The 273,628-nt window shown below is 41.6% G+C and overlaps 3 protein-coding genes and 1 pseudogene across 4 annotated transcripts; 1 reads left to right on the top strand and 3 right to left on the bottom strand.

Annotated features, from left to right (window-relative positions):
• On the top strand, positions 56,792-71,171 carry PPIC (peptidylprolyl isomerase C). The gene is made up of 5 exons (XM_018050679.1): positions 56,792-57,012; positions 62,655-62,768; positions 63,460-63,553; positions 66,275-66,459; positions 70,431-71,171. The coding sequence occupies exons 1-5, from the start codon at positions 56,896-56,898 to the stop codon at positions 70,557-70,559; spliced, it is 639 nt and encodes a 212-aa protein (XP_017906168.1). The 5' UTR covers positions 56,792-56,895; the 3' UTR covers positions 70,560-71,171.
• On the bottom strand, positions 61,369-61,818 carry LOC102173562 (cytochrome c oxidase subunit 7C, mitochondrial). Its single transcript, XM_018050680.1, has one exon. The coding sequence runs from the start codon at positions 61,690-61,692 to the stop codon at positions 61,501-61,503; it is 192 nt and encodes a 63-aa protein (XP_017906169.1). The 5' UTR covers positions 61,693-61,818; the 3' UTR covers positions 61,369-61,500.
• Positions 84,185-259,502, bottom strand: SNX24 (sorting nexin 24). Its single transcript, XM_018050678.1, has 7 exons — positions 259,315-259,502; positions 157,668-157,751; positions 143,814-143,918; positions 92,289-92,383; positions 90,550-90,582; positions 89,965-90,029; positions 84,185-85,714 (listed from the first exon to the last, which is right to left on the bottom strand). The coding sequence occupies exons 1-7, from the start codon at positions 259,372-259,374 to the stop codon at positions 85,647-85,649; spliced, it is 510 nt and encodes a 169-aa protein (XP_017906167.1). The 5' UTR covers positions 259,375-259,502; the 3' UTR covers positions 84,185-85,646.
• LOC108636379 lies at positions 186,322-187,706 on the bottom strand (annotated as a pseudogene). Its single transcript, XR_001918323.1, has one exon. The product of XR_001918323.1 is annotated as an uncharacterized protein C14orf142 homolog pseudogene (transcript).

The raw sequence follows: 273,628 nt of genomic DNA, 5'->3' as shown, positions 1-273,628 counted from the left end.
TAGATTGATAGTACCCAAGTTTAAGGCAAACACCGCTAGGGAAAACCCACGGTGCTGTGGACCCCCGAGGCGAGTCACTCAGTCTCCACCGACTTTGAACGACTCCATCGGGGGGAGAGGGGGAAGGGCCAGGCCCCTTTAATTCATCTGCCCGTGGACTGCCGAAGAGCAGCCTCCGTTGGGCCTCGGGAGAAGAGTCATACTGTCTTTCTCATATTCTTTCCCTCTGTTCTCTGGAACAAAGACAGCACCGAGACTCCGCGCCGCCCGGACACTGCAGAGCAGCGGTCCCGCCGCCTCCTTGTCTCTGTGCAAACCCGCTACTTAACAAGTGCTCGGTCCCCAGCACTGGCCGTTCCGAAGAACTCCTCCTAAAACTGCCTTCCAAACACACTTCAAAATCTCAGGATCTGGGAACTGGCAACTACTGACAACTACTCCCAAGGCCTCTTGCCGCCCACACTCTGGGAAGCCCGAGAGTTCCTTTCCTAATAAGACTAGCTGACCGTCTGTGAGAGCTTTCGACAGGACAGGTGCGGGAAGAAGCTTCAAGTCCGCCCTGCAGCCACGCGGAGAAACCTGTATCATTCACCCCATCTTACAGATGGGGACACAGGTTTAGTAAGGTTTGGTAGATTGTCTGAGGTCACATCAATGAGTGATGGAGGCAGATTCAGGCCCGTGTAAGTGAGACACAAGGTGCATCTTCCTGACCACACTAGCCCGGAAGCACTGACGCCAGATGTGTACTGGGGCACCATGGGGGAAGATTTGGCTCCTCTTGCTGCGGGGGCGTGGGGGGCACGGGGAGAAGTAGAAACTAGCCGAGCCCATTTCTCCTTCTCTGCTCCCCTGCGGTATTCCTGACCTGCCAGCTTTGAGGACCACCCTCCACTTCCAGCGGCCCCAGCGTGCTCGGGTCTTGAGGCAACGGGACCCAGGGCCCAAAGGTCTTAGGGAACCAAGGGTTAGCTAAAGGAGGGGGGCGCTCAGAAGGCCGGGAAGTCCAGGTGAGCACGAAAAGCTCTCGAAGGGAGGGTCGCAGGGATCCGAGCCTCCCCAGCAGGCCCGTGAGGCGGGGCGGCGCCCTGGCTCCCACCGTGATCAGCGCGAGGTCGGCAGGGGCTTAGCTGGGGCACAGGGTCAGAGCAGTCCCACCCCGGGGCGCACCGTCGCTGCCTACTCGGGACAGCAGACGCCCCGGGCCGTCTTCCGCTCACCCAGCTGATCCGGACTTCTTTGTCACAAGCCACCCTGTCACGTCTCGGAAGTTTTCAAAAAGTGAGCCCACCGGCCTGCACCTCCACAAATCCGCGCCCCTGCTCTTCATTATTTAGAAGACCAATGAAACAAATCACTTAGGAAGCGATCAAACCTTTATAAAAATCCATCGCTCCCAAATCGATGGGTGAATATTTGCTGGGAATTTGTTCCAGAGGAATAAATAAGGAGCGTGAGTGTATTAAATGCAAACGGGGGACACGGTGGTGTTTTTCTTCATTGATTAATGACCTCTAAAATAAAACAAGTGGGAAGAGAAGCCAGGATCGATAAATTAACTACCCAAATTCATCATTTTCTCGAGCATTCTTTTTTCCCCCAGAAAATTATCTTGGGAAGCCATTGGACCCTTAAGCTTGGAGGGGGAACTGGTGGGTGGGGGATGGGGGCAGGGCAGAGGAGGAGAGGCAAGAAGGGGCAGGAAAGCAAAAAGAGAATTCTGTCCCGGGGACTCCCTATCTGATTTCGTTTGACGTACAGTTTTAAAGTTTGCCTTTTATATTAATTTTTTTCTTCCTGATGGAGGAGGGGAACAAATGGTCGGTTGCCTTTGACAGGACTCCAATAAAGAATTCAGCAGCTCTCCTCTCTGCCCTCCATGCTCCCTCTTCCAGGTTTAAGGTCATGGGTGACTGAGTTAATAATTCATTAATATAGACATTTATTCAGAAGGGTTCTCTGAGATCCACTCTCTTGGCCTCCTCCCAGAGATTTATTTTCCTGGGAAATGGATGGGGGTGGGAGGGACTGTAGGTGAAAAAAGGGGCGGAGAAAAAGGAAAAAGGAGGCTGGACCCAGGAAGGATCTTTGTATATTTAGCCAGGTTAGTGGACAGACGCCTCTACCCTGCTGTTAAACACCTGGCTGAAAACGTGGCATCCAAACTGCACAGAGACTCTGCCTCTAGCAGTGCTTTCCCCTACTTTTACATCTGTTCATTCACACTTGTTCTGAAAGCGCCATCCCTCCACTCTTTAGGAAGGGGAGAGCCACCTAATTGGGAGGCTAGGACTTGGGAGTACAGGCAAAAGGGGGGAACGTCTGAAAGGAGACTACCCACCTCCCACCCCCACCCCTATGAGGTTCCCAGAAGAGGAGCTTTGCAACTTGCCCAGACCTGGGATCCCAAGGAGGCTCCCCACTCCTAAGGGACCAAGCAGCTTCTAGTGGGCATTCTATCTCCTCAGAAAGGGGCTGTGGGGGCCTTAAAGCAAGATGAACCCAAAAAAATCCAGATCCCCATGAAGATCACTTTGTAGGGGGTAGAGGCGGAATAAACAATAAACAAGTAATTGTCAAATGGGAAGAAGTGTTATGGAGAGCAGGACAGAAAGGATGAGAGGAAAGAAGAGAGCAGTAGGTGGAGAGTGTCACTATTTTAACTCTAGTGGTCAGAGAAGGCTTCTCTCATAGATGAAATTTGGGAGGAGAGTTAAACAAGAGGATGCCAGTTTTGTGCCTGGAGTGGGGACGTTCCCTGCTCTAACCTGTGGCTCAGTGGTGAACACTGTGAAAAGGGCTTCCCCAAAGAGCGCCCAAGATATTGGAGAAGGCTCCTGCCTCATCAACCTCTGGCCACACTTGGTTCCCCTTGCTCCTACCTCTTCCCACCTGGTTCCCACAAGGTGCTATGAGCTACTCAGTATCCTTTCAAATACATCCATTCACTATTTATATCAGCTGAAGTCACCTTCGCTGCTGGTGACTTAAACGTTACACAGTGACCTATTCCAAACTGCCCTGAGCCACAGTTTCTTCCATGGTCAAACAAAAGGATGGCACTAATGTAGCTGTCAACTCTAAGCTCTTTCGTAAGCAACTCCCCAATTCTGCCCTCCCTCTCCACTACCCATTTTCTACCCCCACTCCCTGGATGCCATGAGTCTAAGGCGTGTGGGGCGAAGAATGTATTTGAGAAACTCACACCATTTACTTGAATCGTTTACTTACTTCCAATTGATCCCTTTGCACCTTGACTTGTTTGTCCTTACTCAGTTTCAGAAAACAGTGCCAACTACCTTCAGAAAGCAGACGTGTGAGGAAGAAGATACAGGAAAATAAGATGCATTAGAGCTTAGCCTGGACAAGTCAGCTCTTTCCACAAAGCTGCATGAATGCCGCTGTTTTTCTGAGGCCTTGGCAGTTTTGTACATGTCATCTCCTCGGCTTTCCTCCTGTTGGAACCGTCCTGGAAAGGCATGCTTCTCACTTGACCAGGTCGAAGATGGCCTTTGGGCTGAGGCACGGAGCTCAGTCTATCTTCCAACCACTCTCCCATCCTCTGTCCTCTGCCAAGATCACTGCAGACAGCACCTGTTCACTTCACTTGAATGCAGCCCAACCCTCCAGCTCCTCTCATCCTGGTCACCCGACAGCTGTCACTCAAACAATGCTTGTCAGCCACCCCAGACCTGATTTGGATTTGACCTACTGACCTCGAGGTGGAAGGCTCGACAGTCCATTACAAATCCCCGGGGGCCGGTTCATTCTCCCAGGAAAGCCTCTAAATATATCCTTTCCGTTTGCAGGGAAATCAGCTATTATTTGCAAAGGCCTCATGCAGTTTAAAACACAGTTTAGTCCCATAAAGATTTAATGAATACCCAATGTGTGAAAAACAGCTGCTCTTTTTAAAAAACAATTCTTGGTAAGTAAAGGAAAAGCTTAAGAATTAGACAAGGGGAACTGGCCCTTCAGAAACTCATATTTTTCCTTCATTATCTCCTTTGCAGCCACTTGTCCCCTCATACTTTATTCTTCCATTTTTCAAAGAATCTCTAAGAAGACACAAGCCCGATGGAAGTTAGCTACTTACAAAGTAACAGCTACAAATAATATCTAATGAGCACCAACTGTATGCAAGCAACTACTGGTAGAGATATTTAGGACAATCTCCTACGAAACTCTTCCAGCAAATGCTACCTGGTTCTAATACAATCTTCCTTTGGTGACCAGTTTGTCACCTCAGTTGAAGCCTGTAGGCTTTAAATTATAATCAGGATGAGGCAAGCATATTGCCATGCATCTGTTTGAAATTGGGAACATATGCTATGGTTGATTCACATTCTGAGAGTTGGTGGGTCCTAGTGCGTGGTGAATTCCCTGAGTACTCAACAACAGTCTCTGAGAGCCAGGATGGCCTACAGGTAGCCTCAGAAGTGAAGGGGCCCTGAGGCCTTCACCACCCCACCCCCCTCCAGCGCCACCAGCCTGCCTGAGGAAACAGGACCCATAGTCCCACAGAGGCTCTTATGAATGCCTATGGGAATCCTGGAAACCGGTCTGCTCCCTCAGCCTACCCTCTGCTGTCTGGACTAGTGCCCACCCTTACCCTCCTCTGAGTTAGTGGGTCAGATGATGACATGAAGGCTTATTATTATTGTATTATTTTTGGTGAGTTTCTGTTCACTGTGTAAGAGCCTCTCAGTTAAAATAACAACAACAACAACTTATTCTCAGCTTCCTTTTTGGAACCAGAAAACTTCTCTTTAAAATAAAGACACTATGGAAGTTGCTGTGTGTGCATGCGTGCTAAGTCACTTCAGTTGCGTCTGACTTTTTGTGACCCCATGGACTGTATAGCCCACCAGGCTCCTCTGTCCAGGGCAAGAATACTGGAGGGGGTTGCTCTGCCCTCCTCCAGGAGATCTTCCCGACCCAGAGATCGAACCCACATCTCTTGCATTGCAGGAGATTCTTTACCAGAGAAGCCTGGAAGTTGCTGTGGGGAAAACCAAGAGTGTAAATTGCAGTGCCAGTGTCTTTAAGGATCTTATACTGGGGAAATCTTTCAAGAACTCAGCTTTCCCTCTCTAGTTCCTAGGAGCTGAAACCAGTGCGTGGCATAACAGATCAGAAGAGGAAGCTACCACTTTAGGTGAGGAGAAGATCAAGCAAAGTTTCACAAATGAGGTGAGCCATCAATTTTCCCCCTGCATTCAGGCGGAAAAAGGAACTGAGGAAAGGGACCCGAGATCAGGGGAGCTGCCTGAGCAAATGAACTGTCTGTACAAACACACTGGGAGGCCTGGTGACTTTTTTTCTCCATTCATGACAATCATGATTGTCTGGCTGACTGCTTCCTCTCCAAGGGCCAGAACGCCATCTCCTTGGGGGGCCCTGCAGTCATATTCCATAGAGTCAGAATGATGTCTTTATGACAGCATCCTGACCCAATATGCTCAAGTTCAAGTCTGAAATCAACTCACAATTAAGATAATTGAAAACAAGTTGAGGGTTCCAAGATGAAGCCGTCAGCACAGAAGACACTGCCCTGGACAAAGATTTGGCAAGTTCAACAACGCCATTTTCTGGATGGTATAAGCTATGATGTTCTGAACTACTCTTTTTATTTTTTAATTAATTAATTTAATTGGAGGATAATTACAATATTGTGATGGTTTTTTGCCATTTATCAACATGAATCAGTCACAGGTATACATGTGTCCCCCCACATCCTGAACCCCCCTTCCACCTCCCTCCCCACCCTATCCCTCTGGGTTGTCCCAGAGCACTGGCTTTGGGTGCCTTGCTCCATGCATTGATCATCCTTGCACTGACCATCTGTTTCACACATGGTAATGTTTCAAAGCTATTCTCGCAAATCATCTCACCCTCACTTGCTCCCATTGAGTCCAAAAGTTCTGAACTGCTCTTCTTAAACTGTAAACAACTATGCAAAAACCATGTATAATATACATTTATCATATATATAAACATAAATATATGTATGAGAGAGTGATCTAGATTCCTCTGAAGGAAAAGTCATACAGGAAAATATTTTAGAACAAGCAGATATGCTTTCTGAGGATTCTGACAGACTATGTTTAATTCCTCTTTAAAAGAAAAAAAGGAATTACAGAAAAATGACAAGATTCTTGACTCTCAAAGGGAAAAAAAATCATTTTTTTTCATTGACAAGACTGCTGGGTTCTTAAATAGAAGTTTTAAAAAAGGCTATGCATTCTTAGTTCATTTTTATAACACAGTAATTGACAAGTGACACTGAAACATTGTTTGGAAAATTAATATTCTAAAAATTCAGTGCTTAACAATTTGACTTTTTAAAATATTGCTAAGTTTGACCATGTTCTGGGCATTTCCTTCTTGTCTGTCTACACTGACAAGCATTTTCAACTGAAACATATGTTTAGGTAGATAAGTATTTTATTTGGCAGCAACCTAATAGTTTAAGTATAGATTTCAAAGTTAAATGTGTGCTCCATAAGCCAATGTCTTCAAACAGCAGCATTTCTCACAATTTGTTTCCTCAAAATAAATGTTTGTCTTGGAGCCAGCAGAGGCGGCCAAGCATTCCAGAAAACTTCTTCCATACATCCATCACTACTATTCTGTCACCTTCAAGATTCTCTACTGGTCACATGCCTTACAGATTTCCATGGGTTGCTTTACAAGGCTAACCCCCAAAATGCTTTGTAAGACAAGGGAAAGCATTTTCAAAATGATTTTTTTTCTTGGTAAAAATGGCTCAGATAACACATGTACATTTAGCAATGTTTCATTTCATTTTCGTAGATGCTATTTTATTTGTGATCTGATTGTTGGTTCCATCTGTCTTCTCATTTCTGGATACGTATTTGTGAAAGTGGGTAGCACAGGCCCCTCTACTCCCTGCTCCCCATAGACCTCATCTGTAAATCCCTGGTGTTATGAGCATTCAAGGTGTTAGTCCTAGAAAAAAAAATAAATTTAGAGCATAGAAAGCACTCTCTGTATATATGTTTTATCTTGTTATGTACAATGCCTTTTAAAGATTGTTTAAGATTTATTTCCACTACATTTTGGTTTCGTGGCGGTAACTCCCCGTTAGTATATATGGCTCAGCAATTGACACACAGCATGCAGACAGAAATGGTTAACTGTTCAGTTGCTTGTCTCGTTTGCCTTCCCGCTTCCATAGTGTTGAGACAGTTGGTCCTAAGGACAGTTGGCAGTTCCAAAATTATGCTGCTAGTTTCCTTAGTCAATTCCTGCTAAAAATCAAGGCTGATTATATTTTTACCTCTAAATGTTTATGAATCACAACACTATCCACGTAGAGACTGTGTTGTCAGAAGAGTTAGTGGGCCATCTTTACCACAGACCTCATCCTTTCTCTTGCAACTCGATTCCAGTCACTTTCAAGATAATTATGTTGATGTTTGGGCTGAACTCTTAAATGCACATTTACTTGCTTTAGCTGAAGATATTCTCTTATATTCTCTCTCTATGAGTGTAAGAAAAAGCTAGATATGAAGTCAATAACTATGAATGAGAATATATATTTCACACAAAAAGAAATGCCTCAGGAGAAAACTATGCCATTTAAAGTCGGTAAGAAGTAGGCTAAGTAGCTGGTCACTTTCTTGATCATTAGGACACTCAGAGTTAACTGGTTAACTTAACACATTCAGATTCACAACCTAAGTACATGCTGTTGCCACAAAAAGGACAGGGTTTCAAGATAAAGATAAATACTTTCAACTAAAATTTATTGAGCACAGACTGTGTGACAAATCGTGGATTGTTTTCATGTATTATTTCATGTAATATTCACTTTGATATGAGTTACTTTTTTTTCTTTCTAAATTTATTTTAATTGGAGGATATGAGTTACTTTTTAAAGGAAACATTTAGCTTTTTTCTTTATAGTTTTACAACCTAAGAGTGCATATCTAAATGATATACTTCATCGCACATGTTTTTGAACTTGATGAATAGAATCATACTGTTCCTTTCTTTAGAATCTTGCTCTTTTTGCTCAAAATTATATTTGTAAAGTTTATGCACATTGTTGTGTGACACAGCTCATTCATTTTTAATGCTGCATATTATAAGAATATACCTTTATTGTTGTTTTCATTATTTGGTTATTATGAAAAATGCCCCATGAACATTCTTGGACCTGTATGGTCTTCCATGTATGTGTGAGGTTCTGTATGGTGTAGACCCATGGGTGAATTTGGTGGATCATAGGGTTTATATATTTTAAACTTTACTAGAAAGTACCAAACTGTTTTCGAAAATAGTTACATTAATTTGTGTTCCCACAAGCAATGGAAAGGGGTTTTTGTATACCACGCCTTGTTAACACTTGGAGTTGTTAGATTTTAAAATGTTTGTCTACCTGGTGGCAGTTTGGGGGGCTTCCCAGGTGGCACTAGTAGTAAAGAACCTGTCTACCAATGCAGGAGACATAAGAGACACGGGTTTGATCCCTGGGTCAGGAAGATCCCTAAAAGGGGACTCAGCAATCCATTCCAGTATTCTTGCCTGGAGAATCTCATGGCATTTTGATATTAATTTGCATTTCCCAGATTTCTAATGAGTTAACATCACTGTGTTAACAGCCACTGTGATCAGTGGCTATTTCTTTTTTGTGTGGTGCCTACCGATGGCTTTTCCATGTCTTTATCTTGAGTGATATTTTTTAGATCTTAATCTGCAGTTTTCTTCTTCTCATATAGTCTATTTACGAGTTGTTTGTCAATTATATGCACTACAGATATCATCTCCCCTTCTGTGACTTACATATTCACTCTCTTTATGGGGTCTTAATATTAAATATAAAATGTTAATTTTGTGTGAGCAATGCTTAATGCTTAAGATATCTTTCCCTATCCTGAGATCATGAATATATTCTATATTTTCCCTAAAAATTATATTGAACTTCAATTTCCAGCCCAGATAGGAAAACAGGGACTGCATTTACCCTCCTGTCCAAAAGAACTGAGAAACTGAACAAAATATATGACAATCATTGCCAAAACAGTAACATCAGGCCATGAAGGACAGTGATTCCTGAGAGGTCAAGCACAAATGAGACAAGCTCTTTAACTCTCCCAGCCTACTGCCTTGAGAGAGCTTCCAGGATCCAGCACAGGGAGGAAGAAACCAGGGGGAGACCAGCAGACCCTCTGAGTAGAGGAGACAGAGTCAAGCTTCTGGGGAGTCCAAGGTGGCTAGAGCTTGCAGAATGGGGGACTCAAGAGAGCTACTGCTGATCGGCATGAAGCACAACAGTTTTTAGCTTTGACCAATTTATCAATTGTCTCTTTTGTCGTTGGGCTTTTAGTGTCATTTTGTGATCCCAGCCATAAAGATGACCTCATTTTTTCTTTCTTCTAAGTTATCTAGTTAACACTTACATTGAAGTCTCTGATCTATCTTGAGTTATCTTGTGTTTGATGTGAGATAGGGGTCCAACTTCATTCTTTTGCATGTAGAAATCCAATTTCTGAGCACCATATGTTCAAAAGATTATTCTCTCACTATTGAACAGTCTTGGCATCCTTGTGGACAATCAGCTGACCATAAATGTTTATTTCTGAACTCTCAATTTTATTCCACAGATACATATATCTATCCTTATGCTAGTATTAGTGAAGTGAGTGAAGTCACTCAGTCGTGTCTGACTCTTTGTGACCCCATGGACTGTAGCCCACCAGGCTCCTCGGTCCATGGGACTTTCCAGGCATGAATACTGGAGTGGGTTGCCATTTCCTTCTCCAGGGGATCTTCCCAACCCAGGGATCGAACCCAGGTCTCCTGCATTGTAGACAGACGCTTTACCGTCTGAGCTACCATCTCAATTATTGCAGCTATGTTTTAAGTTTTGCAGTAAGTAAGTATGAATCTTCAAACTTCACTATTCTTTTTCGAGATTTTTTTTTTTTCTTTGCTATTCTGGGCCTCTTGAACTTCCTTATGAGTTTGAAGATCAGCCTGTCAAATCCTGCAAAAAAGCCACCTGAAGTTTTGGTGTGCGTATGCTTAGTCAGTCATGTCTGACTCTCTGTGACCCCATGGACTGTAACCCGCCAGGCTTCTCTGTCCATGGGGAGTCTCCAGGCAAGAACATTGGAATGGGTTTCCATGCCCTCCTCCAGGGGATCTTCCCAACCCAGGGATCAAACCCAGGTCTCCCACATTGCAGGTGAATTCTTAATCGTCTGAGCCACCAAGGAGGGCCAAAAATACTGGAGTGGGGAGCCTATCCCTTCTCCAGGGGAACTTCCCGACCCAGGAATCGAGCTAGGGTCTCCTGCATTGCAGGCAGATTCTTTACCATCTGAAGTACCTGGGAAGTTTTGGTAGGGATTGTTGAATCTGTAGATCAGTTTAAGGAGTACTGTAATTTAGTAATATTAGGTCATCTGATATAGAAACATGAGATCTTTTTTTCCATTTATTTATCTTTAATTTCATTCAACAGTTTCTTATAGTTTTCAGTTTTAAGTCTTACACTTCTTCTGTTAAATTTATTTCTAAGTATTTTATTCTTTTTAATGCATTTACAAGTGGAATTGTTTTCTTAATTACCCTTTTGCATTATTCATTGCTACGTATAGAAATACAATTGATTTTTTATGTTGATCTGGTATCTTGCCAACTTGCTGCTGAACTTAGTTAATTCTAATAGCTTAAAAAAATTTATTAGTTCTAACAGTTATTCTGATTCCTTAGGATTTTCTATACAAAGTCATGTCGTTTGCTAATAGAGACAGTTTTACTTTTGACTTTCCTATCTGGATGCCTTTTCTTTCTTTCTTTCTCTTGCCTGGTTGCCCTGGCTAGAACCTCCAGGACAATATTGAATAGAAGGAGTCAGAGTGACCATCCTTGTCTCTTTTTCTGATCACGGGGGGAAAGCAATCAGTCTTTCACTAGGTTAGCTGGAATTTTTCATAGATGACCTTTAACAGTTTGATCAACTTCCTTCCCCTTCCAAGTTTTTCAGGGCTTAAAAAAAAATCTTTTAAAGATAAATAATTTTATTTATTTAACTTTTTATGGCTGCCGCCGGGTCTTTGCTGCCATGTGCGGGCTTTTCTCTAGTTTCAGCAAGCGGGGCTACTCTGTTGCGGTGTGTGAGCTTCTCATTGCTGCGCTTCCTTTTGTTACGGAGAGCGCGGGCTCTAGGTGCACGGGCTTCGGCAGTCGTGGCGCACGGGCTCAGTCGTGGCAGTGCGCGGGCTTAGTTGCTCTGTGGCAGGTAGGATTTTCCCAGACCAAGGATCAAACCAGTGTCCCCCGCATTGCAAGGTGGACTCCTAACCACTGATTGCCAGAGAAGCCCCTTTCAGTTTTTTGTTTGTTTGTTTACCATGAATGATTTTTTTTTCTGATCCTCGGAGATGATCATGTGATTTTGACCTTTTTTCTATTGATAAGGTGTGTTACACTGGTTTTTTGGATGTTAAGCCAATCTTATATTTGCTTTTATATATTTTCTATATGAACTATAAAATTAGCTTTTGGAATTTTACTAAGTTCAAGTTAATCTTTAAATTAAGATACCTCAATAAACACCTTTATGGTATTTAGACAACCTACCCAAGAATATGGCATGCCTTTCTCTGTCCTCATGTTTCTTCCTGTGTCTTTGTGTTTTAAAGTTTTCTTTATGTGCATCTTGCATAGATTTTGTTTGCTTTATCTTAAAGAGTTTTAGCTTTCTTACTATTGCAAATGGGGCTTTTCTTCAATTATATCTTCCATCTATGTAGTTTTTACATATGACAGTGACTAAATATCTAATTTCATTTTATAACACGTTGATGGTCTGAATTCCCTAATTATTTGCAGCAGTTTTTCTGCTGATTTTCTTGTTGTTTTCCAGGTGTAGAATCATAGCATCTACAAACAATTATTTTATCTCCTGCTTTGCAATGTTTCATATTTATGATTTCTTTCTCATATGTAGTTGCATTGTTTAGTGTCACCAAAATATTATTAAATAAAGATAGCAACAGTGATTCCCTCTTAAGCATGATGCTAGTTTTAGAATATACCTTTCTAATAGTTTTTATATTGAGAGGTAGTAGAAGTATAATAGTTAAGAGCATGAACTCTGGAGTCTGAATGACTAGGTTGAAATCTAATCTATACAACTTATTAAATGCATAAATCCAAACGGCTCAATTTTTCATTTCAAAAACTGGGTTGATAACAATTTATCTGATAAAGTTGTTTTGAGGAGGATATGAATTATGTGTATATAAACTATGTGTGCTCAGTTGTGTCTGACTCTCTGTGATCCCATGGACTGTAGCCTGCCTCTGTCCGTGGGATTCTCCAGGCAAGAATACTGGAGCACATTGCCATTTCCTACTGCAGGGTATCTTCCCAACCCAGGGACTGAACCCACATTTCCTATGTCCCCTGTATTGGCAGGTGAATATTTCACCACTGTGCCACCTGGAAAACCAACTGTAAGTACTGTACTGTGCTTACAATAGGGCCTGGCACATAGTAAGTGCTATGTAAGTGTTCATTATGGCATCATTATATCTTTATATAGTAGGTTTGTTCTTCTCATTTAAAATTGTTTGTGGGAACAATAACTGCTGGAGAGGGTGTGGACAGAAGAGAACCCTCCTACACTGCTGGTGGGAATGTAAATTGGTGTAACCACTATGGAGAACAGTGTGGAGGTTCCTTAAAAAACTAAAAATAGAGCTACCAAATGGGGTAGAGCTATCATATGACCTTGCAACCTCACTCCTGGGCATATATCCAGAGAAAAACATGATCCAAAAGGATACATGCACCCCAGTGTTCATTGCAGCACTATTCACAATAGCCAAGAAATGCAAGCAACATAAATGTCTATCAACAAAGGAACAGATAAAGAAAATGTAGTTATATATATATATATATATATATATATATACAATGGAATATTACTCAGCGATTAAAAGAATGAAATAATGCCATTTGCAGAAACAAGGATGGACCTAGAGAGTGTCATGCTGAGTGAAGGAAGTTAGAGAAGGAAAAAATATAGTATGACATCCCTTATATGTGGAATCTAGAAAGAAATGATGCAAATGAACTTACTTACAAAAGGGAAAGAGACTCACAGACTTAGAAAACAAACGTGTGGGTGCTGGGGGGAATAGTTAGGGATTTGGGGATGGTTGTGTACACAGTGCTATATTTAAAATGGATAACTAACAAGGACTTACTGTATAGCATACAGAACTCTGTGCAATGGTATGTGCCAGCCTGGGGGGAGGGGTGTTTGGGGGAGAATGGATACATGTATATGCATGGCTGAGTATCTTTGCCGGTTCACCTGTAACTATCACAACACTATTAATTGGCTAAACTCCAACCTGGCTTCCTTTCCTCCTTTGAAATCTTTGATGTTAGTACTTGGATCTGAAGTTCTGTAGTTTTCTGAGAGACTGTATTCTTGTATTTAAGGGCTTCCCTGGTGGCGCAGAGGTTAAAGCGTCTGCCTGCAATGTGGGAGACCTGGGTTCGATCCCTGGGCCGGGAAGATCCCCCAGAGAAGGAAATGGCAACCCACTCCAGTATTCTTGCCTGGAGAATCCCATGGATGGAGGAGCTTGGTGGGCTACAGTCCATGGGTTGCAAAGAGTCAGACATGACTGAGCGACTTCACTTTCACTTCACTTTTTCAATACAAAACAAAAAGTTCAAAATGTGGGAAAAAATTGTCTGGGAATTTGGATATATAACTGGTGCAAAGTGTTTAAGAGAAATATACTTGGTTAAATATGTAAATTATTTGGATGTTAATCAAAAAATAAATAAAAATAACTGTCTTAAACTTTATGTAAAATGACTAGAGTTATAAATGAAATCTGTCTGTGCCCTGAGCTGTATCCTTAGCCCTTCCTACAGTTTAGGCACCTGAGCCAGTACATTGTTCTTTCTAAATGAACCGCTGCGCACAAGGCTTTCTCTCATTGGCAAACCCTGTTTGATTCATTTACCCATGTAAACGTATATCAGAAAATTCTTCAATGTTTCACATATGGTTAGGAAAATTGGACATTGACCCCTTTGCTCATTTTCCTGTCCCCCTCCCATTGCCTATCAAAGAGGTCATCTTATTCAGGGTTCATCTCCACCCTGCACTCCCAGACACACCAACTGACTATTGGGGAATGGTGAAATCCTGAGCTATCTTAAGTTTGTTGCAACAGTATCACATTTATATTCCAGAGTGCCAGTGGTTCTCAAACCTGTACTGAATAAAGTCAAAAGGTGCTGTTTCTTTCAGATTCTTTCATCGGTCTGGTCCTGATCTAATTTGACTTTCACATTCTACAGCTCCACACATGGCCCTTTTCCTCTTGCCAGAATGGTCTCTCCACTCTCCCCTAGAAACCATTATCATTTATGACCTTCTGCCTTAGCTTATCCTGTATTTTCTGCTTTGACTTTCCTTTTCTTTATTCCATACCTGCCAAAGGCCCCTATTTTAGGGTCCTGCTCACGTCCTGCTGTATCCAGGTAGCCCCCACTGCTCACAGTTACCCTCTCTGATCTCCTCTAGCTCTTCCTCTCTGGGTCATGTTTTTGGTGCTGAAACTCTGAACTACAACGTATTGTACTAAACTCAAAAATATGTGCTAGATTTCTCTCTCAAAGAAAGCAGTAAGGTTCTGGAGGACAGGGATTATGGCTAACCTTTATCTGTATACAGTGCTCAGTACCCGCCACGCCACAAGGCACACAGAGGCTCTCATCAAATACTGCTGAATCACTGTCAAATGAGTGAATGAATGAACAAGGGTGCACATAAATGCGTGTACAAGTGAATGAATGAATGATCCCCAAGGTCCCACCACATGGAGGCATGTCAGAGACAAAACCTGAAGGGTCAAAGCCAGCAGGTGCTCAGAGACCGCAGCAGGGCAGAAGATGAAGCTGGAAGACCAGGAGAGTTTGAGTCCACCTCGGCCCCCTGTATCAGGAGAGTGCTGTCTTTGCCCTAGGTACACAGAGCTCACTCTCTTTTATAATGCCATGCACAAGTTAACTACAAACTGAATATTCCCCCATCCGTACCCATTTATACTTCTATATCCTTCCTGAAGAAAAGGGTCTCTGTCTGGGATCCCCATGTGGCCCTCACACAGCCCTCTGGACTCAGTGAACTTTACCTTCATCAACAGTTCTTCCAATAGAGCAAGTAAAATTAAGGGATTCCTTCCTTCAAATAGAAAGATCGATAAAATGATCACATTACCATTATCTCTTACAAATCTTCCCTCTGGTCTAATAATTCCCATTAAGGCCTCATAAGCACAGCAAGAAATATGTGGTCCATTTTCTTTTTAATAGGAAATGACAGCACACGTCTGTGGACTGGCAGAATGCACTCATATCTCACACCAGAGTGATGCCACGACATTCTAAATGAAGTCCATCGAGTGTAATAATGGTGCAGAGAAATCTTAGTGTAAAACATGATGTGATCTAATCAACAAAGAGGAAAGAAGCAGGAACTTGGCCTGTCTTAGCAAAACCCCAAATAATCTGAACGAGTAATCAAATGAATTCTGAACTCCATGGCTTTCATGAATTCCACATGAAAAATATACTTTGGAAATAATATAAGCTACATCAGATCCTGGAACAATGGGAGAGTTTCATTTATTAAACACACCAAATTTGCCGATAGAATTCTGAGTCAAAGCTGAGCAAATATATACACTCAAGAGAGAGACCCTGCACAGCTGGATGTTATGGTACTGGGGTAGAGGGGGAATATGGTAGGCCAGGGTAGATGGAGGTCTAATGAGGAAAGAAAAGAGTGAGGACAAGCACAAGGAATTCCTCTCACTTCTCTGAAGGAACAGAGTGCCAGGCCTGGGGAAATTAACTTAGGCTTAGCAATATAATATAATGTAAAATGTTTTGGAGAAGGAAATGGCAACCCACTCCAGTGTTCTTGCCTGGAGAATCCCAGGGACGGGGGAGCCTGGTGGGCTGCCGTCTCTGGGGTCGCACAGAGTCGGACACGACTGACGTGACTTAGCAGCAGCAGCAAAACGTGGTGGAGTGGCAAATGGTAGCAACGACAGGAGACAACATCATTTGGTGTTTGAATCTTCATGAAGTCACAGGATCAAGGAGAGATGAGACATGAAAGGCCAAAAGTGATCCCCACCCCGTCAATGTTGCCATTTGTTATCATGAGGAAAATGAAAGGAAGTTAGGTAACTCATTTGATTTTCTATGGGCTGAAATACATTACCTTTACCTCTTTGTCTGGACTGAAATGCAGTACATGTTACACTGGGTTTTTACGGAAAAACCTGAAAGAACTTTGTGGCCAATCCAAAGTAATATTCAGGATATCCCTTTATCACCAAAATTAATGATGGGCAAAAGGAGAGACACAAGAAAGAGAAATAATTATTAGGGTTTCTCTAGATGACAAGGTAAGTTAGGAGAGAGTTTTCTAGGAATAATTCCCCGCAAAGAGTAGAATTTGAAATGGTTGAAGTGTGCCTGGTTGGAAAGTTCAGCACTCACTACTTTCAACTTGTGAGCCTTGAAAGCTTAAATTGAGGCAAGCTGGTTTTAATGATCCATAATTTGTCCTAGACTTGGTTCATAAATTATCCATACTTTCTTTTGATGGAGCACATCTGTACTCTTCACCGGGTGTGAACTTCATTAGACTATTTCCATTCTATAGAAACCAGGCCATTTTACAAGGCAGCAGGGCGCCGTGCCGATCCTGCACAGAATCTGAGTGGTAACCTCACCTGGTGTGTGTCAAAGCATCTCCTCTACACATTCGTGAGGTGCTGTACATCTGAATGTGTACCTGGGCTCTAGAAGATTCCAGTTATGACTAATGAGCAGCTCACACGCTCTTTGTTACAGGATTCACAGAGCAGCAATAGCTACTAGGTGGAGGGATGAATCAGGCTAACCTATCAACAGGGGTAGCAGCAGAGGCTACCAGACGGTAACAGGAACAAATGGGTAAGTCCTTGCAGCAGCCAGAAAGGAGAGTGAAACTTCTAAAGTAGATTAGCACATCCAACTAGCAGAGGAGATACAATTTGTCTCTCTCTCACATACAGCATTCCCTCCTCCAACAAACATGCAGATGAGCACCATCTCTGACCAAACACACTGTAAAATCCATGCGATGCCAAGACGAAAGAGGGAGTACCTCCTCATAAGAGGTAAACAGCCCAGTGACAATGTGCATGCTATACAAAGGTATCTGGCAGGTTCCTTCAGAGGCACTGAGGCAAGTCAAGAAAATGAAGTGATGTACAAGGCAGGTGGCCAATGATACAAGTGATAGATAGATGTAACAGGAATATATCACATTTAAGAAAAAGTAAAAAAAAATTAATTCTTGATCATGGCTTGGCAAGAGCATAGACGTGGTGGTGGTGTGGGGTGGGGGTGGGGGGGATGTTGCAACGGGTTGAACAGTGTCTCCTGATATTCATGTCCACTTGAAAGCTCACAATGTGATCTTATTTGTAAACAAGGTCTCTGCACATGTAAGTATTTAAGATAAGGTCACATTGGATAAGTTCAGTTCAGTCGCTCAGTTGTGTCTGACTCTGCGACCCCATGAATCGCAGCATGCCAGGCCTCCCTGTCTATCATCAACTCCTGGAGTTCACTCAAACTCATGTCCATCAAGTCAGTGATGCCATCCAGCTATCTCATCCTCTGTCGTCCCCTTCTCCTCCTGCCCCCAATCCCTCCCAGCATCAGAGTCTTTGCCAATGAGTCAACTCTTTGCATGAGGTGGCCAAAGTACTGGAGTTTCAGCTTTAGCATCAGTCCTTCCAATGAACACCCAGGACAGATCTCCTTTAGGATGGACTGCTTGGATCTCCTTGCAGTCCAAGGGACTGTCAAGAGTCTTCTCCAACACCACAGTTCAAAAGCATCAATTCTTCAGCACTCAGCTTTCTTCACAGTCCAACTCTCACATTCATACATGACCACTGGAAAAACCATAGCCTTGACTAGACGGACCTTTGTTGGCAAAGTAATGTCTCTGCTTTTGAATATGCTATCTAGGTTGATCATAACTTTCCTTCCAAGGAGTAAGCGTCTTTTAATTTCATGGCTGCAATCACCATCTGCAGTGATTTTGGAGCCCCCCAAAATAAAGTCTGACACTGCTTCCACTGTTTCCCCATCTATTTGCCATGAAGTGATGGGACCAGATACCATGATCTTCATTTTCTGAATGTTGAGTTTTAAGCCAACTTTTTCACTTTCCTCTTTCACTTTCATCAAGAGGCTTTTTAGTTCCTCTTCACTTTCTGCCATAAGGATGGTGTCATCTGCATATCTGAGGTTACGGATATTTCTCCCAGAAATCTTGATTCCAGCTTGTGCTTCTTCCAGCCCAGCATTTCTCATGATGTACTCTGCATAGAAGTTAAATAAGCAGGGTGACAATATACAGCCTTAACGTACTCCTTTTCCTATTTGGAACCAGTCTGTTATTCCATGTCCAGTTCTAACTGTTGCTTCCTGACATGCATACAGATTTCTCAAAAGGCAGGTCAGGTGGTCTGGTATTCCCATCTCTTTCAGAATTTTCCACAGTTTATTGTGATCCACACAGTCAAAGGCTTTGGCATAGTCAATTAAGCAGAAATAGATGTGTAGGTCCTAAATCCAATGATCGATGTCCCTGTAAGCAAGCTGTGTGGAGACAATGACACAGGAAAACAGCCACAGGAAGATGGAGGCAGAGATTGGAGCTATGCTGTCAGAAGTCAAGAGACACCAGGAATCACCAGGAGCTAAAAGAGAAAAGGAAGGATTCTGCAGGCCTCTGAAGGGAGCATGACCCTGCTGGCACTTTGGCTTCAGATTTCTGGCCCCTGAACCATGAGTGAAAGAGTAGAGTGAAAAAATTGGTTTAAAACTCAACATTAAAAAAACTAAGATCATGGCATCTGGTCCCATCACTTCATGGCAAATAGATGGGGAAACAGTGGAAACAGAGACTTTAATTTTGGGGGGTTCTAAAATCACTGTAGATGGTGACCTCAGCCATGAAATTAAAAGACACTTGCTCCTTGGAAGAAAAGCTGTGACCAACCTAGACAGCATAACAGAAAACAGAGACATTACTTTGCCAACAAAGGTCCATCTAGTTAAGGCTATGGTTTTTCCAGTAGTCATGTATGGATGTGAGAATTGGACCATAAAGAAAGCTGAGCGCTGAAGAATTGATGCATTTGAACTGTGGTGTTGGAAAAGACTCTTGAGAGTCCATTGGACTGCAGGGAGATCAAACCAGTGAATCCTCAAGGAAGTCAGTCCTGAATATTCATTGGAAGGACTGATGCTGAAGCTGAAACTCCAATACTTTGGCCACCTGATGTGAAGAACTGACTCACTGGAAAAGACCCCGATGCTGGGAAAGATTGAAGGCAAGAGGAGAAGAGGGTGACAGAGGATAAGTTGGTTGGATGGCATCACTGACTCAGTGCACATGAGTTTGAGCAAGTTCTGGGAGTTGGTGATGGACAGGGAAGCCTGGCAGGCTACAGTCCATGGGGTCACAAAGAGTTGGACACAACTGAGCTACTGAACTCAAGAGAAATGAACCATGAGAGAAGAAATTTCTTTTATTTCAAGCCACCCAGTTATGGTACTTTGTTAGAGTAACCTGAGAAAACTAATACAGGGATCATGAAAAGAATCACAGTTCCATGCAAACTAACAGTAAACATCAGTTGAAAGAGTGAATGAGAGGATGTAGAGAAAAGGGAGCCCTCCCACACTGTTGAGTAGGAACGTAAATTGGTGCAGCCACTATGCAGAACAGCACAGAGGTTCTTTAGAAAACTAAAAACAGAGTTACCATACGATCCTGCCCTCCCACTCCTGGGCATATATGTGGAAAAGATGGACATGAGTTTGAGCAAGCTCCAGGAGTTGGTGATGGACAGGGAAACCTGGCATGCTGCAGTCCATAGGGTCGCAGAGAGTCGGACATGACTGAGGGACTGAACTCAACTGAACTACTTCGAGAAGACTGTTGCACCCCAGTGTTCACGGCAGCACTATTCACAGTAGCCAGGACACGGAAGTAAACCTACACGTCTGTTGATATATACATGGACAAAGAAAGTGTGCAATATGTATACAACAGAATATTACTCAACCATAAAGAATGAAATAATGCATTTGCAGCATCATGGTTGGTCCCAGAGATTATCATACCAAGTCAGGGAAGGACAAACATCACATGATATCATTTATGTGTGGAATCTGAAAAAAAAAAATGATAGAAATGAACTTATTTACAAAACAGAAATAGACTCAGAGAGAAAACAAACTTACGGTTACCAAAAGGGAAAGGTGGGGAGGGATAAATTAGGAATTTTGGATTAACAGATATATACTACTCCATATAAAGTAGATAACCAATAAAGACCTCCTGTATAGCACAGGGAACTATATTCAATATTGTATAATAACCTATAATGGAAAAGAATCTGGAAAAGGAATATACATATGTACAACTGAATCACCTTGCTATATACCTAAAACACTGTAAATCAACTATAGTTCAATAATTTTTTAAAAAACGAATGGATGACAGTAGAGGTATTGCTCAGTGCTATTCGGAGCAAACGGATTGTATTTTTTGGACAAGCCTGGAACTCATTTTTTTTGTACTATTTAAAATAATGAAATAAGAGTCTCTCCCATTCCCTAAACCCTCTGTCATATTTTCAGGAACAAATTGAGTTGATAATGATACCTCACTGGGCTGTGAAAATGAACTAAACATGCATATATAAAGTATGTGTCGCACAGCGGTTGCCCCACCCCCTAAACTTGAAATGAAACATCATGTGGAGAGGAAGAATTTCAGATCCAAAGCTCTGTGTTCAAGAATAATCACTTCCTTTATTTATATTTTAAGTGCTCACTTAGGCTGGGTGACAGAAATTCAGTGTCACTTGGAGAGAGCTTCCAGCCTTCCTTAGGACTGTGACAGGAAGGCCTGGGGTGCTGTCATGCCAGGGCAGGGGGTTAGGAGCCCACCAGGTCCCCAGTTCCCAGCCCACACAGTCAGCTGGGCTCCCCCTGCCCCTGCATGTGGCTCTTTAAGCCCCCCTGTCGGCATCCTGATGCAGCCGATGCCCCATGCGGGTTGCCGCAGACGCCCCACTCTTCAGTTCCCAAGGGCTGCTGTAACAAATGGCCACAAACTCCGTGGCTTAAAACTAAGGGCAAGTATTACCTTACAGTTCTGGAGGTCAGAAGTCCAAATGGGTCTTACGAGCAAAATCAAGGTGTCCGTGGGTCTGGTTCTTCCAGAAAGCTCTAGGAGAGAGTCTGTTTTCTTGCTTTTGCCAACTTCTGGGGGTCTCAGGCACTTCTCGGCTCGCGGCCTTTACCTCCATTTTCAAAGCCGGCTTGGAGGATCTTCAGGACCCATTGCGCTCACGTGCCTCCCTTGCCTAAGGCGCCTGTCTTTACATTGCGCACAGCTGGGTGCACCAGGCTCCTTTTCACCATCTCAAGATCCTTAACTTAATCTTACCTGCAATGTCCCTTTTTGCCATGTAAAGTAACACATTCACAGATTCTGGGATTAGAAGGCGGACATTTAGGGGCCATCATTCAGTCTAGTGGGGGCTTCCCAGGCAGCTCAGCGGTAAAGAACCCACCTGCCAGTGCCAGAAGCAGGGGTTCAGTCTCTGGAAAGATCCCCTTCAGAAGTAAATGCAACCCACTTCAGTATTCTTGCCTGGGAAATCCCATGGACAGATGGAGTCGCAAAGAGTCGGACAGAGCTGAGCATTCGCGCATGCACGCTTTCAGCCTAGCACAACCCACACGATCTTTCCCTCCCTGGGGCCTCCCAGGCTCCCCTGGAAAGCAGGCTCAGGCCCCTCTGCTCTGGGACCCACACTCCTCTCTGTTCATGCCCATGTACCCACCTTAACCCGCCCCATCCCTACAGCAACCCAGGAGGACCTTTCTTCAAGTTTGAAGGTAAAAGGAAAGCCCCCTTTACCCAACCATTGTGTTCAAACCCAGAATCTCCTACGCTCCCCTATTTGGCCTTTCAACACACACACAGAATGTAATGTATGGTGTGGGGCCAGTCACCTCTTTCTCCTGAGATTATGGAGCAGAGCCATTTGATTTAAAGGGGGGAGGTGAAAGGGGGAAATATGAGAAAAGTCTGTAAATTAATATCTCACAGTATTATTCAGTCACATTTGCAGAACACAGGCTTTTGTGAGGGGTAAACACTGAGGCGTGTTAAGGAGAGGCCCCAGAGGAAGCCTGCTGGAAGCCTGGCTCCCAAGCCCCTCCCTCCCATTGGTTATCTTCTCAGCCTTTCTTCCGTGGCAGCTGCGCCTCACTTGCCTCTCAGAGCTGCCTCTCCTTCAAAACATTGGTCCAAATCTTCACAGAACCTCTGCTTGTGTTCCCCGTAGCAGAACTAGAACAGGTGGCACTTCTACAAAGAGCTGCTCTCTGTACCAAGACAGGGAAAAAGGCAGTAGTCACAGAAAATACAAATAGCATAAGCATTATGACTCCCCGGGCGAGTGTCTGACCATGAAAATGCCCTTGGCCCAAAAGGCCGCTACAGCCACAAAGAAGAGTGTATGGTTTTCTCCCTTCACTCCCACCTCTACGGCCACCCCATCCTGACCTTTCACTCCAGAGCAGGCTCCACGTTATCCCCTGACACAAGGCAGCAAGCCAGGCAACTCCTCCCCTCCCTGGTCCAAGTCAAGTAGAAGCCCATGTTCCCAAATCTGCCATCCACCCTGGCTCCCTCTCTGAGGGGCACCCCAGCCTGAGGGCAGCACCATGCATGCACTGTGCTTAGTCGCTCAACTGTGTCCGACTCTTTGTGACCCCGTGGACTGTAGCCCACCAGGCTCCTCTGTCCATGGGATTCTCCAGGCAAGAATACTGGAGTGGGCTGCTATGCCCTCCCCCAAGGGATCTTCCCAACCCAGGGATCTAGCCCAGGTCTCCCACACTGCAGGTGGACTCTTCACTGTCTGAGCCACCAGGGAAGCTGGGATAGCACCATGGTAACTGACAAATGGATGATCTCAGTCTTCACATGGATGATCTCAGTCTTCACATACGGTTATCGATTCCATCCCCTGTGGAGAACTTTGTATCCTATTCCTAGATAGGGATGACCCCTGATCACATTCACACACACATGAAAATATCTCAAGAATGTGTAACTGTATTTTCCATACATAATGACACACTAAGGGATCAGGAAGGTAAATTTTCCAAAGGAACATGAGTGGAATTTTAGGGGGAAGAGCATAACTCATTATTTTTAAGTACAGAAGGAATTCAAATTTAAAATGGCCAAAGAATTGGGGCTTTCCTGGTGGTGCAGTGGCTAAGACTGTGCTTCCAATGCAGGGGGCCAGGGTTCCCACATACCCCACTAAAGATCCCAAGAGCCATAACTAAGACTGGGCACAGCCAAGGAAATAAATACTTTTTTTAAAATGGGCAAAGAATTCAACAAACAAATTTCTTCAAAGAGGATATGTAAACGGCCAAGAAGTGTGTAAAAACTCTCAACATTATCAGCTATTAGGAAAATGGAAGTAAAAACTGTTGATTCCATGAGACACCACTCACTAGGATGGCTACAATTTTTTGTACATACTCACTAGGATGGCTACAATTAAAAAAAAAAAAACTAAAAAGCATCAGTGAGGATGTAGATAAATTAGAACCTTCATACATTATTGGTGAGAATATAAAATGGTACAGCCACTGTGGAATACAATTTGACAGTTTCTTAAAAAGTTTAATATAGAATTATCACATGACCCAGCATTTCCACTCCTAGATATATCCATGAGAGAATTCAAAACATATGCTCACACAAAAAATCTGTACATGAATGTTCAGAGCAGCATTATTCATTATGGCCCCAAAATGGGTGGGGGCCCATCCATTAGTGGCCCACAAATATCCACTAGCAATAATTAGCATTATATGAACAAATGTGTGAATGTTCTCAGCACTACTGTTAATAAAAAGCAAAAAGTAGGGACAAGTCAAACACTCATTAGTGAGTAAAGAAATTACATTGCAAGGAAAATGTGGAATATTATGCATACATAAAAAGGTATGAAGTACAATGTGGATGAACCTCAAAAACATTAATGCTAAGTGAAAAAAGTCAGATACAAAAGGTCACATATTATATGATTTCATATATATGAAATATCCAGTATAGGTAAATCCACAGAGACATAAACCATATTAGTGGTTTCCAGGGGCCGGTGGTTGCCAGCTCAATGGGTACAGAGTTCCCTTTGGGTTGATGAAAATGTCTTGAAACTAGATAGAGGTAATGATTGCACAGTATTGTGGATGGACTAAATAACTTAATCATATATATTAAAATTGTTAATTTCATGCTACGTGAATTTCACCTCATCTTTTTCAAAAGGGGAAAAAAACAGAGAAGTAGGAGGAAGAGGACCAGAGAGCGAGTCCTGATTTTAGTACTTATTAGCCACTTCACTATGGACAATAACAAACTCCCTCTAGTCCCAGTTTTCAGAGCCTTGTTTATCTATAACATAAGACTGATAATATTTGCACGACTTATTTCATAGGGTTACTGTAGAAACAAAATGAGATATTGTTCATTATGTGTTTATATTATATAACAGGGATAAAAATGCTAGTTATAATTGTTATTGAGGTAACAGTCATTAAAATATACACTTGGTAAGAAAACTGAAAGCTTCCTTTCATACTTTTATAAGATCCAAAATTACTGTAAATGTACTAACAAAGTTCTATTTTAAGTATTTCATATTTTCCAAGAAAAGAATTAAAATAGATAATTCTTATGTAAATAAGTAGGCAACATCTTAAAATTTTATTTAGGATATCAAGTCTTATCATAGAATTGATAAAAGGGGAGGAAGATAAATTATATCTCACAATTTCTTTGTGGACAAGTGAGAAATGTGAGTGGTTTAAATGCCCAACAGGCACAAATGACACATAGTTACTTGTGGTTTATCAGACTTCCGTGGAGCAGATTTTCACAATATTTTCAACAGAGTAATGATTAAAAAATATGGGATAGAGGAGTTAAAACATCTTTAGCTTAAGGAAATATAAACAGGACTTAGACGGTTGCAATGGCTTAATGTTTAATTGCCGTTAGTAAAAAATACCCTCTCCCAAATTTCAATCTGGCTTCAGTCTAGTTCAGAGCAGGATAATGGGAAATTTGATGTAACAATACAAAAATAACATAAAAATCATCCACATACTAAAGGAGTTAGGAAATACTACCCAAAGATCAAAAGATCTCTTTCTTCTCTCTCTCTTTCTCTCATCCTATAAGCAGTCCCATAGGAATTAGATAACACTTTGGTAATAAACAAGGGTAGTCTGATGAAATCATTAGGATTTTTATAACGTATTTATGAGGTTAGTAAATAGTCTCTCTTTTCTGATTTTATATCTCTACAATATCTCTCCAAACTATACTAGCTGATAATTTCTTAAAATATTTTAAAGGGTAAAATAGAAGAGAGTTGAGGGTTTATAGGGTTTCTCAATCTGCACTATAACTCTACTTTGCTTTAGAATGCCATAGTCGTTTCATGCCAGTGTTAGATTCTGACCATCTAGTAATAAAAGCCTGTGGTAAAATTATTCATTATCCACTATTTAGTAATTTGCAATAAAATCCTGTCACATGAACTAGACATATGTGGTTGCTATGAGTTTCAAAAAAAATTACAATAGCTCAGTCTAGTCAGCAGCGTTCTTACTATGGTGAAACTGGTTTAGTTTTATTACTAAACACACTTGAAGTGCCCAGCAACAAACACGTCAGTCCCCCAAATTCTGTAAGCTCATCATAAATTTTTGAGTTGAGGGCTAGATCCAAAACACATGCTTCTGAATAACCTGGGATCCATAGTAGTTGCACGTAACCAAGGACACCTCATAAACTCCATACTCTGAGTTTTTATACTGTTATATATAGGAATATATACATATATTTCCTCATTTTAATTAATCTGAGACATGTATGTACCAAGAAAGATTGCTGACTAACCAGAGTCAATGAGTAGATACCCAAAAAGCTTAACACTCATTATTATTATAAGTAAATGCAACAATCCTTAGTCTTTTTGAACTATTACAAATAATGTGCAGCCCCTTATCACTACTTTCAAGGAATTAGACACTACACATCAGTAATGTGATCAGTGCATAGAAGAGATTTAACATTATTGTGTACTTATGAGGTCCTAGGTTATATATATATATGTGTGTGTATGCATGTACAGTTGTATATATACACACACACTCATATATACATATAATTTAATTCTCATTAAAATCTTGTGAAGGTGTTATTATCACCTTCTCTGGTGGCTCAGATGGTAAAGCGTCTGCCTGCAATGTGGGAGACCCGGGTTCGATTCCTGGGTGGGGAAGATCCCCTGGAGAAGGAAATGGCAATCCACTCCAGCACTCTTGCCTGGAAAATCCCATGGACGGAAGAGTCTGTCTGATAGGCTACAGTCCATGGGGTCGCAGAGAGTCGGACACGACTGAGCTACTTTACTTTACTTTATAGAGATTAAGACAGAAGTTCAGAGAGTTTGAGAAATTGTCTGAAGTTTCACAGTTAATAGGCCAAACTGAGGCTCAAACCCAGGGTCTTTTGACTCCAAGAGCAAGACTTATAGCCCCACGTTAATGTGTTAACTAGGGAACTAGCATCCTGACATCAAACAAACGTCATAGGTGGTGAGAGTTGAAAACCAGAACCAAGCTTGCTCCTCTAACAGATATTTCCAAGCGTCTGCCACGTGCCTTTTGAGGGGTGAAGGAAACGCATGGTGCCTACCCCCACAGGCCTTACCCTAAAGATGTGAGCTGGGACACCGAGCCAGGGTGACTCAAAATGCCTCGAAAGAACTATGGAAGTGGCAGTGATAACATGTCACAGGAGAAGAGCCTTCTGGCTTCCAAGAAGACTCTCAGGATGATGGGGAGAAGGTGAAAATAAATCTTACAACTGTGTCAAACATAACAAATTTAACATGAGACTTTCCATTGATTCAACAGGCATAGATAGACCACCGACAGCACAGGGCACCACGCTGAGCCCTCCGCTTCACCAGGTTTCCAATGTTTCATACTTCTTCTATTTCAGGCACACAGGCATCTCCAGAAAGAAAGCTGGACTTCCGGTGAAAGATCACAAGTATTTATTAAAGATCGCATTGATTATTCTACAAGTGGCATGGAGATAAGAACCTTGTCCATGTGGGAAGCCTGTTTAGACTTGAGGACATAGGGTGGGGTGTTCCAGACCAGATTACATGCAGGCAACAACCACAGAATTGAAGCATTCACACCCTGTCTCCCTCCAATGCATCTAACTGTGGAAACTCAATCAGGTCCAGAAATGAATCAATTTCCTTTGCCTGTGTCCTTAAATTTGATGAATAGAGCCTTTGCTTAGAGCTACTGAAGCTGCTATTCATCTCAGTTAGTTGCTAAATAAAACGTTGTTCTTGGATGTAATTCTGGCGAATATGACTTTGGAGATTTTTCGTTTAACTATGTAAGTCCAAATTATTCCCCAAGTGATTCTACATTTGAGCTATATTTATTCCACACGCTCCATATTTTTTTTCCATGTCAGAGACTAGGAATCTCGGAAGACCAGGTTTCTTGTTGACGGTGAAGAGGATAAGTGTGCATTTTGGTGACCAACAGCTAAATCCTTTTTGTCATGCTTATTAAGAATTACTTTTTTATTCAATGAAATCTGATAATCTGGAAAAAAGTTTTAGATCTTTACACATATAAAATAAAAAGTACTGAAGAAATACAAAGTTTAAATAAACAAATAAGTTTGTGTCTGATGAGAGAGTCAGCAGTTTTGACTTGAAGCAGAGGGCCTAGTCGAACTTTTTTCATATAATAGTTCGGAAGCCTGCAGTCTTCCATGGATAAGAACTTACCCATGATCACAAAAGTAGTAGGGGTAGAAGCAAGTGGACTGTGAGTCCTTTTTTCCTTTCCTTTCTAATAAAATTTTACTTTTATCCAAATGAGGTTGGCTCATAGCATGGAGAGTCAAAAAGCAACACAGAAAAAGTCTCACAAAAAAACACTAGTCCCTTGACCCACTCCTCACCACAGCCCTAGTCTCCATCTTCAGGGAGCTCCACTCTGAGCTATTGCTTCCAGTGTTTATACATCATCATTTTCTACATCATAGACTTTTATCCCTAATTTTTTATTATAAGAAATGTCAGATAAATATGTGTGTGTGTATATATAAAAATACATACACTTTGGGCTTTCCAGGTGGCTCTGTGGTAATCAATCCGCCTGCCAGTGCTGGAGACACGGGTTTGATCCCTGCATCAGGAAGATCCCCTGGAGAAGGAAATGGCAACCCATCCAGTGTTCTTGCTTGGGAAACCCCAAGGACAGAGGAGCCTGGCAAGCTACACTCCATGGGTCACAAAAGAGTTGGACACGACTCAGTGACTAACACCAATATACATACACTTCAGATAAATTCTTAAAAAGTAAGTTGCAAGTATCATGATACTTCACTCCTAAATACTATGTAGCAAATACTAAATATAAAATTATGCTATCTTTGCGTCCCCAGTTTTTAGACATTATCACCTGACTTTCTGTTATGTTTATTAAGGGTTCAGTTTTCACCACCATCCATCTGCTCCACAGCCTCCCATCCATCCTGTATCGTTTAGTATAATTTTTGTTTAAATATATTCAATGTTGTATAATCTTTATTTTTTCCTGACATTAATAACTGCCTTTGCTTTTCGTTTGCTGAACTGGTTTGCTTAGTTTCTTATTCATGCCTTCGATATCTCCCGAAAGCCTTCTAAAACATTTTTCTTGCAGGTTTACGTCTACATTCATCTATCTGGAGATTTGGGTTTTGTCTTTAGGCCTCCAGCATGGAGCTCTCCATTCTCCTGTTGCTGTCACCCTTGACCAGCCTTAGCCTGTCTCCAAGTCTAGATTTCAGGTCTCCTGGTCTCCCTGGGTGTACTCCCTCATCTTGGTGGGATGGAGCCTCTAACAAGTTCAGGAGGAGAAAACAGCAGCACAAGGGACCCTGTCTGCTTCTTGAGTCACACTGCTCCAGTCAGGACTGGTCTCCCTCCTCATCTGGTGTGCAGATATGCCCCCGTTTCCGTTTATCCTGAAGATTCGCGTCACCAGCTCCTATGATCCAGCTCTGAGCACTGTGTACCAGGTCTTCCTCTTTCTTTCTTGGCTCACTCACTGCCTTGCTTGGGTGAAACAGGGTCTCCAGGAGCTTCCTGACAAATAGTGCATGGGAGATAAAATTCTTCAGAACTTTCATGTCTGAAAATGTCTTTATTCTATGCTTGGTTGATATTTTGGCTGACAATGCATTCTGGGCTAGAAATAACTCTGCTGCAGAATTTTGAGTCCTTCTTCCATTGTCTTTTAGCTTCCAGTGATGCAGGTGAGAAGTCGGAAATAATCCTGAAGCCTGATTCCTTGGATGCACCTTGTTTTTCCTTTTTTGAAACTTATAGAATCTTCCTATTTTGAAATTTTAGTGTGGTATCCTTTGATATGGATCACTGTGATCAGTGATGCTGGATGTCAAGTAGGCCCATCCAGTCAAAATTCATGTTCTTCAATTCTAGGAAAATTTTCTGAAACTATTTTTGGGTGCTTCCTTCCTCTTGTCTTTTTTCTGTATTTTTCAGAAAATTTATTCAACTTTACCAACATTTCTAATTCCAAGACTAATATCATTTCTGCTACTATGCTTTTAATTTCTAAAAATTGTGCTTTGTTCTTTGAAAGCGCTTGGGTTTTCAGTGTTTGTTCCATTTGTTTGCTTTTGCCTAATAGCATTTGCTTTCAAAATGTGGTGTCTTCTTTTAACTCTTTAAGGATATTAATGATCTTTAGTATTTTGTTCGTTGTTTTTTTCTGTGCATTGCTTCTGATTTCCCCAAGCTGCATTTTAACCTGTTGGATCATTTTAGCTTCTATCTTCAAAGTTCATAACATCCTGCAGATATCCGGCAATCCTTGACGGTCTACTTATGTTTAATATGAGGACACATAAAGCTGATTGGAAGTCTTCAAGGTTTGGTTTAGGCTTATCCATACTGCCCTTTGATGTAAAATGATCTGGCTAGGTTGTTTGTTGGGGAACTTTTGATGTTAGTAGCTTTAGGTCTTTCCTCTGCTGGTGGTGGTTTAGTCGCTAAGTTGTGTCTGACTCTTGCGATATCATGGACTGTAGCCTGCCAGGCTCCTCTGTCCATGGGGATTCTCCAGGCAAGAATACTGGAGTGGGTTGCCATTTCCTTCTCCAGGGGATCTTCCTGACCCAGAAACTGAACCCAGGTCTCCTGCACTGCAGGCAGATCCCTTATTGACTGAGCTACAAGGGAAGCCCCCAGGTCTTTCCTCTAGGGCTGATCAGTTTCCAGCTGGAATACTTTTCTCTCTCTCCTGTCTAGAAGGTCAACAGCTGACTTCTTGTACTGAGAGTTAAATGGGAAAAATGTTGAAAGGGATCGTCATCCAGAGTGCAAATGCTTAATTTCCCTGTTTTGACACAGTAGCCTTATCAGCTCCAAGAGATGATGAAGGACAGGGAAGCCTGGTATGCTGCGGTCCACGGGGTCTCAAAGAGTTGGACATGACTGAGCAACTGAGCAACAATAAATCCCACCCTTAGCATTGTCTGGCACTCCCACCCCTAGACCAAACAGCCTGATTCCCTTCTGCAGGGAAGAAACCTCCCGTGCTCTGCAGGACTGGACAAGGGGCTGGTTCCCAGGATGAAGAGGCAGCAAGGCATGAAATCTACCCACCTCCACAACAGTTCCCACCAGACCTCCTCACCCTGCTCCTCACTTCAAACCTCCTCTTCCAGAAGCCCCTGCCTTGCCTTCTAAGGATCGACTATGCAAGGAAATCAGGTTGGTTCCCAGCTTTCTCTAGTCTGGGCTTAGAATTTGGTTTCCTGCATTTTTAAAGATGCCTCCTGTCCATCTGCTTTCTGATTTGCAAAATTATTGCCCTCCTCTCCTACTGTACCTGGCCCTGCTGAGTTTATTTTTTATTTTAAATCATGTTACTGTAGTTTTCACAGGTTATCAGGAGGGAGTAAAATCAGACCAATGTGTTCAGTCTGTTATATCATCTGGGAAGCTATATTGTGTTCTTTTCTACTCTGTAGAAATATTTGCGCAAACTGTGTAAAGTATTTAATTCAAGGTTACATAGTAAAGATAACTATGATACTTATTATATAAATAGCCACTTTAATTAGCTAAAGTAGCCATGTCAGATAAAACCATGAGATAATGACCAGAGGTACAGAGTTTTAAAGGGAAGAAATGTTCAGAAAAGGAGGAGAGAAAAGAAAAAATTTAATTTATTGTGTACGATGTTATATGTTTTAACTTCCAACAGAGAAAATAGAAATGACTAAGTGGAAAAAAAGGATAAATGTAGATTCAGCTCAGTTCAGTCTCTCAGTCGTGTCTGACTCCTTGCGACCCCATGAATCACAGCACACCAGGCCTCCCTGTCCATCATCAACTCCTGGAGTTCACTCAAACTCATGTCCATCAAGTCGGTGATGCCATCCAGCCATCTCATCCTCTGTCATCCCCTTCTCCTCCTGCCCCCAATCCCTCCCAGCATCAGGGTTAAATCTCCCTAAAATGGCAACCAAACAATTAAGAGGAGAGACAGTTCCAAGAAAAAACCCTGATATCAATATATGTAGTAATAAAAGTTGAAAAGAATCTATGACATTTTACTGTTTGATATAAACAAACTCTGATCAGTCCCCTTATATACTATGTAAACCAACTAAAGTCTTTATTATAATATTTCAGATGCACATTAACCCATAGATTCCTCTAGGGCAGCTGAAATCTACTATAATCTACAGGCTCCTTGCGTGGAAAACTGACAGGTAGTCCCTCAAAGCAACAACTTTTTTCGGTGCCTATTCATGAAAGAAGTAGGAATTAAAATGTGAGAAGTGCCAAATAACCGTCATGCATACCACCCTGCACTTCCTCTTAGGTTTCCCTCCTCTAAGTTTCACAAACAGACCTGCTGAGGAGTCTGTGTCAGATACCTGGGCCACCGGGATTTGCAAATAGCATCACAGAATTAGCTAGAAGAATCTGGGCAAGAGGAGAGAGTTTACGAAAAATCTTCAGTCACATAGATTATTTTTTAAAGCACATTCACTGCATTGTTATGGACAAAGAGTGTAAAGGTGAAGCCCCAAGTTTAGGGTATTCTCCAAGTTTGGGTATTCTCCCTTTAGGTAGATGCAGCTGATGGCAGGCATGATGGAAAGACATCCCTCACTGACGGTCAAGTGCCTGGGCTTCAGACAAACTATGTTTTACTGCAGTACCCTTCCTCACCTCGTAAGGTTTTTTCCCTTTCAAAAACCCCACTCCCACCTGTCAATCAGAGAACACCTGCTCCTGGATAATTCCTCTGCACGTTTACCTCATCAGAAGCAATAACGTAGTTCTGGTTTGCTTTCGTTTCTTCCCATTGGCTTGACTTTACCTTACTTATAAAGTAACACTTGGGATGGAAAAATTGTTTAATGATATATTGGCTGACTGAAACAAATTACCTCTGATTCATTTCACAACTTAAATCAAAACGTATTCATGATCTGACATTAGGTTACTCAGAGCGAAAGTTACTTTATTCTTAAAATGAGTGATCCGAAGAATAATCTCTGAAATGTCTCTCTGGTATTTGGGTAGGAGATATCATTTCCTCATGCCACAAGGAGAAAAGGTCACTGACTATATTTAAGAGGTGTGCTATAGATCGTGCCACTGAAATGAGAATAGGCAAGCCTGTGGTGAGCCAGTGAAAGCTGCTCAGCAACCCCACGGACTGTAGCCCACCAGGGTCCTCTGTCCTTGGGGTTCTCCAGGCATGAACCATGTGAGGAGGCTACTAAGTCACCTGAGAGAACTATATTCAGTATGCTGCAATAATCTATAAAGGAAAAGAATCTGGAAAAGAATATATATACATATATCTGAATTACTTTGCTGTACACCTGAAACTAAAACTGTAAATTAACTATACTTCAATTTTAAAAGTAGTAAAAATACAGAAAGAAGAAAAAGAAAGTAGACAGCTTTCCTTTCCCAGGGAGACTGTCTCTCTGCCTGAGGAACAATAGAAAAATAAATTGCAGATAAATTACAAGGAATTCCCTTAAGCAAATGAGCTCTTATTATCACAATTACAGGTTAAAAGGTTTGATGAGTTGTATCAGTTATCTATTACTACATAACAAAATCACCCCACAAACTTAGTGTCTTCCAAAAACAACTTCTTATCTCTCACTCGTCTCTAAGTTGCTCGGGCAGTTTCTCTGCTGGCCTGGTTTTTGTTTGCTCACACAGCTGGCTGGGTGGCTGGGTGGGCAGTCTAAGTTGGCCTCCCTCATGTGTTTGGCAGTTGGTGAGGGCTGTGGTTGCCTGATTCTGCTCCATTTGAGCTGACTGGAGTGGTTCTTTATAGAAGCATCATGGTTATCATATAATCTCACACTATATACTTTAGACAACTGCACAGTCTCCTGTGGGTTAGACCCACTGCCTCAGGCCGACAGAGAGCCACCTCTCTCGGTGCTTCCCTGCAAGACCACGGAAGACCAAGGCTTATAAACTCAAACCACCTTACTTTCATCACATTCTGTTGGTCAGACAAAGCCAGTCTGACCATTCACACCTATGGACAGATCAACTAAACAGAAAATTAACAAAGAAACGCAAACTTTAAATGATACATTAGATCAGTTAGACCTAATTGATATCTATAGGACATTTGACCACAAAACAATGAATTTCACCTTTTTTTCAAGTGCTCATGGAACCTTCTCCAGGATAGATCACATCCTGGGCCATAAATCTAAACTTGATAAATTCAAAAAAATCGAAATCATTCCAAGCATCTTTTCTGACCATAATGCATTAAGATTAGATCTCAATTACAGGAGAAAAACTATTAAAAATTCCAACATATGGAGGTTGAACAACACACTTCTGAATAACCAACAAATCACAGAAGAAATCAAAAAAGAAATCAAAATATGCATAGAAACTAATGAAAATGAAAACACAACAACCCAAAACCTGTGGGACACTATAAAAGCAGTGCTAAGAGGAAAGTTCATAGCAATACAGGCATACCTCAAGAAACAAGAAAAAAGTCAAATAAATAACCTAACTCTACAACTAAAGCAACTAGAAAAGGAAGAGTTGGAGAACCCCAGAGTTAGTAGAAGGAAAGAAATCTTAAAAATTAGGGCAGAAATAAATGCAAAAGAAACAAAAGAGACCATAGCAAAAATCAACAAAGCCAAAAGCTGGTTCTTTGAAAGGATAAATAAAATTGACAAACCATTAGCCAGACTCATCAAGAAGCAAAGAGAGAAAAATCAAATCAATAAAATTAGAAATGAAAATGGAGAGATCACAACAGACAACACAGAAATACAAAGGATCATAAGAGACTACTATCAGCAATTGTATGCCAATAAAATGGACAACGTGGAAGAAATGGACAAATTCTTAGAAAAGTACAATTTTCCAAAACTGAACCAGGAAGAAATAGAAAATCTTAACAGACCCATCACAAGCACGGAAATTGAAACTGTAATCAGAAATCTTCCAGCAAACAAAAGCCCAGGTCCAGACGGCTTCACAGCTGAATTCTACCAAAAATTTCGAGAAGAGCTAACACCTATCCTCCTCAAACTCTTCCAGAAAATTGCAGAGGAAGGTAAACTTCCAAACTCATTCTATGAGGCCACCATCACCCTAATACCAAAACCTGACAAAGATGTCACAAAAAAAGAAAACTACAGGCCAATATCACTGATGAACATAGATGCAAAAATCCTCAACAAAATTCTAGCAATCAGAATCCAACAACACATTAAAAAGATCATACACCATGACCAAGTGGGCTTTATCCCAGGGATGCAAGGATTCTTCAATATCCGCAAATCAATCAATGTAATTCACCACATTAACAAACTGAAAAATAAAAACCATATGATTATCTCAATAGATGCAGAGAAGGCCTTTGACAAAATTCAACATCCATTTATGATAAAAACTCTCCAGAAAGCAGGAATAGAAGGAACATACCTCAACATAATAAAAGCTATCTATGACAAACCCACAGCAAACATTATCCTCAATGGTGAAAAATTGAAAGCATTTCCCCTGAAGTCAGGAACAAGACAAGGGTGTCCACTTTCACCGCTACTATTCAACATAGTTCTGGAAGTTTTGGCCACAGCAATTAGAGCAGAAAAAGAAATAAAAGGAATCCAAATTGGAAAAGAAGAAGTAAAACTCTCACTGTTTGCAGATGACATGATCCTCTACATGGAAAACCCTAAAGACTCCACCAGAAAATTACTAGAGCTAATCAATGAATATAGTAAAGTTGCAGGATATTAAATCAACACACAGAAATCCCTTGCATTCCTATACATGAATAATGAGAAAGTAGAAAAAGAAATTAAGGAAACAATTCCATTCACCATTGCAACGAAAAGAATAAAATACTTAGGAATATATCTACCTAAAGAAACTAAAGACCTATATATAGAAAACTATAAAACACTGATGAAAGAAATCAAAGAGGACACTAATAGATGGAGAAATATACCATGTTCATGGATCGGAAGAATCAATATAGTGAAAATGAGTATACTACCCAAAGCAATTTACAAATTCAATGCAATCCCTATCAAGCTACCAGCAACATTTTTCACAGAACTAGAACAAATAATTTCAAGATTTGTATGGAAATACAAAAAACCTCAAATAGCCAAAGCAATCTTGAGAAAGAAGAATGGAACTGGAGGAATCAACTTGCCTGACTTCAGGCTCTACTACAAAGCCACAGTCATCAAGACAGTATGGTACTGGCACAAAGACAGACATATAGATCAATGGAACAAAATAGAAAGCCCAGAGATAAATCCACACACGTATGGACACCTTATCTTTGACAAAGGAGGCAAGAATATACAATGGAGTAAAGACAATCTCTTTAACAAGTGGTGCTGGGAAAACTGGTCAACCACTTGTAAAAGAATGAAACTAGATCACTTTCTAACACCCCACACAAAAATAAACTCAAAATGGATTAAAGATCTAAATGTAAGATCAGAAACTATAAAACTCCTAGAGGAGAACATAGGCAAAACACTCTCAGACATAAATCACAGCAGGATCCTCTATGATCCACCTCCCAGAATTCTGGAAATAAAAGCAAAAATAAACAAATGGGATCTAATTAAAATTAAAAGCTTCTGCACAACAAAGGAAAATATAAGCAAGGTGAAAAGACAGCCTTCTGAATGGGAGAAAATAATAGCAAATGAAGCAACGGACAAACAACTAATCTCAAAAATATACAAGCAACTTCTGCAGCTCAATTCCAGAAAAATAAATGACCCAATCAAAAAATGGAACAAAGAACTAAATAGACATTTCTCCAAAGAAGACATACGGATGGCTAACAAACACATGAAAAGATGCTCAACATCACTCATTATTAGAGAAATGCAAATCAAAACCACAATGAGGTACCACTTCACACCAGTCAGAATGGCTGCGATCCAAAAATCTGCAAGCAATAAATGCTGGAGAGGGTGTGGAGAAAAGGGAACCCTCCTACACTGTTGGTGGGAATGCAAACTAGTACAGCCACTATGGAGAACAGTGTGGAGATTCCTTAAAAAATTGCAAATAGAACTACCTTATGACCCAGCAATCCCACTTCTAGGCATACACACCGAGGAAACCAGAATTGAAAGAGACACACGTACCCCAATGTTCATTGCAGCACTGTTTATAATAGCTAGGACATGGAAACAACCTAGATGTCCATCAGCAGATGAATGGATAAGAAAGCTGTGGTACATATACACAATGGAGTATTACTCAGCCGTTAAAAAGAATTCATTTGAATCAGTTCTGATGAGATGGATGAAACTGGAGCCGATTATACAGAGTGAAGTAAGCCAGAAAGAAAAACACCAATACAGTATACTAACACATATATATGGAATTTAGGAAGATGGCAATGACGACCCTGTATACAAGACAGGGAAAGAGACACAGATGTGTATAATGGACTTTTGGACTCAGAGGGAGAGGGAGAGGGTGGGATGATTTGGGAGAATGACATTCTAACATGTATACTATCATGTAAGAATTGAATTGCCAGTCTATGATGCAGGATACAGCATGCTTGGAGCTGGTGCATGGGGATGACCCAGAGAGGTGCTATGGGGAGGGAGGTGGGAGGGGGGTTCATGTTTGGGAACGCATGTAAGAATTAAAGACTTTAAAATTTAAAAAAAATTAAAAATTAAAAAAAATAAAAAAAGTTTTAATTAAAAAAAAAAAAAAACAAAAAAACAAATTCAGCGGAGAGGAGAAATGAATACCACCTCTGGAGGAAATGAGCCCCAAAGTCACATTAAAAAAAAGGGAGTGCCTCCAAGCATAAAAAAAATGAAAACACAACCCACAGATTGAGAGAAAATACTTGTAAATGATGTGATCAACAAGGGTTTAATTTCCAAAATTTACAAACCGCTCATGAGGCTTAATATCATCAAAACAAACAACCCAACCAAAAAATGGGCAGAAGACCTAAATAGACATTGCTCCAAGGAAGACCAGATGGCCAAGAGGCACATGAAAAGATGTTCAACATCACTAATTATTAGAGAAATATAAATCAAAACTACAATGAGATATCACCTCATACCAATCAGAATGGTTAACATAAAAAAAAAAAAAAACTACAGACAATAAATGCTGGAGAGGGAGTGGAGAGAAGAGAACCCTCCTACACGGTTGATGGGAATGTAAACTGGTACAGCCACCATGGAGAACAGTCTAGTGGTCCCTTAAAAAACTGAAAACAGATCTACCATATGACCTTGCAGTCCTACTCCTGGGCACACATCTGGAGAAAACCATAGCCCGAAAAAAGAGAGTGCCTCCTGGGAAGTGGGGGATGGGAAGGGGTAGGGGGACAGGATTTATTGTCATTAAATGATCCGTCACACATCAATAAATGTAGAACTGGCGCAATTGAGGATTCAGTGATGACACAGAAATTCCAAGCTCAGTACTCATCTTAACAAGGCAGACACAATCATCATTGTGATTAATAATTTCCCACTGGTTTTTTTTTTTTTGAATGCAGAAAAACTGAAAAACTATTTTCCTATAACTGTCATTGAAGGCAAGAATTTTCAGTAACCACTTTATGATGGAATTAGTAACTGCCTAATTATTTGGAATTTTAGCTGAAAAGTCATCTACTCATAACAGAAATATTACCTTCAGAAAGCCCCTCCAAGCCACAAGGGTCTAGAATTCCAGGACCTACGCTGAGCTGTAAAGGACTCTATTGACCCCTGTTACTGAAAACGTCATAGTTTTCAAGTGTCTCTGGCACGTTCCTTCATTCAGTGTAAATCTCAGGGGCTTTTCAGATCATTGAGATCAGTTTATGATGGGTCCTTGGTAGAAAAAGAGCTAAAAAATCCTCTCTCCTCCCCTATTTAAAATCTTTCATCTGGTCTATGCTTGAGAACAGACCAAGTGTGGCTGACCCTGCAGGGAAGTCCTCTGCTGGAAGCCCCAGGGGGCTTTCTGATCCAGGCTGCTGGTGACCCCGCACAGAGTTCTTTTCCTTCCCCAGACATCACCATTCTCGGTCAGGCTGGGAGGCACTGGATGGAAGCTGGGTCTGGTTGGTGGTGGCAGCACCTCAGAGGAGGCACTCAGGTGTGCAAGAAGCTGGTATCACCCCAAGAACAGGTGGGCTCAGAGGACTCACCCGAGAAATGGGTGACTCTCCACACTTGGGCCTGCCTGGACCGGGGATTCTTTTCCCTTCTTTCTACATCCATTTCAAATTCCATTTTCACTTGCTACTTTTGAAAAATGACTGAAAACTGCCATATGACCCAGCAATCCCACTCCTGGGCACATACCCTGAAAAAATCATAATTGAAAAAGACACATGTACCCCAATGTTCATTGTAGCACTATTTACAAAAGTCAGGACATGAAAGCAACCTAGACGTTCATTGACAGATGAATGGATAAAGAAGTTGTGGTACATTTATGCAATGGAATATTACTCGGTCATAAAAAGGAATAAATTTGAGTCAGTTCTAGTGAGGTAGATGAACCTAGAGCCTGCTATACAGAGTGAAGTAAGTCAGAAAGAGAAAAACAAATATCATTATTAATGCACATATATGGAATCTAGAAAAATGGTACAGTGAACCTATTTGCAGGGCAGAAATAGAGACAGAGACACAGCAAACAGACTTGTGAAGGGTAAGGAGAGGGTGGGATGAATTGAGGGAGTGGCTCTGAGACACGTACACTACCATGTGGAAAACAGATGGTCAGGGGAGGTCTGCTGTTTGACATGGAGAGCTCGACCTGGTGCTCTGTGACGACCTGGAGGGATGGGATGGGGTGGGGACCTATGTATACTTTTGGCTGATTCACACTGTTGTATGGCAGAAACCAACACAACATTGTAAAGCAATCATCCTCCAATTAAAAATAAATTAAGAAAAAAAAGAAAATGACTGCAGGGGTTGCAAGATCTGAAAATCTTTTCTTTTGAACAATGTCTTTGTTGTGGCAGGAGGGAATACTTAGCACTTTTTCATTTCTGTAAACCATCTCCAGTCTGCCAAAACCATTTTAAAGTCACGACTTACACATCATCATAAAAGACATCTCAGGACTTCTCTGGTGGTCCAATGGTAAAGAACCCACCTGTCAATTCACCGCAATGAGAAACCTGCACACTGCAACTAGAGAAAGCCCAGATGCAGCAACGAAGACCTAGTGCAGGCTAAATAAATAAATAAATAAATATAAAAAAGACACCCCAGAGAGTATTATATTAATCAAACACAATGAAAAATAAAATAAAAAGTTAGATGAGCAAAATAACCAAAAGGCTAAGGAAAAACAACAAAGCACTGAAGGTACGTCTTTCGAGAGAAGAGGACTTTATTTTTTTCTCTTTTCCTTAATCCTAACATTTTTATTGTAAAAATAAATTCGCATATACTGGAACTTTAACACATATTTAAGGAGCTATTAAGAGTATTGTTTTCACTCCTAAAATAATACATTAGCTTATTTGTACAGATTGATGTGAACACAGTGGCTTGCCGTTTATTTTATATTTGACTCTAATTTTATGGCCATGGATTAGCCCTACGACAGCAAATACAGGCTAGATTTACAGGGTCGCTGTCTTTCCTTCCCAAGGAAAGTGTATTAAACTGCCACTCTGTGCCCAGGCCTTCTCAATCTGAAAGCACAGTAAGTAGCCCTTAGACCTACCTTCAAATAGAAAGAAAGAAAGAAATAAACAGAACAAGAAGAGAAGGAATGTGGACTGCAACAATTTCAAATATGTACTATCAGCTTTCTTTCTTGAGCACTGCTCTTGACCAGAAATCCTAGGAGCGACTGGCTTATCAGTTGATGGGGAAAGATATTCAAGGAGAAATCCACACAGACACTGTTAGCCAGCAGTCAGCACTGAACGCACAAAATGATAAGAATGCCAGTGTTTAAAAGAGCTGGGACTTTTTGAAACGGAGTAGTACATGGACTTTGTCAATCTGATGTTTTAACGAGGAGACAAATGCCACCATTTTACTTTGCCAACTTTTTTTTTGGTGGGGGAGATGATGTTTGCTTCTGAAGATGCTAATAATATCTCTAGTTGCAGCCAAGAAAAAGTTGCCCTCTAGACTACTGTTGTTACCAGCACTTGGGCTCCGAATGAGTATTTCTGTGAAACAGTAGTGCTAGAAGTCTTTTAAAGTCACTTGAAAATACTAATAATTTAAGCTTTCCCAAATTTCCAATTTTTAAAGAAAAATTATTAGGGCAATTTCCATTACCAAGAATGCACATGGCAGAGAAATATTTAAACAGAGATTTCTCTCTTCTGCAACAGTTGGGTTTCCTTAAATATAGGGAGATACCGTTAAACCAATACATGAGAGTCAATTTGTAGATTCCACCTTTTAAATTAAGCATAGTAGATGGTATGTTTCAGTCCCACAAAACATGCTTTGAAGTAGATAAATCTGCTTGCAGTAACTTCATAAATGTCCCTCTGACTTTGGATTTATTTCAACTGTCTCTGGTGAGGGCACTTCACATGCTTATAAATCTCTTTCGTTTCTTTTTGCGCTTTAGTGCTTCATGTTAATGGGCTCCATAACTGCTACATAAAACACATCTATCTGCTAAGGTTTAGGACCAAACATTTGTACCAAGATTGTTTAAAAGTTGGCAGCCTAGGTGAATAGTAAATAATAGTGAATAGAAGCAAACATAAATATATAGATCAATTAAATAATCGATTTTTCCCAAAGAATTTTTTGGAAAGGTTGCCTGAACCTGTCAAGGTAGACACATTCAGCACTCAGATCAATGCAGCGTGCAGCAAGAATCATCAGGGTTTCATAGCATTCAATTTCAGTTCTCTCAAGTAAATAGATTTCCCCTAATTTCTGGAATATAATCAGTGTTTAATCAATCTCCTTTTTTACTCTAAGTTGCAAGAACTATATTCACTTGCTCTCCACTTCTCACTCCTTCCCAATCATCATCCTCAAACCCAACTTATGCTTCTTGCTGTTCAGTTGCTCAGTCATGTCCAACTCTATGCAACCCCATGGACTGCAGTATGCCAGGCTTCCCTGTTCTTCACCATCTCCCGGAGCTTGTTCAAACTCATGTCCATTGAGCTGGTGATGCCATCCAACCATTTTGTCCTCTGTCTTCCCCTTCTCTTCCTGCCATCAATCTTTCCCAGAATCAGGGTTTTTTCACAGTGAGTCAGTTCTTCACATCAGGTGGCCAAATATTGGACCTTCAGCTTCAGCATCAGTCCTTCCAGTAAATATTCAGGACTGATTTCCTTTAGGATGGACTGGTTGGATCTCCTTGCTGTCCAAGGGACTCTCAAGAGTCTTCTCCAACACTACAGTTTAACAGCATCAATTCTTCAGTGCTCAGCTTTCCTTATGGTCCAACTCTCACATCCATACATGACTACTGGAAAAACCATACCTTTGACTACACAGACCTTTGTTGACAAAGTAATGTCTCTGCTTTTTAATATGCTGTCTTGGTTGGTCATAGCTTTTCTTCCAAGGAGCAAGCATCTTAATTTTGGGACTGCAGTCACCATCTGCAGTGATTTTGGAGCACAAGAAAATAAAGTCTCTTGCTGTTTTCATTATTTCCCCATCTATTTGTCATGAAGTGATGGGACTGGATGTTATGATTTTCATTTTTTGAAAGTTAAGTTTTAAGCCAAATTTTTCCCTCTCCTGTTTCACTTTCATCAAGAGGCTCTTTAGTTCCTCTTCACTTTCTGCCATAAGCATGGTATCATCTGCGTATCTGAAGTTATTGACATTTCTCCCTGCAGTCTTGATTCCAGCTTGTGCTTCATCCAGCCCTGCATTTCTCATGATATACTCTGCATATAAGTTAAATAAGCAGGGTGACAATATATAGCCTTGATGTACTCCTTTCCAAATTTGGAACCAGTCTGTTGTTCCATGTCCAGTTCTGTTACTTCTTGACCTGCATACAGGATTCTCAGGAAGCAGGTAAGGTGGTCTGGCATTCCCATCTCTTAAAGAGTTTCCCACAGTTTGTTCTATGTTCCCTAAATTAACCATTTGTGGCCACTGACTTAAAGTTAGATAATTGTGTAATTTCACACTTGAAATTCATAGAACAGGCATATTTAAGTTTCAGATGAACTTCAGTTCCTCAGTTTTATATGTTTCTAATAATCCTTTGCTCACAGGGTCTTACACACAGTAGGAACTCAATGAAGGTGAGATTGCCCCTTGACGGTCATTTTTAATGGGCTTGATCTCCACCTCATACTCTCAGAGCCATTGACTGGCATGAAAGAAAAATCACTTTATATAGTTTATATAGTTTATGTAGTTTAAACACATTCTACCTCTGAAGCTCCTTGAGGGCAGGAACCAAGGATCTTCAAACCTTCATTTTTTTACCCCAGTGCCTAGCGTGGGTAAATGTCAGCAGAAGTCAACGCTCCCACTTCTCTTCTGGCCTGCAGAGGAGTTCTGGGAAGGTGAGAAGAAAGGCAAGATGACCTTCTAATTCCTTGAAGACTGTTACTGAAGTTTGGCATGGGTGGTCCATGAAGGGAGAACATTTGAGTAAATAATTAGCTCCAGAAAAAAATGTGCTATGCACATTAAAGATGGAAACGATCAGAGAGTCCCAGTGACTTCCCTCCAATACTGAGTCCTAGCCAGACCCTAGCACCTCCTGATGATCTAAGGTGACTTCACCCTCATCCCAACAATTGAAAGGAATTTTCCAGGCAAAAACTCACCATTCAAATGCAAGAATTAACAAAAGCCTTCAGCATTTATTTTCTAAACATGAATTTAATTTAGCAAAGCTTCTTTGTAGTTTGAAGGAAGGTAACATTTGACTCAACTAAGGTGTCATTTATAAATGAGGAAAAAAGTAACACAATAGCAAAGAAATAAAGTGTTTTGAATGACACTGAGAGGTAGCTTTGAGAGCCATATTTATGTTAAAAGCAGCAGAAATGTAAAACTTGATATACTAGGAAAAAATCTAAATATGATAAAACTGTACTCTCTGGTACTTATAAATCATTAGTAAATGAAACACAGCACTCTTTATGATGAATCAAAACTACAACAAAAGTGGCAAGCTATAAATATAAACCTCCAGTTTATTTTGACACTACAAAAGATAACTGCTGACACACTAGCGAATCCTTTTCACATTTCATAAATGCAATACATTTGCATAGATGCAATGTATACTGTACACATTTTATATCAATCTTACCTTTTATCAGTTATTTATATTATACAATTTACACCACTATTGTATCACAAAAATGCTTTAGAAACATGTGAAAGAGACCATGAAGGAATGCACACAAATGAAAGTAATTACTTTAGGTAGTGGCACAGCTTATAAGTGATTTTTGAATGACTGAAACTTTTCTAAAGTTGGTAAGAGACATCAAGTCACAGAATTAAGAAGCCCTGTGAATCCCAGTCATTCAGTCATGTCTGACTCTTTGTGACCCCATGTACTATACAGTCCGTGGAATTCTCCAGGCTAGAATACTGGAGTGGGTAGTGGTTCCCTTTTCCAGGGAATCTTCCCAACCCAGGGATTGAACCCAGGTCTCCTGCACTGCGGGTGGATTCTTTACTAGCTGAGCCACCAGGGAAGCCCAAAGACTTGCTCCTTGGAAGAATAGCTGTGACAAACCTAGGTAGTGGTGGTTTAGTGGCTAAGTTGTGTCCGACTCTTGTGACCCCATGGACTGTAGTCTGCCAGGCTCCTCTGTAGATGGGATTCTCCAGGCAAGAATACTGGAGTGGGTTGCCATTTCCTTTGCCAGGGCATCTTCCCAATACAGAAATTGAACCTGGGTCTCCTGCCTTGCAAGGCAGATTCTTGACTGACTGAGCTACAAGGGAAGTGCATGAATCCCAAGAAGGATAAATAAAAAGAAATCTGTACTTAAGCAAATTCTAATATAACTGCTTTGAAAATATAGAAAAATATTAAAATCATCTAGATTTTAAAAAGACAGACTGCTTTCAAAGGAGTAATAGCAGATTTCTCAATAGAGATAATGGAAATGAGAAGTCAAAAGAAATGACATGTTCATGTTGTTGAATGAAAATAATTTTATACTGGGCAAAAATATCCTTCAGGAATGACATTTCCAGATAAAAATAAAATAATTTCTTACCAGCAGACTACCACTTCAGGAAATACCAAATAGAATTCTTTAGGCAGGAGGAAAATGATCAGTGTATAAAGTCAGAAGTACAGGAAGTAATAAAGAGCAAAGACAATGCAAATATTTGGATAAATGTAAATGTATATGATTTTATTCGGCAATACTGTGTTTTCCAAATTTTCTGGCAGACTGAGTGCAGCACTTTAACAGTATCATCTTGTAGGACTGGAAATAACTCAATGGAAGTTCATCACCTTCACTAGCTTTGTTCGTAGTGATGCTTCCTAAGGCCCACTTAACTTCGCATTCCAGGATGTCTGGCTTTAGGTGAGTGATCACACCATCATGATTATCTGGGTCATGAAGATGTTTTCCTGTATAGTTCTTCTGTTTATTCTTGCTACCCTTTCTTAATAGCATCTTCTGCTTCTGTTAGGTCCATACCATTTCTGTCCTTTATTGTGCCCATCTTTGCATGAAAAGTTCCCTTGGTTATCTCTAATTTTCTTGACGAGATCTCTAGTCTTTCCCATTTTATTGCTTTCCTCTATTTCTTTGCATTGATTACTGAGGAAGGCTTTCTTATCTCTCCTTGCTATTCTTTGGAACTCTGCATTCAAATGGGTATATCTTTCCTTTTCTCCTTTGCCTTTAGCTTCTCTTTTTCTCAGCTATTTGCAAGGCCTCCTCAGACAACCATTTTGCCTTTTTGAATTTCTTTTTCTTGGGGATGGTCTTGATCATTGCCCACTGTACAATGTCATGAATCTCCATCCATAGTTCTTCAGGCACTCTATCAGATCTAATCCCTTGAATCTACTTGTCACTTCCACTGTATAATCATAAGGGATTTGATTTAGTTCCAACCAGCAAATTTGGAAAACTCAGCAGTGGCCACAGGACTGGAAAGGTCAGTTTTCATTCCAATCCCAAAGAAAGGGAATGCCAAAGAATGTTCAAACTACCGCACAATTGCACTCATCTCACACACTAGCAAAATAATGCTCAAAATTCTCCAAGCGAGGCTTCAACAGTACGTGAACTGAGAACTTCCACATGTTCAAGCTGGATTTAGAAAAGACAGATGAACCAGAGATCAAATTGCCAACATCTGCTGGATCATCGAAAAAGCAAGAGAATTCCAGAAAAACATCTACTTCTGCTTTATTGACTATGCCAAAGCCTTTGACTGTGTGGATCACGACACACTGTGGAAAATTCTTAAAGAGATCAGAATACCAGACTACCTTTACTGCCTCCTGAGAAACCTGTATGCAAGTCAAGAAGCAACAGTTAGAATCAGACATGGAACAACAGACTGGTTCCAAATTGGGAAAGGAATACCTCAAGGCTGTATATTGTCACCTTGCTTATTTAACTTATATGCATCATGCAAAATGCTGGGCTGGATGAAGCACAAGCTAGAATCAAGATTGCTAGGAGAAATATCAATAATTTCAGATATGCAGATAACACCATCCTTATGGCAGAAAGCAAAGAGGAAATTGAAAAACCTCTCGATGAAAGTAAAAAAGGAGAGTGAAAAAAGCTGGCTTGAAACTCAACATTCAAAAAACCAAGATCATGGCATCTGGTCCCATCACTTAATGGCAGACAGATGGGGAAACAATGGAAACAGTGAGAGACTTTATTTTGGGGGGACTCCAAAGTCACTGCAGATGGTGACTGCAGCCATGAAATTAAAAGACTCTTGCTCCTTGGGAAAAGCTATGACCAACCTAGACAGCATATTAAAAAGCAGAGACATTACTTTGCTGCCAAAGGTCCACATAGTCAAAGGTATGGTTTTTCTAGTAGTCATGTAAGGATGTGAGAGTTGGACCACAAAGAAAGGTGAATGCCCAGGAATTGATGCTTTTGAACTGTGGTGTTGGAGAAGACTCTTAAGAGTCCCTTGGACTGCAAGGAGACCCAATCAGTCCATCCTAAAGGAAATCAGTCCCGAATATTCATTGCAAGGACTGATGCTGAAGGTGAAACGCTAATACTTGGGCCACCTGATGTGAAGAACTGACCCACTGGAAAAGACCCTGATGCTGGGAAAGACTGATGGCAGGAGGAGAAGGGAATGACAGAGGATGAGATGGTTGGATGGCATCACCAACTCAATGGACATGAGTTTGAGCAAGTTCCAGGAGTTGGTGATGGACAGGGAAGCCTGGCGTGATACAGTCCATGGGGTCACAAAGAGTTGGACATGCCGGAGCGATTGAACTGAACTGAACTGATTATGAGTTGTGGGGATAAAAATAAAATTCATGACTACACCTACACAAAATTACATGAAAGCAAATAGAATTAAGTGTCCTGAGGTTTTATATTATTCAGAAAGAGAATAAAACTAACAAGTAACACTAGGCTTTGAGAAATCAAGATTGCATGCTGTAATCTCTAATAAGACTACTGAAAGAGTATTAAAAGGATGAGTAAATATCAGACTGGTATAGGAGGAATTCAGATTACTAAAATCTGTTCCATCAAATCAGAGTAAGGCTAGAAAATGGAGAAAGAGAAACATAAAATAGGGTACCAATAGAAATAAAATATGAAGACATTATATTTAAATAAAAACAAGAAGTAAATACATTAAATGTAAACAGGCTATATATTCTGCTTAAGATAAAGATACCAAACTTTATTAAAGAAACAATTTATGCTATTTACTAGAGATATATTGAAATATAAGGACAGATAGATTAAAAGTAGAATAATAGTAAAAGATAAACCATGCATTGGGTAGACAAGAGAAAGATGGTGAGTTATAATTCAGACTTCAAGGCTGAAAGCATTACCAGAAGTAAAGAGTGATACTTCATAACTTATCAAAAAATAATATTGTAGTTTTTTGTACTCATAAATAATAAAGTTGCCTCAAAACACATGAAGAAAAATTTGCAAATCTATGAGGAGAAATTGACAATTTATAGTGATAATGAGAGATTTTAACGTACTCCCATAGTAACTCTTATAACCCTTATAACAAGCAGATAAGAGGTCAAGAATGATAGAGATATGAAATGTAGGGTTAAAAGCTCGATCTAATGAACATACACAGGATACTGAGTCCAGCAAGGGCAGAAGACACTGAATACACAGGAAACTGTTTACCCCCCAAACTGACCAGATCTTATGTCATAAACCAAGTCTCCAAGTGTTTTAAAAGAATGAAAAATAAAGAGTATGCTTTCTTACCACGATACAACTAAGCTAGGACTTATTAATAAAAGGATTGTTAAAGAGCTATGTTTTGGAAATAAACCACACTTCTAAGCAACATGAGTTTTTTTAAGTGTAAATTCGAAACTATTTTTAACTGAATGATAACGAAAATACTACATATCAAAATTTTAGATGTGGAAAGCATCTAAAGTTGTACTTCTTAAGGGGAATTTTATCATTTTAATTGCACATAGATGTGAAAGAAGAAAGGCTAAAAATTTTGATGAATTAAGGAAAATAAATCAGAGAGAGAAAGACAAGTATCACATTATTTCTCATAGGTGGAATCTTAAAAACATCAAAAGCAAACAAACAGAAAAACAACTTATCTCATACAGAGAACAGATGGTGACTGCCAGCAGTGGGAGCTGGGGATGGGAGAAATGGGTAACTTATTCTTGGTTTTGTTTTTAGTTTAAACAAATGGAAAAAAACACAACCTAAGTTCTTTGTATCATAGTTTTCAGGATTCTTTCTTCTCAGGAATGTTGTTATTCGTGGATTTAAGAAAAAAAAAAAAGAATCCGGCTTACACAACATTAAGAGCTGAACTACTACACCCACCCTCTCCTCTCCCCTCCCCCCCCCGCCAACCCTGCCACACACACACCTATAAGAATAGCTAAAATTGAAAACACTAACACCACCAAATGCTGGTAAGGATGTGGAGCAACAGGAACTCTCACTCATTGCTGGTACAGTTACCATGGAGGACAGTTTGGCAGTTTCTTACAAAATGAAACATACTCTTACCATATGATCCAGCAATCACTCTACAAGGTATTTATCCAAAGGAACTGAAAAATTACACCTGTATAAAAACTTGTATACAGAGCTAATAGTGTCTTTTTTCATAATTCCATAACTTGGAAGCAATCAAGAGCTGTCCTTTAGTAGGTAAATGGATAAACAGCAGTATAGCATACAACGGAGAGCTATTCAGCAATAAAAAAATAAATGACTTACTGAATACCAAGAAGAGATAAGAAAGCCTTCCTCAGCGATCAATGCAAAGAAATAGAGGAAAACAACAGAATAGGAAAGACTAGAGATCTCTTCAAGAAAATTAGAGATACCAAGGGAACATTTCATGCAAAGATGGGCTCGATAAAGGACAGAAATGGTCTGGACCTAACTGAAGCAGAAGATATTAAGAAGAGGTGACAAGAATACAGAGAACTGTACAAAAAGTATCTTCATGACCCGGATAATCACGATGGTGTGATCACTTACCTAGAGCCAGACATCTTGGAATGTGAAGTCAAGTGGGCCTTAGAAAGCATCACTATGAACAAAGCTAGTGGAGGTGATGGAATTCCAGTAGAGCTACTTCAAATCCTGAAAGATGATGCTGTGAAAGTGCTGCACTCAATATGCCAGCAAATTTGGAAAACTCAGCAGTGGCCACAGGACTGGAAAAGGTCAGTTTTCATTTCAATCCCAAAGAAAGGCAATGCCAAAGAATGCTCAAACTACCACACAATTGCACTCATCTCACACGCGAGTACAGTAATGCTCAAAATTCTCCAAGCCAGGCTTCAGCAATACGTGTACTTCCTGATGTTCAAGCTAGTTTTAGAAAAGGTAAAGAAACCTGAGATCAAATTGCCAACATCTGCTGGATCATGGAAAAAGCAAGAGAGTTCCAGAAAAACATCTATTTCTGCTTTATTGACTATGCCAAAGCCTTTGACCGTGTGGATCACAATAAGCTGTGGAAAATTCTGAGTGAGATGGGAATACCAGACCACCTGACCTGCCTCTTGAGAAATCTGTATGCAGTTCAGGAAGTAACAGTCAGAACTGGACATGGAACAACGGACTGGTTCCAAATAGGAAAAGGAGTACGTCAAGGCTCTATATTGTCACCCTGCTTATTTAACTTCTATGCAGAGTACATCATGAGAAACGCTGGACTGGAAGAAACACAAGCTGGAATCAAATTGCCAGGAGAAATATCAATAACCTCAGATATGCAGATGACACCACCCTTATGGCAGAAAGTGAAGAGGAACTAAAAAGCCTCTTGATGAAAGTAAAAGAGGAGAGTGAAAAAGTTGGCCTAAAGCTCAACATTCAGAAAACGAAGATCATGGCATCTGGTCCCATCAGTCCATGAGAAATAGATGGGGAAACAGTGGAAACAGTGTCAGACTTTATTTTTGGGGGCTCCAAAATCACTGCAGATGGTGATTGCAGCTATGAAATTAAAAAACGCTTACTCCTTGGAAGAAAAGTTATGACCAACCTAGATAGCATATTGAAAAGCAGAGACATTACTTTGCCAACTAAGGTCCGTCTAGTCAAGTCTATGGTTTTTCCTGTGGTCATGTATGGATGTGAGAGTTGGACTGTGAAGAAAGCTGAGCATGATGCTTTTGAACTGTGGTGTTGGAGAAGACTCTTGAGAGTCCCTTGCACTGCAAGAAGATCCAACCAGTTCATTCTGAAGGAGATCAGCCCTGGGATTTCTTTGGAAGGACTGATGCTAAAGCTGAATCTCCAGTACTTTGGCCACCTCATGCGAAGAGCTGACTCATTGGAAAAGACTTTGATGCTGGGACGGATTGGGGGCAGGAGAAGAAGGGGACGACAGAGGATGAGATGGCTGGATGGCATCACTGACTCGATGAATGGGAGTCTGAGTGAACTCCGGGAGTTGGTGATGGACAGGGAGGCCTGGCGTGCTGCGATTCATGGGGTCACAAAGAGTCGGACACAACTGAGCTACTGAACTGAACTGAACTGAAGCCATTAGATATTCAAGCTGGTTTTAGAAAAGGCAAAGGAACCAGAGATCAAATTGCCAACATCTGCTAGATCATGGAAAACGCAAGAGAGTTCCAGAAAAACATCTATTTCTGCTTTATTGACTATGCCAAAGCCTTTGACCGTGTGGATCACAATAAACTGTGTAAAATTCTGAAAGAGATGGGTATGCCAGACCACCTGACCTGCCTTTTGAGAAACGTATATGCAGGTCAGGAAGCAACAGTTAGAACTGGACATGGAACAACAGACTGGTTCCAAATAGGAAAAGGAGTACATCAAGGCTGTATATTGTCACCCTGCTTATTTTACTTCTATGCAGAGTACATCATGAGAAATGCTGGGCTGGAAGAAACACAAGCTGGAATCAAGATTGCCGGGAGAAATATCAATAACCTCAGATATGCAGATGACACCACCCTTATGGCAGAAAGTGAAGAGGAACTAAAAAGCCTCTCGATGAAAGTGAAAGAGGAGAGTGAAAAAGTTGGCTTAAAGCTCAACATTCAGAAAACGAAGACCATGGCATCTGGTCCCATCACTTAATGACAAGTAGATAAGGAAACAGTGGAAACAGTGACAGACTTTATTTTTTTGGGCTCCAAAATCACTGCAGACAGTGACTGCAGCCATGAAATTAAAAGACACCTACTCCTTGGAAGAAAAGTTATTACCAACCTAGATAGCATATTGAAAAGCAGAGACATTACTTTGCCAACAAATGTCTGTCTAGTGAAGGCTATGGTTTTTCCAGTGGTCATGTATGGATGTGAGAGTTGGACTGTGAAGAAGGCTGAGCGTGATGCTTTTGAACTGTGGTGTTGGAGAAGACTCTTAAGAGTCCCTTGGACTGCAAGGAGATCCAACCAGTCCATTCTGAAGGATTTCTTTGGAAGGAATGATGCTAAAGCTGAATCTCCAGTACTTTGGCCACCTCATGCGAAGAATTGACTCATTGGAAGACTTTGATGCTGGGATGGATTGGGGGCAGGAGAAGAAGGGGACAACTGAGGATGAGATGGCTAGATGGCATCACCGACTCGATGGACATGAGTTTGGGTAAACTCCAGGAGTTGGTGATGGACAGGGAGGCCTGGCATGTTGCGACTCATGGGGTCGCAAAGAGTCAGACATGACTGAGCAACTGAACTGAACTGAACTGAAATGACATGGAGGACATGTTAATGCATACTGCTAAGTGAAAAAGAAAGTAGAATCTATTTCAACGAGATAGAAAATAATAGGAAATTAAACTCAAAGAAAGAGAAGGAAGGAATAAAGATATAAACTAATGAAATAAAATCAATATATTATAATCCTAAACTCATTTGATGGAGCTGTTGGGAAAAAAAAAGAAAAAAATGTGAAAACAGTCAATGCCAGGAATGAAGAAAACCTTTACTAGAAGTCCTGCAGACCTACAAAATTATAAAAAGATGCATTAAACAAATTTATGTAAATAAATTTAAAAATAAAAATGAAGTAAATTTCTCAAAATATGCATGGAAAAATTGACAGAATACAAAATTTAAATAGTCCTCAATCATTAAAAACATTAACCTATAATTTAAAACTACAATAAAGAAAACTCTAGGCATAGATGGCTTAAAAGAAACAATCAAGGCAGAAATAATGGCAATCATTCACATATCTTTTCAGAGCATAGGGAAGAACCCCAACCATTTGCAATTCATGTTAATGTGCTAAAATAATCCTGACTAAGAAAAAAAAAAAAACACTGACAGGAAATTCCAAAAAGGAAATTTTTTTAAGCTCGTCTGATTTGTGAATATAGATGCTAATATTCTGAAAAAAAAATAGCAAAGTTACCCATTATCATAAAAATGGAAAGCTGGTAATTTGCTTGGCCTGAACTGGAAAGCCAAATCAATTTATTTACTGGTATTTTTTCCTGAACTTCATTTCAGGAGAAATGCCTTTTTTCAGTTCTTGTTAAGTTTGCTTTATATACATATCAGTTCAGTTCAGTTCAGTCGCTCAGCTGTGTCCGACTCTTTGCGACCCTGTGAATCGCAGCACGCCAGGTCTCCCTATCCATCACCAACTCCCGGAGTTCACTCAGACTCACGTCCATCGAGTCAGTGATGCCATCCAGCCATCTCATCCTCGGTCGTCCCCTTCTCCTCCTGCCCCCAATCCCTCCCAGCATCAGAGTCTTTTCCAATGAATCAACTCTTCGCATGAGGTGGCCAAAGTACTGGAGTTTCAGCTTTCTTTCTGGAGTTATTTCTCCACTGATCTCCAGTAGCATATTGGGCACCTACTGACCTGGGGAGTTCCTCTTTTGGTATCCTATCATTTTGCCTTTTCATAACTGTTCATGGGGTTCTCAAGGCAAGAATACTAAAGTGGTTTGCCATTCCTGTCTCCAGTGGACCACATTCTGTCAGACCTTTCCACCATGACCCGCCCGTATAGCAATATAAAAAAAGGTTAATACATATTGGGTATACTCCTGAAAGCAAGAATGGCTGAAGATTTGAAAATCAATGCAATTCACATGAACAGAGTAAGGGAAAATCATGTGATTATTCTCGTTGCTTTCAGTAAGTGATGTTGATCAAATTTGTGACAAAACCTCTTAATGAATCAGAACTAAAAAGGAATTCTCTTAGCTGAAAAAGGATGTCCTCACTTAAAAGAATATTCAGCAAATATCAGACTTAATGGTAAACTATTGAAAGCTTTTCCTCTGGCATTAGGACAGACAAGTGTATTATTAGTTTCCTAGACTTCCCATAACAAAGTACCACAAACTGGGATCATTTAAAACAACAAAAATGTATTGTCTCACAGTTCTGGAGGTTAGATGTCTGCAATTAGGTGCTGACAGGGCCACGCTCTCCTTAGGGAGGGTCTTTCCTGGCCTCTCCTTGGCTTCTGGTGGTTGCCAGCTATCCTGGGCATTTCTTGACTCAGAGATATACCACTCCAATCTCTCTCTTTGTCTTCACATGGTGTTTCCCCTTGCGGAGGGGTGGTTCTTTGTCTCTCTTCTTTTTACAGGGACACTAGTCATATAACCTACTTCAATAGGGTCTCAACTTGAATACATCCGCGCACACACACAAAAAAAACCACCCTATTTGGAAATAGGGTCACATTCACAGATCCTGGGGTTTCTGACTTTGATGTACCCACTTGGGGGCAAAATTTAACCCCCCAAACAATGACTCATCCTATAGTCACTTCTTTTTGTACTCAAGGTCCTGGTGGCAAGAAAAAGAAATAAAAGGTATAAAGATTAGAAAGAAAGGAATAAAATTGTCACTATTTATGAATAACATAGTTATCTATGTAGAAAATCCTAAATAATTCACAGATAAATCATTGTAATTAATAAGTTTAAAAAACTAGCCTATTCAAGATTAATATACACAATTTATTCTACTATGATATAATACTGGAGTGGGTTGCCATTTCCTTCTCCAGAGGATCTTCCCAATCCAGGGATTGAACCCAGGTCTCCCGCATTGCAGGCAGACGCTTTACTGTCTGAGCCACCAGGGAAGCCATGATATAATACTAACAAACAAGTAAATAAATGTCAAGAAGATATAATTTACAATTGCAAAAAACAAAACAAAGACCAAATACCTTGAAATCAACTTAAAATTATATGTATAAGGTTTTTAGACAGACAACTATAAAATCTTACTGAGAGAAATTAACAGGGAAATAAACGGAGGACTATGCCATGTTCATGAATGGAAGACACAATATTACAACTATGCCAAGTCTTTCCAAAAGGAGGTATACATGCCATGCATATCCAACTAAAATCCCAGTTTATGGAAACTGACAAGCTGATTTTCAAGTTTATATGAACACAGAAAGGGTCAAGAATAGCCAGAAATCTATTGTACAAAGTAAGAGAACTTCTACTCCTAACTATGAAGACTTATTATAAGACTATTTTCATTAAGACAATGAGGTGCTGGCATGAAGACAGACAAATACGTCAATGGGACAGAAAAGAGGGAGCACAGACAGACCCATATATGTAGGGACATTTATTCCATGACAGAAGTAGCATTACAGAGCAATAAGAAATCACTTTTCAATAAGTTATGCTAGACAATGGAATTCTTATGGGAAAAAATTCAGCCACTAGCTTGTCCAATGCATCAAAATAGCTACACACAAAATCATGGATGAATTTCATAAATTTCAGCAAAAAGAACTCGTAAGATTCCAGTCACACAAAGTTAAAACTAATCCTTATTGGAAGACGTCAGGATCGTGGTTAATTTAGGGAGAAGAAAGTGTTAGCAACTGCAAGTGAACACAAAAGGAGTTTCTAGAGAGCTAGTGAATATTTCATTTCTTTAGATATGTGGGGTTCTAGCTGTATTTGCTTTTTGACAATTTGTTGCTTTGTACATGTACAGTTTGTTCACTTCTCTTTATTTGTATTAATCTTCCCAGTATAAAAATTCACTCACTGAATAAATATTTGTTGAGAAATCACTATATACCTGACATTGTACTGGATCTGAATCAGGAGAAATAAATACAGGCATAAGCCCTCTGATACCCTTAGCTTGCTACAAAAGGGGGATTCTTTCTTCATTGGGGGGTGATAGTGATGAGGAAAGCCATTAGATCCTTCACTGGACTGAAATACCAAAATAGCTCACAAGTGTTCTGCCCAGCCTTCAAATGTGGTGGTTACCCTTTGTATACATAATAAATGGTTCCAGTGTAATTCTAGACCCACACTTAGTTACACATAGGAATCCTATGTGCATACCCAAGGAAAATCTTAGCTTGAAAGTCATGGCACTAGCCCCTAAGAAAACCAAGAGAAAACTATCATTAATTTGTAGTTAATTTTGGCTCTATTACATTAAAAAAGTTCTTTGAAGTCCTAAGGCAAACAGCATTGAATTTTAAAACGTTTTCCTGATTATAAAATACTTACATGTTCAATGTAGAACATCTGGGAAATCAGAAAATTGCAAAGAAAACAAAAACCTATTATCCTATCACCATAGCTTCTGTAAATGTTTTGGTACATTTCTTTCCGTTTTTAAAATGTTGTTATACATTTACACAATCGAGGTCCAATTTTGCAACATGAGTTTTTCATTTAAAAATATGAGTATTTCCCCATGTCATTAATTTCTAAACATAATTTTTAAGTTTGTAAAAAAGTATATCCCCAATTTGAATAATCTCAATTACAGGTCATTCGTTCTGTGTAATCGAGTAGAAACATCCAGGGTCTCAAGAGTTCTGAGAGAAGTCCAGAACTTAGCTAAAGCCTCTGATGGAACATTGGAACCTGGCAGGCTTGGCAGAGGTTGCTCGGCTCCAGTGGCGGCTGCGGTCACAGAGGGGGACCCGTCGCGGCAAGCAAGATGCCAGGATGACCCGGAGCCTGGAGAGTCCTCGACTTTGCATCAGGTTTAATACGCGTCTACGCTGTAAGTTCCCGGCGATGCCCCAGCCTGCATCCCTCAGCTCACGGGTCCGGACCGATCAGGCATCATCCGAGCAGCGCCGGCTTGCTCCGGATGCCCGCGCCCAGTGCACCCTGCAGCCGCGCGGCGGTTGGACTCGGCTCCGCGCTCCGTGGCGCGCCTCTCCGAGTCCCTAGCTCGGGTCGCTGGGCTGAACCTGGGAGGAGGCGCCCGAGGTTCCGGGCCTGCCCGGAGAGCCGCGTCTCCATCCCCCCCGCCCCTCGAGCCGGGAGCGCGCAGGCGCAGCCGGCCAGGAGTCCCGCGGGCAGTCCAGGAGTCTGCGGTCGCGCCCCAGCCGCTGCTGCCGCCGCCGTCTCCGCTCATCATGGGCCCGGGTCTCCGGCCGCTGCTACCTCTCGTGCTTTGCGTGGGGCTCAGCGCCCTCGTACCGTCCGCGGGAGCCTCGGGCTTCCGCAAGCGAGGCCCCTCGGTGACGGCCAAGGTGACCGGGCAGCGGGCAGCAAGTTCCCCTCGTGCCGCCCGGGGGGATGGGGGGGCTGTGGGGACTGGAACCTCAGGGGCAGCGGCGGCGATCAGGGGGCTTCCCAGGCGCAGAGGATGGGAGGCCGCCGCAGGGCTAGGTGGTAGTGGTGGGGGTCCCCGCGCGCGCGCGTGGGTAGGGGGGCGCCCTCGCTCTCCTGGGAGACTTTAGGGGCGCAAGGCCGAGCCCGCGCCCCCCCCCCCCCCCCGCGGGCTGTCTGAGCGTCATCTCCTGGGCTGGTGATCCGACGTGGCCACCAGCCCCCGAACCGGGAGAAGCTTCCGGAACCGGCGAGCCCTTTCTCTAGGGAGGAGACAGCCGAGGACTTCCTTCGGCGTGGCGGGGACTTGGGAATAGAAACAGGAAGAATGCAGGAGGGCGAAGGAGGCGCCCTGCGAGAGGAGGGGTTGCAGCTGGGCTGCCCCCGCGGATGTCACCCGGCCGCTCAGAGCCCCAGGTCCAGCCCCTGTCGCTTGGGGTAGGGTAGGCGTTACGTGGCCTTGCTTAACCAAGGACTGTCCTCCTTTTCGTGTTTAGGAACCACCATCAATCCCCGCCAGGGAGGGAGAGGTGCGCTTTTCAGACTGGGGAGTAGACACAGGGCCTGGGATGCTGCTGAGCGAGGCCCAGGAGGCCCCTGCATGACCGAGGCCAGCCTTTCAATCTCGATGGGAGGTGGTGGGGTGGAGATCTGCCTTAGGCTGCCTCCTTAACAGCTTCAGGTCTTTTTTCAGCACATTTACCCAAGGTTAGAAAATAAGGGAGGATGCCCGGAGAGACAGAGGGAGGAAAGGAGTGATTTGGTGCCCGTCATCACTACTTCTGGAAAACCCACTGGCAGGAGTGTCTTAGAATCTGGAAGAAGGAGCAGCTGCAGGTGGTCTTAACAGTCGGTCCCCTGCCAGTAGAAATGACAGTGTTGGGTGCTTCAGTCCTCCACTGCGGACCCCACCGGAGGAGCGGGGAGGACACAGGGCGGGAGAGGTACAGCCCAACACCTGATGTAGCCTGAGAGTGAGGAGTGAACAGGAAGGCCCTGCTGCAGGGCTGCGGTGATAAATGAACTGTGGTTGGGAACCTCAGGGAGCGTGGAAGAAGAGTGGGGCTTCTTAGCCAGGGTGCTGTCACTGAGTGAGTTTTCATGCACTCTAGGTTTGGAATAGTCACTTACCACTATCTCCTTTTTTCCCCCCGCCCCATTTGTCATTAAGTTCTAAAAACTAACTGTGCAGGCATGTCCTGCCACAGATTCGACTCTGCTGAATTACTTTCTCAGTGGGGCATTTTAAGACAACTACTCTGTTGGGAAGTGGAAATATTAAAAATGATTTCTCTGAGTGTGGACAAGTAGATGAATTGGCCATCACTCTAGTGTATTGTATGTTTTCCCCAGCAGTCTTTAGCTTTTCCTCTGATTGTGTTTGAAAACAAGAATCTGTAAATGAGAGGTATGAAGTGCTGTCTCTCCCAGGGCCCTTTCTTGTCTGTGAATCTTGCTGCCAGCCACCACCTCAGCCTCCTGCCCAGTCTCAGAGACTCACTGGTCTCAAAATCCACCCAGTTGGCATTTGCACCCTTGCATTTTCCAGCAGATGCCATGGGCTCTGTGCAGCGTCAGGCACCTGAGAGTGTAGAAAAATAATGCTGCCATCTTTCCAGCTGTGCTCAAGTCACAGGTTGCTGTCACTTTCTGCAGTTCTCAGAGTGGCTAAGAGGCTTCACCTGAGGTAATAACAAGTTACCAAGAATGCCTGAGGCTCCTCCTCTGTAAGTGGAAATAGAAATAATACCTGCTGGCAAGGTTTTGCATATTAGATGTGATAGAGCAGGTAAAGTGCTTAGCCCTGATCGAAGTTCCTGATTTAAGAGGTCAACGGTTAGTGTTATTTGTGTTATCTTATTAATCCTCCGGTGGCAGGGCAGGTACAGATGAGGAGCGGGGGCTTGGAGTTGCCCAAGGTCCCATGGCCAATAAGTGGTAGAGCTGGCTTGAGAACAGTTTCCTTGACCTCGAGGCTCCTGTACTTGGTGTCTTCCCCAGTTACTTTGGAAATGGAAGCACAGTTAACCCTACAAGGGTTTGGAGTAGGCTCTGTGAGGTCCTCTTGCCTCTTCCCCTCTCTCTTCCCACCCTCTGCTGCTGCTGCTGCTGCTGCTAAGTCGCTTCAATCATGTCCAACTCTGTGAAACCCCATAGACAGCAGCCCACCAGGCTCCCTCATCCCTGGGATTCTCCAGGCAAGAACACTGGAGTGTGTTGCCATTTCCTTCTCCAATGCATGAAAGTGAAAAGTGAAAGTGAAGTCGCTCAGTCGTGTCCGACTCTCAGCAACCCCACAGACTGCAGCCCCCCAGGCTCTCATCTTCTAGTGCCCCATAATTTTCAGATGACTTTCAAGGGCAGCCTCAAGGGAAAAAAGGAGGGACCAAGGGCCAGCTCTTGAAGTGCAATGTGAAATTCAAGCGCCACCTTTTCCAGGAAGCCTGCTCTGATCTCCACAGATAATCACCACCTCTAACTATGACATTTTATCTGTACATACCTTCTTGTAAAGCTTGACTTCCCGTCACAGTGACTATCTCTGTGCTTCCTCTTCTGTGGGACTTTGTAGCCTCATTCCCTTTCACAGGGCCTATTCCCAAGGACAGGCAGAAAAGTCAGAGACGATCTCAGGGTAAGAGGGTTTGCCTGGCAGCCACCCCAGGCCCACCTTACCATCTGTTTAGGTATGTGTATGCCCTGGTCTTCATTCAGTATTGCCTTTTTTTTTTTTTTTTAGTATCTGCTTGAGCTAACACTGTGCTGGGCACTGGGGATCTAAAAATGCCATTTCCACCCCTTCAGGTAGAAATTGCCTAGATAGAGAGAGTCACATTCATGACAAATCGCAGTCCAGGTGAACGCAGCTTCAAATTGAAATTCTGTCTTTCACGTTCCTAGTATTGCCTAACAAAACTTGGAACTCTTAGCCAGATCCTTCCTCCCCCTTCTGAAATGGGTGAGAGCCTTCCTTCCCAGCCGGTTGTGGTCAGAAGGGTTGTGTCGCTTCTCTGTGCATGGATCCCTTTTCCTGCCTCAGTGCTTTGGTTCCAGAAAGAACTGCCAGGTGGGGCTTGTGCCCATTCTTGTCCCCGGAGGCTGCTCCCCTCTTTCCAGGCTGGCATCCCATCACACCTCTGTCAGGATACCTTCCCTCAGCCCTCAGCATCCCTCCAGCACACTGGTATTCAGTGTTCTTGGGGTACTTGTCACCCGCAGCCTTGTGCTATGGCTGTTCATGTACTTGGCCTGTCTCTCTCCATAATCTCCCTGAGGACAGGGACTTCCTCCACTTGTACCCTTACAATGCCTTCTGCAGAGATCTTTGACAAGTATTTAATAAGATTTGATTTTATCGTTTCCATTAGAGTTAGGGAAACTCTGCTGTATTTTCATGCCATCATGCAAGAAGTTGAAGGACGCTGTGGTTTGGGAAAAAACATCATATTAATACGTGTGCTAGGCCGCATGTAGGAAAGCAAGATGGTTATTGGAGAGTTACGCTGGGTGACATAGACACTTTTTCTTCATCTTCTCATGCTGTCCTCCCACATTTTATTCTCTTTGCCATTGAAATGTTCACAGGCTTTCTTTTCTCTTCTTTATTTTAAAAGTCTGGCAGGCTTATGTGGTGCTTCCTTACGATTACATACCCAGTTCTTGTCCTGGGGCCTCTTCATTATTGCCTGTTATTTAATTTACTCCTTGATTTGGAAATCCCTTTGGAAAACTGCTTCTTTTGCCCCAGGCTGCATGCCAGGCTCTTGTGGGCATTAATGGAACTTCCTGAATTGTCCCGTTCACTGCACTGCCCAATCTCAAGGGCCTGGTCTTTTATGCATTCTCTAAACTTTTAGCATGTAAATAATAATAACAGTTTTTTGCAGCTCTGGCCATGTAAAATTGCAAAATGCCACATGGAACACTAAATATCACATCATCCTATGAAAGACGTCCTGATGTATTGGCAGAGGCTCTTGTCTTGAACTAAAGCTTGACAGTCTTTACTTTGCGATTTTTCTAAACTGTATGACATCTTTTCTCTTTGACACCTTCTGAAATTTTTTTAAAGTCATCTCTTGAATGTCTTTTTTTTTTTTTTACCCATTCAGATAGTGAATTGGTTCATACTATCTAAACTTGCTAACAGAATGCCCTTTGACTCTGCGGCCTTTTCAAACGTTCTATCTCGAAATCATCTTAACACAGTGATTTGTGAAGCAGAACATATATAATTTCGTTTTAGGTGAAACAGTAAAAAAAAAGTCCAAGAGAACTTTTTTTTTTTTTTTTTTTGATTTATGCCATAAGTTTATTTACAAACATATTTAGGATGCTGAGTTCAAGGGACTGATCCTTTTAAGAGACTGCACCTCTTAATATGCTCCTCTTCCTATCTTTCTCATGGATTACTTTTTAAGCAGTTGGTGTCTTACTATAAAGAAAGGTGCAGCAAATCCAGACCCAAAGAACAAAGTCATCATAGCTAGTAACCTCCACTTGTTTTCCACTGAAAATGGTATATTCTTCCCTGGACCCTCCTCATAGTGGCTCCGACGAATCACAGAGGTTGTGAACCTCCGGATGCTCTGTCCCAACATAGCGCTCTTGGACGCTCTACAAAAGATCCAGAGACCGGAGGCGGAAGAAATGGCGGCTGCAAACCTACCGCTTCTTGCCTCACGACCTTGCTCCTCTAACTGCAAGGATCGAAAGGGAAGATTCCAAGAGAACTTTTAAGCATACCTGTCAAGAAAGAAGTAACTGACTTCTGGAGTTGTGCTTGCTCTCTTCTGTTTTAAAATGCTGTGACAGAGAAAAGGCACATTCTACTTGGGCAACTTTGGGAACTTGAGGACTGGATTTGGTGCCTCAAGTGTGCAGGGTAAATGGTTCTCGCAGGACCAGCTTGCAGTGTTTGCTGTACTTAGGACGCAGCAGAGGCCCGCGTGTCTTAGTGTGTTTGGATGTGAGTGGCAGGCCTTTTGGAGCAGGGCTGTGTGTTTTGATCATCTTTCACAGGCCTCTTGACAGCAGACATCTATTGAGAACTCACTGGGAATTTGGTGCTACTCGAAGTTACAAAAAAATAAATCTGGACGGCTAGACTATTTCTTTCCTCACCAGTTTTTTTTTCTCCTGCCAAGACTGGGGATCATCACCTTTCAGAAGAGCAGTAGTCTCCACTCTCAACCCCTAGTTTTGTCCACAGAGCTAGGAACCTAGGCGACAGTACCTGGGGGAGAGGAATTCTTGAAGACGTTACTGGCTCATTCTGACAGTACCAAGTCCAACTTTAAACCCGGTTCGTAGCACAGTGTCTGACTCAGTGATGGTGCTCCATAATGGTTTGGTGGATGAATATTTGCGAGTGAAATGCACCCACAAAAATGGTTTCAGAACTCCTTTAATTTATCTCTTGCTCCTTCACCCCCTCCTTTATAAAATGCGGGTGGCCGGGGCCCTCACACGTGGATCCGTTCTCAGACTGTCACGTGCACTTACCTTGTATTGTGGCTTTTCCACAGTGTAACCTGGTGCTCTGCCTTTCACCCCCATGCAGGTCTTCTTTGACGTGAGGATTGGAGATAAAGATGTTGGCAGAATCGTAATTGGCCTCTTTGGAAAAGTCGTGCCCAAGACGGTGGAAAATTTTGTCGCTCTGGCAACAGGAGAGGTATGTCTCAGTTTTATCCCCTTTAACTGTGCACAGAATTGAATCTTCCTCCTTTTAAGCCAGACATACAGATGTATTCTGGGGGATGAATGGAGAGAATAGCATGGAACCAGTGGGAATTTGCTGCATGACTCGGGGAACTCAAACTGGGGCTCTGTGACAACCTAGAAGGGTGGGATGAGGTGGGAGGTGGGAGGGAGGTTCCAGAGGGAGGGCACATTGGCTGATTCATGTTGATGCATGGCAGAAAAAACAATTATCCTCCAATTAAAAATAAATACCTTTTAAAAAATGTAAATGTAAAAAAAGTTATACCTGGGAAAATAAGTATTAAATTAGTAGATGAGATGAATCTGAGACATCTAATAATATTTTACTTTGTTTTTCTATAAAATCTGTATTCTTTGAGCACTCAGTTTCCTCAAGGTTCTAGAAAGTGAAACAGTCATTAAGTGAAAATGCAGACTTCTCTCTTTTTACTTGTGCATGTTAGTATTTTGCTTCCCTAGTTTATTTATTTTTCAGTCAGCTAATGATAAATATCTGTCAGTAAACTATTGTAGGTACCTACTTTAGTTCTGCAGATATTTTGTGTAATTTTCTCATTTTGTCATTTCCAGATAAACACTGGGGTTTATCTTACAGTATGGGTTATATCTGCTTGTGTATTCAATTGACATAATCTCTTTAGAAAGGATATGGATATAAAGGAAGCAAATTTCATCGCGTCATCAAAGATTTCATGATTCAAGGAGGAGACTTCACCCGGGGAGATGGCACTGGTGGTAATGTTGTCTCTTAAACGTTTCCTTTCCTGCTTACCCAAGTGATACCTAAGACTAAGACGGTATATTTGCCCAGCATATTGAACTCCCAGCTTCAAGGAACAAAGTCAAAAAGACAAACTTAATTCTTCCAGAAAGATAAGAGTTTTTGGTTAGGGGCGGGGGGCCTCATCTAACAAAATCTTGGTAGGTGTGAATGAGTGAGGCCTCCTAATTTTAAACAGTCTTTGCTTGGGTATTCATCATCCTTCTTTAGTGGAGATGTATTCATTTAGTCGGCTGTTTTGCGCTTATGAAAATCCTAGATTCCTGGTATGTAGCAATATGGAAAGAAGTCTGTCATAGCAAGGAGAGGTAGACTGAAAAGCCATGTGCCCTGGAGGGGACAGCCAGCTGCAGAAGTGCATTTTGCTGGGGGGTGGGGAGGTGGGGGTGGGGTGGTGCTGGTGGTCCATAAGCATCATGCCAGAATGATGAGACTGGTATTTAGGTGGCAGGATCACAGGTGAATTTACTTCCTTCTTTCAAAATTCTCTTTTTATCATCAGCTTTTGCAGTAATAAAAAATTAAGTAAATAGACCACTTGTCACAATTACAGTATAAATTAATTTTTATCAACACCATTAGAATTCAATAAAGAACCCATAATTCAGTTTATAGAATCTCAAATATAACTGAGCTTATTGTTTCTCATTGAGGATTCCAGCTGCCCGGCTCCCTGGTCTTTTTCTCATAAATGTAGTGAGTTCTTTTCCTGAACATACCTACAATATGGAACTATACCAAATTTTTATTTAAGTACTTGAAGTACTTTATATACTTATTTTTATTTACTTAAGATTTTTAATTCAGCAAATACTGGGTTTGGTAGATAGTAAATGGCTAACGTTTTAAAGAAACAAGCCATTTTCAAACACTATTGTTGATTTTATGTTTATTGCAATGGTTTTTTAAAATAACAAACTGGCTGTCATTAAATGCTTGGATTTGCCAAGACACCGGTGGAAATGCTGCTGGGTATGGGAAGGTAGACTGGATCAGAGGAACATGTTCAGGTTACTTGGTTGAACGGGGCTGCTGCAAAGCTGGGACTGCTGCAGAGCTGGGTCTCTGGTGGAAAAGCCTGGTTCCAGTGCTGGTCCCCTCGGGACTGGCACTCCGCGGTCCTGCCTGCGCCCTGGCAGGAATGGTGATGGCACTTCAGTGTTCTCTCTTCTGTTCCTCTTTCTTTCTCTCTCCTCTCTCTCTGCCTTGTGTGTGTGTGTGTGCACATGCACATGCATGTACAGAATTAAAATTCTCTGAGTTTTGGAGATAGGACCTTTTGGATCATTTAAATTTAGCCTAGACTTCTCTGTAGGCAGAACTTTCCTGCCAGGCCACTTCGTATGTCACTTACCAACCAGCTATAAATTGCTTACCTTTGGTATTCACTTCTGGTCCTTCTAACTGAGCCAGGATTGGATTCTTTTTTTTTCCTTAGGAAGATGAATTATATTTGACCTTGTCTACCAAAAAAAAAAAAAAAGGCAGGGTTCCTTAAATTATTAAATATTAATACTCAGAGTAATATAAAGTAAGAGTTACAAAGCAGTGAAGTTGTTAAAATATCCAGTTAATTTATTTAGAAGCTGTATATCCCAAGATGTACACCTTAAGAAGAAAAATCATCAGGATTCACAAAATGTCCTTACTATTCCTCTACAGCAACACTTTCTAGAAAACCTGTTTGAAAAGTTAACTATGTTAGCTATGAAGAGGTTTTGGTTTTATATGAATGAAGAAAAATGCCCATATAAGACCCAAGTCTTAAGGAACTTTTTTGCCTGGTCCTTCACAAGAACTGCATAGTAAGAAGGAGATAACATGAGAGCTGACTGAGCCAGACTTTAAGGTTGGCCACTGATGGATAAGGTGACCTGCAGTAGAGAAGTTGGGTGTCACAGGCACTCAGGGTTGGGGGATGGAGCAGATGGTCAGAACTGTTGTTTTATAGGAAAAATGTGCTGTGCTAGGTCTCCAGCCCCCATGCCTGCCTCTGGCTCAAGGCTGGCTCCCCGGCTGCTCCCAGTTGCTGTCACCCTCTGTACCCTGAAGTCATCAAGCCTAATGATGTCCAGGCTGGCACTATGCTTCTTAGTACTTAGGCTCTAAGTGCTGAGAGAACCAGAGTTGGAGCCAGAAGTTCAAGTTTTACTTTTTCAAGCTTGATAAGCTCCCATTTGATAAGTTTGATAAGTTTCTCATTCACAATGGGAATGAGAGAACCTATCCTATAGGACTGTTATGAGGATTGGCTAAGGGTGTATATTAAGTGACCTGACCCTCAGGACAGAGATGAGGTCACTAGGATGGCTTACCCATCATTCCATCAGACATTACCATGCCATCTTGCCCTTCCATTCCTTCTCATTTCAAAGTGAAATCACTGACTTGCTTGGTCAAGGTCTGGGTCTTCGTTTGAGGCCAGAGGGCATCTTGCTTTCTTGTGTCATACTTAAGGCTTTTGTTTGTTGGTTTCTTTTGGTCCCTGGTGCTGTTTCCTTAAGGAGTAAATTTTATCCTCTGCTTAATTGCTCTTTATGTTTGACTGTCTTCCTCATTCCCATCTTCTATAGGGTTCTCTTAACCAGCTCTATTCAAACCTTATACTTCCCTTTGAAGAATTTACTTTTGTATAACATCTGTTGACCCTACCCTTTTTGTTTTGTCTCACCCAGGTATAAGCATTTATGGGGAGACATTCCCAGATGAGAACTTCAAACTGAAGCATTATGGCATTGGGTGGGTCAGCATGGCCAATGCTGGGCCTGACACCAATGGCTCTCAGTTCTTTATCACCTTGACCAAGCCCACCTGGCTGGATGGCAAACATGTGGTATTTGGAAAAGTCCTCGATGGAATGGTAACTTGATATATTATTTTTTCTCATCTAAAGCTTTATAATGAAAGTACTCTTAGTGATTTGCTCTCAGATTATGCTTCTTAGAGAGCCATAATTATATGCTGACTGGCCTCCTCAAAGGTGAATAAAGTATATATGGTACGTGGATTCAGACCCTGAGTTGGGAAGATCCCCTAGAGAAGGGCATGGCAACCCACTCCAGTGTTCATGCCTGGAGAATCCCATGGACACAGCAGCCTGGTGGGCTACACTCCATGGGCTCACAGAGAGTCAGACATGACTGAAGCGACTTAACACATACACACGATATTTTAATTGTTAGGAGTATTGGAGCAGAAGCTGGGGGAGAAGTTGAGTCCTTAATTTATCATACTATTAGATATAATTAGAAACTCATTTTAATGTAACCAGATGAAATCCTGTAGGTACAATGAAATATCATTTAAACTTAAAAAGGAAGGAAATCCTGTCTCTTGCTAGAACATGGATAAATCTTGAGATGTCTTGTTAAGTAAAGTAAGCCTGTCACAAAAAGACTGTATGATTCCATTCAAATGAGGAATCTAAAGTAGTCAAGGACATGGGAACATAAGGCAAGATGATGGTTTCCAGGGGCTGGGGGATGAAGAAATGGGGAGCTGGTGTTCAATGAGCATCTCTAAGAATCTTCAGTTTTACAAGATGAAAAACTTCTGGAGATTTAGTTGCGCAATAATGTGAATATGCTTAAACTAATGAACTTAAAGTTACACTTGGAAGTGGCTGAGATGGTAATTATACGTTATGTGTTTCTTGTGCTCAGTTGCTCAGTCGTGTCTGATTCTCTGCAACCTCATGGACTGTAGCCTGTGAGGCTCTTCTGTCCATAGGGTTTTCCAGGCAAGAATACTGGATTGGGTTGCTATTTTCTTCTCCATGTGTTCCTTACCACAATTTAAAATATTTTTAAAAACTCTGAGCCCATGTAGCTCGGTACAGATATAAGTCACTTTCAGAGGCACACAGTATAACCACCAGAATTCCTAAAGAGAATTCAAATTTATGCTCCTGTGTCTGAAAGAACATCAAAGGGGTCCAATTCATAATCCACAGGAAGAATTCTTAAAATCCTCATTCTCTTCCACTCCCTGCATTTCTCCTCCTTAGCAGCTGCCCCAAGCTGCTCTTCCAGCTCCTCAACTGGCAGCTGTAAGGTCTGCCCGGTACAACCCTGGAGCATCCTTGAGTCCCTTCCCTCTGCCGTATTTCATTGTTTTCATGTGAACTCATCCAAATGCAAATAAACTAACCTCACTCACTGTAGTCCTCCCAAAACTTCTACCTGTTATTCTGATTCCATTCCCGACTAAAGGGCAGGAACTCAGCTGGCTGACTCAGAACCCCCCTTACAAGGCAAAGATGTGTTCAACCAGAACTGTCAAATAATTCTCATTGGCAAGTGAGATAGGGCTTCCAAGGTGGCTCAGTAGTAAAGAATCTGCCTACCAGTACAGAAGATGCAGGTTTGATCCCTTGGTTGGGAAGATCCCCTGGAGAAGGAAATGGCAACTCACTCCAGTGTTCTTGCCTGGGAAATCTCATGACAGAGAAGCCTGGTGGGCTACAGTCCACAGGGTCCCAAAGAGTTGGACACAACTTAATGATTAAATAACAAGCGGGATGAGAAGCAAAGGGGGCAAAGAAATATCACTTTAGGTCCCATCACAGTGAAGGACATGCCTACATTTTCATAAACCAGCGTCCTCAAAAGAATGTATTCTCGAATAGCAAGGAATCCTAGTCTCCAACTTCTGACTGCTTTTTAAATGAGTTAAACATAGTTATGCATGTGTTAAAACAGTTTGGAGTTTTAACTGCTGAGTCTAATCAGATTCCAAGTATTTTAAATGTAAACTGATTCAAGTGAGCATTTTTGAATACAACATAATGCTTCCCTTGTGGCTCAGATGGTAAAGTGTCTGCCTGCAATGCGGGAGACCTGGGTTCAATCCCTAGGTCTGGAAGATTCCCCTGGAGAGGAAATGGCAACCTACTCCAGTGCTCTTGCCTGGAAAATTCCATAGACAGAGGAAGCTGGTAGGCTACAGTCCATGGTGTTGCCAAGAGTCGGACATGACTGAGCAACTTCACTTTCACTTTAACGCTGCTGCTGCTGCTGCTGCTGCTGCTAAGTCACTTCAGTTGTGTCCAACTCTTTGCGACCCCAGAGACGGCAGCCCACCAGGCTCCCCCGTCCCTGGGATTCTCCAGGCAAGAACACTGGACTGGGTTGCCATTTCCTAGGCTGTAAGAAAAATGAAGAGTACGCATCTGGGGCTTCCTTCTTCCAGTCATGGTTTTCCTTCTGGTCTTCTGGATCTTATGTCTTGGTGCCCTGGTTGGCTGTGTTAACCTCCCTCCACCATTGGCATGCATCCTGGGAGAGCTGCTTCCTGGTCCTAGACAAATAGTCCTGAACATTTCATGAGTCGTAAACTACTTTGAGAAACTATTGAAAACTACAAACTGTCTCTAGAAGGAAAATAAGAAAGTGTATGTGTCATACAGTTTCAGGGAATTTTCACAATCTCCTGACTTCCATCCCCTGACCCTCCAGAGATTGTCTAGGTGGTTTTCTTAACACTGGACCTCACCCCAGACTTGTAGAATCAGAACCTTCACAGGTGGGCATGTGAACAAGCATGTTAAAAATTGTGGTCAAATATACCCAACACAGAAATTTCCATTTCAGCCATTAAATAAGCAGTTTTTAAGCTGCCACAGGTAATTCAGGTGTGTAGCTGCTGCTTTAGGTACACATATGCACATGAGAATCCAAACACACAATCTATTTAGAAATATGTATTATTATTAGAAGAATGCTGATCTTTTATCTTAAATTAGTGTGGATTAGCTGATACCATGTCCAAAGCACTGAGAAACTTTGTTGCTATTTTGTTTCAACCTATTTTAGAAACTCATTAGAGATCTACTAGCTTAGTCCTTGCCTTGTATGAGACACAATGGTCCATGGGCTGTGAAACCATCCAGAGTAGAGAAAGGGGTCTTTATACCATTGGCGGGGTAGTGAGTGAAAGTCGCTCAGTCGTGTCTGATTCTTTGTGACCCCATGGACTATACAGTCCATGGAATTCTTCAGACCAGAATACGGGAGTGGGTAGCGTTCCCTTCTCCAGGGGATCTTTCCACCCCAGGGATTGAACCCAGGTCTCCCGCATTGCAGGTGGATCCTTTACTGTCTGAGCCACCAGGGAAGCCCGTGGGGTAGAGATTACATTAGCATCAGACTCAACCTGTAGATTCAGCTTCCCAGGTGGCACTAGTGGTAAAGAATCGGCCTGCCAATGCAGGAGCTGAGACGCAAGAGATGCAGGTTCAATTCCTGGATTAGGAAGATCCCCAGGAGGAGAAAATGGCAGCCCACTCCAGTATTCTTGCCTGGAGAATCCCATGGACAATGGAGCCTGGCAGGCTACATATAGTTCATCGGGTTGCAAAGAGTCAGACACAACTAAGTGACTGGGTACACACACGTACAACATGTAGATCACTGGAGTCAGCTTTAAAATGGGCAAACTCAGAACTGGCTCCATTACTAAATCTGCTTTCTGGCTCATTTTCTTATGCTTAGACCTCTTACAGAGTGGAAATGAAATTACCTCCAATTCCATGTTAACTCTTAAGTTGGGCTGTAACAAGTGAATAGAAACAGTATTTATTAGAGCTAGGTTGCTAATAAAAAGAAGAGAGGAAACACACAAATATGCTCACTGATTAGCAAGCTTGTAGGTAAATTTTATCTGTTATATATAGATTTCCCAAGTTTTCCATAGTTAGCGTGCATGGTTTTTGTAATCATAAAAAATGAAAACTTATTTCCCACTAGGGCTCAGACTTCACATTGATTTTACCTGTTGATCATCATAGTTGCTGGTCAGAAGTGATCCGTGGGTCTCCTTTTCTTTCACCAGACAGTGGTCCACTCCATAGAACTGCAGGCAACTGACGGGCACGACCGCCCATTCACCGACTGCTCCATCGTCAACAGCGGCAAGATAGATGTGAAAACGCCCTTTGTGGTAGAGGTCGCTGACTGGTGATGCAACTAAGAACACGGTCTGGCAGGGGTGTGTGTGTGTGTGTGTGGGCTGATTCTTCAAAGTTACTGTTTTGCTTTGTTTTTCAATTTTATTCTCTTTTCTACTCCAGATTACAGAAAGGTTATAACAATCAACCACTCAAAATTTAGTTACCATGAATTTTGGTAAATCACTTGTTGAGGGACTTTGCACTTAAAAGACTCATCCCTTTCCTCCAGTGGTGCTATTTTTAAGCTAGAAACTTTGTATTTGGTATCTTCTTTTGAAGAACAGACACACAATCATTACTTAGCTGGATTAAGTGTGATCCCCAAATTGAGTGATGCTGAAGGTTTGTCTGAAAAAGATGGTGACAAGAAGTGTATTATTTTGTATTCAAACAGAAATTCTTTTCACGTAAAGGGAGATTTGATTAGTATTATCTGTGTCACAGGGACTTTTACCTTTGAAAGGTGCTTATTCTCTATACTAAATACTTTTTATATAAATCAATTATTTTTGAAAGACATTTTTTAACCTAAAGTTCTTTTAAAAAATTAATGTACAGAAATATATGCATTTTAATGTCATCAGTGAACAGATTAATAAAAGTTCTGCAATTCAAAATATTAACAAAACTGGATAATTTGTGATAAGAATGCACAGAAGTGATGCCCATCCACATTCCAGACACTCGAGCTGATTATTCACCTATTTTTTACTCAATGTAATATGTCTAAAAAGTTCACTGGAGTCTAGTTGCCACAGAAAGGAATCTTTTTTTTTTTTTTTCCACGTACATAATAGGGATGAAGATTCAGGCTACACTTAAACTGGATGGGAAAATAAAATCCTATTGGTGGCTCTGGTACATACCTGGCTGTACCAGAGTGTGCCTAATCTCTGTTCAGACGGGAGTGGTAGGGATCACAGAACGATCCCATTGCTTTTCCTGCAGGGCTCAAGCTGTGAGGGTCCCCCAGAATTCCATCTCTTGAGCACTGTTCTAAGAAAACTGCTTCAATGAGAGATAAGATGATGAGTACTTGTACTGTTGATGGGAGTATTAATTGCTGCAAGCCTCCTAAAAGCAGTTTTTCATTATTTTTCCAAAAAAATTCATTAAAATCCCTTTAACATGCCACATGCAAGTTTTGAGTTTGGGAATACAGCAGTGGACAGTGACCAGCATCACGGAACTGACATTCTAATGATGTCAGATGTCTAATGATGAAGACAGATTAAATGAGGTGCCATATAAAAGGGTATTGATACTGTAGAGAGAACACAACAGGTCTGCTGGAGAGGCTGGGGTGTAGGTGGAGGGGGCTGTTCAGGTGGCCTCCTGAGGGGACATTTGAGTTGAGCTTGGAGGAGACAGAAGTGGTAGCTGTCAGGCCAGATCTGGGATACAGGTCTTCATGCCAATGGGGAGAGAAAATACGAGGATCCTGAGGTACAATGAGAGGGCCCAGAAGAGCAAGCCAGTGTGCTGTGGCTGAGGGTCACAGAGTATGGCTGAGTGCAGAGCATTCGGGGCCTGGGGCCAGAGCACAGCTTTTCTTTTATTTCCAGTACAATTGAGAGCTCTTGGGCTGAAGAAGTGGGGGGCATGGTGTGATCTGCATTTAAGATTATTTTGCCTACCATAAGGAGGTTAGGGGGCTGGAAGGCGAAAGTATGAGCGCTTCCTTGGTGGCTCAGATGGCAAAGAATGCAGGGAGATCCAGGTTTGATCCCTGGTTGGGAACAGCCCCTGAAGAAGGAAATGACAACCCACTCTAGTATTTCTTGCTGGGAATCCCATGGACAGAGGACCCTGGAAGGCTACAGTCCATGAGGTTGCAGAGTCAGTGACTGACTAAACAACAAGGCTAAGGTACATACCTGGAAATTCAAAACATTCATATCCATTGACGTTCCACTCCTGGGACCTTGCTGTAGAAAAGTGATCTGAACTTAAAAATGGGACACTGCTGTGGTCAGTCTGGCATCCAGTCCCCCTTGATCTGGAGATGGCCACCGGTTTTCTTTGAGGAATCACATCATCCCAGCAGGCATTTCTTATCCTTAGGGTGTGCTGACCCTTCAGACAGGTACATGCCTGGTCTGGCAAACTCATTCATTAACTCACTTGATAGATATTAGATGCTGGAGAGAGTTGCAAACAAGCGGCCCTCATGGTTCCCTTGGAAGCAGACAAATAATTCAAATACATACCGCGTGAATATATAACAACATCAGGTGGTTATACGTCCATGAAGAGAAACAGGCCAGGAGAGTGACTAGAGAGTGAAGAGGTGGTCAGGGGAGTCCCTGGTAGGACCTGAAGGGAGTGAGGGAACGGCAAGCCGTGGGGACACTGGGGCAGAGTGAGCGAGGCAGAGGGGACCAGAGCTGTGGTCCTGGATGAACGGCAGGCTAGAGAGTTCCAGAAACAACCGAAGGTCCAGGTGTGCAGAGTGAGGGTGGTGGAAGAGTCAGGTGGGAGAGGTGGGGAGGTCCTGTAGACCAGCTGGAGCATTCCCTTGCCCTGGCCCCAGTGACGGGCTCAGGGATGTGCGTGTGACCCGAGCCATATGAGTGAGCCTCAGCTCTGAGAGTTCTGTGGGAAATACCAGGACAGAGCTAAGGGAAGAGGAGAAGGAGCAGGTGTGAGAATGAAATCAGGAAGGGAAGATGGAAAGATTGATGTTAGAAGACGCTGCTGTCTCTGAGTCCAGCCAGCCTGAAGCCAGTCTCCACCCCCAGCTTTTCAGTTACCCAACCTATTACATGCCCTCATTTGCTTAAACCAGGGTGAATTGATTTCTTGTGACTTACAACCCAAAGCCTTTGTCTAATACAGCAATATTGGAAAAGTTTTATGTATAAAGATGAAAATTACAGCATTATTTATGATAGCAAAACACTGGAAGCAACCTGAATGTCCCCAAATGGTTGTAAAGCAGTAGCATGCATTCATTAAGACGAATGCTACACTTTTTAAGGAAAAAAGGAGAAATTCTGTATGCAGCACGATCTCAATCATGTAAATACATTCTCATAAAACAAAATCAACAAAATGTAGAATGACATAAAACAAAGGCCAATGGTAGGATTTTTAAAACTCTTTTCTCTTTGTAATTTTTAAACTTTTTTGTCTTCTAACTTTTCTCTATAAACTACTTAGAAAAAAATTATTAAAAAATTTTTAGAGGTAACATAGGGAGGAAATTAGAATCAAATGTCCTCTTAACATAAAAAGTGCTTTAAGTCTTCAAATGTCAGAAAGCTCATAAGCCATTGCTACTGCCCCGTGCAAAGAACATGTACTTTTTTTTTTTTAATATTTATTCATTTATTTGGCTGCACCAGGTCTTAGTTGCAGCATGTGGGATCCAGTTCCCTGACCAGGGATCAAACCCGGGCCCCCTGCTTTGGGAGCTGAGAGTCTTAACCACAGGACCATCAGGGAAGTCCCAAGAACATGTACTTTTTACTGTATTTGCCATCTAGTTTTTTTCATGACTATGAGCATAATGTGATTTCTCTACTGAATAAACTGTTAGGGTGTCTATTATAGCAGATGACCAAAGAGTTAACATCATCCCCCTGGTGGAAGCCATTTATCCTGAGGGTCAGGCTGTATACTGAAAATGTTAGCAAACTGATGACTACATATAAACTACTACTTTATGAAAGTCTATGCTTTCTGCAAGAGCTTTTGAAATAGCTCATCATTGGCTAGTTGTGCTGCTAAAAGGACACATAATGTAGCCAAGGGTGTGAGGAGAATCAGGAAAATTACACTGGCTGCTCCTACCACCATGCCCAAATTATTACAACTTAGTCTTGAATCACTTTAATAAACAATTTAAAATGTTTTGGCATCCTTAGCCATGAGTTGCTTTATTCTAAGTGCTATTTAGCAATTTCCTGGATTATCAAATAAGAATTTAGTAAAATTTATTCTCGGGTCAGATTAATTAGAATGCCACTTTGAAAATTATTGACTACTCTACTTCTGATGATTTTTCAGAACTCACCAACCTCATTTTTTAGTTCAGCCGTTTTGAGTTACCTAAAGACAAAAATATGGCAAGGATTTTATAGCAGGAAAAGGATTTGGTTTTGTTTTTCAACATTCCTATAATTCAGACAGCTGAAGAAATCTTTGATCTGGAAGGCTTAGAAATTCAAAGGCTTAGAAATTCAAAGCCCCCTCCAGGCACTTTTTTTTTTTTTTAATCAAGAAAAAGTAAAAACAGTATTTGTAATGGAAAATTTTGGTGCTGTTAAGTACATAACTGCTTTTACTGAAGTCTGCAGTTCATCTTGTGGACTTCATTTTGGCCAAGTCTAAGTGTTAGGGGTGATATTAATATAACATCACCTACTTAGAGATTTGCTAGAGTTACTGACATTATAGAGTGATGGAAAAACAACTGGAAGTGCTGTAGAATCAGAGCAACTAGTCACAGGACTCCTGTCTAAGGGTGAAAAAGGCTGACTGACACTCTCAGTGGTGTCTGACTGTGCGACCCCATGGCCCATAGCCCACCAGCTCCTCTGTCCGTGGGATTCTCCAGGCAAGAATACTGCAGTGGGTTGCCATGCCCTCCTCCAGGGGATCTTCCCAACCCAGGGATCGAACCTGAGTCTCCTGTGCTGAGCCACCGGGGAAGCCACATCTGACACAAAGTAAGAGTCAAAACGAAGTACACTATGGAATCCGCCCATGGAATTGTAAACCCATCACTGGTTCCATCAGGATGCTTGGGAGTCACAAATTTGGGGGATTTAGAGAGGGTTCAACATGTCAATATCCCTTCTATTACCTATTTCTAAACTTTTATTAGGAATCATGTAAGTTTTTACATTTCAGAGGGTGTGAAGGACTTTTTTCCTGAGGCATACCGGGCCTTTATAGTGCTATTAAAACTAAGGTCACTGTCTGTCTTAAGTGATAAATATGATATCCTATCATTTGGATAGATATCTCAATTTGAAAACTTGAACCTTTTGCTTCCAACCTGGACAAAAGACAGGCCTGCTTCCTATGCTTCCTCTAGACACTAGGACCTACATTGAGACAGAATGTCTTGAGGAAGAGTAAGAACTGGTCAGCTTGAAGCAGAGATAAGTCAAGACTCGATTTATCCCTGCCATACTGAAGTATCCGAGAACTTTTAAATCGCCTCCAAGCCTATACAGGCTGCTCTCTCTGCCTGGAGAGCCTGTCCCATCCCTCCTGCTCCCCAACATATCCCTCTGGGTTCCCTCCTCTGATGAGCCTTCACTGGAGACTTCTTCACACCTTGTTCTAGCAGTTAACTTCCTGGACATCTCCTGTCTCCTGCTTGGACCGGAAGTTGCTCTTGGTCAAATATTAGACCACACTCCTCGTCTCCCCCAGGCAGTGTTTCATGTATAATTGATGCTCAACAAGAATGATGAGAAATGGTAACCAAAAAGAATATGCCTATAATTATACTATTAAGAGGTATTTAAACTCTTTCAGAACTAGAAAGAGTTGAGCTTCCCTGGTGGCTCAGTTGGTAAATTCTGCCTGCAGTGTGGCAGAGCCAGTTTCAATCCCTGGGTTGGGAAGATCCCTTAGAGAAGGAAACGGCAACCCATTCCAATATTCTTGCCTGGAGAAGTCCATGGACAGAGGAGCCTGGTGGGCTACAGTCCATGGGGTCTGAAAGAGTTGGATATGACTGAGCGACAAACACCCACCCACCCAGGACTAAGAAAGATTGTTCAATACTGGCATTTGTCTTTGGACTGCTTCTACTCTTTTTCAAAGGCTGTTATGTTAAAAAAAAAAAATTTCTCTTTATTTTCTGAATTGAGGTTAGAAGGGCATGACAGAAGTAGATTGGCAAAAGTGACGTGGGTGTCAAGCAGTAAGGGGAGAGCCCCCGGTGGTGGCGAGCCTTCAGTGGCAGTGCCCGTGGTGGGTGGGAGCTGGCTTGGGTGACTTGCTTTGGTCATGAGCAAGCCAAGCTGCTGGCAGTCGATGAAGCCAAGTCCTCTGCTAAGCACTGCGGATTTGACCTGAGAAGCAATGAGAAACCACTCTTGAGTTGTAGGTACTATGCTGGGAAGTCATGGTGTCCACTTTGGAAACCTTTCACTTGAATCCTCATTTGTTGGGCCATTTATGTGGCTCATTGAGAAAACTGCACAATCACACAACTCACCATGTGTAAACCCGATTAGGCAGCAACAGGAAGTCCTCTGTGGTCAAAGTCACTGCTCTCTGTGCTTGGCTTTGTTCCTGCTTTGGAGCATATTCCTGACCCTTGTGAACTGGGCATGAAGTTAGAGATAGGTCAGCAGCATAAATCTGTCACCACAATGAGGGAAATCTAGCTTAGTTTCCTTCTGCCGCTGAATCAATGTTGCATCTAGTTTAGCTTCCATGCTTGGGCAGACACTAACCAGCAAACCAGGAGCCACCAAGACCTGGCAGAGGATTTATCCAGGAACCTGGGGCTCCCTGGGGATAGGGGTCTTATGTTAGTTCAGGCTGTTACAACACAACATCATGGACCAGTGGGAGGTGCAGGGCTTATAAACAACACATGGCTATTTCTCACCATTTTGAAGACTGGGATCCAAGATACAGGCACCAGCAGATTTGGAGTCTGGCAAATGCCCTCTTGCTGGTTCCAAGACTACCCATCTTTTTGCTGTGTCTTCACATGGTAAAAGAGACAAGTGAATTCCCCACACTTGAGAACTGATCACCTTCTAAAGCCTCATTCCCAAATACCATCATACTGGGGACTAGGTTTCAACATATGCATTTGGATGCGGGTGTTAGTCACTCAGTTGTGTCTTGACTCTTTGCAGCCCCATGGACTGTAGCTCATCAGGCTCCTCTGTCCATGGAATTCTCCAGGCAGGAATACTGGAGTAAATTGCCATGCCCTCTTCCAGGGGATCTTCCCAACCCAGGGACTGAACACTGCAGGCAGATTCTTTACCATCTGAGCCAGCAGGGAAGTCCTTGGGTGGGGTGGAGGACCCAAATGTTCAATCTATAGCAGGTCCCAACCTCCCATTCCAAGATCAATGAAAGGCACTATCGTCCAACCAATTGTTCCAACCAACCCCCCCTTACCAACTTCTTTCTCCCCTCCTGTTACCTTCCACATCCATGCCTATCAGCAAATTCATGGGTAGCTCTTTGATACATATTGAATATCCGTCTCACCCTCTCCACAGCCACCCCCCTAAAATAGGCCACCTCTCATCCAAGTTATCCAAGTGGCCCCCTAACAGCTTCTCTGCTTCCGATCCTTCACCTGTCCAGTCAGTCCATTCTCCACAGGTGGCCAGAATGAGCTTTTAAGAATAAATCAGATCAAGTATGATACATCATATACCTTATTCTAAATTACATATTGTTTGCTGATGCTTCCGAGTTGAAGGATTTGTAAAAATTCTTATTTTTAAAAATTTCAGAGCCCGATCAAGAAAAATAAATGGGTATAAAAACCCAAAGCAAATAACTGTTTGTCAATTATACCTCAATAAAGCTGAATAAAATAAAATATCCCTCCTGTGTAACCCCAGCCAGTTGTTTCCCATGGCACATAGGCTGTAAACCAAACTCCTCCACGTCGTAAGGAGGGCCCTGTGGGATCCAGCCCCAGCCCCTCACTATCTTTCTAACTCACCAGCTTTCCCTGGGAACCTTGACTGATACTCTCTCCTCATTTGGGCTTTGGAAACTGCTGATGTCTCTGTGACACCCCCTCTTCCCCCAGTTCTTGTCAGCTAATGCCTTGTAACATCCTTATGTCTCTACTTCAATGTCACTGTCTCAGAGAAGGTTCCTGACCCGCCCAAAGCTAAATTAGATATCTTCCCTGCGCATAAGTAAACCTCTTTATTTTTCCTTTATAGCATGTAACACACTTCACATTGACACATTTGGGGGGTTATTTATCCCTCTAATATCACCTTATTCTACAAATTCCGTGAAGTCAAGGATTCAAGTTTACTCAGATTCACATTTAAAGATATCACAGATTTAGAACAACATCATGATGCCTTACGTGATGAAAAAAATTATGACAGCAAGATATAAAAGCTCATGTAAAAGAAAATAGCTTCTAAGTGTAAGATATCTCTTCCCTTTTACTACATTTAAAATACGTTTTTGGTTTTGTTGAGCTGCTAATGGGCTGGTGTCTTAAAGGTGTCATCAGCCTTTTGTAGTGACCATCTGGCATTGTCTTGATTTTGCGCCCGCTCCTCCTAGAAGTATTGCATTTTTTTCAGTTAAAAAAAAAAAGTTCAAGCATTGAAAAAAATATGCAGCATGAAGGGTTGTGGCTCTCAAACTTTAGTGCACATCAGAATCACCTGGAAGTCCTGTTAGATTTCTGGGTCCCACTCTCCAAGGGTCCAGGGAAGGGCCTGAGAATGTGTACTTCCAACGAGTTCTTAGGTGATGCTGATGCTGCTGATTGAAGGTCTGAACTTTGAAAACCACTGCCCTGAGATGTCACAAAACCATGGGTTTTAATCACTGAATTAGCTTAGTAATGCATTTGTAAAGGATAGACTTTTTAGAAATCATTTGAGCCATTAGAACTTGTATCAAATTGGTGAGCAAAGTGTAGAAAAACAGAGTTTTAGAACAAACAGGAGGTAATGAATATTTATGCAAATGATTCTGGGAAAATGTTAGCAAATCCTGACTGCAAGGTCAAGGTCATTTACATACGCCACAAACATTTCTGAAGGCCCTGCCTTGACGCACGCATAGCCAGCTCTGAGCTGGGTGATGGGATGGGAACACAGGCTGCTGGCCACCTACTCCTTCAACAGTGGCTCTGGGATCTACCCATCTCTGCACTGAGAAACAGGGTAAACAAGTCAGATGCTGCCCCTGCCCTCATGCAGCTCTCCCCAGCTTCCCTGGGGAGAAAGACATTCAACAAATTAACAGATGAAGATGGTACCAGTGTGCTGTGAGAGAAGAAGGGGGCAAAGTCAGTGTTGGGGTGCTACATAAGATCTAAGCTGAGACCTCATAGGTGAGAGTGGGCCAGCCTTCTGTTGAGAGAAGTGTTTCAGGGAGAGACTAGCAGGGTCAAAGGGCTTGAGCGAGAACCAAGGTTGGCGAGTCCTGGGAACAGAAAGGCTAATGTCACCGGTGAGCTAAGTACCAGGAAGAGGAGGGTGAGGAACTTGGAGAGGGTGGTAGGAGTTTCCATTTTAAGTGGGGATGGAAACGACTGGATAATTTTGAGCAAGCGAGTGACGTGACCCAATGGACATGTCAAGAAGATGGCTCTGGCTCTTGTGTGAATGACAGGCTACAGTGAGAGTGGAAGGAGAGAGGCCCAAGAAGGGGCTGCAGCCGAGAGCACGGAGCACTCATTAAACCAAGAGCGCTCCCCTGGTTTAATCAAGGGAGATGGAAAAGCACGGATTTATAATGTAGGGTAGAAATACGAGCAACTGTCACAGCACTTTTCTGACTTATGTATTCAAATGTGATTCCAAAATGCACATTACAGTTTTTTAAAAAAACAGTTCTAATGGGAAGCTGATGGGGGAGAGAGTGAGCCTGAATTTTGTGGATGATTAGTGCAAATCCTGATCCCTTTTATAACCTGGTGACCTTAGTCAAGCTATTGTGCCTTTCTAGCCTTCATTTTTTTCACTGTAGAATGGAAAAATAAGAACACACACCTCAGGAAGATCCTGGAAAGCTTTTATGGGATAATCCATGGACAGAACTTACCCCAGATTAGTGCTTTATCATGTTAGTTACTTACTAATCTCTCTGATCTTCAACTTCTTCTTTTATAAAAGCTTATAAAAGCTTAAGTTATAATGAGATCAAGTATGAAAAGCCTTAGTATCACAACAGGTGACACCCAGAGGTGCTCAGTACATAAGAGCATCTAAGGGAAGAGATGATCAGAGCTGGAGACACTGTTGACGGCACCATAGCTGATGTTCAAGTAAAAGAAGACTGAAAATGTCTCACATCTTGTAGGTCAGACTTGCAATTATACTCTGAGAATATAAAACAACATTTTTCTTTAGTCAATTACGTGTACTCCAAAGACAACATTTCAACGTGCCCTCCTCCCTCCCACACAAAAATAAACACCTCTTCACCCTCAGAATCCAGACGGTCACTCTGCATCTTCACGGACAGAAAACATAAATGTTGCAGAATTTTCTGTTTTGATTTACCATCTGTTATTTTCCTGGGTTTCTGCTGCTGAATTTGAAATCTATCATTATCATCAAGGATGAAAACTGGAACAAAGCCGAGATGAAAAATGATCATTTCAAAGCTGAGTTAGACTGGAGAAGATAGTTTTAATCACTGAACCTTATATCCAGTTCAGTTAAATGGAAAGATACTCCCTCATAAATGACTAAAAATTCTGGAAAACAAGGATTATGTCTCTCTATTCTTTAGATAACTAACACCATGTTGTAATTTCATTTAAAGAATGGATGAATAAATGAATATATTCATTATATACTGTCAGCTGAGACCACTACCTAAACTTGTCTGTCATCCTCTCTGCTTCTTCAAAGAATCCTGCTATAGACTGAATGTTTGGGTCCACACCCACTCCCCCAAATTAATATGCTGAAATTAAATTCCCTAAGTGATGGTGTTTGGAGGTGGGGCCTTTGGGAGGTGATTAGGGATTAGTGCCTTTGTGAAAGAGGCCCCAGAGAGATCCCTGGTAAATTCCCCAGCGCGTAAGCACACAGGGAAAACAGAGCCCCTTACTAGATACCACATGTGCTCTGATCTTGTACTTCCCGGAGTTCAGAACTGAGAGAAATAAATATGTGTTGTTTATAAGCCATCCAGTCTATGCTATTTCTGTTACCGCAGCCAGAATGAACAGAGATAAGCCCCTCCACCCCATGGCTACATGCAATACTAGGAGAGTTAAATCTTCATTTGTTTCATAGTAGATTCTGCAGGAGGTAGGGGAGTCAATAATCACCAAAGAAGGGGGGTTCATAAACCATCTCACACTCTCAAAGCGTCAAACAGTGGTTCCTAACCTAAGTATGTGTCAGAATGAACTGGGAAGTTTCTCTAAGTACCCATGGACAGAAACTCACCTGCCACCTCCCTGATTTACTGATTCAGTTTTAGGTGATTCTGATGCACATCTCTGGTTCAGAACTATTGTTTTTAGAATCTCATAGGTTACCAGGGATATGAGAACAGCACCCTTGATAAATATCACTAATTGGTCGCCACACCCTTACTCACTGAGTCTATTCTAAAAGAACTGTTGGTAAAATACATGACATAAAATTTACCGTTTTAATCATTTTTTTACAGTGGCATTAAGTGCATTCACACCACTGTGCAACGACCATTATCACCATCCATCTTCAGAACTTTACCTTCCCTAACTGAAACCCACTAACTCCCCATCTCTCCCCACCCCCAGCCCCTGGCAACCACCACTCTATTTTCTGTTTCTAGGAGTTTGACTATTCTAGGTACCTCAAATAAGTGGAATCATACAGCAGTTGTCCTTTCGTGGCTGGCTGACTTCACTTAGCATAATGTCTTCAAGATTTATCCATGTTGTAGCAGGTGTCAGAATTTCCTTCCTTTTTAAGGCAGAATAATCCACTGTATGTATAGACCACATTTTATCCATTCATCCATCAGTGGACACTTGGGTTGCTTCCACCTTTTGGTTATTATGAAACTCATTTGTAACTTGGTTGTAGAAATAACTGTTCAAGTCCCTGCTTTCACTTTTTTCTTTGGTATATATCCAGAAGCGGAATTGCTAGATCATATCGTAATTTAATATTTTAAAGAACTGCCATACTATTTTCCACAGTTTGCACCGTTTGACATTCCTACTAGCAACGTATAAGGGTTTCCAGGTCTCTGCATCCTTGCTGACACGTTATTTTCTGCTTGTTTTGGATAGTATCCACTCTGGTTGGTGAGTCAGAATCCTTACCTGAGCACTGTAGACAGCCATTATCAGTTGACCAAGCTGACAATTTAGAAACAATTCCTGTTCCTAAACTGTGATCATAAGACTTATACACTTCTCAAAGTGAAGTGACTGAAGAATTTACCATGTGGTGATGGCCACAGTGCTGTTGGGATTGTATACACAGCCTGCTGTTTGAAATGGGGGAGAGGAGGAGAAAGAAGGACACCAAGAGAAAGGATATCAGGGCCGCCATATGCAAACTGGCCAGATGGCAGAGGTTAGGTCTGAGAAAGGCTCTGCGTGAAACAGCAGTGGGCGGGGGGGGGGGGGGGGGGGGGGAACCAGTCTGAGACCAGCCCCAAGCAAAGCACCAAATCCAAGAACTAGGGGATGAGGGAGTGTGAGGGCTGTCTCTATATCCTGGCCTAAGTGGTAAGAGGGCTTCTTTTCCTTTTCTTTATTCTCTTTTCTTCCCCGTACTCTTTACTTCTTTACTGGCTATGAATCCATGATACGAAAAATCCATCTTACAGAAATGGAGAAACAGGAGAATATTGTGCACACTAAATATACAGTATTTGCTTGCATGTGGATGAGAATCTCTGAAAGGACACGCATAAACCAAGTACAGTGGTGTCTCTAGGAAGGAAACTGGGAGTTGAGGAGATAGGATGGGAGGAGATTTTTCTTTTTATCTATCTTGTTATGTGTTTTTATTAAAATTTTGACTGTGGAAATACATTCCATCCTCTTTCCAACATGCATTTCTGAGCTGCTGAGACCAGGAAGTTCCAACTCCTTCCCAGACTCCCTTGAAGTTGGGGATCAAGAAGGTTCTGCCAACTACATGTGCTCTCACGCGCAATAGACAAGATGGAACTGGGTGAATGTCATCATCCTGCTGCTCTGTGCTGTGGCTGCTGACAAGCAAGGCCATGGGTGTTGAGAGGCAACCGCGGTGTAGGTGGTGACAGCTGGACACTTGTTCTCGTGCCCAGTCACCAGCTTCCTGGGTGCTGCCATGAGGCAGTTATGGTGGTAACAGATACCTCCTGAATCTATGTGCTGATCTCTGGATCACAACTACATGTGCTGTTTTTGACCTCAAGACCTTCCATAGCAGCCTCGCTGCTCCCTGAATTCCTTAAGACAGAGGTTGTAGCTTCCCTGGATGGAGGGTACTGGAAATTGCTGGGGCATTCTGCAAATAGTGCCTAGAGGCCCACAGGAGGTCATTCCCTGCATCCTTCTATAAGATTCTGTAAGCACTGTTTCTTATGATTCCATTCTGCTTAAAATACCTACTGTAGTTGTAGTTTCTATTTCCTGTAATGGAACTGAAATGAAATATGAAATGACATAGTAAACATTTAAATTAAATTAAAAATGAAAGTCATCACTAAAAAAGATTTAATTCTCACAAAAGATTCCTTCAGAAGTGTGTCACCAATGATGGTTGATCTTTTGTTTTTTTAATTCTTACTATCTTGGCAAATAAATTATTTAATGCATATCTACTGGCTTAATAGGTGAGGTAATTTAACTTCTACCTTGTTGGATTAGAAATAAATGTTTATGTGAATATGAGAGAAGTGTGTGTGTGTGCATGTGTGAAAAAAGAAAAGACACAGCTTGTGTCTCCATTATAAGATCCTAGCAGTAGAAGACAGATTCAAATACTTTGGGTTCTTCCCTTTTATTTAACTCAAAATAGCTAATAACAAAAACATTTAAAAAACATCTCCAACACTTGACTCTTCGGTCAGTTTTGGTTGAGGACACTTAATTATTCAGTTCTTACTTTCTTTCCCATGTTGTCACACATCGAGCATAAATACAGCATCAAGAATCTGCAGCAAGCTTTAACCCTGTATGTTTAGAGCTTAGTCAAACACCATGATTTACTTATTCATTTTGAATTTAAATATTTTTCTCCTACACAGAAGCTTATTAAGCTAATAATCATATATAGGCTAGCTCTTAATTAGTTTTCAAGGAAATGCCAAATATAGCACACATATACAGTCTGCATATATGATTTTATCCTTTATTAGACAAAATCTGAATGTAAGATGAACAGTGGAGGTGCATCATAAAACCATTTAATTTATATTAATACAAAATATGAGGTCAGTGAAAAGGAAATGATGAGCAATACGGAAAATAACCATCAATCTGGCAACTATACCACCTATTCAATGGAGGGATGCCCTTGAGTAAACCCAGACGAGTATTGTCAATCTGGAGTCCCCTCAGTCACTGTCAGTTCACATTCATCTTTTATAGGGCAAGCATCTTGCAAGGGTAAGAATAATTCTAGTGTTTAAAGGCATGTGTTTCTTCTACAGAATAGTGCCTGAACAAACACTAACAACTTTAACTGGTCTTTAACAGTTATCTCTTCCAACTCTGGAGGAAAAACTGGCTGTGGTGAATGGAGATTTCCAATATGGCACCATTCTAAAGGGCTTTCAAGGATAATCTTGAGACCCCCATTCTGTCTTATGTGCTGACATTAGAAGCGAATCCCTGCATATGATGCAACTCCACTGTAATGCAAATTAAAATGCCATGATTTTTAAAATGCCCTAGTATGGTCAATATAATTTCATGTCCAGTTTAGTTCCTTCCTCACATTTAGCACTATGTTTCTGTAATGCTCTCCAGCATTTCAGAATGTTATCTATCACTGGCTGAGAAAAAAACCTCACGATGAAAAGATTAGTGTGTCATAGAATCTGAACCAAAAAAGCTACCAAAGCTGATCAGTCTCACAATGATTCAGGGTAAGATTTTCAATTAGCAAATGGTGTGAACGAAGTGGAGAGGAAATGTTTTGCTACACTTCGAGGACCCAAAGAGCTTCTTTAGTCTTCTTTTTCCGGGGTTTCTAAATTGGCAGCTACATTCTACTTCTTAAACACTTGGCCTTAACCTCAGCACTGCCCCAGTTCAGTTTCTATTTTTAAAAGCACCATTCTAATGGAAATGTCCCTGCTCTGAATTAAGCTGGGACTGTGAATTTTACCACTAGCGAGAGAGAGCCGTTATGTCATAGAGTTTAGGTTAATTTGGTAGGTTATCGATTTCCTCGACTACGACTTCGAAACGTGCTTCAGCTTCTTCTAGCCATGGAGGATTTCTACCTGGGCTGTAGATGAGGGTAAAATATCCCATGGAGAACTCCTTCAATAACCACATTTGGAAAATCTGAAAAACAAAAGGAAAACTGCTTTTCTTATGCACATCAATGAAACATACGTGCATTTTGCTGAACACAACAAGGTAAGGTCTAGGCATAACTTAGGGGTGTGTATCATCCTACAGTTCGCCCTTGTTTCAGATGTGACATCAGACATGCTGCTTTGGCCTCGAGTCACTTGAGGGTACCCCTGTGAGTTGCAGGAATGTGCGGCCAGATTTGTAGCTTATTGATTTAAGGGATGTTCTAATGGTTAATGCTGCCAGGCCCCAGCTCTTTATCTGAATGTTTTCTCACAAGGAAGATAGATTACACTGGCAATTCAATTTCTAACAAAATCTCAATATACTTGAAGGAATTCTAAGATTTCTACTGGGAATACTTTGCGGCAGTTTTTCCATTGTGGTTTACAGCAGCGTTTAGCCCAAGGTGTCTTGAATCTGCTTGTTCTATTATGCTAGTTTCTAGAGAGCAGGAGGACGGGAGCCTGTCTTCCTAAAGTAAAAGGGCCAATCTCTGACAAAAGGCCCCCTTTGTCAAACTTGAAAAATCAGCTTCACGTTTATAGGAGACACAAAGGAAATTCAGAGGTGTAGTTTCTGTTGTATCACATTTTAGTTATCAGAGTAGGTAAGACATGAATGGATAAATTGAATAGGGAACCAGTCTATCACATCTACACATAATTATACCCAGGATTTACATAAATGTAGTTATTATATGAGGAAAGCAAGAGATCCCTAAGTATGTTCACTTATTAATTCAACCTGTACCGAGGACCCACTACATAAAACCACTTACAAGGGCATTGGACCTCATCAGGGGAACAGAGAGGCTCTTAGAGGAGAGAGCTTGGGAGAGGGAGCAGACCGGCTGTGAAGTCTGAGGCAGGTGGGTGCCCTGTGGAGGGTTCAGAGACATGCATGAAGGCTAAGGTAGCAAGAGGAGTGGCCTCAGTGAGGGCAGGGGGAACATTCAAGCCTGCTAAGAAGGGACAGGAAATCTGGCTTTATCTGAAAAACAAGGAGAAGCTATGGAGGGCCGTTAACAAAGTGAGACAGAAATTAATTGTTTTGAAAAGTTGTCTGTGGTTGACATTCAGACAGCAGTCAGGAGCAAGGTGGCGATGGATTTGATGGGACTAGTGAAGGATTTCACAACAGTACCTACTGAATAGGTCATTGTGAAAATCGGGGAATGCAACAAAGTGCTTGGACCTGAAATTGGCACAGGGCTTAGTTCAGTTCAGTTCAGTAGCTCAGTCGTGTCTGACTCTTTGCGACCCCATGAACCGCAGCACGCCAGGCCTCCCTGTCCATCACCAACTCGCAGAGTCTACCCAAACCCATGTCCATTGTGTCAGTGATGCCATCCAACCATCTGATCCTCTGTCCCAGCTATTATGACATACCAGACACTGCCTAATTACTGGGGATATAAGTAACAGTGCTTGCCTAAGCCACAGAGCTTACATGTTAGTCAGGGAGATAAGTGAATAAACAAACAAAATGGGTTTAAAAATATCTCTAATACACAAGCAATTAATTACTCCATGACTGCTTGAGTTACTCAGAAAACTGCCCTTGCCTTCGCTTCTCGCTGAGAGGTGATGAGAAGGAATGTGATTTAGGGTAGGTTTTGTTGTTATTTTTGTCGGTTTTCATTTATTTTTAGAAACATTTATTGTAAGCTTATAAAATAAAATAGTAAACAGGGTGGAGGGGCTCTTGGAGGTTACTCAAAAGGAGAATCAGCAAAGGCTCCCTGAAGTTGGATCTGAAAGAGGAGAAGGCCAACATTGTGTGAGAATGAGAAGAGGGTTCGAGAAAGAAGAAATGGCAAGCACCCTGAAGGGAGAGGTCACTACATCCAGGACCCAGGAAGAACTGCTGTGTGGCTGGATCAGTGTGTGAGGGCGTCCCAGCAGAAACATGAGCCAGGGACAGCCCGTGGAGGGCCGTGTCAACCATGGCGCAAGTCTGGGGCTCACAGAGAGGGTTCAGATGGAAAAATAATACTGTGACTCAGCTGTACACTCAAGGTCATCAAGGCCACAGCAAGGAGGAGACTGTTCCAAAGAAAGTAAAAGTAGAACAGAGAGTTTAGGAGAGCCTTCAGGAGAGCTACCAGAACCAGGAAGAAGAGCAGAAAGGTGGGAAAGCCAAGGGGAGCTGGTGTTTGAAGACAGGGAATGTGGTCACCAGTGGCTTAAGTCGAGGGGTCAAGGAAGAGGAGGGCTGAGAAAGCCCACAGAGAGTAGTCACACAGCTGGCCCTGGGGACCTGGACAAGAGTTATTAGGAATTCCCCAGAAAAACCTAAACAAAGGCCAAAAATCACATGCTAAGGGAATAATGCTTTATTTTTAGCATTTTAGAAGAGGACAGTGCTTCACTGCCAAAATTTTAAAGACAGACACTCCTCTGACTTTATGGGTCTCAGTGTCTGTGTGAAAGTATTTCCAGATTCTGTATCCTCTGGAAAAGTAACCTCAACATTTTAAGAAGCCATACAACGTGAATATGGAACACAAGTAAAATTTATCTTTAAATGCTAAAGAACTGAAAGAATGCACCACTGGTATAATACCTCTAAGACAACAGGAATCTGATTTATGACCCGGGTCTAGCCAAAGTTCCATGAAAGGAGATTTAGTGACTGGCTCTCTCACACCTGGTTCCATTCCTTACATCAAATTCATGATTTTCACTTACTCTCAAGCAGACATTCCCTTTCGGTGCAAGTGATTCCACTACATCAACATTCTACCAATGAGCCATACTTTTTCACTCTTTCCAGCTTCGGACTTTTGCCCCTGATACTCCTTCCCGGAAAGTTCTTCATGGTCAAGCCAAGTGCATAGCACATGCTACTTAACAACCTGGATGAATCGAGTTCAAAGACCACAAAATACCTTTCCTCTTCTAGACAGCAAACTGGCTACTCTAGTCCATGGTGATCATTCTACTCTCTACACTTTTCTAGGAATTTCAGTCAAAGGCACAAAATATCTGAGCAGAAACAATACCTGGGGAGAGAGCTTGTGGAACCATTATTAAAAGCTAGAAAGACCACTTTATAAATCACTGCCCACGTACTCTAGACTAGGCTACATAGTGAATATTTGTTAAATGTAACATCTTGTTAACATAATATCAACCTAACACACCAGGCATATTTGATGCACATTAGAAGTAAATGCTAAAGAAAGGTAATTATTCCTCAGTGAAAGAAGTTTATAGGGAAAATACTATTACAAGACCATATGTGTATACTGTCGCATGACAAAAGGCAGCTTTCTTCTAGAATGGTCCTCCACAGAGCGAGGGTGTGTCTGAGCCAGGCTTCTTTAAATGGACAGCAAGTGGCTGACTCAAGCACAAGAGAACAGTCCCTTCTCGCTTGCTGGGGATAAGGTTTTATTGCCAGAATGTAGGAAAGGTGTCCACAGATAATCTATCTATTGCTATTTAGCTGCTATGCTATTTAGTTACTCGCAGAAACAAAGGCTGCAAATCCACTATACGCAGAGAGCACAGAAGGAGAGATTAGGCAAAAAGAGATCCACCCTCCAGACATGAGAAACCAGGCAAGTCAGGGACCTCCCTGAGATCCACTTTTCTCAAGATCCCATGATGATAACTGCCCTGCCAGTTTCCTAAGGTGGTTAAGGAAATTGAATGAGACAATGTCTGAGAATATACTCACAAAGAGTTGAATGTCAGAACACTTTGAGAGGGACTCTGAATAATTTGAATTTCTTGACACAAAGAAAGGACTTGGACATTACGCTTAAATTGATCCCTTATACTTAAACATACAACCTTTAAAAAGATATATTTGACTGTCAAAGATGCTGTAATCTAAATGGAAATGGAGACACATGCAATGTATATACACAGCTTTGGGAAAAAAGCATTGAAAAAAAAAAAAGGACTAGGGCCTTGGATTCAAACCCTAGCATCTGGATAAAAACTGGCATAGTCCAAAATAACATCATCCCCCAAATTAATACCTTTACCCCCTTATCACTCTAATTCAAAACAGCCTGGAGAGAGAGAAAGAAAAATTACATTTCCTCCTGAAAGGCCTGCCCCAATTAAAATTCTGAATGTCTCTTACACCAAGAGCACTGGTTTATTGGCAGATTATTAAGCCCTGGACCAATGTCACTCTGTTAGACCTGTATTAAAAACGTGGTTTATGTGGTGCAGGGTCAGATCAGTAAAGAGCTGTTAGCAGATGACAGGTTTGATTACCGCTGGCTGCAGGCAAGACGTATGGATCCCTGAGGAACAGCAGCACCGGCTGGTGGGACAGTTTACTGGAAAGGTCAAGAACAGGCATGTCAGCATCAGGGGACGACGGTAAACAGAAAACACTACAAACTAGCTTTGAGGGGATCAAACTGCTGTGCGGGGACATCTCAAGGTTTATGTATCTAACGGTGTGGGTGAATAATAGCAAGCAGAGCTGGAGGAACAAATCACCAGCAGTGCGCTCATCTTCCATTCATGTCTTTGTGGCATCGGAAGCAGATATACAATAAATCACTGATGCAAAGTGTTTTATTTTTTGAAATCTTATAGTACGACTGTTGATGAAATAGTATTCTTATTTCATGTATGAAACAATGCAGGGTTTTATTCCTCCACCCTTAAATAGAACTGGCTACTTCTGTCACTCCCCATCAAAGATCTGTCATTTTTAAATGAATTTTCCACCAAAGATTTTAAAGAAAATCTTGACTTGAAACAATCAGATGATGGTAATGAACCATTTAACAAAACCACAGTCCTATTCTCGGTTTGTATAACTCCTGATTGACTGCTATTTGTTCTTACCTTGACTCTTCAGATTCTGTCTCATCAAAAGATCTAAATTTTTTTTGAAAAGAAAAGAAAAAGACAATAAAATCTGGGTCAGTGCTTATGCTAACAAGGGAAGATATAGCTAGTATTCTTAGAGTTCTAAATTGGCAGACATGTTAAGAAAGAGACTGGTATTTTCAGAGTCACAGAATGGCCTTTGCCTCCTCCTAAGGAATCCTAAGATGGTAATATTCTTATATTTCAGTTTTCCTGAAGAAGACCACTCAAAAATCCTACAGTTTTGCTTTTGGACTTATATAATGGAGAAAAGACTTCACTCACTTCATTCCTGCTATTTCTTAAAAATACATAACCACGTATGAAGCCCAACTTCCCAGAAAATGCACCAAGTTGAAACAGGAGTACACCAGCCATGTAGGTGATTTGGCGAGTGGGGTATATGTTCCTTGTTCTGCGGTCACTGAAAAGTGGCTCTGAGTGAATGCTGCCAGTGAGGGAGCTGCGACAGGTCTCAGCGGCTTCTCAACCAGCAGACGGCCAGGGTTTAACCTGCCTTTGGGTGTGGTTAGCTTAAACATTCTGTAGCTAGTGTGGGTCCTTCAGGCAGGTCTGGAGACAGCAAGAAAATGGATACAACACTCTCCCCAGCTTGGATCTGCAGAGAGTCTGTGATGATGGAGTTCTGAATGAATAGATCTAATATGTCAGGGGTGTTGCTGATGGCCTTTGGAGGTCAGATTATCACAGATACCCAGAGCTGAGTGAGAGGCTTGGTTCAGAGTTAACTCTTCGGAAGAACTTTCCTTGATTGCTGATGATATCAAGTGTCTGGTTTCTTGGTAGAGAGAGATTAGGATACGCAGCTCTGCATTCAGAAGTTCTTGAGGGAGGCAGGGAAAGAGTTTATGCCAGAGGCCTGGGCTCTGCCAGCTACAAGGCAGGAGATTTGGGAAAAGGCACTTTATTCCTGTGGCTCAGTTTGCTCAACTATAAAATGAAGGGAGTTGGGTAAAATCATTTTTAAGATCATTTACAGCTTTAAACTTACATGAATAAATGTGTTGAGGGGATATAGACTTTGCCCAGGTATCCACAAATAAACATGTGCTGTGCTTAGTTGCTCAGTTGTGTCTGACTCGTTGTGACCCCATGAAGCATAGTCCGCCAGGCTCCTGTCCATGGGGATACTCCAGGCAAGAGTACTGGAGTGGGTTGCCATGCCCTCCTTCAGGGGATCTTCCCAACCCAAGGATCGAATCCAGGTCTCCCGCATTTCAGGTGGATTCTTTATCATCTGAGCCACCAGGGAAATCCAAAAATACAGGAGTGGGTAGCCTATCTCTTCTCCAGGGGATCTTCCCGACCCAAGAATTGAGCTACGGTCTCCTGTATTGCAGGCAGATTCTTTACCAGCTGAGCCACCAGGGAAGCCCACAAATAAACATATCAGTTCTTGGACAGGGTATTAAAAGCCATAATTTCCATCATGTAGCATCATTCCATATAACAATAATTTAAAAAGTCAATTCTTCAAGTCTAAACCCCAGTTAGTTGGTCCCTTGGCCACAATATGGAGATGAGGACTCAGGAGCAATTCCTTTGACTACGAGTAGGGGGCGAGCAAGTGCTGTCCCAAGCCAGAAGAATGGGTGTGCCCAGGCTGGCCCTTCCGGCATCATTAGGGTTATTTGGTAGACCAATAAGTGTTTGCAAAGTAACTTAATGTCCAATAGGTAAACAACAGCTCTTACCCACAACTCTCTGTCTTTGGTAGAGAGGGCAAGTGTCGCACATTTAGGAAATCGAGAAACAGCTTGGGAAGTTCTTCATTTTCCAGAATGACAGCCTGTGAAAGTAGAAAACAATTAAGAAAGTCAAGTTTGCTAGACAATCAATCAAATAAACTATTCTGAAAAGTCATAACCATCCATCAAAGTTCTTACCAGCATTATTACTCAAAAGGGAAATGAGAGTGGTCCCTATTTCACCCACCAAGAATTCAGGCCAACACACATGCTATTCAATGTCAGCAAATGCTCCATTTTATCTATTTCTTCACTCAACCAGCATTTACAGAACATTTTCTATACTTTAGATGCTGACTAGGGGGCAAGACAGCTGGGTACCAGGTAGACACAGTTCTCTGCCTTCAAGGAGGTTCTAATCCAGAGTACTTCAAAACCTGGGAACACTAACAATACTGTTAAGACAGTTTCATCAAGTTTTCTTTATTTAGTGATGAAACGGTTTGACTGTGTGTGTGTGTGTACATATGTGCGTATCCTGACCACAACTGTTCAGGAAATGATACACATGTTTTTTTAAACTAGAAGATTTAGTCAAGATCTTTTAGCTATTACCTATTTCAGCAACAGGATCAACTGACATTTATTGCCATTTGGACAGCTCCACTTAAAGGGTCAGTTACAATTTTACCACTAAGTGTAAATCAGTGTATATACTGAAAAAAAAAAAAATCTATAGAGTTCTTCCATTTAGGGAGCTCTGCTAAATAGCTGCCATAATGGCATAACTATGTCAGTTCTCAGATACCCAAATTATGCAATTTCCAGGAGGGATCAAATAAAGACCTGTAAGAGTGCATTTTCATATATATTTATTTTTGAAAGGGTCTGCCAGAGAAATGATTGCACCTCCCTCCCCCACTTTTAACAAAGACCATGGAAAAGCATCAAACATTGTGCAATAATTTCTAAATTAATATAACTATTTTAAGGGTCATTTTTTGTAACTTACCATGGCTTTTTTTTTTTTTCATCCTAATCATACACTATTTAAAAAACAATGAGAACTGATGGTGAACTGTCACTCACACAGCTGATCAGGAATAGCTATGTAAGGTGATGCAAAAGGAATATAAAAAATGACAAAAGATCAAACTGCATGTATCTTGTGTACACATAATTCTACATAATGCATTGTTTCTAGTTATGATTTCTATCTGGAGCGGCCCCATTTCTCACCATGGTTTGGAATTCTGTTACCCAGTTCAGGACACGTACATGGAATGAGCTCGCACAGAGGTCACCAGTGCTAGCAGACGGATCTCTGCTTGACACTAGTGCTCAACTCTCCTGCTGCTCAGTTCCTGGAGAGTCATCAGCTGAAGAACCAACCTCGTCTGGGGCTCTTACTATTCCTTACACAGCCCACTGTACTCGCTGAAGCTTAAGCAATGAAAAAGAGAGGGGAAAAAAAGGCATTGGGGGTAATATTTTATTCATTAAACAAATATTTACCGATCACCTATTATGTTAGGCACTGGAATATGACAATGAATATTACGTGTCCAGTGGAGTGTGGATTGGTATAGAAAACTGGTGATACACAAGTAAACACAAACACACATAACTTAATCTTGCCTTAGAATAAAGTGACCCAGGGTCTGCATCTTCTGAATACTTTCGCATCCATCCATTTCCCCACCCGCTCATCCATTCATTCATCTTTCTCAAATGTTTACTCTTTTCTTGATTATAAAGTAGAAAAATGAAAAATTGACAAAATGGAGAGAAAAAAAACAGGTCTTTTATTCAGAGGCATACTTCTATTACTATTTCCATTAGTTTCCCTCAATTCTTTTGACCTTCATCTAAATTTTTATCTAACTGAGGACATTTTGTGGGGAGGTACTCAGAAGGTCATTATTTCAGTGCCCAGAAATGAAAGATTTTAGGAATCATGATACATGTGCGGGTCTAAGGAATTTCTGCCATAATACAAGATGCAATGATTATCTACTTGTTTGTAGATATTTGTTTAAGAAGATGATATACTTATTTGAATAATAAAGCTTCATGTTGTAACAAACACAGAGCTGTTCACCCTGGCAATAGTTTTAATTATGTGAACAAGTGGTAGCTTTCAGATTAAAAAAAAACCACACACACAACAGGGGAGTGGGTAAACCGTTCTTATCTCCACCCCCACCTTTTAAAATAAATTAAATCAATAACAAGTGTGGGACACTTTTAATGACCTGAACTACTTAATTTCCAGGATCTTTAGACATGTCATCCATCACTGTAGTATGCAGGAAGACATCTCCTGAGTGTTCAGGGGGTTACTTTCATTTTATTAATGCAAGATTTAGGGAATTTTAACAAGGTGAATTGTTTATTTGCCTTGACAGATTGGCTTACAATGCACTGGGTACATCTACAGCATGATCATTAATGACAAAAGACAGGCAAAAAGCTGTTTACACTGCAACACCAAGACAGGAATTAATCCTGCTCACCCTCCCTGAACAGAGTACTCTAAATAGATGGTCACATTGTTTTAGGTCAGATATACTGGGGGAAAAAGAAGAGAGAAGACTTTAGAAATTTGTGAGCATTTTATTTAAATGTTCGCTGTGCTGTGCTTAGTCGCTCAGTTGAGTCTGACTCTTTGCGATCCCATGGACTGTAGCCCACCAGGCTTCTCTGTCCATTGGATTCTCCAGGCAAGAATACTGGAGTGGGTTGCCATGCCCTCCTCCAGGGGATCTTCCCGACCCAGGGATCAAACCCAGGTCTCCCATATTGCAGGCAAATTCTTTACCATCTGAGTCACCAGGGAAGCTGAATAGCCTCAAATAATATTTTCCATAAAACAATGACCAATGTGGATTTCCGGATTTACAGTTGTAAGCAAGCAGCACTGGGCAGTTAGTTAAGCATTCAGTTATGTGGAGGGAGTATTCTCTAAGCTCTGCTAAGAAGTCTTATAAAATAATAGCTAAGTCCAGAGATAGAATGGAGCAGAACTAATTTGATAAAATACACATAAGTGAAATGACTGTCATCAGTTAGTACAGAGATGTAGAAGAGCAGCTGAGCTCAACCAAATCTTTTGGCTCAGAAACACATGACCTCATTCCACGAGGGACCCATCAGTGAAGAAGGGCCTCATGACCTATTTCATTTAAATCTTCCTCAGTTTCTCAAAAAGCTGCTGCTCAAGAAGAATCACTCCTTCTTGATGTTGCATTCTGGGCCATTCCACATGCTTGGGACCCCAGTCTGGTCTAGATCACCAGAACAGTTCACTAGGTAAGCTCTTACTAAAAATATATATTATATGAGAAAAACCACTCCATCCTGATGCTGGAACCTAGGCCATTCCACATGCTTGGGACCCCAGTCTGGTCTAAATCATCAGAACGGTTCACCAGATTAGCTCTTAATTAATATATACATATCCCACGGATGGAGGAGCTTGGTGGGCTACAACCCCATTCTTCGCATGGGGTTGCAAAGAATCGGACACAACTGAACGACTTCACTTTCACTTTCTATTATATATATATATATAAATTACATTTTAAATATCAAATCACATTTCCCTGTTGTTTTAGCTTGCTTATCTTTATTTTTGATTGATCTTCAGTGGTTAGTCATTTTCATTCTTTATAGAGGTAAGTTGTGTAGCTGGAATATGTAGATTTAGACAAAGACCTGGGTTTGAGCATCTCCTCTGCCTACCCTAAAGGTCACTGTAAGGATTAGGTGATGTCTCCAAGAGTCTCTGGCCTAATTAGCATTTGATAAATGTTAATTATGTTTTCTTTGAATTTTTTTTTGCTGTATCAATTCTCAACAATCTATTTGATTGGTTTTGGAGGTTTGGATTATTGTCTATTTACCAAAACTTCTTAGTCCTCTGTGATTCGTGGATCCCCTTGAAAATGATAAAGCTGAGAATCTTGCTTGCTGAAACATACACACACATATATAATTGTGCTGCCAGTGGTAGGGGGTCCAACAGCCCTCTGACAGCCGTGCCAAGGATGCCTCCTCTCAGCTCGGGTGTGGAGCAGCGCTGCTGGGCACACTTCATTTGGCCTGGAGCCTGAAGCACTGCTGAGCCTGCGCTGAAGGCCAGCCCCCTGAAGGACACGCTAGCCTTCTTGTTTCAGTTTTCCACCTCTTTGTCAATTAGAACCCCACTGGAGTGTGTGCCGCCTTGCGATTAGAATTCATGAGTGCTTTCAGCTCTAGGCTGTGGGTCTGGCCGTGAGGCAACCCCGGTAAAGGACTTTTTTCTGAAAGACCAAAATCTATCGCTGTGCTGGATTTAGAAAGCAGTTCATATTTGTGGCATCTACATCTTCTGTATGTCACTCTAGAATTCAACAAGCCATGGTGCTGAAGGTTTCCTAATTAGCCAAAAAGGAGGGAAAGTAAGATTTAAACTCTATTTCTGCAGAGTATATGATAGTACGCCACACCTGTTATGAGAGGGGGAATTTGAATTGCTGGGCAGTACTGGGTCCCGGGCTGAGTGCTTTCTAACTGATTAATAACTCTGATGGTAGAGTCCTGACATCAAATGCAAATTGAGATGGTGAATTAGGTTAACTAACCATTGTGTTAGTTAATCTAACAAAGGCAGAATCGGAGAAGGCAATGGTAACCCACTCCAGTACTCTTGCCTGGAAAATCCCATGGATGGAGGAGCCTGGTAGGCTGCAGTCCACGGGGTCTTGAAGAGTCGGACACGACTGAGCGACTTCCCTTTCACTTTTCACTTTCATGCATTGGAGAAGGAAATGGCAACCCACTCCAGTGTTCTTGCCTGGAGAATCCCAGGGACAGGGGAGCCTGGTGGGCAGCCGTCTATGGAGTCGCACAGAGTCGGACACGACTGAAGCGACTTAGCAGCAGCAGCAGCAGCAGTAACCATTTTGTTAAGGAGGGTGGCATGGTTTGGTAGCTAATTTATGTTGTAAAACATCAGAATTCAAAATGAAAGTAACACATTGGAGAAAAAGAAATAATCCCATTAAATTGTACAGGTTAAAGTACCAAGTCAACTACTGTAAAAGGCAGAATGAAGTACCCAGATGCATGCTGGATAGTAGGTCATAAGCCCTGCTGGTTGCAAGTGGTGGGTCAGCAAGAAAGTGCTATTTCCACAAAGGTCTAAAATGAGCTGAGCAGCCCTCTCACTTCATTGAATGCAATACTATTTAACCCCCAAGGAAAGAGAAATAAAAAGAAACTCAGACAAGCTAGAGGCAAACAGAGAAAATGACGAAAAGATTCAGAATGGTTTCCATATGAAGAGGTTACCCACCAAGCATGGAAGGGGGTGGTGGAGGACCAAGGAGATAATGTGGCCTTCAGGTTAACTAACCATTCTGTAAAGGAGGGTGGCAGTTTCCAAAGCTGCTGGAACAAGAAGAAACTACTGTCTAAACCAGCAGAGAAGGATCTATCTCTAGCTGAAACCTGGGCCATAAAACCAGGAGAGGCGGTGCATGTATGGGAAAAGTAGGCTCCTAAGAGCTTCTAAATAACTGGGTTCTGAATGTCTGTTGCCTGCTTTTTCATACACATGCAGACTGGAGATGCTACCAAATTAACTGAAAAACCACAGGAAAGAAAGTTTCATCCAATTTGCCACTAAGGAAGTACATAGATTAAAAACCAGGTTGTTATTAAGATGCACAAAGGAAATGGGGCTAAATCAAAGAATTTTAACAAGTGTGTGATAGATCACGTAACAGACTTTGCTAAGACGATATTCAACTCTGATAAACATGAACACAGGCGATTGGGTGTACCTTGTAAAAAGCAAAAAATAATCATTCTTTACAACGATGTTACTCAGTCACAGAAGAATAAATGACCTTCCTTATTATAGACCAAAATATCACTCTAAAAGAAGAATGGGGGAAAAAAGTCTTCTATGAAAGTATTTACCCAAAAATTGCCTAAAGGGGGCAGAAAAACAATAGCATTGGTACTGGCATCCTCCACCAGCTAAGTGTTTACTCCAGGAGAAATGTCTCTTTTATTGAAAAGGTGCAATTATCATCATGTAACACAAATCACAAAATCCCGATTTTTCTACCTTATCAGCTTTATAAAATCGTGTTCCCAAAGGATAGCATTGATTAGTTGCACATGTTCTTTCTGTGACATCCCAAACACTTAATTGTCAGTTATCTTTTCTTCTTCAGTAAGTAAAATGCAGTCACAAAATTACAGAGGGACTCGTGCTGCCTTAACCTTCACTAGAGGCCATCATGCAGTGGAAAACACTGGTAAAATATCACAGGATAACGCTGTCCGACAAGGGAGACGTATAAACACTGTAATGATTTCCCACGAGTTTCCATTTTAGAAAATTGTCACTAAGGCGAGCATAAACGGTGACATATCTCCACCGAGGACACGGTGAAATCGAACGCTGGCATTCTAGTTAGGTCCAAACCTAGCCAGCGGCCAATTATAACAGGAACGGAGAATCTTGTTGAAAACTTGGACAAGACCACTGTGCTAACCTTCCAAGATCACTGCACAAAGCTGTATTGTTTTCACTGATTTTATCCTTTCATTCTCTTTTCGAAACATTAAAGGAAAAAAAAACCCCACCACATTTCTTCCCATTGTCTATCAAGGTTTGTTATGAACTGGAAGGAACCTCTTAGTCACAAAAGTCAGGGTACTGAATTAAGTCGGGAGGTTTCCAAGAGCTTTTAAAGCTCTTTTCCTACTCCATCTCGTTTGGTTTGAAATGTCCGATTGGGGTGACCAAGTTCGTGACAGTTTTTCCTCTCTTTACCAGGAAAGATACTGCGTACCATACTGACTTCAGAGGTGCAGCTGAGAACAGGGAGGGAGAAAAATCAATACCTTTTCACTGCAGTGAGTGGGCTTCAGTGTTCTGTCCTTTGGGAACCAAACCTACCAGCTCAAAGAGGCTCTGCAGTCCTCAGTCCTCCACGTACCTCCTCCCCAGCACTTGCTCATGATTTCACAAAATGAACCACAGGAAGGTTACTGAAGGAACATTATTTTTAAAAAGCCAGCCAGTAAACAGATCTAAGAAGGCTCATGATCACCTGAAAAATAAAAATCAGATGTGCTTTGGAGGAGCCCACTTCAGCGCACATCCTTCTCTGTGTGCCACCCTTCCTAGGATGAGTCTGCTCTGGTTCTGGTGGAATCTGCACTATTCAGAGATTCAGACAGACATCTGCTATCATTTCACAGAGCTCTATAGACTATCTTACAAGAAATCTGAGGACCTGCATGAAAAGCTGAAGGCTTCTGACAGGGGCCTGATTAAAATGGTAAAGAATCTGTGTAAGGAAACAATGTGATCTGGCTTCAGGGATATTTGACAGAAGAAATCTAATTTCTGATAATATGGATAAAAAGAAAACCAGGGAACAATAGAAACTGGAAAACCCCCACCTTTTGAGCTATTCTAATATCAAATTTTAAGTCTCTTATGTTTCTAGAATATCTATTCATAAAAAAAATATTTATTTACCAGGCATTAAGTACAACCCCTGGCACAATGCGTAACCAAACAAACATGATCTTGTCTTCCCAGGACTTACAGTCTAGTGGGGAAGATGGATAGTGTTCAAATAATCACAGGGATGGACATGAGATTACAAACTGAAATAAGTACCTTGAAGGGAAGGAATCTGTTTCTCTAAGCATTAGTAACAAATCACCCTATTTATGTATATGTATGCTCAGTTGTATCTGACTCTCTACGACCCCATGGATTATATAGTCCATCGAATTGTCCAGGCCAGAACACTGGAGTGCATAGCTTTTCCCTTCTGCATAGGATCTTCCTGACCCAGGGATCAAACCCTGGTCTCCTGCATTGCAGGCAGATTCTTTACCAGCTGAGCCACAATGGAAGCCTAAGAATACTGGAGTGGGTAGCCTATCCCTTCTTCAGGGGATCTTCTCAACCCAGGAATCGAATCAGGGTCTCCTGCATTGCAGGCAGACTCTTTACCAGCTGAGCCACCAGGGAAGCCCAAGAATACTGGAGTGGGTAGTCTATTCCTTTTCCAGGGAATCTTCCCAACCAGGAATCGAACTGTGGTCTCTTGCATTGCAGGAGGATTCTTTACCAGCTGAGCTACCAGGGAAGCCCCCATTAATCTGTGAAGTATTAACAAAGCTTCCCTGGGAAAGTGACCCTTGAGCTGAGGGTTGAATGAGCTGACAGAATAAAGGGAGTGGGATATTTCAGATGCAAAGCACAGCATACTGTTCAAAACACAGTGTGTTCAAAGGCTTGTGGAAGGTGGAAGCATGGCATTAGGAAAACGGAAAGGTCAGTGAGGTTGTGCCTGAGGAAAATAAAGCTGAGCAATAGCATAGGAGAGCCTGAACTACAGGGGTGGGTTGGGGCTTCTGCGTCATGTGAAAGATGATTTATGCTTTGACTACAACTGGAACAGCAGCGGCATTCCTCAGATCCAGTGATCATGCATTATGGCCTCTCTCTTGCCTAAAAAATCCCATGGACAGAGGAGCCTGGCAGGCTATAGTCCACAGGGTCTCAGAGTCAGACATGACTGAGAACTAAGCATGAGCACAAATGGCCCCTTAATCCACGGAGCTAATTGTGATGACCAGATTTTTCATTTCATATTTGGTTCCTTTTCAATCCTGCCTGTTTCGCTCTTCATAGGTTCATGATCTTTTCTTATGCCTTCAACTATTTTAGACATTTTAATTTGGGCTTTCCATTCAATCATGCTTGCACTTGAGCTGCTTGGGATTTAGTCCTGTTTTTGTGTCTCTACGCGTAGCTGTTCATTTCTGTCTTGCAGTTTTGCTTCATGAGCTCATCTTCTGCAGGGCTTTATCTGTGGGAAAGGCTAACCAGGCTCAAGGTATGCACCCCCTGAGTGGTTTTGCTTCTGCTCTGAGAAAACACATCCCCAACAGATACAGTCAGCTGGGGGAAAATATGTTACTTTTCTAGATTGGAGTCATGAGATCATGCAGATGCAGAAAATACAAACCCTAAACTCTCACAAAACATGGTTGGGAAGCAGGAGGAAAACAATGGATTTTCATAGGCCAGTGTTCTCCAAAGTGGGTTACAGACATGTGGGGAGCTGAGCAAGATAATTGTGATTCAGAAAAACAAATATTAAAAAAGATTAAGAATATATTTAAAAGATTGAAAATAATAATGAAAAATAAAGAAATCTATCTTTTCTAATTTTTAATGGATTTATATTAGTATATGTAAAAAACATTACTAAATATGCATATATTAAAGTATTATGCTCCAATTTTTCTTTTGATAAGGATAATATAGTCCTAGGTTAATAGATTATTACTCTGATTACAGTGCACACAGGGTTTATAAAAGCCATTAAGGCCCAATCTGGCCAAACAATACTATTCAAATTGTCTACCTTAGACTTGGTCATACTCTTACCTGGTGGTGGTGGTTTAGACTCTAAGTCATGTTGGACTCTTGCAACCCTGTGGACCATAGCCAGCCAGACTCCTCTGTCCATGGGATTTCGGGCAAGAATACTTGAGCAGGTTGTCATTTCCTTCTCTAGGGGATCTTCCCTACCCAGGAATCGAACCTGGATTTCCTGCATTGCAGGCAGATTCTTTACCAACTGAGCTACGAGGGAAGCCCTACTTTTACCAGGGGATAGCAACCCACTCCAGTACTCTTGCCTGGAAAATCCCATGGACGGAGGAGCCTGGAAGGAACCACTGAAATTAGCTCCCTTAAAATAACACTTCTAACTTTCTTTGGATTTAAAAATTTTCTAGGGACTTGCCTGGTGATCCAGTGGTTAAGAATCTGCCTTCCAACGCAGGGAATACGGGTTCAGTTCTTGGTTGGGGAACTAAGATTCCATATGCCTCAGGGCAATGAAGCCCATGCGCTCTAGAGCCCACAACTAGAGAACCCGTTTACTGCAACAAAGCACCTGCATGCTGCAAACAAGACCCAACACAGCCCAATAAATGAATAAAATATTTTTCTAAAAGTTCTTAAGATCTCAGCTAATTCTTACAAGTATATAAGGACTCCAAGAAGGAAAACAATAAACTCCATCAATTTCTGTCCTATTTTTTTTAAAAAAAGCAAAGACAGAAACATTTCAAAATCTATTTGACAACCTCTGACCAACTCAGTTCTTCTTTGACTTGGCAAAATGCTTTAAAGTGACATCTTATATATCTTTTATCTATTTAAATTACCTAACTATACGCTGAAGAACAATGCGGCTCAATTACACATTATAGGTAATGTCAGATTTATGGGAACATTCACAGATGATCACGTTCTTGATCATCCAATAGAAAAAAAAAATTCTAAAAGCAGTTATAAACTAGCTACTTACCTAGAAGTCAAAACTGAGATCAGGGGACTGATACATTTGAATAAAACCATATATTACAAAGCACCTCAAAACTGATTTACTAATTCAAAGAATATGGTGTGATACCAACTGAAATACCAATTATAGAAAATGCTTATGGAAGCATTGTCTTTTTACTTTAAAGAAGAAATAGTAATCAGAACCTGGCTTGCAAGATGTTGCCTGGGGAGAAACTCTAGAGACTGGTTTTTAATGAAAGATTTACAATTAGCATAGCCTATGCATGTTGAGGAATTGATGTTTTTAAAGTGTTTAAAGTGCTTGAAAACCATTTGCTCTCTCAAGTCACTTAAACATGCTCCCAACTATCTGCTTTATTCCTCTGATTTATTTAGTATTCTCTTTCTTCACATACTGTATACTGTGACACAGCTCAAGCACAGCTGAATTTGAAGAGGTGTAGCTTTTTTTTAAATTTAATTTTATTTTTAATTGAAGGGTAATTATTTTACAATATTGTTGTGGTTTCTGCCATACATCACGGAGAAGGCAATGGCACCCCACTCCAGTACTCTTGCCTGGAAAATCCCATGGACGGGGGAGCCTGGTGGGCTGTAGTCCATGGGGTCGCTAAGAGCTGGACACGACTGAGTGACCTGACTTTCACTTTTCACTTTCATGCATTGGAGAAGGAAATGGCAGCCCACTCCAGTGTTCTTGCCTGGAGAATCCCAGGGACAGGGGAGCCTGGTGGGCTGCCGTCTATGGGGTCACACAGAGTCAGACAAGACTGAAGTGACTTAGCAGCAGCAGCCATACATCAACATGAATCAGCCATGGGTATACATACGTCCCCTCCCTCTTAAACCTCACTCCTGCCTCCCTCCCCACCCGAACCCCCCTCCCCCTCTCCCCTACCCTCCTCAAGGTTATCACAGAGCACCTGCTTTGTGTTCCTTGTGTCATACAGCAAATGCCCATTGGCTATCTATTTTACATATGGTAATGTATATGTTTCAATGCTACTCTCTAAGTCATCTCATCCTCTCCCTCTCCCACTGTGACCCTAAGTCTGTTCTTTATGTGTGCATCTCCTTTGCTGGAGGTGTAGTTTAGATCAACTAGGCCTTCTGAAGTATACACATTCTCATTGCGTTACAGGTAAGATACAGCATACTAGGCAAGTATCTTTTTAAAATTTTAAATGAAGACTGCCAACAGTAACTGACAACAGCTTATGGTTGTTAGAAGTACTGCACTGAATCTCCTTGTAAAATGCTGAAGTTATATAAGTAATGTTTTACGTGAATTTAAGAACCTTGACTGCAGCCATGAAATTAAAAGACGCTTACTCCTTGGAAGAAAAGTTGTCTGTCTAGTCAAGGCTATGGTTTTTCCTGTGGTCATGTATGGATGTGAGAGTTGGACCGTGAAGAAAGCTGAGTGCCGAAGAATTGATGCTTTTGAACTGTGGTGTTGGAGAAGACTCTTGAGAGTCCCTTGGACTGAAAGAAGATCCAACCAGTCTATTCTGAAGGAGATCTGCCCTGGGATTTCTTTGGAAGGAATGATGCTGAAGCTGAAACTCCAGTACTTTGGCCACCTCATACAAAGAGTTGACTCATTGGAAAAGACTCTGATGCTGGGAGGGATTGGGGGCAGGAGGAGAAGAGGACGACAGAGGATGAGATGGCTGGATGGCATCACTGACTCGATGGACGTGAGTCTGAGTGAACTCTGGGAGTTGGTGATGGACAGGGAGGCCTGGCGTGCTGCGATTCATGGGGTCACAAAGAGTCGGACACGACTGAGCAACTGAACTGAACTGAAGAACCTTGAATGAAGTTGAACTTGAACGTTGACAGTGCATAGAATTCAGTGGGAACACTCCGTGGGAAGCAGCTAAAGAGTGAGACACAGACTTGTTTCAGGCTGCAGTAGCAAGTCCTTAGAGAACATGCCAGAAATAAAAGTAGCCCTTATGGAGACAGTGCATAGGTCTATAGTTAAAAACAAGTGTCTCTAGGAAAGAATAATGGAAGTGGGAGAGGGGCCCTTGACCTCTTGGCAGCAGCGCAGAATGCAGTCAATGAAATTGTTTATGTAAAATACACAGGCGGGCTACCAGTAGCCCAAAGGGACTATACTAAGAAAGGTAAGCCACAATAGCATGAAAGATGAGAGAGGGGGCCTCTACGCACATGACTACTCACCATTGCATTGTATGTCCAAGCAGGAGCCTGTGCTCGAGTCCATGGAAAGAACATACCTACTCTGGCCCTTCCCCCCAAATCTAATGCTGAAATAAGTCCTCCCATGACTTGGAGTTAAACTATACATGTCTATTCAGGAATTTATGGGCTTCCCTTGTGGCTCAGCTGGTAAAGAATCTGCCTGCAATGAGGGAGACCTGGGTTCGATCCCTGGGTTGGGAAGAAGGGAATGGTTACCTACTCCAGTATTCTGGCCTGGAGAATTCCATGGACCATTTAGTCTATGGGATCACAAAGAGTTGGACACGATCGTGTGACTTTCACTTCACTTTCATTCAGGAATTTACACTCAACAATAAGTATGGATCCTTTCCTGGTGGTTTCCAAATTATACCAGTCTTTATCTGATAGGCTCCCAGGTTTCCCAGGAAGCTGGCAGAGAACAATGGCAGGGACAACTGCTTCACACATAACCTTGAATTCTCTGTCTGCCTTCCGCCACTGGAGGCTGTGACAGTCAGTTGCCTAACGCAGATTCATTCTCCCCTTCATCCTTATTAATGAAACACCAATTTGTTTTTTGGGGGTGGCAAACTGTCAAGCTAAAAAAAAAAAAAAATAAACAAGAATAACAAAAAACAACATCTGCTCCCCCTCCCCCCAGTATTTCCCAGATTCCCTTGCCACATGGCACAGACCTGGCCACTAAGATGTCAGTGGTAGTCATTGAGTGGAAAAGACCCAAAATGTTTCCTGAAAGTGAATATTGAGGCTCTGCTGTCTCTCATCTTTTTGCTCATTCTCCCACCCCTTTCCTCTCCCCTCGTGCCTGGAACACACATGTAGTCCCTGAGTTTATCTGTTATTTTGTGATCCTGACGGAAAAGCCAAAAACCCAGAGATCCAATCCCTGATGATTTTGAATTACAGGAAAAAACCCCCACAATTGCTTGCTACTGGCAACGGTTGAGGAAATAATAAGCCTGAGAAAGAGAAACCCCAATTTCAGTTAGGTTCTTTCATTGGATTGCTACCTGTGGTAGAACACAAGCCTTTCTACTGAGACAGATTTCTTGCCTCTGCAGATCATAAAGTCCAATTTTTGGCCCAAAGAGCAGAGTACTGGGTAGAATACCTTAAGAAAGAGAGAGAAGAAAAGAAAAAACCCAGCTCTGCTATTCTACTTTTAATTCACTACTTTAGTACTGGGTAGAATACTTAGGAAGAAAGGAAAGAAGGAAGGAAAGGAGAGAGGGAGATAGAAAGGGAGGAAGGAAGCAACCTAGATATTTTTATTTTTAACTTACTAAGATACCCTGGAGAAGGGAAAGGCTACCCACTCCAGTATTCTGGCCTGGAGAATTCCATGGACTGTATAGTCCATGGGGTCGCAAAGAGTCAGATATGACCGAGCAACTTTCACTTTAAAAAAGCCCACAATATAAAAAACAGCCTATGAAAAATGAAAAAGCAATTAGGGTTCACATATACACAGCACTATCTATATTTAAAAAAAGGACCAATACATGAAAAATTTGTCTGTCTAACACAGCAGGTGCCAAGAACATATATTACCAAATAGTAAAGAATTCAAGCATATAAGTAATAAGACTAAACAAAAGAAAAATTTAAGCTAATTATCCAGAAAAATATCCTACCAAATAGAGTCTATTACACAAATCACATACAGCATCCCTATGTGTTTCATTAAACTTATTTTACGAAGGACTGTCCAAATCACTATAAAATGACCCAGAGGGAATAATTTAGCATGGGCTAGTGGAAGAAAATACAACTCCACTTTAACTTTTTAATCACAAATTTTATGATCTTTTAACAGCTCTCTATTAAGAGCAATTAAAGGGAGATACCAAAGGTTTACAGTGATACTCTAGCAAGTTGAAATGACCATATACATTTACAAGCAGAAGTTTTACATTTTGAAGATCTTAGCAAAGTTTGAGAGTAAAACACGGATTTATTTAAAAAAAGGAGGAGGAGGAGAAAACCTGGAAGATGTGTTTCTGGGGCCTGAAGATAACATTTTTGGGTTCACATCTGCTTCCTGTCGACACGACTGAGCGACTTCAATTTCACTTTTCACTTTCATGCATTGGAGAAGGAAATGGCAACCCACTCCAGTGTTCTTGCCTGGAGAATCCCAGGGACAGGGGAGCCTGGTGGGCTGCCGTCCATGGGGTTGCACAGAGTCAGACCCGACTGAAGCGACTTAGCAGCAGCAACAGCAGCAGCAGCAGCAGCAGCAGCAGCCGCTTCCTGTCCCTTGGTTGCCCCAGTGCTGTCTGGCTGCCCTTCCTGCTGAGGAGTCAGACATCACTGGGGCTAGGCAGAGATACAGGAGAAACTCAAGGGTACAAACACAACAGTGGGACCGACGCGCAACAACCTGGACATCCCGTCAGGCGTACACACTAACAGCACTGGTTGACCAGATCAACCATCCCAGGCAGGGGTCTGCTCAGCCACCTTCAGCCTCAGCCTGATCCAGCTGCGCCCCAGGGAGGGAGCCAGGGAGCCTGGCATGCTCCCAACTTTTGCCAACACGTCTTTTTCATGCATGTTTCCTCAAGGCTCACCTGGGTGCTATCACCTGGGGGTGGACACTGATCAAGTGAAAACTACACCTTATTCTTCTACAGTTACTGAAGAAATGGTAGGCAGGTTGTTTAGGTTTGTAAGAATTGTATGCACTTTTGAACATTTACTTACTTAAATTGTTTAAAATTAATCATAGGCAATTTTCTTAGCTCCTCCATGCTTCAACAAGGTCAATAACAGTCTACTCCGGAGGCTGCGGTCATGATGAAATAAGACTCATGCCTATAAAGAAACTGCTACGGTGCCTGCTGTACTGTAAGTGCCTAATAAATGCTATTTATCATTATTCTTAGCAGCAGTAGTTAAAGGTGAACAAAAATAATCTCTCACAGAAGGTGAATACTTTAAAAAGCTGATTTAAAGAAACATTTTCTTATATGGTTTTACTTGTGTCATTGCTAATTTTTTCTTTTTTAAAAAAAGGCTTGTGCTTTGTATGAGATCCAACTATCTTACAACTTCCTGGCCTCTTAACGTATACACTAATGCAGGCACACAGGCCAAGCATTTGTTTTATGGAATTTTTACACAGAACTCATTTAGTCAGAACTCTAAGCACTATCTCTGTGGACCCATGAACTCAGACATGACCTAGCTGTGCTATACAGAGCCCTTCTTTTCAATGGTGTTACCCCCTGCCTGCCCCTAACCCCCAACCACTACCATGAGTGAAACCTTCAAACAATTGATCTGGAGACTTTTTTTTTTTTTAATTTTAATTGGAGGCTAATTACTTTACAATATTGTGGTGTTTTTTGCCATACATTGACGTGAACCAGCCACAGGTATACATGAGTCCCCCATCCTGACCCCCCCTCCCACCTCCTCCCCATCCCACCCCTCTGGTTGCCCCAGTGCACCGGCTTTGAGTGCCCTGTTTCATGCACTGGACTTAGACTGGTCAGCTGTTCCACATATGGTAATATGCATGTTTCAGTGCTAGTCTCTCAAATCATCCCACCCTCTCCCTCTCCCACAGAGTCCAAAAGTCTGTTCTTTATATCTGTGTCTCTTTTCTTGTCTCGAGTATAGGGTCGTTGTTACCATCTTTCTAAATTCCATATTTATGTGTTAATATACCATATTGGTGATTTTCTGTCTGACTTACTTCACTCTGTATAATAGGCTCCAGTTTCATCCACCTCATTAGAACTGACTCAAACACGTTCTTTTTAATGGCTGAGTAATACTCCATTGTGTATATGTACCACAGCTTTCCTATCCATTTGTCTGCTGATGGACATCTAGGTTGCTTCCATGTCCTGGCTATTGTAAACAGTGCTGCGATGAACACTGGGGTGCATGTGTCTCTTTCAGTTCTGGTTTCCTCTTTGTGTATGCCCAGCAGTGGGATTGCTGGGTCATATGGCAGTTCTATTTCCAGTTTTTAAGGAATCTCCACACTCTTCTCACAGTGGCTGTACTAGTTTGCATTTCCACCAACAGTGTAAGAGGTTCCCTTTTCTATCTGAAGACTTCTTACTTTCATCAGCCCCTTCTGACTTTTCTGTCCTCCTTGTTCAGCTTCAGATTGCATGACTGACCATCATAATCAGTTCCCTGCAGTGCTTCCAACTCCATCAGCCCCCTCTCCCACCTCTGTGTACTTAGGACCTCTCAGTTCTGGTTGAATCCTGGCACCTCTCACCCCTGCCTCAACCCCAGCTGCTAAGCACCAAGAGAAAACCACACAGTACAAAGAAACTGGTTTCACTCTAAATTCAAGGTCTTAGCTACAAAATGTTGTCTCGCTACTTTTCTCTAGGACAATGGTTCTCCAACTTCAACTAGCATCGGCATCATCAAGAAGACTTGTTAAAACAAAGACCTCTGGCAGATCTCACTTTTCCTCCCTGGGATTCAGATCCGGAGTCCTCGCTGTAGTGGGCTGTGGTCCAGAACTGCGGCAGTCACCATCCAAGTGGTTTATTGTGGCACTTAAGTGTCTTCAAGTACTGTGGCACTTCAAGCATCTTCAGCTCAAAAAGAAGTTAGAAGATGGGTTCCCTGGATGTTTGGACATTTGCGGCAAGGGGACTCTCTAGGTCACCGGCTTCTTTGAAGCATTTGTAGCAGGGAAGCTGGTTCACTCCAAGAAGGGAGGTGATGGCTACGTGGACATGGAGAGCAGGTTTCTGAAGCTGGTGGCCGCCATCAAAGCTGCTCTGGCTCAGGCCTCATGTGCCATGAAGGCAGAGGCCAGTGACCTTGGCTCAGCCCCTCTTGGCCGAAGCTTCATGATGGGAAGGATTGAAATGTCTTATGGATGGCTTGTCCTTCCCTAATGTTCTTTCTCATGGCCGTTGACTGGGGAGAGAGGGACACCCTGGTCTTTGCCTGTGGGAGTGTGTGTGGGTCCCCAGGAGTCTAACTTTGCACACTGGTCCTGCTTCCTCCTTCCCATCTCCCTGCATCCCCTGCATGTCTTCTTTCTACCCTCTGGGCTTTGGGGTGGTTCTGCTCCAGGTTTCCTTTTCAAGGGGAAGCTGAGAGAAGGATCAGGATGAGTGAGTCTCAGATTTCAGTAGTATAGTGATTGCAGCAGTTTACAACTCAATAAATGGTAAGGAGGTTAATAACAAAAACACACATGGCTGGGTTCCACCTCCCAAGTTTCTGGTCTAATAGGTATGGTATGGGATCTCAAAAACTGCATTTCAGAAAAGTTCCCAGGTGATGCTGATGCTGTCAGTCCAGGAACCACATGTTGAGAACCACTGCTCCAGAGGAACCACCGTCAGCCATGCTACACCTTCCCCTCTTCTCTTTGAATCTCCCTTGCCCCTTCCTCCACCCTCCCTCTGGGCTGAGAACTGCTCTTCACACTTCAGTAATACAGAAGTCACCAGACTTGAGATCCCTCATCTTTACCCCTACTCCACCCACATCAGCCTTCCACAGTCCTCTCTTCCTTCCTCTGCTATAGCGGAGGGAGTGCCCCGCCTTCTCTCAGAGGCCAATTCCTCTAGTTACATTCTAGCTCAGTTCACCTCTTGACTTTCTCAGATACGTCTTTAGTTATAACCCTTCCTTCCTCTGCCTATTCACTATTAATTCCATCCATCGACTTTTCTGTTATTATCTCTGCTGAATCATTCCTGTCAGCTTATAAACATGCTCTAGGATCTCACAGAACCAAGTAAACAAAGAAACAAAAGATCTCTCAGAGAACAGAGCTTATTTCTCTGCTTCTTTTCATGGCAGACGTTCTCACCAATGTACTACAGATGCCGTTTTCTTTTCTTATTTCTACTTCACCCATTACTCTGCCTTGGACAAAAATGGCTTTGGTTGCCACCATTTTTAGCTTGTCAAGGTCACAGATCTTTTCCGTGTTGCTAAATTCCAAGGCCATTTTTGTCCTTGCCATACTCGACTTCTGAGCAGCCATCACTCAGCCGAACAACCCTTCTCCCACTTCTTGAAAAACTCCTTTCTGTGTTTCTGTGACTCTTCCGGTTTCCTCCTATCTCATTTTCACTCTCCTTTGTCGTCTCTTCCTTTACCACCTGACCTCAAAACTGCTGGGATTTTTCAAGGCTTAGCCAGTGGCCCTCTTGTCTCCCCACATTCTAATCAGAATGTATCAATTGCCATGGATTTTAATACCTTTATTCTGATAAGATGCAGATTCTTATCTCCAAGCTGGAACTCTCTTCTGGGCTCCAGACTCACAGAACTAAATACCAACGTAACATCTCCACTTGAGTTTCTTATAGATCCCTTCAGTTAAAAATGTGCAAAACAGAAATGGATAATTCCTTTAAAAAATAAATAAATAAACCTGCCACCCCCTCCTCTGCCACCTCTTCAGCTTAGCCATTGAAAGCACCGCCCTGCCCAGCTGCCAAGCTGGAGGCTTTCTTCCCCTCCCCTTCCACATGCATCACCTGGAGCTCCCCTCCCACTGGCTCATAACGTGATAGCCACAGTGGCCTTCTCAGCCACCAGGGGCCTGTGTTCCTTCCACCATGGCCTCCGTGGTTCCCTAGGCCTTCTAGGGCTCGACACGATTAACGTTCCTCAGTCTTAGCCTAAATGTCACCTCAGAGGTGCCTTTTCTGACCATTCTAGCACTTGCTCTCACTCCCTGACCGTCTTTTCGTTGCTCCCTTATTTTTTGTTTCCCTTACAGTGCCTGCAGTTATTTCATTTATAAGTCTACTTGGTTTTTGTCCCTTCAACTTCGGGCTTTGAATGTGTGAGGGTTATTCCAGAGGCAGAACGCAACAGAGATGAACACTGAGGAGGTAAATTTTGACCAAATGTAAAGAGAAACTTGGTGACTGAAGTCTCTGATGGAAGATTATGCTTTGGGAGATAACAGGTACCACCCCAGCAAATATTTGACCAAATGTAGTTGAGGCCCAATTGCTGCAGAATGTTGTAGAAAGAATTTATAGACAGGAAATTAAGCAAGGGATTTGCTAAGAAAAACAGTAATATATAATACTGGCATGATATTGTATGGCTGCTAAGTAGCCCTACATACACAGGATCACTTAATGCTCATCACCACCACTGAGGTAGACAGGATCAAGAACATTTTATGGGAAAATAATCCTGTGATGTCAAATGACTAGCTGTTAATAACATCCCCTAAGGTGGACAGTGTGCCCCTTGAGGTGGCTGAATTGAGCCTCCGGTCTTGTACTATTTCCCAGCTGCACTGCCTCCCTAAAGGGAAGTTTCAGTCCCTTCTTTAATAACCTTCTGGTCCTTCAAGGGTCAGCTGCTCCCCCCTCACCCTCTAGCAAGAAGGGGGTCCACAGCCCCTCCCTTAAGCTCTGGAGCTCAGCCCAGGTGTGGCTGAATAGATCAGCAAGACTCAACAAAGGAGGGAGAAAGAGGGGAATAAACAAAGAGGGTCATGAGACTAGTGGCTTACAAATTACAACAAGTTTTAAGCAATTGCTCATCTATGTCTTAGGGAAAAGAAGCCAGAGAGAACTGTGATGCTGCCATTTGTTGTCAGACTTAGCCTGCTACTCAAAGGAGACCCCTTTCAACCTCTTAATTACAGCTCATTATAAGCTGAACGTCAATATGGATAAAAAGAGAAGCTGAAAATAGCCTTATTTCAGTACACTTTTTAATGGGGAAAATGTATGTTGAAAATTAATAAGCTTTATTTGTCTTTAATTTTTAAATCTTACTTTCATAAGAAATGCTCAAACCATTGTTAAAATGTCAGCTGTTTTCTATTTTCCTTTTTTTTGTACTCAGCCCACCATGTCTTCATTTTTAGAACAGGAAAAAGGCTACCTGCTGGAGCAACTTTGTCTTGAGCACAAGTTTGCAACCAGAAAATTACTGAGCCAGACAGCAAACAGGACTCTTTTTAAAAACATGCCCCCGAGTAACGAATAACGCAGTGAGAAGGAGCTTCCCAACTGTGATAACTTTTCTTGTTTTGTCTCACTGATATTTTCTTACAAGGGTTTTTGGGTCAGAGTAAACTCCTGAGGACGGATCTGACATTCCCTTTGAAACTAATTACATTAAACAGCAGGTACCCACTTCAAGTCTAAGCAGGAGAATGCAAGACGTTCAGGGAATTCAGTGCACTTGGGGTTAATGTTCTCATCTTTTAGGAGCTTCTTTAAGCTTAGATATCCCCAGGTCCACTAACGGTGTCATTTGTGCAGAGATAAAAGAAGGATCAATCTGATAAATCGGAGAGAAAAAATGAAAAATGCATTTTTTTTTTTTTTTTGCTGTACAGTAGCTGCTCTTAGAATACACTCTGAAATGTAAGTGCTTAAGAACTAATTAACTAATTATATTTTAAGGGTTCAAACCTCTCAAGTTAAGACTTTGAATGGATTGTTGGATGATCATACACATGTAAGGCAGGAACGGGCTGCGGAGAGAAGGGTGATGGATCTGTATTTCTGTTTGAACCTTCTACCAGTATACCCAGTTTTGATAGATACGCATTTCTTCACTAATTTATGCAAAACGGGATACTCTGAAAAAAGCATTGATGCTGACGCTATTCCAAACCAATGGATTTCAATGATTTTTCAGTGGCCTTCTGTTATTAATTTGATGAATGACTATCACAATTAATAGGAATAGTTAGCAAACCCCAAAGTGTACCTTTTCAAGTAACTTCACTATAAACAAAAATAGAAGCGATACAATCATAGCTTTAAAATAATTGCTCATTACTTTGCTGCATGTGTTTGAAGGATTTTGATGAAGTTTGAGTCATGCTAATGTTATAAGCTAACTCTTGACCTTGGCCTGAAAGTCTGTTCTGATCAGTGACTCACTCACATGAAGCCCATGCATGGCAACTAGAGAGTAGCTCCCACTCGTTGTAACTAGAGAAAGTCCATGTGCAGCGACAAAGACCCAGTGTAGCCAAAATAAACCACTTTTAAAATAGTTTTCAAAATGGAAATATCTAATGAGTAGGTAAATACTTAATGTACTGTACAGGATAATGTCACACATACCTCTTCTTAGCTACTTGTTTAGGTACTGAATGGCCAAACCAAATACCTCTGACAAGGATTAGGTGTGAATAATTTACTCTGTGCCAGGCAGCACCCACAGTAGATACTCAGTAAGTATATACTGAACACTGACATCTTTTTTCTCAGCTGTTGACAGTAAGCTATGTATTTTGATAACTACAAAATTTATTCCATAAGAAATGCTTTTGTATTTTAGATGACTCATCAGTCTTTTTTCCCCGTAGAAAAATAATTAAGTTTCCTAAATCCTAAAGCTTTGCAATGCTTTAATATTAGAGTATTCATATTAAATATAAATATATTAAAGTATATAATACATACTATTATATATTAAATTTATATTAAATATAAATATATTAAAGTAGATAATATATATAATATATATATATAAAATATATACTTTCAGTTCAGTTCACTCACTCAGTTGTGTCCAACTCTTTGTGGCCCCATGGACTGCAGCACTTCAGGCCTCCCTGTCCATCACCAACTCCTGGAGTTTACTCAAACTCATGTCCATTGAGTTGGTGATGCCATCCAGCCTTCTCACCCTCTGCTGTCCCCTTCTCCTGCCTTCAATCTTATATATATACATATTTTTTCTAATATATTAATATTAAAGTATTAACACTTTAATAAGGCAGTTTGATTTGCTGCATAATACTACATTTTACATGCTAAATGGAACACGATCAAATATATGGTAAAAGAGCTGCTCAAAAGGGGGCTCCGATATTCATCAGGTGAATAAGCAGCGCTGGGATTTGACACACCAGCTCCTTCAGTTCAGTTCCACCACACCTAGGCACAGCAGAGGGCCAGAAACACAGCTGGTGTTGGACAACCTCAGTTTCCCCTCTCTTTCCCAGCAGCATTCATTTCTATCTGGAAGGCAGGGATAAAATAAACGCAGAAGAGATTTCTATTATCTACCAGTCATTCTTCCCTGGAAAACAAATGTATGCCCCAAAGAAAATAACTCAGGCACAAAGATAATGAGTTAAGTTACTGCTTTCCTGCCTTTCTTTCCCACAAATTCCTATCTTCATTTTGTTCTCTTCACTGTTTGGGGGTACAGGTTCAAAAAGCCACATCTGAGTTAAAGCTATCATCTTTCAAGATGGTCTACATTGCAAGAAGAAGTCACCTCCCAAACCTGAAGCAGACTGATGAGATCCAAAGAGTAATGAATACGAAAAGGGTGGCACCTTCAGCTGCTAACATGTATTTCCTTTTTCAAGTTTATAGTAAGAGTTGCTCAAACTGGGCAGGAAAAGAAGTAGATTGAGTAGGCATGAGGGTAATTTGGGGGGCTGTCATAGAAATGGTCTAAAACTGGATTGTGTTGATGGTCACAAAACTATAAATTTGCTAAAAATGACGGTACAACATTTATGTGTATTTCATGGGATATAGTTCCTATCTCAATAAAGCTATTTAAAAGTATATCTTTTCTGTCTTTTCATTCTCCTGCAGTTGATCTCCAGGAGTCTCACTGTCAGTTGATTTTGCTAAATAAATACTGTAAGATGCTGATGAAGTTGTTAATGAGTCAGCAAAAGACTGCTTTCTAAAATAATTAATTTAGTTATCTTGGCTGTGCTGCATCTTTGCTGCTTTGCAAGGCCTTTCTCTAGTTGTGGTGAGTGGGGGCTGCTCTCTAGTTGCAGGGTGTGGACTCCTCATTGTGGCTTCTCTTGTTGCCGGGCATGCGCTCTAGGGCGCACGGGCTTCAGTAGTTGCAGTGTGTGGGCTCACGAGCTGAGTTGCTCCAGCGCACGTGGGATCTTCCCAGACCAGGGATCCTGTGTCCCCTGTACTGTCAGGCAGACTCTTATACACTATGCCACCAGCAAAGTTCAAAAGGACTGCTAACCAGAGATGATACTTGGTGTTAGATGTTGCCAAGAAAATGGAGTGGGGGATTTTTTTTTTTCCTAATGAAAAACTAATGAAATATACATACCACTTTTATACACAGAAAGCAATATCAGCTAGAAACAGTAACTACCTGCTCAAAACATACTAAATTGGCCCAAATTATATATCTTGCCAGAATTAGGACAAGTTCAACACGAGAAATTCTAAGTAGATTTCAATAACTATGCCTAACTAACCGAGCCCATCAGTCTTAACCCTTAATCACCTTGCTTAAATTTTTTCCACCATCAACATAATGCCACACAAATGCTGTGCTGATAGCTTGGTTTCGAAGCATCCTAGTAACTCTCCTACAGTGTCATTGACAACTTCAGCTTGCTGATTACCTTCTGGCTCATGAACACAGCTCTCGTTTGTCTGAGAGAAGGCACAAGCACTGTCCATAGCAGAGGCTCTGGCCTGACTCTCCCTTCCCAGATGTGTCTTGTTCTCCTACTCACAAGAGCAGAGAAGAGAAAGGCTTCCCTCTTCTTAGAGTTCTTTTGAGTTTGACAAACCTGATGCCAACTAGTCTTCTCTCTTTAACTTGGAAATGAGGGCTGCATTTTCCAGAAGCACAGAGGAGGTATTCTCTGCATCATACTAGACACCGAAAGGGACACAGTAAATAAAACACGGCTATGGCCCATAAGGGCACGACAGCCACTCAATACACCAGCATGTCCAGCATGCCTCTTTCACCTTAATGCCTTCTGCCCTCCAAGCTTCTCTCTTGCATGAAAGGTTTGAGAAATTAGTTGGGTTTTCTAGTACTACAAGAAGAGAAGAGAAAGAAACATAAAGGGTGACTGCTTTTTGTAACAGAGTAAATTTAATTCATTTTCCCAAATCTTTATCACCAGGGTAGGGGTAGAGTAGAGAAGAGACAAAGCTAACATTTACTCAGGACCAAGCAAAGTAAACTGGCCACTCTCCATCACAAATAAGCGCCATGGCTTATGATAAAACATTTCAAGTATAAAGAGTAACAGGAAAATGCTTTCAGAACAGTCATTTGTAATAACAGTTTATTTATGAGAAGGAACCCAGTGAAGTAGGTCTATAAAGGGCAAGCAGCTTCATTACAAATTTTTGTTAAGATTTTACTCATATTTAAATGATAAACTGCAAGAAAAATTAAGATATTTAGCTAAGCTTGACTAATATATGCATTATTGAGTAATAAATACCTGCTTTATTATGTTAATATATCTATTATTTGTTCCTATGGTTTTGAACAAGTGGTTTTCAGTATTTCATGCATCTGGAAGGGGGAAAAAAAAAGGCACAATTGGTAGGTCAGCTTATCCTTCGTTTTTGAGATGTAAAGTCATTGTTGGACACAGCTTCAAGGAAAATATTTATAAATTCAACATCTGTAACTACCTATTATGGAAAGACATTTTAAAACCAAATGTGATTGCTGACAAAGGATCTGGGTGGACCGTTGTATAAATGGAGATCACACAACTTGTAAATAAGAGGGAGGCTGTCAGCCCAACTTATGTGTACATTTATGTTAAGGCCAGAAAGCTCTGCCGTGGACACCACATGAGACATGTGAAGATTACATAATTCTACCCCAAAGGAAAGGAGAAAAAACTTTATTTAGTTTCCTTTAAATATAAATGCTTATAATCAGTATTCTGTGATGGTTACTCTATTTGTTATTCACTAGAGAGACCTGCCTTAGTGATGATCACAAATGTTGTTCTTTTAAAAGCATCAGCCCACATATGATGACATTAATTCAAGTTTCCATTTAGTAGACATTCATGGTTTCCAAATAAGGTGGTTGTTGTTTCTTTTCTTTTTCCTTAGGATTTTAGGGAGGGTCAATCAGTTCCTTCTTGGCTTCCATTCTGGTCCCCAAATCTGCACCCCTTCTCACAGTGGGCATGCAGGGTTGCAGGCTGCTCCTTAACTATGGAAGCAAATCAATAGCAGCTGAATGCCATCTGCTTCGGGCCGCAGAACAGAACCAAAGTGTAAGCCATGCATCTTCCCTTATTGAAAGGTTATTTTATGCAAGTAAACAATTCATCGTCTTCTTGCACGCTTGATGCTCATTTACCATTTTGATCAATAAAATATGCAAAACAACAAAAAAATTGAATCCTAAGAGTAGTTCTGATGCCAGCGTGATAGTTAATCAATACCCGGCCTCTGTTCACTAGGGCAAGTGGTGGGGGCACTCCTATTGTAACCTGTGAAATCCAGAGTGGTCGACGTGGCAGAAAAGACTGTTTTCAGAAGGGAGATACATTACATTTGCCCTATAGATTAAAAAGGAAAACACATTCTCATTGAATTAAATCCAAACGCTAACATCAACAGGCTTGAATGTTACTGATTCAAGCCAGTACTTCTCAAATCTCATGAAAAAGCAATTTGGGTTCATATGTCTTTTAGAATCTCACAGACAATTGGATGAGATCACTGACACAGACCTTTGGACAGCAACCCTTTCTAAGCTCTGTCTTATTAAGTCTTGGCTTTCAATGTATTCATGTTTCAGGTAAACTCAGTTTTTCTTCTAAAAACAAACTGCTGTGGGAATTTCTTGTGCATGGTGTTTCTTTTAGTCATACCACAAGCTGCCTTATTATATTAAACCTCTTGACAACTGATTCAGGCAGAATACTTTTCTCCCAACAAAGAAAACTATATCATCCCACAGATGCTACCATATAAGAGCCCTCAATTCAAGACTGTTTCCTAGCAAAACACAAGCACTAAAAAAAAAAAAAAAAGGATTTTTTTTTTCCCCCATTTGGACCAGCTCTCTCCAGCTGAATTGTGACTTTAAGCAGATCACAGGAATTTTTTGTTTTAAAAATGATGAATTGGATACCCTTCTAGAACAGAATACCTTTCTTGTTAAAACAGTTTAATAGAAAGAAAAACATCTCCATGTGAAATAAGAACTGCCCTGACAAGGTGGTGGCTTTTTTTTTTTAGCAGATTATCAGATTTTCTGTGTACTATAAGAGTGAGAATCATCAAATAGTCTTCAGTTTACTAGATAACCATTATAACAGTTTAAAAACCTAATTTTCTTACTCCTTACCCTGATCTACTAAATTCATCACACTTACCCATACCTCTGCAATCATTAGATACAATTAGTATCCTCCACTAAACATATTTTATCCTATTTTTTCACATGTTTACCTAAGTGCACAGTGAAAGATCTTAATGATATATGGGGGAAATGAGTAATGCTGTTTAATGGATAGAAGGAAAGAAAATTTTCAGTCTTAATGGGATATCTTCAGTATGAAGGAAAAAAATGAAAAAATCCTATCAAATTTCTACCAGTACATGTTCATAATAATTTCACATCTAATACTATCATAAATACTTTTCCTTACAAATTATTTAGCTGAGACTAAAATTTTCTCCATGTTCTCCTTTATGAAACAGGCTAAATTATATAGCACTAACGGTGGGAGGTAATTTCTTTGTGATCTTCTTAGCTTCATACAGCAGAGCTCTCTATTTCTAGCTATTACTTTAAGATTATCATTCTAGAACTGTATTTAATCCTCTTCTCAGCTTTTTAAAAACACTACATACACATAAAAATTTAAACATGCAGTTAAGTCAAATAACTGTGATGAAATTAATAACAACAGCATGACTACAGAAGTGCAGAAGCTTTGAGTCAATGACCCAACCAGCAGCAAGGGTATAATTTAAAGGCAGAAATTTCCAGTGCATGCACCGTTAGCCACAGTGAACCTGTTACTGCTCTAAAGGGAATTGTTTGCCTCTTATTAGATTTTCTACAGCACAGCCATAAGTGATAAATGTACTGCTGTACTCACTGTCAAGTTAATCAATGCTGCCAAAGTTTTGTTGACTTAACAGTAATCCATAAAGTGAGCAGCATTTTCTCTATCCCTATGACATCTCAGTCCAGAGAAGGGTTACGAATTCAAGAGCAGCTTCACATGAGAAAGAGCTGGGTTAAGGGAATTAGAGCAAGAGAGGGTTGATAGGGTAGACGGACTGAGTGATTCTCAAAATTAAGCAGGTTTTTAATCCCCTCTTCTGATTTAATTACCAAAAAAAAAAAAAAAGAAAGCATTTACGATCACCTCCACACGCACACAGAATTCACTTTTGTTGTTTATAATCCTAATAAATGAGTAATTCTCCTGATGAAAGATGATACTTTCCACAACCTGCCTCTCTCACCTCAAAACAAAATGGATGAACAAATAACAAAAACACCCAAACCTTCAAGAACCACAGAGTGAACTAGCCATTTCTCCTGCGTGATCTCAGCCTGTTTACAGTTCAATGCACGGATCAAATCCAGTACAGGGCACCAGTAATAAGAATGGTAATGTGGACCAGAAAGAAGAAAGGCCCACATTTTGCTTCACCGTAAATGTGAGCATGTGAAAGACGTGACCGTTAGAACCAAGAAGAGAAAGGAGACAACGGGCGAGGAAGAGCTGCCCTGCAAACAAACTGCTGCCATGCTTTCACAAGCAATTACAGACATATGAAATATGAATTGCAATTGATTTTTCTTCCTGGGGTCACTATGCTCTGCGTTTTACACACTCGAGGCATTTATTTGGGCAGCAAACTGACAAGTTTTGGAGGATGACCTGAGCAGTGTAATCTCTGCTCAGTCCCAAGCACTTCATTGTGGCTTCTCATCCTTGACACTTGTCCCTCCCAAAAACTTACTGGCGAGGGATTCCTTGATAAAGACATGGAACAATGCAATTACTGGGCGTAAAGGGCTGGCAGAACCTGACCAGGGGATGCTTAGCAACCTTCCGTGTGCCAATGAAAAATAAATAGCATCAATCTGGAAGAGCGAATGTCATCCGTATACTTCTACAGCAGATTTTCTTATGTGGCTGGTGATAATACAACGGGATTACTAAACTCATGTGGTTTGTCTTGCCAAGAAGAAGAATAACAGTAAAAAACTGTGGCTATGAGAATAAGTAATACAGATTTCATATATTTTAAAAAGGCTGAAAACTTCAACGATAGAAAGATAAGGTCTTTTAGTTGCTGGTTTTCTATAACTCTGATTATAAGGTTTTCCTGAATTTGGTCCTCACAGAGCTCTCCATTGTGAATGTTACTGGTCATAAGACAAAGTATTACTTAAACATTTTTTTGTCTTTGGAGAACTTTCTTTCTTCCTTCCTTATTCCCTCCCTCCCTCTCTTTTTCCCTTTCTTTCAGTCCATAGGTCCTAGACATCTTTTCCTATTGGTACATATAGAATTACACCATTCTTTTGAACTGCTATTGTGTATTTTGTATCACCCTCCACTGTATGGCTATTTCAATACATTTTTAAGCAATGTTACTCCTATTGGGAAACTTTTATAATTATATTACAATGAAAGAAATGCCTTACACACAGCATAGCCCAATTATGCAAGAATAATTGTTGGATAAATTCAGAGACAAAACTGTCACATTTTTTTCCAACATGTTGCCACAATGGGCAGATGCCTCAAAGGTACGTGAGAATGTCTATTTCTTACCAACAGTGAGTATAAATGGTTTGTTTTAATCTTTGCAAATCTACAAGTAAATATACTATCTCATGAGTCTGAGTAAGCTCTGGGAGTCAGTGATGGACAGGGAAGCCTGGCATGCTGCTGTCCAAGGGGTCGCAAAGAGTTGGACACCACTGAGCGACTGACTGAACTGATTACTAATAAAGTATTTTTCTTTTTTTAATTTTTCACTAGTCATTTATAATGACTTTTTAATGAATGAATTATCATTTTCCTGTTTGATAATTTTCCTCTCCTAACAACTTATAAAAGAACTTTTCATACCATAGGAATCAGACCTTTGTCATATATAGTGTTCATTTTTTTAGCCTATTGGTCTTATGGTTTGAATTTGTGGTGACTTTCTTGCTGAATAGATTTTCAAAATTTTATGCAGCCTAATTTTAAATGTTTCACATAACAAATAATACAAAAGTACCACTATCAACTCAGAGAATATCACACAATGAAATACTGCATAATAAAGTAGATATTCCATTTGAATCATTTTTTTTTAATTTAATTGGAGGCTAATTACTTCAAATATTGTAGTGGTTTTTGCCATACATTGACATGAATCATCCCTGGGTGTACATTTCCACTTGAATCTAATATTTTATCCCAAACTATCAGAGAGGAACAAAAATAACAAAAGAAAGAATTAGAATAATATCAAATATCATTAAAACCAAATTATCTACCTGGCAGTCTTGAGGTAGCAGTTACAGTGTGTGTTAAAGTGTTAGTTGCTCAGCTGTGTCTGACTCTCTGCGACCCCATGGGTTGCAGTCCCCCAGGCTCCTCTGTCCATGGGATTTCCCAGACAAGAATACTGGAGTGGGTAGCCATTCCCTTCTCTAGGGGATTTTCCCAATGCAAGGGTCAAACCCAGGTCTCCTGCACTGCAGGTGGATTCCTGGCCACCAGGGTAGCCCCAGGAGTCATGGTGGGCTGAGCTAAAGTTACATGTTTGGGGAGGCAGACGGGTGGCATGCAGGACTGAAAACTGAGTGTGGAGAAATAAAGTTAGTGAGCTGTAACAGAAGGTAAAAATGCAGTGGGGTGACAGCCAACTATAATGTATTCGGGTTTGAGAATATTACATCTGGGTGTGGAGAACTGAAAAAGAACCCGTAAAGAGGAGGTCCTGGAAATGACCTTGTGGGATGTTTTGGGAAACAGAGATGAGAAGAGAGGTGATACCAGGTGCAAGGTATGGTAAACACAGGAGCCAAGACAAGGGCAGTCAGTCGGCTAGTAGGCAGTGATATCCATGCAGAGTAAGGCTGCGGTTCTGAGTATGGGGCCTGAGAACATCACAGTTCCGTAGCTACCAAGGAGCCATGACATAATTCTTGGTAGGTGAGTATCATGGACAGAGAGGAAGTTGAGAAGGCACATCTCCCCGGATACTGTGCAGAACAGCTGGAGCTACTGAGGAAACAACCATGACATCAGGAAGGGATAAAGCGCTAAACAATGAAAATGGCAGCGGGGGCGACAAACAAGGAAAGTGCTCCTTTGCTTGATGGAGACCAGCTTCCAGGACACAGTCCTGTGACTGTTTTTAGCGAAAGGGTGATTTCATAAAGGTACCTAAGAATGGCCCAGATTTTTCCGGAACAGGATAGGAATCTCCAACAGCAGGATGGCAAGTAGTACCTGAAATAAGCCCAAGAGCATCCTAGGTATGACGTGCAGGATTCAGTTGTGTATGTAGAATGTAAGGAAGCTCCTGGTAGGTAGGAGGTGACTCTCCTATCACGGATGGTTTAAAATCATAACAGAGACGGATGATCAGAGTTCCAACATCCTACCCTCTGCTCCGATGTTGTGACCCTACTCTCCTGCTCAGGTGGATGAGGGAGAAAATGGAAAGAATTCAATTTATTGGCATGCCCGCTGCCTAAAAGGCATTCTGGGACAGGAGACAATAACAAGTCTTCCTGAATCACTATGAGGGGCAGGATCAGAAGAAAGGGGATAAAAGCCACAATTTCCCATCAAGAAAGCAAGCATTCTCTGTGAAAAAATGCCAGGCCTCCCTGTCCTTCACTATCTCCTGGAGTTTGCTCAAACTCATGTCCACTGAGTCAGTGATCCCATCCAACCATCTCATCCTCTGTCGTCTCCTTCTCCTCCTCAATCTTTTCCAGCATCAGGGTCTTTTCCAATGAATCAGCTCTTTGCATCAGATGGCCAAAGTATTGGAGCTTCAGCATCAGTCCTTCCAATGAATATTCAGGGTTGATTTCCGTTAGTACAAGCAAGATAGGAGTTGGCCAAATTCTGAATTGGGAGAGGTCTTTTAAAATAAATAAAACATATTTTCTAATAAAGAAGAACCACAGGAAGAATATTTTTTTAAAAATTCTAAACATATTTTACTTACTTAAAACACACTGGCATGAATGGAACAGGAGGTTCCAGTGACTTGGAGCAGTGTCTCCATGTCTCCCAAACATTTTTCATTGTACACATCTCCAGTGAAAAAGGGCTGAGCCCTCACTCTAATACTTACTTAATTATACATGAAATAAAGGTATTACTGTATTAATTATGTTCTATTTGAAACATACACAAAAGAAAAATTTAAAGTGATATAAAGATGAACTAATACTTAAATTCTCTTTAATGGCATGTATTAATGATACAAAAACTATTTCTGTTCCTATTAAAAATTCCAGATAATGATATTTTAACAGGAGAGTAATATGACTGACTAAGCTCTCTTAGGTTGAAATACAGTGATTATTCTCTAATTGTGTTCAAGAGCGACTGAAAATTCTGTTTATTTCATAATATTTATTTCAATGACCACTATTCTAGAAAAGAGTATCTCAAAAAGATAAATAGATCCAATGACTGTACTTACTGAATCATAATAGTAATTTTTCAACTTCCAATCTCCACCACCACAAAGGCTAATTTTTTAATGAGATGTGGCCAGGAATCTCCCTTTCTTGATGCTGCACAGTTGTTCTCACAGAATTACAAAATATTGTGTTTAGAAAAATCTGGGTCCAAGAGTCGCTGAAACTCTTCTTGTGAAAGATTTCTGAACAGGCTAGAAAACTCTGTTTCCAATATTAAGGGAGCTGGAGAGAATTTCAGGCTATAAACATTAATTCTGGCAACAAAATCCCACACCGACAGAAAAATTTTCAAACATCCAATTTCATCATGTTCTCTCACAGGCTTGTGTTCTTTCAAAGGCTGCTTTCTCTCCTACTTGGTGCTCCTAGGCCTTTCATCTGAAGGGCCAGGCTAAGCGAGGGCCTTGGAGCTTGCAGAACCGGAAGCAGTGCTGGGATCAGGGCCGCACCTTTCTGCTGTTCACCGTGCACCTGGGCGAGCATTTCCCAGCTTTCTCTTCAGTCTGTGACTTCTTTCCAGGGCTCCTATTAAGCTACTGAAACTTCCATGAGGTTCAGGGCTTCCCCATGGCTCAGTGGTAAAGAATCCACCTGCCTGGAGAAGGAAATGGCAACCCACTCCAGTGTTCTTGCCTGGAGAATCCCAGGGACGGGGGAGCCTGGTGGGCCGCCATCTATGGGGTCGCGCAGAGTCAGACACGACTGAAGTGACTTAGCATTAGCAGCAATAGCATTTGGACGTTACTCAATAAACAGAAGGAAACCAGTCAAGGTTTGTGAATGGAGAGATTACTTGGCTAAACTTTACTTTTATGAATGTAATCTTTTATATTGCTGCCAGAAGCTTTTGAGTCCAAGAGAGATGGATATATGGAAACCAGTTAGATAGTTATTGTAGTAATCTAATTATGAGTCCATAAGCCCATAGATGTGAACAAGAATGGAGAAGAAAGGACAAGTGCAAGAGATACTATGTGGAAAGATTGGACATGATTCATTGATGGCCAACGAGAGAAAAGGAAAAAGTAAAGATAATTTTGTGTCCTGTGGCCACAGGCCTCCAGGTCATGGCACAATTTCCCTAGGATTTTTTCACCAGCTTCCAAACTGAGGGCAGAAAGGTATATAGAGAGAACAAGGTGGGTTAGACTAGAGAAAGCCAGCTAAGTAGGCCTTGAAACACTGTGTATGTTAGCTATTACTGTTTATAAAGTTTAAAGATTTCATGGCTGGTGCACTGGGATGACCCAGATGGATGGGATGGGCAGGGAGGTGGGAAGAGGGTTCAGGGTGGGGAACACATTGTAAACCCATGGCTGATTCATATCAATGTCTGGCAAAAACCACTACAATATTGTAAAGTGATTAGCCTCCAACTAAAATAAATAAATTAAAAAAAAAAAAAAAAAGAATCCACCTGCCGTGCAGAAGACATAGGTTTGATCCCTGGGTTGGGAAGATCCCCTGGAGAAGGGAATGGCTACCCACTCCAGTACTCTTGCCTGGAAAATCCCACGGACCGAGGAGCCTGGTGGGCTACAGAGCACGAGGTCACAAAGAGTTGGACGTGACTAAGCAACCAAGCAACAACTTCTGTGAAATTTAGCTGAAAGTAGGTGATATAGACCATAAACCGACCTAGTCAAGCATGAAGAGCAGCAGACTGGGATGAACAAGCAGATGAGGGCTCCTGGTTGTGGGCCCCAGGCTGACCGACGTCTGGGCTTGCCAGAGGGCCAGTATTGGTCTGTACCATAATTTTTTTTTTCTTTCTTTTTCTTTTTTTGGCCATGTCACGTATCTTGAGGGATCTTAGTTCCCTGACCAGGAACTGAACCCGGGCACGGACAGTAAAAGCAAAAAGTCCTAGCCACTGGATCACCAGGGAGTTCCCTCTACAGCAACATTAATAAAGCTTAATTTACTTCTTTATCAGACTAAAAATTTCAATAGACTTGCAAGTTGCATGACTGCTTTCTAACTCCAGTGGGTCATCATGAACACTCCACCTTGGAGACTTGCTAGCGAGAGTCCTGCATGAACTGCTCCCCTAGGGACAAGATTCCCACCCCAGCACTCCTCAAATCTCTCCCTTGACTGGCAGGTTCTTTAAAAAATTCAACCTGAAATGCCTGCCAATTGTTTGTCTGTGGAGGGAAATGGAGGTACTTTACAGATGGGCTTACAGGTGTCATTCTATACAGAACGGTCCATGTTTAAGCAGGCTGACTTTCAATACCAGATGATGCTACTGAGCATGGATGGTGGTGAGGATTGTGAAACAATAAATGTAAGGCCTGAGGCAGAGTATCTGATCATGAATAGCTCTTGAAAAATGTTTATTTTACGAATCAATGAATACAGGAGTGAAGGCGTAGAAGATTAACACTAGCACTTCCCTGTGACAACATTCTGCATCATCTTCAAGATTTCTGCCTTGTATGGCCTCCAACAGCATTTTTAATTAGTTACAGTTTTAGCTGAATTGTTTAGAGGGGTTCCTAAAAGAATACTTTCTAATTTAATTTTCATGGCCAAATAAGATTAGGCATTAATCCCCATGGCTCTGAGGAGTCCTAGGAATATTCTGGAATTTCAGAAAAATGAGGACAAACATGTCACATATGACCTGGATTTGATGGGAAAAAAATGATGGCTATTTTTGATTGTATGCCTCTTCTATATCAGGAACTGGATAATGCTCCATGTACATTAGCTTATATAATCCTCACTAACAACTTTATGAGGTGTATCTTCTTATTCCTTTTTATAGAAAAGGTGACTAGTGCTCAAGGAAGTTAATTAACTACCTTAGCTTATACAGCTAGTATAAGTAGAGTCAGGACTCTGAACCCATATTCACCTGATGCCAGGCCACATTCTTCATTCCAGCCATCTGCTGCTGCCCATCCACCCAAATCTGCCACTGGCCTCTAAATCCAGGGCTCAACTAGAGCCCCAAAGTCAAATCTGGCCTGTTGCCTGCTTTTATAAGTAAAGTTTTATTGGAACACAGAGAAGGCTGAGTGCCAAAGAATTGATTCTTTCAAACTGTGGTGCTGGAGAAGGCTCTTGAGAGTTCCTTGGACAGCAAGATCAAACCAGTCAATCCTAAAGGAAATCAGCCCTGAATATTCATTGGAAGGACTGATGCTGAAGCTAAACGCCAATACTTTGGCCACCTGATGCAAAGAGCCGACTCACTGGAAAAAAATCCTGTTGCTGGGAAGGATTGAGGGCAGGAGGAGAAGGGGCTGACAGAGGATGAGATGGTTGGATGGCATCACTGACTCAATGCACACGAGTCTGAGCAAACTCCGGGAGATACTGAAGGACAGGGATGCCTGGCGTGCTGCAGTCTATGGAGGTGCAAAGAGCTGGACACGACTGAGCGATCGAACAGTAACTGGAACACAGCCCCTCTCCCTGTTTTATATATTATCCAGGGCAGCTTTCATACTACAGTGGCAGAGGCGAGAAGTGTGACAGTCCATACAGGGCACACTGTCTAAAATATTAACTAGTTGGTCTTTCACACACAAAAGATTGCCAGCTCCTGCCTAGTGTAAAAACTCCTGTGTTTATAGCTGTACCACTTCCTGTCAGAGGGACAATATACATTTCTCTTTTAATTCCCTCACTTTCACCTTCCAGATTCAATGGTCAACTCTGATTCAGAACACACCAAAAGTCCTTCTAATATTTCTTGAGATTTTAGAAAGCAAATGGTTTGGGGTAGGTATGAACGATCACAAGCAATATGATAACACTTAATAAATTTCCTTTTTTTGATGGACCAGAAGATACAAGTGACACAGGTATCAAGCCCCAAATTGCCAAAGCTCATTAATAATGTTGGTTCACACTTCCTGTTATAAGGAATCTGGAATTAATGGCTCTCAATTAATCTGCTCCACTCTTTGACTGCTTATTTATCAGATCAGGAAAGATAGATTTAATAGTGCTTGCTTAAAACAGGTTCTTTAATTGGAAACATCACAGCATTTAGCTCACTTTGTATTCCAGCAATTAAGAACAATTTGGAAAAGTGTTGTTGATTTTTTTTACACTATTGTCTCCTTGATTAGATTTCCGAAGAGCCAGACAAAACAAATGACAATACTAGCTAGCGCTATTGGTACAAATAAAAGCCCAACAGCCAGATTACTTACGATGAGAAATGTGAGCCATCCTCATCCATTTCATCAGTGTCTTACATTCATTTCCCTGTATCCTTGTCTCCTGTGTAGGTAAGTGGCAATACCTCTTGTAAAAGGCATCATTTTTGTGCCTAGCTTTACACGATTATCTTTTCTCCAAATAAGCCAAATCAACAGAAGAAATTATTTTTCTTGATTAAGCACCCACATTTCTCTTGGGAGCGAACAAAACAAACAATTAATCTTTCCTTATTTGTTCTCACAAGTCCCTGCCTCCTTAAACACAGACTATCCAGGTACCTGTGGCAGCCAGTCGGCAGCAATTAGGCCTGAGCAGAAAATGAATGGACTCCAGGCTGAGCGCCTAATCTGCTGAGAGCTTGTGTGAGAGGGCAAGGTTATACCAGGAAAATTCCCTTGTCGTCAGAACACTGCTCAAAATTACTACCTGACTTCAGCATAATTAACCAGGCTTGGGAATTTATATGAACTAAGTAATTGGAAAGAATTAGCAGGAGATATGTACATTAATCTTTACCAGTTACACAGTGTTTAATGAAATTAAGGGTCTTGTGCTCGTTCTCACCTTGCTTAGTTTGCACACTATCTCACCTGTAGAACAAGGAGATTGCGTCATATAAAGATTAAAAAAAATTTTTTTAAGTGTAAAAGTAAAAAAAAAAAATGCAAAACTCAACAGTAGGCACTTAGTTAAATAAATTATAATATATCACAGGATAAGGTAAAATATTGTGAAGCAGTATTAAAATTATTTTTTAAAAGAAACTTTCTGTTAGAGATACATACTGAAATATTTATAGATAAAAATATTTTGGAGTTTTTTTCAAAGTAACATGAGAGGGTGGGGTAAGATATAGGTCAGGTTAGATTGCCCCTGTATTGACAATGGTTGCTTATCAACCATGATGCTCATGTTGGAAGATTTTATTACATTATTCTGCCAAGTCTTTATATGTTGAAATTCTCCATAATAAAAGTTGGAATAGTTTTTTAAAAAACCTTCTCTTAGAGGAATACTTAACACATGATAAATGTTTGTAATCTGTTTTTAAAAGAGAAGTTTATAAAGCATTATAGATGACGTAAAAGCACTTTAAAATACAGGATTAAAACTATGCATAGGAAAAAGACAAAGCAAGCACACTAAAATTTAGAGATGTCTAAATCAGGGTTTCTCATCCTGGTCAATATTAACATTTGGGGTCAAATGCTTGTTTGTTTGGGGCTGTCCCATGCACTGCAGGATGGCTAGCATTTCTGAAGTACCCACTAGATGCATGCTAGCAGCAGCCCCATCCTCAGCTGTAGCAACTAAAAATATCTCTGTGCATCATCAAATGTCCGGGTCTAGAACCAGTGGTCTAAATGGAAGAATCACAGACAATTACTTTTATTCTTTTGTGTTTTTCAATGTTGTTGAGTATGAACATACACGTCAGTTCAGTTCAGTTCAGTCGCTCAGTCGTGTCCGACTCTTTGCGACCCCATAAATCCCAGCACACCAGGCCTCCCTGTTCATCACCATCTCCCAGAGTTCACTCAGACTCACGTCCATCGAGTCAGGGATGCCATCCAGCCATCTCATCCTCGGTCGTCCCCTTCTCCTCCTGCCCCCAATCCCTCCCAGCATCAGAGTCTTTTCCAATGAGTCAACTCTTCGCATGAGGTGGCCGAAGTACTGGAGTTTCAGCTTTAGCATCATTCCTTCCAAAGAAATCCCAGGGTTGATCTCCTTCAGAATGGACTGGTTGGATGTCCTTGCAGTCCAAGGGACTCTCAAGAGTCTTCTCCAACACCACAGTTCAAAAGCATCAATTCTTCAGTGCTCAGCCTTCTTCACAGTCCAACTCTCACATCCATACATGACCACAGGAAAAACCATAGCCTTGACTAGACGGCCCTTAGTCGGCAAAGTAATGTCTCTGAACAATAAAACAATACTGTAATACTAAAAATATGTTAACCTGCAAGGAAAGAATGATTGCTGCCTGTAAAGAAACAGATAGTGATCAGAAAATAAATGACCACATAAAAGATATATAATATTCTTCCTCTGATTAAACTACAGTCATCAAGCTAAAAGTGAACCTCACTACAAAAGCCAGTTTTTAAAAATTCTTGAATCCATTACAATGAATCTGATAAAATACAAAAGTATCTCTAGAATAATGCTGGGCTTCCTAAAATCTTCTCTGAATAGAAAACAGCAGTAGTAGTAGAGACTCAAGACACCTTATAGCCACCTTAAAGGAACCAATAGTTAAAGAAATATAATGCCAGCTCAAGATGTGAAGTTTTTATCATCTAAATCCATCTACTTGTTAAGAGAAGTTTGGATGTGAAGAAGTAATATACAGTCTATCTTTCTCTTCATGAGCCTAGAATGGCATCACCAACAACCTGTTTTGGGGAGGGGCTTTGAGCTGGCTTTGCATAAATGAGTGCAGGTCTGTGCCTGTTCTCACCACACACACCTCGCCCATTTTCTTTCTAGAAAAGGCCAGCAGCCATGAGCTGGCAGCAAAGCATAGCCAGCTCAAGAGGAAGACTCAATGCAAAATATCCATCTTATTAACCCAGTGTTCTTGTTCAGAGCACTGAACCTTAATTACTGACCCCTTGGAGTAATTTTTTTAATCAGTGCCGACTGCCAAGTTGGGTGGTTGATATTTGATAATTCACAGGTTTGGGAAATAACTCCCAGAGTTTTAAGTTCTAAGTCTGATCAAAGCTTTCAGGCCACAGTGCACTGTAGTGCATATTTCCATTCTATCTCCTTCTTTCACACAGGTCTTCTTCATGAAATCAGAAACATTTTTGAAGGTCCTAATGCTTCTTAAATAGGCATTAGTAATTATACCTCCACTGACCCATCTGACCTCTGAAAGTTCATTATCTATATAGTTTTGTAGGACAGGCTTCCACCAGACTTATCCACCAAGGTGAGCAAGAATGCATTATCACAATTTTAAAAATACTGGTTTGTTTCCTTGAAAGAAAAGTATACTGTGATCTTTAAAGAAATAATATGTGTGACTGCCTTTGGAAAATTAAAAAATTTTTCTCCACTAAAAATTATTTTAAACAAAGTATTATTTTGAGATCAATGGGAAGTAGGTAAATTACTGGGGAAAAAAGGACATTTGAACTTAAACAGCACAATTCTCTGTAGTTAAAATGGAAACCTTTAAAATACAGTATAATGAGAAGAAATATCATACATTGTCTTAAGTAATTATTTATAGCCTTCATACAGTGCTTTCAACTTAGCACAAAAATACTCTTACAGAACTACTATAAAACCTAAAAATACACAGCTCACTGGCTACAAAAACGAAATTTAATAGCAGAGACTAGTACAGTTTTACTTTTTCCTTTGTATTTCATCAATTACTTCAATTCTGATGACAAACTTGCCTGCCAAATTCTGGATAAGTGGTTAGGGTTTTCTTGTACGAAAAGCCAACCGCTGAAACAAGGTTATAGGATTTCTAACCAGGGACAAGAGAAACATGTATGCACGACAGAATCTGAAAACACTTGCTAGCAATGATGGATTTAAGTTATTAACAGATCAAAAAGAGATGGATGGTGGTTTGCTTTTCTTAATCTACATCATCATCTAGATCTAGTTAAAGATACGTGGTGCACTAACAAAGCTGGTTAAGATTTCGATAGAATCAGTAAAAATAATCTGCTCCTGTTACACTGAGTCTGTATCAATCAATAAAATCACTTGTACAAGGAAAGTACTGTTAAGTACTGACAATCCTAGCCATTAATATTATTTAACACACTGTTCACAATCTTTAACGAGAACAAAGAACAGTTTGTCTCATGTTATAAGCAAGATCTCCACAGATTCTCTTACTTCTATGGGTTTCTACAGGGATTTTATGAAATTCAAGCTGTACATCTCTCAAAAAACAAAAAAACATAAGGTCTTCCACCTCCATGGTGGGGCTACTTAATCCCTATATATTTCACGTTTGATTTTCATCTGTTGTTGAGAATAATAAGGTTCATTATTTATTTTAAAATGTACGTAAGGTCTTGTTCTTTAGCTCAGTTGCAGTTTAAAAAAAGTCACTTATAAGAAGCAAAGCTGCCATAGTATCACTTCTTAATCTGTGAATTAAACTCAAAATTCTAAGGACCTAGGCTATCAGGTCCTATGCTGGTCACTGGGGTAGCACAGGGCTTCTCTGCTGAACTGAGTTGACTCAGCTTCATCAAGGCCTTTACCGAATCAAGGCCGGATTAAATGAGAAAATTTCAATTAGTCCTTAGCCAGAGTTGAATGGCTAGGAATAGATATGTAGACATATGACTTAAAAGCCACAGAAATGAAAGGTAGAGGAAAAGAAAGAATAAAATTAGATTGTGTGTAAGAGATTGTTTTTAACTTTATAGATATCTATGATTATGTGAAGAATAATGATAAAATGCCTTTAAGAAGTAAAACTAGCTTAGAGATTATTATAATTCTAACATCTTAATTAGAAACCTGTTCCAAGCTTAATGTTTGCAGTAATGACTGCTCACAACCCCAGCAGTGTGATGCGTAGTGGTTTGCAAGTTTGCTGACATAAGCAAGAGAAAGCTGCGGACCTGGTAAGTGGACACTGAAAACATTAAAAACTGAATCTCAGTTCAGTATCATTTAGCCTATTATTCTCCACTCAGTTATGCCTACTGTGAAATTCTCATGGAATGACTGAAAAAAACCAAAAACCTTTGGGGGCTGTCCAAACAAGACTTGGATAAAAGCTCCCCCTACCAAAGAATACTAATTGCTAGTACTGGCTCTTGGTCATAAAACAGATATTTTTAGTAATTTAACAGTAAAATGTCAAATTTGTCAGTGGTCTATAGTTGTGAAAATTAAGTCCACAAATACACTATAGTATGGAAGTAAGAAAATGTAGTTCATAAGACGTTTAAGGGCAACTAGTACAGTAAGCACAGTAAGTACTGCTCATCAAGCAAAAGAGAGAGCTTCAGAGAAGACACCATGGTGATACCAGACACGCTGGCCTGTCACCTTATGACCCCCGGATTCTGGGGGTAACAGACCTTGTCAAGCCCTGGCACCTAGCAACAGGTGATGAGGCAGCAGAGCAGATGTTAACCGAACTTTCTTCAAAAGAAAATACCTTTCCAGCATTTTAGAAGCAGTTCCTGGTGCACATTAGGGAAAGGGACCACATTACCAGAGAATCCTATCTTGAGAAAAGTAAAGAAGCTTGCTCATGGAAGAGAAAGATAAAGGGCTGGAATACATGCCCAGTGGAAGTCAGAGGCAACCTAATTTATAAGAAAATGTCTTCTGAAGCACTGGGGGTGGTTAAAAAGGATCACAGGCAGACTGAGTGGCGGTTACTCATTCATGTCTGACTCTTTGCAACTCTGTGGACGGTAGCTTGCCAGGCTCCCCATCCATGGGATTTTCCAGGCAAGGATATTGGAGCAGGTTGACATTTCCCTCTCCAGGGGATCTTCCCGAGTCAGGGATCAAACCTGAGTCTCTTGCATTACAGGCAGATTCTTCACCGTCTGAGCACTGGTTGTTAAAAAGGGTCAAAGGCATACTGAGAGACCCTATTATTCTGTGAATTCTATAACATTAAGCCGATATACAGCCTACATAAAAAATTAAAAGACATGTTTAGGTCATGATGCAACCTCTTTGGGGATTATGTTGTAGGAACGTTGAAAGTCTCTTCTACACCACATGTATGTAAGTATAAAAAAGTGAAAGTGAGAAGTGAAGTCGCTCAGTCGTGTCCGACTCTTTGCGACCCTATGGACTGTAGTTGACCAGGATTAGGTCATGATGCAACCTCTCTGGGGATTGTCTTGTAGGAATGTTGAAAGTCTCTTCTATACCACATGTATATAACTGCTGAATTTTAAAAAGGGTATATTCCAGTTAGGTTGAGTTGAAATGCACTATATGTATGACCATTGACTTTCTACTACTATGGACTCTACCAGAGGTTGCTGCCTAAACACATTCTCACCTTTGAATGAATGAAATATAAAATCCATTTTGATTTGGGAAGCAAACACTGTCAAATAAACTCTTATAGCCGGGAAAATAATTAAACTCGTTTTCTAAACCTTTCCATGTATGTTTGAAGAATGTGTTATAGGAAATTAAGTAGTCTCCGAAGTAGAGCTTGGCTAACTGTGAAGAGTGATTTGGCATTTAAAACTTCCTATGGCTCAGATTATCTTGGAAAGGAAACATTAAGATCCTAAAATCACATATCCCTGTCCTGTGGACATACTGTGAACTCTGTAACTTTGAGCATCTGGTTGGCGAGTGTACGGACAAAGGAAATTAAGATAAAGCCTGAGGTTTGCCCAGGGCAAGAGGGTGTAGGGAATCAAAGATGAGCTCCAAGTAAAGCTGCTTCCTCCCCAGGGGAGGGGAGAATAAAGAACTGTGAAGAGCAGTCTTGGAAGTAAAGGAGAGGAGGAGAAATATCCTCTGAGAATTTAAAGCCACAAACTGGCCCCTTCACAGGTTGGTAACTTAAATTAGTGCTTTCTAGTGGCAAAAAAGACCCACAGAAAACCCCTCAACTATGAAGTCTCAGTGGACAATGCTACAGGATATACAAAGACGACTAGAAGGAAACAGATAATACAGAAACTTGAAAAAAATTTCATTGATTCGGTCATTCTAGTTGGTATTTGTAAATTTAAAGATGAAAATATTTTGTAATTATGCAGCAAAGATATTAGTCACTGTCTCCTCAAGAATACTACTAACCATTGTGGTTTTGGGTTTTAACAATGCAGGTCCAAAGAGAAGAGTCAGAAACAATGATACACTGGAATCTATTAGAGAAGGATATAAAAATCTCGAATCGGTATCTATAAGATGGTTTATGTCTCATGTTCATACATAGAATCTGATAACAGTCAGGTTTACTGTTCAAAGGATGCTGAACATGTATACTATCATGTAAGAATTGAATCGCCAGTCTATGTCCGACGCAGGATACAGCATGCTTGGGGCTGGTGCATGGGGATGACCCACAGAGATGTTATGGGGAGGGAGATGGGAGGGGGGTTCATGTTTGGGAACACATGTAAGAATTAAAGATTTTAAAATTAAAAAAAGAAAAAAAAATAATAAAAAAAATAATAAATAAATAAATAAAACACAGGGAAGTGTGGACTGACTTTGGATCTGCCATGTTGAAATTCTGATAAAAGTTCTAATAAATTTCTGTAAATTATTTATAAAATATAATTAGAAAAAAACTACACATGGTCCCCTGAATTCAGATGATAGGTGGTGGTGACCATTTTTCCTGAGGACATGAGTTAATATGTCTAAGAGATAAAATATAAACAAAGTTTGAAAATGTAAGCAAAAATATAAGGACTATTAAAAAAATGCAAAACCCAGGCAGATTAGGAAAAAAATGAAAACAGAATTCATGGAAACAAAAAAACCATAATATTAAGTTCAAAAATCAATGTATGGCTTCGACTTCCAATGAGATGGAGCAGATATACTTTTTCCCATTGATCCTGCTAAGTACAACTAAAACCACTGGGCCCTGTATAGAAAGCAAACAAGACGATTATGACAGGTTGAAAGAAGAAAAGAGACTTTTTAGGACCCAAGAAATGACACAGTATTGAGCTTTATCTTTCCTGGGTTTTCATTTTGCCTCACCTATCTTGACTTGGAGAAGAAAAAACTAGCAACCAGGAAATACCAACATATGCAGACAAATAAGGCCCCAGTAAAATCCTGTTTCCTTTAGCAAAACCATACGAGACAACCTAGCAAGACAGAAAACTCTCCAACTCTAAATTGCTCTACTATAGCCAAAACACCACAGAAGAAACTGTGGCCAACTGCCACTCGTGCCAGTAATGTCCGCATGGGAAGCCTAGACTTCCATCCTCGTAAGGCTGGTAATGAAGCACTCCGTGCTGGGGTGGTGTCAGAGAAGGCCAAGAGAGGACTTTCATCCCCACAGCCGGAAATGTGCCCCCACCTACAGGGTCTGTGGAGACCATGTGGGGAGCTGGAACTCCCATCCTCTCAGCAGTGATGAGGAGCACCCAGCCCAACCCAGCTGTCAGTGATGCTAGGTGAGGAATCTGGTCTTCCATCTTCACTTGGTAGAAAGAAGGTGGAGTCCCCTGCCTTGACTGACCAGTACCAGAGAAAGCAAGCTAAAACAACCAAGATATAAATAAGGTTCAGAGTTTCGTACCATAACACAAAAATGTCTAGAATGCAACCAGAATCATTCATTATATCAAAAACCTGGAAGATCTCAAACAGGATGAAAAAGTCAACCAATACATGCCAACACTGAGATGACAGAGACAGGTGAAAATTATCTGACAATGATTTTTTAAGGCAGCCATGATAAATATGTTTCCATGAGTAATTATGAGCATATCTGAAAGAAGAAGAAACAGAAAAATTTAACAAAGAAATAAAAAGTCTCAGTTCCCTGGAGGTCCAAAGGTTAGGATTCAGTGCTTTCACTGCTGTGGCCCCGATTCGATTCCTGGTCAGGGAACTGAGATCCTGAAAGCTGTGCAACATGGCTAAAAAAAAGGTGGGGGGAGGGAATATATATATATATATATATATATATATATATATATATATATATATATACACATATACACATACACACACACATACACATATAAAGTATCAGCAAAAAGTAAAAGTTACAAAGAAATGGCAAATGGGGATTTTGGAACTGAAAAATACAATAACATAAAGAAAGGGCTCAGTGCAGGGTTCAATGGCCCAATGGAAGGAAAAGAGAAAAGAATCAGTGAAGGGGAAGATAGAAACAAAACAAAGTATCTAATCTGACCAATGGAAAGAGACAGTCAAAATAAATAAATAAAGGTCTTAGGGTCTTGTGCAACTATTATAAAAAAATAGAACATTCCCATTATTGGAGTCCTGGAAAGAGAGGAGTAAGAGAAAGGGGTTGAAAAAGTACCCAAAAAATAATGGCTAAAAACTTCCTTCCACATGTGGCAAAAGAGAAACTACAGATTCAACAAGTTGGTAGGATTCCAAATAGGAAAAACTTCAAGAAACACAAACCAAGACACATAATAATTAAGCTTCTGAAAACCAAAGACAAAGACAAAATCTTGAAAAAAATGCCATTTGATTTTTATTTTTCAAGAATAAAAGTTTTCTATATTTCTTCCTCTCTTTAACATTTATAGAGTACCTGGGGCTCCCCTGGTAGCTCAGCTGGTAAAGAATCCGCCTGCCATGCAGGAGACCCTGGTTTGATTCTTGGGTTGGGAAGATCCCCTGGAGGAAGGCACAGCAACCCACTCCAGTATTTCTGCCTGGAGAATCGCCATGGACAGAGAAGCCTGGCGCGCTACAGTCCCTGGGGTCACAAAGAGTAGACACAACTGAGTGACTAAGCACAGCACGGCACATAAGAGCACCCATTCTGTGCCCTGAGACGTTTACGTGATTAGACAGTATTTGAACAATAATTGTTTTAATAAACAAAATAAATCAAACATCTTGCCTTCACCATGCTAGAGTGGGCACAAAGGCGATAAAAACAGCCAGTTTAAAGCAACATCTTACATATACAGGAAAAACAATTAATATGACCATGGATATTTAAATCAGAAACCATGGGGGCAAAATGAAGTTTTGAAATATTTTCCAAGTGCTGAAAAAAAACTAGAATTGTCAACCCAGAGTCCTACATTCAAGGTGATCAGATTTAAAACATTATAAAGTCCTTGTAAATGTCAGGAGGCAACTAAAGAAAATAGGGAATCACTGAAAGGATTCATACATACTAACGGGGTAAAATGGAAAGAGAAAAAGGAGGAAGAAGTCTGCCACCAGTCCAAAAGCAAGCAAAGAAAGAAAAATTCAGCAAAAGGGGAACTAATGAAACACATGGATAAAAATTAAATATTGTATTTGAATATAAGCAAACAAACAAACAAAAAATGGATGGTTGTACTAAGCCCAACTATATCAATAATCAGGAAAACACAAGCGGGGAATTTTAACATACCTTTTTTCCTACAGATCAAGCAGTCAGGTTAAGATACAGGAGATTCACTTTTAAAATGTCATCTGATTATATATAGTTCACTGCACTCAAGGGATTAGAAATTTGCAAGTGCACATGGTCAGTTTTAACAGATACCTCAGGCACTACTGGAAAAGTCAAAAATACAATACTCTTTAATTCAGACTTCTGACCGAATGGAACATTATTCTGCACAGTATAATTTAAAGAATGAGTGAGAGGCAGGCTAGCCAGGTAAACAGGGTCCTCTGAAGATAGCAATCTGCATCTACCCAGCCTGACCCAGATGTGGCACAATGTTCTTCAAATGAACTTTTTTCTAAGGGATTAAAATATCAGCTTCGGTTATCCTTTCTCATGAGTTACTATGAGCTATTTCTGGTCAGCTCCCAAAACTTTAATAACTTTTCACTCCATGTGATAGAGATGAAAACATAAGCAAGTGCTGTTCCTGAATAAGTGACATAAGACATGAGTCCCTTTCTCAGAAAGATAAATTTCACATTATTGCAATAAACAGCACAAGTATGCCGTTCATGTAAAGTTCTGGTGAAATTCCTTGTCTGAAAATCATGAGAGCTTCCAATTTAAAGTTGCTGATAAAGAATGATAAGAGACTTGCCCATTAAATCAGCCTTAAATAAATACGTGAAGATACCGCCTTGCTAACCACTGTTTTCTCTTTCTGGAAGAAAAATCGAGGGTCTTCATCTTTGATGAAGTACTGAAGTGTTGCCAGATTATGTCTGGGCATAAGAGGGTTTCTTCATTCATTGTGCTCTGCCCTTGGAGAACCTTCTCTGAGGAAAGGTGGAATTGTTAAGTATTTCTCGTTTGATTATTTTCTTCCCCACTTCTGTATTTCCTCCTCTTCCTTCTCCCTGGGCCACCAGAAGGAAAGAGGACATCAGACTTGAACTGACCTCTGTGTCTGCCTTCTGTTGGAGCTTTTGTTGCTGTACTCTGTGGAACAGCTGCCCAACTAGGAAGGGCAGCTCCCCATCAATTGGATAAAACAGTTTCATCAACTGGCTAAAACAACCAATGCTAAGAACGCTCCTGTGTTCTCTGATTGGGCCTTTCACACAGTATCCTAGAGTCATTTTTTGAGTGTAATACCTTTGGGAAGCTCTTGAGATTTATGAAATCCATTTCTATGATACACGTGTTCTGAATTATCTCTTTCCTGAAGAGTTAGTGCTTTCGTTCATCTTGGCCTTTTTCGTCAGTGCTTGGAGATCCCTGGTGATCAGATCTCACTGCAGAAAGCAGCTTGAGGGGACCTCCTCAAGTCAGCAGTGCTTCCTTCTGAGGGCAAAGTGCGGGTGGAGGTGAGTTTGACGGGCTTCTCCTTGAGGTAAGAGGAGGGGGAGGGGGTTGTCAACTTGGGGGCCCTGATAGCCACCTTAGAAGCTTTAGCTCCTCAGACATTCTGTTTAGTATTTTGTTGCATTTGTTTTATTTTCAAGGAAATAGTCTTTACAGATTTTGGACTTGGCCATAAACACGAGGATGTATCCTGTACAGAATAAGCAGCCTGGGCACCCGTCCGGGCTCAGTCTCACCGCTCACCTCAGCCTCTGCCTCACCTGCCGACTCCAAGGCCAGAAGACTATCTCCACCTCAGCTGTGAGTAGGCTGCCTCCCACATCCACACAGGCTCTCATGGCTGAGCTTTGCTTTTCACTGTGTAGCACCCATCACATGCTACCAGAACATTCCATCTTCTAGAAAAACTGTTAATTTTTTTTTTTTTTCCCATTGATGATCCCCTCTTTTCCCTGCCCATCCACCATCTAACTGCTGCGGTTTATTTCTTTTTAAGTTTTTAGACTTTTGTTTCAGTGGGGTCTTAGGAAAGGTGGAAAATCCTCTCAAACTGGGAGATAAAATATTACATAAACCAGGTCTAATGGTCAGGTAAGTTTGGGAAACCCAAATTAATTTATTCTTAAGATTTCTGTTTCTATCCAGATGACTTAACACAGAAAATACATTGCTCACAGTTTTTAAAGGATTCTAAATATTGAAGTCAAAGATACAAAACAAATCTATCGATCAAAGACGTTGGGGATAGACAGCCAGTTAAATTGTGATGGTTTATAAGCTATTTTCCTTTACTTTTATTATCATCATCCTTAAGACAAACTATATGTTAAGGCTGAAAATTTCTCCTGACTTAGAAAACCTACAATACATAATAAAAAGAGTCTAACTTGGGAGTTAAGAAATTAAAATTCCAATCCTATCTCTTTAACTAATATATTCCAGGAAGTGAGCAAGTTCCTTAACCCCACTGGAATCCTGGTTCTCCATCTCCAAAATAAAAGAGCAGTGTGGGCCAATTCAGAAAATGTGTGCTGAACCCATCCATGGTCTAGGGTGTATTAGTTGCTTTGGGGACAAAAGGAAGGGTTTTCTCTGGCCCTTCCAAGAGTTAATCTGTCTGTTTTATGGGTGGTAAACTGAGACCAGAGGGATGCTCGTGAACTTAACTGAAGAGCAGGAGACAAGCTGGATTGGATAAGGTCTGAGATCTCTATGAGCTTATGCTATGGCTTGGGGTATTAATATTTTCTCAAGTGTATGGGCCTGAACAGGGCCATCCCATATACCTCAAGCTGAGACGGATTCGCTGCAGAGTGCTGCCTGCCAAGCAGTGCTAGTGGTACTTACGCTCAGGGGTTCAGACTGGTACAGGGGGTGAGTGGGATTCAAACTGGATTACACAGGTGAGCAGAAGAAATAGCGGGAACTGTCTTACTTCTGAAGAGACTTAAACACCAAAAGCTATTAAGAAGTGACCCCTAAGCCAGGGTTTTCATTTCCCTGGGAATTGATCAAGCACTCATCTTTCATCCACACTCATCTCTGTAACTTCCATTTGGCTCCCACAGCACACAGACAGAATCAGAGGAAAGGCGGAGAAGAGAAAGCATCCTTGAACTCCTTCAGGACTTAACTGACAACAAACTGAATATTAAACACACAAAAGCAAACAAGCCCTCTCAGTCGTTCAACCACATCTTTCAAGCTCTGTTTCTGAGAATAGAAAATTCTAAGCTCAATTTGAGTGTCACTGTAAACTCCTCTCTATGCCAGATGATTTTATCTGCATATTTATATCCGAAGTACAAACATCTTAAAATGTTTACACTGAGTAGTAATGGGAGTCATGTGTCAAATACAATGGGAGGAAAGAGCAAAGCTTTCTTCAGAACTGAAGCTTGAAGATATACAATATCTGTGGAAAATCTGGCTTACAAATTAAAATGCGTTGTTTACCAAGCCCGTATAATTATAGAGAACATGCATTTTTACCCTTTGCATACAACATCTAAAGTCTCATTTTGGGGTTTTGGGGTTTGGTTTCGCTCTGCAGTTGCAGCCCGAGGCTCTGGAAGTCTCATGGCTCCATATACAGAATCTCTAGGCACACACCACACGCTTTCCTGTCATGCGCAGTCTCTGCTTCCCTTAATCTCCCACTGCCGGGGAGAGGCAGTGAAGGATCCATCTACCGCATCCCCAGGCAGAAGAACAAAAGAGTGAAGACAGCCCTCCTCTGGGTTCTGGGGGTTTCCACACACCAACTTTCCCCTGTGAACACTGTAAAGACCAAGAAAACTGCGGGAGGCCAGAGACGGCTCCTTGACAATTTTTCTACTGGGGGAGAGGCCTGTGAACTGATCCCTAAGTACAAGCCTGTGTCAACAGCCTCTCTTGAGCTTCCAGCTACTAGTCACTCAAGCACAACCAACCAGAAAACCTCTGTAGAGGACACCAGATGTAGGCTTCATGAAGCCCATAGCTGCCTACCCAAACAAAATCCACTGAGGGTTAACGCTGAAGGGGGTTACAAAGACAGCTGTGGACGAACACCAACTTCTTTGAAGAAACATGTCCTGGTTAGATCATCATGGTAAATTCAGAACTCTGAGGAGATGCCCAGTTTTTGAGAGCCAAGATTCCCCTACACCAACCCCTCACTCCTGGTCAGTCAGCCTCATGCATCAGCCCCTCAAGTGGACTCACGTCCTGATGAACACAGGCGCCCAAGCCCCCCACCCTCCTCTCAGCGCCTATTCCACGTGGCGCTCTTTGGATTAATGATGGCTACACTGACTGTTCACCTGAGGCCACTAGCACTTTTTGTTTTAAAACTCAGGGAAGTTGACATCGCCTCACTCTTTCCTTTTGTTTTTTTCTGTCACTTGGCAGAGAGACTGCTTTGTCTTATCTGACTTAGGTAGATCTGTTTGCTCCTCATAGCTGCAGGAAAAAGAGTTCTATGGATTGTCTTAAAAACACACATTCTACTTTTTGAAGAAGCTAGTACTTTGTCAGAGGCAATTTTTATATACTTATTCTCAATTTGATTCCAGACGTGTACCAGCCAGGCCCACTGAAAATGCAGCTTCTCTCATTTTCTCTCGAACACTCAACATCTAAAGGCTAGGAACACTACGCCACCAGGAAAGCCCTAATAATGAAGTTGCTCAGTCGTGTCTGACTCTTTGCAACCCCACGGACTGTAGCCTACCAGTCTCCTCTGTCCATGGGATTTCCCAGGCAAGAGTACTGGAGTGGGTTGCCATTTCCTTCTCCAGGGAATCTTCCTGACCTAGGGATCGAACCCGGCTCTCCTACATTGCAGGCAGATGCTTTACCATCTTAGCCTATGAGGAAGAGACGAATCTTGAAGAGGAAAGCTATAAACAAAAAAGCAATTTGTAGGATTGAACAAAAAAATAGACATCTTGTACACTTGTTTTTACTTTTATACTAAATTTTCACTTCCACATAACCATTTAAAAATAGAACCCTAGAATTGAATCGCCAGTCTATGTCTGATGCAGGATACAGCATGCTTGGAGCCGGTGCATGGGATGACCCAGAGAGATGTTATGGGAGGAGGTGGGAGGGGGTTCATGTTGGGAACGCATGTAAGAATTAAAGATTTTAAAATTTAAAAAAAAAAATTAAAAAAAAATAAATTAATTAATTAAAAAAAAAGAAAAAGAAAGAAAAAATAAAAATAGAACCTAATTAAAGATAAAAGAACCAACCAACAACATGTTTATAATTTTAAACTTTCCTTTCATTCAGAATGTTTGGCTTCTTGATACGGTCTGCATCTCACCCATAAGTTCTGAGAAAAAACACTGAGATATATGATTCTTTAAGTGACATTACATTAATTGAAGATCGAAACACATCTTACCTGTAAATATGTTTCCAAACCTTGTCGTCGTTGTTCTAAGACTTTGGGGACCCAGTTCCGAACATGTTTAGAAGGAATTTCTGGAGTTTTAATGCATTTCTTAAGCTATAAAGACAGAAATGAAAACAAACACAGGAAATGTCTTTTGATTATAAAGACATTATTTGAGGGAAAAGCCAATAAAAGAAAGTGAACCACTGTGATCTCCAATAAAAAGAAAGTAAAATATATATACACTGAAATTTTATCGACAATTCTTTCGTTAGCTGGCCTAAATATTCATGTTTCAGAACATGAGTTCTCTGTTTTAGTACTTGTTATTGTTATACATCATCTGGTATAATAGATTGGAATTTTTTTTCTGAAAAATTAAGAGTTCAATAAGTGAATTATAAAGAAAGTATAGAAGTTTATAATTTCCAAAATAATGAATACAATAACATTATGGTTGGAAGAAGTACATTTCTGATGAAAGGTCTTTCTACATATTTTTCACAGAAAAAGGCAAAACAAAATACAACTGCTGATAATCATCATTCCTGGAATGCCATATGAACCAGACCACATCATATGGAGGGGTTGCTTAAAAGTTCTATAATAAAAAGAACTGAAAAGAGACTGATCCTTCCAATATCCCTAAGCATTAGGTCTGAATTTTGTTCATGATAACTGAGTGATGGTTCTCAGCTAAAGGGTTCTCTGCCCTTTCTGGGCAGCAGTTTTAAGGGACAATATAAATAAAGGAAAATTCTTTTGGAAGTTGAGTTAGAGCTGCCTGTTGCAGGTTCCTCCTCCCACATCCTAAACCTGTGAATATTACCTTATAGGGCCAGCTACTACTGTGTATATCTGATTACATGATATTACCCTGGAGAGATTATCCTAGATTATACAGGTGGGCTCAATGTAATCATAAGGCTCCTTGTAAGAGGGAGGCAGGAGGACCAGAATCAGAGAATGGAAGATGATACATGACTGGCTTAGGTGACAAAGTAAAGGTCATGAGCCCAGGTGACCTCTGAAAGCTGAAAAGGGAAAGGAATCAATTATCTCCTACAACCCATTCATATCTTAATTTTAGCTCAATGAAACTCAATTTGGATCTCTGACCTTGAGAGGCATAAGATAATAAATTTGTGTTAAGTCACTGTTACTGCTGCTAAGTTGCTTCAGTCATGTCCGACTCTGTGCAACCCCATAGACAACAGCCCACCAGGCTCCCCCATCCCTGGGATTCTCCAGGCAAGAACACTGGAGTGAGTTGCCATTTCCTTCTCCAATGCATGCAAGTGAAAAGAGAAAGTGAAGTTGCTCAGTCATGTCCAGCTCCTAGCGACCCCATGGACTGCAGCCTACCAGGCTCCTCCATCCATGGGATTTTCCAGGCAAGAGTACTGGAGTGGGTTGCCATTACCTTAAGTTTATGGTAACTTCTTACAGCAGCAATGCATAATAAACTAACACACTGCCTCTAAAGTGGAAATATTTTAATGCTCTAATTTAAAAACTTGGAAGCCCTACTAAATTGCTCCTTTACATGAGAAGAAATGGCATAATGACCTCTAAGAAAATATTAATATACACAGCTAAACCCCAGGATCTAAAACTGTAATAAAACTTTTTTCTCATTCATAAGCATATATTCACCACTAACCAGTCTAGGCTGAAAGAAGGAATCTTGTGCACTTCATAGCTCAGTGCTTCTAGTTCAAGATGTTAGGCTGAGCCTGTGTTTGCTTCCTCCATTCACAGCTGAAGTGCTGCTAACAAAGGGTAAAAGTGCGAGCTGCAAACCCAAGTCTATCCTTCTCTTGATCATCAAACTCCTAAATTATTGGAATAATACTGTATTTAGCTAAATTCAGCTTTAATTTCCCACACCCCCTTGCAAAGAGTGGGGGCCAAAGGTAATCAGAAGTCATAAAGAAAAGCTTTCCATAAATACTAAGTGCAGCACACTCAGCTGACTTGCACCATCTGTCCTGTTTCCCCTTTACCTCTTCCTCCCCAGAAGGTGACTGTGATGGCTGGAGCTGCCATGACCATATGCCACCATGAGGTGAGAGTTCTGAAGATGGAAGACAGGTGTCCAGATGACTGAGCAGAAAAAATGGTCAGTACCTGAGCACCTCCTGGAGCTGCCACAACAGCCTGTCTTGTTTTTTAGGACAAAAAAAAAAAAAAAGTCCTCCCACCCTCCTATTTTAAAGTTACTGGCATGTGGACTTTCTGTTTCATAGACCTGAATTTAATCCTGGTAGACATTAAGAAAAGAATGCCAATGGAAATAGGATTCACAACAACAGAGAGAAGAGGGCAAGGAGGAAGGAGCAATCACCAAGCAAGAGATTAACAGCTTTGTAAAGGATAGAAAGCAGGGGCATGATGCTAAAGAAAAGGCTGGAGCAGAGGAAGCCCCAGGCCAGACCTCCTCAGGAAGCAGACTGCAAAGGTCTGGATGCCAGTCTTCTCAGAAGCCTGAGAGGCTGTGTGCTCAGGACTGGCGTCAAGAGAAAGAGGGAACAAGAAGTGGGACTATGTCTTCAGTTCAGTTCAGTCGCTAAGTCGTGTCCGACTCTTTGCGACCCCATGAATCGAAGCATGCCAAGCCTCCCTGTCCATCACCAACTCCCGGAGTTCACTCAGACTCACGTCCATCGAGTCCGTGATGCCATCCAGTCATCTCATCCTCTGTCGTCCCCTTCTTCTCCTGCCCAGTCCCTCCCAGCATCAGAGTCTTTTCCAATGAGTCAACTCTTCGCATGAGGTGGCCAAAGTACTGGAGTTTCAGCTTCATCATCATTCCCTCCAAAGAAATCCCAAGGCTGATCTCCTTCAGAATGGACTGGTTGGATCTCCTTGCAGTCCAAGGGACTCTCAAGTCTTCTCCAACACCACAGTTCAAAAGCATCAATTCTTCAGTGCTTAGCTTTCTTCACAGTCCAACACTCACGTCCATACATGACCACTGGAAAAACCATAGCCTTGACTAGACGGACCTTTGTTGGTAAAGTAATGCCTCTGCTTTTCAATATGCTTCTAGGTTGGTCATAACTTTTCTTCCAAGTAGTAAAAGACCACAGAGACAAATAGCAGCCCAGTGTTATCCCTAAGCATGCACACCCCTATTCTATTAAAAAAGGGTAGGTGTTTTCCAGTGGTCATGTATGGATGTGAAAGTTGGACTATAAAGAAAGCTGAGCACCGAAGAACTGATGGTTTTGAGCTGTGGTGTTGGAGAAGACTCTTGAGAGTCCCTTGGACTGCAAGGAGTTCCAACCAGTCCATCCTAAAGGAGATTAGTCCTGGGTGTTCACTGGAGGGACTGATGTTGAAGCTGAAACTCCAATACTTTGGCCACCTGATGCGGAGAGTTGACTCATTTGAAAAGACTCTGATGCTGGGAAAGATTGAGGGCAAGAGGAGAAGGGGACGACAGAGGATGAGATGGTTGGATGGCATCACCAACTCAATGGACATGGGTTTGGGTAAACTCTGGGAGTTGGTGATGGACAGGGAGGCCTGGCGTGCTGCAGTTCATGGGGTCGCAAAGAGTCGGACACAACTGAGTGACTGAACTGAACTGAACTGAACACAAAGGAATCAATTGTTCCATTCTGGTGATGTCAAGCCAGCATCCAAGCAGAGATAACGTGTAGGCAGTTGGATGTGGGTCTGTAAACTGGGAGGGAGAATATCTGAGTGATACTGAGAGGTCCAGAGCTAGGTGCCATGACATTGGGAATGAGATACAGACAGAGAAGAAGGGCTGTGAGGGGCTGAATCCTGAGAAGCTCCCAAGACCTTGCCTCCTTCACATGCCTGCAAAATTCCTCCCTTGGATCTGGAGAGGACTGGTGAATGAGGTAAGACAGTCACTCCTCTGATTGGGTTCCACTCTATGAGATCCAGTCCTAGCAGAGGCCTGGCTTTGAAGAAGTGAGCTGTGGGTAATGACAGGGACACATGGCTAGGATTTTAAGATGGCCTCGAGGATCTAAGAACAGTCCCTGGCTAACAGTCCGCAAGAAAAGAATGGACTTCAGTCCTACAACCGCAAGGAACTGACTTCCATTCATATGAGGATAGGATGGTAAAGAGGACCCTGAGCTGCAGATGAGACCACAGCCTTGGCTGCCTCTGATTTCAGCCCCATGAGACCACAAGCAGAGAATCTGGCTAACCTGTGCCCAGGCTCCTGATCCATGGGAACTCTGAGGTAACACATTATCTTGTTAAAGATGCTAAGTTTGTGGCCACTATATGCTGCAGTACAAAACTAATGCAAAGGCCTTGGTCTGAGACACCCAACTCTGAGGGGCAGAGACAAGAGGCCAGACAAGCAGTGAGGAGGCAGTGAAATGGTAAGCTAAGAAAGTGTTTCTAGAAGAGACACGATCAGACTGTGCAGACACTACAAAGTCAGAAACACCAGGAAGCAGGAAGGCAGAGACTCCTCTTCCCAGGAATCATACTGAGAGAGGACAGCAATGCGGCGGGCATAGCAGGGAAGCATGGAGTCAGAGTGGGTTCTATTATGTTCAATGGGGAATATTCTAACATATTCATTTATTGATGAGACTGATTCAGTCCTGGATGGCATAAAAGGAATAATGGATGAATATCTGTAAGGGAATAAACATATACCTCATCGCTACACTATCTGAGACATTTCTCAAACATTTCTCAGAACAAAGCCAAAAAATGCTAATTATCCTGTGGTAATAAGCTTTTTAAGTTTTACTTTAAACATGAAGAAACTGTCTTTAACACAACTGAACCACAACATTTCTTACGTTTCAGAACAGAAGATCAACTGCATCATCTGTCTCTCTCTCTCTCTCCTTAAAAAAAAAAAAATCTTGAAGATAGAGTACTGAAAAGATTTTCCCTTTTTATTTATGTCAGAAGTACTGAGGAAGCTGATCATCGTAGTTGCCGGGCTCGGTGACAGCATTTGTAGGTGAGTAATGAATGGCTCGAGATGAGGAGAGACAAACCCAAGACAATATGTCTCCAGGAGGGCTCAGCTGCTTACAAGAAAAACACTCTTCTGCCACTCCATCCGATGATTAACTGTCCAGGCCAGGCTGCGTCCAGACCAACGGCCTTTCTGATCCCCACAGATAGCAACCAGATTCCACGATGCCACAAACACAATCCCCCTCTGTGTGGCAGGACCACTCCCTTCCCTTTTCATACTGTTACAGGACTTTACACAGAACTTACCCCACAGAGACCTGCCGTATGTACACTGGTGATAGCAACCATTTTCCACCAAAAGGAACAGAAATACTTTCCCCAAGCATGGGGACAAAACGATGAAAAAGGAAAAAGAGGTTAGAGAAAGAGTTGGGGAACATTTCACAGTGGGTAGGGGGTGGGCATTCAGTCTTTAACTCCATGTTGTCATCCTATCTTCTCAGGGTTCCCTTGAAGGACAGTTCACAGCGTGCTATACCCCCAGTTTAACCCCATACAGCAGTTTTTTGGTTCTTCTGAATCATGGACTTTGTTAAATTGAACATGAGAAGGCAACAGTCTACCCAAGTCAAAAGTAGGCAGGCACAAGAAACTTGTTCATTTAGGAAGGGACCAGCACCAGGCTTCCTGGAAACCTTTGTGAATAAAAGGCTGGTTGCCAATGGACAGGAAACAGCTGGGAAGGCCACGTGAACTGTGTCTAGCAGTTTGCCAGGTGGGGATGTTTTCTCTCCACACCGAGGATTTGGGCCAAGGAAGGCAGAGCTGCTTTCAAGGACCCAAGACTGATAGTGTAAACATCTTGGCTGCAGAGGGGCAGAGCCTGGGCTGGGGGGAGCATAGAGAAGGCTCTTGTCTTACCCTGTCATAGCCTGGGTCTGAGCCGTAAGCAGAGAACCCTGCAACTTTTGTTTTAAGATATTATGCTAAGAGTGTACCTTCCCAGGTGGCACAGTGGTAAAGAATCCGCCTGCCATGCTGGAGATGTGGGCTCGATCCATGGGTCAGGAAGATCCCCTGGAGGAGGGCATGGCAACCCACTCCAGTATTCTTGCCTGGGAAATCCCATGGACAGAGAAGCCTGGAGGGCTACAGTCCACGGGGTCACTAAGAGTCGGACACGACTGAGCAACCGAGCATGCACATGCTAAGAGTGACCAGAGAACAGGGTGGGGGTCTGTTTTGGTTTCAGTGTGGTGGTCATGCTTTCCCACCCAGGACTAGCAGACCTTCAGAACAGGGGCAAGTGTAACCTGGGGTTAAGTGAAAGCAAAAGGAACTTGCTCAGTCGTGTCCGACTCTTTGTGACTCCATGGACTGTAGCCTGCCAGGCTCCTCCATCCATGGGATTTTCCAGGCAAGAGTGCTGGAGTAGGTTGCCATTTCCTTCTCCAGCAGATCTTCCCAACCCAGGGATTAAACCTGGATCTCCCGCATTGTAGGCAGATGCTTTACCGTCTGAGCTACCAGGGAAGTGGTTAGACTTACCGTAAACTAAACGCCCACAATAAAAACTGTTCTTGTTGACCAAGTATTCCTCTAGTAATTCATAAAAATGCATAATGTTCTCCAAATATCTCATTTGCCAAATACTTCAGTTCAGTTCATTTGCTCAGTCGTGTCCGACTCTTTGCGACCCCATGAATCGCAGCACGCCAGGCCTCCCTGTCCATCACCAACTCCCAGAGTTCACTCAGATTCATGTTCATCTAGTCAGTGATGCCATCCAGCCATCTCATCCTTGGTCGTCCCCTTCTCCTCCTGCCCTCAATCCCTCCCAGCATCAGAGTCTTTTCCAATGAGTCAACTCTTCGCATGAGGTGGCCAAACTACTGGAGTTGCAGCTTGAGCATCATTCCTTCCAAAGAAATCCCAGGGCTGATCGCCTTCAGAATGGACTGGCTGGATCTCCTTGCAGTCAGTTAATGCCTAATATGTGCCCAACACTAACAGACAGTGAGGAATATAGAAAAGACATGGTTCCTATTTTTATTTATTCATTCATTTTTTTCCTTTTAGTTTTGAGATTTTAGTGACACAGCTCTATGTAAGTTTAAGGTGTACAGTACGATGATTTTACTTACATACATTGGTTGACACAATAAGTTCAGTGCCTATCTATCATCTCATATAGATATAAAATTAAAGAAATAAAAAAATATTTTTCCTTGTGATGGAACTCTTAGGATTTAATCTCTTAATATTCATATATAATGTACAGCAGTGTTGATTATATTTATCATTATGTACATTATATCCCTAGTACTTGTTTATTTTATAACTGGAAGTTTGCTTCTTTTGACTACCTTAATCTAATTCTACTTCCTCCAACACACTCCCCGACCCCCACCCACCCCCACCTCTGGTAACCACAGATTTGACTTCTTTTCTTTGAGTTTTTGTTTGAAGTATAATTCACCTACAAACACTGTGTTAGTTCCTAGTACTGACTGGATATTTCTATGCAATATAAAATGATCACCTGGATAGTCTAGATAAGGACACAGTTCCTAGTTTTTTTTAATATATCTTCTAGTTAGATAAACTTAGGGATAACTAAATTTTAATTGGGACGTCCCTGGTGGCTCAGATAGTAAAGAATCTGTTTGCACTGCAGGAGACCTGGGTTCAATCCCTGGGTCAGAGAGATCTCTTGGAGAAAGGAATGGCTACCCACTCCAGTATTCCTTCCTAGAGAATTCCATGGACAGACGATCCTGGTAGGTTATAGTCCATGGGGTCACAAAGAATCAGACATGACTGAGCGACTAACACAACAAAAAAGTTTAAATTCTCTCATAGCCGTTCTTAAGTAGAAATCTCTATTCTAAAAGGGAAAGGCGTTCCAAGGACAGAGAGATTCAGGAACAAAAGAAACTCACCTTGAAGAAGAACCTGAAATGTTTCAGTTTTATTTAAACAGATGAGAACACAGAGGGAAAGCAGTATGGCAAAGTCAGAGGGGCAGTGATCTTCATATACTGGGTTGATGGGGAAGACTGGCTTGGCTGCCATCAGCATTTTCTTAGGAGAAGCAGTGAAAAATACAGCTGGCCAGTAAAGGGGTATATGGTAGACAGAATCCTGGTCTTCCCAAAGATGTCCATGTCCTAATCCTTGGAACCTCTAAATATATTACCTTACAGGTGTGATTAAAACAAGTACTTATAGATGGGAAGATTGGGCTTCCCTGGTGGCTCAGCAGGTAAAGAATCTACCTGTCACTGCAGGAGACGCAGGTTCAACCCTTGGGTCAGGAAGAGCCCCGAAGAAGGGACTGGCTTTCCACCCCAGTATTCTTGCCTGGAGAATCCCATGGACAGAGGAGCCTGGGGGGCTACAGTCCATGGGGTTGCAAAGAGTCAGACACAACTGGGCAACCAAGCACATCCAGGTAGGCCCGATGTGATCTCAAGGGGGAGGCAGAAGTGTCTAGGCCAGAGAGGAGATGTGATGACAGGAGACGTGACGGTGGAAACAGAGGATGTGCTTTCTGACTTTGAAGACAGGCGAAGGCCATGAAAAGTGACAGCCTCTAGAAGCTGGAAAAGGCAAGGACACGGATTCTCTTCTAGAGCCCCCCGGAACAAACATACCCCTACTGACACATTCAAAGCGAAATAACAAATGTCTTAAGCCACTAACTTTGTGATGATTTGGTACAACAGAAAACTAACGCATAGTTTAAGATTTCTGGTTTTGAAAGTCAATGTGGATTTCATCGAGTTGGTAGATAATACAGGCCCATTTCAATGATTTTGAGCTAAAAAATGAAGATGAAAATAGTGCTTTAGAAAGATTATCTGTACCAGAGGAAGAATAAAAAGAAAAGGATCTGAAACAGTTAAATAAATACATGAAGTAGCAAGACACTGAATTGAGATGATAAGAGCAGAAAATGAAAAATTAAACGGCACATATTACAGAAGTTTGGAAGAATGAATCAATAGGCTTGTTGACACTCTGGGAATGAAAGAGAAGAGAAAGGTAGGAAGGACTTTCAAGGTTTCAAAGCTTGTGGCTTCAGTATGTGTGATTGGGGTAATGTAGGGAGGGTTATGTCTAAGAGATGCCTTTAAAAAGGGAACCACACAATAGGAATTCTCAAGCTTCAGTGAGCATGAAGGTCATCTGGGATGCTGGTTTAACATGCAGATTTCTGGGCTCCATCACAGAGATTCAATTCAGCATGGCTGGCGGTGCCCAGGAATCTGCAATCTAATAAACATTTGTTTGGATTCAAGTCATCCAAAATTCATAGTTTAAAAAAATAACCAGTCAAGAAAAATTAAAAGAAAGTGAAATCGAATTCTTCCAGAGTGCTGGAAGAAAAACCAATCTTACATAAAATCTGAAAGAGTGAAAATAGACATATATTTGAGATCATAGAAATGTTAAACTTTTATAATTTAAAACATTATAGACAAAATTAAAAAGTCCATCGTGAAAAGTAGTTTCATCAAGTGACTAATATTTTATTAATAGGCTATGCAAATTAACAAGCAGAAACAACGGAGGCCCTAGCAGATAAATGGGTAAGCACATAAATGGAATTCCAAAAAGAGGGACTACAATCACAAATGTAAGAAATACCAATTAAAACAGCAACAAGGCAACACACATTGCTTTCTAAGTAAACAAATATCATGGTGGGGGGGCTAATAGTCAAAGCTGATGAGGTAATTTCATGCTTGCTGGTTGCATTATAAACAGCTAAAATCATTTTGTAAAAAAATAATTTGGCAATACATAACCAAAGCTGTTAAAATAGTCATACTCTTTGACAGAGAATGCTCCTTTTGTAATCTAGCTTGAAACCGTCCTGGATATGGGGAAAAAAAACAAAAAAAACAACTATATGTAATGAAGAATATCAATCATCAGAAGTTGACCGTGTGATGCACACGATTTCATTTAGTCTGTAAAACAATCCTATGCAGTTAGCACCTTCATTGTTCCCATATTAAAACTAGGGAAATGGAGGCACTCAACTTGCTCCAAGGTAACGGCAGGTTCAGGAACATTCTGCCACCAGAAATTCTACACTTAGTTTTTATACCATATTATCACCATGAGGGAATCCTGCAACCCAGTAGCATTTGTTCCATTAGAAAATGCAAGAAATGGAGGACAGTATGGAGATTCCTTAAAAAACTAGGAATAAAATGACCATATGACCCAGCAATCTCAATACTAGGCATACACCCTGAGGAAGCCATAACTGAAAAAGACACGTATACCTCAAAGTTCACTGCAGCACGACGTACAATAGCTAGACTTGTAAGCAACCTAGATGTCCACTGACAGATGAATGCGTAAAGAAGTTGTGGTATAAATGCACAGTGGAATATTACTCAGCTATAGAAAGGAATGCATTTGAGTTGGTTCTAATGAGATGGATGACCTAAAGCCTATTACACAAAGTGAAGATAGAGAAAGACAAATATCATATATTAATGCATACATATGGAATCTAGAAAGATGGTACTGATGACCCTAATTACAGGGCAGCAATGGAGATACAGACAAACAGAACAGACTTTTGGGGACAGTGGGGGTGGGAGAGATGGAATAATTCGAGAGAGTAGCATTTAAACACATTCTTTATTGTATATAAAGTAGATAGCTAGTGGGAATTTGCTGTATGACACAGAGAACCCAAAGCTGGTGCTCTGAAACAAGCTAGAGGGGTGGGATGGGGAATGAGGTGGGAGGGAGGTTCCAGAGGGAGGGGACATATGTATACCTATGGGTGATTCATGTGGATGAATGGCAGAAGCCAACACAATAAAGTAAATAATTATCCTCCAAATAAAAATTAAATTAAATTAAAAAACTGCAAGACAAGGAAGAAAGGAAAACAGTAATTATAGCAGCACAATAGAAATATATGTGAGTAACAATGGGTTATTTCCCCCACCTCCAAACTTTCTGCAAGACTTAGCTTTATTATCTAAAAAAAACTCAGCTTACTTGACGGGAGGAAAATAGAGCACATAGTAAAGGAAAAAAAAAAACAACCTCCTGACTTTTTCAAAAAATTAGAAAGAAATCCTAAGAAAAGTGTAGAGGATGAGAATGTTTTGAGAGAAGGATAATAATAATTATACAAAATTATGAGCTTGAGAGAAGTATAATAATAATCTTCAGATAATTAGATAAACTATCTAATGAGTAATGGTTTTAGTTTGTCTCTAAATGGGCCTGACACTAAGTCAGGAGGCATTGTTGTGTTTGTGGCAAATGGATATGAACCATGCATCTATTATTTTAAAGGTACAAAGCACTTATTAATAGTTCATATATAATTTTAGAATTAATTTGGGAACACTGGCTAAAAACTTTTAATAAGTGAGAAATACAATGTACAGTGTAAGAGAAACCAGGACACTGGCAACAGAGCAAAGTGCATCCACTGCAGAAATAATTGAATATTCAAAAAAATAATAATAATTGATTTAAAGAGAAAATATTTTATGTAAAAACAATATTCAAAGCACCCAACAAAATTCAAACATGGAAACTGGAGTACCAAAATTCTAATAAAAGGATAAAATTGTACACCATGGCAGCAATAATCAGTAAAGCTTGTGTATTCTGATTTTTTGCCCATGTCAATCCTCCTTAACAAACAACTTTACAGTCAGGATTACAGATTTATATTTATTTTTACACCCTGTCTTTATTTGTACTTCATTGCTTTTTAGTTACTCTTTTGCCAAATCTAATAAAATTAAAATGGGACAAATAAAGAGGACTTCTAACAGCCACTTACTGCTCTATAATACATACGATTCAGTGTCTCCCCACTAAAACTCTGCCACACAATGTTATTTTTTTCTCCAAATCCCTGTAATCACGTCTTAACGAGGCTGCTAAAAACATGCAAGATTGAGAGATTTGAGAATTTCTATTTTCTCTTAATTCTGATCATCTTGATGATATAATTTTAAGAATAGCTCAAATTATTAACAGAACTACAGAAGTTGAGAGAAGCATCCTAGGAAATCTAGGAATTTCTTCTGACTCTGAGAATCTAAGACCTTGCCTATAATCACTGGGGAGAGAGTCTTCTGTAGAAGGAAAGAAATCGTAATAGAGAAGAGAGCATGAGCGAGCCTCCACTGATAAGCAGCGTGGGCAGCCTCTTGCTCAGGGCGGGCCTAATTGGCAGTCACCCAGCTGTGCCTCGGGTGGAGTTGGCCCCCAAGTATCTTGGGGGACAGCTGGGCTGTGCTGGGGTCATGGAGACCTGGCAGGGTAGGAATGAGGCTTGCATGTGACAGGCTGCCGAGTCCAGACTACTGCAGCAGAGGCCGAGGAGGGGGAGGAGCTCAGGTTTTAATTTCATTGTATGGACAGATTTCATAAGGTCCCCAGCAGAAATCTCTCTAGAATCTGTTTCCTCAATAAACAAGCAAACAAAACCAGAATTCCTTAAAAAGGAAGTGAAGCCCAGACTCCACGTTTGTTTCTCTGTGAGGCCTTTGGGTAGGGGGAGCTTTTTGTAAAGTCGGCTGGCAATGCCCAGCCTAAGTCTGTGTTTCACCTGTGCTGTTTCTCTCGGAAGTAAACCTGGATGTAACACAACTTTAAGTAGAAAATTCAGTGTTAATTATCCCTTGCTATCCTAGTGGAAAAGTATACAGATAACCTCAGACAAGGGGGAAAAAGGCTTACTCACTTCCCAGTATAATCTGTTTCAAGTTTTTACTCAATACTCTGATTATAAAATAAAGATTTTAAGTTTTAAAAATGCTACAAAAGAAATGCTACACAGCTTTTAATACAGAGTAAGCCCACTACCACATCATTCATGCACTGATATTTCCCAGAAAAATTTAAGTTGTCCTTAATGAAATTAAAAGCATAGATTAAACATAGCAAAATGTATAATAAATGTAATTAAATAAATTAAAAATAAAAAAATAAAAGTATAGATTATTTCTGAACATACTATCTTTCCACCCAGCTTTTTTCTCCCCGTCTAATTTCTTACCTTGAAGAAACTGAACTGTGCCACACATTTCGTATATGTGTAGGTATATAATAATACATATTAATAAACAGGAAATATATATACACACACACATATACATATACAAAGATATGAATATGTATGTATATGAAAGAAAAATGCTAAAACTGTGTTAGCTCATATGTGGTGATTTCCTGGGCAATTTCATGAGATATTTCTAGTTATTAAGGTATTTTAACACTTTAATAATAATCTATAACCTGTGAAATATTAAAATTTGATAGAAAAAAAGTATGCCCTCTTCTACTTTTCACTAATCATTTTTCCAAAACCTCAGCTATTCCTTTTGCATTCTTATTTCTTTTCTCAAAGACTTTAACGAAATGGTTCTGAGAACTGAAAAACCAGTCTTGTAACATGGCCTTGATAATTCAAAAGAAAGCCTTGAGCCCACTTTACATGATCCCCAAACAGTCCTTGAATACAGGAGACATAGATGTCATCTTTTTCAGATATATTTGAGTATAAGTTGATTTTGATAAATTTATTTCTGTAAAATAATCATTTGACTCCCGTCCGTTTTTGTAAAGCTTTAAGTATATTTTATGGATAAAATAGGATTTGGGTCTTATTCTTTCTGAACCTATAACACCCAGCATAGTACACTCCAGTTTGCCATCACACATATATTTATGCAAAAGATCTTAATGGAAAATCCACCTACTCAGAAAGCATACCTTTGAAAGGACTGAACAATTCATTTTAAAAGGAAATCTACTTCATGATAAAAGAAATCATACTGTTCTCAGAACTGTTAAAGCTCTAAGAACCACAGAAAGCGGTCTTAATGTTATACCATCTGCCCTGTAGAGAAGAGCTGGGGGAGAAGTTACCTTTTTGTGCAGGGCATGAAATTCGCTGTACCTTTTTTCAACAAAATGTTTTCTTCCATTCATTAGAACTTCTATCTTAAACACCTAAAGGAAAAAAATAAAAAAAGATTAATTCCACCAGTTCCAAACCTTCAATTGTCTGATGTGGTAAGTTTGTGACCATGATATATTTCATCCCTTTAATTACAGTAGCTGATCCCCCAAAACCCAGAAGGCTCAGGAGACCCTGGCCCAACAGCACTGATTAATGAGCCCTGGAGCCAAATGCTCACTAACAAACGACAGCAACCCTGCATATGTGTTTAAAAATAGCGGCAACTTAAATGCCTTAAAATGCTCCTTAACTTTTTAATCAGAGAACACTCCTCTCCTAAAATTATTTCACTAAATGCATATGATGGCATCAAAATACAAGCATGATGCCACAGAAACAGCCTGTCAAAAATCACAGCTCATTATGGGTATTTCAATGACGGCAGTGCTGTGTCATCTTTAAGACAACGAAGCAAACAGTAGTACATTTTAGGTTAATTTCGTTCTAACCTGCATATTCATCTCCAGGCTCAGCTGGGCTTCTTCTGCTGTTTGCAAAATGGGGAAAATGGAGTAAAGGTTCCTTTTCCCTGCATGATACGAGCGACAGCTTGTGCCCCCACCTTCAGGAGGTTGAAAGGCCAGATGAAAAGGCTCTCTGGGTGCACTAATTAGTAAGCACTAACATGACACTTTCTTGATTCTTAGGTCACGGGTCAAGACTGGGGACAAGGGATGAGGAATATGGTGAAATGCTCATGAGAACACAGCACGAAGGTAGGTGGGGGAAGGACGCTCGGCAGGAGCTGAGGAGCAGATGCTCTGTGTTTCCAAGAGTTTGTCTTTGGTTCCGTCTGCTCTAGTAAGTCTGGTTTCCCATTTCAATTGCCCTTCTGAAGGAAACAAAACTATGAGGTCATGTGACACTAAAGAGTGTTAAACATGTTATGCTACCCCTATTTAAGCATATAAGATACAAGATCACACAGCTTCATTATGAAAATACCTCTCTATGGGTCTAACTTTCTGCCTTACATGTAAATATGACTGTTTAGGAAAGCCAGAAATTATGTCATCAAACAAAACGTGTTCATATTTTTATACTTCTTCCAATTAGAAACAAAATCTTCTGTCCCATGACTCAGTTTAAGAAACCTACTTTTATTAAATAAGTGTGAAATATTTTATCAATTTAACCAATTAGCATTAAAATTTATCACATACTTTTCTCTATGTGTCTATGTGTGTTATGTACACCCCAGCCCCTGTTCTTTTTTCCTCAAGAAATCCCTCTAAAAAATACTTTTTCTTTGCTGAATTAGTGAAAATATTTTCTTCAAAAAACATATGCATATGCTTCAGATTCTAAGATATATCTGTATTATTTTTTAGAAAAAAAATGTGTTTACTAGTTCACTAAAGTAAATCCGTCTTCTTCAAAGACCCTTCAAAGCCAGGAATACAATGAGAAAATCACCCTGAGAAAAGCAAACAAAAGAAGCAGAGCTTCAACTCAGGGGCTTGGTTAATAGAAATCAGAGTCTCCTGTTTAGTGCCAGGTCTCAGATTTAAATCAGGACAATGTGGGAGCAATGAAAGTACTTTCCATCTGCAGAACTGTAAGAAATACAGGAAGTTACGTTCTGAGTTCAGTTACTTGAGGCTTCATCACAAAAACCACCACTTTAATTGGCACGTTTGCTGAAGAACCCATAGAAGGAGAAAGTTGAAGACTCAGAAAGGTTCGGCTTACTAGGTTGCCCCTCAGGTGCTCCCTCCTGAAGGCCACAGATAAGACACATTACACAGCAGCTGCCTCATGGAATGTCACCCCTTCAATCGACCAGATGGCTTCATTACCAAGTTCCACAGTTACTTCACACACTCACTCAATTTCATTTTGGGGGGGAGGGGCTGGGGTGTAGGTAACACACATAGACACATAGAGAAAAGTATGTGATAAATTTTAATTCTAATATTATTATTAGGTTGCTATTTTTTAAATGCACAATATACCTAATACTGTTAAGACGTTTTTCTTTTAAATGGGAAAACACCTTGGAAAAGAAGTTTCTTAATCAGAATTTCCATGACAATATGAAACAAGAAATGGAGTCCATTTGATAAATCTTATGTTCCTAAATTCCATAGCAGACTTATTTTTTTTTCTTAATAGTTTCTGACACACGTTGTCCCTGCTGCCAGGAAAACATTTTCCCTCTTGCCTTTCCTGGCAAACTCCTAGTGGCTGTTATCTATCTCGAAGGTGGGGGCAGCACAGATGATGTCTGGAACGAATGCACGGTATCTGGCCTTCATTCTTTCAGTTATTTAACAGATATTTACTGAAGGACTACAATGTGCCCATGAGTTGTTTGAGGCTCTGAGGATTCAGCAGAGAACAAGACAAACAAGAGCCCAGACTTCACGGAGCACGCCTCCTTTATAGGATCCAGTGAGGAAGGCAGATCATGCACAGATTAAAAAACACGGTGAAGTCGAGAAACAAAAGCGCAGTGAAGAATACAAAGGGTAACCCAGAGCTGGACAAGGGTGCTGCTTTAGACACTGGTAAGAAGAGGTCTCTCTGAACAGGGGCCACTAGGGGTACAAAATCTGACAGGAAATGCCAGGAAAAAGTGTATGCAGGAGTTGAATGTGGCTGCCTCTGGAATTTCAGACTGGGTAGGCAAGCGTTGTTTGTTTCTGTTCTCCCCCTACCCCCCTCACCCCCATATTTAAGGGAAAGCCTAGAGCAGGGTGATTTCCTCTTCTGGCCAAGATCGAGTAACGGTGTCCAAAAACCGACCCAGTTGAAACTCTGGAGTTTCCAGAGAAGGAGAAACAATTATACAATTGGACAAAATAAGTGGGAGAACTGGCTCTTGATGAAGACACTGGACATGAGGAAATGAATGACACCGAGAGATGGGAAACAGTGATTCCTAAGATTACCCCAGGCCGCAAGGTGGCCTGAATGAGGGACAGGGAGGAGAGAGTGACAGGAAGCCATGGCGATTTCCGGGGCGCAGTTTTGGAGAGGAGTGAGCCACAGGTGAAGGGAATTTCTGTGACTTGCCAGAGGTCTCCCTCCAGCATTCAGCTGAATCCTCATCAGCACATGGGACTGAGCAAACCACCCAAGGACAGGAAGAGGTTAGAGACCCCAGTGCTCAGCGCTCACACACACCTGGGCACAGCGCTTGCTCCCAAATGCCAAGGTAGAAAGCCTCCTAATTCGGGAGGCACTCGTTAGAGAGCTCGGAGGGGTCCTGTCTCAGCAGCAGAGCTAAAGTAATTGTAAACTAAAAGCTTTTCTAATTCCGAGTAACAAACCTTAAAAGCAAGACCTGGAGAGAGTAAACTGTTTCTGAGTAACTTAACCACTTGCCAGAGCAAAGTTCAAGAATATTTTTGAGAGCATAAAAACGTTCAGTACCCAACAAGACAAAATGTACAAAGCCTGGCATTAAATCCAAAAGAAGCAAGAAACTTCAACTTATAATGAAAAGAAAAAACAGTAAATAGAAACTAGTCCAAAAATGACACAGATGATAAAATTAGTAAAGCATTAACTTGTTATAAGAAAATTTCTTATGTTCAAGAATCTAGAAGAAAGATTGTGTTAAGTGGAGGCATGGAAGATATAAGCAAGAGTTAGATGACAGGTCTGGGTCCTACTGAAGAGTAAAAAATGTCTGTGAATAAAAATATACATATGCTGGAGGAGATTAGCAGCAGGTAAGACACTACAGAAGAAAAGGTAAGTAAAGTTAAAAATCCAGCAGTAGCAACTTAAATCAACAAAGCATTCGTGAACCATGGGACAGCTTTAAACATCAAAGTGTTTATAATTAGAGTACTCATAGGAGAAGTGAGATTTTGGGGGAGAGGTTGGAGAGAAAGACGAATATGTTTGAAGAAATCTCGATCAAGAATTTCCCCAATTTGATAGAAACTATAAACTTGTAAGTCCAAGATGACCAATGGACCCAAGTACAAGAAACAGGGAAAAAAAACCCAAGGCAAAACATAATCTGATTTTTAAAACCAGTAAGAAAGAAAACCTGAAAAGCTGCCAGAAAACAGAGACATCACATAGAAAAGAAAGATAAGTCTGAGAGCAAATTTTTCAAATGTTTCTATAAATAACCAACCTTGTAAGAGTGAGTCAATGAATATATATTTCGGTTATGCAAACACGTTCTATGTAAAGTGGCATATATAAAATCAACATCCGATTTAGTGTTAAACTTTTAATCATTATTTTTAAAGTGTTTAGGAATTTTTCCCAAATAGTAAGGCCAATAATAACAACAACAGTGACAAAGACTTTTATAATTCTTATATGCAGGCACTGCTCCAAGCTCCTTTATCATGACAATTACTCATTTAATTTTCACAACAACCCGCCACAGGATAGGTAGTGTGATCCTCATTTTACTGGCAAGGAAACCGAGGCACGGGTTAAGTATCTTGCCTATGGTAGCTACATTTTGAACTCAGTGATTCGGTTCCTGAATCTGCCTTCTTAACCACTGCACAATACTGATTCCCAGTGAACAGACTCCCTTATAGTCCTGTTCACTGGGGGAAATACTCTGGAGGGGGAACAATGCCTTCCATACAGTCTCTTCTCAAGGCGGCTCTGCAGGAACCTAGGACCCTTGGCAGAGAGGGAGGTGGTGATGCTGGCGTGAGGAATTCACCCCTAACTACAGCCTGTGCTCCTCTCAAACACTGATCTATGTAGAAAGCATACAATTCTGCAGAATAGAAAAAAATCCTTCTGCCAGGATCTGTGTCCATATTGCCTCCCCAGTCAGTCTCCTTACATTGCCATCCCCAAACTCTGTGTGTATGGTTTTGCTACAAAAGTATATGCTTACAAGGAAGACTGCTCAAAAGTCCAAAGGAGATAAACTGAAAAGCATGTTTAATACATAAGAGACTTGGATAAAACCATATTAAGTTTTTTTATTTGGATCCATTTAAGCTACTTGTTTCCTTTCAGAAATTATCTATACTCATATAAGCTCTTTACGTACATATAAAATGTTATTTTCTTAACACAACTGTAGCTAGAGCATACAGTTCTACTACTATTATTTTTTACTTTATTTACTTAATACATAGACACCTTCATTAATGAGCACATTTTGACATACTTCCTTCTTTAATGGCTACATAGTACTACCATGTATGTTGTTACCATACTTTATTTAATGAGGACCCTAATCAAGGTGAATATTAAGTTACTGGAGTATTTTTCAGTGTATATTTTTAATATGTTTATATACATTTATTTATATAAATATGTACATATATATTTATTTATGTCTATATACACCTACATATATTTTATTTATATATGTTAATGATTAATGTATCTGTATAGACATACACATCTCATTCTTGTTCCTGTGTATGAACTCACACACATATATACAGAAGATAAATTACCAAAAATTTTACCAAGTTCATCCCCCTCAATTGTACTAAGTTACCCTGCCACCAAAAGGATATGGAATGCCTGGCTCATCCTGACCAGCACTGGCTACCAGTCACTTTGGCAGCATGATGAGGAAATGAGAACGAATTGGGAATATTTTGCCCAGGGTTTATAGTAGCATAAGTTTCCATTCCAACTGTCTTACATAAAATCACATAGAGACCTGACTTATCCATCTAGCCCTCTACTTTTGGAGATATCCTTGCCTTCAGAGATTTCTAGAAATTCCTCTGTATAAAGCAAGAGAAGCTTCATGTAACTAAATAAACATATTAGGATTTTCATTTAAGTTTGTTTAAAAAACAGAACTATACTGTTCATGAGACTATACTGGCCACAGTCCTAAGAACATTATTAAGTCCTCAGACTTCCAATTGAAAAGAAAAATAAATATGACTTTAAAGAGATTTCAATCTGTAAGTGCGGTTTTGACTACATGTTAGAGTCAGTTTTTTTCCCCCCCAATTCAACAACATCTCTGAAGTTAAACTGTAAATCAATGATAAAATATTTTATAATTTGGTTTACACCTAGTTTTTTCAGGAATGTACCTAAAAAAAAAAACAAAATAAACTTAAGCTAAAGAAGGACTTAACTTATGTTCTAGGTTGAATGATCTCTGTCTTCAGAAGCTCATATCTTTCATAGTCATTTATTTTCAACAACAGAAAAGTTTTCATACCTATAAGTGTCTAATAAATAACTTTTAGGTGTCTTACAAATAAAGATGGAAACTCTAAATGAAATTAAAGTTTTAAGTCCAGTCTTCCAAGTAGTTTGGATCACTAATGCATTATAATAAGGATATACTAAAGCATTATACTAAGAATACACATAAAGATACACTATCAGCTTCAAAATGACTTTTCTTTCTATATATACATATATATACTAGGCACATTTTCCACCAGGAAGATGGGAAGGTGCTTGTCTCAGACATGCGGGAGAGAGAATATTTTATGTACTATGTTTATGTCTATGAAATTCTCTTTGAAGATTTTTTCAAAAAAGGAATTTAAAAAAGCAGCCAAGAAACAGTGGAAATCTAGAAACAATACGTGGGTATTGGAGAATCCTAAAATATGAATTATGCAGCCTAAAAAGTATTCAAATTAGAGTAAGAAGCCAAAGGGTTCCAAGAAGCATGCTTTCAAGAACAAAATGGGTATGATTAATAACCTATTTTCATTAATGAGGTTTTAGTGATAACATCAAAGCATTCACCTTTCTCCGTTACGAAAAAAAAAAAGTGCTTAAGATTTTCAAGAAAACCAACTAAACAAAACTGTATACAATGTACAGTTCCAAATATAAAGCAAAATAAATGCAACATGACCTGAAACAGTTTAGAGAATTAAGAGTATCAGGACTTCCCTGGCGGTCCGGAGATTAAGACTTCACCTTCCAATGCTGGAGGTGAGGATTAGCCTGGGTGGGGAGCTAAGATCTTACATGCCTCACAGCAAAAAACCAAACCATAAGACAGAAACAATATTGTGACAAATTCAATAAAGACTTAAAAAATGGTCCGCATCTTAAAAAAAAAAAACAAAACACCTGAACAAGATTGTCCATCTGAAGGAAAGCTTGAAACATTCTCCAATGAGCAGTACAGGTTAACAATATATAAGGCTACCTTTCCTTCTTGACAATTCCAAAAACTTGATTACATGGTGAAAACATAAATAAATGTACACACACATATGTAATTATCATATGGGAACATTAATTATTGTACTCAGCTTTTAGAATCAATCTATACAACAGAGAAGACAATTATTTTTACAGAACAGACTGCAAATATTTTTTGTGTAAAAAGTAATGGCATAACTAGCAGAAAACGAGAGATGAATGGGGAAGGAACGGGATGTAAAAGAAGTGAACGGGGTCCACGTCTTTCCATCTTACATAACTGACGTCAAAGCATGCTGCTTAAAAGTTGGTGAATGAAAGTTGTTCAAGTTACACGGTAACAAATACAAAGTCATAATGTTGATTTTAATTGTGAAATTAAAATCATATACACAGTGAAAATGGAGTATAGTTTAATACAGGAGTGGAATCAACTCAGTTCATATTTCTAAGAGATTAGGAGGGACACAGAGATTTTCCAAGACACCGAGAAATAGAGATTCAGCTATATTATTAATACTTACAGTAACATTGCTTAAAATAAATTAGTAACTTTTCAACTAACTTCTGGTTCTAGAAGGTATTAGACATTTTATTTTTCCTTTTACATGTTTATGAAGTGTTGACATTTTTTCTGTGTATATGAAGCACTTCAGATAACCTAAAGACATAACCTCTGCTAAATGTTTTTGTTTTACATCTCTCTGGTTATAAAGGAAAGATTCTCTTGCATTTATTAATATTTACAGAATTACAGGTTTTCAGTGTAAACCCTACTGCTGACTAATTTTAGCTGCAGCTCCCTGACTGATTACTTGATTATGAAAAGTCTTCATTTTTCTTTTCCTCTTCAGCCACATCTATGACACAAACCCAATCAATCAATTCAGGATGAGGGAAAAAATGCACTCAGATACATCAGGTCACACATATCGATTGGTTAACATAGTTTTTCATTAGTTTCAATATCATATAACTTTAACTTAGATTTTCTATAAAATGTGAAAGCTGCTAGTTCTTTGCTTACCTGAATTGTTATGGCAATAAATTTTATACAGCATATTATGTTAAACAATTAAGCATTCTGGAAGATAGATGCTACGTGAACCTTATTATTTTATTTTATGACCTGCTTTGAAAGAAGGAAAATAGATAAATAAATTTTATCTGCACTGCTTCCTAACTTGGGCAAATCTCTAAGTTTCTTTGAGCCACAGTATCTTCACTAATAAAATACGGAAGATGAAATGATACCTACTGTATTAGTTTGTCAAATAATAAATGTCTTGGTGCTTTGTAAGATGCTCTGAAATGGAATGAAAACTTTCTAACTATGAACACTGTAATGCAATTATCCCCCAATTAAAAATTTTAAAAATTGCTATGAAGCAAAGACATCACTTTGCCAACAAAGGTGCATCTAGTCAAAGCTATGTTTTTTCCAGTAGTCATGTACTGGGGGGTCACAAAAAGTCAGACACAACTGAGCGACTAAACTGAACTGAACTGAACTGATGCAGATGATACCACTCTAACGGCAGAAAGCGAAGAACTAAAGAGCCTCTTGATGAAGGGGAAAGAGGAGAGTAAAAAAGCTGGCTTAAAACTCAACATTCAAAGAAAACTAAGATCATGGCATCTGGTCCCATTACTTCATGGTAAATAGAAGGAGAAAAATGGAAGCAGTGAGATTTCATCTTCTTCAGCTCCAAAATCACTGCAGGTGGTGACTGTAGCTGTGAAACCAAAAGATGCTTGCTCCTTGGAAGGAAAGCTATGACAAACCTATACAGCATATTAAAAAGCAGAGACATCACTTTGCCGACAAAGGTCCATATAGTCAAAGCTATCGTTTTCCCAGTAGTCATGTACGGATGTGAGAGTAGAACCATAAAGAAGGCTGAGCACTGAAGAACTAATGCTTTCAAATAGTGGTGCTGGAGAAGACTCTTGAGAGTCCCTTGGACTGCAAGGAGGTCAAACCAGTCAATCCTAAAGGAAATCGACCCTGAATATTCATTGAAAGGATTGATGCTGACGCTGAAGCTCCAATACTTTGGGCACCTGATGCAAAGCTCTAATACTTTGGCCACTTGATGCTGGTAAAGAATGAAGGCAAAAGGAGAAAAGGGTGGCAAAGGATGAGACAGTTAGATTGCATCACTGACTCGATGGACATGAATTTGAGTTAACTCTGGGATACACTGGAAGACAGAGGAGCCTGGTGGGTTACAATCCATGGGGTCAGAAAGAATTGGACATGACTTAGCGACTGAGCAACAATAACTCACTGGGCTAAAATCATGGTATTGGCAGGGCTGGGTTCCTTTTGGTGGTTCACTGGGAGAAAACGTGGTTCTAGGACTTGGTCTTCATTTTCTTGCTGACCCTCAGTTAAGGGCAAAGTTTGTAGCTTCTGGAAGGCACCTGTACTCCTTGGTTCATGATCTCCTTTCTCAGTCTTCAAAGCCAGCAACAGGAGATCAAGACCCTCATGTCCTGCTTCTGTGACCTGCTTTTCTGCTTCCCCTTCTTTTAAAGTGAGAGACTCATGGGATTATATTGATCCTATCCAGATAAGCTAAATTGTCTCTGTGATCTCAAGGTCCATAACATTCACCACCTCCTTTAAGTCTCTTCTGTATACCAGGAAACATATTCACAGGTTCTGGAGATTAGGGTGCAGACATTTTGGGAGATCTACTATTTCTTTTATCACAGACCAAGAGGAAGTGAGACTATCTGGGTGTGGGGGCAGGATAGTCCCGGCAGGTGGAAGATTAAATGCTTGATAGGGTTATGTGCCTAAAGTGATGAGGAGGGAGAAAAGTCAGAGATAAGGTCTGAATAGTAGTGGAGAGAGGTGAGGAGAAGTAGAAACAAAGGACAGGCTATCATAATTAGATGTGGAGTTTCTTTAAAAAAAAAAGAAAGAAAGAAAGAAAGAAAGAAATGGAAACAAATATAATGGTGAGGTTTGGGAATCTGAGAAACCTGAAGAATGGTGGTGCCAGTAACCGAGCTGGGAAGACCGTCGGGGGTCGGGGGCAGGGGGCGGGTGCAAACAGGAGCTCTGCACTTGTTGCATTAAGTTTGAGATACATGTTCAGTTCAGTTCAGTCGCTTAGTCGTGTCCGACTCTTTGAGAACCCATGAATCGCAGCACGCCAGGCCTCCCTGTCCATCACCAACTCCCAGAGTTCACTCAGACCCACGTCCATCGAGTCAGTGATGCCGTCCAGCCATCTCATCCTCTGTCGTCCCCTTCTCCTCCTGCCCCTAATCCCTCCCAGCATCAGAATCTTTTCCAATGAGTCAACTCTTCACATGAGGTGGCCAAAGTACTGGAGCTTCAGCTTCAGCATCATTCCCTCCAAAGAAATCCCAGGGCTGATCTACTTCAGAATGAACTGGTTGGATGTCCTTGCAGTCCAAGGGACTCTCAAGAGTCTTCTCCAACACCACAGTTCAAAAGCATCAATTCTTCGGCACTCAGCCTTCTTCAAGGTCCAACTCTCACATCCATACATGACCACAGGAAAAACCATAGCCTTGACTGGACGGACCTTAGTCGGCAAAGTAATGTCTCTGCTTTTCAATATGCTATCTAGGTTGGTCATAACTTTTCTTCCAAGGAGTAAGCGTCTTTTAATTTCATGGCTGCAATCACCATCTGCAGTGATTTTGGAGCCCCAAAAAATAAAGTCTGCCACTGTTTCCCCATCTATTTCCCATGAAGTGATGGGACCGGATGCCATGATCTTCGTTTTCTGAATGCTGAGCTTTAAGCCAACTTTTTCACTCTCCACTTTCACTTTCATCAAGAGGCTTTTGAGTTCCTCTTCACCTTCTGCCATAAGGGTGGTGTCATCTGCATATCTGAGGTTATTGATATTTCTCCTGGCAATCTTGACTCCAGCTTGTGTTTCTTCCAGTCCAGCATTTCTCATGATGTACTCTGTATATAAATTAAATAAGCAGGGTGACAATATACAGCCTTGACGCACTCTTTTTCCTATTTGGAACCAGTCTGTTGTTCCATGTCCAGTTCTAACTATTGCTTCCTGACCTGCATACAGATTTCTTAAGAGGCAGGTCATGTGGTCTGGTATTCCCATCTCTTGAAGAATTTTCCACAGTTTATTGTGATCCACACAGTCAAAGGCTTTGGCATAGTCAATAAAGCAGAAATAGATGTTTTTCTGGAACTCTCTTGCTTTTTCCATGATCCAGCAGATGTTGGCAATTTGATCTCTGGTTCCTTTGCCTTTTTGAAAACCAGCTGGAACATCAGGAAGCTCACGGTTCACGTATTGCTGAAGCCTGGCTCGGAGAATTTTGAGCATTACTTTACTAGCGTGTGAGATGAGTGCAATTGTGCGGTAGTTTGATCATTCTTTGGCATTGCCTTTCTTTGGAATTGGAATGAAAAAGATAGACATTAAGTAGAGATGTTCAGTGGACTGAATTTACACGTTTGGGGCTTAGGGAGAGGTTTTGGCCAGAGATACACATTTGGGAATCATCTAATCGTCAATTGAATCTAATGTCAGGAGACAGGATCTGATTACCTAGGATGTTTATTCTGCGGTCTTGAGCCCATATCAGGGCTTATGGTTTTCCATTCTAGTATGAGAAAACTTTGCTGCATTTTCAAGTCTTCCCCTTTCAGATTGAAACTTCTCTAGCTCCTCTAGCTGTCCTTCAGAAGACCCACCTTCTGGTTAAAATATAGTTTGTCACTGTTCACCTAAAATATAGAATCCAGGACTTAAGAAAATATGGCCATTCCCCAGTTAGTGAATGGATTATGTCTCCAAAATCTACAACTGCGGTAGTTTAAAACTCAACACAGATTTTCTCATATAATAAGCATAAAAGATAGATTTCAACTCATGAAAGAAACCCTGTTTAGCCCATAGATGCAGAAATGACAATAATATTTTTTGGTAGGAATTATTCATATACATGTTTTTATTGTAGATTTCTTTTTCTGCTTCTATGAGATTTTAGAAACACAATTTCTCATCATTTTATAAAGACCTTTTTCTTACTTGAAGAATTAACCATGTTCATTACAGAAAACAAGGAAATAACAGAGGACAGAAAAGACTCTGAGTCATCAGATCATACCTACTTTTTGTAATTTTTTTCCCATTTAAACATCATAAGCCACCTTTCATTCTAACAGATTCTGTCTTACATAATGGTTACATTAAATAGTGTGTGCATGCTCAGTCATGTCCAACTCTTTGTGACCCCATGGACTGTAGCCCTCTAGACTCCTCCATTCATGGGATTCTCCAGGCAAGAATACTGGAGTGGGTTGCCATTTCCTTCTCCAACAATAATATTTTTATTTCACCCACCAGCTTTGCAGGATAACACAGTAGTTAAGACTTCTGACCCTTGAATCAAACTGCCTGGGTTTGAATCCTATGTTTTCTGTGGTTCTCTGCTGGGCTAGGGTAGCACTCCATGATTTGGGGTAAATTATTTAACCTTTATAAACCTCAATTTTCCCATCTATAACATGAAGCTTATAATGGTACCTTTCAAATAGGTTTGTTGTCAGGATTAAATGTGATTATCAGTGTCAATAATTTACCATATTATCTCACATTTAGCAAGAACTCAAACAAGAATGTTATCTATTAATATCATTATTAACCTCTAGTCACTTTCACAGCTGTTTCTGTATCAGCATGGGGGAGGGAGACTTGGTGGACAGAGAGGGAAAAAGATGACCCCACAGGAGTGTAACTACTGACCACATCCATCCATCTCCACAAGGGAGAAGGGACTTTTCTCCATCAGCAGAGGTGGTTGAGCCTGCAGGGCAAACCTGTGGCTTCTACACTCACCTCTATCAGTGCCCACTCAGAATCCTGCATTGCTGATAAGACCCATCCACTAAGACCCAGTGGAATCCTGACTTCCCTTGATCTTAGTGTAAGATTCCTTATCTTTGACCCATATTCTTCTAAATCTTTTTGGAAGCTCTAGTTCACTGTTGGCTCACAGTGAACCTTGAGGTCAAACAAAAGCGCTAGGTCTTCCCTGATAATTCTGGAACAGGTGATTGTGAGAACTGAGGTCAGGCTTACAAAGGACCATGTCTGTTTCCACCCCTCATATGAGGATGCTGCAACTTTTCTGAAAATTTATGCTATCATCCAAATCATAAGCAAGCATTTCTGCCCAGCCTTGTGTCATTGGAGAGTCTACAGGAGCCTTCCTTCATTCAGGCCCGAAAATTCATTCTACAGCCTCCCCACTGGTCTCACTGCTCCATTCTTGCCCTGTAACCATCTGTGTTTCACAGTAGCTCTTTTCAGGCCTCCACCAGATCACATGACTCCTCTGTTGCACTCATTACATGGATTTCCACCCCTCCTGGAGTAAAATTCCAGTCCCTATTGTAGCCTACAAAGCCCTATACCCACAGGCTTCAGAGCCCCTCTCTCTTCTACATCTCCTAACACACCCCTCTTGCTTATCCTGGTCTATGCACACCAGTCCCCTTCAGTTCAGTTCAGTTCAGTCGCTCAGACATGTTTGACTCTGAGACCCCATGGACTGCAGCACGCCAGGCCTCCCTGCCCATCACCAGTCCCCTTACTGACCGTCAAATGTATCAGGCACATCCCCAGCTTTAGGGTTTTTGTTGTTATTGTTGTTTAGTCACTGAGTTGTGTTTGACTCTTTGTGAAACCATGGACTGTAGCCCACTAGGCTCCTCTGTCCGTGGGATTTCTCAGACAAGAATACTGGAGTGGGTTGCCATTTCTTTCTCCAGCCTTTAACAATATCTGGCAACAAAGTAGGCTGAATACAGGAAATAAATGAGGAAGCAAAGAGGGGAAGGAGAGTGAACAAGTAATTAACAGCAAGACAACACACTGGGGAGAACATGTCCACAACTCAGCCCAGTTCAGCAGTCTGATAGTGAAAAAAGAGATGAATTATTTTTGTCAGAGAGAAAAATCAGTAAGTTAGACATGATAGAGCAGACAGTGCAGAGCCAGATCATTTCCTATAGAAAAATTTGTGGTAGCTGGTCTAAAGAATACTGTTCATGAGGGCATGAGTGCTATGAAGAGTTTTGAAATCTAGCCCTTTTATTAAAAAGAAACTACCCGTCTTAATAATTAGCACCACTGTGGAGAAGCTACATGATATGGCACAAAGCATGCCAATCTAGAGTCAGACACACCCAACACCCAGATCTGTCACTTGCCAGAGGTGATTCCTTACGGATATTGCTTATTCATTTTGAGCCTCAGTTTCCTCATATGGAAAATGGGGATGATACTACCTGTTTCTTTAGGCCAGTGGCAGAGTAAATATGAAGACATGGTATATAAAACACTTGGCACTTCACCAGACAAAAGACTGGTGCCCTATACATCCTAGTCTCTTCCCAAATGTTATTGGGTTTCTCACAAATCTAAATGGAATCTGAGGCCATTAATAACCTCCAATTCTCTAACATACCATGAAGCTCTATGACGCACTATGCTTCTGTCTTAAAAAACATCTTCACAAAAAATCATGCAACTCAAAAGTTCAAGTATTCCCAAAGACATTTGGGAAGAGACTAGAATGTGTATTCTCTTTATAAAAATGAGCTTCCCAGGTGGCACAATGGGAAAAACAATATCTGCCTGCTGATGCAGGAGACCCAGGAGACAGAGGTTGGAGCCCTGGGTCAGGAAGATCCCCTGGAGAAAGAAATGGCAGTGCCCTTCCCAGTATTTCTGTCTGGACAATTCCATGGACAGAGGCGACTAGCAGGCTACAGTCCATGGGATCGCGAAAGAGTTGGACACAACTGAACATACATACACACACACACACTATATGAATGTACATATACACATAAGCATATACACGCAGATAGATAAATAGGGATAGACAGATGATTATTTTTTAACTCGAAGAAGTGCAAAGGGTAAGCTTGGGTAGAGAAGAACTGCTGCTTATTCCTGATGCGTTTTCTTTCTACTGGCATCAAGCATTTAAGATCCAAGACCCTCCTGTGTTCTCTCAGTACGGGACTAATGGTCCTCAGTGGCCCCCACGGAGGAAGTTTACTTGAGCACATGCCATCTGCAGTATGCCTGCCAGCTTCAAAGCTCCGCTGCTCAGCCCTGAAACATGGGCAGAGAGCAGGTGGAGAGGTCAACTGTTTCTGTAATAAAATACAGACTGTTGCATAGACTTTACAAGCAAGGATGCTGAAGAGACGCCCTGTTATTCTTGCTGAAGGGAAAGAAGCTTTTTTGGTTCTATAAACAGTATTAGAAGGCAGGCATCCACATTTTTAAAATGCCCACCTACAGAAAGGAAGGAAGCTCTTAAAGACTGTAGAATTCTCAACCTTCTTTCAAAATTCCAAATGAGAAAAAATATCAAGTATTTTATGTTCCCAATATATGTTTGGTTTAAAAACAGATGATGATATGTATTTATCCACATATTTATTGAGCACTTCAGTTCAGTTCAGTTCAGTTCAGTCGCTCAGTCGTGTCTGACTCTTTGCGACCCCATGAATCGTAGCATGCCAGGCCTCCCTGTCCATCACCAACTCCCGGAGTTCACTCAGACTCATGTCCATCAAGTGGGTGATGCCATCCAGCCATCTCATCCTCTGTTGTCCCCTTTTCCTCCTGCCCCCAATCCCTCCCAGCATCAGAATCTTTTCCAATGAGTCAATTTTTCACATGAGGTAACCAAAGTATTGGAGTTTCAGCTTTAGCATCAGTCCTTCCAATGACCACCCAGGACTGATCTCCTTTACAATGGACTGGTTGGATCTCCTTGCAGTCCAAGGAACTCTCAAGAGTCTTCTCCAACACCACAGTTCAAAAGCATCAATTCTTCGGCGCTCAGCTTTCTTCACAGTCCAACTGTCACATCAATACATGACCACAGGAAAAACCATAGCCTTGACTAGACGGACCTTTGTTGACAAAGTAATGTCTCTGCTTTTGAATATGCTAGATAGGTTGGTCATAACTTTCCTTCCAAGGAGTAAGCGTCTTTTAATTTCATGGCTGCAGTCGCCATCTGCAGTGATTTTGGAGCCCCCCAAAATAAAGTCTGACACTGTCTCCACTGTTTCCCCATCTATTTTCCCATGATCTTCGTTTTCTGAATGTTGAGCTTTAAGCCAACTTTTTCACTCTCCTCTTTCACTTTCATCAAGAGGCTTTTGAGTTCCTCTTCACTTTCTGCCATAAGGGTGGTGTCATCTGCATATCTGAGATTATTGATATTTTTCCCAGCAAACTTGTTTCCAGCTTGTGCTTCTTCCAGCCCAGCATTTCTCATGATATACTCTGCATATAAGTTAAATAAGCAGGGTGACAATATACAGCCTTGATGTACTCCTTTTCCTATTTGGAACCAGTCTGTTGTTCCATGTCCAGTTCTAACTGTTGCTTCCTGACCTGCATACAGGTTTCTCAAGAGGCAGGTCAGGTGGTCTGGTATTCCCATCTCTTTCAGAATTTTCCACTAACTATGTACTAATTCCCATTCAAAGTGTCTGATATTTATCAGTGAAGTAAAGTGGCAAAGGGAACTGCCCTCATGAAATTTACATTCTAGCAGGGAAGACAGAGAACAATAGATATATTTTTAAAATAAGTAAATTATACAATATGTTTTAAAAAGTGATTATCTGGTATGGGACGAAAAAACAGAACCAGGTAAAAGGAAGTAGGAGTGCTGTGGGGGGACAGGAAGAGAGGAGGAAGAGGGGGTGGAGTTGTAAGTTTAGACAGAATGGTTGGACAGCACTGAGATGGCAAGGGCAGGTGATGAAGCTGCATCACAGAACTGAACTTAGTAAGAGTTTTGTTTTCTTAAATTTAAGTTAACCTATCAGTCAAGCCCTTAAAGGAGAATGAAATAATGTCATTTGCAGCAACGTGGATGAACCTAGAGATTATCATACTAAGTGAAGTAAGTCAGACAAAGGCAAATATCATACGGCTTATACATGGAATAACAAAAAGATACAAACGAACTTATTTACAAAACAGAAATAGGACTCACAGACTTATGGTTATCAAAAGGAGAAGGGCAGGGGAAGGGATGAATCAGGGGGTTGGAAATAACACATACACACTAAAGTGAAGTCGCTCAGCCGTGTCCGACTCTTTGCGACCCCACGGACTGTAGTCTACCAGGCTGCTCCTTCCATGGGATTTTCCAGGCAAGAGTACTGGAGTGGGTTGCCATTTCCTTCTCCACGGGATCTTCCCAACCCAGAGATCGAACCTGGTTCTCCCTCATTCCAGGCAGACGCTTTAACCTCTGAGCCACCAGGGAAGCCCACATACACACTACTATATATAAAATACCTGGAGAAGGAAATGGCAACTCATTCCAGTATTCTTGCCTGGAGAATCCCATGGGCAGAGGAGCCTGGAGTGGAGGGCTACAATCCATAGGATCGCAAAGAGTCGGACATGATTGAAGTGACTTAGCACCTATATAAAACAGATAAACAATAAGGTCTTACTGAATATCACAGGGGACTATATTTAGTGTCTTGTAATAATCTATAATGGGATAGAATCTGGAAAAGAATATATGTATACACAGCTGAATCACTGTGCTGTACACCTGAAACTAACGAAACACTGTAAATGAACCATGAAAAGTGAAGTCACTCAGTCGTGTCTGACTCTTTGCGACCCCATGGACTGTAGCCTGCCAGGCTCCTCTGTTCACAGGATTCTTGAGGCCAGAATATTGGAGTGCGTAGTTGTTCCCTTCTCTAGGCGATCTTCCCAACCCCAGGATTAAACTCAGGTCTCCCACACTGTAGACGGATTCTTTACTGTCTGAGTCACCAGGAAAGCAAATGAACTATACTTTTATTTAAAAAAAAACAATTCAAATTAACCTACTTTTAAAAATTTACTGATACAGGACTATTCAAAAAGTGAGTTTACCTAATAAAAAACTTACAAGCAAATGTCTGTATTTAAACAAGCATCACCTTTTCTAAATCCATATAACACACACCACTGTCAAAGACTTTTAGAGAGAAGTTTGCAGTCTAAGGAGGCCAGGCCTCAACATGTATCACTGCCATTCTTCATGTAGAATCAGCATTTCTAAATCCATATAGAAGGAGCTGCTAAAGAGGAAAGAAAAAAGAAATATTCCAAGAGTTCCTTGTATTGATTTCTTTTACCCTAAACAAAGAGATTTTCCTAGTTACATGATGTATCATAATCACTTAATTTGTCTGACTCCTTTAAAGATACAGAAGGATGAATTGAAGAAACGGGGTTGACTTGCAAAAATAGATTCATTTTGCAAGATTCTGTTGTTTGTATGAGTCACTTTTACCTTAGTAATATGACATATGTGGTCTCTATAGAGAAACAAAAAAAGCATTAACTCTTAATTCCTGCCATCCCCAAGGGCCTGAGCTAAATCTAAAGCAGTCAGCATCTGAAAAGTCCCAAACTGCTCCCGAGGGCAGGAAGGACGAAGCCTTTCCCTAAGCCTTACCTCTAGATATAATGCACTAGACACTCACAGTTTAATCACCTTCAACACCTGGACGTGATCATCTGCTTGCTTTCTCTTCATTGTGTTCCTGCATGGGTAGAGTCGATGCAACTGAGAACCCTGTGCCAGGCATTCCCCCACAGAGCACAGCACAGATTTGAAGGGGGCTCTCTGATGAAGTCCTTTCCTGGACAAAAGAAACTGGTTCACCATTTAGGGGATTAACACCTGCAGCCACGATTTGTCCATTCCCTTTTCCAAACGTTTGCTCTGTGAGTGTCTGAGCACTCTATTCCTCACCAAGGCTTTGCCAAAGTGACCCTAAATTTTACAAACTGAAATGTACAAGATCAGTGTGATATGGAAACACGAAAGCATTTCCAGATGGGTGAGCTGCTTGGCCCTCAGAGATAAATAGTACATTCAATTTAAATAGTTGAGAGTAGAAAAGAGGAGCTATATCCATTTTATTATATAACTTTTCAGAGACAGACTACAAAAGTATATTAATCTGCAAAGATACATATGAAGAACATAGAACAAAAATGTATAAGGATAATTATTTCTCAACTAACATGTGAATGTAAGTTGATATGAATTATTTGCTCAACACAATGGCACCAAACTGAAATTGAAATATGACTTTCAAAAGTGAAAAAGTATATCCATAATTATAAAAATGTGAACAACCTAATATTTAGTAGAAATAGTTAATAAACATAGAACATTCACATGTCATAGAAGATTTATTAACATAAAATGAGATGGTAATCTTGTTAAACATAAGAGCAAGCTGTAGAGAGAGTACACTTTTGTGTTTAACGAAATACATAATCATGAGTGTATGTATATGTTATGTACTATAAAAGTCAGAAGAAAAAAAAACCACTAAAATGTTCTGAAGGGATGAATAATGTTTTTTCTTCTTTTCACTTTTCAAGGTTTTTGCCTCCAATTTTTCTGCATTGAAGATATATCTCATCTTGTTTACTTAAGTTTTGAGTGATAATACTCTCTCAGTTCAGTTCAGTCGCTCAGTCATGTCCGACTCTTTGCGCTCCATGAATAGCAGCATGCCAGGCCTCCCTGTCCATCACCAACTCCTGGAGTTTATCCAAGCTCATGTCTATCAAGTCAGTGATGCCATCCAACCATCTCATCGTCTGTCATCCCCTTCTCCTCCTGCCCCCAATCCCTCCCAGCATCAGAGTCTTTTCCAATGAGTCAACTCTTCGCATGAGGTGGCCAAAGTATTGGAGTTTCAGCTTCAGCATCAGTCCTTCCAATGAACACCCAGGACTGATCTCCTTTAGGATGGACTGGCTGGACCTCCTTGCAGTCCCAGGGACTCTCAAGAGTCTTCTCCAACACCACAGTTCAAAAGCATCAATTCTTCGGCACTCAGCTTTCTTCACAGTCCAACTCTCACATCCATACATGACCACTGGAAAAACCATAGCCTTGACTAGACGGACCTTTGTTGACAAAGTAATGTCTCTGCTTTTCAATATGCTATCTAGGTTGGTCATAACTTTCCTTCCAAGGAGTAAGCGTCTTTTAATTTCATGGCTGCAATCACCATCTGCAGTGATTTCGGAGCCCAAAAAACTAAAGTCTGACACTGTTTCCACTATTTCCCCATCTATTCTCTCTAGTGAGAGGAAATAAGCTGTAAATTAGCTATTCTGAGTTCCAGGTTAATCTTTGACCCTTATTAGCCATAAAGATAGAAAAACTACTTCTGAGTACTATGCCCTTTCATCATCTATAATATGAGGGTGTTGACCAGATGCTTTCTAATGTCTTAGTATTTTACTTATGTATAAAATAACAACCATATATTGCTTTATCACGTGTATTTTTCTCCCAGGGACTGTGCCATACGCATATATTCTGTGCTCTGTTTTACATAACCAATGATCAGGGCAAATAAATGTTAACTCATTCACAGCTAACTGTGCATGCGTACCCTACTGTTCAAACTCACTGTCTTCAGGGTCAGATTCTATTCAGTTAGTTGTTTTTCTCTCTCTGTCTCGCCAAATAGCAAATTCAGCGGAGAAGGCAATGGCACCCCACTCCAGTACTCTTGCCTGGAAAATCCCATGGATGGAGGAGCCTGGTAGGCTGCAATCCATGGGGTAGGAAGAGTCCGATACAACTGAGCGACTTCACTTTCACTTTTCACTTTCATGCATTGGAGGAGGAAATGGCAACCCACTCCAGTGTTCTTGCCTGGAGAATCCCAGGGACGGGGAAGCCTGGTGGGCTACCATCTATGGGGGTAGCAGAGAGTCGGACACGACTGAAGTGACTTAGCAGCAGCAACAGCTATCCTCCCCTATGGCTTCCCAGGAGGCTCAGTGGTTAAGTACCCATCTGCCAATGCAGGAGATGCAGGACAGGAGAGTTCGATCCCTGGGCTGGGAAGATCCCCTGGAGGAGGAAATAGCAACCCACTGCAGTATTCTTGCCTGGGAAATCCGATGGACAGAGGAGTCGGGTGGGCCATGTATATGCCGTGGGGTCACAAACAGTCAGACACAACTGAGCGTGCACGCATGCCCCATCTTCCCTCCTGTATGTGCAATATCTGGCTGTGAAATCAGGGTGCTCTTTCAAATGTAAGCCCTAAACTGATCTGGGCCAGACAATGGCTTTCAGAGAGACTAGACCACACATCCTCTGCTCACTTCTCATCCCACTGTTTCTTTTTCTTTTCCAAAATGCTCACCCTTCTTTCTTCCTTGGTCTGAAAGCGAATGCAGTAGGCCCTGTATGTGACTATTACCTGAGTTCTCTAGTTCCTAGACACTTCCTCTTGCCTTGGAGGGCAACGTACAACATCCCATTGTCAGAGGTTTTGAGCACATACTCGCACTTACTCAGGAAAGGATGGATGTGGCCAACAGTTCGCTACTAAAAGGATGCAGCTAGGATAGCTAGGATAAAGGGACATGTAAAAGCAGGTTCTGTGAAAGGCATTTTTCCGAAGTTGTTAACAACCGTATGCCTCTACAGTATGAAAGGGTGCGCTGGGTCCCGATGGGGGTGAACTCTGCAGCCAGTCTGGCGCCAGCGGGGAGCGGATCCATTAGTTGGCTACACAGACCCTTCTCTTGCTACTGTGACAAAGCACACTGTCCGTCTGACAGGTGAAGAGGTACCAAGTTTGTTTTTTTTAATTTTGTATTGGGGTATAGCCAATTAACAGTGTTGTGATAGTTTCAGGTGAACAACGAAAGGACTCAGCCAGGCATATACATGTATCCATTCTCCCCCCAACCTCTCTCCCACTGAGGCTGGCACATAACATTGAGTAGAGTTCCATGCGCGATTCAGTAGGTCCCTGAGGTGCCAGTTTTGTTTTGCTTTTCTAGCTAACATCATTATATCTCATTTAGATTATTTTTCTAATATCTAAACAACCTGGAGTTAATCTACTGTTGGGATCTCTTTAATAGGAGTTCTGAAATAAATATAACTAAAATGACTAATTTTTTTGGCAACAAAGTAAAAACACTGCACCAAACCCTACAGAAGCAAGTTAAAAGAAGCCCTCCACCACTTTCCTGTCCAGGTTTGCTTCTGACTGCAAGATACTGCCTCCAACTGAGTTTTGTGCTTTTTTTAATCCAAAGATATTCCTACTTCATTAACACAATTCTTCATTTTTTTTTTTTACTGCTTTGTTAGCATGAAGGAGAAATTCCAGGCTTTAAAAGATTCAAATGACTTGTCTCTAAATCAGACCTGGACTCTCTCCTCTCAACGTGCCGATTTACATGAAATCTCTTAGAGTTTCTCTGCTTCCATAAAATGCGTGTGCCACTGCCCATCAAGGCCCAGGTTTGCCTCTTTGCACAAACAGTCCAAAACAGTTTTCCTGATCTGTTTCAACTTGAAGTGTTGTCAATATATGGATTGTCTTGCTTTCTAATTCAGTGAAAAATCTAGTTTTCCATTAGTCTCTGCCTTTCTAATTTTCAATACAGCTTTACTAAATGTAATTATTAAAGGCAGATTCAAGAAAGCAATTACTGAGCTACTGGTTTGTATCTCTGAAGTCTTAATAAGTGGTAAAAAGTTGTAATTGCGCTAAGAGTATAAAATGAATTTTTCTATGGATTCGACATATACACCCTTGAATCTGTATATGGGGAGACATGTTTAAAACAATATATAGAGCATGCTCTCTTCAAACCTGCATTTAAACTTTATTCAAAGGCAGTGCTCTGTGCTGGAAAGGGCAGGAAAGGACATTTCAGAAAGGCTACACTCTGCTCTTTCTCCAGGACTTTATGACTTTGGTAAAGGACTTAATTCCCCTGGATCTCCTTTTTTCCCCATACCTCTGTAAATATTAATATGTGAGAATGTTAAACTAGATGGCTACCAAGTACTCTTTCAGCCTAAAGTTCTATGAACTATTTATTAAATGCTTAATCTCTGGTAGGCTCCGTATTATACACACACAGTTTCCAAAGCTTAAAATTTAGTGAAAAATAAACATACAATTAATATTAATAATATAAATATAAAGCAATATATAAAAGTGCTATCTAGTGATATAAACCAAATTAATTTCCCAAAATGTCCTAAGGAATATCTGTGCATATGAAATGGAGGATATAGCTTCTTTGACAGTTATCCAAACTATATAATATGGCTTTCTATCTACAGGCAAATAGTGGAACATCTGCTATACAGTCACAAATAACAAACTCTGAATGGAGCCACTGTCCCCAAACCAAAATGCCTCTGAAACATTTGGTAGGCAGGTAGTGACCACTCAACATTTATCTCAGACCATTCAACTTTATCTCAGTATTATGACATTATTTATTAACTCATGAGAGGCAGAGGTGCAGGTTACTGTCATTATTTTAAAGATAAGAAGACTGAGAATGAGAAAAGTGGATGACTTTTCAGAAGCCTCATAGCTAATCAGGGGTTTGTCTTCTGGAATACAATCATGAGTAGCTTTTCTGCAAAAGTAATTGCTGAATAAGGCCATAGAAGCCCCTGTCCCTATGATTGTTCACCCTCACACCAAAGCTTAGAAGGGTACATTGAGCATCATCACTACTACCATTATCTGAAGGGACAACTGCAAACTCAAAACCATGCTGTAGTGATTTCTTCAACTCCTCCTTCATGAAGGTCTAACAACCAAATTAGAAGTCAAGGGGGAGAAAATGGGAAACAGAAGCCATCAGGCAAACAAACCACAAGGCTCTTCCTTTAATTCTAAGTGGAAAACCTGTATACTATGTCCATACGGAATCATCCTTCAGGGTGGAAGCTACATTTTAAGAACATCGCTGTCGCAGGAGACAGAGTCTTTTCCATGGAGAAGCCATGGCAGGACCAGAGGTCTTTCCCTGTGGCATTTGAGGAGCAAGGAAAGATGTTTACTCTGGGGGAGCAAATGCAATCTTTGAATATTTACTGAGCAAATGAGTACAGGAATCACGGTGAAGTTGTATCGACCCCAATAACAAAATTAAGGCCAGCTAGTAAATTTTCCATATAGTCTAAAGCTGAGAAAAAGGATTCTGACTTAAGAATTTGCCATGCAAGCATAATGAGCCCACACTTCAAGTCACCCACCAGATAAGGCTGAACGGACAGCTTGCAGGCAGCTCATGTGAAGAAGGACTACTATTCAACCCATTCTCTGGTCAAAGATTGTGTTTGGGGAAAACAGACTGCATGCCACTGTTAAGTAAACAGCCCCTTTCTTCAGAGTGAGTCAATACGGGCCGGGGTGTCATTAAGCCAGAGAAATAACTAGCATAAAATCTGAGATGCAGAATGTTAAAGATAAAGACCTCATTTTACAAGGAGGCCCTGAGACCGAGATCCAGAGTAAAAGCTTCTAAAACACAAAAGCACAAATAATTATAAACACAAAATCTGAAATTAAAGAATTAAGACAAGGGGGTAAACATTCGACTTTCAGCTCTGAAACACCAAGAGAACAAACGCAGTGATGAACCTGAAGAGGGGCCACAGAAAATGCACCCAAAGGACCCAAATCCACAGAGGAGCGGGGAACAAAAAGCAGAGATCCAGCCCAACTTGAGTACAGAGTCAGGAGCACACTTTCCTCACACAGTCAGAATGAACAAGCCCTGCGTGTGGACACAGACTCTGAACAAAGAAGCAAAAACTAGACACAGTGCAAAGTCCTCTGGGTTTAATGTTAATTCTGATATTATGTAGCCATGCTACCCTGAAGGGTCATTTACTCTCACTTCTGATCCCACTCTGTCTGTCTGTCTGTCTGCCTATCTATCTACCCATCTATCCATCTAGTGAAACTGTATGGTTCACTTCTACGTGTAAACATGTGCGAGATGCTGTTGTGTTCAGGGAACTAAAAGCACAATGAATAGCCTTACATATGCTCTGCCAGACAGGACAGTTACTGAAATAGGACACCCCAGTCAGGGCTAAGTCCTTGAGAAAGTGATGCAGACAGTGAGACCTGAAGCCTCACAGGGAGGTGAGCAGGGCCAAGGGACAAGGTTACTTAAACTAAAGAAGATTCATTTGAGTAGCTGGACTGTAAGACTAAAACTCAGGGCCAGGAAAAAGGATCCTTAGGAAGGGAGGAGCCAGACCACACTAGGCCCCTTAAGCCACACTAAAGACTGACTGGCCTTTACCAAATGAGCAATGAGGAGCTGCTCATTGCTGGTAAGCAGGAGCCAACGTGATCAGATGTGCAGAAAAATCATGCTGACTGCAAAATGTTGCATTCCAAAGGGTTCAGAGTGGATGGGGGAGGACTGAGTAGGAAGCTATTAAAGTCTTCTCCAGTGGTCTGCTTCACACTGAAAATTTTATGATTTGGACATTTTCATGTAAGCATTTTATAATTACAATATATCAGATTTAAAATGAACTCAGTCATTTAACAATTATTAAACTCACCCTTTAAAAGTTGAATAGTTGGCCTTTTAAAAAGGAAGTCATGAGGACCCTATAAGACACCTCTCTTCAAAGGCTATTCTCCCTTCCTCACCCACACAAGACCAAGAGAAGGCTGTTCTGCTGGTTAAGACAACAGAGGAAACCACTGTAGGTTGTGGGCACTGGTCTAAGAAGGAATAGAGGGGCTTGGTTGTCCTCCACCTCACAGGGGATGTGTGGAGGCCCCCTCAGGCCATGAAGGCAGTTTGCAGGTGTCCCTGGAGGAAACAAACAAATCAAGAAAAAAGTATGGGTGGGACTGGGGGTGAACGGAGAGGAGAGCTGTTGGGAGTCAGGACTACTATAAAGGCTAGCTGAAGGAGAATGCAAAAGCAGAAGGCATTCTCAGGGCCCTCTCAGTGCTGGACCAAGGGTGAAGTGAGCTGCCCACTTAGGTGAAATGGAAAAGAATGAAAATCAATGGATATACGAAAACCAAAGTCACCATTGGGGTAAGACACTGAGAGAAGAGCATTTTGAAAGAGAATCAGAACTATTTCACTTGTCCCATAAAGGATACCATAGGGGAAGAACTCTGAGGCCCCCAGGTAAACTCTACATGCTAAGTATCTGATGATGGGGATCCAAGTAAAGATGGGCTATAATCTACAAGCTCTAGGTCTGTGTTCATCAGGATGAAGCAATGCATTCCACTCACAACTGGGATTCCACATTACAGAGATCAGCTCTGGGTTCTGTCAAAACTGTGTAATGATTAGGCTGGTGACATAATTCTGAAGTATAGGAAGAAAGTACCACCCAAGGGCTTGGTTCCTACCCAGCACATGACTAGGAGTATGGGTAGCCTATTCATGCGTTGTGGAAAGCGCGTGAGGACAGAGCAAGCCAGTCTTCGAAAGGGGATGGATAGGGAAGGGACTGAAAATAATCAAAGCAGAGTTTTTCACATATCCATTAGTAGCATCCGTCTGCCCTGCTCGCCACCTCAGTCTGATTAAAGGGAATGATGGCCAGGAACCACCTACTCTGTCTCCATTCTCAACAGAGTCACCCCATCTAATATCCTTCCCTCCCCCACCACTCACTCATCAATGCCTGTCTTGCCTCAGGCTAGGGCTTCAAAGACCGGTCAGGATGGCCCTATTTTGAACCAGTCAGTCCTAAAGGAAACCCTGTATATTCATTGGAAGGAGTGATGCTGAAGATCCAATATTTTGGCCTCCTGATGCGAAGAGCTGACTCACTGGAAAAGACCCTGATGCTGGGGAAGACTGAGGGAAGGAGGAGAAGGGGGTGACAGAGGGTAAGATGGTTGGATGGCATCATGAAATCAATGGACATGAGTCTGAACAAACTCTGGGAGTTGGTGATGAACAGGAAAGCCTGGTGCGCTGCAGTCCATGGGGTCACAAGGAGTCAGGCACGACTCAGCGACTGAACAACCACCACCACCATATTCTTATAACCTTGGTCCTGAAATAAAGGGGAAAGAACTTCAAAAGTAAAAGCGACAGCAGAATGAGTGGCGATGTGAAGACCATGAAGAAAGCAGAAGCCTGGGCTGTAGTCCAGGGGACAAGTCCAGGAGAGGGGAGGTCTCAAGACACCCAGACAGGAGGCAAAGAGTGCCTCACATCCTGGAAGTTCTGATGCAACTCTGTCATATTGGATTCTTTTAATTACATTTCCCAATGTCAAAGTAAACTTTATCTCTGGTGACTGTAACTTCCTAATCGTCTCCCTTTACAGCTGCTACTCCTAATAGTAAAGGATGGTTGACTATTTATAGAATAAACTGATATCCTTCTGCCTTGGACCTACAAGCCCTCAATCCTCTCTGGCCTCAAAGCTGCATTCCTCAACAGTGAAAAGCATGCACTAGAAAGGATAATTCCATTAGGTAGTTTGCAAAAGATAACTACACCAGTGTAATGTGATCCAGTCATTACTACAGGGCCTGCCTCTGAAAATAAGTCATTCCCTTGGCGAGTAATTTTTAAGTACTCCGGTGGATCAGGCTCTGAGCTGGCATACAGTGGGGCAGAGAGACAGTCTCTCCCTGACGGAACTCAGAGAAGAGCTAGAGATGAATCACTTGTAAGTATGTGATTATGACTGCAATAGGAGCTGGAAGGAAGTCATTCTAACAGGGAAACCTAGGAACGTAAGGCCAGCCCTGCGATTTAACACTGTGCTCTATTCGTGATGGGGCTTCCTAGATGGTTCAGTGGTAAAGAACCCGCCTGCCAATGCAAGAGACACAAGTTCGATCCCTGGGTCAGGAAGATCCCCTGGAGAAGGGAATGGCTACCCACTCCAGTATTTTTCCCTGGGAAATGCCATGGACAGAGGAGCCTGGCGGGCTACAGTCCACAGGGCCACAAAGAGTCAGACACGACTAAGTGACTGAACAACTACCTTGATGAGATGGACAGGCTAAGGCCATTGTCCTCAGGGTTTACAAAGCCCTGGGCTGCATATAGCTCTCTCCACTCTGCTATTCAGACTCTAGACTTATCCTTGGAGACCAAAGACCCAGGTTCATACTCCAACATTATTGGCTGGGGGTCTCAGTTCAGTTCAGTCGCTCAGTCGTGTCTGACTCTTAGCCTACAGTTACTTAAACTCACTGGGCACCAACATTTTCATCTGTTAAATAGAAATAATACCTTCTCTGTGAGGATTTAAATGAGTTAATACTTACAAGTTCACTGTAGGGTGTCTAGCATACAGTAAGCACTCAACAAATGTTTTAAAAAAACATTTTCATGACCTAAGTATCCCTGAATTTTAGTCAATGCTACTAAAATTATTTGAACTAGTGTTTAATGACCCCTCATTTAATACAGCTTAATGTCTTTGACTCACTTTGGAAATGAAGAGTCTAGAAAGACTGGTCTTGGAATATGTGTCCTTTGTTAAATATGGTAACTAACTACTGTATTTCCTTTTGCACATTTAACACAGTTTCATATGTGAAATAAAGAAATGTTTTTATTTATTTTTTTTTTTAGGAATATATACATATATGTATTTAAAGGATCTGACAGTTCCTTGTTAAGCAAAATCAAAGTCTGACTACAGAATGACATGAAATATCTTAAGTTACAGTCAACACAGGTTGCTTACCTAAAGACTTATACCTGTGTTAACATAAACAGCGTATCACCAGCATAAAAGCACACCCCAATTTGACTCTCTTAAGGTACAAGTTAAACATCTATCTGTTGAGTGGTATCATCTCCAGAAGTCTGTATATTGAGTTCAGGTGTGGATTCAAGATTTTCTTGGGTCTCTCTCAAGGGCTCTCCTTCCCTTCAATATTTCTCACTATTCCCATTTTCCTTCTATGTACATGGAATTGCCATTCTTAAATTTAAATTAACTAATAAATTTATTTGGCCGCACCAGGTCTTAGTTGTGGCATGTGCAGAATCTTCAGTCTTCATTTCGTCATGCTGGGTCTTTAGTTGTGGCATGCAAACTCTAGCTGCAGCGTGCAGGATCTAGTTCCCCGACCAGGGAAGGAACCTAGGCCCCCTGCATTGGGAATGCAGAGTCTTAGCCACTTGACCACCAAGGAAGCACCTGCCATTTTTAAATTTAACACCTCATTTTCATCACTTGCTCATGTCAGTTCCTTGAAATGTTATTGTCCATAAACCTTGACATGTATTTTCATAACAGAAGCAGAAGCTAAAACATGTGGACACCACACAATTTAATCCAATGGGTATTTAAAAAGTATAAAGTAAGAATTCAGTTGCCAACTTACTGGATATCACACATTATTAAATGTCTAATTTCCATGATCTGAAACTGACTTCTCACCCAAGAAAAGGGATTCATTTCTATGCATTTATGTCTTTCTTTGATGAACACAGAAAAGTTTCCTCTTTGACAAAACTGTCCCAGGGCAAAAAACAAACACTTTCCAAATTAGAGCACAAGTTCCTTAAATGTCAGTGTGTGGTAAAATAAATTATGGTAGCAGTCTCTTAAATTTCATAAAAGCTAGTTAAGATGGTTTTTGCCGTTTTGCAGATGGTCCATCTGAATTAGTTCTGTTATCAGTGTTATTTTCATCTTCTGAATCATCTTCATCATCACCGTCCAAGGCCTCGTTGGGAGCCGCCGTCCCCCGGTCCTGTGCTTCCGGCTGTACCTGAGAGCCGAAGAGCTCAGTCACCAGCTCCCTCATCTGAGCCACACCGGACAACAAGCTCTGGAAAGGGTCGGTGACGCCCGGCGCCTCACAAGGCACCCGCAGCTGCTGTCGCTGCCCTTCCAGTCCGATGTACTTGCCCAACAGCTCCATAGCGACCGCTACGCTTCAGGAGCGCGCCACAGTGAGTCGCCACCGGACAAGAAATGTTTTTATAATTCAATATTTTAAATAGGTAATATGTTCCTACGGTTTTAAAAGCTTTAAAAAAAAAAAAGATATGCAAACATACACAGTGACGCCTCCCCTGAAACCCCAACACTCTGTGACCAGGCTGCACCCTGCACCCTGCTTCGGATGCTGTGAACAGGCCCTTTCAGCCTCGCTATGTGCACATCTGACTGAGTCAGCCTTACGTTCTTCACTTTAACAACACACACGGTTCTACCTCTTGCTTCTTCACTTAGCAATGGATCCCAGCATTTTCCCATAGGAGGATATGAAGACTGTCCTTTCCCTCCTTTTATTGCTACATAATATTGTCTTACGTGGATACTGTTATAACAAAAGTCTTTTTGGCTACATCTCTTTCTGGATTGACACAAACTTTCCTAATTGTAGTCTTGGCAGTGGGTGATGGAGAAAATGGGTAGAAACATATTGTCATCTGCCTAGATCATTCTTAGTCAAAAAAATAAAGAGTAACTAGTTACTTTTGGTGGCTTTTACCTAAACAATTTACACAATCCCTATGCTTCAGTTCACAATACTAACTTTTCCCTTGAATTATTTCAGGCCATCTGTTCTGTATTTTACACACTCCCGGATCGGCTTCCTTGGTGTTTCTATGGGGAAAAGCGCTGGCTGCTACAGTATCCAGTCAGTTACCCTGAGGAGATGTCAGCTGTCAAGCATGTCTTCTGCTGTGATTTCCCGCTCCTCTCTCCCTTCCCACTCTGGCTGAGCTGTCAAGTTTCTAGTTTCTGACGTGCATTTACATCACTCAATGACATCTGACAGCAGTGAAAGGCCACAGAAAACTGCTTATTGATCAGAGCAAAACTAGTTGACGGAACAGATGAGGTTGTATCACAGAAATGCAGCCACATTCAGGTGATGACATTTTGCCCCCCGTACACAAGAGCTTAATGGAATACAACTTCATTATATCATGCCACTTGTGCTTACCGCACCAAGCCCATCTCCTGACTGTTTTGTCTATGTGGTGATGAGGACAATCTATTTGCGCTGGTTTCAGTGTATTGCTAACCTGATTTGTTCATGGACACTTGCAAACTGCTTGTGGTCTGTCCTGACAAATAGACCCAAAGACACTGAAATCTCAATCTTGCTAAAATCTAATTGCGCTGTCCTTTAAAAAAAAGAAAAAAAAGAAAAAGAGAATTACCACTTAGTGGGCTGTAACTACGCAGTTTAAAGAAATGGGAAATCTTAGTTATTTCTAAGAACTAAAATGGAGAAGGAACGGCAACCCAGTATTCTTGCCTGGAAAATTCCATGAACAGAGGAGCCTGGTGGGCTACAGTTAGTCCATGGGGTTGCAAAGAGTTGGACACGATGAGTAACTTCACTAAAAAACACCAGATTAAGGCCCTCGGCCTACAAACTGTTCTTTTCCTGTTTTAAAGATAACCATTTCAACAATTTCCCATTTCCACCGCCAATGCAGGCAGAGAGTTGACTATAAAGTTATAAATCAGTATATGTCTGATAGAAGGATCATTAAGCCAAACAGATTCAAAATGTTTTGCCACAAACATATAAGAAAAGGCAGAAAGAAAGGAAAAGGCAGCAAATGGGACAGAATCACCAGCCCTCGCTGACTCCTAGCTGAAAAAATGCTGAAACTTTCCCCTGAGGGTTGTCTGGCCTTCATCTTCTGTCTTTAATTCCTCCCTTGAGGCAGGCATGTTCTCCCAGATTACGCATTCCCACAGCACCCTCACAACCTGTCCACATCTGCATCTTATCTGGACTCAGTATTTTTCTTTAAATAGCCTTTTTACTTCAATAAAAGTTAAAGAGAACTTTAAGGTGAATATGAAAAGAAACACTTGTTTTAAAGTCATGTTTCCTGCTGAAGCTTATAAGCCTGCAGCCTGCGCTCCAGTCCAGAGAAAGGGAGATCAGCAAAGCCAAGCCAAGTTAAATGCTTTGGAAAAGTTTTAGGAGGTGGGCAGAATGGCATAGGACGAAAAGGTAAGTTAGCAGGAGGAACCTTCTCCCCTGTCTATCAGCGTTATTAAAAGCGTGGGCAACGACTGAAATCATGCCCTGTAGCACTGGTGGCCTGTATCTGCTACTGTGCAGGTCCTGTGGGGCTCTTGGGCACAAGGCCTTTCTGTGTCCCCCATGTCTTTGATTACAAGCAATAGCCTTCATTCAGTCTCCACAACCTTCCCAGAGTTCCAATGGGCAGATTCAAGCAGTTGTTAATTAGAGAAGGGAGGGGATGGGAGACCAGGGAGAAACAGTGAAGGGCAGCCTTGGGCAAGGTCCTGTTCCCCCACCAACGGATACACACAACAGTATCTTTGAGCTATTCTGCAGATGGGGCTTCCAAGGAGGCTCAATGATAAAGAATCCGCCTGCCAATGCAGGAGACTGGGATTCGATTCTTGGGTCAGGAAGATCCCCTGGAGAAGCAAATGGCAACCCACTCTAGTATTCTTGCCTAAGAAATCCCATGGACAGAGGGGCCTGGCAGGCTACAGTCCATGGGGTCACAAAGAGTCAGACATGGGACTTAGTGACTAAACAACAAACAACAATTTTCCAGACAAAGAAACCCCCTCCTGTTGGGAGAAGTTAATGATTAATGATGGTATGCTGCCCACAAGCATGTATACCCCAGACAGCTGGAGCTGAAAGTTGATGATGCTGACGCCTACTTACCTCACCACTGGCCCATCAGAAGAATGTCCATGAGCTGATATGTCCTCCCTGAACCATTATTATAAAACTTGTCACTATTGTTCCAAAGCTGGCACACAGAGTTTTGAAGGGATTCGCCTGCTGTGTTCCCCTTTGCCTGGCAAGGCAATAAACCTATCCTTCTCTACTTCACCCAAAACTCTGTCTCCAAGAACTGACTTGGCACCAGTGTACAGAGAGGCCTTCCCAGATGGCACTAGTGGTAAAGAACCCACCCGCCAACACAGGAGATATAAGAGATGTGGGTTTGATCCCTGGGTTGGGAAGATCCCCTGGAGGAGGGCATGGCAATCCACTCCAGTATTCTTGCCTGGAGAATCCCATGGCCTGGCAGGGTACAGTCCATGGGGTCACAAAGAGTCAGACATGACCGAAGTGACTTAGCATGCACGTACAGAGAAGCTGAATTTTTGGCATCATATTCAAACCTAGGGAACACGGGCACAGTACAGTGAATGAGCAGGAGCTGGGTTCAAATTCCATCCCTCCTACTTCCTATATGGTCCCCATCAAATTATTGACCCTCTATGAGCCTTACTTTCCTCTCATCTGTAACAGGAGATTCTGACCACATACAAACCTTAAAGAATTGTTCCGAGGAGTAAAAGAGATCAAGCATGTACACTACTTAGCATAGTAGGCCACATTAAGAAAATAGTTGTTGTTATTGCTTTCTTCCCATCTCCTTGTGCATATCTTGAGCTTAAAAACCAGAAAACAAAAGGACAGAGGACGGAAGAAGCTCAAGGCAGAGGGTACATGAAGGAAAGAAAGGAACGGAAGCACTTCTTTGGCGATCTAGTGGCTAGGACTTGGTGCTTACACTGCTAAGCGTCCAGGTTTGATCCCTGGTCAGGGAACCATACAATGAGCAAGGCTAAAATACAAACCAAAAAAAAAAAAAAAAAAGAAAGAAAGAAAGAAAAGAAATGGAGAAAAAGAGAAAGAGAAGCACAAGGATTAAAGAGGGAAAAAATGGAGTTGAAAATACACAAGGTTTACAAACTAATTTCTGCAGCTTCCTTGCTGGTAAAGCTCTCCTTCCTCACCTCACCCAGGTTCTGATCCCTTCTTTCTGGCAAAGCTCTTGTCTAGGCTCCAGTAACACTTTGCTCAAACTCAGCTGCCTGCCCCTTAAGAGGCTTCTTGAAGACAGTGGCCTCATCTCCCCTCACACCCTCTCATCCACCCTCCACCTTCTTGATCCTCAGGATCCAGCTGAGCACCTGGATGCCCACAAGCATGGGGTGGAGTGGTTGAAATGAATGCCACCAGATCACTCTAGTATCTTTATTTCAAACATGTCAGGTGTTTCAAGAAATACTTTTTTGACTCTTCACAAATCATACCATATAAAATGCTTCTGCCACAGGCCGCATGTTTTTCTCCAAATACTTTTGTTTCATGCACTAAACGTGCTTCCTGCTGCTGCTACTGCTGCTAAGTTGCTTCAATCCTGTCTGACTCTGCAACCCCATGGACTGCAGCCTACCAGACTCCTCCATCCATGGGATTTTTCAGACAAGAGTACTGGAGTGGGGTGCCATTGCCTTCTCTGAAACATGTTTCCTACATGGAAGCAAAATATTGGCTCAAATCAGATCCATCCTGCTGTACTAACACTTAATACGGCACATGATGACCATTACATATAGTTGTGCAAGGTAGATGATGACAGGAAATAGGCACGGCAGCATGGTGAGACCCAGGCCGAGTCAGGTGCAAGTGAAAAGTGCAGAGAGCAAGCGTGCACCCCCACCAGCCCCAGACAGCCCAGGTTTAATGCTCTTATCCCAGCCCAATGATCAAAACCACCCTTTCACTTTCAGAAGTATGCCAGTTTGGATGATAAATTTTGTGGCCACCCTAAGAATGCAGAGGAACATCCCACCCCATGCAGGTTTTTGAGGTCTTAAGGCTCTTTATATACACTGATGTCTTTGTGGCTCATTGCTTTATACATATTTGTTTTTATAGGCATATCTTCCCCGACTCTAAGTTCTTATTCTAATTCTGCCTCTAGTACCAAATTGAGACCTCTCCATATAGTAGGTACTTAACTGTGGTTGAATGATTCATCCCAAGACATCCTCAACTCAATAAACTAGAATATAACATGGGATGGAATTTAACTAAGGAAGCTGGTGAATGACCAAGTGAAATTCATTTAAACTGAAATTCTTAAGTAATGTCTGTGAATCTGAAAACCAAAATTATGAATCTTACAGACAGGAGTAACATCTGAGGTGGAAAGTAGGGACTAGGGCTTGGAAAATGTGGGCAGATCTTCAAGTAAGTGTTCCCAGGAGAAAGTTGCAACACTTTACCATAAAGATTTCTGGATGCAGTTAGCCAGTATTACCTGTATTTAGGGAACCTCTGGAATGAGTGGCTTAGACAGACTACCCCTAACCAACAGGGCGAAGATCTAGAATCTCAGGCTTCGTCTCGTGTGCACTGTCAGAATGAACCCAACTGTCAGGAATGGACCCTCTCACACACTCCTCCCACCTCCCAGGGTCCCACTCGCTTCTCTACCCTCTGCCCCTGCTGATAACCTCAGAGTGAAGTCAGGACCCTCACCTACCAGAAAACCCTTAAAATCAAACATGTCTACTGGAGTCCTGGTTCACATCTTCACGGCTGGAATGTGGGTTATAAATACACGCTATGTTCTAACGTATACTTCCACTGAGGATATTAAGGACTTCGAAGAACTTTTCTGAACTGAAATGTCTTTCACTTAAAATGATGCCTGTAGCTAAGACCCTCGCCAGGTCCCCAGAAGCCGACAATGTGAAGCTCAGGGGTGGGCAGGTGCCTGGAGACCAAGGCCGTCTTCTTCCACATGGCCTATGACTTAACCCAATGGCATTCTTTTTTTTTTCTCTTAAACTCCATGGAGCCTAAGTCAAAGTCAAAAGCGAAACTAATCCTGGATTTATTATCAAGAAACATTCTGTAACATGTATACTATCATGTAAGAATCGAATCGCCAGTCTATGTGCGATGCAGGATACAGCATGCCTGGGGCTGGTGCATGGTGATGACCCAGAGAGATGTTATGGGGAGGGAGGTGGGAGGGGGGTTCATGTTTGGGAACGCATGTATACTGGTGGTGGATTCATGTCAATGTATGGCAAAACCAATACAGTATTGCAAAGTAAAATTAAAAAATAAATAAATAAAATAAAAGAAACATTCTGCATTCGTAACTGTGTTTCCATGGTCATAGAGTTTAATTTAAATAGCATGTTGAACAGGATTAACCACATGAAGCCAAATCACTGATGATTATGTAAATTACTAGTAATTTAAGAGTCTATAGAATATAAACAAAAGCTATAAGACATTTTGTTTAAAAGCTAAGAGCATATAATTGTGGATTTGTAAAAAAGGCATTTAGACATTTAATGATCTTAAAATAATTAAGAAACAAATAATTTTTTAAAGATGAAACATTCCACTGGGTGACTGCTTTACTTCAACAAGTGATTAAAGCAATGGCAACCCACTCCAGTATTCTTGCCGGGAGAATTCCATGGACAGAGGAGCCTGGCAGGCTATGGTCCATGGGGTCGCAAAGAGTCAGACATGACCGAGCAACTGTCACTCACTCACTCTCCTGCTCTAGTTTTTAAAACTGTGTTCAACTTAACCCACCCAACTCAAGACTTCACAAGGGCTGCGAAAAACTATTGTAAGGTCTCTTGTCCATACTGTGTCATTTACTCTAGGACCAACCAGACACAATATTCATAAAGTTGTTTTACATTTTATTATGCATTACGCTTGTACATCTCTCAATGCAGTTATTAGAAAATACTGTATAACTAGGAAAAGAAGAGAACCAGATGTATACGTACAGTAAACGGAGTATTTCAATTAGGAATAGGAGTCCACCCAGATGGGCCCACATCATCAGTGAACAAAGCATGTTACCAAAAGTAGGGAAATTTAGAAACATACCCTTCTCAAGCAGATTCACAAAATATTTGCACTTTAAACTGCAGGAGCAAGGGGGCAGACAAACTACAGTAAATCACAATTAAGAATATTTACGAAACAAAACTCACTATTAAACACATGGTCAAAAACTCCCCAGGTTTTAAAACTCCATTCAACATGACTCTTCTTTCAACCAGAAAAAGATGAAATGAACACCGTGAAGATGCCCAGTACACGGGACATAAGTGGATGCATAAAGCATAATCTTCAGGTCAGAGTTCATAGACCAGTAGAGGGGACCCGCCTGCTCACTGATCATTATAACAGAGTTCAAAAACCGGTATAAAAGAGACACAAAAAGGCAGAGCAGAGGCACAGCAGAGAGCACGGACAATCCTGCCTGGGGCAGCTAGCCCGTGATTCGCAGAGAAGCGAGTGTCTGAGCTGGGTGCTGCCTGGGCTCTCTGTCTGTGGGACAGACATGGCCCCAGACTACAGAGCAACAAGGACAAAGACAGAGGCCCAGAACTGATGCGGTACGTTTGTGTGACCTTCATAGACTGGCGGGAGGTGAGGCTTGGCTGAGTCTTGGGAGAGGGGAGAACGGTGGGGGGCATTGTTGAGAGGAGGTGACGAGGCAGACTGGGATGAGATCAGGAAGGGGCTTTTCTTACCCTTACCCACAACTCTAAGCTTTGGGCTGTAGAGGGCCAAGAGGCAGCAGAAAGGCAAAGTCAAAAGAGGGCATGGAGGGACACCATGAGGGAGAGGCTCCTCTAGAGGGCCGGGGTGACACAGCCACATGAGAACACAGGGGAGATGGAGAAGGCAGGGAACAGGGACCTGGGGCACAGATACTTCCCATAAATCATGGCATCCCAGTTGAGGGAGAAACAACGAGCATCTTGTGTTTTATGTCAGGAACCTGGGTGGATGGTGGTACCCAGACTCAAAGATACGGAGGGCAAACAAATGTTGTTTTTTTCTGGAAGAGAGAAAGAAAGGAGGCAATGAAATCAGTTTGGGGCCTCCTGAATTTAGGTACCTACAGAGTATCAAGACAGACGCCACTAAAAAGCAAGATGCAGAAGAGTGATGCCAAATGGCCGACAATGGAGGCGGGAGCCAAGTTTCCCTCAAGGCCAGGGTCAGACAGAACAGGAACAAATATGCAAGACACTCTCAGGGAGAGGATGGAGGGTCAAGATCCTGAAAGAAATATGTAGAGCCCAAGCGGCAATGACAGGAGACAAAGTCAGAAGAGTCAGAGGCCAGGTAAGCCTCAGGCTACAGTATGGAACAAAGCCATCAGAGGAGCAACAAGGGTTGCTTTAAAGCAGCAAGGAGAACATGGGCAGTAGGGAACCAGGCTGATCATTCCTGAATTCCAAGACCACTTATTAACACTTTGCATTTTGTCCTTAACCATATATTGGTTTTTGCTGTTATAACTACTGTAGCTTCAAATAGCCTATATTCCAAAGGAAAGAAATTACTTTTTATGTATCCTGTACATTCTCCTTAGTGTTACCCACAGTACATGGCTTAAGGGAGGAACAACAAATACTAGTTAAACGAAAAGAAAACAAGATATATTTCAAGAATTTCAAAACTTAAGTAGTATGGAATCAGTTCAGTTTAGTCGCTCAGTGTGTCCGACTCTGCGACCTCATGAATCGCAGCACGCCAGGCCTCCCGGTCCATCATCAGCTCCTGGAGTTCACCCAGACTCATGTGCATCGAGTCGGTGATTCCATCCAGCCATCTCATCCTCTGTCGTCCCCTTCTCCTCCTGCCCCCCAATCCCTCCCAGCATCAGAGTCTTTTCCAATGAGTCAACTCTTCACATGAGGTGGCCAAAGTTCTGGAGCTTCAGCTTTAGCATCATTCCTTCCAAAGAATATCCAGGACTGATCTCCTTCAGAATGGACTGGTTGGATCTCCTTGCAGTCCAAGGGACTCTCAAGAGTCTTCTCTAACACCATAGTTCGAAAGCATCAATTCTTTGGCGCTCAGCTTTCTTCACGGTCCAACTCTCACATCCATACATGACCACAGGAAAAACCATAGCCTTGACTAGACAGACCTTTGTTGGCAAAGTAATGTCTCTGCTTTTGAATATGCTATCTAGGTTGGTCATAACTTTTCTTCCAAGGAGTAAGCGTCTTTTAATTTCATGGCTGCAATCACCATCTGAAGTGATTTTGGAGGCCCCCAAAATAAAAGTCTGACACTGTTTCCACTGTTTCCCCATCTATTTCCCATGATGTGATGGGACCAGATGCCATGATCTTCATTTTCTGAATGTTGAGCTTTAAGCCAACTTTTTCACTCTCCTCTTTCACTTTCATCAAGAGGCTTTTGAGTTCCTCTTCACTTTCTGCCATAAGGGTGGTGTCATCTGCATATCTGAGGTTATTGATATTTCTCCTGGCAATCTTGATTCCAGCTTGTGCTTCTTCCAGCCCAACGTTTCTCATGATGTACTCCGCATATAAATTAAATAAGCAGGGTGACAATATACAGCCTTGACGTACTCCTTTTTCTATTTGGAACCAGTCTATTGTTCCATGTCCAGTTCTAACTGTTGCTTCCTGACCTGCATATAGGTTTCTCAAGAGGCAGGTCAGGTGGTCTGGTATTCCCAACTCTTGAAGAATTTTCCACAGTTTATTGTGATCCACACAGTCAAAGGCTTTGGCATAGTCAATAAAGCAGAAATAAATGTTTTTCTGGAACTCTCTTGCTTTTTCCATGATCCAGCGGATGTTGGCAATTTGATCTCTGGTTCCTCTGCCTTTTTGAAAACCAGCTTGAACATCTGGGATTTCATGGTTCATGTATTGTTGAAGCCTGGCTTGGAGAATTTTGAGCATTACTTTACTAGCGTGTGAGATGAGTGCAATTGTGCGGTAGTTTGAGCATTCTTTGGCATTGCCTTTCTTTGGGATTGGAATGAAAACTGACCTTTTCCAGTCCTGTGGCCCCTGCTGAGTAGTATGGAATGCTGCTGCTAAGTCGCTTCAGTCGTGTCCGACTCTGTGCGATCCCATAGACAGCAGCCCACCAGGCTCCCCCATCCCTGGGATTCTCCAGGCAAGAACACTGGAGTGAGTTACCATTTCCTTCTCCACTGCATAAAAGTGAAAAGTGAAAGTGAAGTCACTCAGTCGTGTCCAACTCCTAGCGACTCCATGGACTGCAGCCTACCAGGCTCCTCCGTCCATGGGATTTTCCAGGCAAGAGTACTGGAGTGGGTTGCCATTGCCTTCTCCAAGTATGGAATAGTTCCTCAAAATAAAAACTAGCATATGTAAGACAGCTAGTGGGAACCTGCTATAAAGCAAAAGAAGCCCAGCTCGGGACTCTGTGATGACCTAGAGGGGTAGGATGGAGGTGGAGTGGGAAGGAGGGACATATGTGTACATACAGCTGATTCACTTCATTATACCGCAGAAACAATACTGTGAAGCAGTTATATTCCAATACATAGGTTTTTGTTAAGTATCCAGGTCTTCTTCTCACTCAAAAAAAAAATAAATAAATAAACAGTCAAGATGGTGGAGGAGCCGGTGGACATGGAGTATGTCTCTCTCCATGGATGCATCAGAGATATATCTCCAGATGCAGAAGATATTGCGGAGAACCAGCTGGGTACTGTCAGGAGCTCTGACTATCGAAAAGGAAGATATAACTCCACTCAAAACTCAGTAAGACGAAGGAAGGAAGGGAAAAGGAGGAGGAGAATGAACAAGACTTGACCTGCACCTGGGGGGTGAGGAACTGAAGCAGGGGTCAGATCCCCACATGAGGGCATCGGTTGGGACAGAGGGGAAGCTTCTGAGACTGCTGGAGACTGCAGCAGCTCATTTGTGACAGTCTGAATGGAGTGAGAATCACACAGGAAATCTGTGCCACAGCCCTACATGCTCTGGACAGGGACGCAAGGCCACCAGAATGCACGGTGGCTGGGAGCTAGAGGAGCATGGGAATTGAACAGCAATCCGAGGGCAAGGACTGCTGTTGGCTGTGGGGAGAAAGTCCACGGTGGGGAGTGCTTTTAGAGGAATGCTGGGCAGCCATGGAGGCAGGGCACCGCCGCTGAGTCACATGCAGGGAGTGAAACCATCACTGTAGCTTCTCTCTCTGCAGACGCCAGCGCTGGCAGCCGACCAGTAGAGAAACACCCTGGACAGGGGGGCCCTTTGAGTGCCTGAGGCAGTGAGCAATAGAGAAGGGCCCTAGTCAGGGAGGTCCTATAAGCACTAGCTGCCAGAAGCTGGGAGAGAATTCTAATAGTGCCATATCTCTTGCACCTGTGGCTGCTGGCTTCCCTGCACACCTGGTGCTGCTGGGGTTCCCGTGATTCAAGCAGCTGCACTACCTCCAAGCTCAGTCCTCACTGGGGCAGACTCAAGCCCTCCAGGGCTGCCTTGGGAGCAAACTCCTGTGGATGGTCCACATGCAGAGGTAGGGAGAAAACCACAAATGAGCTTCAGAGGAAGAGTGACTAAGAGGATCGAAAACCTTTTCACCAGCTGTATAAGCTGCAGATTAAATCCACACGATCAAGCAGGTAGACTCTATGTCAATGGACCACATAAAAGGACAGTGAGTATTCCCACAAAAGAAAAAGCCCTAGCTCTGGCAGCTGTGAACATTGGACACAAGAACATGCAGGAGTAGGGCTAGATTAGAGCCTGAGCTGTCCTCACAGCAGGTCCAGAGACCCGCTGCCACAGTGCTGGAGGGCCTCCTAGGGGGGCAGAGGTGGGCTGTGGCTCACAATGCGGGAAAGGACACTGACAGCTGAGGCCCAAGAAAAACATTTATAATTATTCTTATATTTTGATTCATTCTGTAGTTGGTTCTGGATTTTATTTTTTTCCTCTTCTTTTTTTCTTGTTGCTGTGGCCGTTGTTTCATTACTGTTATCTCTACTGAGGCTTTTGAGAACTTTTTTGGTTTTGTTTTTAATCAAATTTTTAATTTCCTTTTATATAGTTCCACTTCTGCTTTGGCTTTCTGTGCCTCTGTGGTTCTTTTTTTCTTTATTTTTTGCTGTTGCTCTTTTCTTGTTGCAGTTATTCTTTAATATATACAGATCTTTTTAATATACTTACGTTTAACTTTGTTTTTCTTTTTTTTTCTTCTATTTTTCATGTTTGTTTTGTTTTCCTTGCTTTATTCCTCACTTGGCACTCTGCCTTGGTCTTTTTTTTCTGTTAGTTTTGCTTTTAATTGGCTGATACCATTTTTGGCTTCCTTTGCTCACTGACTCACTCTCTTGTACTTTGCTCTCTTTGGTCTGTTTTGGGTGTGTGTGTGTGTGTGTGTGTGTGTATGTTCCTGGGTATATGTATGTTCCTTGGCTTTTGTTTCTATTTGTCTATTTGTCTGATTTTAATTTTACCATTTGTCTGGGGTTCATTTTTGTTTCCTGTTTTTTTTTTTTGTTTGTTGTTTTTTGTTTGTTTTAATCCCTTTACTGCCATAACAAATGGCTTGTGGGATCTTGATTCCTCAATCACAGGTAGAACCTGAACCTCTGGGGTGGGAGTCCTGAGTCCAGGACACTAGACTGCCGGAGAATTCTTGATCCCAGGAAGTATTAATCAGTGGGGACTCCCACAAAGACCTCCACTTGTATCCAAGACTTGGCACCACCCCATCTGCTGGCATCACCCAGAGCAGGATGCCTCACCCAAACCACAAGCAAGACAGGAATACAAACCCAATCATTAGCAGACAGACTTCCCACAGACACCCCAGAACATAGTCACCTCATACAGCCCTGCCCATCAGCAGGAAAAAAAATTCAACCTCTTCCCACCAGGATGCAGGCACAAGTCCCTCCCACAAGCCACTGGACTAACCACGCCCACCAAGGGCAGAGAGCCTACAGCCTGGGGAAAGGAGACATCAAACACAGTAAAAGTTAGACAAAATGAAAACAGAAATACTGTGCAAATGAAGGAACAAGGTAAAAACCCACAAGATCAAATAAATGAAGACAAAATAGGCAAACTACCTGAGGGGGGGGTGGAAAAAATCAGAGTAATGATAATAAAGATGATCCAAAATCTCAAAAAACAGAATGGAGAAAATGCAAGAATCATTTAACACATTTAACAAGGACCAGGGACGGGGGAGCCTGGTGGGCTGCCATCTATGGGGTCGCACACAGTCGGACACGACTGAAGTGACTTGGCAGCGGCAGCAGCAGAAGAAATAAAGAAAAAGCAAACAGTGATAAATAACACAATTAGTGAAATTAACATTTTTTTCTAGAAATAAACCAATAGCACAATAACTGAGGCAGAAGTATAGGAATGCTAGGAGAAAAAGAAAGGATATGAAAAATTTTTTTCAAAAGATTATAGTCAAAAACTTTCCTAACATGGGAAAGGAAATAGTCAATCAAATGCAAGAAGCAGAGAGATTTCCTATACAGGATAAACCCAAGGAAAAACATACTGCTGCTGCTGCTGCTAAGACGCTTCAGTTGTGTCCGACTCTGTGCGACCCCATAGACGGCAGCCCACCAGGCTCCCCTGTCCCTGGGATTCTCCAGGCAAGAACACTGGAGTGGGTTGCCATTTCCTTCTCCAATGCTGGAAACTGAAAAGTGAAAGTGAAGTTGCTCAGTCATGTCCGACTCTTCGCGACCCCATGGACTGCAGCCTACCAGGCTCCTCCATCTATGGGATTTTCCAGGCAAGAGTACTGAGGCACATATTAATCAAACTAACAAGATACTATAAAAGAATTACTAGAGCTAATCAGTGAATTTAGTAAAGTTGCAGGATACAAAATCAATAAACAGAAATCCTTTGGATTCCCATACACTGGGAATGAAAAATCAGAAAGAGAAATTAAGAAATCAATTCCATTCATCACTGCAACAAAAAGAATAAAATACCTAGGAATAAACCTACCTAAAGAGACAAAAGACCTGAATACAAAAAAACTATAAGATAGTGATGAAAGAAAGCAAAGCTGACATAAACAGATACACCATGTTCCTGGACTAGAAATATCAATATTGTGAAAACAACCATACTGCCCAAAGCAATCTACAGATTCAATGCAATCCCTATCAAATTACCAAGGACATTTTTCACAGAACTATAACAAAAAATTTCACACTTCATATTGAAACACAAAAGACTCCAAATAGCCAAAGCATTCTTGAAAATGAAAAACAGAGGTGGACGAATCAGCCTTCCTAACTTCAGGCTATACTACAAAACTACAGTCACTGAGACAGTATGGTACTGGCACAAAAACAGAAATACAGACCAATGGAACAAGACAGAAGCCCAGACATAAACCCATACCCTATGAGCACCTTATCTTTGACAAAGGGGGCAAGAATATCCAATGGACAGAAGACAGTCTCTTCAATAACTGTTGCTAAGAAAACTAGACAGCTATATGTAAAATAATGAAATTAGTACACTTCTTAACACTATGTACAATAAAACCCCCAAATGGATTAGAGATCTAAATGTAATACCAGAAACTATAAAACTCTTAGAAGACAACATATGCAGAACACTCTTTGACATAAATCTCAGAATATCCTCTTGACCCACTTCCCAGAGTAAAGGAAACAAAAGCAAAAATAAACAAATGGGACCTAATTAAACTTAAAAGCTTTTGCACAATGAAGGAAACTATAAGCAAGGTGAAAAGACAGCCTTCAGAATGGGAGAAAATAATAGCAAATGAAGCAACTGACAAAGAATTAATCTCAAAAATATACAAGCAGCTCAAGCAGCTCAATTCCAGAAAAATAAACAACTCAATCAAAAAACAGGCCAAAGAACTAAATAGACATTTCTCCAAAGAAGACATACAGATGGCTAACAAACACATGAAAAGATGCTCAACATCACTCATTATCAGAGACATGCAAGTCAAAACCACAATGAGGTACCATCTTACACCAGTCAGAATGGCTGCTATCCAAAAGTCTACAAACAGTAAATGCTGGAGAGGATGTGGAGAAAGGGGAACCCTCTTACACTGTTGGTGGGAATGTAAATTAGTACGGCCACTATGGAGAACAGTGTGGAGATTTCTTAAAAAAATGGAAATACAACTGCCATACTGCCCGGCAATCCCATTACTGGGCATATACACTGAGTAAACCAAAATTGAGACACGTGTACCCCAATGTTCATCACAGCACTGTTTATAACAGCCAGGACATGGAAGCAACCTAGATGTCCATCGGCAGATGAATGGATAAGAAAGTTGTGGTACATATACACAATGGACTATTACTCAGCTAATACAAAGAACACATTTGAGTTTGTTCTAATGAGGTGGATGAAACTAGAGCCTATTATACAGAGTGAAGTAAGTCAGAGAGAAAAACACCAATATGGTATATTAATGCATATACATGGAATTTAGAAAGATGGTTAACGACAACCCTATGAGAGAGACAGCAAAAGAGAAACAGATAAAAGAACAGACTTTTGAACTCTGGGAGAAAGTGGGATGATTTGAGATAACAGCATTAAAACATGTATATTACCATATGTGAAATAGATGACCAGTCCAAGTTTGATGCATGAAACAGGGCACTCAAAGCCAGTGCACTGGGACAACCCAGAAGGATGGGATCGGGGGGAGGTGGGAGGGGGTTCGGGATGGGGGGACACATGTATACCCATGGCTGATTCATGTCAATGTATGGCAAAACCCACAATATTGTAAAGTAATTAGCCTCTAATTAAAATAAATTTATTTTTAAAAATCTACAAACAATAAATGATGTAGAGGATACGAAGAAAAGGCAACTCTCTTGCACTGTTAGTAGGAATATAAACTGATACAGCCACTATGGAGAACAGTATGGAGCTCTCTTAAAAAACTAGGAATAAAGCTACCATCAGTTCAGTTCAGTTCAGTCGCTCAGTCGTGTCCGACTCCTTGCGACCCCATGAATTGCAGCATGCCAGGTCTCCCTGTCCATCACCAACTCCCGGTTCACTCAAACTCATGTCCATCGAGTCGGTGATGCCACCCAGCCATCTCATCCTCTGTCGTCCCCTTCTCCTCCTGCCCCCAATCCCTCCCAGAGTCAGGGTCTTTTCCAATGAGTCAACTCTTCACATGAGGTGGCCAAAGTACTGGAGTTTCAGCTTTAGTATCATTCCTTCCAAAGAAATCCCAGGGCTGATCTCCTTCAAAATGCACTGGTTGGATCTCCTTGCAGTCCCAGGGACTCTCAAGAGTCTTCTCCAACACCACAGTTCAAAAGCATCAATTCTTTGGCACTCAGCCTTCTTCACAGTCCAACTCTCACGTCCATACATTACCCCTGGAAAAACCATAGCCTTGCCTAGACAGACCTTTATTGGCAAAGTAATATCTCTGCTTTTCAATATGCTATCTAGGTTGGTCATAACTTTCCTTCCAAGGAGTAAGCGTCTTTTAATTTCATGGCTGCAATTACCATCTGCAGTGATTTTGGAGCCCCCCCAAAATAAAGGCTGACACTGTTTCCACTGTTTCCCCATCTATTTCCCATGAAGTGATATGACCCAGAAATTCCATTACTGGACATATACCCTCAGAAAATCACAATTCTAAAAGACACACGTGCCCCAGTCTTTGGGCTTCCCTGATGGTTCAGTGGTAAAGAACCTGCTTGCCAATGTAGGAGACATGGCTTCAATCCCTGGGTCAGGAAGATCCTGTGGAGAAGGAAAGGGCAACCCACTCCAGTATTCTTGCCTGGGAAATCCCATGGATAGAGGAACCTGGCAGTTTATAGCCCATGGGATCACAAAGACTCAGACATGATTTAGCAATGAAACATCACCACCACCACCCCAATGTTCATTACAGCACTATTTACAATAGCCAGGACATGGAAGCAGCCTAGATGTCCATCAACAGATGAATGGATAAAGAAGTTGTGCTACATATATACAATGGAATATAACTCAGCCATTAAAAAAGAACAAATTTGAGTCAGTTCTAGTGAGGTGGATGAACCTACAGCCTGGTATACAGAGTGAACTAAGATTATGGCATCTGATCCTGTCACTTCATGGCAGATAGATGGGGAAGCAATGGAAACAGTAACAGACTTTACTTTCTTGGGCTCCAAAACCACTGCAGATGGTGACTGCAGCCATGAAATTAAACGATGCTTGCTCCTTGGGAGAAAAGCTATGACCAACCTAGACAGCATATTAAAAAGCAGAGACATCACTTTGTTGACAAGGGTCCGTCTAGTCAAAGCTATGGCTTTTCCGGTAGTCATATATCGATGTGAGAGTTGGACCATAAAGAAAGCTGAGTGCTGAAGAATTTCTGATTTTGAACTATGGTGTTGGAAAAGAGAGTCCCTTGGACTGCAAGGAGATCCAACCAGTCCATCCTAAAGGAATTCAGTCCTGAATATTCATTGGAAGGACTGATGCCGAAGCTCCAATACTTTGGCCACCTGATGCGAAGAACTGACTCCTTGGAAAAGACCCTGATGCTGGGAAAGATTGAAGGCAGGAGGAGAAGGGGATGATGGAGGATGAGATGGCTGGATGGCATCACCGACTCAAAGGACATGGGTTAGAGCAAGCTCCAGGAATTGGTGATGGACAGGGATGCCTGGTGTGCTGCAATCCATGGGATCACAAAGAGTCGGACATGACTGAGCAACTGAACCGAATACAAAGTGAAGTAAGGAGAAAAACAAACATTGTATATTATCGCATATATACGGAATCTAGAAAAATGATGCTGATGAACCTATTTGCAGGGCAGCAATAGAGACACAGAGATAGAGAGGAGACTTGTGGGCACAGGGGGAGAAGAAGAAGGTGGGATGAGCTGAGAGAGGAGCCCTGAGACATATGCCTTACAGAACTGAAATTTGAACATGTGTACTTTCCAATGCAAAGACTTGTGTCTTCCCTGCTTCTAATTTTTAAAGAAGGTTTTGTATTTCGCATTTTTATAAACTGCTTCTACTAAGGCCCCTTTTTTTTTTCCATTTGTGAGTAAATCATTCTTTAAAAAATTTCCCCTTCCTCTGCTATGAGGATTATCCTTAGAAGAGCATATGCTGTCCTCAAGATTTCACTGAATTCCTTCATCATTGTCAGAAGCATCCAACAAAAAGTGAAGCTCACGTAACTGCTGAAGGAATTTTATATTACTCAACAGAAGCATAATCAATAGACTATATGTGAAGACTTTTTTTTTTTTTCCTGGTGCAGCAATAAAATTTCCATTGGCCTCATGATAGTTGAAGAAATAAATCCACTGAAGTTAGAAGTTAGTGATAGAGCATCTGATGCCAGAAATCTACTAACAGCAAGGGACACACTGTGCCAGCTCCAAAGTCATCATGACAGCTCCCAGGTGGACACTGATGACCAAGGCAGGGCAAGAGCAGAGACCAGGTTACTTCAGACAAAGCAGAGGCTGGCAGGAGGTGCTGAAAGTCAATCCACCGGGAATGGCAAAGAGCAAAGTTCTCACACCTAGAAAAAGTCCTCGAAAATGGGCAGGATAGCCCACCACCAATGATGCATATACATGAAGCACCTGGCCACCAAACAACATGTACACATCCACCAATGGATGGGATCCACTTTCAAGGTTCTTTGACTCCAACTCCCAAACTTCGATTTGGACACTGCCCCATCACCAGATTTGGCCCACTTGCTTGGTAACAAAAAGCTCTTCAGTTCAGTTCAGTTGCTCAGTCATGTCTGACTCTTTGTGACCCCATGAATCAGCACTCCAGGCCTCCCTGTCCATCACCGATTCCCGGAGTTCACTCAGACTCACGTTCATCGAGTCAGTGATGCCATCCAGCCATCTCATCCTGTCATCCCCTTCTCCTCCTGCCCCTAATCCCTCCCAGCATCAGAGTCTTTTCCAATGAGTCAACTCTTCGCATCAGGTGGCCAAAGTACTGGAGCTTCAGCTTTACCATCATTCCTTCCAAAGAAATCCCAGGGCTCATCTCCTTCAGAATGGACTGGTTGAATCTCCTTGCAGTCCCAGGGACTCTCAAGAGTCTTCTCCAACACCACAGTTCAAAAGCATCAATTCTTCAGTGCTCAGCTTTCTTCACAGCCCAACTCTCACAACCATACATGACCCCTGGAAAAACCATAGCCTTGACTAGACAGACCTTTGTTGGCAAAGTAATGTTTCTGCTTTTCAATATGCTACCTAGGTTGGCCATAACTTTCCTTCCAAGGAGTAAGTGTCTTTTAATTTCATGGCTGTAGTCACCATCTGCAGTGATTTTGGAGCCCCAAAAAATAAAGTCTGACACTGTTTCCACTGTTTCCCCATCTATTTCCCATGAAGTGATGGGACCGGATGCCATGATCTTCGTTTTCTGAATGTTGAGCTTTAAGTAACAATAAAAGCCCTGCTTGGTAACAAAAAGTCCTGGTAATTCACAGCTCTGGTCTATAAACCTGAAGGGTGTTTGAAATTATTAATGTCCAGGCCTTCAACCTGAGCAATTGCACCAGAGTTTCTGGGCAGAAAACAGTATAAACAGACACATCCATAGTCATTAAGATTTGACAGATATTTACATTTTTCCATATTGACTTTGATTTCACTCTTTCCTCCAAGAAATGAAATGTTATTGATTCAGCAGAACCCATATTTACCCTTCATATTACCACCATCCCCTTCCTTCCTTGACCTGTGCTCTGCCATAAATACACAACTGGGAGTGCTGGTGGGCTGACCAGAGCCTGCCTCTGACCCCAGGCACATGGCCGGCTGCACTGCACCACCCTGCCTGCGAGAACCTGGGTTTTGATTATTATTTAAAAATGGAAAGGGATTCTAAGTAAGACCCGCTGCATTTTAATCGCAGCCAACTTTCCCCTTGCCATCAATAGAACACACTTCCATTTTTATAATATATGTCAGGGAAAATAAAGTTTGAAGGCAATTTAACACTGACTCCATAGGAGGACTTCTATGCCTTAAAGTTTCATACAGGCATGCTCACTGTGAATCTTCTCTAAGTCCCTATATAACAGTAACATCAACCTTGTGAACAGAAAAATCACATTTCACCCAACACACACAGATCACAATACACACACACACGAGAACATTTGTATCACCTTGATTTGTAACTACTAAATCAATACTGTTGATCTTAACATTCAGTTCAGTTCAGTCGCTCAGTCGTGTCCGACTCTTTGCGACCCCATGAATCGCGGCAACATTAAAGCCTTATAAATGAATCAAGGAGCATGTTTCCATCCCACCCCCCTGCCAAAGGCAACAGAAGACAAAAAGTCAAACACTTTCACTTTTTTTGAAGGGCTCAGGAGAACAGTGAACCTATAAAGTCTCAGATATTTAAAGAATTAAGTTCCACTAATATTACAGGAAATATGATCAATTAACCGTTATTTTAGTTAGAAAAAAAATTAGAAATCTAAAAAGCAGCCTAATAAATATGGAGAATATCCAAAATTAATCATTAAAAAAAAATTTTCAGGTGCCCATGTGTATATGTTTGTGCCCATACAGATTAACTCACTGCACCTTGTTAGGAGATTTTTAAAAAATACTCATGTTGTCACCACAAAATATTTGGAATGAAGAAATCATACCCCTCCCTACAAACAGCTGATATGATCAAGTTCCACATCAGCAAAGTGACAAGTACAAAATGATCCACTCTTTCCATTTAATAGGTTATATATACTATCTTCTGCTTCTTGTGAATGTACCCGAAACAAATGTTTGTACATGTATGTAAAAGCTCATAGAAAAGAGTAATATAGCATGATTGGGAAAGAAAGAATCGGGCCATATTTTCTTAAAACAGCTTAAGAAGGTAATTAAAAAAAATAAAAACAGGAAGGGGTAACAATATTCTTGCTTACTCTCATAAGCTGTCTTTCTGAAAAACACTATAATGATACTTAAGTTTGGAAATTCGCTTAATGACAGTTTTTGATCTCCATTTAATGTACACAGTGACACCTACTGGCATACTTATGAGGCAAGGAAGATCTGAAATTTACGCATAAGCAGAGACCTCTGAAATACATATGTTCATGCCCCTCATGTTAAATGACACTTCAGTTAGTAGGATATTCTAAAGCACGGTACTGATCTAACGTCAGAAATAAGCTGGAGGAAAGCCTACATTTAGGGCTTTCAATTTTAAGTTATGAAGTGCTATGTGGAGATTTAAACATTCAGTTCACATTTTCCAAAAGCCATAAGCATTTATTTTCAGTGGTTGGAGTTAAACCTCAGACCTCACTGAGTCAGTATGTTTGGCTGAGGGCAGTCACATTACGTGATTTTTTTTTTTTTTTAATGTATAAACCAAGAAAATAGTAGTTGGGAGAAACTACCTGCTTTATAAACAAGCTGTGGGATATTACAAATAAGGTGGGTCCTATGACAATAAGCTGTGGTCTATCATAGGAAAATGGAGAAGGCAATGGCAACCCACCCCGGTACTCTTGCCTGGGAAATCCCATGGACGGAGGAGCCTGGTGGGGTGCAGTCCGTGGGGTCACGAAGAGTCAGACCTGACTGAGGGACTTCACTTTCATTTTTCACTTTCATGCACTGGGGAAGGAAATGGCAACCCACTCCATTATTCTTGCCTGGAGAATCCCAGGGACAGAGGAGCCTGGTGGGCTGCCGTCTATGGGGTCGCACAGAGTCAGATATGACTGACACGACTTAGCAGCAGCAGCATCACAGGAAAAAGGCAAGACTTACAAGACATTTTTTTCCCAACTATGTATATGCTATTGTTGAATCTGGCCATAGAGAGAGAAATAAACTCCAGATGAAGCTGGTAGGGAAAACATGGGCAAGTGAACAGAGGATTCATCAGAAATCTAGTAAACTATAGGTGGTCTAACTTTAAAATAGAAATGGAATTAAAAATTAATTAAAAAAAAAAAAAGAAGCAGAAGGGCTGGGACAGGACAAGAGGTTTCCGAGATGATAGGAATGGTGGCTGGCTGCCTGCCATGGAGGCCACCAAGGTATGAGAGCAGACCAGCCTTGGTCAGCAGCAGCTGAACCGGCCTCAGTCAAGCAGAATCAGACAGAATGCCACGAACATGTGCTTGGTAATTTCTGACTGTGAAGTGAACTTGTTGACAGAATCCTTAAGAACAGGATAAGCATCTCACCTGCCAAATCAGATCACCAAGGATGGCTGCACTGCACTGCTAAGATGCCCAAGGATGAGTCAATAGAAAAGAGTGCTGGGATTGATTAGCAATGTCTGCCATGAACACAGAGAAGGAAAAGGACAACGCGTGTGCCAAAGGTCTGCAACCTCATCACCCTAAGATTTAAAAAGCAACTTTGCTGCATGTTGCCCGTGTCTATCCTGCTTCTGCTGCGTGACGTTGCCCGTGTCTATCCTGCTTCTGCTTCCTGACGTTGCCCGTGTCTATCCTGCTTCTGCTTCCTGACGTTGCCCGTGTCTATCCTGCTTCTGCTTCCTGACGTTGCCCGTGTCTATCCTGCTTCTCCTTCCTGACGTTGCCCGTGTCTATCCTGCTTCTGCTGCGTGACGTTGCCCGTGTCTATCCTGCTTCTGCTTCCTGACGTTGCCCGTGTCTATCCTGCTTCTGCTTCATAACGTTACCTGTGTCTATCCTGCTGCAATTTTTTCCCTGTCTTTGGTCTTTGCAATTGATCTTTGCCTTTGTTTCCAAGCGAAATTTATTTTGAAACAGCCCCATTTTGGCTCAGATAAGGAGAAGGGGAGATTTTCTTTGGCTGGCTGGAAAGACACGGGGAAGGTGGCAGAGACAACTGCTAATGCAGGCAGGGCACTGACCGGAAACGGGTGTGACTGCTGGTTCTCATAGAACACACCATGCAGAGGCCCACCCCCTCAGGGGCGACAGCTGAGGGTCTTTAGCACAAAGAACGCAGCCCAGGCTGTGGGTCAAGTCACCAGGACCCCAGGGCACCTACACTCTTGGCCCAAGATGTGGGAGACAAGATGGTGTGAATTACCTCGGGGGGCTGACACGTCAATCCACACAGTGAACTCGCTTCTCCACCACTAAATCACTGGAACTTTAAACCAGCCTATAATGTATTACATTAGTTAGACATGATATCATAGTAAAATGAGACGTGTTTTACATAAAACTAATGTAAATGGAGTAAGTTAGCCACAAGCAAATTAATGGTTAAACCCATCCCTTAGGTTTATTTATTTACTCCTCTATAACTTTTCTATTACAGATACATACTACTTTCTCTGAAAGTAACTTAAAAACAAAAGATCACCATTTCTTCCACTACTATTAAAAATTATATAATCTCTGGGACTTCCCTGGTAGTTCAGTGGTTAGGAATCCATCTTGTAATGCAAGGGACACGGGTTTGATCCCTGGTCAGGGAACTAAGATCCAACGTGCCACGGAGCAACTAAGCCTGTGTGCTGCAACCACTGCGCCTACAGGCCACAACTAGAAGGTCTGTGCATGGCAATGCAAGACCTCGTGTGATGCAAGGAAGACCTCGCATGTTGCAAGGAGATCTCACACGTTGCAACGAAGATCTGACACAGACAAATAATTAATGAAAATATTTTTAAAAACTGTATAATCTCTAAGTTTTTCATAGATTTTGCTGGGGACGGAGATTGGCCCAAATAAAATAGAAAGTAAACTATCTCTGAAACAAGTTAATAAGATTGACAAAACTTTCCTTTAAACATAGGGAGTATTTATTTGAAACTTTCTCTAAAAATTAATAGCTATAGGTTTTATGGGTTGACCATGGCAGAATGAATGCCAGGGTGCGATTAGGCAACAGGCAGGGTCAAGGGTAGGATAGATCTACACAGTGAGGAAGGAGAACTCAGCAAGAGAGAGGCCAGATACTGCCCAAGTCAGCTAGAACTGTAACCATGCCCATGTGTTCACTCTCTAAGTTCCCTGAGCCAAAATGTATAGTCCAAGTGTAACCACAAACCAAAAGCCAGAAAGGCAGCCATCACTTATGGATAATGCACTGCACGTGATTTACAATGAATGTAGCAATGCCAACATATTCAGAGTGCATGTCTACATCCACATTAAATATTCTGTAATACCATGTCGACTCTTTGCGACCCCATGGGCTGTAGCCTACCAGGCTCCTCTGTCCATGGGATTTTCCAGGCAATAGTACTGGAGTGGATTGCCATTTCCTTCTCCAGGGGATCTTCCCGACCCAGGGATCGAACCCGGGACTCCCACATTGTAGACAGACGCTTAACCGTCTGAGCCACCAGGGAAGTCCCAATACCATGTAATAACTGCAGGAGACCAAAAAGGTATTTGGCTTTACAGAATCTGCCTGCAATGTAGGAGACAGGTAGAAGACTTGGGTTCAAATCCTGGGTTGGGAAGATCCCCTCATGGAGAGGAGCCTGGCGGGCTACAGTCCATGGGGTTGCAAAGAGTCAAACATGACTGAACACGTGGGCATGCACATTCATTAAAGATGTGAGTGTGACACTAAAGACTATTTAAAAAGCAAACAAACTGTCTGAAACTAAGGCAACAAGTCCTCCAGAACTATGAATGGGTCATGCAACCATATTTGTTTTCACTGTGCAGGAATGCAAGTTAGATAAAAAGCTTTAAAAAGAGATAAAATAAATAAGACAGACTTCCCTGTTTTATCATTCAGACTTTGGCTGAATAATACCGATAAGAGAAAAATTTCCCTAACTATACTTTACATCTAGAGGGTGCTGCTAAACTAAGACAATTTCATAAAACCTAGCACTTATAGCTCAATAAAATTATTTAGTGCTGATTTATTGAAGAGTATTTACTATAAAATGTTTCCTTTTATTTTTACTTGGAAGCTAGACAACAGCATAATATGTGCTCCCATATATTCATCTCATGTTGTCTCTATGAGAATGTGCAGTTACTAAAAGTTACTGAGAATATCTAGATTATACTAAACTACTAGATACTGTGTGGATCACAATAAACTGTGGAAATTCTGAGAGAGATGGGAATACCAGACCACCTGACCTGCCTCTTGAGAAATCTGTATGCAGGTCAGGAAGCAACAGTTAGAACTGGACATGGAACAACAGATTGGTTTCAAATAGGAAAAGGAGTATATCAAGGCTCTATATTGTCACCCTGCTTATTTAACTTCTATGCAGAGTACATCATGAGAAACGCTGGACTGGAAGAAACACAAGCTGGAATCAAGATTGCCAGGAGAAATATCAATAACCTCAGATACGCAGATGACATCACCCTTATGGCAGAAAGTGAAGAGGAACTAAAAAGCCTCTTGATGAAAGTGAAAGAGGAGAGTGAAAAAGTTGGCTTAAAGCTCAACATTCAGAAAACGAAGATCATGGCATCCGGTCCCATCACTTCATGGGAAATAGATGGGGAAACAGTGGAAACAGTATCAGACTTTATTTTTGGGGGCTCCAAAATCACTGCAGATGGTGACTGCAGCCATGAAATTAAAAGACGCTTACTCCTTGGAAGAAAAGTTATGACCAACCTAGATAGTATATTCAAAAGCAGAGACATTACTTTGCCAACTAAGGTCCGTCTAGTCAAGGCTATGGTTTTTCCAGTGGTCATGTATGGATGTGAGAGTTGGCCTGTGAAGAAGGCTGAGTGCCAAAGAATTGATGCTTTTAAACTGTGGTGTTGAAGAAGACTTCTAAGAGTCCCTTGGACCACAAGGAGATCCAACCAGACCATTCTGAAGGAGATCAGCCCTGGGATTTCTTTGGAAGGAATGATGCCAACGCTAAAACTCCAGTACTTTGGCCACCTCATGCAAAGAGTTGACTCATTGGAAAAGACTCTGATGCTGGGAGGGATTGGGGGCAGGAAGAGAAGGGGATGACCAAGGATGAGATGGTTGGATGGCATCACTGACTCGATGGGCCTGAGTCTGAGTGAACTCCGGGAGTTGGTGACAGACAGGGAGGCCTGGCGTGCTGCGATTCATGGGGTTGCAAAGAGTCTGACACGACCGAGCGACTGAACTGAACTGAACTGAACTGAACTAGATACTGGGCCATTTCTTTTCCTAGTCCACTTCTAAAAACTTCCCTCCACTGAACTGTAGCATTTCAAGGGCAGAAAATAAACCTTATTCACTATGTCACAAATGGGCTTCTTTGGTGGCTCAGGTGGTAAAGAATCCACCTGTAAAGTGGGAGGGCTGGGTTTGATCCCTGGGATGGGGAGATCCCCTGGAGGAGGGCATGGCAACCCACTCCAGGATTCTGGCCTGGAGAATCCCATGGACAGAGGAGGCTGACGGGCTCCAGGCCATGGGGTCATGAAGAGTCGGACATGGCTGAAGCGACTAAGCACAGAACAGCACGTGTCACAAAGCAGTACTGAGAAAATGCTGTGTCCACAGCAGCTGCTCATTAAAAGTTGCTGCAAAAGTATTATTTGTAAGAGCAGAACAATGAAAACCCAAATGCCCATCCATAGGAGAGTAGCCACATAGGAAGGACCATGTACCCATTACAAATAAGGAGGATTTTTATGAACTCATATGGAGCATTTTCTAGGATATACCAACTGAAAAAAAAAAAAAGGAGAAAGATTATATATAGTATATTAATTGTTATGAATGGTAAACTAAGCAATGCAGATACATTAGGATAAGTGTGTGTGTGTGTATGTGTGTGTACAAAAAAAGAAACACAAGAAGTATAAACCAGAACAATAACACTAATTCCTGTAGATAAGTGCATAGAATGCAAGGGGAGCCTCACTTTTCCAAAAGTACATTTTTATATCGTTTCAAACCAAATAAATTGTCCTATGTATTCATAAATTTAAATTAAACAAAAAAGCTAAAAAAAAAAACCCATGAATTGAACATAGACAAAGAACCTAAATGTTCATTAAACTTTTAACATAATAATATGGAGTAAATAATTCAACTAACTTTTGAACACAGTACTCTACACAAACATAACAGGTCATATTTAGGATAAAGAGGATTGCATAAAGGTCTTAAATTTATTCGGTAGGCTTACTGTTAGAATGATTTTGGGCTTGAAATGCTGAAAATTTTATGTATGAAGAAAAAAGAGATACATGAAATGTCAAAATTTTAAAACTGTATGTGTTCATATGACTATCGTATGTATAATATATACTCATATATATATATCACACACATGCATATATAATAAGTATACAATATATTTTATATAACTATATTTGTTTGTTCCAGCAACTGAAAGGGTCTGGTAGCAATGATAAACTATAGCACACTTAGCATCCATAACTTCATTTCTAGATGTCATTCCCCGCTAAAAGGAAGCAGGGTCCTTGGGAAAGTCTAGAATTGGGCAAGCCCACAGTGAACCTTCATAGCTTGTTGAACAGAAAGCAAGAAATGGTAACCAGAGACAAATAGGGTCATGTCAAAAGGACAGAAGCATCGACTTGAATGAGATCCTGTGGGACAAATTTGGGCATCAAAAGAGCAATGACAACATTAGAAAAAACTTTTAATCTAAAAAAGCCTATGGAGATGTAAGGGGAGAACTAGGAAGGGGAGAAGCTCCTCCTCACAGAAGAATGTCAGTTAACAGACATGGAAGGAATGATGGAATTAGAAAATCATCTGGCAACTATCAATTTAATAGCTTAACCAGGCCAAAGACCATTACTGTAGTTAACCACTGGGTCAAAGGGAATGAAATGTTTCAATTTAGGGGTGAAAGTAATTGTGCAACTTATTTTCAAAGGATTCATCCAAAATAAACAAACAGCAGTGTGTGTGAGAAAGAGAGAGAACAAAGCGAAAGGGGCAAAATGTTACCGACTGGTGAGTCTGAGTGAATATAAATACTCTTTGTACCATGCTACCAATATTCCTTCAAAATAAATCACTGGAAGAAAAGTAAAAAGAAATAAACCTGCTACAAAGACTACTCCATTGTTCGTTGGTGCTATGTTAAAGACATAGGCTTCTGACCTCACAACACTCATATTCTTACCCTTACTAGTCATATTTCAATGGCAGAGGCATTGGTCACTAGACCGTCTCCAACCCTCACACCTTCTTTGTTCTTATGCATTTGCCCGTAAGTCAGTATCTACCACTCACTACACGTTCCTTCACAGAAACATTAATTTTCCTGGCTATTCCAAAAAATCTATTCAAAGAATAATACAGCTGAATATAATAATGAGTTTGAAACAGTCAGTTTATTCATAATTAACTCAGACCAAAGCCAATTTAATTTTTAATAAAACTTGAAGATCTAGTAATATTTCTCCAGAATAATGATAGGCCTTTTTTTTGGGAGGATGCATTATTACTGGAAAGTGAATAAGTGTTGGAGGAGACAAATGAACATTTGAGGTAACTGCAAAACTTATACTTTTAACAAATAGACTATATTTCATTTTTTTTATATGGATATATTGTCACTGTAAAAAATGCAAGCAAAACAAAGTTAAAATTCCCACATTTTCCCCTTCCTACATTATCCTCCCTAGAGGTAACTATGATTATCATGTTGGTATATTTGTACCTGAAAAAATAAAGCTGACTTGTTTTTTTTCCCCACCGTTTCATACTATATATAGCTTTTTAACAACTTCTTTTTTAAATTTAACTTGCTTTTATTATTATTACTTAACACTATTCTACAGAGAGTTCTTAAAGTTACCTACCCATCAGTATGTTTTAAAACAGACTATGTTAATGTTCAAATAAATAAGCACTTTAAAGTCAACACTCCTGAACAATTCCAAACAGGAAAAAGAAAAAATATCATCAGGTAAAAAGTGTTGGGTAAGGTTTTATAAGGTCAAAAAGACTTGATACATAAATCCTCAATTTAAAAAAGCAATTTGGGACTGCTCTGGTAGTCCAGTGGTTAAGATTTTGAGCTCCCAATTTAGGAGTTCTGGGTTCAATTCCTGATCAGGGAACAAGACCCACATGCTGCAACTAAGACCCGGCACAGCGAAATAAACTTCAAAAGGAAAGAGCAATTTGTCGAATAATAATTATATTTTGTCTGAAGGGCATATATAACTACCTCTGAGAGATGAGCAAAAGGGAAGAAAAGAGGCTTTTAGTTTCTATTTCACACCCTTTGTGAAATAGAACACAACCTGTGTTTTATAACTCTTACTGGAAGTTACTGAAGGGATAAAAGTTTTAAGTAATAATGTTGTTGACTGGGTTAAAAAAGGATTATGATTATACTCACTACACATCTAGGGTACATTTCCTTAAAAATAATAAATTTCAGTCAAAGAAAGGATAACATCGGGGCCTTAATTGTTAGGACCGGGCTGTTTAAGTCCACACTTTTAAAAGCCCCTCTAAAGGCAAACCTCTTCCTTACATGAGAAAGAATGATGGAATTAGAAAATCTCCATTTTGCCACCATGACAGAAAAAGTTACTCAGGCAAGAATCATCAGTGGGTGCTGAATGAGGGAGGGACCCTCAAGAGGAAGAAAACATTTATGTAATCATAAAATGGCTCTTCAAATGTTACTTACTAATTACAAAAGCGAAAACAGTAAATCCACAACAGTAAAACCCAACCAAACCTAACCAAGTGCTCAAAGCAATCATCACCAACTGGGGCAAAAATACCAAGCGCCTCTGAATGTGAAATCCTACCAAGGACACAGTGACATGAATGGGGATTTCCAGGCCGAAATCCATGACCTGAGTCTCCCCGTTAGGAGCCAGTGGACAAAACTAAAGTTAAGGATGGTCTATTTGAACTGCCTTTTATAAAAGCAACAGTGTCATGGAAGACAAAGAAAGACTGAGAGAGAATTCCAGGTTAAAGGGGACTGAAAAGACACGACAGCTAAATAAAACGCTTATCTGGACTCTGTATCAGCAAGAATAAAATGCTCTAAAGCATCAGTCCCCAATCTTTTTGGCACCAAGGACCAGTTCTGTGGAAGACAATTCTTCCACAGACCAAGGCGGGAGTGGTTTCAGGATGATTCTTGCACATTACATTTACTGCACACTTTATTTCTATTATTATTACATCAGCTCCACCTCAGATCATCAGGGATTAGGTCCTAGAAACTGGGGCCCTCTACTCTAAAGGATATTATTCAGACAACTGACAAGCTCCTGATACAGCCTACCAAATAATCCTGGGTCAATGTTACATTTCCTGATCTGACAATGTCACTGTGGTTATGTTAATGGTTCAGAAAGAAAAACTATGTATATTAAGAGAGGAAGGCAGGGAAGAAAATCAAGCAAAAGTGGCAAAATGTTTAAAACTGGTAAATCTGGTTAGAAAGCAATGAGACTTCATTGTATTATTCTTGCAACTTTCTGTAATTTGAAACTATTTCAAAATAAAATTTAAAATACATTAATGGAGTATTACTCAGCCATTAAAAAGAATACATTTGAATCAGTTCTAATGAGGAGGATGAAACTGGAACCTATTATACAGAGTGAAGTAAGCCAGAAAGAAAAACACCAATACAGTATGCTGCTAAGTCACTTCAGTCGTGTCCGACTCTGTGTGACCCCATAGACGGCAGCCCACCAGGCTCCGCTATCCCTGGGATTCTCCAGGCAAGAACAATGGAGTGGGTTGCCATTTCCTTCTCCAATGCATGAAAGTGAAAAGTGAAAGAGAAGTCGCTCAGTCGTGTCTGACTCCTCGCGACCCCATGGGCTGCAGCCTACCAGGCTCCTCCATCCATGGGATTTTCCAGGCAAGAGTACGGAGTGAGTTTAGAAAGATGGTAACGATAACCCTGTATGCGAGACAGCAAAAGAGACACAGATGTATAGAACAGTCTTTTGGACTGTGGGAGAGGGAGAGGGTGGGATGATTTGGGAGAATGGCATCGAAACATGTATATCATATATGAAACGAGTCACCAGTCCAGGTTCAATGCATGATACTGGATGCTTGGGGCTGGTGCACTGAGACGACCCAGAGGGATGGTGCGGGGAGGGAAGAGGGAGCGGGGTTCAGGATGGGGAACACGTGTATACCTGTGGTGGATTCATGTTGATGTATGGCAAAACCAATACAATATTGTAAAGCAATTAACCTTCAATTAAAATAAATAAATTTATATTAAAAAAATAAAATACATTTCCTCTGGTCCCATTACCTCTATGACCTGCCCTTTCTCTGTTTAATCTGCTGATACTGAATAACAGGTGTCAAGGACCTGCGGGGGGTGGGGAGTTGTATGGGTGCCAAGACTGGAGGGCATCTCTGTGAGGGGTCTGTGTTCCACCTCATCTGTCAGAACCTTTCTCTGAGTCTCACCTGACATATCGTACAGTCTCTATTGCTTTCTCTGTATTATTAAAGTTTGTTGTTGTTTCGTCGCTAGGTCACGTCCAAGGGCTTTTGCCACCCCAAGGACTATAGCCCGCCAGGCTCCTCTGTCCATGGGATTTCCATTTCCTTCTCCAGGGGATCTTCCCAACACAGGGATCGAACCTGCATCTCTCGCATTGGCAGGTGGGTTTTTTACCACTGAGTCACCAGGGAAGCCCTACGAATGTTTAAGATGAGTCAGCTGCAGCTGGACTACAAGTACTGAGTACAGACGTTACTGTGGAGAGAAACGGATTGTCTGATGTATGTTTTGTCAACTGAGGGCCCAACAGGGACCGGCTGTACAGCACATGGAACTCCGTGATGCGCCAGCTTGGATGGGAGAGGAGTTTTGGGGAGGACGGGTACATGTGTAAGTACGGCTGAGTCTCTTCACTGTTCACCTGAAACTATCACAGCATTATTAATCAGCTGTATCCCAATATAAAATAAAAAGTTTAAAAAAGCAGAGGGTAATTCAACATCACAATAAGTAGAAAGAAGATTCATAATTCATATCAACTGATGTACTCCTACATGAACCCAAGGAAAAGTTAGAAAATGTATTTCACATCTAAGATGTCCAAATTCTAATTTTGTAAGTTAAAATGGACTCAGATACTCAATTGAATAAATCAAACCATGTCATTAATACTGACACTAAATCTGCTCCCGCTACACAACCAATGAGATTACCACAGAAAATATTTATCAATCTATCCAGGCAAAGTTCTAGCATAAGAATCAATGCTATGACAATCTTGGGTAATACATTTCTGACAGTTCTGAAAGCCTACTGGATGCATTAACTCCTTCACGTAATGCACAACCATTAACAGAAGTTCAGAGAGTTATGGCAAAAGAGAACCATCTCTAAAGGAAAAAGATGTACTATTCAGGAAGATATGCCATTTATTCATTTCAAGACTCATCAAGAAATTGGGCTAGATACTAACCATATATGAACAAATACAGAAAGATGCTAAGACGTGAACAAGACTGCCTAACAAAAGACGAAATCAAATATACAGAAAAACAACTTAGAGAGCCATTTCATCTCTGACAGGAAGGTCACCTGGAATTGTGATTGAGAGTAAATGATTTTTCAGCCTTTCTTGGGGTCACGGATGTGAAAATCTGCAGACCTCCACGGAAACATACATACACATAATGTGCAAGATTTTACGTGCAGTTTCAAGATGAGGAAATCTCTCTGAGGGACAGTTACCTCCTATCTTCTGAAACAGATGCGCTAGCTAATTTAGCCCCACTGGTAAAGAATCTGCCTGCAAGGCAGGAGACCCTGGTTCGATCCCTGGGTCAGGAAGATCCCCTTGAGAAGGGACAGGCTACCCACTACAGTATTCTTGGGCTTCCCCGGTGGCTCATCTGGTAAAGAATCTGCCTCCAGTGTGGGAGACCTGGGTTTGAGCCCTGGGTTGCGAAGATCCCCTGGAGAAGAGAATGGCAACCACTCCAGTATTCTGGCCCAGAGAATTCCATGGACTGTATAGTCCACATGGTCGCAAAGCGTTGGCCATGACTGAGTGGCTTTCACTTTCACAACTGATCCTGCACAAACCTTGGTAGCCTGACTCTCCCTCTTGCCTCTACACTTCCTGCCTTGCACACCATCCCTTCCTCTCTGCTCACCTATCCCCTCCTATACCATGCTCCCCTGTCTCTGTGCCCAGTCTTCCCCAATTCCTCACCCCCTCCCACTTCTCCCTTATGTCTTTCACTGCCTTACCTGGTCCAGATACAGAAATAAAATATTAACCTTTGAGTGATTTAACTAAAGTTTTATGTTATTGTTCATAATTTTTTTAATTAATTAATTTATTTTAATTGGAAGCTAATTACAATATTGTAGTGGTTTTTGTCATACATTGACATGAATCAGCCATGGGTGTATAATTTTAAAAGCCAGTGAGTCCCAAATTTTACATTTACAGACAGAGACTAAGAGATTAGGATGGGGGCGGGGGTGGAGGGGGAGAAAGAGATGAAGGGAGGAAAAATCAGTGTGTTCTAACTTGAAAAAGAAAAGTTGTTTTATATCTGCCTGTTACTTTATGTTTCTGTACATTTGCCCAGCAGGCCCACACTAGCAGAAAGTGCCTGCACCCACTGCCTGTGACAATCAAGAGGTTTGGGGAAGATAGACAGCCCTGAGCACCCACAGTGGGACCAGAACATAGGGCCTATCTATGGAGGAGAGCATGCTTCTTCCACGCTGGACCAGGGGGCTGGGCATCATCTACAACCAGGACCTGGCAGAAGCTGAGGTGGCACCGAGCCCAGCCTCCAGGAATCGGTGGGTGCATCCAGTCTACCTCTCCAGGGACTGGCACTGTCCATCACTCCGCCATATCCTCTAAGTCATGACAGAACAGCACTGTAGAACAAAGGTAAGCAGACAGGGGATTATGTGAGGAGGAAGACTGTTTCATCACACTCAGCTACAGTTCTTCAACAAAGCCATAATCCCTCTATTGTGGGAATTATTTGAAGGTAAATTACTTCACAATTAGACCCATTTTTCACGTTCTTAAGGCAGAATCCATGGAGGTGCCACTATCTATCTTTCTTTCATTATATGCTCCCTCCGGGGCTCCCCAGGCGGCACTAGTGGTAAAGAACCTGCCTGCCAATGCAGGAGACGTATGGGACGTGGGTTCGGTCCCTGGGTTGGGCAGATCCCCTGGAGGAGGGCATGGCCACTCACTCCAGTATTCTTGCCTGAAGAATCCCTTGGACAGAGGAACCCGGCAAGCTACAGTCAATGGGGCTGCAAAGAGTTGGACAAGACTGAAGCGACGCAGCACGTGTGCATGCCTTCCGTATAAATACAGGCACCATGTAAATACAGAGGATGAGATGGTTGGGTGGCATCACCAACTCAATGGGCATGAGTTCGAGCAAACTCCAAGAGATGGTGAAGGAGAGGGAAGCCGGGCATGGTGCAGTCCGTAGAGTCGCAGCAGAGTCGCAAAGAGTCAGACACAACTGAGAGACTGAACAACCACCTCCATATACAGAGGTATAGGTAGAGATACATCTGTACACAATCATTACTTAATTTCATCCTCAAAATAACCATATGATGTAGTTATATAAACCCCACTCTGTAGATTAGCAATCTGGAGCTTTAGCACAAATCACCCTAAGTCAAACACAGTCAGAAAGATGGAATCTGAACACAGCTCTCGGACTGGAAGCTCTAGGCCTGAGATTCTCAGCTTCTCACCCTCCCCTATGCCTGTGCATCTCCTGGGGATCTTGTGAGGATGCAGTGACTCCCCTAGGTCTGGCGTGGGGCCCAAGAGTACATTTCTAACAAACTCCCCCACTTGCTGCTACTCTGTGGACCACATGCAGAGTAGCAAGGGGGTTAAAGAAACAGTTTCATTTACTAGACTGATTCCATCCTTACAGCTGTGACTTCCAAAGTTTGAGACTGCTGCCAGCCATACATGCCTACAGAGTTAACCGCTTTAAAGAGAAAAACAAGCATGTTCGACCTCCATGAACTGTGCAGGGAATTTTTTTTTTCTTTATAATTCAGAAAACACAAGTTTGTAACCTAAAACCAATTTTTAATGAAATAAAATGCACTGCCAGTGTTTTCTGTGTGCATTTCTGTTGTTTTCAGCCAGAAGAGTTTCTCTGGGGTCCTACACCCAAACCAGATGCATTCCGTGTTTCTACCAGGAAGCCATCAGAATCTATTAAAATTACTGTACGCTGATAGCAGCAGGGACATGACAAATCGCAGGCCAAGAGTCAGATACCGCAGAATGTATTTCAGGGCTTTGGGGGCAGGCCCATTTGCAACCAAATGATATTGTGCGAGGCTGGCATGCTCAGTGCATGACAAACGGATGCAATTTCAGCCCTGTCTGCGGGTCAGGGGAGATTTCTCTGATGCTGCTTGGGGTTGGTTTACAGAATTGTGCAGAGTTCCCAGATTTGAATCACTTGGGGCTTGAGAGGGCTTCCCTTGACAAGCTACAAATAATTACACTCTACTCTTTCCATTGTACTCTATTATTTTGTCCCCTTATCTCCAGGATTTGAGCTTTTGCGAACAAGCAAGGTTGGCTTCTATTCTGACCACAGCACAACACAACATTGTTCTTCTTTTCTGATATGATAAATAAAACAGGCCTGGCAGACTAAACATTTTTATCAGTCCCATTTTCCACTTTTAGAGGCAAAATTCAACTTTGGGCTCAGTTGGAAAGGATGAGCTGGAAAAGCAGACAGGCAGCTTCCTGCAACCCTCACTTAAGGATGGGTTCCCACTACCAGGTTATTGCAAAAGCTCATATGAAAAATGGGCGACTGACAAATGAAGAGCACATGAGCTGCAGCTTTTACAAAGTTTCTACTTCCTGTTCCCCTCCCCCTTGTCTTCAGCTCCATCCTAACAGCTCTTACTCAGATATTCAAAATAAAAAAAGTTTTCCCAACTTGGGATGCAATTAGAACCACGCTGCCCTGTTGGTGGCATGCTTCACAGAAACCCCAGAGACTCTACATTCAAGCCTGCTATTTCACTTGTGAAAGATTTCAGAGCATAACACCCACCTTCAGGTGGCTCCTAAGGATGATATGCTGATTGTTGCTCCACATATTTTAATTAAGTAAATGTGAAGCTTTATGCCTCCTGAGAAATCTGTATGCAGGTCAAGAAGCAATAGTTAGAACTAGACATGGAACAACAGACTGGTTCCAAATTGGGAAAGGAGTATGTCAAGGCTGTATATTGTCACCCTGCTTATTTAAAATATAAGCAGAGTACATCATTTGAAATGCTGGGCTGGATGAAAGATAAGCTGGAATCAAGATTGCCGGGAGATATCAATAACCTCAGATACACAGATGACACCACCGTTACAGAAGAAAGTAAAGAAGAAATAAAGAGCCTCTTGATGAAAGTGTAAGAAGCAAGTCGAAAAGCTGGCTTAAAAAACAACATTCAGAAAACTAAGATCATGGCATCCAGTCCCATCACTTCATGGCAAATAGATGGGGAAACATTTGAAACAGTGAGTGACTTTATTTTTTTGGGCTCCAAAATCACTGCAGTTGGTGATTGCAGCCATGATATTAAAAGACACTTGCTCCTTGGAAGAAAAGCTATGACCAATCTAGATGGCATACTAAGAAGCTGACACATTACTTTGCCAACAAAAGTCTGTCTAGTCAAGGCTATGGTTTTTCCAGTATCATGTATGGATGTGAGAGACCAACCTAGACAGTATGTGAGATGATCAACCTAGACAGCACATTAAAAAGCAGAGACATCACTTTGCCAACAAAAGTTCATCTAGTCAAAGCTACTGTTTTTCCAGTACTCATGTATGGATGTGAGAGTTGGACCATAAAGAAGGCTGAGCACCAAAGACTTGTTGCTTTTGAACTGTGGTGTTGGAGAAGACTCTTGAGAGTCCCTTAGACTGCAAGGAGATACAACTAGTTAATCCTAAAGGAAATCAGTCCTGAATATTCATTCATTGGAAGGCCTGATGCTGAAGCTGAAACTAGTACTTTGGCCACCTGATGCAAAGAACTGCCTTGTTGGAAAAGACCCTGATGCTGGGAAAGATTGAATGCAGGAGGAGAAGGGGACGACAAAGGATGAGATGGTTAGATGGCATCCCTGACTCAATGGACATGAGTTTGAGTAAACTCCGGGAGTTGGTGATGGACAGGGAGGCCTGACGTGCTGCAGTCCAAGGGGTCGCAAAGAGTTGGACACGACTAAAACTGAACTGAACGGATGCCTTCATATTTTTCAAAAGGAAAGTACAAGACTGAAGGAGGTGGTGTTTTGTTTAAACTCCAACCTTGAGTAACATTTCATAAAGCTCTAATTCCTAGGAAAGTTTATTTTAAAAATCTGTAATGATGGTTAACAGTGACAGAGAGAAATCTGAACATCCTCTTTTAAACTTTGTTAGGCCTTCAGTACAGGTCAGCCCTTCACACGTACTTTTGCAAGAACACTAGGACACGAGTACAGAATTTCATACAATAAAGACTGTCATTTACTATCCCCATTTTAGAGATCAGGAAAGTGAGGCATGGAAAGGTAAAGTAACTGGCTCTGTGAGTCACAGCTACTCAGTGGTTGCAGCTGGGAACTGAGCTGAAGCGTGACTTGAGCTGCCTTGAACACAGCTTCCTAGTTCCACAGCTCCAGCTACTCAAGGCCAGCTCAACCACAAGCATGACAGAGCCTCACCTGAGCAGAAACTAAGAGCCTGGAAAGCACTCAGCTTGACCATATAGACAAATAATGGTGAGATTAAATCCTCATCAGGAGTTGAAATGAGTTCTTGACTTCTATTCTCCAAACCTGCCTTGTCTAGTATGGCAGCACTCAAACTGCTATTGGACATCTGAAATGTGACTCGTCCCAAGGCAGGCATCCTCTAAGTGTACAACACATCTGATTTTGCTATTGCTAAGTCACTTCAGTTGTGTCTGACTCTGTGCAACCCCACAGATGGCAGCCCACCAGGCTCCCTCGTCCTTGGGATTCTCCAGGCAAGAACAGTGGAGTGGGTTGCCATTTCCTTCTCCAATGCATGAAAGAGAAAGGTGAAAGTGAAGTTGCTCAGTCATGTCCGACTTAGCGACCCCATGGACTGCAGCCTACCAGGCTCCTCCATCCATGGGATTTTCCAGGCAAGAGTACTGGAGTGGGGTGCCATTGCCTTCTCTGCATTTGATTTAGAGAACTACTACAAAACATAAACTATCTCATTAAATAATTTTATAGTGATGATGAGTTAAATATTATTTGGATTTACTGGGCTAAATAAAATTTATTATTACAATTCATCCCACCTGTTTCTTGTCACTTTTAAAAATACGTCTACTAGAAAATTTTAAATCCTATGTAGTTTGTGTTATATTTCTATTAGATGATGTGCTCTCTACTCACAGTGCCAATCTTTGCACAGCTGAGTCATCGGCACAAGTTGATCAAAAGCAACTCTGAGAACAGCAGTCTGCCTGGCAGGAAGCCCCCTTCCCACCCCCTCTCCTGCTTTCAGAATCCTCAGGCTCTCACACCAGTGCCCCACCCCTCGCCCTTGAAGTTCTGATTTAGAAAGGGCCTTGATCTGACCCTGCTCTCCTTCCTGTCACTGGGCTTTCTCTCTCTCCTTTCACTGTCAGAGCACCTGGAAGGGCCCACCCTCCATTTTCTGCACCCTCTTTCCAACTTCCCTAATTCACTGCAGCCCGACTTCCAACCCCCACGCTGAAACGGCTCCTCGAAGGTTCCTCATCCTCACTTTGTCCTCCTGACCTCTCTGTTCACTCTAGAACAACTGCCGGGCCCCCAACCACACAGCAGGCCTTACCTACCCACCTGCTTCCACTGGGCTGACAACCAAGCAGGAACTTGAAAGAGAGGGCTGGAAACCTTTGTATCAAGCTCTGTTAACAAAAAAGGATGTGGCACCAACCTCCCCCTCAAAATACCGTTCTCCCACCGCTGGTCCCAAGGAGGATGCTCTCTCACTATCCAGGAATTCTTTGGCTCAGGGCAGCTGTGCTGCGCATGGATCCTCCCTGGTGGACCGTGATTCTGCCGTAGGGTCCTGTAAGCAGATAGGGTAGCGGGCCCCCGCAGAAAGAGAACCAGGCATGGCTTCCTTTTTTTTTTTTTGGCCGCAGCATGTAGGATCTTAGTTCCCAAACCAGGTATCAAACACACACCCCTCCACAGTGAAAGCGTAGAGTCTTAACCACTGGACATTCAGGGAAGTCCCTGGCATGACTTTCTTGACATAAGAGGAACCATTTTGGCCTCAGCCATTTTGTGATCCAAGGCTGGCCAAGATTCTTATCCTTGAACATGTTCATCAATGATCATAAGGGGAGTGAGAGAAAGCAGAAACAAAGGAAAAGCCATCAAGAAACAATAGTTCAGCAACTAGAGTCCCAGTTCCTCCTTAAGGGAGACACATCACAATCTGATACGGTCTTAGAGCCCTGCAGGAACTAACACTCCCACCAGGTGGAGGACAGAATGATGGCGTCGACCCTCCTGACCTCAATCCACTAAAGCTTGGACTCTGTGTACTTTCACCCCAATGCTATGTGAATTCTCTGCTCAAGCCCCTTTATGAACACACACGTATCCTCAGCTGAAGACTTCCCCAATTTTGCTGTTCAGGGAGACATTGCTTTGGGAAAGATCCCTGGTGTTCTCCTAACTTGTTGCGAGCCAATAAATCCTTCCTTCTCCGGATCTGTGGTTTGGCTGTATCTGTTGGCTCAATATCCACCAAGACACAAACCCAGTTTTCAGGTAACAGCCCTCTCCCCTTGCCTTTCCTGCCCAGAACCACACTGAGCCTCAGGCATCATCCAAACAAACAGTGGACATGTGTGAAGCCACCTTCAGGGCCCGGCTTACAGACTTGCAGACACAGTTGAAGGGATAAGAAGCCAACTCTGGGGCAAAGGTGAAAGTCTCATCTCTGGCTCCTAGGAGTAAGTGAAACTGGAACTGTTTCCACAAAGAGAAAACACAAGCGAAGCAACTGCAGGTGGGAGAGTGGGGTAGGCTTCCTGCAGACTGTAGAACAGGAGATTCAGAGGCGTGAGAAGCCCAGGTCCTCCAGCAACAGAGGGCTTGGCGTACATTCAGGCATGTAGGGCAGACAGTGCCAAGTGAAGAGACCAGAGGTGGGGGACGCTACACTTTATTCTTGTATTTACCTTTTTCTCTTAGCTACCCATCCTAGACAGTTTCTCAACACCACTGTTCTGGAATCTCTCATGTCCACTTCATAGTACCGCCCAATCCAAACCTTCATCTGGTCATTTCTGCAACCCCTTACCCTAGCCTGGCCCACCACAGTAGTCCCATGTGTGCATGCTAAGTTGCTTCAGCTGTGTCTGACTCTGCACCCGTATGGACTATAGCCCGTCAGGCTCCTCTGTCCGTGGGATTCTCCAGGCAAGAATATCATAGTGGGTTGCCATGCTTTCTCCAGGGGATCTTCCAATCCAGGAATCAAACCCTCATCTCCTGTGGCTCCTGCACTGCAGGGAGATTTTTCTACCCCTGAGCCACCAGGGGAAGCCGTGCCTTAATTAATCACTAAATGAGGCTTATAGTTTCATTCAGTTAGACAAGGTCCCTGTGATCAGTTTGATTCTGTGATTGTGGTTTTCATTCTGCCTGCACTCTGATGGATAAGAGGCTTATGGAAGCTTCCTGATGGGAGAGACTGACTGAGGGGGAAACTGGGTCTTGTTCTAATGGGCAGGGCCATGCTCAGTCAATCTTAAATCCAGTTTTCTGCTGATGGGCGGGGCTGTGTTCCCTCCCTGTTGTTGACAGGAGACCAAACTTTGGTGGAGGTAGTGAAGACAACGGCGACCTCCTTCACAAGGTCCCATGCACACACTGCCCCACTCAGTGCCCCTGACCCTGCAGCAGGCCCACCGCCAACCCACACCTCCGCCGGAGACCCCAGGACACTCACAGGCAAGTCTGGGTCAGTCTCTTGTGGGGTCACTGCTCCTTTCTCCTGGGTCCTGGTGTGCACAAGGTTTTGTTTGTGCCCTCCAAAAGTGCTTCCCCAGTCCTGTGTAAGTTCTGGCAGCTCTATGGTGGGGTTAATGGCGACCTCCTCCAAAGGGCTTAAGCCACACCCAGGTCTGTTGCACCCAGAGCCCCTGCCCCTGGGGCAGGCCACTGCTGACCCGTTTCTCTGCAGAAGACACTCAAACTCTCAAAGGGAGGTCTGGCTCAGTCTCTTTGGGGTCTCCTGGTGTGCACAAAGTTTTGTTTGAGCCCTCTGAGCATCTCTGCCAGGGTTTGATTCTAAATGCAATTTTGCCCCTCCTACCATCTTGCTGGGGCTTCTGCTTTGCCCTTGGATGCAGGGTAAAAGTTGGCTTAAAACTCAAACATTCAGAAAACTAAGATCATGGCATCCGGCCCCGTCATTTCATGGCAAACAGATGGGAAAACAATGAAAACAGTGACAGACTTTATTTTCTTGGGCTCCAAAATCATTGCAGATGGTGACTGCAGCCATGATATTAAAAGAGCTTGCTCCTTAGAAGAAAAGCTATGACCAACCTAGACAGCAAACCAAAAAGCTGAGATAGGATGCTGGGCAAGATTGAAGGCGGGAGGAGAAGGGGACCACAGAGGATGAGATGATTGGATGGCATCACCAATTCGCTGGACATGAGCTTGAGCAAGCTCTGGGAATTGGTGATGGACAGGGAAGCCTGACCTGCTGCAATCCATGGGGTCGCAAAGAGTTGGACACAACTGAGTGACTGAATTGAACTGAAACGAGGCTTTCGTGCATGCTAAGTCACCTCACTCACGTCCGATTCTTTGTGGCTCTCTGGACTGTAGCCTTTCAGGCTCCTCTGTCCATGGAATTTTCCAGTTAAGAGTACTGGAATGAGTTGCCATGGCCTCCTCCAGGGGATCTTCTCAACCCAGGGATTGAACCTGCATCTCTTACATTTCCTGCATTAGGAAATCAACCCCTTTTGGAAACACTCTGTACATCAAGGTTAAGTTTAATGAACATAATATCCTTATTTTCATGTCACTACACTGTGCAGAAATATGATCTGCAGCCCTGTTTCTCTCTTATTAAGGTTTTTAAAATATCACTTATTTCTTGAAAGTTAATATGTATATAATAGGAAACCAAAAACCACAAGAAGCAAAAAACAAAAGTCATCCATAATCACAAGCCGTTTCCTATTTGATGTGTCCTTCCAGGTTTCATGTGTATCCTGCTTTTTCACACATCATGAATATTTACCATTTCAAGATCCCAAAGTGTGAAAGATACTCAGTTGTGTCTGACTCTTTGCAACCCATGCACTATATAGTCCATGGAATTCTCCAGGCCAGAATATTGGAGTAGGTAGCCGTTTTCTTCTCCAGGGGATCTTCCCACCCCAGGAATCAAACTGGGGTCTCCTGCATTGCAGTCAGATTCTTTACCAGCTAAGCAAGGTTCCAAAGCTACGGGTTGTTTGATAACCAGGAATACACTACACCAACTCAATCCGGAAGGAAAAAAAGAAATGTAACCCTGCCTTGCTTGGCGACAAAAATTTCAGAAAAGACAAAAATGGCAAAGGGCCTCTAGATAAAGATATTGGCAGCATTATGATTAAAATACTACATTCCCTTAATGTTCAATTTAAAAATGAGACCCAAAGCAATAGAGTAGACAAAGTACAATGCTTCTAGGAGGATTCACTGTTTACCTAAACTATTAAAGTATTAGCAAGGAGGTATGTTTCCACTGAGTTACTTAACAATACATTCCTATAAGACAGCCAAGAGATGCACACTCAGTTATTATTAAACACATCTGCATACATGCCTCCCTTTATCCTACCTTCTGCCCCTCTGCTGCCAACCCACTGAATGAGTCCTGATTGTTTAGCAAGTCCATGCCTGAAGTGCTGCCTTTTTAAAAAAATTATAACAAAGATATTTACAAATGGGTAGATTCATTAGCTTTACTTTTTATCACGCATTGTCACTTCAGGACATCTAGAAAGTCTAGATGTTGCAAAATAAAGAATGAACCTTGTCCACAATAAACATAGGTACTTTACAAAAATGCACATACAGACTTAACGTTGTTTAGTCACTAACTTGTGTCTGACTCTTTGCAGCCCCGTAGACTGAAGCACGGAGAAGGCAATGGCAACCCACTCCAGTACTCTTGCCTGGAAAATCCCATGGACGGAGGAGCCTGGTGGGCTGCCGTCTGTGGGGTCGGACAGAGTCAGACACGACTGAAGTGACCTAGCAGCAGCAGCAGACTGCAGCACGTCAGGCTTCCCTCTCCTAAACTATCTCCTGGAGTTTGCTCAAACTCATGTTCATTGAGTTGGGGATGTCATCCAGCCATCTCATCCTCTGTGACTGTCTTCTCCTCCTGACCTCAATCTTTCCCAGCACCACGGTCTTTTCCAAGAAGTCAGTTCTTCGCATCAGGTGGCCAATGTTTTGGAGTTTCAGCTTCAGCATCAGTCCTTCCAATGAATATTCAGGACTGATTTCCTTTCTGATGGACTGGTTGGATCTCCTTGCAGTCCAAAGACTCTGAAGAGTCTTCTCCAACACCACAGTTCAAAAGTATCAATTCTTTGGTGCTCAGCTTCTTTATTGTCCAACTCTCACATCCATACATGACTACTGGAAAAACTGTAGCTTTAACTAGATGAACCTTTGTTGGCAAAGTGATGTCTCTGCTTTTTAATATGCTGTCTAGATTGGCCACAGCTTTTCTTCCAAGGAGCAAACATCTTTTAGTTTCATGGCTGCAGTCACTGTCCGCAGTGATTTTGGAGCCCAAGAAAATAAAATCTGCCACTGTTTCCACTTTTCCCCCTTCCATTTACCATGAAGGGATGGGACCTGATGCCATGATCTTATTTTTTTTTGGAATGTTGAGTTTCAAACCAGCTTTTTCTCTCTCCTCTTTCACCTTCATCAAGAAGCTCTTTAGTTCCTCTTTACTTTCTGCCATTAGAGTGGTATCATCTGCATATCTGAGATTATTGGTATTTCTCCTGGCAATCTCTATGGTTATAACCTAAAACTGTCTTCTAGATATGGAGATATTACTTACCGGCACCAGGTAGGTGATATGGAGATATCTATTTCTGCATAGGGTTATCAGATTTCACAGTTTCACAGTTTCCAATCCCATTCTTACTTGACACTGGTGACGGGCGGTCTCTCCTCTCCACCCCCAAGCAATTCAGACATTCCACCTACTAGAATGCGCCCTCCTCTCCCCGCTACCCTTCGAGAATGGAATGGACTCTGACCCCTCAACACTGGAGGTGGTCACCCTCCACAGAAACAGAAAGCAGCAGTCCTCCACAGGGACCTCTGATGCCGGGCTCAGCCCAGGCACCTGGAGTCCTTCACGCTCCACTCGCCATGACCTCCTGCACGCCAGACATGGCTCTCTTCCCATCTCCCATCACATAAATTCATTTTCGTGTTTTTAACTTGGGGGGGGGGGTCCTTCACAAAAACCTTATCCTTTCTATATGCTTATTTAGATCCTACTGGCTCAGATGGTAAAGCGTCTGCCTGCAATGTGGGAGACCGGGGTTCGAGTCCTGGGTCGGGAAGATCCCCTGGAGAAGGAAATGGCAGTCCACTCCAGCACTCTTGCCTGGAAAATCCCATGGATGGAGGAGCCTGACAGGCTACAGTCTATGGGGTTGCAAAGAGTCAGACAGGACTGAGCGACTTCACTTCACTTCACTACACTTCAGAATGCAGCAGAAGCCCAGTTCCTTGTAGGAAGTCTTTCTAGTACTTCAGTCCTCACTGATGCCACTCTCAAAACCTCCATTCAATACAGCTTGTTACTTTCCTACCTATTATCATAAAGCATTCACTGTAGCTTCATGAGTGCTGAGTCACATGTGCGGAACTAAACTGCAGACTCCTTGAGGGTTAGAATCACGCCTTATTGTTGTCAGCTGCCATAGTGGGCACCCAGCAGGCATTCGAAGACTTGATTTACTAAGTCATATTGATTAATTATGCTACTTTATAAGAGATAAAAGCTTTGATTCCTTTATATGTTAAGGCTAAAAGCACAAAAGGTTAAAAAGCAGTCACCATTAACCATCTCCATCTATCTTTCATGGAACTATCCCTAAAAATGAACTGTTACAATGTTATGAATATATTAACTAAGCAACCGATTAGTTCAAATTATGTGAAAGGACTTTCAAAGACTAATGTTTCTTTATTTTTATATAAACTGATGCTAAAACAAATGCTAAACAAATGTTAGAAAATATCTCTAACATAAAGCAAATGCTGCTTTTTAAAACTCTCCAAATCTAAAAACCTGGAAAATATATACTTTCAAAATGACAGTATGGAAGCCATTGAGAATCAAGGGCCTACCCACATTCATTTGAGAACAGTCCATACATCAATTGAGGAACATCAGTGGGATTGCTTAGAAGGCAAAAATATAAAATGGGGCAAGGAAACTCAGGAAGAAAGTCATAGCTCTACAGTTCTGTGTCCAGCCAGGAGGTGTTCCTGCACAGACCCAGGGGAGCCAAAGGAAGCAAACACTGAACAAATCACACAAAAGAAGCACTTAGTCTACCTTTCAGATAATATTAACACACACAAGATTTTAAATCATTTTTCATTATTATTATTTAATAAAATTTTTCCTGGAACTTTTGGTTCCGTGCACACACAGATGCTAAGTCACTTCAGTCGTGTCCAGCTCTCTGCAACCCCATGGACTGTAGCCTGCCGGGCTCCTCTGTCCATGGAATTCTGCCGGGGTCCAGCCCCGGTGGATCCAAGGTGATTCGAAGGTGGGGACAGAGTCAGCGTCTTTGGAAAAATACATATTTAATCACAGATATAGAGAGATTAGAAATGGATAGTGTAGTAGGAAGATTAGTGGAGAAAAGGAGGCTGAACAACTTGGATTACGTGGAATAGCATCATGCTGCAGATGGGAATTCAGCCAGAAACACGGGAGCAAGAAAGAAGCAACATGGGGGAATCAGTCTTTCCGGAAACTGATCCAATGTCTTTATTTTTGGGTTAGCTTATATACCTTTTATTACACATAGGGATGAATACAGAGTCATGAGGTGGTCAGCAGTCCTGACCTTTATCAAAATCAGGTGCTTCACATAAATGTATAAAAAAGGTCTTAGGGATATTACATCATCTTCTGGCCATGAGTGAGACCTGCTGGCATTTTATGATCCTTTCTTTCTGATAACCAAAAAACTTATTTTTTCCAAGGGTGTTTTTTCTTAAACCAAGCACCGCCCTCCAAATAAAGTTACATTCCTATAGGGTGAGGGTGCAGTGAGTTACAATCAAGAAAGGAATTTATTTTACCCAAGGTTAACATGATTACTCTTAAAGGTTAATACTTATTTCTTCCTATATGCTAGTTATATTCATTATAAGTGTAGGGAACATGGAGATTTAGCAGCAAACATCAGCCCAACAAATGAAAATCCTTTCACCAATGCTCCCCTTAAGATCTATTTAGTCTTAAGATATGATAAAGTTACATTTTTACATAGCAAGGACACAGTGATTTATAACAAAGTACAGTGATCTATTACAAAAGAGAAAATCCATTAACTCAAAAAAGTCTAGTATTGCTAACATCAAAAACTACTATATTTCCTTTGCTATATTCCAAATACATTGATTAATATATTCCCAGGTGCCTAAGGATATAGAGGCCTGGTGGCAATCATTGACTCAACAAGAAGAAGAAGCCCTATGCTAATTAAGACTCTCAAAATACTCCAAAACTCTCTGTGCTGTTTATGGTTGAGAGGTAGTAAACAATCATGTGGCAGCAGTATGGATAATCCTGTCACACAAGCTAGTCTGTCAGCAGAGAGGTTTGACCTGAGACATCCTTGTCCCACCCAGAGCAGGGAATTAGCAGCAATTATTCACACAACAAATGAAAAACGCTTCACCAATATAATTCCTAACCAACACACTATAGTAATAATTTCTAATTCCCCAAAAGAATTTGCCTTTAGTAAGTCTAAAACATCTCGTGCCTCTCAGATTGGGAAGCTGTAAACAATCACATGTGGCCAGATGAACCTATACAGGTGGGCTAGATAACCTTCAGAGCAGTCTGTAAGCTGAAACACTCTTGTCACGCCCAAGAATTTTTATTGCCTGGGAGCTGCATGTTTACTCCTTCTCCAAGAAAAACGGTTATGGGGGAGAGCCCCCCCGTAAAGTCAGAGGTGTAGGTGAGAGCATAAAACAGACTCTGGTTTTGGGGTTAGATGCTCGGGAACAGGGGGTTTCCTGAGGCTTGATCACGCCTTTGCGTATGCCAAGCCTCCTGCCTCATGACCTTTGCCATGGGCGGAGTTCCTCACGCTGGCCCCCGGCAGAATTCTCTAGGCAAGAACACTGCAGCGGGCTGCCCTCCTCCAGGACCTCTTCCCAACCCAGGGGTTGTACCCATGTCTCTTATGTCTCCTGCATTGGCAGGCAGGTTCTTATCACTAGCACTACCCTGTTCTATACCCATATTCAATATGAGAATGTTTCCCATATTTTAACTCTGCACATTATTGGACATTAACGCTTACAAAACACTTCCTCCAATTACCAAAATTCATTCTCTGATGAACCATATCCCTGGTACCGAGTTTCTGTTTCAAGTTCCTCTCCAATGTTTAATAGCAATACTGGAAAACTCTTTGGTTACCTAAATTAAACTCCCAGTGAACTGGGTGCATACCTTCCAAATCTGACTCCAAATTCCAGGAACTTCCCACATGGTACTATAGAATGCCCCTCCACCATCACCACTTGGGTAGCAACAAGGCCAGAGCCCTTGGGGTCCAGCTGGTTCATGGGGAGCCCTGCTCATGGGGGCTGCTGGCACACTGGTCCCAACAACAGTAACTCTACACCACTTCTCACAATGTGAGAAGCACAGCACTCTTCATTATAATCTCCAGACAGAAGGAGACTATCATGTGCAATCTACCTGGCAGGCCAAACAGTTTCCTCCTGTGCACTGTAAACTCCAAGGGACTTTGAACCCCTGCGCAGGTGGCATTGAGCAGGAAAGCAGGGATGCCCAGGCCAGAGGTAGAGAAGATATGTGAAAAGGGGAAACACATGCTTCTTGTGAGCTGCTGCAATAAAGATATCTATCACTCTCCTCCTGTTTTTCGGATCCAGGATAGTAACAGCGACTATTTTTTCTGTATATCCAGCACCATACTATGTGCTTTTCATTTATTATTTCAGTTACATATTTATCCTCAAGAGTCATGGTGCCAGCATTCCCCCAACCTTACAAATGAGGAGACTGCCATGAAGAGGCTGATCCAGGTGAGCACCCAGCTCGGGGTTGGCTTCAAGCCCAGACACTTTCTGCCCCACTGTACTCCCCTTAGAATGCATAGCTCAGTTCAGTCACTCAGTCGTGTCTGACTCTTTGCAACCTCGTGGGCTGCAGCATGCCAGGCTTCCCTGTCCATCACCAACTCACAGAGAGTGCTCAAACTCATGTTTATCGAGTTGGTCATGCCATAATACCATCTCATCCTCTGTCGTCCCCTTATCCTCCCACCTTCAATCTTTCCCAGTATCAGGATCGCTTCCAATGTGTCAGTTCTTCACATCAGGTGGTCAAAGTATTGAAGCTTCCACTTCAGCATCAATCCCTCCTGCAATGAGTATTCAGGACTGATTTCCTTTAGGATTGACTGGTTGGATCTCCTTGCTGTCCAAGGGACTCTCAAGAGTCTTCTCCAACACCACAGTTCAAAAGCATCAATCCTTCGGTGCTCAGCTTTCTTTATAGTCCAACTCTCACATCCATACACGATTACTGAAAAAACCACAGCTTTGACAAGACAGACCTTTGTGGTCAAAGTAATGTCTCTGCTTTTTAATATACTAAGTTTGTCATAGCTTTTCTTCCATGTAGCAAGCAGTCACCATCTGCAATGATTTTGGAGCCCAAGAAAATAAAGTCACTCACTGTTTCCAGTGTTTCCCCATCTATTTGCCATGAAGTGATGGGACTGGATGCCATGATCTTAATCTTCTGAATGTTGAGTTTTAACCCAACTTTTTCACTCTCCTCTTTCCCTTTCATCAAGAGGCTCTTTAGTTCTTCTTTGCTTTCTGCCATAAGGGTGGTGTCATCTGCATATCTGAGGTTATTGATATTTCTCCCAGCAATCTTGATTCCAGCTTGTGCTTCATCCAGCCCAGCATTTCACATGATGTACTCTGCATGTAAGTTAAATAAGCTGCTGCTGCTGCTGCTGCTGCTGCTGCTGCTAAGTCGCTTCAGTCGTGTCTGACTCTGTGCGACCCCATAGATGGCAGCCCACCAGGCTCCCCTGTCCCTGGGATTCTCCAGGCAGAACACTGGAGTGGGTTGCCATTTCCTTCTCCAATGCATGAAAGTGAAAAGTGAAAGTGCAGGCACTCAGTCATGTCCGACTCTGTGAGACCCCATAGACGGCAGCCCACCAGGCTCCCCCGTCCATGGGATTTTCCAGGCAAGAGTACTGGAGTGGGGTACCGTTTCCTTCTCTGAAGTTAAATAAGCACAGTGACAATACAAGCCTTGACATACTCCTTTCCTGATTTGGAACCAGTCTGTTGTTCCATGTCCAGTTCTAACTGTTGCCTCTTGACTTGCATACAGATTTCTCAGGAGGCAGGTCAGGTGGTCTGGTATTCCCATCTCTTTCAGAATTTTCCACAGTTTGTTGTGATCCACACAGTAAAAGGCTTTGGCATAGTCAATAAAGCAAAAGGAGATGTTTTTCTGGAACTCTCTTGCTTTTTTGATGATCCAACGGATGTTGGCAATTTGATCTCTGGTTCCTCTGACTTTTCTAAATCCAGCTTGAACATCTGGAAGTTCATAGTTCACATACTGTTGAAGCCTGGCTTGGAGAATTTTGAGCATTACTTTGCCAGCATGTGAGATGAGTGCAATTGTGTGGTAATTTGAATATTCTTTGGCATTGCCTTTCTTTGGGATTGGAATGAAAACTGACCTTTTCCAGTCCTGTGGCCACTGCTGAGTTTTCCAAATTTGCTGGTATATTGAATGCAGACTTTCACAGTATCATCTTTTAAGATTTGAAATAGCTCAACTGAAATTCCATCACCTCCACTAGCTTTGCTCACAGTGATGCTTCCTAAGGGCCACTTGACTTTGCATTCCAGGATGTCTGGATCTAGATGAGTGATCACATCATCATGGTTTTCTGGGTTATGAAGATCTATTTTGTATAGTTCTTCTGTGTGTTCTTGCCACCTCTTCTTATATCTTCTACTTCTATTAGGTCCATACCATTTCTGTCCTTTATTGTGCTCATCTTTGCAAGAAATGTTCCCTTGGTATCTCTAATTTTCTTGAAGAGATCTCTAGTCTTTCCCATTCTATTTTTTCCTCTATTTCTTTGCACTGATCACTAGGAAGGCTTTTGTATCTCTCCTTGATATTCTCTGGAACTCTGGATTCAAATGGGTATATCTTTCCTTTCCTCCTTTGCCTTTCACTTCCCTTCTTTTCTCAGCTATTTGTTAGGCCTTGTCAGACAACCATTTTGCTTTTTTGCATTTCTTTTTCTTGGGCATGATCTTGATCACGGCCTCCTCTACAATGTCACAAACCTCCATCCATAGTTCTTCAGGCACTCTATCAGGTCTAATCCCTTGAATCTGTTTGTCACTTCCACTGTATAATCATATAAAGTGGTACAGAGCTATGGTTTTTCCAGTAGTTTTGTATGGATGTGACAGTTGGACTATAAAGAAAGCTGAGCACCTTGATGATGCTTTTGAACTGTGGTGTTGGAGAAGACTCTTGAGAGTCTCTTTGACTGAAGGAGATCCAACCAGTCCATGCTAAAGGAGATCAGTCCTGGGTGTTCACTGGAAGGACTGATGCTGATGCTGAAACTCCAATACTGTGGCCACTTGATGTGAAGAACTGACTCATTGGAAAAGACCTTGATGCTAGGAAAGACTGAGGGCAGGAGGAGAAGGGGACAACAGAGGATGAGATGGTCGGATGGCATCACCAACGTGATGGACATGGGTTTGAGTAGGCTCTGGGCATTGGTGATAGACAGGGAAGCCTAGCATGCTGCAGTCCATGGGGTCTCAAAGAGTCAGACACAACTGAGCAACTGAACTGAACTGACTCATCTACATATCTCGGGTTACTGATATTTCTCCCTGCAATCTTGGTTCCAGCTTGTGCTTCATCCAGTCTGGAATTTCACATGATGTACTCAGCATATATGTTAAATAAGCAAGGTGACAATATACAGCCTTGATGTACTCCCTTCCCAATTTGGAACCAGTCCATTGTTCCATAAGCCTCAAGCAAACGATGGAAAAATATTAAAAGGAGATTTTTTTAGAACTGCATATCTGCACAGCCAATCCATAAGACTCATCTACTTTTTCCCCATCAGAATGAAGTCATGATAGTTGAGCTCTCAAGTTCTAAAAAACTTTATTCATGGCACCAAATGTTGCATTTGGTAAAACTTTATCATTAATTGGTTTTGATGGAGTGTGTCTACTGGACATGAGAAAGTTCTAAACAGTTCATGAATAAAACAAATATAGGTCAAACTTTAATTCAACTTCATGAATCCCAAATCCCTTTGCTACACTGGAATTTCTATCAAATATTTACTTGAAAGGCATTATTTTTGTTGTTTTTGTTTTGCTTTGGTGGTAAAAAGAAGGATCAGGAGAGAGGGTTACAGTATCAAATGTATTCAAATCAGAAATCCCACAAAAGCTTAACTCAGGGAACGTGCCATAGAAATCCAACACGTAGATTTAAATTTTTAGAAACAAATGCCAAAAACTAACTAGTACAGAACCAATCACATGGTAAGGGATTTACACCTATTATTTCATTTGATTGAAATAATCCCAAATGGATATGAAGCAGTTTCTATTATCCCTATTCGTGGGAGCCAAAGCTCGGAGGATTTAAACAACTGGAGACCATTAAACACGTGGTTAGCGAGGGGCTGGAAGGCATCCGAGGTCCACTCTTCAGCGGTATTGCTACTTCCCTTCTCATGAAAGTCCTCTCAAGGAGGTCAAGGTTACAAATAAACATAAGTATCTGCCCAGTTCACAAAAGCTGGCTCTCATTCTGTATGGTGCGTGGGGCAAAGTCACATCAGTCGTGTCTGACTCTTTGTGACCCTGACTGTAGCCCACCAGGCCCCTCTGTCCATGGGATTCTCCAGGCAAGAATCCTGGAGTGCGTTTCCATGCCCTCCTCCAGGGGATCCTCCCCACCCACGGATTGAACCTGCATCTCTCTTGTCTCCGGCATTGACAGGCGGGTTCTTTACCACCAGCGCCACCTGGGATGTCCCATGCTGCATGGGCCAGCATTAAAACAAGCAAAACACGCTGATATGGGTCAGCACCCAAGGACACACGTCAATTTTCCTTTCTACTTGGACAATCACATCCATTAAATGCTCCCTGTTTTCCCCAGGGAGCATTTAGATAGCAAGGAAACCTGGAAGACTCTGGTCCTGGCTGTCTTTCACACAGGCTTCTACACTGTGTAGCAGCTGGCTTTCAGAGAAGGACTGAGCTAAGGTGTGAAGGCAGAGAGAGGCCTGATTACAGTGGCGATTCTTTTTGCACTAAATGTAACCTGAGGCAGACATCTTGCCAGACAGTTCACATGGCTCATGTCATTTAATACTGGCAATGACTTTATGGTTAGGTATTATTGTTCACCTATTTTAAAGATGAGAAAATTGAAGTTAACAGTTTGCTCATGCTTAAGCTTATTATCATAAATGTAGTTATACATTTAGCTCTCCATGAAGTGACACAAGATTAGTTGATTACATGCTGTTCACAAACAGGAAGAATCTTCTGAAAGAGAGTTCTGGAATTTCTTGAGGGTTCTGGAAAGAAATTGCTGAAAGTGATGGCATCCCTGGTACCCCATGCAACACAGGGTGTACTGTGGGCCTTCAAGAACCACAGGTCAGGTAGTTCCTTGGTGGTCCATGCTATTACTGCCTAGGACCTGGATTCAATTCCTGGTCAGGGAACTAAGATTCCACCAGCCTCACAGCCAAAAGAAAAAAAAAACCAAAAACCACTGGCTGAACAAACGAGTGTAAGTAAATACTAGGGCTGATGAAACAGCCTCACACTCCACCTCTCCATGCCTGCTTCCCTAGCCCTCACCCATCGCCCCCTCTCACAGCTCTGGCCTGTGCCTGCTACTCATGCTGGGCTCTCCCTGCCAGCCTCCTTGAGGCCCTACACAGCACCCTGTACACAGACGTGCTCACCCTAATCACATGAACTCTGACCTAAGCTTCCAATGAAGCAGACGGTCAGCCTCCACAGCCAGGCATTTAGAATCTTCTAGATCACAGAAAGATGAACTCCACAGAAATTTTCTAGACCCAGAACTCACTAAAAGAGCAAAACCTGGCTGCAGAAACAGCTTCTAACACAAAACTCCAGGTTATAATGACATTTACTCAAACTGGTGTCATCTGAACCTGGCTAAAGCTGATGAGTCAGAAGTCAAAAGTTCTACTTCTGCTCAGAGCAAAGTACAAGAATGGGTCTGGATAGGGACTGGCCCAGCCCCTCTGCCAGGTCAGAGCCATGTGCTAAAACACAGATTTAGCTTTGGCTGTCTGACTTCTTACAAAAAGACCTTCTTATATCAAGAGAAAGAAGGAAAGCAATTCAGTTTTACCTGCAAACATTGTTAAGAGACTACGGTGAAGGAGAGGGGCTGGAATTTCATCAGGCACTCAGTGATCAATCAATAGATAGCAGTTGTAAAAATTGGTTTTTGGCCACATAATCAACATTCTTCATTTAAGCACACTTCAGATGTCATTCTCTAATCTGAAAGCATTGCAAGGGTCTATTGATAATGCTTTTGAAAATTAATTCACTTAAAAAGATACAAATGAACTTATTTACAAGGTAGAAATGGACCCACAGATATAGAAAACAAACATGGTTCCCAAGAGGGAAAGGGGAGAAGGATAAATGAGGAGTTTTAGATTAAAATATACATGCTACTATATATAAAATAAACAACCAACAAGGACCTACTGTATAGCACAGGGAACTATACTCAATATCTTGTAACAACCTATAAGGGAAAATAATCTGAAAAAGAATAGATATATATAACTGAATCACTGTGCTGTATATCTGATACTAGCACAACATTGTAAATCAGTAAATAAATAAATACAATAAAAATCTAAGATAAATAAAAAACAATCATTCATTTAAAGCAGTGAATAAAATATGAAACAACTCAAAGGTGAAAAAATTTCCTAATCGATGAAAGCAAGGTAAACTATATGATGACATATTAAACTCTACTGGCAAAAATTTAATTAGAAGGATTAGAAATACTAGCTGCCCCACACAGCGAGTCACATGGGGTCCTTGAGAGGAAACTGAGGCCAGCGCTTTAGGGAGCCAGGGGAGGGTGACGACGAGTTCCCTGGCTGGGAAGTTACAAGTCAGAACGTGGAACCAGATCCATCTCACACCAAAGCTTGCTAGTGACTTGCCTTAGAAGTTCCTCAAACTTGCTGACGTCACGAACGCTTTTCTTAAGTTCATTTGTTCATGAGTCCAAAGACTTAACAGGGTTCTAAGCACTCAGTCATAGGAGCACTTTGGCTGAATCGGAATACAAGTCAGCCTTTAATGCTTTAAGGCAAACCTGACGTTTCTCCTTCATGCTAAATATACACTGTACAGGGCATCCTTTTCAAAACCAGCTACTCCGTAGTTTGCGGGCTTATCTACAAATTAAAATCACCTGAAGGGCTCAACCTACCAAAGCCTGGGCCTTAGCTACACATGAGAATCTCTGGGAGTGGAGCGTGAAATTTCTCTTAAGAACCAATGACTTCTGCTATTAAGATGTGCTGGGGCAAGTGACCTGCCTTAGTGATCTCTACAAGCATTGTGGGGACACATTTACTGCAGCTCTGAATCACCCAGGGGACTTTAACAAATTCCAGATTTCAACCCATGCTCCAGACCCATCTAACTCTGAGGGTGGGACCCGGGCATCTCTAGCTTATAAAGATCTCCAGGTGATTCCAATGTGCAGCAAGAGGGGAGCACCGCAGCTTTAGCAGCTAATTATTCGCACCGGAAGTTCAGTCCCTCATTTGGACAGCATCCCAGTGGACCATCCACCAGCAGCACTGTCACATCAGCCATTGGCCTTTTTCTCCAGCTCCCTGCCTTGTCTCAAGGTTGTTGCTGACACCCTAGTCTTCCCATCTGTCAGTCACAAGCGTCTGTCCACTTAAGAGTAATGCTGCCTGACTCTCCCCTCGGTCCTTCCGAATCATTCCTGCTATTGGATGATTCATCTCATACACACAGGGAACATGGGTCATTCTCTCACCACTTTCAATTTTATTATCTCCACTTCCTTTTCTCACTTATTCACATTTTCAACACTGTCACTTCTTCTGACCTTGTTGACTATATGAGGTTGAGGCTGTTCTGGGCACTGAAACCTGGGCCAAAAGCTACAGTGTGGCTGAAACTAACCCGACATTCCAGGACTCTGCCATTCACTGGCGGGGGGCAGAGCTGTTATCCTCTTTGCTCTAGACCAGGGTCCCAACCTTTCTGGCACCAGGGATCAGTTTCCTGGAAGCCAATTTTTCTACGAATGGTGGTAGGCGAGGGCAGGAGGAACGGTTTCAGGATGATTCAAGTGTATTACATTTATTGTGCACTTTATACCTATTATTATTACACCAGCTCCAAGGTCAGATCAGCAGGCATTAAATCCCAGAGGTTGGGGACCTCTGCTGTAGAGGGTAGTTCTGCTTATAGCTGTAAATGTTCACATGAAAAGTCTTAAAATAGAGGAGCTTTGGGCTCCCTTTCCTTGAGAAGCAAAGCTCAGAAGGTTATCCCAAAACTCCCTAAGCACACTCTTTGACTGATAACAAATACAGTTTAGAAGAATAAAAACCTTTGCACATTTCAGTTCTAAACTTCTGAATTATGTAAACCTTCTTACAAAGGACATAAGTGAAAAAAACTACACTGAAAACAACATGCTTTCTTTCCAGCAATATTTATATGCAAAAGAAGCAGCATTTATTATGAAGATATTCTCTCAAAGAGCAAGTCATGTGTTGATTAAAGTTTCCTGAAAACATATACTACTTTGGACTACGAATGAATGGCTGACAGAATTAATCCACATCTTTACTGTGAAAACCATCCCCTTTCTAGGCACACACAACATCAGTGGAAAAAAAAAAAAACAGTTCAAGGAACTGAAAAAATGTATTTGCTTGATAAAATACTTCCTGTACTACGTATGACTTTATTCATTACTTTGCCAAATGTATTCCATGCTATCTCAGATTATTTCTGCAAAACCGTCAATGGAAAACCTGCAGACAATAAATTCGGAGTCTACGGTGAGAAAAACAGATCTAACTTCCCTAGAAATTATAAAATGTAACAATAATTTACTCCAATAATTTTTATGGGAGAGATCAAGACTATTGATTTTTAAAATAAGGTGTCCACCAATGTCCTAAGTTAATTTCAATCCTCTACCTAATAACTGGTAGTTGAGAAGGAATTTTAGGATAATATTTAAAAGTTAATTAAAAACAGTGTAAGCATTCATGTCAGTCAAGCATGGCCTCTGCTCTAAATGCATTCAAATGCATGTCACCTTGACCTGTAACACAGAACTGTAAAAAATTTTGGTCAATATAAATCAAATGTACACTAATTTATTCAGCAGGTTTCCTGGTATCTGAATCAACATTAGAAATCTAACCAGTATTTGTTATTCTGCTATTGACAAAAGGAAGCATATTTAAATGATAACAAGTACTCATGGGTGTCATTTGGAAGTTAAATTGTTCCCCAAGGACAGTCTCTGTAAACATCTACATTTAAAGGTCATTTACCACCACATTATGGACAACTGTTGCATTTATTAGCACAAGCTCGATAGTTTGGAAGCTGCAGCCATCAATTTTTACTGACAATGAGATCTAATTGTTCACTAACAATAAACAAGGAAAACAGACCATCTCTATAAACTTTTATTCCCTGCACTATGATCACTTTTCAAAAATGGAAGTATAAACTTTCCATAGTATGTATTTGAAGGGCAAACTTTCCAACTGTAGGAAGGACTAAATCATAGTTAAAATAAATCTCAGATCATCAAATATAAGAGCTCATCTTCTCATGTTACTTCCATCTGAATAACAACAAAAGGGAGAACAACATCACAATGTTTATATACGGATAAAGTGTCTGATTTTACTTTTAGAAGAAAATGTGATGGTGCCCAGATAGTCAGTTAGACATTACTCTAGGTGTTTCTATGAAAGTGTTTTGGGATGAGATTAATATTTAAACTGGTGGTTTGAATAAAGCAAGTTGCCCTCCATAATGTCATGGGCCTCTTTGGATTTTGGACACAATATATGCCAGTGCCTTTGCCAATGAACTAAAAAGCTGCTAGTTTTGAGTGGACTCCAGAACAAGGGGAGGCTCTGCAATTGGTCCTGCTGCTGTTCAACATGCTTTACCAGTTCCATGACGATCCAGCATATCCGACGGTGCCAGAAGGGCAGGAGCACATGCGGACAATGTTTGGAGCCTTTGGCAGGACTTTGTAGGCTCATCACAGCCCAGGCCTTTACAATTCTAGAGCAAAGTCCTGCCACCCTCTGCGGATACCAACTCTTCCTTTGAGAAACAGCTCTTTACCTGCTACTGAGCCTGAACAAAGCTTGCACACTTAGTCATGGACCAAGTTACCAAGCACCCTGAGCTGTTCCTCATGAACTGGGTGTTACCTGAGACTCGCCAGGCTATAATGCTGGGCACACACAGCAACACTTCATCATCAAATCAAAGTGGTACAGATGTGATGGGGCCCAAGAAGGCTGTGATGGTCCAAGCAAGTTACTTGAAGAAGTGGCCCATGGTTCCCACTCCAGCTATACTACATTCTGTCTCCTAGTCTAACCTCTGGCCTCTTGGGGGAATTCCTCATGATCAAGTGATAGAAGACTCAAGCCTGGTCTACAGATAGCTGAAGCTCCAATATATTGGTCACATGATTCGAACAGTGATTCACTGGAAAAGACCCTGATGCTGGGAAAGATTGAAGGCAGGAGAAGGGGGTGACAGGATGAGATGATCGGATGACATCATAGACTCAATGGACATGAGTCTGAGCAAACTTCAGGAAAGAAAGGGAAGCCTCGCATGCTGCAGCCCACAGGGTTGCAAAGAGTCAGACCCGACTTAGTGACTAAATGATGACGATGATGACAGATGGTCCTGCACCAAAGGCAGGCGTTACCTGAAAGTGCACACCTGCAACAAAATAAGCCCCTTTCAGGGACATCCAGGGACAACGGGTGAAGGGAAATCCACCCGAAGAATTAGAATAATTTTAATCATTCAATGCACTTGGTGGTTCACTCAGCTAGGAAGGAGAAATAACCAGATGTTACCTTCCATGCTACCACATTCATAGGTTGTGAGCGATGATCTGGCTGGATGATCAGAGAACGGGAAAGAACACGACTGGAAAATGCTGACAAGGACGTGTGAAGAAGGGCATGTGGCCAGACCTCTCCAACAGGGCAGAGCAGTGACAGCACTTATCAGTGGCTGTAGCCAGTTGGCCTTGGTGAATGGAAGGTCATGCATAACCTCCATCCCTGCCACCATGCCTTGTTCATAAGCTCCTTAGGGATGAGAGAAAGGGGTGGCTGGGGAAAGAAGCTGACGTGCATCTACAGAACAGGTCCTCCTATCCACGTGACTACTAAAATCCTCCTCTGCTGAGGTCGCCCTTCAGTGAGCATTCACACGGGACACAAATATCTTCATGTTTTTTGCCCCTTCAGAGAGGTCTGTCCAACAGACAGTAAAGAACCTGTCTTTACCATCAGTACCGGCTTTTATCAACCTTTTTCATTTTGCCTATTCAAATTACCAAAAAAAGCAAAAACATCTTCAACTCTGCCCTTCTTTAATTACCAGTGAAACTATTGTATCATATGTTTTTGGTTATTTGTGCCTCTGATATTTCTGTCCTCTTAAAAGCAAACAAATACTCTCATTACTTGTAGTACTTCCAGGACAACATTTCATCTGGGCATCTACAGCGATACTAAACCATTCAACCCACCCTTCAAACTCCAGCCCACCCCCACCACCTACCCTCCTTACAACCACTCACACTTTTCATCCTTCCCCAGGCCCTTTCTTGAACCTGAAATGATCTTCCTCCCCTTCTCAAACTGGCAAACCTTCCATCGTCCTTCCAGGACAACCTTGAAGTCAGCTACTCTGCACACTCAATACCAGTGCATTGCCTGAGAGAGGAGAGACATATAAGAACCATAAGAATGAATTTCTGCTCTACTGTGCTTGTGTAATACCATGGGTTCTGTAATTTTGAAAATAAGATTAAGTTCCACTAGCAAGATAGGGAGAAGGCGATGGCACCCAACTCCAGTACTCTTGCCTGGAAAATCCCATGGATAGAGGAGCCTGGTAGGCTGCAGTCCATGAGGTCGCTAAGAGTTGGGCACGACTGAGCGACTTCCCTTTCACTTTTCACTCTCATGCATTGGAGAGGAAATGGCAACCCACTCCAGTGTTCTTGCCTGGAGAATCCCAGGGATGGGGGAGCCTGGTGGGCTGCCATCTATGGGGTCGCACAGAGTCAGACACGACTGAAGCGATTTAGCAGCAGCAGCAGCAAGGCAGAGAGAACATGGAAGGTATAGAAGAGAGAGAAGCTCATAGTTTTTAAAACAACTTCTAAATTCCTAAATTTATCTAAATTCGAAGAACTAAGAAAAAGCAGATGGTGAGACTCAACCCACATATTGGTTCTACCTTAGAATAAAAATTATAAGGTGAAAACCTGCAGTAATCTGTGTTTTAAATAAAAATCAACAAGAGGACAGCCATGTATTTCAAATACCCACACTACTCCCTTAAGCGGGGGTGGGGAAGGGGATGGGGTGGGGGCGCGGTGGGGCGGGGCGGGAACTAGAAGGGGAAGAAAGAATGTTTCAAATACGCCCAATCTAGTCATCAGAATTCAGCCAGCAAACTACATGGAGATACTGTGCGCCTATCAGATTGGCAAAAATCCAAAAGCCTGACAACATACTCAGTTGGCAAGCCTGTGAGGAAACCAGTACTCTCATAAACTGCTATGGGAGTGCAGAGTCGCACAATCCCAGGAAGAGAATTTGACAATACCTGGCAAAATTACATACCCATTTGCCTTTTGATCTCATAACCCACTGCCGGGAATCTAAAGAGACACTGACAAACACACAAAAAGAATATGGACAAGGGTAGCAATGCAGCCAACAACAGAAAGCAAAGGGCTATAGAAAAGAACACGGGATCTCCGCATACGCCCGTGGGGTCATCTCCAGGATATACTGTTACATTAAAAAAAAAAAAAAAAGCAGGAGGAAGAAGATGTCTTAGTGTTCTACTGTTCAATCTAAGAAAGAGAGTAGGGGAACAAGTATATTTGTATTTGTGCTTATATATTTGAAATATAAGGATAAACCATAACTTTTTTCTTAATGGACGTCGATGGCACCCTCTTAGGGTGAAGAGGACACAAACAGAAGCTAGATTTCCGCAGATAGACCTGACGCAGCAGATACTTTACACAAGTTCAAAACAAAATTAATTTTTAAACATCCCTGGTGGCTCAGACAGTAAAGAATCTGCAATGCACGGGACCTGGGTTTGATCCTTGGGTGAGGAAGATCCCCTGGGGAAGGGAATGGCTACCCGCTCTAGTATTCTTGCCTGGAGAATTCCATAGACAGAAGAGCCTTGTGGGCTACATTCTTGGGTTGCAAAGAGTTGGACATGACTGAGCGACTAACACTTTAACACGTAACAAGAGTATAAAATAAAATGAGAATGGGTAGCTAGTTGGTGTTATCAGAGGCTGACCACAGGCTTTAACATTGTCGAATCTGAGTATGCAGACAGGATCCCAGAACCAACGGGTCACAGATAACGAGGGACAACTATACTGAGATTTTTAGTGTGGGAGAAAGAAGACACAGTTGACACAAGAGACTAAGAAGATAAATTCCTACCTTGACCACAGGAAAAGGTCTAGAAATCTCCACAAACCCAGTCAGCCCTTGGAAGCCCTGGGGGATGAGTTCCAGGAGCCCCAGCCAACCTCACACTCTATGTATGCTCAAGTCCTTCACATAAAAGGGCGCAGTACAGGGGGCACAATCAGCTCTCCATATGGGCCCATTTGGCATCCAGATTCAACAAACTGCGAAAAGGTTTTGGTTGGTTGGATGGGTGCGAAGCCCACAGAGACCCAGAAAGCTGACTGTGTGTATCTCGTGTCCAGATCATGGTCCCTGAATCATTTCCCACTAAAGGGAACCAGGGACCATTAGAGGAAAAGCTAATTCCAAATCTGGGGCTGGAAAGGTTAAAGATTTACTGGGAACATCTTGTTATACTAGAAAGCAAGGAAGTCAACAAAGACATACAACTGAAAATTAGAACAGACACATATAAAGCAAAATAATAGGAAATCGCATTAAAAATCTGAATGAGTACTTGCAAAACCAACATAAGAAAACAAGGTATGTGCCTGATGACTCACTTGTTTTGGAGAGGTGCAGTGGGGAATGCAAGAGAATGGAGAACATGGGAAGTGTGTGTCCCCACGCCCTCCAGAAGACAGCCTAACATTTATGTAAAAACATTAGTCGCTAGGATCTGGGAGGAAAAAATGTAGTAAATAAGGCTAGAAAACTAAATCTGAATTGAACACACCGTCAAAAGCTGTAATAAGACTATGAGTTGGTTAAACGTAACTGTTCCTTCTGTAGTACTTCAAAGTATCTACAAGAAGTTTGTCTTATACAACACAAATATTTATTCTGGACTTTGGTTTACATTATTAAGTCACATTAAAAAACTTTAAAAAAAAAGTAACCTTCAAGGCAGTTCATACTTGAAATAATATGAATAAATCATGAACATAGCTAGAGACAGCATTCCTTACACTTTGTAAAGATTCTTTCCCCATCCTTAAACCATCCTACAAAGTAGGTACAGACAGACCTCATTTTATTGCACTTTGCATAAACTGCATTTTTTAAAAAATTGAAGGTTTGTGGCAACCCTATGTGAAACAGGTCTATTAGCATCATTTTTCCAACAGCATTTGTTCATTTCGTGTCCGTGTCACATTTTGGTAATTCGTGCAATATTTCAAACATTTTCACTACTATTATTTTTATTACAGTGATCTGTGATCACTGATCTTTGATGTTACTACTGCCAATGTTTGGGGGCACCACAAACTGTGCCCAGATAAGACAGCACACTTAACGGATAAATGTTAAGTTTGACTGCTCCACAAACTGACCATTCACCATCTCTCTCCCTCGCCTTGGGCCTCCCTAGTCCCTGAGACACAGCAATACACACAATAGGCAGAACCTGGAATCAGACTAATTAAAAATCCTACAATAGCCTCTAAGTGTACAAGTGGAAGGAAGAGTCACACATCTGTCACTTTAAACCAAAAGCCAGAAATGATGAAAGCTTAGTGAGGAAAGTATGCTGAAAGCCAAGTTAAGCTAAAAACTAGACCTCTTCCACCAAACAGCGAGCCAAGCTTGTGAATTGCAAAGGACAGGTTCTTGAAGGAGATTAAAAATGCTACTCCAGTGAACATACAAACGATCAAAAAGGTAAACAGTTTTACTGCTGACACGGAGAAAGATGTAATGGTCTGGATAGACTATCACACCAGCCACAACATCTTTTAAGCCAAAGCCTAATTCAAACAAGGCCCCAACTCTCTTCAGTTCTGTGAAGGCCGAGGGAGGTTAGGAAGTTGCAGAAGAGAAGTTTGAAGCTAGCAGCGTTTGGTTTACGAGGCTGAAGGAAAGAAGTCTCCATAACATCAGAGTGCAAGGTGAAGCAGTAAGTGCTGATGTGGAACCTGCGGCAAGTTATCCAGAACATCCAGCTAAGATAATGGATGAAGATGAAGGTGGTGGCAGTACACAGCAGACTTTGAGTGTAGGTGAAACAGCCTTTTATTGGAAGAGGATGTCATCTAGGGCTTCCCATAGGCAGAGAGGAGAAGTCAAGGCCTGGCTGCAAAGCTCAAAGGGGAGGGTGAACCTCTTGTTAGGGGCTAATGCAAATGGTGATTGAAGATAAAGTCAATGCTCCTTCACTATTACGAAAGTCCTTGAGAATTAGCTTAATCTACTCTGCCTGTTCTCTCTAAATGGAACAGCAAAGCTGAGGTGACAGTACATGTTGACAACATGGCTTATGAAACACTTTAAGGCCACTGTTGAGGTCTACTGCTCAGAAAAAAAGATTCCTTTCAAAATATGACTGCTCATTGACAATGCACCTGGTCACCTGAAAGCCCTGATGGAGACCAAGAGATTCATACTGTTTTCCTGCCTGCTAACACAACATCTATCTATAGCCTGTGTCACGGATTAAGGAGCAGTTTCAACCTTCAAGTCTTACTTCTTAAGAAACATATTTTGTAAGACTATAGCGGCCACAGACAGTGATTCCTCTGATAGATCTGGCTAGGCAAAGTAAACTGAAAACCTCTGGAAAGGATTCACCATTTGACATGCCACTAAGGACATTCATGATTAATGGTAAGAAGTCAAAACATCAATATAACCAGATGTCTGGAAGAAGGCGATTCCAACCCTTCATGGATGACTTTGAGACATCCAAGCCTCCAGTGGAGGAGGTCACCGTGGATGTATTGGAAACAGCAAGAAAGCGAGAAGTGGAGCCTGAAGAAGTGACTGAACTGCTGTAATCTCATGAGAAGATATAAACGGATGAGGAGTTGCTTCTTATGAGCAACAGAAGTGGTTTCTCGAGATGGAATCTACTCTCAGTGAAGATGCTATAAAGATTGTTGAAATGACAGCAACGGATTTAGAAAATGACATAAACTGAGTTGATAAAGCAGCAATAGGGTGTGAGAGGACTGACTCCGATTTTGAAAGAAGTTCTGTGGGTAAAATCCTATCAAACAGCATTGCCTGCTGGAGAGAAATCATTCATGAAAGGAAGAGTTCATCAATGCAGAAACTTCACTGTTGTCTTATTTTAAGAAATAGCCAAAGCACCCCAACCTTCAACAACCATCACTCCGATCGGTCAGCAGACACCAACATCATGGCAAGACCTGCGACCAGTATAAAGATTATCATTCACTGAAGGCTCTGACGAAAGTGAGCATTTTTAGCAGTGAGGTATTTTTTTAGTTAAGGTGTATAAATTGGTTTTTTAGGCATAATGCTACCACTCGCTTAATAGACTACTGGAGAAGGAAATGGCAACCCATGCCAGTATTCTTGCCTGGAGAACCCTGTGGACAGAGGAGCCTGGTGGGCTAATGTCCATAGGGTCACACAGAGTTGGACACGACTGAAGCGACTTAGCATGCATGCATGCATTGGAGAAGGAACTGGCAACCTGCTCCAGTATTCTTGCCTGGAGAGTCTCAGGGACAGAGGAGCCTGGTGGGCTGCAGTCTATGGGGTCGCACAGAATTGGACACGACTGAAGCGACTTAGCAGCAGCAGAATATAAATATAATTTTCATAGTTCTGGGAAACCAAAACATTTGTGTGACTAGATTTGAGATATTTGCTTTACTGTGGTAACCTGGAACTGAACTTGAAACAACTCTGAGGTATGCCTGTACTGGCACCCCACTCCAGTACTCTTGGCTGGAAAATCGCATGGACGGAGGAGCCTGGTGGGCTGTGGTCCATGGGGTTCCTAAGAGTCAGACATGACTGAGCGACTTCACTTTCACTTTTCACTTTCATGCATTGGAGAAGGAAATGGCAACCCACTCCAGTGTTCTTGCCTGGAGGATCCCAGGGACGGGGGAGCCTGGTAGGCTGCCATCTATGGGGTCGCACAGAGTCGGACCGACTGAAGCGACTTAGCAGCAGCAGCATGCCTCTACTAGTATCCTCTTCTGTTGTTTAATTGCTAAGTTGTGTCCAACCCTTTTGGAAGCATCTGAAATAATCAAAATTTGATTTAATCCATACAGGTTCATATCTAATAACACGCCTGCCTCGTTTTTAGAGACAGTGTGCTACAGCCTGGGACTACAAACACAGCATCATTTCAAAGCAGATGGAACTAAATGCATTGTGTATCCTGGATGAGATCCTGGAACAGAAAAAGGACATAAGTGGAAAAATTGGTGAAATCCAAAGAGTCTGGAGTTTAGTTAGTTAACAAGGTACTGGTGCTAGTTTCCTTGGTTTGACATTACCATGGCAATGGATGATGTTAAAAAGGAAACTAGGTGAGCGATATATGGAACTGTTTGTACTAATTTTGCAACTTTTCTGCAAATCTAAAATTATTTCAAAATCAAAAGCTTATTTGAAAAGAATCGATCAATTTCTAAGCACCATCCTTGCAAAATTCAATCGTCTTGTAAAATTTTGAATTTCCAAGTGAATGTAGCATTCTATTTGTTAATGGTCAAGAATATTTTCAAACTGCTTGTCTTGTCTTTCAGAGTAAGGAACATACACATGGTTGACTTAATTACTCAACACACGTTTAATGTTCGTTTATGCTAGGAGTTTACCATGTGTGAGGCACTGTGCCAGCTATGCCCTCGTTACACGGAGGCCTTCGGCATCAAAGATGCTTATAAAGAAAGGGTGACTGGAAGGTACTATTGTGGGCATTGTGGCTTCACCATCCTTCTGAGCTTCTCCCACTGCGGTGTCCACAGGGTTAGGTGGCCAGAATGAACTGACCTCATTCCTAGCTCCAGAGATGCCCCCTAACTATTTTCCATCTGGTTAACTTATCCTTGCCATGGTGACGGTAATAAACATAGTGAAGACAGCCAATCAGCACACAGAATCCCCCTGGCAACGGCATCCGTTGAGGAACCAACTAGGGATAATGAGATACAAAGGAAGAAAGGTGCCCTTGCTCTGAAGGAGCATCCTCTCTTCCTCTGGATGTTGTAGAATACAATGCTTTTGTTTTTTTTTAAATCTGAAGCATGTTACCATTTTGTCACTAGGTGGAAGTTACTCTAAGGATGAAGGTAAACAGAGAGAGGAAGTGGCTAGGCCCCCTTACTCAATCTCTCGGACTCATTCTCACAAATATAAAATGGTAGTAATAATTCTTGCCACAGATCACTGTTAACTCTCAGGCAATATCTACACTGGGGTTATATTAAAAACAACAAAAATAACTAAGTTGCTAACCTTGTAGTAATATTTACTTTTTGGTTATGTTTCTTTAAAGTCTAGCTGACATATTCACAGTAAAATATTTACAGGTGAAATTTTATTTGGGATTTGCTTTAAAATACTGCATAATTGTTTTAAATGGAAGAATGAAAGGTGGTGAATGAAATAAGTATTGTAAAATATTGAAGGTGAGTAATGAGCAAATGGCAGTTCATTATATTGTTCAATTTGTGTATTTTAATCCAGAAACTATTAAGGTAACTATCCCTACTATCCCAAGCTCTTCCCTGGTGGCTAAGAGGTTAAAGTGTCTGCCTTTAATGTGGGAGACCTGGGTTCGATCCCTGGGTCAGGAAGATCCCCTGGAGAAGGAAATGGCAACCCACTCCAGTATTCTTGCCTGGAGAATCCCATGGAGGGAGGAGCCTGGTGGGCTATAGTCCATAGGGTCGCAAAGAGTCGGACACGACTGAGTAACTTTACTAACTAACTAACTAATCCCTACATAGATCTCGATATTATGACTATGTACATATGGAGGTGCCTTATGCACTAAGAAACATGATAGAAAATAAATCAGTAAAAGAATTGAGATCTCAAGAAAAAGACAGATTTGTATAAGCACAACACACTCAATCACACACATATAATTAAAACAGACTTGAAAATCTATCTAATTCAATGCCTTGACTTTTACAACTATGGAAAATAAAATCTAATACATTCAGACTTTTATGTTGTTCCCTGAACAGTCTTTCTAGTTTTCTTTAGTTTTTCGGTCGTGTCTGACTCTTTGCAACCCCATGGACTATAGCCCGCCAGGCTCCTCTGTCCATGGGATTCTCCAGGCAAGAATACTGGAGTGGGTTGCCATTTCCTTCTCCGGGGGATCTTCCCAACCCAAGAATTGAACCCAGGTATCCTACAATGCAGGCAGATTCTTTAACAACTGAGCTATGAGGGAAGCCCATTTTGTTTTTACTAACCATGTATCTGAAAACAGAAAATATCAATACTAGCCTATAGGATGGGCACCCAGGACCTGCTTACTCTCATGTCCAATGGACTGCTCCATCCTCTCCTGGAAAGGGCAGAGTCCCATCCAGCGCTTTGCTCCATGTAAAGCGTCTACTCTTTTTTTCTCTTCTGCCTCACACCCATGGGTTTCCTTGTTGCTCTGGCTCCTGTGCTGAGAAGGGCTTTACCTTCAGTCCTGCCTCCTTCCTCACTTTTACATGCTTTTCCTGAGAAGAGCATCAACATATATGGTTTTTTCCATCTTTGATGCTAAAAGACCCTCTGGAGCCATATTTCTAGCCTTGACCTCTCTATGTATCCTGAATTCCAGAACAAAATAGCTTCATCGGCCACAAAAAGGCCCAACAGGCCCCCAAATGAAACTGACTGCATGTCAGTTCTTTTCTGGTCCCTGGCAACCCTGTTCGCAGGAGTCACCCTGATGCCTCACATCTAGTCACCAGACCCTGGGGATTCCTGTAAGACCCACCCCCTTCCCTGCCCAGTTGCCTTAGTTCAGCCCTCATCCTCTTCTTCTTGGTCATTTTGCAAGCATCTCCTCCATGATTAATGCTCCAGGGTCATCCTTCTAAATGCAAATCTAGTCATGTTACTTCCTTCCTTAAAACTCCAGCGACGTCCCATGGTCTGAAGCTGAAGTCCAGACCCCTTTACGGTTCTCAAGGCTAGCGAGCTGGTCTCTCCACACCTCTCTCCATCAGGAATCACTCGGCACCACCCCGGTACAACTTGAGAAGCTGTTTCACACCTCAGGATCACTGAAGCCCAGTGACTTCTCTCTACTGACCTTCTTCTATCAGAAGACTCAATCATTCACTATTTACAGTGAATTTTCACTATGGATAAACCCTGAACAATATGCATGAGCCCGGGACAACATGGATAAGCATAGGAGACTGACATTCTCCTAGCCTCAAGGAGCTTATAGACTAGAATGGGAACAGATATTAAATAAAGGCACAGTGGAGGGTGCGGCGTGGGGTGGGAAGGGTTGACTTGCATTTTGTTACAATATCCTTTTCTGCTTCTTTGTAAACTACAATGATGTAGAAGTGTTCTTTTTATTGTTGCTTTTGTTCGTCTATTTGTTTTGGTGAATCTGGGAGTTTAAAATGCCTTTCCCCTCCTCACTGGGTGAAGAAATTTTGCCCCGCACTTCCTCTTTTTAGAATTTACAATCCCAGCAAAAACCTCATCAGATTTCAAAAGTCAGCATTCCTGAGCACCCTTCCCCCACCCCCAGCACACCATCCTAAGGCAGAGCAGAACTGCCCAGTTCCTTCTCTTCCTCAAGACTCCAGCTGACATTAGCACCCTAACTCTTCTCCACCTGGCCCCTGCAGGATGGGCTGAGAGTCCCCAAGGAAGGAACAAGATCCTTCCACCATTCAGTTCCCCACCTAACGTACGCAGTGCAGGCCCACAGTAAATGTTTAAATAATCAAAGGGCAAACATTCACTCTTTAAAGGTAAATTACTTTGTACACAGAGCATAACTTTGCATATGTTTTTTTGAATAACAGGGCTTGAGCAATACTGATAAAAACTTAGAGGGCCAGAAGTACCCCCTTCTATTTAAGGTTCTACAGAAATCCTAGTACCTTGCATAAAAAGGCATGTATAGGGATGTCTTATTTCAACATATTCGACATAGTTGCTAAAAAATTAGAAGCAAATGTCAATGGCCATCAGCAGAGATCTGTGTAAACAAATTCCTTCCGTGAAATATTCCTTTGCTATCACTAAGAAAGATACAATCCCGTCCATATTGGGACCGAAAGATAGCCATAAGTTATACGATGACAGCTATAGTGAAATCTTGCTATTTATTCTAAAAAGGAAAAAAAAAAAACATGTTTTCATAGCATAGGGGGGCAAGTCTCTAAGAAATTACCCCTATGCCTTATCTCTGAGGGCATGGGACAAGAAGCAAGGAGAGAAAATCATCCTCTACTTAAAATGTCCTACCACTGAATTTGTTAAATTGCAAATTAATATTTCTTAAATTTAAAGCACAGTCACTAAAGTAAAAATGTAACTTTTACAGTAAAATATATGTTATTTGGAGACTTCCCAAGTGGCGCTAGTGGTAAAGAGCGTGCTATGCCAATGCAGGAGACTTAAGAGAGTCTGGTTCAATCCCTGGGTTGGGAAGAAATGCAAACCCACTCCAGTATTCTTGTCTGGAGAATCCCATGGATAGAGGAGCCTGGAGGGTTATAGTCCATGGGGTCGCAAGGAATTGGACACTACTGAAGCAACCTAGCACGCACGCACATACATGATTTTACCTAGGAAAATGAGATTGGAACTGAGATTAAACTTTTAAATTCTGGGTTTTTTGTAAGAAGGTGCTAACTTCCTAGCATCCAGAATAGAGACCCACAGCAGGCACTCCAGTTAATACCTGCTGAATGAATAAACTGCCTAGCAATTACAAAACTGTTATGCCAAGGATACAAAGTATCTGCTTCACAAACTCACAAAGGAAAAAGAATCACTTGCAGAAGTAACAAACTGCTACTAACCTAAATACATTAGGATTGTTTTTTTGAAAGTGAAGTGAAAGTGAAGTCGCTCAGTCATGTCCAACTCTTTGTGACCCCATGGACTGTAGCCAGCAGATTCCTCCATCCATGGGATTTCCAGGCAAGAATACTGGAGTGGTTTGCCATTGCCTTCTCCAGGAGATCTTCCCCACCCAGGGACTGAACCCTGGTCTCCAGCAACGCAGGCAGATGCTTTACCATCTGAGCCACCAGGGAAGTCATCGTTTAAGTAAACTTTTAAAAAGCACACAAGCTCTCCTTAGAGAAGCAATCTTCTAACCACCAAGTTTACCAAGACAAAGGTGCCTTCCAAATCAGTTTAATCCACTACCTGGAGTCTGGCACATGGCTGGCCATAACACCAGTAAAAAAAGAAACACAAAAACTTGGGTTAAAAACACAGATCCTCTAATGGAAGAAAATCAATCATTCTGATTCACTTCAGTGCTTATTTGAGAAGGTAATTAACTTTTAGCTTGGACTACTGAGACCAAGGGCTGTGACAAGCAGCCTTTTTATCTCCAAATCCTTAAAGAATGCCCTAAAGATGGAAGGCCTCCTGTGACTGTTGACGCTGACTGGGGCTGATGGGACAGGTGAGACACCTAAAGAATGAAAGACAACCAAGGGTTTAGGCCTAAGGAAAAAGCCTAAATAGGTTCACATTCAAATTCATTCCCCCTTCGCTTTTAAAATACGATATGGTATATTTTTAATCAAATTCATAATTCATTTGTTTATATAGATAAGGGCCACGGAGCTCAGCTCTCCTTTGGGTGAAGTCTCCCCATCCCCCCACCAAAGGAAGGGACTTTGAGAACTTGTTTTGGGGGTACATGGACCCAGCAGTCTACTAATTCTTGAAACCCACACACTTCTTGGATTTTCTTTTTGCAATCACTACTCTTAATTCTAAAAATTCCTTTGAGAGGGTGATTTAATCCTCTTTATGAAAAAACAAGGGTCCAAATAAGCTGTGACCAAAACCCAACAATCTTCAGAGAAGACAGAGATTTAAAATACTGCTCTGCCAAATTAATGCAACTGGAGTTTAGCGAGTGAATTAGAAGTGAATAAAATAAAAATCCTTCATAGTGCCTTACGCAAGTCCCTCCAAAGCCTACCAACTCAAAATGGAAATAAAATTGTCCAAGGTCAACTCCAGGGTGAGGCATTTCCCCCTCTAGTAATGACCGTCTAGATGAAGATGTCTAAGTTCACCGGGAAATCAGCTGTTCCCATACGAAACTTATCACCCAGAGGCTCCAGGCATGGTCCCCGCCCTCCCCGCCACTCCTCCACTAGTGAAAGCGGGGACCGTTTCTCATTTCTGAGACCGCAGTCCCCCCTAGGTATAGAACAGGTGCTCAGTGAGTACCTGACTTCGCCATTCCAAGGCACTGCAGAACTAGAAACAGCAAACAAACAAAACTTTGGAATTCATCTAAAAGCAACACATGTGTTCACTTCGGCGAATAAATTCTACAGATGATTATTTTTCTTAATGAGCATGTTTTCCATCTGAATGAAGCCCTACCGAACTTGGAAACCAACAGCATCAGCCCGCGGCAAAAGCCACTTGTGTGGACGGAGCGGGCAGCTGAGCCAGAACCAGTGCAGTCCATCCCGGGCTCCAGGGGGCGGGCGGCGGGGAGAACCGCAAGCGCCGCGTCCGAGGACTCGACTCCCGGCGCTGCAGCCCGGAGGCCGGGAGCGGGGCTGGGAGGGGGAAGGGACCAAACCGGGGCGCCCCGGGAGCCCGCCGCCGCCGCCGCCGCGCCAGGGAGGGGGCGCCCGTTTCCTAGACAACCGCGCCCGGGCGCAGCCGTCCCAATGGGCCGGGGGAGGGGAGGGGAGAGGAGGGAGAGGAGCGAAGGAATCCCCCCGCCACACGCACACAACCCCGCGCAGGGGCGGCGGCGGCCGGGGGCACCGCCCGGGCTCGGCAGCCGCAGGTCCGGCTCGCGGCCCGTCCGGACCTACCGTGTACCCCCGCTCCAGGTCACTCTCCTCGTAGCGAAAGGACGGGATGTAGACCTCCATGGTCGCGCCGGCCGGCCGGCGGAGGGCGAGGAGGGGCGGGCTCACGGCCGCGGCCGCCGCCCCGCCCCCGGCCCGGCCGCCCCGCCCCCTGCCCCGAGCCGGCGGGAGCGGGAGACCGCGCGGCTCCGGCCCGGCTCCGCCGCCGCCCGCCGCTCCCAGGGCGGCCTGGGGCTCTCTCCCGGCGCCTGGATTCCAGGCCCGAAGGGCCGCGGAGATCAGCTGGGCCCGGAGGAGGCGGGGCCTGGAAACCTGTGAGTCTGCAGAAAAGGGGTGTGCGCGCCACCGCGCCGGGGACAGGGCCGCACCCAGGCGCTCCCTGCCCTGGAGGCTCGAGCAGGCACTGGATTTGCAGTTTGCAAAACGCCACCCGTAACAGATCGCAAGACAAGGAACAGAAAAGCATGGAGCTTCTGGATTTTGTTTTGGTTGGTTGAGTTTTCGCTTTAACTCTCGGTTGGCATGAACAGCAGCGAACCCTGCACTACTTTTACCAAGACTTTACTCTTCCCCTTCGGTGCCAGGGTCAGCGTCTAGTTCTGAGTTAGCCGTCGAACCACAGAATACAGAGGTCGAAAATCGGCTGCTCACGGAGACAAACATTCCGACTTCTTGCTCCAGTTCTAAAATGCGGTCGGTATAGAGTTTCTTAACTATAAAAGAAAACAGAAGGAAAAAAAAGAAAGGCAAGGGCTGGAATGTGCCCCTCGGGCCAGAAGCTAATTACCTGAAAGTACCTGAAAGATACAAGTGCTCCAGTTGAGCAATGTGGTTATCAGGATACCTTTGCAAACCACGAGTTTCTTTCTTAGGTTAGAGCAGGGAGCAGAATAGAAACTTGAAGGTGAGTTGTCCAAAGAGCTTCTTGGGCTGCAGGTAAATGGCTGCGCCTAGTTTGCTCTTGAGGCCAGGGGGCCCTTTCAGCTTGAAACTCCTCTTAAGTTTGTGATGAGACCTTAGTCATGGAAAAGAGGACTAATCAGGCCTTTTGCTTTAAGAACTTGTCTGATGTGGAGGGTAACCTCAGGTGAAGCCCTCACCCACACACTTGCAGCTCCAGGTTGTGTCCTCAGAACCCCATAGGCTTGGCCCTGTGAAGACTAGCCCTCCTCTTTTCTTCCACTGGCCAACACCTCCAGATATGACCAAATAGCTCTGTGGGCTCCACGTTGCCCAGGTTCAGAGCCCAGCTTGTAGGCTCCCCTTAGCCTCTGTGACTGTATCACACTGTATTGTGCCATGTACTTACCTGCCTCACCTTCTAGATTCTAGAGAAAATATTTAAACAAAAAAGATTTTTTTATCCCCTTCTTGGTATATTGATAGACACATTTTTCTTCAAAGTTTTATATAAGCATTGAAATGCTCATCTTTACAAAACCAATGGATACAGCAGTTACCACTTGGGATGTTATTACATCCCATGTCTCATTTAAGCTTCGTGTGAGGAAGTGTTATGTGCAGTAGGACTTTAAAGGACTAAGAAGCAGTATTTCTGTTTTTATTTTAAAATAATGGCTACTGATGACAGCAGGCTCCACCCCCAGAAACAATTTCAAGATTGGTTGAAACAGGTTATTAAGGTCTCAAGAGTATAATGTATAATGTAAATGAGGATTGTGTAATCATAAAATCCTTGTGCTATAGATTGCTGATGAAACTTTTAATATGATTTTTATATGATCCTTTCACAACAGCCTGCTAGTAGCCTGGCATATGTATTTTTGTCTGGTGGCATAGCTCACCTATTTACCTTTGAATTTAAGAGTCAGAAATGTGTGGGTCCAAGAAGATCTAAGTGGTCCAAATGGATTTTTCCTTTTTCTTTTTTGCTGTATTCTACTAATAGCTGTGTATAATTTAATTTTGCCTTGCTGAAAATATATACAGGTTCTCAGGTATGTTCTTGAGGGACTAAAAGCTCAGCTGTAACTGTTATTTCAATTATTTCAGATGGCATAATTAAAGCTCAGAGAAGATAAATAACTATGAAATTGAAAGTGAAAGTCGCTCAGTTGTGTCCAGCTCTGTGACCCCATGGACTGTAGCCCACCAGGCTCCTCTGTTCATGGCATTCTCCAGGCAAGAATACTGGAGTGGGTAGCCATTCCTTTCTCCAGGGGATCTTCCCAGCCCAGGAGCTGAAGGATTCTTTACCATCTAAGCCACCAGGGAAGCCCAAGAATACTGGAGTGGGTAGACTATCCCTTCTCCAGAGGATCTTCCTGACCCAGGAATTGAACTGGGGTCTCCTGCATTGCAGGTGGATTCTTTACCAGCTGAGCTAATTATTATTCTAGCTAATAATTAGAAGAGGTAAATTTCTAATCAAGTTCTGTGGGTTAATCACTATAAAGGAAAGAAGAGAATAGCACTAAAGTAAGAGAACATGGCAATGGATTATCCTGATGTTCTTATATATCTTCTCTACACTCCAACAGGTCATCTAAATAGTATCTCCTCACAACATTAATAAAAACACATGGCAAATACTACATAAGAAGTTGTACACTTAATATCTGTTAATAAAAGCAAAAACATTACATAAGAATATGGACTTCCCTGGTAGTCTAGTGGTTAGGGCTCTGCACTTCCACTGCAGGGGCGGGGGGAGGGTGGTGGAGGAGGGGGGAAAAAGAAGAAAGAGAAAAAAATTCTGCTGGAATCAGAGTATGAAATCCATGCACTGAAAATACAACACCTAGTATTGAGTAGATAAATATTTCAGCATATTTAATGATAAACTGCTTTAAATATCAACTTATAAGTCCTGACCAATATCTATCTAAAATATATTACTTATTCAACATTCTACTCTAAGACTAGCATATCATGACCAAACAAGATTTATTCCAGAAATATAAAGACAGTTAAACATTAGAAAATCTGTTGATATCTATCTCAACATTGTCAGATTAGAAAAGAACAAAGATAAATGAGTATGCCAGTAAGTTCTGAAGCAACATTAATAAATCAGTACACCTCTTCCTAATAATTCTTAACAGCCTAGAAACAGCAAAAAAGAAAAAACCAAAACCAGCTTTAATTTGATAAAAGTACCACAACCCTACAGGAAATATCCCATTAAACATCACAGGAGGAAGCATAAGAATAATGTTAATAACTTTATCACAATTATTGTTTGACATTTTGCTGGAGGCCCCACTCAATACAATAAGAAAAGCAAAATAAACTGGTACAGACACTGGATTGGAATATATAAAACTAAGGTTATTTGTAGATGAAACTATCTACATACATAAAACAGAATCAACTAAAAATTTGTTAGAATAAAAGTTTCATAAGGTGCCAGAGAGTAAATCATCACATAGGAATCAGTAGATTTCATAGACAATAACTTGCTTACACATACCAACATTAACCGATCCAAAAATAACAGGGAAAAACCAAACAATTTCATGAATAACAATATTAAAAACTTACAAATTTCTAAAGATAAAATTTAAGAAACATGCAAGATTTATATGAAGAAAACTAAAAAGCTATGCAAGGACACAAAAGCAAGTTTGAAAATAGTTGCAGCACATTTCTGAATGAGAAGAATCAATAGTTTGTTGCTTTATTTGGGTAAATTTTCACCAAAACAATTTACAGAGCTAATACAATCAAATAACCAACATGCTAAGAAAAGGGACAAGCTTGTTTGAAAAATGAATAGCCAGGGCAGGTTTGAACCAAAAAAGGAAAGAAAGAATGAGAGGATAAGTTAATTTGTAGGACATCAAAACATACTATAAAGTCATGGTATTTAAACCAGTATGATCCCAGAGCAAAATTAGACAAATGACGAAGGGCAGCTAAAATTAGACAAATGACGAAGGGCAGCTAAAATTAGACACCTGCAAAGGGAACCAAATAGCTCAGAAATAGATTCCTTAATATATAGGAACATAATACGAAACAACAATGGTATTTCAAAGCTATGAGGGTAAAAAAGAAAAAAAGCTATTCAATAAATAGCTGAGTACTTATATAGTTTTAATAAATATTTAAATATTAAAGTTTTAGTAAATGTTTAAAATAGTATAAATAAATGGTGTAATGAAAGTTTATGAATAACTGGCTCTCCACCTGAAAGAAAAGTAAAATTTATTTTTAAAATGAATTCCACGTGTAGTAAAAAAGCTCTGTGGAAAAACAGAACTGTAAAACACCTCAAGGTAGACAAAACCTTATTACAAAAACCAAAACAAAGACTTTGGGGGAAAGATTATACTATATAAGGCTAAATAAGGATTTTAAATTAATGTAAAACAAAGACCATTAAGTTAAAAAATGTTCAATAAACTAAAAAGATAGTTGCAACATGTATAACAAAGGATTAGTGTACATTTTATGTGTAAAGAATATATAATTTTTCTTAATAGCACTATAAAAAAATGAACACAGTATGAACAGGGAATTTCCAGAAGAATGCAAGCAGACAAAAAAAAAAAAAAAAACACTGTATAAATGATCTATTATCGAGTAACAAGTTATCCCCAAATTTTAGCTTCTTAAAGCAAGAAGTACTTATAGAGTTTCTGTAGGTCCAGGAATCTGGGAGCAGTTTAAGAGGTAGACAAGATGTATACCCAGGCTACAGTCATCTCAAGAGTCTACCAGGCTGCAGGAGGCATTGACAAAGGGGTTCACTCACAGGCCTTGAAAGTTAATGTTAATTGTTGGCAGGAGGCCTCAGCTCCTGGCCACTCAGACCTCTCCCTAGAGACAGAGGCTTCCTCCAAAGCAAAAAATCTGAAAGAGCTCAGAGTGAAGACTATGTCTACACTAAGAATTTACACTCCATCATTTCTGCAATATCCTGCTGCTTACAAAGGTTAGCCTATTCAGTGTAGGAGGGACTATATAGTGGCTTGAGTCTCAGGTGGCAAGAATTAATTGGGGCTCTCGTGGAGGTTAGCTGCTATGTAACTGTGAGCAGAGAAAAGAATTCCATCATGTTATGGATTAAAATATTTTGGTGTGCTTACACTATGAATATTATGTTGCACTTAAAAAAAAACTGTTAGGATTTCTAGGTTAAGATAACGAATTGAACATACATAATTAACTTCACTGCTTCTTCTAGCCGCAGTAAAATGAAAAGGAATTTCTCCTTAAAAACGATAAATAAATAAAGATAGGAAAAGCAGAAGAGAGAACAACAAAAAGATTTTTATAAACTAGAAAGGAGATGAATGAGAAGCAATCATTCTGGTAAACAAGAAAAAGCCAAATTTAAGCCAGCAGTGAGAAAGCGGAAAATCAACCTGATTTACACAGGACGATACCCAAAAGGCTCAGTGAGAGGGGACAGAGAAGATACACCTCATCCAGAATGGGAGATAGGCTGGCTAGAAGGAAGACTCAGTGAAAGTTGAGTGGGAAAATCCTTCAATCCCCTCTTCCACATTGGCATAATTCCAGAGGATATTTCCTGGAGAGAGAGAGAGAGTGAAAAAGAGAGTCTTTACCTTGGAAAATGACTTGCCCACCTGAGGGCATGAGAACTTTCATCAAAAAATAGTTGAGGCCTAGAGGCATGTGATCATACACATGTTGAATGATGAGTATTAAAACCTCATAGAGGCTGACAGCTATACCTTTACCTTCCAGGCAAGAAAGTGGAAGGTTTTCTCTGGGAGATCTGATGAGCGCAAGAGAAGGAAACTCTAGAAACACCAACATTGGAAATTCCCTACAAACGCCCAGTGAGGTCACTCTTCAGTGATTTTCAGATTTGATAGGTGTGGCCAACATGGCAGAGTAGGAAGACCTTGAGCTCAGCTCCCACAGGCACACAAAAAACTAAGACTATTTACAAGCAACTATTGATGAGACTTCCCTGGTGGCTCAGACGGTTAAGCATCTGTCTACAATGCAGGAGACCTGGGTTCGATCCCTGGGTCGGGAAGATCCCCTGGAGAAGGAAATGGCAATCCGCTCCAGTACTATTGCCTGGAAAATCCCATGGACAGAGAAGCCTGGTAGGCTACAGTCCATGGGGTCGCAAACAGTTGGACACGACTGAGCGACTTCACTTTCACTTTCAATTGATGAGACTGATCTGAAGACTAGTGGAAAAGACCTTACACCACTAAAAGCATACAGACAGACCCACGAGACCTTGAAGAGGGGCCAGAGTGTGGCTTCAGTCAAGACCCAGGCTCCTGGAGTAGGCAGCAACACAAATGGAAGGATCGTCACAACTGGAGAGCTTCCCCCTAGGAGTGAGGGGTGCAAGCCCCACGCCGGGCTTCCCAGCCTGGAGGTCCTACAGTGGGAAGACGGGTACTCAGAACATCTGGCTACGAAGGCCAATGGGGCTTGCGTACAGGAGCCATAGGGCTGTGGGAAACACAGACCGTCCTTAAAGGGCACATGCACGTTCTCACACGCTCCAAGTCCCAGCACAGAGGTAACGATCTGAAAGGAGGCTTAGACACTCCTCCTGATCTTGGAGGACCTGATACACAGTACCAGGAGGCAACTGGTACTCCCCCTGAGAACACAGATACTGGCAGTAGCCATTCCGGGGAGCTCATTTCTACTACGGGAGCACTGATGCTGGCAGGCACGATTTTGGAATCCTCCCTCTAGCCTACCAACACCAGGGGCTTAACCCCCACAAGGAGCAGGTCAACACCAGTCCTAAGCAGTCGGCCCCACTGGGACACAGCCCTACCCATCAACAGGCTGGCGGCCTTCATATGAGGCGGGACCTGATAGCCAGCTAGATTGGATGCTTAACATACACCCAATCTATAAAACATATGATGAAACATACAGTTTTTGTCAATTATACCTGAAGAAACCTGGAAAAATGTTTTTCTTTAAGTTTGACAGAGCTTCCATCAGCTTCAGTTCCCACTGCTAACCTTGAGAAGACATCCAAAAATGAACAAATATCTGAGGAAAGCAGCTAACATGTAAGAGAGATAAAAACAGAAAATTAATTTTAGGAAACAGGAACAAGGAGGAAAAAAGAAACTTTAAAACTATCACTAATATTCTCAGAGAGATACAGGAAGGCATTGCATCTGTGAAACAAGCAGCAGCTACTTAAATCCAATTAGAAAATGAGGGTAAACTCAGAGAGTAGAACAAAATAACAGACGCAAAATAAGAAAATAAACATCATCAGTCGAGAACATCCAATATCCAAATAATGAAAGAGAAGAGAGAATATAGAAGGGAGAATAACTCAAGAAAATGCCCAGAACTGAATTTCGTGTTTCCAGATTGAAAGCACTCATACAGGATGAAAACAGATGCATACTACAGCAAATCTGTATGAGATTTAGAACACTGAAGGAAAAAAATGACATCTTACATTCTGGAAAGGGGTAGGGGTGAAGGGAAAATGCATATACAAAAGATCTGAAAGCAGAATGGCTTTGGAATTCTCAATAGCAACACTGCAAGGTTAAAGAGAAGGAAGCAATGTCCAACATGCGACCACTTAAGTTATCAAGGATGAAGGCAAAATAAAGTCTCAAAAGTAAGTTTCTATGCATCATTTTCAAGAACTGTGTATCTACCCAAATGAAGGAATAAATCAAGAATGAGGAAAATGTGGGTTATAAAGAACAGGAAGCCAGGGGGAGAAGCGAAAGGAATCTTTAGGATCCTCTGTACAACAGGCAAAGAGAGACAACCAGTCCAGACCAGAGCAGTCTGACTCAAGAGGAGGACACTGTGAGAGCTGCTTTCCTAATACTTTCTGCCGTGTCTTCTTTTTAACTGAGGAAACCACTGGAGAACATACTATTGCAACACAAGGGAATAAATCAAGGAAGAAAGCATGAAACTCAGGATATAGGGAATGGATCCCAAGAGAAAGGTACAGGCAATTCCAAAGTTCAGGGCAAATCCAGAGGTACAACATGCTCGGAGAGCATCAGTTCCGAGAAAACCGAAATCCTCAGGAGAGCAAGTCCTAGGGAAGGCAGTTGGAATGGTTGAATTACTTGATCCGAGTGGTCCTGTGGGAAATGTACTGTAGGAAGACATGGAAACAACTGGCAATAGATTAAAAAAAAAAAAAAAAAGCACCAGCCAAATTGAAAAAAAAAAAAAAATCAAGGTATGTTCTACCTCAAGAAAAACAAAAAAACCCAGTAAAGTCATTGAAGAAAAGAAAGTCTAAGAAACCATTACAACCAAGAGTAACAGGAGACATGACAACTAAATGTAATGTGGTATCGTGCATGAAATCTTAGAAAAAGGATGTTAGGCAAAAACAAAGGCAATCTGAATAAACTATGGTCTCCAATTAATAATGGGCCTCTCAGGTGGCTCAGGGGTAAAGAATCTGCCTGCCAATGCAAGAGATAAGTTCTTATCCCCAGGTTGGGAAGATTCCCTGGAGGAAATGTAACCCACTCCAGTATTCTTGCCTGGAAAATCCAATGGACTGAGGAGACTGGGGGGATACAGGCCATGGGGTCTCAGAGTTGGACATGACAGCATGCATAGACACTAGTTCATAGTAATATAACTATATTGGTTCATTAATTGTAACAAATGTACTACACTAACATGTTAATAAGAGAAGCAAGGTATACAGGATATAACTCTATGTGTACTACCTAAAGTTTTTTATATAATTCTAGTATTGTTCTAAAAAATTTTTTTTAAGCCAATCACAATTAAATATACTAAAACTTTCAGCAGTGAACAGTATTTGTAAGGTGTTAAAAGTGAAAATACTGAATACTGATTTAACAAAAACTTTAACTACACTGTAAGTGGGAGATGAGTGTATGAAGCAGATGGATGGTAGCGTAAAACTCTCATCACCATAAAAAAGATGTGGCTGATGTCTAAAATTGATGATTCAAATGACAGCAGGATGCGCATTCTACTTAGAAATGTGAAGGCATTTAAATGGCAGAAGAAACAGCGTAGAAAGAGGTTATCGTTGAGGAAAAGCACCAGGGAAATCGTGGTTTGTGGGGCAGGGAACCACTGTGTTTTATTAGTGTTTCTGATGCTAGTTTCAGACTATGTACATGAACTGATTTGATGAGATAGACATTAACTTAAAAATCAAAAGACTAAAGTCAGTTTTTATCTGCTGACATGCAAAAAGCTTTCAATACTTCAGCAAACCAGAACCCACAGAAATAACCTTTGCCGCACTATGAGCTCTATGCATTGCAGCTCTGTGCAGCTGTCATATTGAAGTTATTCTTTTAGAAAGGTGGTAATACATTAGTCATTTCTTAAACGCAGGTTTCCTCCTTTGACTGCTTTCTTGACTCCTGTTTCCTCTTACCAGAAAAATTTTTCTTTCACCTTATCATAGCTACATTCCCCAACCTGTGCCTGTCACCTCATTTACCTTCATCTTTTTGGTCTTTTAAAATCATTCAAAATCCCTCCCCCCTTGGCTTTCTTACATACACCAACAATCCCTAATCTTGAATAAATCAAACTTTGTCTTGCTTTCTCATGGCTGAAAAAAAGGGATACTCTGGTTGACTCTGTAAGTGGGTACTCATCCATAGCTGATTCTTCTCGATTTCTGTTTTCTAGACATCTACTACTTTCCTGCGGCTCCCCATTTTCTTTGGCTTTTCTGCTGGTATCCCCTGATGATGGTTTAATTTTCTATTTCACTGAAAAAATAAAAGCATTCAGGCATTATTTCCAAATAATGGAAATGCCTTTTCCCTTCCTTTTTGTTCAGAGGAAGAAACTCTTTTTTTTTCTGAGGCTCTTTGCACTTACCTGACTTATTCACCTCCATTCTTGCCTTAGATGTTACTTGTATGTGATATTTTGTCCTCAGCAGGCTGAGTCACATTTGTTCTCTGAGAAGGCATTCATTAATAATCATGGTTTTAAGGAACAGAGCGTGTTCACATTCTAACTTGATGACACAACATCTAGTCCTGACTTATGTTTTCATGTATTTTCATCTTGGATGCCCAAAGGTACGTCAAAAACGTGGCGGGCGGGGTGGTGGCTGGGAGAGGGATGGATTGGGAGCTTGAGGTTAGCAGATGCAAACTACGACATGCAGAACGGATAATGGATACACACAGCCCTACTGCACCTACAGCACAGGGAACTCTATCACTATCCTGTGATAAACTACGATGGAAACAATATAACACGCCCAGAACTCTCTCATACTATCTGTTATTCAAAGCAGAAGTATCCTAAGTCATCAAAGCCAGAAATCAGGGCATCCTTCTAGACAACCTTCTTGTTGTTCCCGGATAATCAATCCATTATTTCCGTGCCTGACACAGCAGACTGAACAAATACTACATGAGTGAATGAATGACGCTGGCCTCTTGCCATCCCATCTCCCTTTCGGCTATCACTGCAGTGTCATGCCCTCACCACCAGTTGTGTGATTACTGTTCCAACAATTGCTGTCAAGATCTTTTTATTCTCCCTTTTCTCCACTGATGACTACTTCCCTTAATCTACAACATATTCAAGGTTCTTCTATGTGTTTCTGTGTGGAAACAAACTTTCCCTAAGCAACTGCCCCATTTCCCTCTCACCCTTCATTTGTCCCCAAGCTTCTTTAAAAGTCTCTAGTTTCCTGACAAGATTGATTTAACTACAGCATCTTTGTAGTGGGGGTAGATCTTAGCTTTTGCTGGCTGAAAAAAAAAAACAAACGGGATTTTGTCTGCAAGCCTTATTCCCCTCCATCCCTGATCCCCAGCCTCAGAGCTCTAAGAGCAGATCTTAGGGACAGATTGTTCTGAGAAGGACCCCATGGGTAAGCCCATTTAGATCCTAGTTAAGTGTACACCATTGTTTTAAAGAAGTAAAGACTGGTAAAATAATCAAAATGCAGGTCATTTTGTTCAGACGGAGATTAAATATTCAGTAAACATTTATTGGATGCCTAACAGCTAATACTTATTAAGTACATGCTATTGCTGAGAAAGTCACATAAATTATCTTAATCCCCTGAAGGAGCACCTGAACAGGTACTATTATTACTTTCCACTTTACGAATAAGGAAACTTTAAGTTTTAGAGAAAAATAACTTTCTCTAAGTCAATGATGTAGATTCTTGAGCCAGGGTTCAAACAGGCAGACTGGATGCATAACTGTATTTTTCATCACCTCAGTACACTCTTGATTGTACCACACTAGGTTCTAGAAGAAATAACAAGAACATAGTCGTTCCTCAAGAAGCACACAGACTACTCAAAGTAGAAAGACTGCTATAACACAAGGTAAACATCAGTAAACACAATCTGAAAGGTGCAAAATGTTACCAGAGTCCTGCTAAGAGATCCAGAAGTTCTTTGCTTCCTTCTAGTTAGAAAACTAAAAAGGATATATGGAGGATGTGGACTTCATAAAAGACTGAAGAGGATTTAATGAGCTGCTGGTAAAGGGGAAAAAGTTAAGCAACATCAACAGCATTGACCCATAAAAGGATAGTGCATTCTCACAAGACAGGGACATCACTTGATTCAAGCAAAAGGTGGGTGAAAGCACGGAGTAAGATCAAGACAGGAAAAGTGGTTTGAAACCAGGTTCTGGATAATTTGGACTTTATCAAGGTCACAAGATCTTGTGAGGAGGAAGAGAAGAAATGCGAAGGGAACACATTTTAGAACTAGAATCAACTCAGATTGGTCTTGGCAAAAAAAAAATCTCAGCTATGTAAATGAAAACAAGCATTTTGAGTCTCAGTTGCAAGAAGGTAAGAAGCACTTTAAACTGAAATTTGGCAGCAAAGGTTAAAAAGCCTCCTCTCATGCATGCACATGCACGTTCACGTACACACACAAGTCCACACACACTTACACACACATACACGGAGAACCACCTGAAATAGGATCTAGGAAATAAATATAGGCTAAAATCAAGATAGCTTAAGACTTGATTATGGAAGCAACAAGAAGGCAATTTATTGTTCAGTTTTGTTAGATTCTGTCTGACTTTAGTTTTATTAAACAGTTACATATATAAATTTAAAATAGAATTTTTTTCCTCAAAGCAGTCCCTTAAATCAGTTTAATTCCATTAACTGATGTTAATAAAAAAAAAATTTGTGTATTAACAAGTGGGTAGCTTCACCTTGTCTTTAATTACAAAGTTTCCATTTGACTCAGTTTATTAAGAAAAATACTTAAAATTATTCAGTTTCTTGAGAATTAAAGTATGTGACAAGAGGAAGGAAGACGAGGATTTTTAATTTCTTCATGTGCATTAAAAGATCAGATAGCAAGCCACAATTTTCCTGTTTTGTACCATCTTCTATTCTTAGCCACTTCTGAAGTAACAGTTTGAAGAAATAAATTCTCTGTATACCAAAGGACTGTCTAGAATTCTATGTTTATGATTAGAAGAAGAATCGCTAATGTATCTCTTTCCTTACATTTTCAAGGAAGAATGTTTATCTTCAACAGATTTAAGAAAAATCAGTTCAGTATAATGATTTAGATTCTGGGTTTGCTTATCTATAAAATAAGGAAGTTGTACTAGAGTCTCTAATTTTCCATCAGGAAATAAAGTGCTACCACTTGTTGAATGGTATGAGTGCTCACTACTTGCAAAGCACTGTGCCACAAAGTCTTATACCTGAATTGTATTTGCTTTTGAGAGCAACACCAACAAGTCCCTTTTATTTAGCTTTTAACACGTCACTGGATTTGGAGTGGTACACAAAAAAAATCGCTGTTGGATGTAACTCTCCTTTTCCAGTTCCACGCAATTATCTAAATCTGAACTGTCCAGAGTCACAGCCACTAGCCACATGTGTAAAGCGATCACTTAACATGTGGCTAGTCTGAATGCATATACAATCAAAGTATGAAATACACAGGGGATATCGAACACTTAGTACAAAAAAACAATGTAAAACATCACAGTAATTTTTAATATACTGGATTGCATGCTAAAATATTTCAGAGCTACTCAGTTAAAAATTAACTTTACCTGTTTAATTTACTCTTAAAATACGGGTACAGAAAACTGAAAATTATGTATGTGGCTCACACTGTATTTCTGTTGGTCTGTAACACTAAGGACCTCGTCCACAGATCACCGTGACCTCTCCTCATGGCCTTGATTACAAAGGTGGAGTAATCAACAATTTTGATACCACTCCTGCTGTAATTTCCCTCTTCTTGCTATTTGTGTCTGGCCAATCGTTTATCTTCATTATTACTTGAAACCATATCCTTCACTGTGAGGATTAGAAATGAAACCTGTTTGATTCTGGATTTTACTTTTTTTCAATACTTTGAAACAGATTATATCACAGATATGATAACATATACATTTCCTGCCAGTGGATATGGAAATGTGTCCAAATATCTCAAGTCAGTGACTGCACTTCCTTGTCACAGCTGTTGTCATTCCCTCCTACCAGCGACCTTCCTTCCTCTAAAACAGGGCGACGTTTGCTCCTTCTAGCTATAGTCCCGAGTCTTGTCAGTCACGTGACTGCCCGTGCAGGGAGCCGTAACAAGAAAGTGAAGGAGACATCTGGCTTTGTAACTAGTCACACGCTACAGGACAGAAAAGCGAAAATCTCTGCAACTTCCTTAGACATCAAGAAGTATGTTTGTTAAAGGATTACAATCTTCCGTTTTTATTCATCTGATTTCCCTCCTTTAAAGAAACCTGACTTGTTAAGAGACTTATTTTATATTTAAAAGCCACTTAATGAAACAATCTACACAAGAAATTGGTAAAACTTTGCTATATCTGAATAATAAAAAGGTTAAAGAGTAGCCAACAATGAAACAAGGGTATGAGATTAATATAAATATATATATATGTATGTATAAAAAAGAAGATGGATAGTTGGAATTACTCATCAAAAATACAATAAAAAACTCATGTTTTAGAAATATTTTTATACACATTTATTTTGCTTTAGCCTTGCTTTTATGTTATTAATAGAAGGTGATTTTTATTAGAATTTGACTAACAGAATAATATTTATGCTAAAGCTTGGTAAACAACATATTTTGAAGTAGAAAGGCACTTTAGGAACCCATTTTACACCCTTGTTTTATAGAGGGGTCCCACAGCTACTGAGCGATTAAAGACTGAACAGAATGTATGCTGACTCCAAGTTCAGCTTGTTCCGCTGTATTATGCTGCTTTAGTCCTTCTTTATCTTTTATCTTGTTAAAGAAAAAAAAATTAAACTCGTATGTTTATAACTAAAAAATTATATTATACTAATGCTCTTGCTGTTCTATTTACTTGGAATCAAAGTATTTTAGTAAGAGGAATAAGCGATGTGAAGACT

Source organism: Capra hircus, chromosome 7 (genome assembly GCF_001704415.2).
Source record: "Capra hircus breed San Clemente chromosome 7, ASM170441v1, whole genome shotgun sequence".
NCBI classification, from domain to species: Eukaryota; Metazoa; Chordata; class Mammalia; order Artiodactyla; family Bovidae; genus Capra; species Capra hircus.
This window is presented reverse-complemented; position numbering and strand designations above follow the sequence as displayed.

What these genes read in the sequence shown, in the direction of transcription:
- PPIC (XM_018050679.1), top strand. Translation starts at nt 56,896, where the DNA reads ATGGGCCCGGGTCTCCGGCCGCTGCTACCTCTCGTGCTTTGCGTGGGG. An exon ending in GCCCCTCGGTGACGGCCAAG is followed by an intron (nt 57,013 to 62,654) that starts GTGACCGGGCAG and finishes ACCCCCATGCAG; the next exon opens with GTCTTCTTTGACGTGAGGAT. An exon ending in TCGCTCTGGCAACAGGAGAG is followed by an intron (nt 62,769 to 63,459) that starts GTATGTCTCAGT and finishes TAATCTCTTTAG; the next exon opens with AAAGGATATGGATATAAAGG.
- SNX24 (XM_018050678.1), bottom strand. Translation starts at nt 259,374, where the DNA reads ATGGAGGTCTACATCCCGTCCTTTCGCTACGAGGAGAGTGACCTGGAG. An exon ending in ACCTGGAGCGGGGGTACACG is followed by an intron (nt 157,752 to 259,314) that starts GTAGGTCCGGAC and finishes TTTTTCCTTTAG; the next exon opens with GTGTTTAAGATAGAAGTTCT. An exon ending in ACAGAATCTGAAGAGTCAAG is followed by an intron (nt 90,030 to 90,549) that starts GTAAGAACAAAT and finishes TGACCTTTCCAG; the next exon opens with TAAACTGTCCCACCAGCCGG.
- LOC102173562 (XM_018050680.1), bottom strand. Translation starts at nt 61,692, where the DNA reads ATGTTGGGACAGAGCATCCGGAGGTTCACAACCTCTGTGATTCGTCGG.